The sequence below is a fragment of the Rhineura floridana genome, chromosome 2 (genome assembly GCF_030035675.1).
Source record: "Rhineura floridana isolate rRhiFlo1 chromosome 2, rRhiFlo1.hap2, whole genome shotgun sequence".
Lineage (NCBI taxonomy): Eukaryota > Metazoa > Chordata > Lepidosauria > Squamata > Rhineuridae > Rhineura > Rhineura floridana.
Window position 1 is genome coordinate 72361350 of NC_084481.1, and position 288358 is coordinate 72649707.

Here is a 288358-nt window from a genome sequence, read left to right on the forward strand (position 1 = left end):
GAGCTCCTTCTGTTAACAAGAGTAAAAACTTGGGATCCAAAGCCAAATGTGTTTGGCATAGTTAAACAGATTGCTTGGTATATGGCAGGGGTTGCCAGTGTGGTGGCTGGGATCACACATCTGTCCACAGACATCTTCCGAAAAGCCCACAGAGGTCTCCTTTCCTAAAGGAAATTATGCTTGAAAGAAGCGTTTTGTTACAGCCACTAGAACAGGTTGCAGTGGTGTGCATAGGACATGTGACAGTTTTTCCAGTTTGCAAATGTACCTACAGCCCCCCTCCCCAAGCAAAAGCTGGTAATCCTTGGTGGATACATTTTTGACAATATAGCTGATATTAATACCTGGCACATAATTACAGCTTCTGCTGTTTCTCTATCACCTTTGTTTCAGGCATATAAACAGAGCTTCTGTTAAGAAACCATCAATCAAACCTCACATCCACGTGGGTAAAACTGATCTCATGAATTTTATAGCAGAAGAATATAAGTTGTATTGGCCAAGATCTACTCTTATACCATGTGGCAAATCCCTCTTTAAAAACTGATAGGTTCAGTTTTTGAAGGGGAAATGTGCATTGTTCACTTCCTTTATTATAACTATTAAATTGTTAAAACTCTGATCTGAAATTTCTTTTAAGCACAGTGGGCTGGGGAAGGAGTAGGGAAGAAAGGCTAAAAACACAACTCTGTCACACAAGAAAAAGTTTATTGAAAAATAAAAATTTTCCTAGTTCTCCCTACAACAGTGGGGGGGAGGAAAGCATTGTCAGCCATGAGAATACAGACATACCTTGGTTTTAAGTTTCCCATATTGTTAAACGTCTGATTTTACAATTACTTGCTGTGAAGCAAACTACTTAAACAAAATATAGCAGAACACAATTTAGGAAATAAAAAAATAAAATTTGAAACATGTATCCTTTTAAAAAAAATAAACAGTGCTTGTGAAACAGATTAAAATCCTTATTAAATCTTAACCTATGACTCAGCTCAGTGGTACTCCTAGAACTGGGAACATTTCAGTCTTCATTACGAATGATGATTTTGTTTTTTAATGTTATTTTTATGGTAGAGATAGTGACTTTTCCTATTCTCTATTACACACTTTTGGGGGAAAAAACCCTACTTACTGTTTTTAGGGTTCCTGTTAGTAGCCGGCAGTCAATGTTATCATGACCCCTAGCTGTGGACTGCCTAGTTCATTTAGTAAACAGGAGAGCAGTGTGTATATATACTACTTGCTGCCTTCTTTGTATATATTTTTTTTTAAAAGGAAAAGTAGTAGCCAAGGGTAAGCTCTCTTGTGTCAGACAAAACAGTGTGCTTCCCCATAGCCTGGTTTTCAAAGAGCTAGGTAAGTGTCCTTTTACATGTATGTGCATGGTTATTGCCAGTATTTCTGTGAGGGTGGGTGTTATTGATGCATTACGTAAACATACTTTCAGGAAGGAATCATATAGGTGAAAATTTATGTACACTTGGCAAACAATGCAGAGGGTTTATGCTAGCTCATTGGAACCAGGTTTTTTCCTTTGAAAAGTCATTTTACCAATATTGTAAACTATTGTTAATACTTTTCTACTTTTGAAAGCAGTGACATTGAGTTCAAGAAAAAGTCTAAGTAGAACTAGCAACTCGTACAGTGTGCCATAAACACCTACCACTATATATAGCATATGACCAATTACATTAAAGCAAGTCTCTTTCATAATTGTTTGAGTGTAGGCTGAGCCAAACCCATTGCTAGATACAGACTCCACATGGTGGATTATTAGTAAGGCTGGTACCTTTATGTATACATCAATACCAAGGAAATTGTTTATATTACTATAAAATGACAGGGCATGTAGTTAAGTACCATCCATCAGTGTCCAGGATAAAATACTCAAGATATAATACTAAGATACATCCATCTTGTATATACTATCTATTTCTATAGCATACTATATACATACACACACTTTTAACATTTGCAGTATAGGATGGCCTGACTTTCCTAGCAGTTCTATTATACAGTCAATTTATTACACAGTAATAGGTTCAAAAATCTTTAGTATGGGATCTTTGTTTAATACCTAAAAATGACTTAGAATGTAAAGGACAGAATTATGGAAAACATTTTACATTTTGGGAATATTAAGAGACAAAGCATAAGCCAGTCAGTGTAAAAAGCCTAAGGTAATGGAAGTTGCATCCAGGAGACTGGGACAAACAGAAAAACAGTGTTGTTTTTTTTTGAAAAGTTAAATACTGATGAGTAAAATGCAAACCTTTCTGCCAGGAAAGTTGTGGAAGGTGCTGGAGGTGTGAGTCAGAAGTCTGAACTGCTGGAGAAGCCCAAGAGAGTGCTTCTACAAGTCACACATGCTGTATGGTTTGACTACTCATCATTTAACCATTAACTATCCCCACCCTAGTAAAGCAAAGGCAAACACAACACAGAATGTCCCTTGAAACTGGGTGGAATTAAAATAATTTAAAAGACAATCTGTGGCTTAATTGTGGTTGTTAAACATCAGTGTTCAAGCAATAAGAGTAGTGAGGCTTTGTTTTAGTAAGCCATGAGTAAAACTTCTTGAATAGCCACTTTCTTGCCCTCCAGCTGTTTTTGGATTCCCAAATCCTATTCCTACCAGCTAACATAGCCAATGGTCAGGGATTATGGGAATTGTAGTCCGGTAACAGATGGAGGGCCACCAAATCTGCAGTGCTGTTGTAAGATAATTCCTCCTTCAAGCGAGTGACTCTTTACTAGACTTATTGAAGACCAAATATTTTCTCAGTATGATTAAAGCAGGAGATTGTTATTTTAATTATTTTTAATTTACTCTAATTTCACCTTGAAGGTTGTTGATGCGTTACAAATTGGCATGAACTGGAATTATACCCATTTGTGGATTTTCTTGCAAGATTGTTCTGGTGAAAGAGAGCAAAAGGCAGATCCTGAGTGTGTGTGTGTGTGTGTCTATGCCCATGCTGCTTTAATGTAATGGCATAGCTAATTCAAGCAGAAATTGCACTTTATTATTTATGTTAAAGATCTTGAGAAAAACTGGAAGAAAAAAAGTCTGTAAAAAGTTGTTGGCTCAAGATAGTACGCTTTGTAAAGCAGAAACCATATCAATAAACATAAAACTGATAAGAAACTATCAAAAGTTATCAAATAATAGTTTTACTATACTAACCTACATATATAAAGTGGATGAACAAGTCAATCTTCAGTTTGTATATGAGTAGCAATATATGGGTTAATATAGTGTGTATGGCAAAGAGCTGGGACTGGTAAAGGCAAAATGCCCAGTTTAAAAACAAGAAAGTCGCTTGTTGATAGGATAGAAAAATATCTCTCCTTGGAGAAAAAAAAACTAGAACAAACGTAACGTTCTTATTGCATATAAAAGGTAATGGGAATTTTTTTTAATGGTACAAGGAACTAGTTGTACTAAAGCCATTAATGGACAATTTTGAAAACTGATACTGAAGTTATTTAATCTCGTATGTCAGTGGAGAAAACCAGTGCTTACTTGCTTGCTTGTATTTGACAAGAGCCAATGTGGAGCACCAGGGATAACCTAAGCTAGAGGACACACTGAATTACTAGCTTAAAATAGCAGTCAATATCCTCTCAACAATAGTCCTTTTCACGTTACAATAATTAACAGCAGTTATCTAGAATATGAACTCACTGTACTTTGTGTAAAAGCTTGAATACAATGATCTAGTAGTAAGTGAAACCTATTCAGTTTTTTGCTTTGCAAACCTAGTACTGGTAATTGTGATGGGGTAATGTCCATTGTGCAAGGGGTGGACACAGTAATTTTATAGAACATGTGACATTTTCTGTAGTCTAAGCACTACTGATACCCTTTTGTTTCACAACCTTAGTTACAAGAAAATATATATTTTTAAAAAAACTCAAAACGATTGTAATTTTAAAAACAAAAATAAAAGCACCAGTTATGGGGAGGTTACTACATAAAGATGCTCATGCAATTTTAAATCATATGATAGGAGCACCAAACAAACTGTGTACCTCAAAACCATGTAACGTAGTGCAAGAAGCAACTTAAATCATTGAAATAAATGTTTTATCCATGCCCTAGTGAACCCTCTTTTGAATTGCTCCTAAATACTTTGATTTTAGCAGAAGGCCTAGTAGGACTGTTGAACATCAAGGTATAAAATGTCACATGAATATTACAGTGTTAAATAAATAAATGGAAGTTTCCACAGAAATTGATTTAGGGCCTATTTACACACGCTAAAAATTCTTCATGTGGAACAGCCATATAAGCAGAGCCACACTGAAGAAATAACATATGGGAGTGCTTGGTCATTCATGTTGGCAAATTTGTAGAAGGAAGGATGACACTCATATTATCAGTCAAAAATATAACCTGAACTATCTATAGTTTTTAGTTTCTGTGTACTTGAGGGAATTTGGTTGCTGTGACTTCGTGCTAGGCTGCTGCTGCTAATCCTGATTCTACAACAGTGGCATGAACACTAGAATCACATAACATGCACAGCTTAATATGCTGTGTGAACTTTAGATAAAATAGATGTTTGCTTTTAATGCTACAGTAGTAGGGAATTCAAGCAAGAAGGTAATAGGAGTGCTTTCTTAGCTGTGGAAGTTGAGATGAGCTTTATGCTCTGCAAGAAAACTCTGCTCCTTCAAAAGATTGTGCCAGTTCACAAAACTATGAAGTATTAGTAATTTGCATACTGAACTGCATTTTTCTTAAAAAACAAGAGAGGTTCAGGGTAAATTTCTACCAACTACCCTACAGAACCATATAGAAGACCAGTCAGCTGTTCATTAGCCTACTATATTCCATCCTTCCGCCTTTGCTAAGATGTAACACAAATAATGCATCACATAAGTGCATTGTGTTTAGACACATTCAAGTACAAATATCAATAGGCAGCATTCTCTTGTTGCAGCTTGCAATATGCTCTTTTGCTTTAACAGCTTTGTCTTCTTTCCAATAAAAATATTCATAATTCATACTCATATTTACAAAAGTATATAAATTCTCAAATTAATATTCCATTATAATTTTTCAGGCATTGCCCAAATCCTAAACACACAATTACTTAAAATAAAAAGGCACACATATTTTGACATTGCCATGCAAAAAAACAAAACTGTCCTCAGCCACAACTGCTTCTATAAACTACAAAAGAGACAAATCATCAAAATTAGGTGAAATGTACTTATAGATGTGCAAATCAACTTGCATATATGAAATAAATGAGGTTTTTATTGGCATTTTAAACAGTGTATTCAATCTTTACCTTTCAAAGGTAAGCTTTTAATTTTAAGTTTTTTAAAAAATAAATTACGTAAATGCTTCTCTCAAGTTTTGGTAATCTCTCAGAAAAAGAATTTTTTTAAAATACCAGGTCAAAGAAAGAAAATATATAAACTTGTAAAATAAAAAGGAAATTTTGATATATGAAGATGTGTTGCTTCTGGTGATGAGTGGTTTTTCTATTTTATTTTTGACTTAAGGGGCAGTCCATGAATTAAAGCTCATTTATACCCAAAGCCAAAATCTGCCAGAATGATTTGCAATGCTACTTAGATCTCAAAATCCTTAAGTATCTTGTTTTTGCATTTAGTCTTTAAGGAGGTGGCCCAAGTTTTAGCCAAGGAAGACATCCCCTAAACATATCTATACGTTTGTCTAGCTTGAATGAATGAAATCCTGAAAACAAACTCCTTAATAATCATCTGTTAATGGCTCTGCATGCTGGCACATTATTATTGAGTTTGTTTTCAAGGTGTTGTTTATTAAAGCTATTCAAATTTATAGGTATGTTTGAAGAAATGCCTTTCCTGGCTAACCTGGATCATGGTACAAGATTCACTTGCTGCTGCATTTTGATATACTTAAAGGTGCCAGGTCTGCTGCACCTGTATTGACTGTGCCATGGTTAAATAAAACTCAATTTGTTCCTTACACCAAGTCTTCGTAGTAAATAAATATTGCCATAATAAGGTTAATACACAAATTCATTTCTATTCCATTATTAGTGCATTACTGTTATAAAAAATTGCACCAATAAACTATGTGGATGAGTCTGTCAGTGATATCATAAAATTACTGCAGAAATGTGTGGTATCTGACCCAAGTTGTACTCACAGTAGACCTACTAGACTTAAGTCCAGTCAATGGACTTTAAGTTAGTCATTTCAGTGATTTCAGTGGGCCTACTCTGACTATGGCTTAGTTGGATACCATCCTACAATAAGAACTTAATCAATTTTACACTGTCACTCAGTGCTTTTCTTTTTTTGCCAGAATATAGTATGTCAAGTTTAAACTAGCAATTTACAGATATACCCTTTGCTGAAATACATTATTGATTGCACAAACAAACTAGCAAAACCCTATTCTTTTTTCCTTCACAAAGCAATGTATGAAAACAAAAACACAAAAAAAGTTGCAATAGAATACAAAATATATGTTACTGTTGAAGGAACGTTGCCCAAGCAAACCACTTGCATTCCTTAAATGTACCTATAATTTGTATCTTGATGCTTCATTAATAGCTTTCTCTGGAGGAAAAAGATTAGAAGTGGGACACTGTTACTAAAGGCAAACTAATCTGAGTGCATTAACAAAGATGTATTTACAGAACAAATAATCTCAAATGTTTTGCTTGTTAAAGTAATTGGTAGTACTTTGTTTATTGCCAGATTTAGCTTGATGACATCCTGTTCTCATAAAGAATGTATTAGAACATGTAAGTGAATCATCAAGTGTGCCAAAGTTGAAGAGTGATCACTTTAAAAATAAATAAAGGGAGGGGCTTGTGTACTTACAAGTGTGGGGCAGAAAATGCTTGGTAACTTAACACACAAGGCTAGATTCCAAGTGTTAAATATTACAGAAATCCAAGACATCATACTGAAAGCCAATCACAATTTACTGGAGTTTGGGGCCAACCACTGCTCATTTTTAATTATGCACATACAATTAAATGTATTAGTCTTGGTAAAACCTTTCTGAACACCCTTACTGGTAAACATTTCTGGAGCTATGCCCTGCAGATATGCAATTTTTAAAACAATTAAAAATCATTTTTATAGACTCATCTCTCAATATTTTTTTGAGAACAGTGTTTTTCCTCATGGTCTTTGGTATGTCAAAAGATATGGTAGTGTGTACCACATAAAATGATGGATACCAAATAATGAATAAAGTTACATTACAAAAGAATAGAAAAAATGCCCATCAGTAGAAATAGTAAGTAATGTTTAAAGGATGGGGATGGGGAAGAAAATAACAAAAACATCAAACTCAAATGTGTTATTGAAAATAGTCCAAGTCTTTTCTTGTCAACCTGTGGTGATTTTTAGACCTAGCTCCAAAGAGAGGAAGCATTTGTTTTCTAGTAAATGTCTTTTACTGTCTACAAGTAGTGCTTTTAAAGATGTCAGTGCTGCCAAACAACTTTTTAAATAACAGCCCATCTGCTTTCTACAAGCAAATCTGAGTTCAATACTTAGAATTAATTTCAGTTTATAACACTATTGGCCCACTTTTACTTATCTATCTAAAAGGCCTCTTCTGTTCGTAGCCATTGTTTTGTGTGTGCTATACTAGCTCTTTAAATCTCCGCAAGTTGTCAAGACAGACCACTTGACTGCCTCGTTTCTATTTTCAACTTTCAACCGCTGTTGCGCTACCTCACTACCCTATAGCAAACTGAAGAGAATATTGCTCCAATGGCACCATTTTATTCAGTGGTCACACAGCGTGTCTTGTCACCACCTTAAGACAAAACTTTGGGGGAGTAGGAAAAAGGTGCTGATAATTCTAGACAAGACCATACATTGTAAATATTACGCATTATGTGGCCTGTAAGCCCTGATGAACGCCACAATCCATTATCAAACCAAAAGGATTTGCCACTCAGGCAGCCACCAGTCCTCCCATTTCATGGGATGACTTGCTTTGCTATCTGGAGACTGCAACGCAGCTGCTGTGAATTTGCAATGTGTGCCGGGTAAGAGAAAAACCAATAGTCAACCATGAGAGATTCAGTAGCTGTGTTACATTGTAGTTCCAAGTTCACAAGGACAGCACCAGCCCTTCAGGGCTCAGTAGAACCCTAGAAAGAGTGTACCTAGGATGTGTGTTAGTCTTTCCTGTACAGACCAGTCTCTTCCAGATTTCTATTTTTACTGGAAATAATATTCAGAAAAGTTGTTGATCATGATGAGCCGTTGGGAAAAGAAACCCACACTCTTGTTTTACTCTTACAAAATGCTGAACTTCATTTGTCACCTCCTTAAGTAAATAAAGAGATTTCTGTGAGTTTTGTTGGAGTCATTCACTTAGGAAAATATATAAATCATTTGAGGATTTTTTTTAAATCGCTTATCTGTTCCATCTTGGTACAAATTTTTGCTTTTCAGCAATTCTGCCTGCAGTAGCAAAGTGCAAGAAATGGCAGTAGTTCTCTCCAAGCCACTGGCTCTTTTGTCCCTTCATAAAGTCATGTGAGTTGCTGCTATAGACAGTCTTTACAAAGTGCAACTTGTCCTTTAAGATAGTCTCTACAAGGACAGATTCTTTTGTGGTTCGGATGAGATCCTGCACAGCTGAACAACAAGAGATCACCCTGGAAAACACAGTGTTTTCTCTTTTCATCAAAAGATGGAACCACAATATCATTTGCAGACTCTACTGTATGGCATTCAATGTTGTACCTGAAAAAGAAAAGAAAAAACATGACAACCCACATCACTTGCTCACATTCAGTAATTCAAGTAAGCAGTTTTCACTACTTCCAACTTATGGTTCCAAAGGTAAGTAATGAGGAGATTCAATTCATACATAAAATTGACAGGCCAGCAATGAGGTCCCATTACTTTTCCAAACTCATAATGCCAAAAATTACACCAGTAATTTTAAAAGGGTGTTACAGTATGGTACAGACTCATTTATTCAGAAGCGATAGATGCCATATAGAATATTTAGTTGCACAAGCTCTGATGAACAGAAACACTATAATCCTATCTTTGACATGAAATGACACAAAGTTCATAGGGAATTTGAATAATTATCAAACTTTGGAACAAATGAGATTTACACAATGCAGTTCCGCTATAGCCGTGTTCATTCATTCTCTCCCTCTCCCTTTGACACAATTACCATTGCACAAACAGGGGAGCAGGGATAAGCCCATTTACCATCTCCCATCCTATTACTTTAGTCTCTTAACAAGTTGGAACTGACAATTTCCATTAGGGTGCTTGTCCTACTCAAGCAGGCTCCCCACACAATTTAAAACACTGGAAGTTCTAAACCATATGTGGAGTCTACTTGAGTACAGCAGGTCCCCAACAAGTTATGGGCTGCAGAAAAGTGATGGGGATATGCAAGTGGGGTTAACAGGCTTGTGCTTGCTCTCTCCTTCATGCAGTGGTAATCAAGTGGTGGTGGTGGTGGGAATGAATCATTGTATCACATAGGCTCCTGGAAACCTTAGTACAGTACTACATGGTATATTCTGGAAAGCAGTGATAGGCTGGTGAAGGAAATGTCTTTCTCAAGTCTAAGGGGCCAGTTCACACAATTAAATCCTTCCAGGCAAGTAGAGAAAGGCTAGAAGCTAACAACCATTTTCATGATAATGACTGAATATAAAGCAGTGGCAGTTTTTTTTATAAGCAAGTGATACAGATACACATTTGTAAATGAGCATATTAATGCTATTATTATTCCTGTGATAAAAAGGCTATTTACCCCCCTCCTGCAAAAATAAGGATATTCAGGAGTGGGTGCACTGGAAAGCTTCCACACCAATACTAAAGCTGGCTCACATTGTGCAATAATTATCCCAGGTGACCATTTTACTGGGGGCATAAATCGCAGTCATGGTTTAGCAGTCAGTTTCCAACATGTACAGATGTAAGCAAACAGACAAGAGAAACATCGTTACACATGAGAGTACACAGGAAGTATGTAGTTTCTTTTACCAATACCTGCATATACCAGTCTAGGGGAAAGTATTTGAAAAAGAGATTAAAATGTCAATTATTGTATCTTGTAGGTCGAGACAGGTAGAAGTCTGGGAGTTAAGATGCAATTCAAAGCAAAGCAATGTTCACCACATTGATGTTGGCAGCATATGTTGCATCATTCAATTCAGTTGTGTCACATTGTTCTACAAAGATGTTACCTCTATATGCATGAACACAAATGCATTATTCAAAAGCCAGATAAGTTTCTCTCTGAAGATTAAAGTATTGGAATACTGACATCAACTGCTATAAGTTTAGATCAAACGAACATTCCAGAGCAATATCCAAAATGTGCTTAAAATTCCATCTTTGTTTTCATGTCCTCAGAATTATACTACTTACTTCAAGAGGTCTTTATCCTTATTCAGGTGCTGGAAAAAGGACGGCTCACAGATAAGCTGATTTTCTTGACAAACCTGCTTGCATGATTTCCCGGACCCAGCAATTTTAACCTGAAGGGCACTTAATGGGGGCCACATCACTTGCCCGTGGCAGAAATCCTGAAACAATGTGAATTTCATTACTGCACAAGATAAGAAGGGATTAATATTGTTATTAAAAGCTTCAAACAATGTCCAGTTCAATCAAGGTTGCAAGGTTACCAAGCATGGATCTCACAGCCGCTCAGATATCATGTGATCTTTGCCAAATTTATAAGCTTGTTTCAGTCTCTTGCCACTCAGTACAGTCAATAACTCAGCTAGATGGACCAATGGTCTCTTTGAATATAAGGCAGCTTCTTATGTTCTTTTCTGTACCACAGTGTGGGACCCCTAAGGCAGTTAACAACAATCAACTAATCAAATTAAATAATTATAATAATCATTAAATTTATATCCTGTTCCTCATCCCAGAAGGAGCCCAGGGTGGCAAAAAAAACACTAAAAACATCTTAAAAACATATCTTTAAAACATCTTTTAAAAAACCCCTCTTAAAATAATTCCAAAACAGATGCAGACTGTGATAAGGTCTCTATTTAAAAGGTTTGTTGAAAGAGGAAAGGCTTCAATAGGTGCAACCCCCCGCCCAGAAATGGCACCTGTCTAATACTGATGGAGAATGAATTCCAAAGGTAAGTGCCACAACACTAAAAGTTCGTTTCCTATGCTGTGCAGAATGGACTTCCAGAGGCCCTCATCTGCAGAGTTCAATAATTGACTGGGTATATAAGGGGTAAGACAATCTTTCAGGTATCCTTGTCCCAGCAGCATAGGCCTTTGTACACCAAAACCAGCACCATGGAACTTAGCCTGGTAGCTAATGGGCAGCCAATTCCAATTCTTTCAGTAGTGGGGTAACATATTGGCAATATCCTGCCCCAGTAAGCGGTCACGCCACTATGTTTTGCACAAGCTGCAGCTTCTGGACCAGCCTCAAGGGTAGCCCCACACAGAGTGCATTACAGTAATCCATTCTGGAGGTTACCAGCACATGGACAACAGCAGTCAGGTTATCTCGGTCCAGAAATGGCCATAGCTATCCTACCAGCCGAAGCTGGTAAAAGGCACTCCTGGTCACTGAGGTCACCTGGGCCTCTACTGACAAAGATGGATCCAGGAGCAACCCCAGACTACCAACCTACTCTTTCAGAAGGAGTACGACCCCATCCAAAACACACAATTGATGCATTACCTGGACTTGGGAACCACATACCCACAGCACCTCCATCTTGCTAGGATTCAGAGTCAGTTTACTGGCTCTCATCTAGCCCACCACAGCCTCTCCCAATTCATATGTTACGAAGAAATAGAGCTGGGTATCATCAATGTATTGTTGAAACCTCACCCGATATCTCCTAATGATTGCTCCCCATGGCTTCATGTAGATGTTAAACAGCATGGGGGACAAGATGATACCCTGCTGCACCCAGAAGGCCGAAAAAGAATCACCTAGGGCTATTCTCTAAAACTAACCCTAGAGATAGGATTGCAAGCACCTTGTCCAAGTCATCAGGCTGCACCAACTGAAACTGATCCCAAAAAGTTACAGCAGAGTCCATTACTGAATAAAACAGCACTGAAAATGAGTCAGCAACCACAGCATCAATATGACAGTACAGTTAAATAAACTATTAGTGGTGTGCACCAACCATAAGATTTGGTTTGAATCATGACGAAGTGGCTTCAAGAAAACCACCCATTTCAGTCTGAGGTGCTTAATGGACTACCAGATTTAGATGGACTTGGAGTAGGGTCTGCTTCATTTCCCCCCTCCCCCTTCATTTTTTGGAAATAAAAAAAACAGCATTAACTTTGTTTCTTCGTACAGGTATAGTCATCCCGCCTGAGGGTATGAATCCTGTCAAATTATAGAACTGCAGTGGTTTTCCTGCATGGGCAGCCATTAACAGTTTTAAGGTGTTTCCCACCCCCCCACCCCAAAATCACATAATCTCCCCGTGCTTTGTAGGCAGTTGGCCTGAAACTGCAGACATGAGAGAGATGCCTCGGGTAAGAAACACATCAAATTGCAGACAAATAGGTGCAGGGGCTTTTGGGCTAGGCACTTTTAAACTTGATTTTGGGGAGGGAAGAACTAAAATGGATTCACTTTCCAGCAAAAATAATTGCCTCCGATTAAAAGCTTGAGTTGTCAGTCTCAACAGAGCTTTCTCTCCACCCTCTTCCCACTCTGGTGTTTGCTCTTCATCAGCCCATCCTGGTAAGCTTAGAGACATTACTTTCACTTTTGGGATGAGCTTGTCTGCCCAATTTCGGAGGGGGGGAGGGTTGTCAGGATTGCCAAAGCACTACAAAATGCTTGAGTGTTTTGACTAATGCTGTCTCATACAACATTATGGCAAGCTAACATTTCCTCTGAGACACCCCACTTTGCCTCAGGATTCATCTGAATCCAATGCATCCCCTCTCAAATCTATGCCACAGGCCTGCTTAAACTTCAATAAAGAGGGGGGAAACTAGGCCTCCAGAGTCTAGGAGCAGGCCCTGTCCCACATACCCACCAGCTGTACTTCCAGAGGCAGTGGGACACAGAGTAGGATTCCTCCAGAAGACCTCAGTGGTTTGGCAGGATGTGGGAGAAAATGGTCCTTTAAATATCCTGGTCTCAAACCATTTAAGGGTTTAAAGATAATAACTAGTCCTTTGAACTTTGCTGGGAAACTAAACAGGAGCCAGTCAAAGGAGATTAAACAACAGCGGAATTACTTGAACAATAAGTGGGCCTCAGTCTTAACACTGCAGGACAACATGAGGACAAGATCATGGGTGTCTATGGAAGGGTGTGGGCAAAGGGATGCAGTTACCATACTGAATGAACCATAATCTCCAAATGCCTATATTCCATTTTTTTTAAAAAAAGTAAGTTTCTAGCATTTGTAGAACCTGAGATATGAGGCAAAATGTACAGGCACTATTACCATATTTTCTGAGAAACTAACCTGCTCCCTGCTTTCAGTTTTCTATTTCGCCCCCCATCCCCAGAAAAATTCCTGCGGATACTCAAGGATAAGATGGAATCTTGTCAGTGGGAAATAATAGTTCCCTCTCACCACTTTCTAAAAAATGCCCTGCAGGTAGGGGTGGAATCACCGCAAAATAATTTCTCTTAATCCCACCCTGAACAGGCAACCCCAAATGTTGAAGGTATGGAAATCAACAAGGACACACTGTCCAATTACTAGTGTATGTTATCCACAAGAGCAACCAATGCAGAATGGGTTGGAAGCCAGACTGACAAGGAACAGGCACTTGGACAAGAGGAAGGACAGGGTGGGTATACAGGAGGGATCACTCTATGGCATTCCTGCTCCAGGTAACTTTACAGTGTCCTGTGGTAAAATGTCTATAGAGCCTTCTGCTGATTCCTGCCTATGTGGTGATGGATCGTGCCCTTCATTCATGTTATTCGTTCATTCACGTTATTGGGTGGTTTATTGTGCCTTCTGAAAACCTAAAGCATCAGGTTTGCCTAGTGTGAAGTGCTTGTAAGCCAGGAAGGGAAATTTATGGCTCTCCAGATATTGGACTTCAACTCCCATCAGCCCCAGCCAGTATTGCCAATGGTTAGGGACGAAGGGAGTTGGAGTCCAACATCATCTGGAGGCCACAGGTTCTCTAGCTCTGGCCTAAATGATGACACTAGTAAGCTGCAGTTATCCAATGTCTCCCAATATGTGGATCACATTTTTTTTTGTTAAACAGCAATTGCACTAGGACAAGTGCTCAAAACCCTCCAGGCAGCAGAGAAGTCTGCAGTGACAATATAGCCACTAATAATAATTCTTTTCAGCAGTCATTTTACCTCCTCTATACTGATAATTCCTAGATGAAAGTAGATCTAGAGTAATAGTTTTATTTGAAGAAAATAAAATTTTCTTCAATGTAACAAAACTATCAATTCTTGAGCCATACTTACATGCAGTACTTTCAAAAAGCAACGAAATTTCATTAAAACTGTGGTTTCTCATAGTGGAGAAGACCTCTCAATATTAAAAAAGAAAACAATAGCTTTAATTTATTCTACTCCTCCCCTAAAGATGTTCATTACTTGGGAGTTTATTCCCTAGAAAGTTTAAGAATACTACCTGAACTACTTCAGAAATTAAAAATCATAACCTATATTTGTGACACCTTTCCTCTCCCTTCTTCTACTTAGTTCTATAGTTAAGTGAAATTATTGCACAGCTATGAACAGCTCTCAACTTCTATTCATTTAAGAATAAACAGGACCAGCATTAGTAATACAGTGGCTTATGCAGGAAATCTGTGCACGCAAAGCAAATGTCTATTGATAAGGAGAGCATACCTGTTTCTCTATGAAAACATTCATTCTCTGGAGCATTCCTTCACATGTGAATTCAAAGGGTAAGTAAGGTTCAGTCTGTTAAAGTAAAATGTGCAGTTTAGTTACTTTTTAAAAAAAATTATACCCAAGGTATCACTATGCTACGTTTGTACAGGTGCTTGGATATTAGCGATGAAGTTGTTTAGTAAGGCATCTGTAGATTTATTTATTATTTGATTTATATCCTGCCCTTCCTCCCTGTAGGAGCCCAGGGCGGCATATAGTAAGTATAGTAATTAATTATAGTAATTATAGTAAGATAAAGTAATTAATAATTCACAATTCAATCATTGTGAATATTTCTGCTCCCATGAAATTACGCTATAAAACCACTATGCCACGTTCACAGCTATTGTATTTCCTATGCCATTTTATTCATTAAAGCTTTATGGAACCAGATAAATTTATGTGTGTTTTTAATCTGTAATGTTTCCACACTGAGACATTATTTGTTCAGGATGCATAATGAAATGATATCTGCTTTAAAAAAAATTATATACATATATTCAAATATGACATTCCAGCTATAGGATGGGCATTTCCCAAGTGGAACTATGTGTCTTTAGTAGAAAGGAATAAACATTCCACAAATCTGTTGGGAAGGAAATTACCAGCTTAATGTTGACCAGGCTTCCAGCTATTAAAATGAGATACATCTTGTAAATTTTGAAAAAATGCCATTTAGAATAAATAGGTTTTGCATATTCATTGGGAAAAGCTTAATGTAATTTCTTGTACACTGATCCATGTGAGTTTGCAACATCTAGCCTTAATTCAGGATTACTGCAACACAGTGAAAACCTTCCAGAATGCTTTATTTCTGTTTGATAATTTAAAGGCTTTTTGTTTCCTAATAACTCTTTCCAATACACTTTGCACTACTACATGTTTCTATTTCATCTTTAGGCACTGATTACAAAGAGATAATTTTTTTTATCTTTTAACCTTTTGATTCAAAATTGCTTTCACTGCCTTCTCAACTTCAGAAAGATCATTGATGTTTACAGTCCAAACATGAGGCCTCCCAATGTAAACTTCAGCATAGGGATGTTGAGATGTCAACTGAAAGAAAAGTGATGAAATGTCATTCTGAAAAGCATGTTCATTTCAGTAAGCAGACTTCAGTATTATGCAAAATATGTAGATAGTGTAGCATTTCCATTTAAGGGACTGTTCGTTCCCTTGTTTTCAGAGTTTTGTTCATAACATCCCCCTATCCATCAAAAAGGAATTACTTATCAGCATTTTTACAGAACCAAATAAGTGAAACTGGGAACTAAAAGATGTGGGGTAAGTAACTGTCAGGGATGGTGTAATGTACCATGAGAAGGGGCAAGAGATTGTCTAGTATACCTTGTAGTAAAGTTCATGAATCCCTAGAATTCTGATACTAAATTCTGATCTCACCAGTCTTTCCTCACTACTGTTTTGGTCCTCTTTCAGATCATTTCATTCACTGAACCAAGATATGGCTATTATTATCTGAGGTGTAGTTGGGGGGAGTGGAGGAGGGGGAATCATACTGAAATGTTGAAAGGCACAACATGGAATGCTAGCTGCTGGGCTTGCACAGAGATGTTCAGAAAAAGCAACATTAGCTACTTTTGTCTTCATATCAGTCATATGGAAAATTTGGGACTCTGATGTCATGTCACAATTGGAAGAACCTTTTAAAATTGGTCCCCTGCCGGGAGGAAGGGCGGGATATAAATGAATGAATGAATATGTTATCCAAGCCTTCTCTTTTTTGCACTTACCACTCGTGATGTTCCAAGCTTTCCAGATCCATCCTCTCTCTAACTCTTTTTGTTCTTCTTGCAAACTCCACAAAGGGGCACTTGTGTTTCTTTCTAGTATTATGCAACTACGTATGCACATGTCCTGGAAGACCCTGTGCCCCACCTCTCTGGATCCTTTACTTTGCTTCTTTTTTCAAAATATTCTAGGCAACCACTTCTTCTTCAACAACTTTTCCCACCTGAACTGGCTTTCTCCTACATCTGCTGCTCCAAGCCACTTCCTTGCCTGATAATATGCATTTGACTTGGATGCCTATGAAGCCCATGCAAAGCACTAACATGCACTTGGGCACAGACACACAGAATTTGCCTCAGTTCCTTGGTTCCAACTCAGTAGTCCATGATTCAACTTTCGTACTTGTAGATACGCTCATTCCTCTAAAAGCCTTTAGAATTAATGCATCAGTATAGTGCTGGACAGCCAACACTATGCCCCAAATGGGCCACCATTTGATGACTCTCAAGGTTGGGTAAAGAATGGCCGACGAGGCCTTGCTTTCTGCCCAGGAAAGACTAAATGGCAGCCAACACATGTGCAGGTAAGCAGGGGGCTTGAATCCCTAATTTCCTTTGCTTTATCTTCTGAACTGCGTGTGGCCTCAGCCCTTTTAAATATGCTACACAATGATGCTATATTTACAAAGGCAATTCTTCTTGTGGACACACATTTTGAGGACAAAGCCTCCTCAGCATGTTTGTGCTGCCTGTCCAGAGTGAAAGCTTTTTTTAACATAACACCAAATGTTTCTTTTACAAGGAACAGGTTTTGGCTATGCAAGCAGTTCATGAAAAAAAAAAAATTATTTTTATGCTATGTTTATCCTTTTTACTAAGTTTATGGCTTAGTTTATTTGACTTTTAAGTTTATTTTACTCTTTCCAGGAACCAAAATACCTAACAAGTACGCTTTCATATTGATAACAAGAATATTTTCATTACGATTTTAAAAAAATCATAGCTAGAATGTTATTTACACTTGTTTAAAAGACTACACACAAGATACAAAGCTTTGATTGTACTACATTCTTAAATATTAGACTTAAATATTAGACAGGTGCCATCTCTGTTATCTTTTTAGTGCCTATTGAAGACCTTCCTCTTTCAACAAGTCTTTTAAGTTGAGACCTTATCCAAGTCTGCGTCTGTGTTGGAATTGCTTTTTAATATGTTTTTAAATCTTTTTTTAAAAAAAACAATATGTTTTTAACCTTTTTAAAAAGGTGTCTTGAAAGCTTTAAAAATGATTTTTTAAAGATGTTTTATTTTAATGTATTTTAAAGTCTGTTTTTATGATGTTTTAAAGTGTTTTTAGTGCTTTTGTTTGCTGCCCTGGGCTCCTGCTGGGAGGAACGGCAGGATATAAATCAAATAATAAGTAAGTAAATAAATAAGCAAATGAAAATGAAAAAGAAAAAGGTAAGAGTGCGTTGCCAAAAATAGGGACCGTGAGAGTGGGACAAGCTATTAGTTATTGCTAAGTAATGAGAGGAATTTCCCTGAACACATGGACTCTGCATATGTGAAGAGGGGGACAGGGTGTGTATGCAAGCCCTGTCCCCAATATCTCCATGTACCTCACCCCATGCACTCAATCCCTGACCATTCAGTTGAGTAGGGAAGGTCTTCAGGGGGCTTCTCCTCACATTCAATTGAATCTATGTGATCAGAAACCCAAATACAGGTAGAAGGCCCCTGAAGGCCTCCTCCCACTCGACATAGGGAAGGTTGGGGCCTGAGAAAGGGTGACATGTGCAAGGACATTGTAGTCGCATCCTTGCCCCTAAAGATCTAACAAAATAATTTTAAGCAGTTTGGTATTTTTTATTTCCTTGGAAACTGGAGAGTTTAGGTTTCTGCATCAATTGTTCATGAAGCTAAAAAATGTACAAGCATACCTGGTAACAAAAACTGGCATACTTAGAATTACACTCTTTGATTTTTACACTTTGATTTTTGTCTTACATAGCTGACTTCCTGTGGAACCTGAACTAAATGGAAGATTTGAGCACTAATTCTACTCCCTATGCTTTCTAAATGTAATTGCAGGAGACTGGCTTATAGATGTCAATCATCTTTTGGCCAACAGTTTGCTATGATAAGAGTAGTAAAATTCCACACTTTGGTATGATCCTTGAAAATTAAAAACTGATGTGCTACAAAAATTGCTGCTGACATATCCAACCAGCAGCGTGCACAATGAGTCCTAACAATAGAAAATTGTGAATGTGGGTACTGATTGCTTACCTCTCGGAGTGTTGGCTTGCCTTTGAAGAAATCTGTATTTTTGCTGCTTTTGGGTGGATTAAACTTTGGATTCAGAAATGCACATCCATTTGCAATGGCCTCCAGAGGAGCAGGTCCCTCATATGGAAAACCAAGACCAACAAAGAGCTGTAAAATAGAAACTCATAACATTAGCCTTTTTTTCATTTTCTCCACCACATTTTATTTCTGCGTTAGGCATTATTCCATCTCCCATTTAGTTTTAAGCTGTAAAATTAGATCAGCTTATTTGTATTGTGTTATACAATGCTGTATGTACTTGTTCTTTTGTATTTACTTATTGGCATTATGACCCTTTCTAATTGTTCCTAATATGTTTTTCTGAGTTGGGCTCTTCTGGGAGGAAGGGTGGAATATAGGAAGGGTGGAATATACATTTAATCAACAAACCAACGTATTGTTTTTCATTTACTTTGTTGTGAGCCACTTTGGGCACAATTTTGTGGCACACAGATGATAATAATGACAACCACCACCCGCTCCTAGAGCCACATCTTTCTCTATATGCTTGCAGACATGATGGCTGGTGACCAGGTAAAGGGCCTTTCCAATGAGTTATACAGTACATAGAGCTGTGTGCTGTGAATGAGATTAGCCCACAATTCTTTCTTTCTTTTTAAACTATTGGTTTTATTCTGCTTCTGTTTTTCTATTTCATTGCAGTTTTAATTCTGATTTTTGTTTTAATTTGCTTTAATTCCCTTTTGTATAATCTGATTTCATCTGGGTTGTTGCCTGCTTTGGGAGCTTGTTTTTCGATTTGAAAAGTATCCAATATAAATGGATATTGTAAAGAAACATCTATAAGCCAGGACTAGAGTGCCAGGAGACAACATGAAAAATGAGTCTGGGGGTGTGAGGGATAACACTGAGAGATGCAGATGGGGAAGAAAAGTGAAGGAGCACTGAAGGCTTGGGGAGGCTGCATGCTGACAAACAGGAGGGTCAACTTGGACATCCGACTCCCCACCCTAGCCAAGAGGCTCTCTGGTGATTCCTCAAGGTACTTGCTTTTACAACATGCCACTATGCTGAAAGAGCTTGAAAATATTCTGCAAAACTAATAATATTTCTGCAATGGGCTGAAGTGAAAATGATCAAACCCTTCTCTAAATTGAAGCCAATTAAAAAGCCAAGTACTCCCCATTTCCTGGGCTTTGGATGTGTGTGTGGTCGTGGTGGGGAGGAAAGGAAGATGGGGACATCACATTTTCAGATTTCTTACAGCCAAAAGTGCAATGGAAAATGTGAGATGAAGCACATTTTCTTCTCGTGATTGGGAAAAAATCATTGTTGCCACTTTCAAATGGATAAACCTCTATTCCTGGTGACACATAGCCTCAATCCCTAAACCTTCACTCTGGCCCACTTAATCCACAGTCTGACATTCATTGACCTGAAGATATTCTAGGCCTAGCACAGAGTAATGGAGACATCATTAGATCTTAGCTTAAGGAGAGAATACATTGGGGGGTGGAGGGTCTAGCAGGGTCATGGCTTGATAATTACTTACACACTTTGCTCGAACCCATGTCACACAATGATTGCAACTCAAAGGGCTTAAAGTATCTCGCACAGAGTAGTTGGCAGGGTTGCATTGTTGGACAAGCATATTCTTCAAACAGCACTAGCCTTCCAATGATCAACAGCAGGTGGCAGCAAAGTTTGCAGGATTGAGCACTTAATCCAATAGCAAAATCCCAGTTCAAATTCAATGGAAAGCTGTGTCAAAAGTCTATTCTTAGAAACTGCTTTGCATATTACAAGAGATGAAAGAGAAAGCATGAGTGGTTTACAAGATGAGGGAAAATAGGGAACTGTTTCTGGCTTTGCACTGACATTTCCCTTTTTACCACTAATGAATGTGAAAAAAAAACCATAATGGAGAGACTTGACTATAACTGACCAGTAGTACTGAACAGACAGACATTGGTGTGTGGTTGTGCATTCAATACAGTACTAAGGAGATTGTTCCATCAGTGCAAGCATTTCTGCTTGCCTGAGGGAACCATCTCTCCCATCCCCCCCCCGTGTGCTGTTCTGGGGATTCTCCCAACCCTCTGGAGCAGATGGGGGGGTGCAGGAGGAGGAGAGAGGGGAATTCCTGCTGCACTAGCAGAAATTCCTACACTGACTTCCACTAATGTAATGATTTACTTGAATACAGCCCTGCCCAATCGTGTACTCTTAGGCCATCTAGTGCTACCCCACCCCGATACAGGAAGTCCAGAGCCACACGGCAGTCCTTTACCTATTTAAAGAGTGGTATCCTGTCCTGGTCTCCCCCCCAAACTCAGCCTTCTCTTCTTTGACTAAATATTCCCAGTTCTTTTAATATAAGAGTGGCTAACCTGTGAGCTTTCAGTTGTTATTGGATCCCGAGACCCATCAGCTCCAGTCAGCATTGGGAGTCGTCAGGGGTGATGGAAGTTGTAGCCCATCAACATCTGGAGTGCCACAGGCTCCCCATCCTTCAATTAAATTTTCCTCATAGGACTTGCATTCTAATCCATTCTAACTTGTCTATATTTTTATTAAAGTATGGTGTCCAGAAATGGACATTATACTTTGATGAGGTCTGATTAGTGAATAAAATGGAATTTTATTACTTCTTTATGTCTTGGAAACTATGATTCTATTAATGCAGCCCACAATCTTTGTTTTTTTTTTAGCTGCATCATGCTGCTGACTCATTTCAGCTTGTGATCCGGTTTGCATGTACTACTGCCACGCCAAGTATTCTCCACCCTGTACTGTGCATTTGATTCCCACCTACCCCAATGCTGAACTTTGCATTTCCTTCTGTTGAACTTCATGTTGTTAGTTTCAACCCAGCTTTCCATTGTATCAAAGCCAACTTGAATTTTATTTGTAACTTCCAAAGTGTTAGCTATTCCTCCTGGTTTTGCATCATCTGCAAATTTGATGATTCCTTTCACCCCTTCATCCAAGTCCTTGTTAATAATGTTGAAGGCAGAGCCCTGCAGCACCCCACTTGAAACCTCATTCCAGTTTGATGAGGAACCATTCATGAGCACCCTGAGAAAAACTTTCCACTAGCTATGAATCCACCTGACAGCAGTGTCATTTAGCCTCCATTTAACTAGTTTGTTAACCAAAATATAATGGGGGACTTTGTCAAATGCTCTGCTGAAATATAGATAAATTATGTCCTGAGTATCCCACAATCCACTAAACCAGTAAATCAATAAAAAGTTAAAATTAGTCTGGCAGGATTATTAATGACAAATCCATGCTTAATTCTATTAATACTGCATGATCATCAAGATGCTTTCAACAAACTGACTCCATCATCTGCTCCAGCATGTTTCTGAAAGTATACTAGTGAGTCCCTTTAATACCCTAAGATGCAATTCATCTGGCCCTCAATACCTGAGCTCATTCAAAGTAGCTATGTTTTTCCTGACCAATTCCTTACCCATTTTGAACTGCAATCCTGACCCTCATTAGTTACAATTTTTTTTGCAAGGTTGCACACTTCCTCTTTTGGGAGAAGAAGGTGGCAAAACAGGAGTTGAGCAGTTCTGCCTTCTCTTTTGTCACCCTTTAAACATTTCACCATTCTTAGGGTGGCATTCAGCGCTATTCCTACTCAGAGCAGACCTGCTGAAGTTTATAGACGTGACTAACTTATGTCCATTAATTTCAGTGGGTCTACTCTGAGCAGGACTTAGTTGAAGACAACCCTTACTGAGCAGCAACCCCTTGAACATACTTTATGTTGTTCTTAGCATCACTTGCCAGCTTCAGCCTGTTCTGAGTTTTCAGCCTTCCTGACACTGTCCCTATTTATCTGTACTTGTCCTTGGTTACCTGCCCTCCCTTTATACATGTCCTTTTTTCATTTTTTGCTCCTCACGATGCTTTCTGTAAATGTCTCCCATTGCTCTCCCTCTTATTTATGTGATTGTGCCTTTAGTTCCTTCTACATGAATTCCTGACCATTTGGGGCATCTCCCTATCTAGCATTGCTCTGAATTTACTTAAACCAGGTTTTCTGAAATTGAGCTTGTTCACTTTTGATGAATTTGAGCATTATGTGGTCACTTTCCCCAAAAGTTTCTGCTACTTAATTGACCAACTCTTCCGTATTGGTTAAGGTCACAATCCCCCTCTTTTCTTCCTCCCCCTTCTGAAAGAAGTCATCAGTAAGCATGGCCACATGAGTTGGTCTTTGTCACACTTTCAGCTAATTAATTTTTTCTGAATTCATCCTGAGCTTGTAAGCACAGAAATCTGTGGCCTCTTAAAGTCTCCCAGACACCTTTGGAACCTCACGTGACAAGGGAAAAAAAGGAATAATCTGAAGGCACCCTTATTGGACCATTGGTTTCCATGTATAAATCTTGATACCTGCCATTTGAGCATGAGCAAGCTTTACTCCCTGGTAGCTCCTGGCATAGGTATTATTAACATGAAAGACTCTAGTGGGCATCATTCTAGCTCATTTGAGAAGAAAAACACTGGATACTAAGGCAAAAAAAATAGTTTAGATTATAGATATACCGCTTCAAAAGAGTAATAAGTCAAGAGTAATCTGGCTGCAAGATGTTATAACCCTTATGATACAGTGCCTTTTGTTGAGAGGCCAAGAATACCAGTGAAAGACTGAAGACAGGAAAAGAAAATCTCCTAACAAAGCCAATTCAAAACTGATTGGTGTATCAAATTGTATTATGGGTTCTCACTCCAAAAATAAGTAGCTTTAAGAGTTTCAACATTCACTGATGACAACATGATCTATTTCTGCATTCCCATGCACCAAACAACAAAAAAGGCAGACAAGTCTGATAAGCAATTAAATTATACATTTTAATTAACAGCAACAGAAATATGTCTGAACCATTAATTAAAGGGCTTAAAATGTCACCAACAATTGAGTAGTGGCTCAGTTTTAATTAGTTAAAAGAAATGATATTGGTTGGGTAGGTAAGTATTCTTCACTTTTTAACCTCAATGTTGTTTTTGAACATATTTTATCTTCTATGCTGTCAACTCATTTAACAAAAGTTTCCTAGGGAAGAGGCTGCAGTTCGCATGTCTTGACAGCACAGGGGCTTCTGTTACCACTTAATAATAAATACAGCACCAACTGTCCTCCACTCACATTAAATAGCTGCTACCATCTGCTGAGTCTAACTTAAAAGTAACTACATTACTCACTGATCAAAATATAGGCAACATATACCACCATTTCAGCAAGAAATCATTTTATTAAGCAATATTTTGCTTCACTTTAAAGGTAATTTTCCTTTAGAAAGGTCATGTGCAAGCACATCTTTCTAGCCTTTTTGAAGATCTGGATTCTAGGAATTAGTAAAGCCATCTACACTACTTTCATAGTGCAAGTTTTTAAAATGAATATTAGGAAGGCCTATACTGCTATAGAATTCCCTTAAGATGTTTTTGAAATATACAATGCTCTTTCAAATGTTATCTTCCAGTGCCATTGTTAACATTTGAATATTGTCCCTCTTTGATTGTAAATTGCTCCCTTGGAAACCAGCAACCATATCTTACCTGTAACCCAGTTGCCTTTTCTTCCTTGGAGTCATGCCAACAGGGACATTAGGTTTTGGTTCCCCCTCCACACCAGATCCGCTTCAGCTCAGTCCCCAGACCATCAAGAGTCCAAACCAGCATGAAGGCCATAATCCCTTCCGTAGCTTCCCCTGGAGCCCCATCCTTCCTCCAACTTACCAGATATGGTGGGGAGGATTCCAAAGACTGCCATAGTAAGGAGGAGCTCCCAAAGACCCCAGTCCTTGTGGAAAGCATATACAGCTATTCTACCTACCTGGTGAAGCAGCGGTGCAGGGGAAAAAATCTAATTCTGTCCCACCTCAAAAGCTGCTACAGCACCAGCATCAGAGACATATTTCTTTTTCCATGGAGCCTTATGTACATACTGTCATGGGCGCTGGGAAAATCACAGTCGTACCTGGAACACTGGGCTTGAACTGGCACATTATTTATTTATTTATTTGCATACCAGCTAACTTACTTTTGTCCCTCTCAGCAGGAACTGCAAATCCCGGCCACTGAGGATGCCGTGGTTTTTTACATAACTGGGCATGTAGACAGTACTTGTCCCATGGACAGTTCCATGAACTTCTGTATAGGTATGAATGACATCCAAGTAAGATTTCTTATCCTAGTGAAAAACAAACAAGTCAATCAAGATTGAGTCTTCTCATAAAACAAGGGCTTCTCTGTGCAGAACAGAATTTCAAGGGGTAAAGGGGTGGCAGAAGAGGTGAGATCAAAATGCTGCTCTGAGTTCTGCCGTCTGGAGTGTTCTATTAGCGGAACTCCACTTCTGGGACACTTCTGCCACTACTCGTCCCAGAAGACAAGTACCTAAGCCATTATTTCATAAAGGATACGGGTTGTGCTAATTTTGGCCCCAACATTTCTGGTCCTCTCCATTATTCAACTCCTTTCATGCAAATGCTTGAAAGAAATAGGATCCCTCCATCTTTCCCAGTGCATAAAATCCGGAACGGGAGAGCCATACTGCTCTTTACTGATATTTTAACATTTTTCTCTAAAGCTACAAAGTCTCTTAGATTTCCCTCATATGCTAGGACTTGCAAGCACTGTGGAAAACTGTAGATGCTTTGTCTGAAAGAGATTAATTTTATATTTAAAAAACCCTGACCTCCCTTCCTCTTCTCTAGAACTCATTCAAAGACAAACTGTAATGCACTCAATATAGAGTAACCTTTAGAACATATTGCATGAATGCTACTTCTCAAATGTGTAGATCAGAAACCTCAAAGTCTGGTTTCCTAGTCAGGCAGTAAATGTCTCCTTTGTCTCCAGCGGAATCATAAATTACAAGCTTGTGTTTCACATCCCTCAATTCCATCACATGCAACTGCCACACACTAGTCTCTGTTTGTGCTGAACTTGGTTGAAAGCCATGCACAATGTTCATTCAAAGTTTACAGGAGACTAGGAAAAATCTTCCAGCGTTGAACCCTAGAAAACCAAGCATCTTCACATATATTTTGCATCTTGATTTAAAAACACAAATATACTAGCTATTCCAGTATAGTTGACTTTCATTAGAAAATTTAAGTAGTTTTATTTAAAATTTATTTAAAACATTTTAATACAACATTTCCGTATTTTTGAGTTTCAGGAGGGTGCACAATCAATCATAACAAAACAGTAATTCAATAAATAAAATCCAGAAAGTAAACTCCCAGCAAATTAAAATGATTGAGGAAAGAAAAACATTTTTGTTCCAAAACCATGCCCAAAACAGAATGCAACGCTGGTGCCAGGCAAGCCTCTCTAGGGAGAATGTTCCATAGTTGGAACTCCACCACTGGAAAAACCCTCTCTTCTTATTGAATATTGTACCTCCAATTAAAGAAGATAACTGAAGGAGGAGATGATAATTTGGCCTTCACAACCCATCTTATAACAAAATATTTTTATTTGTCCTTTTTTGGGGGAGGGGGATCTAAAACTCAAATCAGTTTTGATCCCAAGACTTCAGCTTTCTTTGAACACCATATCTTTAAATAAACTTCTATTTTGCCTTCTCTTAGCTGGAGTCCAAATCTCTCTCCGCTTCTCACTTCCCTATAATAGTACTCACACAACCAGTTCCTGGACTTATTTGTAAATTCCAAACCCTGTCTTCATGAAAATCCAAGCACGCTGCTTTTAAACCAAGGCTAGCTTGAACCAAGGCAAGAGCTCCCCTACCTACCATAATGGTGTTCAGAGGAGGAATTGAGGGTGGGGTAGGTAGGCTCAGCTTACCTCATTATTATCATCTTTTACTTGTGTTGGGTTAACAGAAAGCTATAGAAATATTTAGTAAAATTAACTTTGCTTATTTTTTAAATTTTATTTTACAGATCTGTCTTTGTGTCTCTGTGTGTGCATGTCCTTAGCTGGCTCAGTCTTTCTCTCTGGAATGCCCCATTTGGGGGCTTTCCACTGGCTGCTGGTGGTGAATGTTCCACAAGTGTCACTTCCACATACACATTTGGTAGGCAGAAGGGGGAGCTTCCCACTGGCAGAGTGACACTGGCACCACTCCCCAGGCGCAGTCTGGCAAGACAAAAAGACTCTCTGCCCAATCCACCCCCCCCCAGTTTTGCACAAAGGAGGTATGGAAAAGCATGCCATATTGGTTAGGGATGATGGGAGCTGTAGCACAGCCACACCTGGAGGGCCAGAGCTTCCCTGTCCCTGACCTACTGTTTGCAGAGCTGAATATTTAAAAATAATAATTTGCAATTATGTTTGTTCCTAGCAGTGATAAAAGCCTCATCAAATCATCCAAACTCTACAGTGAATGGAAATGAAGTTAAAATTTATACATTTTTATTGTCGTTGTGGAAGTTAAAGGTGCACAGCATTTCCCCAGAATTAAGAATGCAGAATTAGGAAGATTTCAAACGCTGAGAACTGGATTCTTCATTTGTCTTAGCACAGTGTAGGTGAACCAATAATCGACAGGGCCAGCGCCTTTTGGAAAGTAACAATGCTCCCAAGTAAAAGTGAAACTAGACACAGCTTAGAAAGCAACTTTGTAACAATGTTGTAAAGCTTTTTTTTAAAAGATGTTTTTAGAGATGTTGTGTTTTAATTACACAGCCACGAGAGTGTTATTTCAGAACATACCTAAGTTGATGTGAGGTATGGAACACAGGAAACTGCCTTGTAGTGAATCAGATAATTGGTCCATATAGCTAATTGCTCAGTACTGTCCACACTGACTGGCAGCAACTCCCCAAGGTTTCAGACTGGAGTCTACCTGGAGATGTTGGGGTTTAAACCTGGAGCCTTCTGCATGCAGTGCAGTTGCTCTATCACTGAGTGACGGCTCTTCCCAGTATTCCCAGGTGTATGCTTTATGAAAAATGGAAATGGACTGCCTTCAAAGTCGATTCCGACTTATGGCAACCCTATGAATAGGGTTTTCATGGTAAGTGGTATTCAGAGGGGGTTTACCATTGCCTTCCTCTGAGGCTGAGAGGCAGTGACTGGCCCAAAGTCACCCAGTGAGCTTCATGGCTGTGTGGGGATTCAAACCCTGGTCTCCCAGGTCATAGTCCAACACTCTAACCACTACGCCACACTGGCTCTCGTATGCCTTATAAGTTCAACTTAAAGCCCTCTCAAGGCAGTAAACGATATAAATATAGAATTACAATAAAATTACATCAAAGCTTCAAAAATGCAAGAACTACAGAAGTAGGCAGCAAATTATGATTCAGGTGGTAGAAGCATTTCCCCCCAGCAGTATAAGAGGATACTGAAAAAGGCATCCAAGTGTTGGAGAAAATAGTTCTCCAAATATAAACAGTTCTGAGAACTTTGAATCCCAAAGATATGCTTACAGGAACTGTGATTTGATTTTTTTAAAAAAAATCAAAACACATTTGTTTTATAGGCAGAAATCTTTAGTTCTAAACCAGCCTTACCCAACCCAATGCCCTCAAATAGTTTGGACTACAACTCCCCAGCCAGGGATACTGGGAGTTGCAGTTGTAGTCTAATATAACTGGAGGGCCCACGGTGGGGCAGAGTGTGTTCTCAACCATGGTGAGGGAGTAAAGATCATTGCCACACATGAATGCAACAGGATGCTGACACCATTTATTATTAATAGTTGTGACTATTATGTATTAATAAAAGCACTATTGAAAATTTATTCAGCAAATATTTATGAGTTTAAGCAATACAAAGCTTACACATAAGGAAAGTTGTATATGGGCCCAGTACAGATATAATAATACTAGTCCAGTAAATCAAGTGTGGCTGCACACTCTATCCTCAATCCTCCGCTTCCCATCCTTGTTTAGAAGGAGCCCTTCAGCAACAGGTTTTTGGTTCTAATGTGACTCATGAGAATCTGTGGTTTATTTATTTATTTATGTCATTTCTATACCGCTTTATATTATTTGGAAAACAAATCTCAAAGCGGTTTACAACCTAGATTAAAACATTGAACAAAACATCACAAAATATTAAAAGAAAACATTACAAATTCAAGCCAAATATAAAAAACACATTCAAAACAGCATAATTATCAGAAAAATAAAAGTATTCTCTTAAACATAAACATTATGAGTTAAGAATCAAATACAAAATACAAACTCCCAAAACAGCATCATTAGTTAATTAATTAAAACAACTATACTAGGAGCTACACCCCCCCAATAATCCCTCCCAAATATGTCAACAGTCCTCCATGTCTAAATCCCACTCTGATTCATTCCCACAAACCATACAGATAACTTTTCTCCAGCCAAACCACCATAAGGAACAAACACTTAGGCTACAAAAATACATAGCATCCAACGCAACCACTCCCTCCCCGTCTCTCACCCAGGTAAGGCCATACTCAATACCAGTTCAGTTTCTCATACTAAGTGGTATTGGGCATCTCTGAAGCATACAAAAACATGACAACCCACTCTGGGCCGCACATGCACAATTCAACTATAAACCAATAATACAACATCACACTCTCTCTCTCTCTCTACTGGATAATACATTCAACGGTACAATATTAAAGGGGGTGATGCCCTCATGGAGACCCCAAAAGTTCTGCATTGCAGCAACCTTCATAGCTCATCTGGGCTGGGCGCAGTCAATTAGCAGCAGGTGTTTCCACTCTCCTCCTCTGGAATTAGCAATAGCGTCCTGACTCCCAAAGTCTTCCTGAACAATATTTTTTCCCTGCTGCTCACTGGAAGGCAAGCCATTGATTGGGTCAGAAGGGCCATCCTTGGAAGCATGTTCCACAGTCATGGTACCATCACTGAAAAGGTCCTGTCTCTTTTGTTCATTCACTTAGCGGATTAGTAGGCTAAACCATTGCTTGTTTCCACACACATAGACTCCACAGGAATGCCAGTATCAGCATCAACAGGAAGTATATGTGAGACTGGCTTGGAGTAAGACCTATTGAAAACAATCACTTCTGGACTGCACTGTTAAGGAACTGGGGGATAAATGAATCTAGAAAGTTTAAGAAACTAAGATGGCTTATTGGCCAGGTGCACACATAATGTTAACCATAGTTTATTTACAACTATGGTTTAATAACCTTCCCCCCTCACTTGTCCCTTTAGCTGATCAGGAGGAAACAAAGCTCTGGCTTAATGTTACATGCCAACCAATGGCTTGTTCCTCCCAAAGAAACTGATTGATTTATATCTGTAAAGCCCATTATGTAGCTGTTTCACAGGTGTCAAACACCTGACATTGTTATGATGTCAGATGAATGACCAGTGGATGTTCCTATGCACCTGTCAAAGGTAGGTGGGAGAAGATAAAAATCAAGTGGATGAAGAAATAAAAATTTGCATTTTTAAAAGAATCATTTCATGCATCAGGTGAATGATCAAAGATTTGGTTCTTGTTCCCTGTTGAAAGGGAGGAAAGGGTTGATGGGAATTGAATAAAAACATTTTAAAGAAATGTTGGTTTAAGAAACAGAGAATGGACTTGTTCAATTTTTTTTTTTTACAAAGGCTAGGATAGGCAAGGCTAGTAGCTGCTGGCGATTGAACCTAGGAATATAGAGACAAGACACATAAAATGGGTTGAACGAGGACCATATTTATTAACGTAACTCTTTCACCGCTAGTGAAACAATGTGAGAAGCTAATTTCCACTTACTGCCTTGGGTGTGGCAAACCCCGCCCATGGCAAGGGCATAGCTCCACTGACTGGGCCTCATCTTCCTGTGAGTAGCAAGGCCTTCCTCCTCCACCCCATCCAAGGCCCCCACAATTCTGGGCAGGTGAGGTAAACTGGCATCAAAAATGTTTAAGGACCCCAAAACCCAGAACAGCTGGCCTCTGAAATGCCCCAAAGGAGAATGTTGTGGACTTAAAACCCCTGCGGCCACACCCACCTTGGTGCTGATGCACACATCCATGTCCATGTCCATACGCCTTATCTCTCTCTGGCTGGCCACAAATGGTGCTCCTGGGCTGCAACAATGTGCAACGAGAGGCAGCTGTATTCTCCAAGGTTTGCTAGAGAAAAGCTAGACTTCCAATATCAGGCCCGCCCTTAGCATGTGCGGGGCCCAGGGCAAAAGCATAGTTGCCTCCCCCCACATTCTTTCAATGTAACAGAGACAGCTATGAACAGCTTACAAAACAGTATCATTTCAAGACCATTCCTGGGAAGGAAAACGCCGACTGTGGTGCAAATTCAGAAGTCTGACCTACAAATTCCCAAGGAGCGTGAAATGGTGGAAGACATTCGCCCCAGTTAGCCCCGGCTGGGGGAGGGGGAGGAGACAACATATGCTATCTATCCCTTGAAGGAATGAAGCTACCCGGTGGTTTTTTATTTGCTTAAGAACTAGCCACAGGTCTGGGAGGGCGAGAAAAACAGTCTACCCTTCAAGAAGAGGGCTGGATGGGCTCCCATTACCCCTCTTATTGCCCCCCTCCAATATTGACCTTAAGCTTGAGCGTACACACGGGGTGTGTGTGATATATTTACCCTTCCGTTGAAACAGGAGCAAAGGGCTGCTTTAAATAGTGTTAAGACCCCCACCACAACCCCCTGCTCCCGTTGTGGAGAAAAATTATATTACTATCTGTCTTTCAAGGGAAATGTCTTAAAGGCGGCTGTTCTCCCTCTCTTTGAGCCCTTCAGAACCCAGCCCAGAGTAGCTGAGACCAACGTTGTTATTGCTACGACGTTCCCAAGGCCCACCTCGCTTTCCTGCTGGGCTTAATGCTCATGTTTTCCCCTTCCTCCTCTCGTAAGGTACGCAAATTGTGTAAACCTGCATATAAGCCTTGTCGCTGAAGGCCAAAGAAAGGCAAGAGGTGGAGCGAGAAGGGTTGAGGAGAACTTTGTAAACCTTTGCTCCGTTGCCATTTGGTTTCTTGGGGGAAAGAAGTTCTGCGCAACGTCCCTCACTCCGGAACCGGTGACAGGGGCTGCAAATGCGAATGCAACCTCTGTGGCTTTATGAGGTTATTCTCACTAAGGAAAGGGGAGGAATGGTTGGGTTAGAATAAACACGTGTCTTATCTCTTCCACTGGTCGCCAGTTTCTGTGAATAGTATTGCTTTTACTCCGTCAGCGCTTCTCACTCTATATACGCAGATTGCCAAGCGTAGGGCCCCCCAAAGCGCGGAGCCGGGGGCAACTGCCCCGCTTCCCGGTGCCTAGGGGTGGTACTGCCCAATATTATACTCTACTACAGAGCAGCAAAAGAGTGGTCTTTACTTCTCAGGACAGAACCAGCGGCCGCTGCACTAACTCTCTTAAGTCATTTTTCTTGACAGCTACAATAAACTTGCCATTTACAGAAGACACTTTTGTTGATCATGGAATACACAACTGTTACTGCTTTATGCCAATTACTTCCACCTACAACCCTCTTGCATAAATCAAAGAAATGGGATGACAAAGCCTGATGTATTTCTCCCTCTAAGGCAACATAAAACAGGAAGATATAACCAATGGGGATGGGGTGGGGCAAGGGGCAACATTTTCAGTGGAATAGGTTAAAATCCTGCCAAGCTTTCTCTATGGTAATCAGCTGCAAAAATACAGTCAGGGAGGAAAGAAAGAATACATGTGTTTTTAAAATGGAGATGGTACAAAGGGGATGGGGAAAGCTGCATGCCTTATCACCTTGGCAAGCTACAATTAGCAAAACTGTGCATTATTTAAAAATTATGCAGGTCACCTCCAAAGAATAGTAATTTGTTAATCAATGAACTGCTAAAAGCCACAGGAACAAAGTGCAATAAAGCTATATTGGGATGGGGGGAGCCCAAGCCCAATCTTTTACTTCGGTTAACAGAAAGCAATAGAAATATTTAGAAAAATTAACATTCAGATTATTTTTAAAATTTCATTTTATGAATCTGTCCTGATGCTTGTGCTAAAGCTTTAAGATCTGACTTATCATAGAATTCAATTGAAAACAATAGAATAGAGGTAGCCAGCATTGTGCCCCCAGTTGTTTCTGGATTACAGCTCCCATAATTCCCCTCTCTGGTTGCGGCCGATAGGACAACATCTGGAGGACACCATGCTGGCTATCTTGCCATCAGAAGGTTCTTTTTTCAAAAAACTAACCCTATATAGTTAGATACACTATTGGAGGCCACCATACATGATTTTTAAAAGACAGCTTTTTTCTTCTTCCAGGATTTCTAAATCCTAGAAAATATATAAATGTGTATGTACACATACATGTACATTGCCAATATAAGGTTTATTTCCCCATGAGTTGGTAAATCTCACACAATTGAATTCAATTTTCTTCCATACACACAAAACAAAACCTTCCAGGAAGAAAGCTAGACATAAAGGAGAATACTGCTAGCCTAGCTTTCTCCTTTTCATAGCAGCTTTGTATGTATAGGAATGCCATTTAGTGGGACAGCATTCAGTCATCTCAGTTTCATTTACAGGATTAAATGGCAGAGTCCACAGAAAGGGACCCAAAATTTTGTTAGCGTTCTTCTTTCAGTGGAATTGTCCAGTAATTCTAGCCGAGGAACAGCTATCATGCTGCCCTCCAAATGTTGTTGGACTACAACTCCCATCATCTCTGACTGGGGTTGATGGGAGTTGGAGTCCATCATGATTGGGATGTCACTATGTTGGCTACTCCTCCTCTAGTCTTAGCTATGTAATCTTTAACTGCTCTGCAGATGTCACTGCAGATTGAAGAAGAAACCAAAAATCTAACTATTGTTACAAGATTAAATGAGACAAACTTCAGGAAAGATTTGAAGCAACTGAACGTTAATGAGAATTTAGTTCTTTTCAAAATGTCATATTTAATGCATCAAGATGTATGGAAACAGAAATTAACCATAACAGCAGATACTTTTTCAAAATCTCACCAGGGAGTATGGTAGAATCTATGGTAGAGTCTATGTTTTTTTCTTTTCAATCATGCTTAATGCCTAAGCATACCAAAAGAGCTTCTGAGTGCCAGTTATATAAATTCCATTTGGCAGAAAAATGTTATTTCCTTCTTGGATCTCATTCTCAACAATACAGCTTCTGTAAAACAAATTACATTCCCAGAAACACATGTGTAAGCTGCTATTTCCTCAAACAGGTGCCAATTGAATGGAATCTTGTGAAACCGTTTTGTCTATACTGCACAAGGAAAAGTCTTTGTTTGTCTTTCTCCTTCCTTTACCACGTCTGTTTTAAAGAGTTAAACAGATTCCATCTATTAGAAAGAATGCATACAGATCTTATGCATTTGTTTTATAGTCTTAGTATCTTTTGCTCCAAAACATCCTAGTCCTCTACCCAAGGCTTTCGAACAACCCTAGCATTATCCAAGAATCAGGGTGACTATCTTTCCTGTACATTGCATCACAATTAATTTGTATATAAATTCCATAAATGCAATCAAGGACAAATTAGAGGCAATGATAGTGTCGCACTGTTTATCCATTTTAATTACTTCAAAATGTATATTCAAATGCACTCTTGTAAATATTTTTTTAAAAAAACAAAAATATTTTTTTGACATGCCCTTCTGATCCTTGCCTATTTTATCGCTGTTCATCCTAAGGTGTAGAGAGGCAAGAGTTCTAGCGAAGCACAAAAATGTAATGAGTAGCACCAGGTAGTGAGCAGAAAGAGAAACACTGTATAAAGATGGCATGGCAAACACTCAGTCTTATTATTTACTCACACACTATGGCCATTATGCTCAAACTAAATTCGACCCTATCGCAAGGTTGGTGTGGATGCAAGTCTGGTTTCCCTTTGTTATCCATGGGTAACACACAGAGACAGCTTTGGGAGTGTGTACTCTCATCCATGGTCCCTATTATTCCAGGAAAGAATTTTCTCCTCATTCCTTAACTGAAGCTCAAGGCTAGCCCTTCAGTTAGGATCTGAAACCAGGATTGGAAGTAAATTTCAGATCCTGGATTAAGGGAAACCTTAGTTTCTTTTAACAGTAGTTGGTATTTCTTCCAATTAACTATTTACCTATGTTGGTAGATTCCAGAAGTTGACTCCTTATTTGTAAAACATACTTAAGCAGTGAACCAGCATTGTGTATAGCAGTACATACTTTGAAGACTATGCCTCCAATTTAATAGTTTGAAAAAATCATCATCATTCCCTGTATCTCTGATTAAAGATTGAATTTTATTCAGAGTAGACCCAATGAAAGTAATGAATAAATGAGTCATGTCTATTGACTTCAGTGGGTCTTCTCTGATTAGGGCTCGCACAGAATGCCAACCGGTGTCTTTCCATGCTTGTGAAGGCGTAACCAAAACAACAACACCCATACCCAAGAGGGGGGTATCAGCACATTTGCGGTAACCTTGACACTCGCAGATGCCCAAAGCAATCTCGTCTTCAGGGACGGAACTGAGAAATGCCCATAGGGAGAAATCAAAGATTTTAATGTAGAGCAGAAATGTGTCCACCTCACCGTCTAAAAACACCCCTAAATAGAAGTCCTTCCCCACAAGAGAGGCCACTGAGGAGTGAACGTCCTCAGTGGGCACAGAATGTTAACTGGCTGATGGTGACAGTGGCAAGGAAAACCAGGGGAACATAATGTATCAGCTGGAACCTTGGAACAAATGCAGGCCACATGGCAACATTCTGTTGCAGGGTCCCACTTATATCTTTGTTACCTATCTGGCATAAATCAGGAGTTCCCTTCCCCCAAATGTGGAGTTATTAGCTCCCCCATGAGCTCCTGCACATGGGTCATTAGTACACTGTGGAGGATATGAGTGTACAAGAGCCAGTAAATCCTAAATGTTTGGGGAACAAGCTCTGTTCTACTGTGTTCAAATAAACACTGTCTCTACTGTACAATACCACACACACTTCATACCATGCAGCATGTTCTACCCATCCATTATCGGTTTTGTCTTGTGGTTACAACTATTCCCTTAAGAGCTGGAAATCTGGAGATGTGTGGATGATCAGGAAGCTGCAGTCTCTCTTACAAACATGTAACGCTTCAGAGGGTCCTTAATTAGGCTTACCCATCTTCCTAGATTTAGGATAACATGTGACATAAAACAAGCAACACTAGTATATGTTCACTCCCTGAGAAAGACAAAGATTCAAGTATTCGAGGAGGATTCCTCCTTCATTTCTGTGGGTGTATCAAAGGTGGGTAAAGCACAGGAGGGAGAGAAGAGCTCTAGGCAGGCCATCTGCTCAAAACTAGCAACAAACAGGGAGATAATATTCATTATAAATATAAAATATCCTCAGACCAATTTGTCCTAGCCATGACAAAGGCAGCACAATAATGATTTTACAGCACTACACATGTATACATGGAAGTAAATACTTTATTGGTTAAAACAGATTAATATGTTATCTTTTCCAAAGTGAATGCTAATATGCAAGGAGGCACTAATTGACATTTTTGGAAGGAGCTACTTAACAGATGGGGAATTTAATGACAGACAAATATGCTGGATATGGCAGACAAATTAACTTCATTGAACAAGGAAGGAAATGGAAAAAAAATAAATTGAAAGAAAAATCTGAAAATAAATGGGATACAACTTTTTACTACAAGACCCAAGTATATTTGATAGGCTGTTCTTCTGATGCACTACTAATCATGTCAGGAAGTACCCAGATTAATAGTTATTCTCAAGACTTTTTAGTGTCTTCTAGTATTCATAGTAGATCAAAAGATAAAAACAAATTAGCTGAAAATAAATTAACAAATTCCAAAGCTGCTAAGATGTGTGCTCAAGAACAAGGAACACAGTATACAATCACTGAGTATTCACAAAGGAGAATGAAAAAGTTATTTTTTTTAAAAAAAAAAGTCACAGTGAAAATGCTCAAGATTCTACAACAAGGGCTCTTACCATATATGGAGTAAGAAATGCCAGATGTCCAAGATAGATTTAGAAAAGGAAGAGGTACCAGAGATCATATCACAAACATACATTGGATACAGACCAAGGAATTTCAGAAGAAAATCACCCTGTGCTTTATAGATTACAGCAAAGCCTTTGATTGTGTAGATCACAAAAAACTATGGAATGCTTTAAAAGAAATGGGGGTGCCACAGTTTCTGATTGTCCTGACACGCAACCTATACTCTGGACAAGAGGCTACTGTAAGGACAGAATATGGAGAAACTGATTGGCTCCCCATCGGAAAGGGTGTGAGACAGGGGTGTATTTTATCACCCTATTTGTTTAATCTATACGCAGAACATATCATATGGAAAGCGGGATTGGACCAAGATGATGGAGGTGTGAAAACTGGAGGGAGAAATATCAATAATTTAAGATATGCAGACGATAGTGTGGCATAGTGGTTAGAGTGTTGGACTACGACCTGGGAGACCAGGGTTTGAATCCCCACACCGCCATGAAGCTCACTGGGTGACCCTGGACCAGTCACTGCCTCTCAGCCTCAGAGGAAGGCAATGGTAAACCCCCTTTGAATACCGCTTACCATGAAAACCCTATTCATAGGGTCGCCATAAGTCGGAATCGACATGAAGGCAGTCCATTTCCATTTACCATACTACTAGCAGAAACCAGTAATCATTTGAACGAATGCTGATGAAAGTTAAAGAGGAAAGCAAAGAAGCAGGACTACAGCTGAACATCAAGAAGGCTAAAGTAATGACAACAGAAGATTTAGGTAACTTTAAAGTTGACAACGAGGACATTGAACTTGTCAAGGATTATCAATACTTTGGCACAGTCATTAACCAAAATGGAGACAATAGTCAAGAAATCAGAAGAAGGCTAGGACTGGGGAGGGCCGCTATGAGGAAACTAGAAAAGGTCCTCAAATGCGAAGATGTGTCGCTGAACACTAAAGTCACGATCATTCAGACCATGGTATTCCCAATCTCTATGTATGGATGTGAACATTGAACAGTTTTTCTGAGCAAAACCCAAGGACAAATATTGGACAATCAAAACCATACACGGCTGAACAAATAAATGAACATTTTCCCCTCTCTCTCCTATAGATAGATATACACAGACATCAATAAAAGGATAAATGGAAGGAGCTCCTTGTAAAAGTTGCACAAAGAGAAAAACTTTAATAGCCTTTCAGGCTCTATAATGGACAGAGAAAAGTACGCTGGCAAAGTGGCAACTAGGTACTTGCCATTCTCTCAGAATATCTTTTCTTCTGTTGTGGTGCCTCCTTTAAGTGGGCTTAACCTGGCAGATCTACCCTTGTGGGAAGTATAACGAGACATGCTTTCATTGAAGAGGTTAGCACACTATAGCTTTAAAGTGCTGTCTTGTTCCCTTGGAATCCCTTTCATTGGGAAATCCCAGGAAATTACTACAGTAGATGAGGAAAGCATGTGTCCAAGGATTCCACTACGAAGTATGCAAGTCTTTCGCACACTTTTTTTTTGCTGTTAGCCAGAAGAAAGACGCCCCACAAAACTCAGTCACCTGTGAAACCCTTGAAAATTGAAATAATATCTGTACTCTTAAATCCTTCGTGTGGCATACTTCTATAATGAACAGGTTAAGGTAATTGCATACAGTATTGTTTTTTTAAGAATCAGTATTGTCATTAGATAAAGATTAGAGTTGCTTTAGAACTACAGAATGTGCATGTGTACAAACACTATGTACACCATCTTGCTCAAAGATTCTGTATGCATTTGCATGCCACTGCATATATGCATAGCAGAGCTTGAATTTGCTGCGGCTTCACAGCTATTTTAAATGCAATGCTGTAAATCAACTTTTCCAAACCTGTTTGGTGGTACAACTCCCAGCACCTCTGACAATTGCCATGTAGCTAGGGCTGATGGAAGTTGTAGTCAAAGAGGGCACCAAGCTGGGGAAGGCTGGTATACATCATGTATCCACCCATTTATTTTAGGGATTTACACCCCATCCTTCAACTTTTTCCTAGGGTGCCTAGGCACAAGTGAACTCTAATGTTGGAAGCAACTTTTAGACATAAGTTCATGGCATGGATACATTTTCCAATACTCTGTTGGGAGAACACAATTGTGTCCTTGTACAAAAGGGAGATGTACCTCACTGAGCAGCCACTCTCTCTCCGTTCAAAACAGGAAGAAAAATACTAGGTAGCATCCACCCTGTGCCAACTGTGACTGCATGCGTATGATCAAATCCTGGTATAATAAGCCACCATATATACAAATGATACACAGTTTGTTTGCTCCTATCTAGGAAGCCACAGTTAACTATCGTTTCTCCTTAAGCGTGAATAAGGAACTATGATTAAAGGCTTCCAAAAAAGCCAGATTCAGAAGGCAGCATTTAAGTGTTTTGTCATCAATTTCCGGACACTGATTAGTAGATATGATTAAATCCTTTAGAAGATATCAAGTTGGCTTCTTGCATAAACAATTTTTTTCTTTCTTTGCACAATATTCAACTTTCAAACAATGCAAACCCACTGAATTCTTCCCCCACTCAATTCTTGGTGTGACTAGCTGAAAGTCTCCTTTCAGTAACTAACACACATTTCTGGATTACAAGCCAGACTGAGAAATGGGGAGAAGCCATTGCTTTCTTATCCCAAAATCCTAGGTGAGAAGCCTGGTATTTGCAGCATCTAGGAGGGACATTTTCCCAGTAGTCTCCATCTTAGAACGGAATGTACAAGCTGACCTCATGGCAACAATATCCAGCCTAGTTTTTTACTTTTTTTTCTTAGCCCCCTCACCTCTAGCTTTGTGTAAAATAATGCCCGATGAAGAGTTCTGGAGTACTCAAAAGCTTGCTGCAAATTTGTGAAAGTTTTCATAGGTCCTAATAAAGGTATTGCCCAACTGTCAATCTTGGAGCTTTTTTGCTTACATACCAATGCCGTTGCCCTTGCTTTTTAACATGTCTTTATAACTGCAATTTAACTAGTCACTGACCCAATAAAATTACAACATGAAAAAACAGCTCTCTCTTACTGAGAGCTAGAACTTGGAGAATTTCAAGCAGCACAGACAAAATTAGAGAACTTCAACTAGGCACAGACTAACACTTGCTATCTTTGATTACGTGAATGCTTGTGATGTATTATGGACTATTGTTGTGTTCTCTGGGTAATAGTGCGGCAACATGAAGTTGCTAGTCCCAGCCTTTCTACTGAGAATGGAGGATAACCTGGAGGATATCCCAGGGCAGCCTTTCCCGGCCTAGCATCCTGCAGATGTTTTGGACTACAGTTCCCATCTTCCTTGACCAGTGGTCATGCTGGCTGGGCTTGATGGGAAAAATCTGGAAAACGCCAGGCTGGAGAAGGATACTCCAACATGTTTTCTCTTCTGGCAGACTGGAGGTTCCCAAGGATTGTTTTGTGCTTTCGTTCTCTGGAGCTACACTTAACTCTCAAGGGAAATGAACAAAATAAAATCTCCTTTGTTAAGCCACTGTTCTCTCTCCAGTTGCACTGCTTTCTGGATCAGGAGAATTCTTTACAGTCAGTGTTAAGAGGTTTTCCTCAGTCAAGAACTTGCTGTGCATGTGAAAAGAAGTGAATTATTAAAGATCATGATTATGGGAAATATCAAATCAGCAAAATTCTGGAAGTTCCAATGGCCTAGTCTACCACTGACCCTGCACAAATAATACTTTAAAAATTAAACCCAATTCAAGGAATCTTTAAAAGTGTACATGCAACCCCTTAGTGACAGAGGTAGTTTTTTCTTACGGTACTTGCAAGTTCTACAACACAAGAACCTACAACCAAGTTTGGCCAGAGGGCTGCTACAGAGAGACCAATTGCCTATCACAAATGAGAGGGTTATAAGTAGCGTTCCTTGACTGTCCTAATGACTTAAGATCTTGGAGCTGCACAGATTGTGGCCTCTCTCATCCACTGTGATCAGGGTTGTGGATACTTTGATTATAAAGAAACTTCAGTGTTGAAGCATTTACAATGCTGAACTTTGATGAAGCTGTCAATTAGCTGGAGATCCTTTGGTAAAAGGAATGGCACTCACACTAGAAATGTCACAAATGGCAACACAGAAGCAGTATACGTAACAGCTAGGTGTGTTAAAGACATGAATTACAGTTAGGAGAGTTTCTGCTTTCCATGTTCAGATGAAACAAGGAAACTATGATGTGTTCAAGACTACTACCAAAAAATCTATGTTTCTTTTTCATACATGAGAAGGGGAGGGAGGGAACATGAGCCTAAGGATTAGACTTGCTCATACTCATTACAATAAACAACCTAGTTAATGACCACGTCAATGACCCATGAATGGCCCAGTATATAAATCTGCATCAGTTTCACTTTCAAAGTAAATCCCTTTCTTCTTTCTTCCAAAACTTGCAGTTATAAACATGGTGTAATAAATCTGGCTGAACTCATTATGATGTAAAATTGTGTATAATACTATAGCCTTACGGAAGCTGCTCCTTTTGTCAAAAAGCTCTTTAATAAACAAATTTATCTGCTGGCATTATTTTCTAGTAAGCACCTGTCAAACATTGATTAAAAATGTCACTCACTCTAAGCTTGTAACTTTGTGTTCCTGCTCACTCAAACTAAACTTCAAGAAAGGATCTGTGTAACATAGCCACTTACCTTCCAGAAGTTATCTACTTTGCCATAAACAAGTGACTGATTCTGCCTCTTAACGACATTGAAGTGCTTGATGTCACTAGAATTCAGATATTGTTCCACAACAAAGCCAAGGAAACTATTGTCTGGAGTGTGAGCTGTAAACCAAACAGAAAAATGTCAGCTGCAACATTATGTCATTTATATCTAATAAGTGCCTAGAATATATGTTCAGACTTTAATTATATTCAAAACAGAAGACTTGTAACATTAAATACAATGGATACAGAAAACTTTGTACCTATGGATAAAGTATTTAATATATACACGTACCTTCTTTGCTATGTAATACCTCCTAGGCCTACTATGCCATGAATAAGCTACACCACTTTTCCCCCCTGACCTTTTTATTGCTTTTGCTTAAATGCGGTATATGCAGTAATCATACAGTGGACTGTGCAACTCCAGAACTGGCAAAAAAAACCTTTAACACAATGTCCTCTTTAACAAAAGCTGTTATCACCAGAGAATGACTTAAACAGAAAAGACATTTGGTCTTACCGTAAAATGGTTTTCTCTGTGCATGTCAAAAGCTGATAGCTAGCTCCACCTAGCGGTTGAAGGCAGAAGAATGTTAAAGAGCGTTTTTTTTAACAAGGACTTCCTGCTCTGCACAGCTCCTTATTTCAGCTTTTGTTAACAAGCCAACCAACAGAAGGAAAGAACAAAGAGAAATAACAGGAACCATCGACACAAAACAGGAGACAACAGCACTCATATGCTCTCTGCTGTAGGCCTAAGATGAAAAAGACAAGAGATGGCAGCCCAGGTCTCCTACAGAGTGGCCCTGAGATCAGCTTTTGACATGCACAGCGAAAACCGTTTTACGGTAAGACCAAATGTCTTTTCTCCTGTGCATGGAAAAGCTGATCTCAGGTGGGGCATACCAAAGCTGACCCATGTAGGGTGGGAACATCGCTGGGCTGATTACACTAGTGATCTGGGAGAACATGCTGTAGCACTCTCCTCCCAAAAGCTGCCTCTGCTGATGCATATGTGTTAATCTTATAGTGTTTAATAAACGTATTAGGTGCGGCCCATGTAGCTGCTCTACAAATCTCTGTGGTAGATGCGTGGAATGAGAATGCTGCCAATGTGGCTGCTGCCCTAGTTGTGTGGCCACTATCCTGGCCGGCCGAGCTAACTTTAGAGAGGCATAAGCCAGTGTGGTACATGCCTTGATCCACCTAGCGAGCATGGACAAAGACATTTTCTTCCCTAAAGATGCTGGATGGAAGGAGACAAATAAACTATCTGTCTGACGGACACATTTTGTTTTAGAGATATACACTTTCAGGGCTCTTCACACATCCAGTGAATGCCACGCTTTCTCTGTGGGGTGAATGGGATTAGGACAAAAAGAAGGAAGTACCAGCTCTTGCTGACAGTGGAAGGTAGACAGTACTTTAGGACAAAAGGAAGGGACAGTACGTAGGACTACTCTATCCTTATGAAACACAGAGAAATTCTTGTCAACAGACAGAGCATTCAACTCAGACACTCTCCGGGCCGAAGTAATGGCCACAAGGAACAAGACCTTAAAGGATAGGAGATGTAGAGAAATTTGACTTAGGGGTTCAAAAGGGGGCTTGTGTAGATCCCAAGCTGGGTAACGATGGATCGTAGGAAGTGCCGATGCCATTGCCCCATGTAGAAAACGCCTGAGTAACAGATGAGATCCCAGCGGTTTCTCCGGAGATGTAGACAGAACCACCAAAAGGGCTGAAGCCTGGCGTCTGAGAGTGTTTGGCCTAAGACCCAAGGACAGTAGGAAGCAGAGAATGTCATTTATACCTGCTTTCTTTGGAATTAAACCCTTCTTTTGTGACCATGTTGAGAAGGCCTTCCATGTAGTCTCATATATTCTAATTGTGGAAGGGCGTCTTGAGGCCATCATAGTTTCCACCACTTGAGCTGGAATGCCTCGTTTTAAGAGGCGGCGCCTCTCAATCTCCAGACATGAAGCACCAGCCATCCCGGGTCTGGGTGAAGAAGCTGTCCCTAAGACAATAGGTCTTCCCTGAGGGGAATTTGCTACGGAGGATCGATCAATAGATCGATGAGTTCTGGAAACCAGGGTCTCCTTGGCCATCAAGGAGCTATCAGTAGAACTCTTGCCCTTTTGGCTCGGGTCTTTTGAAGTACCCTTGGAATGATCGGAAGAGGTGGGAATGCGTAGAGTTGCCCTTGGGGCCACTGGGACGCCAGAGCATCTATGCCTTCCACATCTGGAGAAAAATCTTTTCACCTGGCGGTTGAGGTGTATGGCAAATAGGTCCACCTCGACTTTGCCGAAGCATCTCATTATTTCCTGAAAGGCTAATGGGTGAAGCTTCCATTCTCCCTGATGCACCTTCTGTCTGCCGAGTCAATCCACTTGGCAGTTGTCCTCCCCCTTGCAGTATCCTACAAGGATAGAGTCCATGTGTGTTTCTGCCCACTGGAACAGTAGGGCAGCTTCTTTCTGTAGTTGTGGGAGCATGTGCCTCCCTGATGATTCAAATGTGATTTGGCTGATACATTGTATTCCTGACCAGCACCCCCCACAACCATTTGATCTCCATGAAGTGCCTCAGAATTAGCCAAATTGCACAAAGCTCCAGAAGACTGATTGGAAGTACTGACTCCTGTGGTGACCAAGTCCCTTGTATCATCTGGCCATGAATGGTTCCCCAGCCTATCATGCTGGCATCTGAGGTGATCAGGATCCATGGAGGGTCCTGGAATGGCACTCCCCTTAGTAGATTGGGTTTGTGCACCCACCATAGCAGGGAGTGATGGACCACTGGTGAAAGTGCTACCTTACAGTGACTCCTGGCTGCTATGTCACTTTGAAAAGGTAGTAGTGCCCACTGGATTGGTCGAGAGTGATGACATGTCCATGGTGTAGTCTGATAGGTTGAGACCATCAACCCCAAGATACCTGCAAGATGCATAAGATCTGCCGAAGGTGAAGATAGGAGCTGTGTGACAGCTGTAATCATCTTGTCTACTCTGTCCTGAGGTAACGTTATGAGTCCCTGCTGCGAGTCTATGGTGGCCCCCAAATGTATTATGCGGTGGGCTGGACAAAGCTGGCTCTTGGTTTGGTTGACAAGGAAGCCGTGATCCTTGAGGCATGCTAGGGTGATGTGCAGATCTTCCCAAGCCTTGTGGAGGGATGGAGACCGGAGCAGAAAGTTGTCCAGGTAAGGAAAAGACATGGACCCCCTGCATGATCTTTGTGAATACTCTGGGAGCAGTCGCCAGACCGAAGGGCATGGCCCTGTACTGAAAGTGATCCTCCCCCACCGCAAACCAGAGGTAACATCTGTGAAGCAGAAAAACAGGGACATGCAGATAGGCCTCCTTCAGATCGACAGATCCTTTCTCAATGCCTCCTTGATGGACAGTAAAGTTTCCATGCGGAACCTGCAGTATTTTCTGAACTGATTTAAGTCCTTCAAATCGAGTACCACCCTGAAAGATACGTCTTTTTTCGCGATGGTGAAGAATACTGAGTAGATTCCTGAAAACCACTCGCCTGTTGGAACGGGCTCTATTGCCGCAATCTGCAGAAGGTGGGCAATCGCTCAGAGTCCTTTCCTACTTGTCCGGAGACATTGAGAGGGGAGAGGGAATAAACTTGGTTGGAGGGAGGGAGGTGAATTCCAGCCTCAGTCCATTGGTCCAAAGACGTGTCCCTCCAGTGGTGGGCAAAGTGTTGAAGGCGTCCTCCCACCTGAGGAAACCTGGCGTCAGAACTTATGCTTATTCCCCCAAGACTGGGATCCAAAACCTGATCTATTGGGGAAAGGTTGTTGGCTTTTAGACTGGGTACGTTGCCTATTCCAGAAGGGACAGCTGGTATGGGACTCCTTTGCTCTTCCGAATGCCCTGGAGCCTCGAAATGACTGGGAGGGCAAATAAGGATGGAAAGGATCCTTACAGAAGAATCTTTTGTTGTCTTGATTTTTTGCAGAAGGCATAGCTTTCTTCTTTTCCTTCAACTCCAAAACCCCAGCTAGGGCATCATTGCCAAATAGTTTGTCACCCACATAGGGCTCAGATGCGAGATGAGAGCAGCTGCAGTATCAGCCTCCCAATGGTGTAACCAAAGAGTCCTTCGAGTGAAAACACTCGCAGCTAATGACTTTGCCAAAACCTGCATAGCGTCCATGGATGCATCTGCCATAAAGGTCACTGCTCTCAAGATTTTCAGAAGAGACTTCTGGATTCGAGCTGGATCCTGCTGTGGGCCATCCAATAGGTCCTCTAGCCACAGCAAGGATGCTCTAGCGAAGACCGAGGAGGCTGCTGCTGCTCTGATGGAGAGCGCACTGGCCTCATGAATCCTCCTAAGGCCTAGATCCAGCTTGTGCTCTGACGGATCCTTGAGGTGGGCATCTGAGTCTTTAGGGTTCAAGGACAGATTTAGTAAATTGACTATGGAGGCATCGACCAGAGGAACCTTAAGTTGGTCCATGATGTGTTGTTCCAACGTATAGTATTTGTTGGCAGTTGCAACCCAATTTCTTGAACTGCAGCGGGGCATCAAATTCGGACTTGATCACTTCAGGCAACAGTGATGGAAGTTTTAGCACCCTTGACTTGGGTTTCGGGTCTGGACACACAGCTGAAATTCTAGATGCTGAGGGAGCTGCAGGATCTTCCAGAGTATTTAGGTTCAGAGCTTCCATCGCCTTGCACAGGAGTGGAAGGAAATGAGCCTCCTGAAAAATCCTATTGGTCACTACTTCCTCTGACTCCGAAACTCCACTCCATTCCTCCTCATCGAGGACAATCAGCTCGTTGTCTGGGTCCACCGTTGCCTCCTCCTAGTTGAGGATGCCTGCCCTGTGAGGTGGTGTAAAGGTCGGGTGATGCTCCGCCCAGTGGTTGGGCGTGTTTGAAGAAGAGCAGAGTGTAGTGAGGCCCTGCGTCACTTGCGCTCTTGAAGGTGGTGGAATGGGTGCTGTGGCTGGTGTGTCCTGTGTGGGGTGTTGAGACTCAGCCGCTGATGTGGAAAGATCTCTGGCTAGATCCATTAGGAGAGAATCTCTTAGCTATTCCTTTAATTGTTGTAGCATGTGCAGTGATAACTGAAACTGTAGAGGTTGAGCATGACAACAGTGCATGAGAACAGTGTGGGTTGTGCACCACCTCCTGAACTTGGAGTTCCTGACGTGAAGAGGGTGAAATGAAGGATGCTTCATCCCTCTTCTCCTGTAACGTCTGGTGAGACATAGCTGTCTCAAGGAAGCCTTCAAACTCCTCAGGAGAAGACGATGTAGAAAAAATCGCCTCCAGGGTGGGCTGGAATTGGGTGCCTTCCTCCGCAGATAGGGATTTCAGGTGCCTCTGTGACCTGCACATGTTCCTATGAGCCTCCTTTGGTGCAGCCCCCTGTGCATCACCAGGCCTTTGCCTGTCATGACTGGTTCCCCTACTTCTCTTAGGTGCCAGTTGTTGTGGAGCCACCGTGACAGTACACGCCTCAGCCACCTCATGCCTGCTGGAAGGGGGGGGGCTATGGCTACCTCTGCCTGGGATTCAATAGAACCTAGGGCCTGGTTGGATAATGGCAGAGGCACGACTTCCATTGAAGTGTGAAGCTGAAGTGACTTTGGTGGGTGGTCCGATTTGCGTGTTGCCTTCCCCATGGGCGCAAACCACGCTGCCGGTCTTATGGGGGCCAAGGGCTGTGATAATAGCCGGGCTAGGTGCTGACAAGCTGCCGGGGGGGGGGAAATACAATTCTCTTGTGGCTGGAGCGTCCTGCTGAGGCCTTCCACGGGTGAGAGGATGGAGTGGCAGGCACTTGGCGTCCTGGGGAGCACGCTGCAAGAGGTGTCCCCGCTCATGCCGTGAAAGGAGGTCAGTCGGGTGATTGCCGGTAGCCAGGCACAGACACGCCTGAGAAACGAGGCTGGGGGGGCAGAGTCCAATGAAGAAGACAGTGGTCTCACAGCCGAAGCAGTGGGTTGGCTACTTCGTGGTCGGCTCAGTGCCATCGCGAAGTCTCGGGGGGGAGAAGCGTAAAATGACAACCCCCTTTTTTTGATTAAACAAGATACACGTAGGAAACAGTAAAGGAAGGAAAAAGTACAGACACACAATAGGAAAAAAACACCAAACTATACAGGCCTGAACGCAAAGAGGAGCTAGACCAACCGTTCTTGGTGGAAGGCAGAAAAGAAACTGAAATAAGGAGCTGCGTAGAGCAGGAAGTCCTTGTTAAAAAAAACACTCTTTAGCACTCTTCTGCCTTCACCCACTAGGTGGAGCTAGCTACCCACCTGAGATCAGCTTTTCCATGCACAGGAGAAATGGGAGATCAGCCGTTAGGCATTTCTTCTTCCCAGGAAGCCTGGAAGCAACATGAAACCTCCAAGCACCTGAAAGCACCTCATTTGAAGGTCTGCTAGCTCCTCCCACACTAACTTAAAACTAACCAGACGCAGACATGGGTGGCTGAAATAACACTAATAGTCTTTTTGCCCCTCTGGGTGGTTTTTTCTTTTTAAACAATCAGCCTAATGAAGTCTTCTGGGGAATTCTAAAGCTTGCACGCTAGTTTATAACACTTTGGTTGCCCTACTAAAGGCATTACCCTAATATGAACTTTGGAATAAAACAAGTAAATTGTTTTAAGATGTACCAAAGACCTAAAAATGCCATGGCTGCCATGGTATATTAATGAAAAAAAATGTCCACTATGTATGTCCACTATGGCCTAAAGATAGTTTGAACAGTCATCAAAATTGTCTGTGGCTTTTAATAGCACAAAATTATATCACTTCCCACCCAATGGAATAATTTCACTTTATTTTTGGTATTCATTAGTAGGATGATGACATGTCTAGAGTGGCTGACCACCTAGATCTGTGGCACACTGCTGCTATACCTGGATCATAGAATTGTAGAGCTGGAAGGGGCCTATAAGGCAATTGAGTCCAATCCCCTGCTCAATGCAGGAAAAACACTAGTGTCACAGTTCCAGACAGCCCTACCTGGAGCTGCCAGGGATTGAACCTGGGACCTTTCGCATGCAATGCAGATGCTTTACTCAATAAGCCACAGCTCTTGTTGTATCGCAGTATTAGTGTACGATATGTGTCATCCCCCAAACTGCATTGCATGGTTTACTGCAGTGCATCCCCCAAACAGCACTACATGAAAAGCTTCAGAGGGAGAAAGACACGGGCCTGGCAAGGAAAAAGCTACAGGACTTCAAAAAGAGTCTGCAAGATACTTTACTGATAAGAACCAATGGTCACAACTGTTACATAGATATGGCAGAATTACTATGGCATAAACAGTGTGATAAAATTACTTTCTGGCCACACCTATTCCACCCAAGAAATAAATTTATTTATTTATTTATTTATTTATATTATTTGATTTATATCCTGCCCTTCCTTCCAGCAGGAGCCCAGGGTGGCAAACAGAAGCGCTAAAAACACTTTAAAACATCATAAAAACAGGCCTTAAAATACATTAAAACAAAATATTAAAAAGCTTTAAAAACATCTTTTAAAAAAGGGTTAAAACATTATTAAAAAAAATATTAATAAGCAATTCTAACACAGACGCAGACTATATTTATATATATCAAAAAATGCCAACTAGAGGATGAAGAATTACATGGATTTAATTATATATAATTCACCTTTAGAACAGTTTTTCCCCCTTTTCACTATTCACTAGTGGCTATAACAGTAATTATAACAAGAAATTATTATAGCACTCGAATACCTTGGGAAAAACACATTCAAAACCACAAGAGATTAAACTAATTCCTACAAAGAATAAAACAGCTTTCAGAGAGAAGATCAACAGTGACAGATACCTGACCTAAGACATACATACATTACTAAGATGTACATATATTATTCCTCCAGAAAAAACGTCTATTTTGGCATGCTATAGCTAGCTTATTACTAGCAGGAAATTTTAATACCTTTTATTACCACTTCTGTACCATTTATTTGTACTGAGGGTGCTGTAACTTAGCTTAAAATAGAATTACAAATTTGTTCTTCTGCTCTGTATTATCAATGTTGGGACCAATTTTGATGATAGCGGTAAGATTCATCTCAGTAGAAACATGTCTAACTCATATCCTGAAAAGCAATTATTTTTGTAAACAAGATGAACTTACGAAACATTGTGTAGAACTGTTGTGGATTAAGGTTCCATTTTCCCCATGGAGTTTTGTGGCCTTTCGATTGGGCATAATGAGCATGGTTAAACTCTGGTTCAGTCCCAAATGAATCTAGCACTCGTAACATGCACCTGTACAAAAATAAAGCAAAGCAACAACTACTGTAGCTACTGGCCACCACCTCTTCCAAAACTGAAACATAAATTTCTGGCATGACCAAGCATAAAAACAATATCATTAAATGCATTAACAACTGTGCATGTTTGTTCTCCATAACTGTCTATGCCAAAGAAAATACAGTAACCAATGGTCTCTGACAGCAACACTAAGGGCAAATTTATAGCATGAACATAGCAATTCTAGGACTTAAAAATTACCCACTCCCTCCAAATACCAGGTATTCCTATTTTTCCTCACACATGTCCACTTATAATTGGTCCAGAAGGTTTCTTTAATCTTTTAAAACTTAGATTGCTTATCAGTAATGTTGTTCTGCTAAAGGGTGTGAAAGGCAGTTTCACCAATGGGACAGGATCAGGAGGGGGTGGGAAGAGATTGCAGGAAATGATTTCATGCTTGCATGAAACTTCCATGTTCCAAGTTCCATTGTCTCCTAGTCTGCACAGGGTAGCTGCAATTCAAAGCTTTATTGTCAACTGCTTTCAATGAAAACATTTTACAGCAGCACAATTTTTATTATTATTATATCAAATGCTTATCAGGAGCCAAATATGTTATTTAGTAGCAGTACATCATACAGCAAAGGAAACTGTTGGGTTACACTGTGGAAAGGAAAGTGGAATCTGAATAAAAGCATTCAGTTTTAAGCCAAATGCAGGATGTGGGATGATTCTTGGAAGATAAGGATTAACAAAATGAGGAGGCGGAATTAACTATCTGAAATACAGTGACAGGTTACACAACATGTATTTTCATTCTCATCATTGCATTAAAACTGTTAACAAACAAATGAATCACCAACTGAGTTTTAATGCTGTTGTATGCATATGATGGCCTATGGCCATACTACCGTGAACACACGTGATCTCGTCTGATCTCGGAAGCTAAGCAGGGTCAGGCCTGGTTAGTACTTGGATAGGAGACCAACTGGGAATACCAGGTGCCATAGGCTTAGAGGAAGGCAATGGTAAACCACCTCTGAGTACCTCTTACCATGAAAACCCTATGAATATATCCAAAAAAGATTCATAGGGTCATCATAAGTCATAACCAACTTGAAGGCATATAACAACAACATGCATATAATGCACTCTTTAAAAATGTCTGAATGAGGGCAAACCAAAGTTAAGGTATATAATGTGATTCCTAAAGAAGCTTCACTGCATTATGTTTCTTCTCCACTTCTGCTGGTCTCCACTTAAATCAAGTGCCATAAAATAAGTAGAAAACAGAGCGGAAAGAAAACCTAAACACATCTAATTCAACCCCTTGGTGAAAAGGAAGATATCCTCTGAATCATTGTAGACTGGGACCTTCAAAGACCATGAAAGTGTATATTCCATAGCTCTCCACAGCACTTTAGTCCATTACTCACCTTATTTTCCAAATGGTTAACCAAGTTGCCTCAAATGCTAAAAGCTGCCTTTTTCAAATTTGAACCACTTGCTAAAGAAAACGCAGCAAATAAAAGTTGAAAAAAACCCACATTATTTCAGATATTAATGCACTGGAAAAAGGGAGAACAATGAGGTTCCAGTTTTGTCAGGCAGAAGATGGGAGGAAGGAATATGCCTAACAGCATCTGCTCAGTTTCCAAAATTTGGACTCCAGGGACACTGTAAACCTACAGTAATTAAAAATGAGTACTGACTATACGTTGCCCAATCATACTATTATTTTTCATTGACTTACAGGATCTGTTCAGATACCATGGCTCAGTACTACAGGAAAAAGCTTGTGAGGGCATGCATACTCTCCTTGTTTCAGCTTAAAAATAGTTACTTTCATTTTACTGCAAACCTATCTTGTTTGAACCCTTCAAGTGTGGATTGTGCTTTCCCCCCAAACAAAAATTGCAAACCCCAGTTTGAAGCTGATTTGTAATCCTGATTTGGAGGGCAAGTGCAAACCACAGTTCATCACTCTGGATGTAATAACAAATAGAAATGAAGGCCTGGGGGAAAAAACAGGACAAATTGGGGGAAAAACATGGTAGGTGATGCAAACCTCATCTGTATGCTGACCGGTTTTGTAGCACAAGGCAGCTGGTAGATTTGTTCATGTGGTTACTACAGCTCTATATTTTGGGGCAATGGCAATTTTCACAATTTAAAAAAGTAGCAAGGGAAGAAGACTGAAGAAGCAGCTACAGTCTGGAACACCGTAGTATATGGTGATACTATCCCTTTAAGCCTAGTTATACCAAGCCAACAGAGTGCCTACTTCTTGTAGCTGAGTAAGGAGAGTTGGAGCTCAGGGATGCAAGCTTGCAGCAGGAGCCATTTTGTGCGTGCACAGAACAATAAAGAATGTAGGCTACAACTTCATGAGGCCTACAGTTCCATGAGAGTCATGATCAGAGACTTCATTGAGATCCTACAATTGGAGTAGGAGTGTACTGAAAGCAGAGCAGCAAATAAGAGGTACCTTGCTCTGGGCTTTTATTCGTAGACTTTGCTGGGGAAAAGCCTGGGAGTAGCAGGGCTTTTTACACTGCTGTATTATAATTTATACAAGCAACAGAACTTGGTAACACTACAAAGCTGCAGAGCTGCTTCGGGGGGCAGAGACTGAGGAAATTTGCTTTGGCCCCCACAAATCAAAGGGGCCCACCTCAGTTCCTGCACACTAGTGATCCCTGCTACATTGCTCACCAGAATTCTTGGTATTTTATTTTAAATGTTCATAAAAAGAGGAAGTGATATATTAAAGTATAAGATGATACTGAATCCCAATATGTAATTGTGACATAATGGAATCTCTCCCGGCCATGAAGGAAATATTTTACATAGTTGTGTATGAAACAGAATAGATGCTAATTTGAAGCTTAAGCTGGCTATAAATTATACCCTTGGGAGGCTGGAAGGGAGGAGCCTGCTTATTAGTTAGGCCTGTAGCCGAACCGTAAGGAACTCTAAACCAATCATGGTAAGGTAAAATTGGTTAGGCAGGCTTATGATTGGCCCTGGCTAAGCAGCTCTGTTTACTGAGTTTGTTGCAAGGACAGAAGGCACAGGGAAGGCTTTAAGGAGGTATTCTGTGGCAAAGCAGATGGTCTGTTCTTGTCTCAGCAAGAACTCCAGGCACACCAGGGAAAGAGTTCAAGAAAAATACTCCATGTGAATCAATGGCTATGAAGGTGGTGCCAACGTGAGAGATTTGGATTCTGGGAGCACGGGCTATGCTTCCTGGAAGATGGACTGCTGGCAAGTGATGGGTAGCATCTCACAAGGACTGGAAAGAATGTGTTTGGCCACAGCATGGAGAAGTTCATCAGGAGGGCTTTAAACTGAATCCTAAGGGGGAAGGAGACGTAAACTTGGTGGTAATGACGGATGAAGGCTTGTGCACAGTAACGGGAATAGAGAGATCGGCTCTAATAGGGCCCAGTAACAGTCCTCAGAAAAATGTAGCAAGGAAGCCAAGCCATAAATCACATGGCCTTCGATGTCTGTATACTAATGTGCAGAGCATGGGAAACAAGCAGGACGAACTTGAACTCTTCATACAGGAGGGCAATTACAACTTGATAGGTATAACTGAAACTTAGTGGGTTGACTCCCATGACTGGAATACAGCAATTGAAGGATATAGCTTGTTCAAAAAGAACAGAAGGAATAAAAAGGGAGGTAGAGTCACGCTATATGTTAAAAACAGATATCCCTGCACAGAAATACAGGAAGATGAGGTTGGTAGTTCCACCGAGAGTATCTAGATTAAAATTAATGGGACAAATAATAAAAGGAATGTGGTGCTTGGAGTCTACTACTAACCACCCAATCAAGGAGATGAGAATGTAACTTTTGAAAAGCAAATTGCCAATTTTTCGAGGAGGCATGATGTAGTAGGGGGGGACTTCAATTGTCCAGATATCTGTAGAGAGACAAATTCTGCCAAATACTCTTCAAGTACATGAAAGGTTGTCACATAGAAGAGGGCCAGGATCTCTTCTTGATCGTCCCAGAGTGCAGGACATGGAATGGGCTCATGTTTCAGAAAGCCAGCTTTCGACTGAACATCAAGAAAAGCTTCCCAACTGCTAGAGTCATATGACAATGGAACCAATTACCTAGAGAGGTAGTGGGCTCTCCCACACTGGAGGCATTCAAGAGGCAGCTGGACAGCCATCTGTCGGGAATGTTTTGATGTGGATTCCTGCATTGAGCAGGGGGTTGGACTTGATGGCCTTATAGGCTCCTTCCAACTCTACTATTCTATGATTCTAATGAATGAATGAGTGCCACCTAAGATTTCCAGGCAAGGTGCCACTGGTGAGTAATTTTCTGTGGCAATTACCATAGGGAAAGGCATAGGAATAATATGATGCCAGGCCTTAAAGGAGGAATTCTTCCTGAGTTAGTGGAGAATACCAGCAGCAGGCCAGAACCAGAAGACCCGTGAAATTAAGCCCCAGGAAGCAGAAAGCTTTACCAGAAGGGGTTTGTAATTTGGAGGAGGTACTCCGGAGAAGTACAACCTGATCCCTATTCCCTTGTCCCCATTTAAGAAAAAATGAAGCACATCTATCATCCTGCTTGTTCCCAGGGCACAGAGGAGCTGTAGGTGAGAATTCTCACGTGACATGTGAATAATTCTGGCCTCCAATTTTTTGTACACAGATGCATATTTTCTTGTAGGGCGCAGCAGCAGGGCCCCCAACATCACACCTGCACCAGGCTCCATAAACCCTCTAGGTGATCCTGCAAAGAAGAGAATACTTACTGATAGTGAACCCAGGATGGTCCAAGTGTTTTCTTAAATTGAGTCAGTCCAACAATGTCAATGTAAATAAGTTCAACTACTTTATCCCCTTGAGTTGGGCAGCCAGATCTGTTACCAACAACCTTCTTCATAATCCTAATCATAAGAAAAATGGGGGAAAAAATTCCACTGAATTCTTACATTCCTATATAAGAGCAAAAGATAAATTTGGTCTTAACAGTGAGCTTTTTTTTCATTTCCAGAGATAGAATGACTAGCAAGTGGTATATGTATTTTGCCTCAACAGGATCCTTGAACAGCAGTGTCTGAGCTAGTCACTGCAGCTCTAGAAGAGTGCCCAAAGCAGCATCCTAACCCACAAATGATCAGCTCTGATCTAACACTTCCATAGCCCGGTTCCCACAACACTGTATGCCAAACTGTGAGACTTACTGTGAGAACTTGTAGGCTCCTGGAGAGGAGTTCACAGTCACTTCACTCCTCCCCAGTCTTTTTTTACTCCAGTGCTGTGCTGAGCTAAGCCTAGGTTTGGCTTAGCATGTCATCCAAACCTGGGCTTGTGGTAAAGCTCTCTCCTTGTTAAGGCTTGTTCCTGGCTACAGTTCACAGTTTACAAGGAAACAGCAACCAGCAATGACACACTAAGCCAAATCTTAACTTAGCATAACATGGGAGTAAAAATGTCAAGGAAGAAGCCTAATAGCTGAGAGCAACTCTCCAGAATGCCATAATTTGGCTCACTGTGTCATGAGGGCGATGACTCATGGAAAATATGGTTTGTGCCAACATGGTTTTCCTTTTCTCTCCTCTTTCACATAAGGATCAGGAGACCCAATAGAAGAGTGTGGGATAGTGTGCCAGGGGACTGAAGCAAGTGGAGGAATTGGTTGAAGCTGAGGGTCATCTTGCCTTCAGGAAGTCCATTTCAGCTCATGTATGGCACCTTTATACCTAAGACTTATTTCCTATCTTGAACTTCCCCAGTTTTTTGACTAGCTGTCCAACATTGATAGATAATGTTCACAAATGACCGCAGGTTCTGTTTTTTCTTCTGTGAGCTACACATTATCAGAGGGCCCAAAATTCCTTGTATCATTATACTTGGGAAGGGCCATAACACGGAATAAACTCCTGGGCTTACCTTGGTTGGTTGGTTGGGGGGGGGGTGTGAGAGAGAGAGAGACAGAGAAAAAGAAAAGGAAAGGAAAGGAAAGGAAAGGAAAGGAAGGAAGGAAGGAAGGAAGGAAGGAAGGAAGGAAGGAAGGAAGGAAGGAAGGAAGGAAGGAAGGAAGGAAGGAAGGAAGGAAGTTCTCTCCCGGGCCACATTCATATCATACAGTCGTTCCACTATTATTCCACTTTAAACAGTTATGGCTTTCCCCAAAGAATCCTGGGAAATGTATTTTGTTTTTCTTTATATTCTTACATTAACTTAATTTTTTTTATTAAATTGTAACAAAACAAACCATAAAAGAAGGAAAATACATGTGTTTGGGGGATTTTAATAAACATTACTAAAGCTAGTAAGGGAGGAAAAGGGGGGAGGGAGTACAACACATAAAAAATTCCTGTACCTGAACACAAAAGAATATAACTTACAATATATTTGGCCATGATCAAGAAATGCATAGGTTTTGAACTGTAGTTTGTGAAGGGTGCTGAGAGTTGTTACGAGACCTCATTTCCTCTCACAGACCTACAATTCTCAAGAGTTCTCTGGGGATTGACTGTTAAACCAGTCTGGTAACTGTAGCTCTGTGAGGAGAAGAGGGGGTCTCCTAACAACTCTCAACACCCTTCAGAAACTACACTTCCCAGGATCCTTTGGCGGAAGTCATGGCTATTTAAAGTAGAATAATAGTAGAATAAATGTATGGTGTGAATGTGGCCCTTATCCCCTGTTTTGATGGCAAGCGGCCTATGATATGTGTCAGATTTCTTATTGGAGCTTCGTATCTTGGTAAAGTGCTAAGAAAGAAGCTCCTCCTAAAATTTGGTCTTTTCAAACTAACTTGTCAGACCCTCATTTTTCAATAGCACTACACTTGGATTTCGAACAGTACCACTGCCAGAGGTATTAACTTCCAAGGCAGGGATAACATGTGATAACTTGATTAGCATAAACATGCACACACTGTACAGGCAGAAAATCAGTTCATACAATACTGCACAGTGAAACCAGTCTAGCACTCAGAACAGATTAAAAACAGATAGGGATACCCTTTTATGTTCCACTCACAGATAAGCCTATTCATACTGTGAATAGGAGTGGCACCAAATAATGTATGACTAATTGTTCAAGCCCACATTGTAAATATTTTCATTCATGACTAGTTATGTATATAACACAAATATACACACACTTCTGGGACTAGCTGCTATACATTAACTGTCTGGCTTAATTTACAGGGAAGCAAACAGAGAAAAGTCTTTCAGGATTACCAAGGTAAGAGATGGTACAGCAGAATAGCTCTTTGGGGCCTTGTAATCCAAGCTCATCTGTGCTTGACATACAAGTACCAGCACCTGTGCTATTAAATGTCACCCCAAGCACAATAAAGTGTAACTATGTGCTTGATTCTCAATACGTTTCCAGTGAAATAATTTGGAAGTTATGGGTAACATACTATAGAACAGGATCTGCAGACAATAGATCAAAATCCAAAATGTGTCTGGAAGAATTATTTCTTTCACACAAATCAGCTGCAGCCAATTTACTGATAACCACTTTCTTGATGGAAATAAAGTTCATTTAAGAAAAAGAGGAAACAAATTAGAAGATCCAGACATTTCTCTTGCTGCAGATGTCTAACACACCTGTATTGGCAGAGAATAAAGCTGCTTAGTTTTGAATTTTCCAGTATTCATTTCTCAAGCCTCAGGAGGAAGCAACCACAATGAAAACATATTATCCTTTTCATGGTGCACATATTTAACTTATGAAAATAATCTATTTATCATCTGTTTAGTGAATTATCACTTTCATTTTCCTCTTCGCAAAATTATAGGCTGTACAATGAAGGCTTCAAGAGAGTTTGCAGTTAAAGGGAGGTTTTTTTGATACTCTAGTTTCAAAGTGGAAAATAATCTCCTCACTCCTTGAGCTCTGCCAATGAAGCTGAAATCCTAATGTCATGGCCCAGTAAATAGAGAGATGTAATTAAATCACTCCACTGGACTAATTCACCAAGTGGGCCACCACTAAAGGCATTTTCTGCTATCTTGAATCCAGATTCTTTTGTAAGGAGTCCCAAATGAACGAGGACCTGAAAAAGAAAGCGAAAAGGTAAGGATTCAATAGTGGATAAGTAATTAACAGACTGTGGATCAGAGCATTTAACTATAACAGTATTTTATATCAATAACTCCAACTAAAAGAACTAACAACTCTATTTGTTTTACAAATCAAGAAAATGAAGACATTTCAGCATACTACATATTTGCACATACTCTGTACTTAATTATTTTTAGTGTTTTCTAAGCCCTGTACAGAAATTTAAAATACAATCCCTAGTCACAGGCTCACAATCTAATAGGCACAATACAAAGGAAGAGAAAAAAAATCAAGCATTCAGAAACAAATTCGTGAAGTTACATAAGACCTATTTATGCACTATTCACGTGGACAGAAGTATGTGCAGAGAAAGAGAGAAGCAGGGATTCCTTTTTAGCTTAACCCCAACATTGCATGTCTCCACCTCCCCAACCTCTTGTGAGGTTTGCACTTTGGAAAAACTACAGCTGCAGCCCCAGAGGTCTTAGCCAGGTCTGCCTCCTGCTGCTGCTGGCATGGATAAATTCACCATCTTACAGGCCTTCCTCACCGGTGGCCTCAGATCGGAGGAGAAAAACTTAGAGGGCCCTGATTCATCCTTCTCATCCTCCTCCTCATCCACAGACAGCTCTCCATGCTCATCTTCTGATGGGGGTATAGAAAAAGAGACAGCCATGCTGCTCTACTCTCTGCCAAAAAGCAATGTGTAGTTGGCTTCTCTTTCAGGGCCCCGCCTGCCTGGTTGCAATGGGGAAACCCCTGTCTAGCTGGAAGGGCCTCTGGCCTAAGCTATCCCTGTAGGAGCCAGGATAAAGCCCCTACTTCCCTGACGGACAAATGAAGCAATGGCGTTTGGGTGCTTCAAGGTTCCTGTGGCTCTGGTGGTGCTCTCTGGACCCAATTCGTCAATCTGCATGTGAGGAGGGAGAAGGGGAGGACAAGGAGGAGGCAGAAGTTGAGGACATTTCCCCTCACTTCCTACTTCCATGATGGTAGTTGCACCAAGCTGGGACCTGTGTGCCCACATGCACCTGAGCCTGGAGACCTGAAGAGGGCATGGCTCACTGCCACCAAGGCCTGCTATGTCAGGGCCAACTGTGGAAAGACCCTGGTTAAAAACCAGACTGACCCACCTAAAAAGCTCCAGAGCTAGGCCTTATCCATCCATGGGCAATGGGGAGAAGATAGCCGTAATCAGTCCCCTTCCCCCCAGGTTCCAGCTTACCAGAGCAGTCTCCTGCATTGCCTAAGCAGTAGCTGAGCCAAGCCCCCTGCTGCATCTGCAGGGATGGCAGGAACTTTGGGAGTCAGCAGTGGAGTTCCACCCCCCTCCATGTGCAAAGCAGGAACTCCTAGAGTTGGTTGAGTCTGTGGAAAGGGCTGAGGAGCTCACCCCAGTCAGACCTTACACTTTCAATCCCTGCTCTGTTCTTTTTTAAAAGAACTATGGTCTTGCTGTAGCCTTCCTAACTGAGGAGGAAAGATTCAGAAAGAAAAGTAGCCAGGTTGCCAAGAATAGAATCCCCAAGGCCCAAAAATGGAGCTCTGGAAAAAAAGACCTGCTGTGGAGCTGGGCAGGAAGTGAACTGGGGACAGGTTGCCTGGCCCACTCAGGTGACCTCATTTACTTCTTCCTGCCCACTGGAACGAGTGGGTGGGGTCAACTCATCTAGGGATCCCCTCCTCTGCTGCAGGAAAATATGTGAGGTCAGGAATAAAAGTGAGCCCACACTTCTCTCTACACATTTACACCACACACAAGAGTAAAACATGAATAGAACTACAACCTCAGCAGTATCATTTATTTATTTAGCAAAATGTATATAATGCTTAATAAAATTGTCTCTGGGCGGTTTACACAAAATGATACAAAATATTAATTTTAAAAAGCAGCAAAACAGACTTTAAAAACAAAAAATAAAACCATCAAAATATAGGTATAATCAAGTTTCAAAAACAAATGTATATGATAAAATCACATGTCTGGGTAGGCTTCCCTAAACAAACAAGTTTTTAGTAAGGCTGAATAGTACAATGAAGGCACCTGCCTAATATTAATAAGCAGAGAGTTCTAGAGCATAGTAGAGAATTATCTAATATTATTTATTTATTATTATTATTTATTAAATTTATATACCGCCCGACTAGCGATAGCTCTCTGGGCGGTGAACATAAAATAATAATAATAATTCTGATGATTAGAGAATCCTGGGCAGGTGTGATTCCCTGGCCTTTATGTATATATACACACACACAACCCCCTAGTTCCTTAGCTGCTGGCAGAAGCCAAAATGCCGTCCAAGAGCAAAATGCAATACACTATATATTTTAGTTTTCTTTATTGGTCTTTCATTTGATAACTCGTCTCAAATGTGATTCTACAAGGGCTGATGGGTTGTTGCAGGTTTCAGTTTCTCTCCAAGTCTTGTCTTTATAGATATATCATTTAGCTTCCAATTACATCATCCATGAAGGTTAGTTCATGTTCTGCAAAATCTAATTTTTTAAAAATGTGTATCCAGGACTAATATTCTCTGGGTTAACTGTTGGTAGACTGGACCCCCTCTGATCTGGTGTAGCCTGTTATATCAATATTAGTCCTAAAGCGATTTAAGTCAAATTCTCATAATTGTAACAGGTCATCTGTGAGGTACTGTAGCTTACACTAAGAAAAAAATAAAATATTTCCATATGCCCCAAAAGAGAAAGCTTTCACATTATCACTGACCCAGATGCCTGAAAGACATAACACAAATATGTTTAGGAAACATTTTCTATCTAATGTATGTCAGGGTAGTAAGATGTTCCAAAACATAGCCATGTGTCCTTTGCCAGAAGAACAGAACTTAGACCTCGTTTTTTGGATCAATTTTTGTCTGAAAAGGCCGTGGGACATTTTTTATCCCAATATGTTAACAGTATGTTAAAGCACACCAATGGTAAAAAACAATATCTTGGGATTTTGTAAATGTATTCATACATCTTGGGATTTTGTTTTGTTTCTTGTTTTCAAAAAGAAAACTTTGTCTCGGGGCTTAACCCTGTATCACTGGGACAGTTTTTTTGTATTGGCTGGTATGTTGTATATCAACTGGAACAAAAAAGCACTCCCCTCATGTCAAATTAAATTAGTTTTCATAGGATATTTTGTGTCACAGGTGCTTTTTTGGGTACAGATAATGTGACACAAAATTGTAAATAGTACATGATTGAAATCTGGGAGCACTGTTTGCTACTGTGAGTGTGGCAATGTCCTAGAAGTACTACATTATAGATAAATTCTGCAACAAAAAGTGTGCCTTGCATATATAATTTTAACTCAGGCGATCTGGATTAAGGTACTCCATATGGACTGCTAACATTTAAAATCTGCTTACTGTTTGGACACTCTATCAACAGCCAGCATGTCAATATCTGCCCTCCAGAACCAAGGCCATTCAGATACTTGCTTCACCTTTATCCTCAGATGCTTCCTTCCTTGGACTCCTATTGGCATAAAATTGCCATTGGTTTTTAGGTAGCATACAGCACCTAGTACATGGTAGGCCTTTGTGCTGTTGCCGTTTGGAAGCATTTTTAGTTGGTTGGTTGTCTCTCTCATATGCACAGAGGTATATCGGCATATGATAAGTATGTTGAATCAGTTCTTACTTGACAGTGAATCCATAATTGGCAGCATTTTAGAGATGCAGAACCACACCATGTACTTTAATTTTCTAGACACAGCAATGTAAATATATTTCCTATCTTGGAGCATAACTCACCTTTTTTCGTTTTCTCTTTTCGAGATTTTGTTTTTCAGCAAGTGATTTAATTGCTTCTATCCAAGTGTCTGCCATCCTTCTTATTCGTAGCATCATCCACCGGAATTCTTCATGTCTGGACATCATTTTGTACAGCAAATCAAAATTGGTTCTAATTTCAGCCTTCAATTAAACAAAACAAAAGGTTGTAAAAGTAAGTGACATTGCAATAAAAATTGCCTACAGATATTTCAAAATTCAAATTCACAAAGCAGGAAAATGGAAGCTAAACCTTCAGATATTACTTCTGTGATCTGGAATTCATCTCTATGTTTTCTTCTCTCCATGATGCTACTTAGGCCATTTCATACACTAAGACAAGGAACAGCAGCCAAATACAGTTCCCTGGCTACTGTACCTATGTGATGTATAGGTTTGCCATTACATGTCTACTTCTCATATTTAAATGTTTACATTTTAAATGTACACCTGAAATAGTGAATATGTGAAATCACTCTTAACTGAAAAGTTAACAGCACTGCACACACACGCACACACAAACACACCACCCTCGTGCATCAAGACAGTGTACAACATTAAAACATTTTAAAACAGAACCATCATTAAAAGACTGGCTACTCAAGAGACATTTTAAACAGATGCATAGGCCTGTCAGCACACACAAAAAAGATTTCTAGAGACACCTGAAAGTCAAAAACAAGGATGCCTGCTGAATCTCTCTCAGAAGAATATTCCACAGCATGAAACTGGCAATACTAATGTCTCATGCCTGACTTCTGCTTGAGGAGAGTCAGGCCTCTGTAATATGGGGGGCAACTAACAGCACTCCTGCACATTATCCCAGTGATAAGGCTGGGACATAAGGGCTCAGACGGTCCTTATGGTATCCTGGGCCCAAGTTGTTCAGGGCTTTGTATATCATAAAAAGAGCCTTGGACTATTTCATTAGAGAGTATCTTAACTTATGACATCATACTAGTTTATTATTACATAGGCCCTTTATTTTTTCTTCCTTTCGCCATGAAGTTAACTTTGTTGTTGTTGTTGTTATGTGCCTCCAAGTTGATCATGACTTATGGCGACCCTATGAATCAGTGATCTCCAACAGCATCTGTCGTGAACCTCCCCCTTAGGATTCAGTTTAAAGCCCTCCTGATGAACTTCTCCATGCTGTGGCCAAACACATTCTTCCCAGTCCTTGTGAGATGCAACCCATCACTTGCCAGCAGTCCATATTCTAGGAAGTATAGCCCGTGGTCCCAGAATCCAAATCTCTCACGTCGGCACCACCTTCGTAGCCATTCATTTACACGGAGTATTTCCCTTTCCCTTTCTACTCCTCTTCTAAGTACTAGAAGGATGGATGAAAAAACTATCTGGGCCCCAAAGTCCTTGAGTTTCCTTCCCAGAGGTTCATAGTCTGATGTGATTTCTTCATAGCTCCATTTGGCAGTATAATTTGTTCCCACGTGGATGAGGAGAAAGGGATACCTGTCGGTGGGCTTGATAAGTGATGGCAACCCTTCCGTCACATCTCTAATCCGTCCTCCTGGTAGACAGCATACCTGGCAAGTCCATGGATCTTCTCGGCATACTTGGGTTTCAATCCCTCGCAGTAGGGAGTCTCCCACTACTAGTACTCTTCTCTTCTTGTTGTGGGGCGTGGTTTCATTGCCCCTGCTTGATTGAGCTTCAGCCTCTCGCTCACTGTCACACAGGGTCTCCTGTAATTCTTCCACCACAGGCTGTCCTCCAGTCTCATCCTCTAGTGCAGTGTTTTCCAAACTTTCAACATGTGCGTACCCCTTTGAGACATTGATTTTACCGGTGTACCCAACTTTCACAAAAATAATTGGGAGAGGGGTAAGGTATTATAGCACATTTGTAATTCCTATAATTTTATATGAAATGTTTGTAAAAAAAAATACAAAGTAATAAACATTTTAATAATAGAAATAATATTTATATAACAAATATATATATTCAAAAATATAAAACTAATTCATATATTAATAATTAAAATAACTATTATTCAAACAAACAAAACCATTCTGGAAATAATGACCCGGAGGGGACCCCCCAAAACCAGAAACTCTAGCCGGAAATCATGCAGCGGGTTTACAGAGGCAGCGCTTGCCTGGGCTGGAGGTTTGAATCTCCCGCTCTTTGGCTGCAGAGCGGGTTTTCCCCCATTCTGCCTGGGAAGCCACTCAGGCATGCAGCCCAAGAGCAGGCAGGGGATTCAAACCTCCTGCCTAAAATTCACAGCTGATGAGCGGGCAGGCCAGGCAGGATGGGGGGGAAAACCGCTCTGCAGCCGAAGAGTGGGAGATTCCCCAAGAGGGAAGTGGCTGGCAAGATGGCTGCTGCAGGGCTGAACATAGAGAAAAAACCCCACTTCCCTGCTTCCTGGTGTGAACATTTTTGTAGTCGAGCATACGCATAAATATCTTTGTGGCGCCATCTGTCTGTTTGTAGAAGTGTTTTTTGGTGGCCAAAGTTATTGTGAGGGAGTTCGAGTCTCATGAGAAACTGGAGGGGTGCACCAAAAGACAAGGAATGCATTGAGAGCGAAAGAGACTACGCATTGAATAACATCGGGATAAACCGCTGTTATTATATTGATCTTCCCTCACATGATTGTGTGAGAAACTGGAGAAATCACAAGAACTGTATTTTCTCTTAAAAGAACACATGCACACTTTTTTGCCGCTAAAACCCAATGATAAAGTACAAAAAAACCACATTCGGCCGCATACCCCTTGAAACCCTTTCGCGTACCACACTTTGGGAAACACTGTTCTAGTGGTTGAAAGCAGTTCCATAGTTCCACTGGTGAAGGGTGTCTTCTAGCTCTTCTGCTCCTAACTGTCACCCTTTCCCAAGGAGTTTCCTCCATTTCATTGCTCCTCTCCAAAGCAGTCTCCTCTTCTGCTACCACATGCTGTTGCTCTTCCACCTCCACTTCTCTTTGCTGCTGTTGTTCCAGCATTCTGTTGAAGCACTCCATCTTCTCTTATAGTTCTCAGTGTGGCCACCGGCCGTTCCAGGCCTCTCACTTTTTCTTCCAACAATGCCACGAGCTTGCACTTGTTGCACGTGTATGCCATGTTGTTCTCAGGCAAGAAAACAAACATGGCACACACCTTGCAGGTCACAACCACTGAAGCATCCTTCCCATTCATTCTCCTACCTTTTGTTTCTTTCTAACTACTTGTTTTGGAGTGGCCTGTGCTTTGTCCTGTCCTACTTCAGGGTAAACTTGAGAGCCCCACTGGTATGTGCTACACTGTACAAGGGGAATTAGTAATTTTTCTTGTCTTTTCTTTCTTTCTTTTTTTAGGGACCTCCCCCTTGACCTCCTTTGTCAAGCTCCTGTTTGCTCTGCCTGTTCGCTCGCTCTGTTCGCTCGCTCTCAGTGAGTACAGTCAGTGTGTTCCCCTGTTGATTATTCAACATCCCTACTCTTGGTTTAAATTTGCCTTTCATTTCTCTAATCTTTTGGAAGAGGGCTCTTGTTCTTCCCTTTTTGTTGTCCTCTTCTAGTTCTATACAATAACTATTGTAATAGTTCTCTTTGTCCCTATGTACTAGTCACTGTATTGTTGCATTTAGGGTTCTGACTATGTTTCTATCTCCTTTTGCTCTTGCTTTCCTTCTCTCTTTAACCATTTTAAGAGTTTCTTCAGTAATCCATTGAGGTCTTTCTTTTTAACGAGAGGTATTGTCTTTTTGCATTCTTCCCTGATAATCTGACTTCGCTCCATAGTTCTTCTGGTTCTCTGTGAACTAAGTTTAAAGTCGCAAATCTGTTACCTATTTGATCTTTGTATGCTTTTGGGATGTTATTTAAATTGTATATTGGCATTATGATAGCTTTGTTGTTCTTCTTTGGCTTTACTCTGATTTTCGATATGACCAGTTCATGATCTGTACCACAGTCTGCCCCTGGTCTTGTTTTTGCAGAAAGTATGGACCTTCTCCATCTTCTCCTACCAATTATATCAATTAGATTCCTATATTGACCATTTAGTGATGTCCACATGTACAGTCATCTGTTCAGTTGCTCAAAAAATGTGCTCGCAAGAAACAAATTATTGGCTTCACAGAATTCAATAAGTCTTTCTCCTGCTTCATTTCTGTCTCCTAAACCCCATTTCCCCATAATTCCTAGTTCTTTTCTGTTCCCTACTTTTGCATTCCAGTCCCCCATGATTATCAGCACATCTTGTTTTAGTGCGTGATCAATTTCTTCCTGTACTTCTGCGTAAAATCTCTCCAATTCCTCTTCTTCTGTGTTTGCTGTTGGAGCATAGACCTGGATGATGGTTAAGGTTTCCCATTTAATCTCATGATACCACTCACTCAGACCTTGCATTGTAGCTCCTAATTGCTTTTGCCACATCACTTCTTACTATTAAAGCAACCCCATTTCTTCTTAATTTCTCATTTCCTGCATAAAATATTTTGTAGTTGCCTGATTGAAAATGTCCCATTCCCGTCCACTCATGCCAAGTATTGTAATGTTGATACGTTCAATTTCTTGCTTGACAATTTCTAACTTTCCCTGGTTCATGCTTCTCACATTCCATGTTCCTATTGTGTGCATCATACAACTCTGGACTCTCCTTTCGCATCTTTAACTTTATGTACATCAAATGTATCTGCTGATTTAATAGAATTATTTGCAATATATAAGATGAAGCATGTATGAAAATCTTTGCTGTAATATCTAAAAATACGTATTAACTTCTCAGAATGTTTCACCCGCAACATTTGTTTTCAGCAAGAAAAAAAATGTGTTAAACTAGTACCAGACTAGTACTAGGAATTCAGACTGTTTGGGCTTTACTTTCTGACCCAGGATTTGTTTTTTTCCTATATAGTAGGGCCCCACTCATACAGTGAGTTACATTCCAGATGCTCACCTAAAAGCGAAACCTGCCGAGAAGTGGAACTCCGTCCATAAAATGGCGCCCAATGCCGGAAAAACACCAGAAAAGTGGAACAAGCACCATATGAGTGGGGCCTTACTCTAATTGACAGCTGCCGTATTAGCGGGCTGCTGAAAAGCGGGGCTCTACTGTATTGGGATGTAAACATAAGATAACTCTAAGGCCCACTTCATTAACAATTTTGAAAGGTATGAGGCATACTTCTTACCACTGCTTTTGGATCAGTTTCTTCATTAGGATTTTTTGCTCTCCAGGGTAAACGAGGACACCAGTTTTCAACCTGCAGAAATAGGGATCTTTTGTTAAGCACAGCTTCAACTGAATCAAGCAAATGTTCACTCAGCTATTTCCTTGATGCGATCCCATTCTTGCTAGCTGGCAAGAACACTACAAGGTCAGCAGACGACAAAACAAAAAAGGACATTATTTGAAGAGATTGCAGCAACACCAATAGCACTTTAAAAACAATGTAGAAAACAGATTGGCTATTAAAAGACTTCTCTTTGGCCTCTTCAATAAACTGTTTCCCTTTTATTAACTGATCAAATCTGCAATATATTATAAAAAATAGCTCTGAAACCCTGAAGAGGCTGGTATGAGAACACTGGAGCTCCTAGCGCAACAGGACAACTGGCAGATGGGAAAATTCACTGAAGTCATCATGCAAAAATAAAGTGCAATTAATAGTTAATAATAAAGAAAAAAATGACAATAAACTTTTTTCCTTAGTAGAAGCAATAGTGATCTCCACAGGAGGCAATACTTCCATTCATATCCTGCCTGCCTGAATACACAGGAATGTAGGATTCCATGAACCCATTCCACTTTCTTTCTTTCTTTCTTTCTTTCTTTCTTTCTTCCTTTCTTTCTTTCTTTCTTTGTTTGATTTATATCCCACCCTTCCTCCCAGTAGGAGCCCATAGAGTCTCATGGGTTCACTGTTGGTATTATTCCTTACATGCATGGCACCCAAACATACACGGGGGACATAACACCAAATATTTTCCCACAATTACCAAATGTGTGTTTTAGTGATAAGGAACTTACTACATTTTAAAATGTACCACTATATATAGACCAAAACATTTGCCACTCACAAAAAACTCTAGTGCTGGGAAAAAAGCTAATATCTTGAATTTTTCCTATATAGGAATTGCAGGGATGGCATCAGGAAGGCTAAAGCTGAGAATGAGCTGAGGTTAGCGAGAGATGCTAAAAGCAACAAAAAGGCTTTCTTCAGGTATGGCCATAGTAAAAGACAGAGAAAAATGACGGCACAGGTACTCAATGAGGATGGCACAATGATAACAGATGATAAAGAAAAGGCAGATGTGCTTGTGATGTCCTTCCCCAGCACCACCTGTGAAGCTCTCACTTGTGGCTACCAGCAGACAGGAACGTCAGGTTTTCTTCTTACCCTTTACAGCTCTAGCACAGTTCTCAACAGATCCCCCTGCTAGGCCTTACTACCCAACACTCTGTATCTCTCATAACCTTTAGACTGTTCCTTAGTCTCTGCCAGGTTATCTCAATACCTTGTGTCTATGGGTATAGGTAATTCCCAAACCCCCTTGCAGCCCCTTGACTCTGAAGCTTACAGCCCTGGGTTTCTCTGTGGGACTGGATACACTTTCCTCCGATCCGCCACTGCCACCATTTGATACAAACTGTTCAGCCTTGGTTACTTTGCTATTCCCCCTGGTATGTGTATCCCAGCTGAAGGAATCAGACTTTTATTTAACCAAGAAATATTTATTAAGAATTAGAAATAACAAGATTACTTAATTACTTTGTTGACAAGCTTATGGTTTCATATATGTTCTGACATGTACTTTACTTCTCATTAATTGCCTCAGAACTCCGACTCACTCTCAACAACAACAACCTCCAAACACCACCAAAACCTCTCTTTCACCCCTCTCAACCTCCAACATCCAACTCCCTGATTCAACTGTCATTCTTCCATATATACTCCCAGCCATTCAAACGCTCAGCCAATCATCCAGCATTCTACTGCTCATGTACTCCCCCTCCTCTTTCACTCCACTTACCATATGTCTTCTATATAACCAGCACTTACCATATTTACAATATAAGCAGGAACATCACAGTGCTCAATTCCTACTTTGGCTCAGTCTTCTCCCAAAAAAGGGTCTATGACCCTCCCAGGAAAAAAAGTTTGTCAGGGCTATGGTGGAAGAGGAAAGGGTTACTTCCTCTTCCCTACATGCTACATTGCCTATTGGAATTAAGATTTCAATCACTTCAAGATAACATGAGATGTGCAAGTGGTGCAAGTGTGGCGGCACCTCCCCTCCCCTTAAATATTAGGCAGGCACCATCTCTGTTATCTTTTCGGCACCTTTTGAAGACTTTCCTCTTTCAACAAGCCTTTTAAGTTGAGACCTATCCCAGTCTGCATCTGTGTTGGAATTGCTTTTTAATATGTTTTTTTGAAAAACAACACTTTTTTAAACCAATATTTTAACCCTTTTTTAAAAGATGTCTAAGCTTTTTTTAAAAAAATGTTTTTAAAGTTGTTTTGTTTTACAATAGCCAGCGTGGATTTTTCACATTCCGCAATGTTAAATTGAAAATACACCCCCCCAGGCCATTCTGATGCTTCCCATAAACTCAATTCAAAACAAAACCTTACAAAACTTATAGTCCTGAACTCAGAAATGCTTGCTTAACAACCCTCTCATTTTTCATGGTGAAACACAAAACAGTGAGAGAGACTAGAGAGTTCAAAGTCTAAAAAGGGAGAAAAAAAGCCCCAGAGCCCTTTTGGACTTTTTTCTCTCTAAGTTCTCATAATCTGTTGAAATTAATTAAAAATCAGCCATGTTCACAGAGGACCTGTAATCCTGTTACTGATTCTGCAGGTTAAAAGTTAAAAAACATGCCTGGCTGATTTTTAATTAATTTAATAAATTTTGCATTGAACTGAATGATAATGTCGGGCATGCTCAGTAAGAACCAACTGTCAATGTTCTAAAAGCCAGACTCACAGCTGCTTGGCTTGCCTAATAAGGGGGCCACACCCACACCAGACTTTGATTCACGCGAGACAGTCATGGCTTACCTCAGAGAATACCTCAGATTCAACTGTTAATGAACCCAAAATAGAAATAGAACTTATCCTCCAATTTGTAACACAAAAGGCTGTCTTCACCAAAGCATGTTACCAAATTCTTCCAAGCTACATAGGAAGTGGATTCGACTGTGAAAGACCAACCCAAATTGTCTTTGCATTTTGACAAATTTGTAGGGCAGTACAATATCTTAGAGAGGAGGTCAGGTCTCCTGCTCCCCTGGTACATTCACTATAGCTGTCCAATTTCCCTGCTTTTTAAACTTTGATAGAAATATCTGTGGGCTATAGGTAGGTTCTTAAACCACAAGGTTTTTTGCCTATTAGTGAATGTATTTTAAGGTCTGTTTTTATGATGTTTTAAAGTGTTTTAAGTGCTTTTGTTTGCTGCCCTCGACTCCTGCTGGGAGGAAGGGCGGGATATAAGTAAAATAAGTAAATAAATAAAATAAGTTGTTGCCATGCCGCTGAACATAAGATGTACAACTTCTATTGATGGTTGATCAAGTATTTTGTTGTCTACTCTTAGCTTGAATACACTTTGTGATTGAAAGTATGCTTTAGTTCAGAATTTAAGGACATCCATAAAAATACAGATTTACATAATTTGCTTTGTCTTATTATCATCCACTAAATAAGTAAACTAGAAGATGAAAAGATGAATTCTTCTTCTGACCATGTCAGGATCTCTATTGCCTATTCCTGACAGAAAGAACAGCCAGAGGGATAGTAGCATTTAACTGTCATCCTCAATTATATTTGAATGCCTGACAGCTCTGGCTGTTGAAGAGTTTCTGAAGGCCTGTTTTAAGAATTAAAAGGTTATTATGCTGATTATTTTTCAACCAACTTACAAAAGCCAGCAAATACTACTGACCGTGCACAGTGAAATCACCAACATAAATGTAGTTTGTGCAAAGAGCAAACAGAATTTTAGCCAATCGCACACTATTACCAAGCAAGCTTCTTCACAGGAAACGTTACAACCTTGACCTGCAGCAGCGATACATTTTTTAAGCAACACAGTGTTACATAGTGAGGAATAACTATACATTTTAAAGCAAAAACCTCCCCTGAAAGCACTGAAGAAAAATAGTTCCCCCCTATGGTGAATTACTAAGCTGAAGGGCAGAAATCATTCCCTCCCTAAAAAAAACCCTCTCTTTTTAGTTTTTCTATCATTCCTTATTGAAATTACTACATTCCCTATTGGAGGAAATGTCTCTCCAGAAGTCTAGTTGAACAAAATAATAACAATAATGACAATGTATAATGACAATGTATAATGTATAATGTGATTGGGAAAAATATCTTCTGCTATTCTCTCAGAGTTAAAGGTTAGGATACCTGAAGTAATAATGCTCCAAAATTTTGGGGCATCAAACAGAAAGGTAGGCCAGGGAAAAGCCTGCTGCAAAAAGCTGGCAGGTTTTTGATGCATTTTACTTCTGAGCTGGAAGTTTACAAGGGAAAACAATACAGCAAGCATCACACACTTCTGGGAAGTGCAGTACACCATAGCCACCAACATTGCTTTCTGTCAGGGATAGAGCAAGAGAAAAGACACCACTGACAAGTTGTGCAAACAAGAAGACTGACATATACTAGGTGACATCTTTGATAGCTTTTAGATGTATAAAAAGTTAATGCAACTTAGAGCCCCAATACACCTGTCTGTTCAATACCGTATGAGATAAAAGACATGCCGATTCAGAAAAATGAATCTGCACTATTATGGGGACAGATAAATAGATATGGCTTTAACTTTTTCCTCTGCATATAATTAGATTAAATTTGCTGGCATATTGGCCCCTCTTAACTCGATAAAGCCTGCCAAATTATAGCTAAGGAGATCCAGGGATTGCATGCATGCTGGGCATCTTTAATTTTTTTTTAAGGCAAGGAACCATGTGTAATTTTTTTTAACCCTTTGGCAGAATTAGATTAAATTTGCAGGCATTGTAGCTCATTCTGAGGTAATGAATCTCGCCAAACTTCCAGAGGATAACTGCAGTAGTTTTCCTGCAGGGACAGCATCTGCAGTTTTGGGTGCTTAAAAAAAGGATTCATTTAATCTTTCTTACTGTTTTGTGGGCACTGTGTATAAAAAACAGCATACATCATAGAGGTGTCCCAGGTAAGAAATCTGCTAAATTTGTGAAGTATAGAATGTTTCAATGTTTGTAAACATGCTGTCTGCTTTTTCTTTCAATGCCTGCATCTCCAAAGTGCCCCAAATCACTTTGGAGGTCCTTGCTTCAGTTCAGGATGATTTGAAGACAGAGATCCTGCTTTGGCTCAGACAAGTCCTGAATCTATCTGAAGCAGCCTGTTTCAGCTCACGATTCATCAGAATCCACTGCAGACCACTAATAGGTTTGCTATATTATTTGTTTAAACATAAAATACTTTAACTGCCTTTGAGAAACAGTGTTACATTCCTTACATAAAGCTAAACCAATAATCACCTAAAGACACAGATGCAACATATGGAATACTTTGATGTAATGCTAATATGGTTTAGCATTTCATGTCTTCCCTTCCTTTTCTTCCGCTGGCACAATGAGAAGGAAATCACAACCCTTCACTTCTACTTTAACTAACCACAGTTTAGCATCATGTCCAAAACCATACAGTGGTTAACTATGGTATAATGAAACAAACCCATTTAAAAGTGTGTTTATGAAAGTGGTTTGTTGCAATAAATCACTGTTAAAATTAACCACAGTTTAGGGTTCAGACATAATACTTAACTGTGGTTAAATGAAAATGTAAGTAAAAGCTTCCAATCTCCTTGTGGCTGTGCTAGAGAAGGAATGGAAAGATGGGAGCATCCAAACTCAAGGTATATGCATATAATGATAAACAATAATTTAGTATTCTCTCTATCCTAGGCCATAGTGCATACATAGCAGGCATGAACAACCAGATCACCTGAGAACTACTGAAAACATAAAACAGGCATGGGGAATCTTTATCTGCATGAGGGCAGCATATCCTCATGGGCAATCTTCCAGGGACTGCATGCCATTGTTGGGTGGGCCTAGAGGCAAAAAGTGGGCACAGCATTCTAGCCAAACAAGAGAGTCAGATATTTCTACACACACCCATATGTCTCCATTCTCCATCAAGCCAAGCAAGAGGCATTATCACAGTTCAAGGTCACATTCCAACTAGGCAAAAAGTACTTCTGGAGAGTACAGAGCAGATAAACAGGAAGAGATGTTGCCTGGAGCGGAAGGATGGCCTGGGGGAGAATCTGAGCCAGAAAGAGGTCTTGTGGGCTGCATTTGCCCAGAACTATTGCAAACCACCTGCAAATAACATAATATATTTGTATATCATTTTCATGAACTCCAGGTACCTTATAACTACAATTGGTACATATTCCCTAAATGACCTGAAATCTTGGGGGGGGGGGAGAAGCTTTCAGTCCTTTGAAAAAAATATCACATGTAGTCTTCAATCTCATGAAAAGTTGAACAATAGTCTGAATTCTTCTTAGTTTCTTTCTGTTTGCATGACACTTTCTAAAGATTACAACAGCAGCAGTAACAGCCAGAGCCTGGAAAGTGGATATTTACACCATCCAGGGCTTTCACCAGCCATTCTTGCTACCTGGAAGATACAAAAGCCACAGGGTATCCAAATGCACAGGTGAAGAGACCTGTTTTCTAGAAGCAACACTTGTGGAGCTACTTGTGGGCCTGGTTGCTAGCTACTACATGTCCAGGGGGGGAGGCTATTTGTTCCGCAGAACCTTCAGAGAACCTTTTTGTCAGACAAAAAGTTTGGATGTAAATATTTTAAGTGAAAAAACAAACAAATTGTGGAGTTGAAACCATACAGGCTATAAACTTTTACTTGTTTTATTTTTAAACAAAAGCTAGAATTATAATTGGTTTCTTTTAAAAAAAAATCCACCTACTCGCACATTTGTATTTAATCTTTTTTCTGTAGATAACTAGGGAACCTCCTAAAATTACAGAAATTTGTCCCTGTATATCCAGAATGAACTGGATTCAAACCACCATGTGCAAGGTTCTTCTTATGGAATGAAACTTACCCGACCCTTCTTCCCATGCTGCAGTCCCCTGCAACCCCCTCCCCATCAATTCTGTTGGTTCAGGAGGTGTCAGAAATTGCATGGAATATGTCGCAGAGGACTGAATACCAAAGGAGAAGCCAGATGGAATTGTGGGGCCTCCCATTCCACAAGCAGAAGTTTTAGTAGCAAGTGCATAGCTATAGAAGGAGACAGTTCTTGCCACCAGGGAGTGGCTAGTTCCATCTGCCATGCTCCAGAAGTGCATAAAGGGGACTTTCTTGCTTTTGGGGTCTAGTTATAAATGATTTTTTTAAGGGTGTGTGTATTACTAGATATGATGTCATCTGCTGTGGGGCTACATTTTGGATGTCAAGTTACTGGATATTTTTCCTTGACCTGTTAGTAAGTGTTATGCTTGTGTTCATTTTTTATTACATTTTAAAGGAACTATGTATTATTGATTTAGGAAATTTATATCTCATCCTTCACTGGGACTAAATGACAATGTATACATTTATTAATCTCATTAGAACAAGAGAAAATGAATTTTATGAAAATAACTTGGTTAAAAGATGGGCGACTTTTATTTTTATTTTGAAATGAGAAAGTTGGCAAGGATGTAAGACCATATCCTTTGCTTACTCTGGTTCATTGGGGGGGGAATACTTATTTTACTATTTTTTCCCTTTCTCTGTATTAAACAAATTAAATAAATGATCACAATGTACCAATCCCTTTAACTGACAACATAATAATCTCTGTTGCTGTTCAAAGCCCTGATGAAAAAGGATTTTTTCCCCAAGATGTCAGAATCCACCCAGTGTAGAAGCCTCTCTTCTCCTAAGGGCAAAAGTGTTCAGGAGCTGGTGTGTCACTACCAATAAGAGCCTCTTCTGGGTTCCTGTCAATCTGACCTTTGCTAACAATAGCACTACCAACAGTCACAACAGTATTGGGATAGGGAATCTTTCAGGTAGTTAGGTCTCCAAGCAATTCAGGGATTTGTACACTGAAGTCACACCTTGAATTAGGCTTGGCAGCATACAGGCAGCCGGTGTAGACACTTCAAAATTGGTGTTATATGTACACAGACTGCTAACCTTGTCAGCACCCACGCAGCTGCTGTCTCTAGAAAGTCTTCATGGTAGCTCTATGTAAAGCACATTACAGCAGGTGTAGTGAATCTTTGGCCATCCAAATATTGCTGAACTACAACTCCCACCAGTCCCAGCAAACATGCCCAATAGGCAGGAATGACGGGAATTGTAGTTCAGCAACATCTGGAGGGCCAAAGATTCCCCACACCTGCACTACAGTAATTAAGGCTGGAAGTTACTAGGGTATGGAATATTGTAGCTAGACTATCCCAGTCCAAGAATGGCCATAGCAGGCAACAGATACTCAGTGCCACTGTGGCTAACTGACAAGGTAGAATTAAGGACTACCCCCAGACTTGAATCCTCCGGTGAATTACAACTCCATTCAGAATGAACTGTGCACCTAATTCCCAGAGCCAGGAACCACCAATCCACAGTATACTTCTATCTTGTCAGGATTCACCTTCAGTTTATTACTGCCTCCAGATGCCAGTTAAGCACATGCACAGCCTCACCTGGGTGACATCAGTAGACTGATGGCACCTTGTTGAATGGTTTATGTTATGTTGTATTGATATTATACTTTTTATTAGGGATTAAGATTATTGTGCTATTGTATTTAGAGTGATTGTTTTATGCAAATTGCTTTGAGCACAAATGTATTTGCAGAAGATGTGGTGTATAAACAGTGACTCAATTCGACAATATGTTTTGAACTCTGAGAAGTCTTTGTCACAGCACTTTAAAAAAATGTCTGCCAGACCTGTAGAGGCGCCTGAGATACACTGTTCTCAGCAGTGGGGCAAAGGGCAACTAAATTAAGATTTGTACCCCTTTTGTGGCAGGAAGGTGTGGAAAAGGAAGCAGGTAGGGACAGCTAGGTGACCTTCTTAGGCACCTGGGGGGGTGATTGGCAGCTCTGGAGGTGTACAGTTCAGAGCTATAGGGCCCAGGACTTCTGGGGCCAATTTACCTCAACTGCCAAGAGTTGTAGGGGTTGGGGTTGCTGACAGTGACATGGGAAAGCCCCCTACTCACCTTCAGGGTGTGGTGAGGATAGGGGATAGATAGAATGGCTTGCCCTTGCTGGGGTTGGTCGCCCTATATCTGTAGTTCAGTAGTTTCATTCATAGCTAGCTCCTGCACCTACATTTTTCCTCTACAGGATTAGTTTAAAGGATTTAGTTTAAAGATTTAATAAAGTAGCCCTTAGTTCAGCCCAGTTCTTGGTGTCCATGTCTTATTTCAACCCTCAGCTGCAAATGTATTTGCCAAAGATGTGGTGTAAGATAAACAGAGTGACTCGATTCGACAATATGTTTTGTACTCTGAAAAGTCTTTATCACAGCACTTAGAAAAGTTCTAGATGCCAAGTACTTCATATATCTCTCCAAACCGTTTACAGTCCCTGCAAAACAACAAGAACCACCACCCTGACATCTCACAAAGTATCATGGTGTATTTGGAAATTAATATTGCCTCATTATTCTAAAAAGAAGTTTTTAAATATAGTGCTGACTTTCAAATGAAAATATTGACATGGTTGTTTTCCTAACACCCTAAGGCATTTCAGAGTTCTGCTATCTTTTGTTTTTAACTTCCCAAAAGTATTTTACACATAGACACCCATTTTAGCATTCAGCTTTCATGCATATCATAAACAGTCAATTCTCTTATCACTACAAATTACTTTATGAAACACCAGCTCCAAGTTATCTTTAGCAACCAACACAATTTATATATCTACATCACTGTAGTGGTTATTGGAATTTATTTCATGCTTGCATTCACAAATATTTAAGCTTTCAGCCTTTGCTGTTTGGCATTAATCATAACATTAATCACAGGATTAAGTATGCTGAATTCAAACTCAAGGTTAACAGCATAACCAAACAATATTAGTTTTATGTTCTGTCAAAAAGAAATCTCTCAGACCCCCCCCAAGACTTTTATGTTTGCTGTTCACTAAACATAAAACAGATAGATGAGTAAAATGGTTCTTTTGTTCTTCAGGGAAGCAAAATGCTTCCTATAAAATTATGTACTGTAACAAATGCCACATGAAGTGTTTAGTAAATTCCCTAAATTCTAGAGTGAGCGAAGATCTAAGATTCAATATTATTCATAAATACAGAAATGTCCTAACATGTGTCAAGTGAAGGCCAGCTATAAACACAAAGCATTATTTATAATCAGGCCTTGAAATTTTCTCTCCATCGTAAATTACAAGGTGGGAGAGACCATTGGTGGAAGAGAATTGGGTAAATGTTATAAACACCATTTTGTCGCATATTGGCTGCAGCTCTAACCTAATGTTATGTGACCTTGCACAAAATGGAAGTCTGTTGGGTGTCCTCTTGGCAAGCCAGGAGACAACCCCCAGCCAACATGTTAGGCCATACAATACCAGAGTCCCTGCTGTAGGTCTCATAGAACACTTGTATGTCACCTCTATCAGATCCCAGTTCTTACTCTCAGCCACACTAATAATGGGATAATAGGCTATGATAAAGAAAAATCTTTTCAACAATGCACAGCATAGAAAACAACTCTAAAAAGTATGACAGATGTGGTTAAACCCCCATCTATACATTTATACATGTTTAGCTTTATCAGTAACATTTCGCTTTTTAGGAAGCTTAAATGAGAAAAGGCAAAATTACTTCTAGATCTGAACTGGCTGAGAATATGCTCCTCCTCTCCTATGCACTAAAACAGTATATTCAAAATAATTTCACGCTGCAATTTTTTCTTTCTGTTCTCTCCTGCAAAGCCTGTGCATGTGTGTTGTTGTTAATTTACAGATACACAATAGTGGACTACCAACTTCCACCACCAAATAAGTTAAGTGGATCCCGGTATTTTTAACTACCAATGTCACAAGGTAATGGAAGAACTATCAGGGCTGATACTTTAGTGTAATGCAGATTCTTGGCTACTGAGTGCCTGGTGTAGGCATCCGTGGCCTGTGCCAGGCACTCCTATCTACTCATAAGCCATGGGTATGCACATGGGGCCAAAGGAGCAAGTCCAGGATTTTCTTCCACCACCTTGTGACACCACCTGTCAGGATGCCAGTCTCCTTTCCCTATTCAGGCACCACTGAATAGTATACGCTGATAGTCAACAAATGGCAGCATGAGCCACCACTGATTACAAGTCCTTTGGGAGTACACATCCTATTTCTTTCTTCAAACAAAATTTTCTCACCCAGAGCCTATTAGTAAGATAGGCTATAAAACAGGTAAGCAACAGTTTAGAAGTTAAGTCACTAGCTAATCAATAGCCATAAATATTGGATGCTCTGTTCTACTATAAACCTGTTTCCACCAAAGTTATGGCTTTCTGTTGCTGGCATTCTCTTGTGAACTGAATTTGAATCATCTATATTGAGCTTAATTAGCATGTCTATAAAAAGATACCGGTAATACTCACTGACACATGCCAGGAAACACTAAGATACCTCCTGAGGTGAGGGAGATATTAACATGCTAGCTTGCTTTTAGAAGATTATTTGACCTTTCATTACATCTTGAAAGCTGAGAGAATAAATATGCCACTTTACAAAGAAGTTACTATGAAGCAAGATATGTACATAACATTAAAATAATTTAATACAAGAGTCATTTTACATTCTTCATTATCTACATCAATAGGAAATGCTGATGAATCAATCAACGGCAGTCAAATTGGTCCAAACTGTTAACTGCTGAAACAACCCGTGATCATTAACCACTATTTCAAGAGGATTTGTTTCAATAAACCATAGTTAACACTAATCACAATTTGTCTTATGTTTGAACATAACAAGAAACTGGATATACTTGCAGACAGAAGTGGATGCCATTTTCCCTTGAAAAGGAAATCTGTCCTATAAAAGGAAAGTTTCTCTTCATCTTGTTAAACTATTGTTGCTTGAAATTTTCTTTATAAAATGTAAATGTACTGCCTTCAAGTCAATTCCGACTTATGGCGACCCTATGAATAGGGTTTTCATGAGGCTGAGAGGCAGTGACTGGCCCAAGGTCACCCAGTGAGCTCCATGGCTAGGTGGGGATTCGAACCCTGGTCTCCCAGGTCACAGTCCAACACCTTAACCACTACACTACACTGGCAGCTGAAATTTTCTTTAAAATCCAGTTATTAATTTGGATTTTTCTGTACCTTTCTATGGCTTTACATATTAATTGTAATATAAACTTACTGACCTCACTGAGGTAAATAAAGAAGGAGCACGTAGATCCATCCACACCATAACTCGAGTAACAAGGATCGGATCGCCACATATCTTTCATCCACTAGAAGGAAAAGAAAACACACATAGTCAGCAGGTTATGGGTTTATAAACCTGATTGCAAGACTAACCATACATGTATAATAAGACTCACTGAAGTGGCAGACAATAGCATTTTAGATAAGCAAGGTCAGCAGCAGGAGATAATTATTACATCTTGTGACTATTTCACACAGGAGTATGCAGTATAACCTCGCTGTTAGTCAGGACATCACTATGTGGTTTACCATCGTGAGCATGATACAGGTGGAAAAATATCTGTTCTGCACAGCATCCTACATGGGGCTTTTTTAGGCAAGGAAGCTGCATTATACCACATCAGACCACTGGCCCATCTAGTTCTGGATTGTGCACACTAACAGACAGTGGTTCTCCAGGGTTTCAGACAGGTGTCTTTTCCAGCCCTACTTAGAGATGCCAGGATTGAACCTAGGATTTTATGCACACAAAATGTGCTCTACCACAGAGGTACAGCCTACTCCTTCAAAACACATGCTCTGCTATTGAACCCATGTGTTGTATCCTTTTATCCATGCAGTTACAGATGAACCATGAGGATTAAAGTTAGCATGCCAATAAGGTAACATGCTGCAGCTCCTACTTTCACTACTGCTCTGCAAGATATACTTGATCAGGGTTAGACATGTTATCATAGAATCACAGAGTTGGAAGGGGTCTATAAGGCCACCAAGTCCAACCCCCTGCTCAGCGCAGGAATCCTAATTAAAACATACCCGACAGGTGGTTGTCCAATTCTTCAGTGCCTCCGGTGTTGGAGAGCCCACCACCTCCCTAGGTAATTGGTTTAATTGTCATACTGCTCTAACAGTTTTAAAGTGGAGTGCTATCTAGAAGATGCATAATTAGTTGAATAATAAATACTAGGCTTATAAGATACTCAAGGTTTAGAGTTTCCAAATTGGGGCTACTGTAAAGAGAGAGAAACTAAAACTCACACTGTTTAACAAATTCCCAGTGCACAAGTAGGCAGACATCATTGGATGTCTTCTCATAATAGATGTGTAATCTTGAAGATACACAAATGTTACTGTATTGTTTGGATCTAGAATTTTATTTTCCTTTTTGTACCTTGACTTTAAAATCATAGAATAGTAGAGTGGGAAGGGGCCTATAAGGCCATCGAGTCCAACCGCCTGCTCAGTGCAGCCCACTCCTTCAAAACAGTTATGACAATGCAGTTACAGATGAACCATGAGGATTAAAGTTAGCATGCCAATAAGGTAACATGCTGCAGCTCCTACTTTCACTACTTCTCTACAAGATATACTTGATCAGGGTTAGACATATTGTCATAGAATCACAGAGTTGGAAGGGGTCTATAAAGCCATCAAGTCCAACCCCCTGCTCAGTGCAGGAATCCAACTTAAAGCAGACCCAACAGGTGCATTTTCATAAGAAATAATAAATCCTTGTTTAAACCAGTCACTATACTTAAGCTGAGACCTTGAATAATAAGAGGCCTCCATTATTTCAATTAAGGTATATAGTAGAACAAATAAAAACAAAATATGGAAATCCACGTCCTCTTACTGCTTTTGAGATTTTTTTATTACAGTCAGAGTGGCGCAGAGTGGTAAGTGGCGGTAACCCAGCTGAAACTCTGCTCATGGCCGGAGTTCGATTCCAACGAAAGGAGGAAGTCGAATCTCCAGTAAAATGGGTCGAGGTCCACTCAGCCTTCCATCCATCCAATGGTCGGTAAAATGAGTACCCGGCATATGCGGGGGGGGGGGTAAAGAAAGGCCGGGGACGGAACTGGCAATCCCACCCCATATATATGGTCTGCCTAGTAAACATCGCAAGACGTCACCCTAAGAGTCGGAAACGACTCGCACTACAAGTGTGGGGACACCTTTACCTTTTTACAGAGAAAAAGAATGCTACTGCTAAAATATATCAAATCCTCTCCTCATTAACTATGCAACAATTACACTCAACATACCAAAAGAAATGGAACAGAGATCTAGAGAAATTTAATCTATCAATATCAGCAGAAGAGTGGATTTGGTTGTTTAAGAATATTCCAACTACATTATCAAATAGTAATTTGAAAGAAAATTTTTTAAAGCAGTTATCAACGGTACTTAACACCACATAGATTAAGCAAAATATTTAAGCAAAATATGTACTGTTGGAGATGTAGAAGAAGTAAGGCAGACTTTATACATCTATTTTGGAGCTGTGTTAAAATAGAACCTTTTTGGAACGAAATTTTAGATATAATACAGGATATTACAGGTCAAACGATATCAAAAAATCCTAAAACAATTCGTCTGTGCTTATTTCATGAAGAAATTATTAATGTAGATTTTCAATTAGTAGCAACTTTGCTTACAGTGGCAAAAATATGTATCGCACAAAAATGGAAGAACAATAAACCCCCAATATTGATGGATTGGTTGAAAAAAACTTGGGAGACAGTATTAATGATAAAAATGACTTATAATAGAAATGCGGTAGACTATAACCATCAAAATAAATTTGCAGAGAAATGGGCTTTATTTATGCAATTCTGTAATGACAAAGTGATAGATGAAATAGCTCCATTTAATTTATTTACCTTAATATAGGAAACTGTTATATTATATTACTATGCTTAAAATGTTAAGGTGTAAGAAGTTAACCTTAATGATCACCTATATTATTTATCTTTTGTTTATTTTTTCCTTTTCCTTGATGTTTCCTTTTGTTTATCCCACATCCTTTTTTCTAATGCCTTTATGTAATCGAATTGGAACATTATGTATTTCTACTTTATGTTGAATTAAAAAAAAGCAGACCCAACAGGTGGCTGTCCAGCTGCCTCTCCAATACCTCCAGTGTTGGAGAGCCCACCACCTCCCTAGGTAATTGGTTTCATTGTCATACTGCTCTAACAGTCAGGAAGATTTAATGTTCAGCCAAAATCTGGCTTCCTGTAACTGGAGCCCATTATTCCATGTCCTACACTCTGAGATGATCAAAAAGAGATCCTGGCCCTCCTCTGTGTGGCAATCTTTCAATTTTTAGCATTGACATCCAAATATGCTTGCCATTCTCAACATTTTACTATGCAAATATTTTCTCTTAATCCCAAAGAAATAGCTGTTCTAGTAAAACCAATCAAAGGTAACCAAAAATAACATATTCAGATCAACTCAGAAAGCAACTCAAATTACATATCCATTTTGTACCCTACTTGTTTCTATTTTAAAATTTAGATGAACATGACAAGCCTCCTATAGGCAATTTGAACCTGGCAAGATAGTGGTATGTTGTTATACTATAGACAGCAATATTTGTAACTATATGAAATATATCTGCATAAATTTTCTAAGATATCAAAGAAACAAGGTCAACGTTTTTATGGCAGAGATATTAAAGAATAAATTTACCTTACACATAGCAACAACTCTTTCTTTAAATTTAAAGTATCCTCAAAAAGGATTTGAAGACTGCCATTTACGTTCAAGATGGCATTGACAACTATAGTTCTTACTGGCTGAAGAACCTTTAGAACTTTGATTATTTGGAACGCTCATGAACTGATACCCTACAATCCAGTTCCCCAACTTTTATTCAAATATCTAACAATTATTACAAGGTGTAACATTTAATATTAATATTCCTCAACTTATAGTTACAACTAAATTAACCACATGTCCAAATAAGCCGCCCAACTAACACAACTATAATTTTGGGAACTGCCCTTCTGGTCAGTACTCTGGGAATGGAAGTTTGCAGGCATTGTGCTCCAGCCACACTACTAACATGGCTTAACTTGGTACAAAGGGAAATTCAAATGGCATGACATTTTTACCCCTTCCTTTTGGTCAATTTAAGGTATCTTTGGTTATCTCAAGAGATATTTATTTATTTATCTATCAAGAGATAGCCCCTAAGTAATGCTTTTTCCTTTTACCAGTAGTTTGTTTGTTAAAAAAAGAACAAGCATACCAACACAATGAAGAAATGCAATAGAAATGTAGTCTTACTTTTATTTTATCCTCGCAGTGGGGGAAGCCATCCATGGGAGGCAATTCACACTGTTCCTGGGCTCCATTAATCAGATCTAAAAGGAAAAAAAGAAACACAAAATGATCCAGTAATTGTAGCACACATCATAACAGATTCATGCTTTTCCATCTCAACTGGCTGTGCTGATAGATCACAACCAAAATACCAACTGAATTCTAAAACTGAGTACCACCTCCTCTCCCTCAACCCCCAATGATTGAGAAATTGGAATCAGGCCATGCAGCAGGTTAAGGATAAAATTGAATGTTCAACAATTGTACTCAGACAGGAAAGGTTATTAAGAATTAAAATGGAAATAATTCCTCATCATTTATAATTAAGCACAGCTAACTTCCTTACCAGAAATGCAATTAACCTATTGGTTAAATTGAAGTACAGCAATTGTTAAATTAGCTGTTGGAAGTCAAATGTTTGAATGAAAAACCTCAGAACACCAGTGGAAGCTTAATTCATTTTAAAGGTGAATGCCCTGTTATCACTGCATGGAACACATACATTTACAGCAGCAGAAAAAAAGAAAGAAGGAGATTGGTCAGAACCCTACCATCTGAATATGGGAGCTTTCTTTCTCCTTGCTATCTTGCAAGTCCTAATGGGATTCCAAAAGGGGAGCTTGTATATACACATGGAATTTGCGGCAAAGGACCCTCAGGCTCATGGTCTGGGATGATCTCAATATCCATGCCAAAGCCACCTTGTCTGTGGTGATTCAAAACACAGCACCCATGGGGCTGTCCTAACATGTTATCAACTCATATTGCATGTCCTGACCTCATGTTTTTGATTGGTCATGTTTTATGATTTGATAGTGGGGGAGTTCTTTTTGACTCCATTGTCATGGTCAGACCATTTCCTGGTGACATTTTGATTCATAGATAACCTTCGCAGGAGTGGTGAGTCTATTAAAATGTCCTTCCGGTGGCTGATGGATATGTCTGGCACTCCTGATGAAGCCCTAGGTCCAGGGATGGTGAACTTGCAAGCCCTCCAGATGTTGCTGGACTACATCTCCCATCACCCCTGACCATTTGCCATGCTGGCTGGAGCTGATGGAAAATGGACTTCAACATCCTTAGATGGGCCACTAGTCCTGCACTAGTCTGTCTGAGCAATGCAGAAATGCTACAATTGATTAAATCACTACCCAAGCACACACTTCTGCTGTACAGAGCCCAGCTTGCCTCCTGCATAATTTAGCAGGGGTGCTATCCAATGCTATCCACTAACAGAAGGAATAATTTAGAATGGAGTAACTCCTGCAGCTCCACAACCCTAATCTGTTTCAGAGATTCCTGCAGTTCTCCAAAGGGTTTAATTAGCTCTCCCTTCCCCATTATACTGATAGAAGGAATGGACCTACACCAAATCTCTATAATGCAGACTTTTTGGAAGACTTATTTTTGTAAAGTTTTGATTTGCAGTGTTTTAAAGTTTTAAATTTGGCAGCATTTTAGATTTGGCACTGTTTTTATTTTTTGTTTTGCTTGTAAACCACTTTGAAAGGGCATTTGCTCAGAAATGTAACCTAAATACATTGTTAATAAAACAATGGGCAGGATTGGATACCATCCCAGGTAAGTAGGTGGTGTGAATGCCGGTAGTGGAAAACTAGATTCAGTTATGAGTCCAACAACAAATAAGAGCACATTAGTGTGCCTACTGTGTTTTAGCAGTGGTGGCACACCAGCAATAGTTCTCTGCAACCATTGTCTCTTCAGGGAGTCTTCTGGTGGAGCTATGCTACATAAAATGTGAAGGGACTCTTTCGCATGTGATTATCAACCCAAGGCACAAGTATAGCCATTTCCAACCCACACTAGGATATTTAAATGGTTTAAGCTTTATTTAAAATGTAATTGTAAGCAAAATATAGTAGAGTGTAGGCAGCAAAAGAAGAGAGTACACAAAGTTAACATCAAATCATGGAAACAAAATGCTACTGTTTGCAAGTACTTAGCAAAAATTATATGCCAGACAAAGCTTACGTCCTTGTTGCAAAGGGAATATTTAAACAAAACATCACGCACACACACAAAAACCCCAGATTTATATGAATAGCACATCAAGGTTTGTTTGCAAATAATATTGACTCAGCTGGAAGTTATTATGAAGGGGATATAACAAGGGCATTGCTCCTCTGCCTCACAGCCTTGGAACTACACAAAAGGAGGACTGAAAAGGCAACTCTTGGTACCAACAATGATCCGTGTCATGTCAATCAGTTCACAGCAATTAAGAAAAATCCTTGAAGCCAGTATCTGATGAGATTGGGCTGGACAGCTGACATTTTGACTACTGCTTTAGAAAGCAGGGGATAAAAACCTATGCAGGGCCACTAATTTAGCTGAGTCCTATACTTGTCCTTCAATACACAATCTGTAAGCTAATTGAAAGAGAAGCTTGCAAGAGATTCATTATAGATTTTTCTGTCATGGGCTTGAATAGAAAATGGCCTTTCTATTTATAATTACTAGCAGGACTTTTTTCTAAAAAGAAGAAGAGAGAAAAGCATATAATTTGGAGATCTGTCATGCAAGCTGAAAAAGGTTGCTTGAAGATACACAACATTTCAACAAGGTGATAGTCACCTTTCACTATCTTTTGCAATTGGAACCATGCTTACTTTTCACTTCCTGCTACAGGTAGCATATGAAGCTATTTGTCAGACACAGGTTCAAGTTCAATGAAGGATCAGAAACCAGCTGCAGGCTCACACACATCACCATCCCCTATCATATGTTTCTTCCTTTTCAGTTTCCTGCATACCAAATTTAGCAGGCAAACCTAGACACACTCAATAAAAACAAGCATATAGATAGAGGTGATCCAGTAGACATAGTGTACTTAGATTTTCAAAGGGGTTTCAACAAGGTACCTCACCAAAGACTGCTGAGTAAGCTTAGCAGTCATGGATTAAGAGGAGAGGCCCTCATGTGGATCAGGAAAGTTAAGTAGCAGGAAGCAGACTGTAGGAATAAATGGACAGTTCTCTCTATGGAAGGCTGTAGAAAGTGGAGTCCCCCCAGGGATGGGTATTGGGACCTGTGCTTTTTAACTTGTTCATAAATGTTCTAGAGTTAGGGGTAAGCAGTGAGGTGGACAAGTTTGCTGATGGGTTGTTAAAACAAAAAGGGATTGTGAAGAGCTCTAAAAGGACCTCACCAAACTGAGTGAATAGGCACTAAAATGGCAAATGAAATTCAATGTAAACAAGTGTAAAGCATATTGAAGCAAAAAAATCTTAATTTCCCATATACACTCATGAAGTCTGAATTGGCAGCGATGGACCAGGAACAAGACCTTGGAGTTGTAGTGCATAGCTTAGTGAAGATGTTGACCCAGCGTGTGGCAGCTGTGAAAAAGGCAAATTCCATGCTAGGGATTATTAGGAAAGGTATTGCAAATAAACTCCTGATATCATAATGTCATTGTATAAATATATGGTGCGGCTGCATTTGAAATACTGTGTACAGTTCTGGTCACCTCACTTCCAAAAGGATATTGTAGAGTTGGAAAAGGTTCAAAACAGGGCAACCAGAATGATCAAGGGGATGGAGAGACTCCCCCATAAGGAAAGGTTGCAGCATTTGGGGCTTTTTAGTTTAGAGAAAAGGTGAGTCAGAGACAGTGAGTCACAGACATGATAGAAGTGTATAAAATTATGAATGTGTGGAAAAAGTGGAGACAGAAGGGTTTTTCTTTCTCAGAATACTGTAACTGATGGACATTCAATGAAGCTGAATGTTGGAAGTTTCAGGAAGGACAAAAGGAAGTACTTCTTTACTCAGCGCATAGTTAAACTATGGAATTCACTCCCACAAGAGGCAGTGATGGCCACCAGCTTGGATGGCTTTAAAAGAAGATTAGACAATTCATGTAGGCTATGAATGGCTACTAGCCATGAGGGTTGTGCTCTAACACCAAAGTTAGATGCAGTATGCTTCTGAAAACCAGTTACCAAGAGTGCTCTTTCACTCAGGTCCTGCTTGTGGGCTTATTATTGGCATCTGGTTGGCCACTGTGAGAATAGGATGCTGGACTAGATGGGCCACTGACTTGATCCAGCAGGCTCTTCTTACATTCTTAAACCATACACTCACAATTCTACCTCAATCTAAACTCCTTCCTAGGACCCAATCCTCATCCCCCATCCTTTTCCTATCCCTAATGCCCAGATCTAGATTATGAGTAATGTATTATGAATGTGAAAATATGTATTATACAAGAAGATGCAAGAATGTAACCCTGTGGCCTATATCCCCATTATTTTATGTACATAAACTCTTCAATAATTTTTTTTAATGAAAAGTTTCCTGTGTACCATTAAATTTAGCTTGCTGTGATACCCAAGCTAGCAAACTATGGTGAGCACTGGCCTTCAAAATGCAATAATTAATGTACACATTCCCCCTTTTTTAAAAAAAAAATGTTATTGCAGCATGAATATAAAAACAAGTAATGTAGGCATTTTGAAACCATGCCTACATGGGTTAGGGACAAATTGGAGAAATCCTCGATTCAGGAGTAACCTTCTCTGAGAATAAGAAAGAAGCACATAACCCAAAGACACATTTCCAATCTCACAGTGTGAAGATACCAGAAGAAATTTCTCTCTTCTGAAGAAAACAGCATCCTATCAATTTTCCTAGTCTGAGAATGTGAATTTACAATTCACTACACAAAATAATACTGTCTTGTATATTCATGAAGTAGGAAAAATATATAGCCTTTTCTTTATAGTCAAAGATAATTTACTACTCAAGAATGCATCTTTGTACTAGCTAGGCAAAGAATGTGAAATAGAACAAGAATGCGAAATAGAACAAGAATGTGAAATAAAGCCAACAATATACAAGGAAAGAACAAGGAATCTTAACTACAAATAGAAATAGGAGATCCTAAAATCAAGAAAATATCAGGTTCCTACAAACAGGTTTTGAAATACCCTACCTTATAATGTAATTTTAGGCCTGAGGAGTATGGCAGCCATTTTGGGCCTCGTCTTTGGCACCATTTTGTGGCAGCCATCTTAGGTCTGGTGGCCATTTTGGGGAGGGTTGCTGGGGGTGATAGCCATTTTACTGTGGCCTAGTCCAGCAGCCATTTTGAGAAGGTCTTTTGGCAGCCATTTTTGGAAGGTTCTAGTTTATTATCGTTGCTATTGTTGTTGTTGCTATTGTTATTACTGCCATTGTTGTTACTGTTGTAGGCCATGGCTCCTAAGAAGGGCAAGGGTGGTCCTAAGGGGAAGGGGAAGGCCCCAAAGCGTCCAGCTCAGCATTCACCTTAGGAGTTGTCATTCTCTGAGGATGAGGGGCCTGATATGGCTTCAGTGTTAGCCCGAACTGAGTCTGTGGGCAGGTGATTTGGCTGTGGTGCATTTTTGGTGTGACAACCAGGCCATAGTGCGCGTTATCAACTCCCTTACTTTTAGGAACCCTAGAGTGATGCTTTTGGTACATGCTTTTGTAACCCAATGCCTTAAATTTAATATTCTTTTTCTTGCTCTCCATGTTCCTGGTCCGGACAATGGCATGTGCCATCAGATGTCACATTTTCAGGGGTTGGCCGCTTTGGCCAGGCTTCAACAGGAGGCGATGCCAGTGGCACTGTCGGAAGTTGACTTTGAAGCTGAGAAAGCCATAATGCTATCCATTGCCACCAGCACAAGAAACTCCCATTTAAGATCAGATAGGGAATTTGGCAATTTTCATCTGAGCAGGGGGTATCCACTCATTTGGCCTATCCCAGTGGATCAGCTGATTGAATTTTGCATGGTTCTTCACCGGCAGGGCCTTTCTTTCTTTCTTTGATATCAAATCAATATTATTTGATTTATATTCATTAGGTGTAAGTTAGCAGGGATTGACTCCTCAGGTGATTTTAGGATAAGGAAGATGCTTGTGGAATGGACCTGGCCTATCCTCCTGTGCCAGACGCTCATTTCCCTACTTCACCTCCTATTTTGTTCGGCCTTCATTGGCTTCGGGTGTCTTTATGTAGTTCCAGCTATGAGGCAGTTTTATTTCATACAGTTGCTGTTATAGCATTTTGGGGGTGTGTGTTTCGTATGGAAGAGTTACTCTCCTTTTCTAGAAATGACAGGTCTGGTTGGGCTTTGGAAGTCGGTGATGTTATGGTAAGGGACAACTGTGTTCAGATCAGCTGCACAAATCAAAGACTAACCAGAGGAGCCAAGGCTCTATCATCACTTTGGCCTCTTCCCCTGTAGACAAGCTGTGTCCAGTCCGGGCCTTAGGTTCATTTTTGTGGCTTAGGAGTAAGTTTGGGGGGTTGCTATTTTGTCATCAGGATGGTCAGCCTTTAACTAAGTTTCAGTTTTAGTCCATTGATAGACACATTTGGGTCTGGATCCTGGGCAGTTTGGTATGCACTCTTTATGGATTGGTGCGGCTTCTAAGGCAGCTACCTTGGGCTTTGAGAGCACAGTGATACAGGCGGTGGGGCGCTGGCGTTTACGTGCTTTCCTGGCTTATGTTAGGCCAATCAAGGGCCCTTGTTAACCTTTATGCTAGTGAGCGTCTTGCTAATTGTTGTTTCTGTTTTAACAGGTTGGAGGGTGCTGGAGAGAGTCAAGGTACTCATATATGGCCACAGCATGGTGTTCTGGGCCAAGAGGAGGGCATTCCAGATCAGGCACGGAACCCAGTTGGGGCTCAGCCATTGCACTTTGGTCCAGTGGCTGGGTAGACATGGCATGCTGTGGGAATCCCTCCTACCAACACTTTTTGATGCTTTGTTGGTGCAGCACCCTCAGCAGGTTTTGGCTATTCATTTGGGAGACGGCGACCTGGGAATGTTGAAGGGGAAATCCCTTATCATTCAGGCTTCCCTGGACTTTGAGTCCATATGTAGACGGTGGCCTGGGACATTGTTTGGTCCCACATCCCAGGATGTGGAGGGCAAAAAGTGACCAGAGAATCCTGAACAAGGCTCAAAAGAAAGTAAATAGGGAAGCCCAGCTTGCTCTTGCTGATAGGCAGGGCGAGGTAATACATCACCCGGAGGTGAAGTGTGGCAAGGCTGATCTTTACTGGCCAGACAGTGTTCATATGTCTGACTTGGGTAACAATCAGTTTCTAACTGATCTGCAGAATGCCCTGCGTGAAATTATTCATCGCAGGTGGGGAAAGAGGGACCAAGCTGAGGCTTGTCCTCTTTTGTGGCAAATATGTGTGGAAATTTCACAGGGTAGGGTTTGGTGAGCACCCGTAGGCATTCTTTCAGGTGAAAGGTGCAATCTGAGGCTTGCCATCCAGGTTGCTGAGGCCTGTTGGCAGGATAAGGTTCACCTTTGGGGCTAACCTGTAACACCCACTCACCGAGTTGTGAGGCCCTGGGGAGGGGGTGGAACAGCAAGGCCTCCCTAACCATCCTTTCCATGGCAGGGTGTCCTTGCCCAATTGGTTGAGTTCTGTCCCACACTTTTCTATGCAGATCATTTTTATACAATCAATCACTTAATTGGCTTTATTTAAATAAACATGGCTCTTGATTTTCATCTTGTCTTGCCTCTTCATTTCCTGACTACGGCTGCAATGTTCTTTATTATTTTGTGGAAACAAACCGTGAAACATCAGCCAGCTCCCGGATACAGAGGAAGGGTATTCATCCATATGGGCATATCATAACTTGCTAGTCTATCTTCTGTCCTGACAAGCTTTTCAAGATTGCTACCTAATAAGGTACAGTTTCACACCCACAATGGGCACATCAGGCTTGTGATACAATATCAGAGCCAAATATTTTAAGGTAAACGCAAGCTACACCTTGTTAGGCCTGTGGAACAATTCCAAAAAGAAAACTAATAAAAAATATTTTATATGCCAAAATCTGTAGCCAACATACTTTAGCATTTCTATGCTGGCTTTTCTCAAGCCCTGACTGATCTGTGGAATACAGAGATGACCCAGGCAATTAACACGATTGCACCTGAGCATCCTCTCCCAACTGGCAGAGATCAGAAAGCTCCATGGTATACCCCAGAGCTAAGAGCAATAAAGTGAGAAAGGAGACAGCTTGAGCGCATGTGGAGAAAAACTAATAAATGTAGCCAAATATTGGTACGTACTCATGTTCAAGCCTACTCAGTGGCAGTGAAGGTGGTGAAGAAAACTTACATCTATGCCTCCATTGTGTCCTCTGCTTGCCGTCCAGTTGAACTCTTTAGAGTGGCTAAGGGTTTATTGAGCCCTAGTGAGCAGTGCTAGGGCCAACTAAAGCCCGCTGTGACATATTCGCTAAGCATTTTGAGGATAAAATCGCTCCCATCTGCCAGGGAGGGGACAGCTGGGTGGGCCATGAAGATAATTAATGCTTCTCTCCAAAAAGGAGTGCTGCAAGGCTCCTGAGGAAGCCTTCCCTGGACCCAGAAGATCCAAATAATTTTAGACCAGCAGCAAATGCCCCCTTTCTGGGCCAGGCTCTCGAAAGGGTGGTTCCCAACCAGATCCAGGTACTCTTAGAGGAAACAGATTTTCTAGATCCATTTCAGCCAGAATGCAGGCTTGGGTTTGGTATGGAAACTGCTTTGTTTCCACCACCCTGTATGATGCCTTGTGTTGGGAGAGAGATGGAAGAGTGTAACTCTGTTGATCCTCCTAGATCTTTCAGCAGCTTTTGATACTACCGACCATGGTATCCTTCTGGGGCAACTGTCTGAGTTGGGTACTGGGGGCACCGCATTGCAGTGGTTCTGTTCTTACTTAGCTGGCTGGCTCCAGAAGGTGGTTCTTGGGGAGCACTGCTCAGCTCCATGGGCTCTCCGGTATGGGGTCCCCTATGTTGGTACCTTTGAATAAATTTGCATTATCAGCTGTCGGGAAAATGTCAGGAAAATTAATAAACGGGTTTGTTTGGCACACAAGTTTCACCATAGCATCTAAGGCAACAAACATGGTGCCCTCCAGGTGCTATTGGATTCTAACTCTCATCCATCCCAGATAACATAGTCAGTAGTCAAGGATGATGGGAGCTGAAGGGCACCATGTTGGCTACTACTGATCTAAGAGACTGCTTTCTGTGGTGTCTGAAGGCACATGATTTAGCAACTTTGCTCTAGCTATGCAGGGCTGGATCTCGTCAGTTCACTGATAGGAGATCACCTGGGGACCTTACTGTGTTGAGTTTATCACAGAAGAAAGCTAGCCTCTAAATGGAATAAGTAAAATTCTTGATTCTGTGTTACTAGGACAAACAGGCAGCACTTACAATTAACCTTATCTATCCATGTGTTATTATATGCCTTCAAGTTGATTACGACTTATGGCGACCCTATGAATCAGCGACCTCCAAGAGCATCTGTTATAAACCACCTGTTCAGATTTTGTAAGTTCAGGTCTGTGGCTTCCTTTGTGGAATCAATCCATCTCTTGTTTGGTTTCCTCTTTTTCTACTGGCTTCCGTTTTCCCAGCACTATTGTCTTTTCTAGTGAATCATGTCTTCTCATTATGTGTCCAAAGTAGGGTAACCTCCGTTTCATCATTTTCGCTTCTAGTGACAGTTCTGGTTTAATTTGTTCTAACACCCATTTATTTGTCTTTTTCGCAGTCCATGGTATGCGCAAAGCTCTCCTCCAACACCACATTTCAAATGAGTTGAGTTTTCTCTTATCCACTTTTTTCACTGTCCAGTTTTCACATCCATACATACAGAATCCATGTGTTAACTTTTTCTTATTTATTGCAAACATGCCCATTTTGTTCTGAAAATTATTATGTTTGTCTTTTCTTCACAGGTCCTACGAAACTCTTAGTTTTGTTTTCTCTTCCCAAATGCAAAACTATTTCTGCCTTGGGAACAAGTGCCCAAAGATGAAATCCACATGTAAGCTGAAGCTGCATTAATAGTTACTTTATAATCTCTTTTCTGATTTATATACTGGTTTTTCCTTCAACTCACAAAAAGGGTTTAGGCAGAAGTGATATGAATTATGAAAACCTTTTCTTTTTTATTGAGATGGTAAAATGCTTCATAGTTCTATGCCAAAAGAAGCATTAATGGCTTTGGGGGAAGAAATAAAATTAAATTCCTTCTATTCTCAAAAACACCAGCTGAGCTTGCAGCCTTTCATTAACACTTGACTGAAATAATGCAGCTTTTAAAATGTTCAACTAACTCTCAAGCAGTTAATCCCTAATAATGACTATAGACCACCTACAGCTCACTTCAGTTTTCCCAATACATATTTAGCACTAGAGTCTGAAGAGTCACAGACAGGGCTGTTGCCACCATGACCCATTCAAACAATTTTCAGTGTTCTTTGTTACCAGTTGTCCTCCAAAGTTATACATACTGGATGGAGGTACAAGAAAAGGAAATGGATGTTGAAGTAAACAGCAGCATAGTTAAGGGGGCAAACACTATAGCAGCAAACATCTCCTTGATGCTTAGATCAACAGTTACTGGGTGGACTCAAGCTACAGACCTTTGAGGAGCTGGACAGGAACTCTGCCCTTGGAACTGCTGCACCTCTTTAGAAAAACGTAGGCCTCCTTCACCCAAGTAGCTTCACTGGCTCGTGCCTTGCTCTACACTTACCCAGCAGTTGGTCATTGGCTTTTACTGTACCTACAATAAAATAATCTCTTCCTGTTTTACTTTGTAAAACAAAACACTTCATGAGTACAGCACAAAGACACCACTCTTAGCTGTTTGGGCCTGTTTCTGACTGTGGAAGCTTTTCCCCAACTGCTTGTTCCTACTAGTCCCATGACCCCCTCCTTTCTTCAAAACTGTCCAAGTTGCCCTTTAGGAACAGCCCTCAGCTAGCCCCTCTGCCTTATGGGTTTTCCCCTCACCCTTTTGGCTACATTCCTTGGACCAAACCATTTTCCAAAAAAGCCCCAAATGCTGCAGGTTTAACACAGTAATATTCCACTGCAGGATACATGCTGCTGGACTAAAGCAGCATAAATAAGAGGAAAGCAGGATGTTGCGGCACCTTCTACAGCTTGAAAGTGTAGGACATCAAGCAGATAGCATGGGTCTCTACAACATAAATGCACTGGGCTGCAAGTCCTACAAATAAGTTAATAGGCAATGAAGTAGCCCCTAAAGGACTCTGTGTATTATCAGATTTGCTGTGTTTCAAAGGCATCATGTGGGACTTTGATAAACTTCAAAACAGAGCTTAAATCCCACTATTTTAAAAAAAAATTATTAAAAAACTTAATCACAGGTGTTTTTTTTAAAAAAAATGAAAAAGACTTGAGTACTCAGGATGCTGAAAACAATAAAGGAGTGATCAGCAAGCATATATGCAGAACCATTATAATCATATGCTCGTGGTAGAGAAAAACCCTTAATTGGAGTCATCTAGTTTTGAAAGCAGTGCAACTTCACAGCAACTAAATCATGCAAGGTCATACCCTTCTCTTCTGTGAAAGAGATCACCCCTCCTATTCTCTCAATGTAGGTCATACAACATCCCATGCTTGGAGTTATAAAATCATACGAAGTTAGTTGGTACGATGTTACTGTGTGTGACTAGGACACGCATGATATCTGATCAAATTTCACTATAGCCAGAAAAACCTCAGCTTCTGCCTTCTGCAAGCCATTGTTCCATCAACTTTGGTTCTGTTTTCATAAAATGGGATAATTTAGTTGCTTTAAATGAATTTTGTTTTCAAAAAAGTATTGCAAAGCTAATGCTTCTTGTAAGTTCTCTGAAGCGTGAAATACATAACATGAATAGAAATACATAGTGTCATATGCCAGTGGGACAACAGACAGAGGAAACAAGCTAAGAAGCTTTGAGGAAACGGCAACATGTTGTTAAAACAGACAGCTCATTTGGCACATTATGCAGAAAAAGAAAGCATTTCTTTTTAGGGGGAAAGAGTCAAGACCTACGTTTTCTACGTATTAGAAAATCCTTTGGAAGGAATTAATGTATTGATGGACAAATTAAAAGAATTTGGACCGTTAGCAGGATTTAAGATCAACAATCAAAAAACAAAGATGTTGGTGAAAAATTTAACTTTAAGGGAACAGAAAGAGTTAATGGACAAGACAGATTTTACAATAGAGAAAAAGTTGAAATATTTAGGTATCATTATGACAAATAAAAATTCAAAGTTGTTTCATAATAATTATGAAAAATTATGGACAGAGATTAAGAAAGATCTGCTAAGATGGGATAAACTACAATTGTCATTAATGGGTAGAATATCTGTGATAAAAATGAATGTATTACCGAGAATGATGTTTTTGTTTCAAACAATACCTGTAATATCCTCTGATTTACCTTTTAAACAATGGCAAAAAGATATCTCTAAATTTGTTTGGCAAGGAAAAAAACCAAGAGTTAAATTTAAATTACTACAAGATGCCAAAGAAAGAGGAGGACTGGGATTACCAAATCTGAGACTTTATTTTGCTGCCTGCTGTTTAGTCTGGATAAAGGAATGGATTTTATTGAGGAATAAAAGACTATTGGATTTGGAGGGCCATAACCTGAAGTGGGGATGGCATGGATATCTATGGTATGACAAAGTAAAAGTAAATGTAGACTTTAATAATCATTTTATAAGACGTCCTCTGTTGAAAATATGGAATAGATATAAACCAAGGTTCTATTCGAAAATACCATTATGTGTCTCAAGTCAAGAAGCGTTTTACAGAAGAGAAATGGCTGGAAAAGAGAAATGGTTAACTTATCAAGAACTATTAGAAAATGTACATGGAGAATATATAATGAAAGAGAGAGAACAACTGATAAAGGAAGGATATAGTTCTCAATGGTTTGCCTATTTACAGTTGTTAGAAAGATATAAAATGGACAAGAAAATGTATGGGTTTGAAATAAGTAAATCTGATTTTGAAATAGGTTTGTGTACAAATGATGAAAATATAATTGCGAAAATGTATAAACTCTTACTGAAAATGGATATGGAAGAAGAACAAGTAAAAGAGTGTATGGTAAAGTGGGCAAAAATTTTTGGTTATAACATACAAATGGATCAATGGGAAAATATGTGGAAAAAAGGCTTGAGATTTACATTATGCTATAATCTTAAAGAAAATTTCTATAAAATGATGTACCGTTGGTACATGACTCCAGAAAAGTTGTCAACAATGTATAGTAATGTTTCTAATGTTTGTTGGAAATGTAAACAACAAGAAGGATCATTTTATCATATGTGGTGGCTGTGTAAAAAGGCAAAATCATTTTGGGCACAGATAGGTAGGATGATGCAAAAAATTCTAAAGATAAATATTCAGTCAAAACCAGAATTTTTTTTACTGGGTTTTATGGATAAACAAATAGAAAAGAAATATGGAAGAATAATATTATATATGATTACGGCAGCAAGATTATTATATGCACAAAAGCGGAAAATGGAATCAACACCAACAACGGAAGAATGGCTATTGAAATTAATGGACTTAGTAGAGATGGATAAATTGACATGTCTACTTAGAGAAAAATTGACAGACACATTTCTTAAGGAATGGAAGCCTCTCTTAGACTTTTTGTTGAAAGATAAAAATAAAATGATGATATTGGGATTTGACGATTAACTAAGATAGCCTATGGAGAAAAGTGATCCTGTATGTATATATTAAGGGACAGGTTTGATGTATATTATATACTTATAGCTGATCTGCGACAAATCGGAAGTCAACTATTTTATTTTTATTTTTTTTGCTGTATTGTTATGTTTTTTGACTTTGTTTTGTTTGTCTTTTGAAAAAATTGAATAAAAATTATTAAAAAAAAAGACCTACGTTTTAAACATCATTATGTTTATTTATTTATTATTTGATTTATATCCCACCCTTCCTCCCAGCAGGAGCCCAAGGTGGCAAACAAAAGCACTAAAAACACTTTAAAACTTCATAAAAACAGACTTTAAAATATATTAAAACAAAACATCTTTAAAAACATTTTTTTCGAAAAGCTATCAAGGCATCTTTTTAAAAAAGGTTAAAAACATATATTTTTTTTAAAAAAAAGGTTTAAAAAGCAATTCCAACACAGATGCAGCCTGGAATAAGGTCTCAACTTAAAAGACTTGTTGAAAGAGAAAGGTTTGTTGAAAGAGGAAGGTCTTCAATAGGTGCCAAAAAGAGAGCAGAGATGCCGCCTGCCTAATATTTAAGGGGAGGGAATTCCACAGGGTAGGTGCCACCACACTAAAGGTTCATTTCCTCATGTTGTGCAGAAGGGACCTCCTGATAAGATGGTATCTGCAGGAGGCCCTCACCTGCAGTGCGCAGTGATCGACTGAGTATATAAGGGGTAAGATGGTCTTCCGGGTATCCTGATCCCAAGCTGTATAGGGCTTTGTACACCAAAACTAGAACCTCAAACTTGGCCCGGTAGCAAATGGGCAGCCAGTGCAATTCTTTCAGCAGCAGGGTGACATGCTGGCAATACCCTGCCCTAGTGAGCAGTCTCGCCGTCACATTTTGCACCAGTTGCAGCTTCCAGACCAACCTTAAGGGCAGCCGCACATAGAGTGCATTACAGTAATCCAGCCTGGAGGTTACCAGTGCATGGACAACAGTGGTCAGACTATCTTGGTCAAGAAGCAGCCGCAGCTGTCTTACCAGCCAAACCTGGTAAAAGACACTCCTAACCACGGAGATCACCTGGGCCTCTAGTGACAAAGATGAATCCAGGAGCACCCTCAGACTATCGACCTGCTCTTTCAGAGGGAGTACAACCCCATCCAAAGCAGGCAACTGACCAGTTATCTGAGCTCAGGATCCACCAACCCACAGCGCCTCCATCTTGCTAGGATCAGACTCAGTTTATTGGCCCTCATCCAGCCCACCACCGAGTCCAGGCAGTAGTCCAGGGCTTGTACAGTCTCTCCCGATTCAGAAGCTACGGAGAAATAGAGCTGGGTATCATCAGTGTATCACTCCCAAGGGCTTCATATAGATGTTAAACAGCATGGGGGACAAGATGGTACCCTGTGCCACCCCACAGCACAACTACCAGGGGGTTGAAAGACAATCTCTGAAAACAACCTTGGAGATAGGATTGGAATCACTGTAAAACAGTGCCTCCAATACTCATCCCACCAAGTTGGCACAGAAGGATACCATGGTCAATGGTATCAAAAGCCACTGAGAGATCAAGTAAGAATAACAGGGTCGCACTCCCCCTGTCCTTTTCCTGATAAAGGTCATCCATCAGGGCGACCAAGGCTGATTCGGTCCCATAACCAGGCCTGAACCCAGACTGGAATAGGTCAAGATAATCTGTTTCATCCAAGAGTACTTGCAACTGCTGCGCCACAACCCTCTCAATCATCTTCCATAAAAAGGGGGTATTTGCAACCAGTCAGTAGTTGTCACAAACCAATGGGTCCAGGGTGGGCTTTTTCAGGAGTGGTTGGATCGCCACCTCTTTCAAGGCGGCTGGAACCACTCCCTCCCACAATGATGCATTGACCACACCCTGGATCCACTCGGTCACACCCCCTCAGCAACTTTAATAAGCCAAGAAGGGCAAGGATCGAGAGGACACGTTGCTGGCCGCATCATCGCAAGCACCTTGTCCATGTCATCAGGCTGCATCAACTGAAACTGTTCCCAAGAATTTGCAGCAGATGTTGCAGTGGACACCTCATTGGGAACTACAGTGGATGTGGATGGGGCATTGTCAGGACCCTTCCTGTCAGGATCCCACCTCAGGAGCCACCTGCTAGGATCCTGCCTGTGGTCACCCCCTTGTCACGGTCCCACCTCAGGGTACTGGTATCTAAATGGTTCTCTCACTGGCTCTAGCAAAGATCTCTCAAGATCCCACTGCTAGGCAGCAGCACCAGACCTTCCTGTAAAACAATATTGCATTGAGACTGTGCCTTAGTCTCCTCCTGGCTTACTGCTACTTTGTGTCTGGGTGCACTTGCAGGCCACAACCCTCCTGTATCTTTCTGCCTATAAAGAATACAGTCCTGGGTTGCTCTGGATACTCGATGATGTTACACTATCTCTTCACTGCTGCCACCACTGATACTGTTTCCCAACCTTGGTATATGCCCTGCCCACCCTTCTAGTCTGTGTAACCCAGCCAAGGATCAGGTGTTCTGGTAAACCAATAAATATTTATTTATATACACAAGGAATAACAAGATTACTTAAAGGTATTGTCAACAAATGTGTGGTTTCATAAGTTGCGTTACTCTGTTTCTAGCCATTAATAACCTGCCTCACTATCCACCTAATCCAATCCAACCCACAAAACCAACTCCAACCTCCCTCAGAACTCCCACCAACCGGACTCTCTCTACATCTCCTCCAAACCAACCATCATCCTCTCATTTATACCTTCAGACACTCAAACGCTCAGCCAATCATAATACAACTTTCTCCAGCATTCCAGCCCATGTACTCCCCCGTCTCACTCAGTCCACTTACCATATATACTCTAAGAAATGCACTTACCATATTTACAGTAATATATATACAGGGACATCACAAGCATCAAGACTGCTACGGAGGTGAGCAACTTTACTCTCAAAGTACCTTGCAAATAATTCACAGTGGGCCTCCGAAGCATCTAAAACTCCATCTCCTGGAGTTGATGTCAACAGACCCCTGACAATATGGAAAAGCTCCACCACATGGCTACTTGAGGATGCAATGGAGGCAGAGAAGTGGGCCTTCTTCACCGCCCTCACCGCTACACAATAGACATGGTTATGATGTTTTACTCGTGCCCGATCAGCCTCACAGCACGTCTTTCGCCACTTGTGCTCTAGCCGTCATCCAGCCTGTTTCATTGCCCTTAGCTCACTGGTGTACCAAGGTGCAAGCCGGGCTCCACAATGCCGGAAAGGGCGCTCGGGGGCAACCGTGTCAAGAGCCCGACACGCTTCGCTGTTCCACAGTGTGACAACATTCTTGTTTTTGGCTTGGCAGGTACTTGGGGGTGCCCTCAGGGCTTGTATTGTTCACCTTGGTGAATGATGGTCAGAAGAGCCCAGGTTAGGTTCACATAACAAAGGCTCACATACATGACCAAGGGTGTGGAGGGATGCTTCCCTGCTGCACACTGATTTAACTCACCAGCTCACGCTTTTCCTAACTGGCTCATTTTGCAGATCTTCAAACTGTTATATTGAATAAATACGTTTTTACCAATAACTATTTCTCAAGTCTTCTTTCAGAGTTTGTTGGCAATGATTCCACAAAGGCCAGTATTTGTCCATTGCTTTCACTACACTCCTACCTTCCCAGAGTAGACACTGAGAGAAAAGATCTGGATTTTGGACTATGACCTGGGAGACCAGGGTTCGAATCCTCACACAACCATGAAGCTCACTGGGTGACCTTGAGCCAGTCACTGCCTCTCAGCCTCAGAGGAAGGCAATGGTAAACCACCTCTGAATACCGCTTACCATGAAAACCCTATTCACAGGGTCGCCATAAGTCGGAATCGACTTGAAGGCAGTCCATTTCCATTTTTTCATGTCTGTCTGTAAAGGCACGTTCAAGGAAATTATGCGTGAGCCATGGGCTAAAGCCAACTATCTCAAGGTCACAATTAGGATGTAATATACATCCATGAACATATACATTCAGGTATCTGTATGTACCAAGGTCAACAGAAAGACAGATGAAGAACTGGGTCACAAATTCTCTCATCTATCAGTACCGCAGACAAAACCAAGCCTAAGCATGGTCAGTAAAGTCCAAAACTAACATCACTGGAGCAAAACACTGAATGAAGCTGAAAACAGTTGTTAGAAATCTGACACCTGGACAGATTAAACTGCAGCGTTAGCATACAAAGTGTGCATAAGTGGAGTGGGAAGTTCTTATTTAAATTCTGAATTCAACAACAAGTTTTGCTTTAGAAAATTAGTGCTCTCATCTCCCCATCCCAGCTATTTACTGGACCAACGCCTTACAGGACTATTGTGAGGTTTACCGACATAGCATACTGAGATCAGCCTCTGAGGTCTTGCTTTTGCTCTGTTGACTTTCTGAAGTAAGGCAAGCAAGCCACCCTGTCTTCATAATTCTTTCCCCAGGGAGGTTTGCCTGGTGCTGTCATAAGCCAGGTGGCAAAAAAAAATCTGCCCACTCTCTTTAGGTGGTTTGTTGTGGCATATTATTCAGCTCTTCTTTGATTTTTTTTATTCCATTTTATTTTATTAGTATTGTGGGTTGGTTTTGTTAGCTGGCCAAAGAACTCTAGCTGAAGACTAGAAAATATTTTAAAAGAAAATAAATAAATAAATAAATAAATAAATAAATAAATAAATAAATAAATGTGTAGTCCTTGAGCACTTGCATTACATAAATGTTAACCATTGTTATTCCAGGACTCAAGCAGACTAGAGTTCCAGTGAGCTCAGTAGGGCTCTCTCACTAGTAAATATGCTTATGATTGCAGCTTAAGTCTCATATTCCAGAATGTTAGGATCAGACAAGAAGCACACTTCTCTTACATTAAGATCCAACACTACAGACTGAAATCCATTGCCATGAAAAATTTCAGAAATATCGATTCATAGCATTAAGCTATCTTACATTATAGCACAGAATAAAATTAAGGGCAGGACACAGCAGCTTTCATACCTACCTGCAACATTGAGCTTTTCAGCTATTCCTGCACTGGGAGTAGCAGTGGAGGTACTATTTGTGGAGTTTGCACCTGTGCCATTGAATACAAGGTTTTCCACTTTAGATTCAAGCTTCCCAATACGTTGCAGGATGTTATCTAGGAGGACAGCCAGTGTTTTTTTCAGATCTAAGTAAAAAAAAAAAAAAAAGGCAATTAGCCTTCCACAGAACATACAAAGAGTCCCTGTATTGTATTATAGATCATATACTTTTTATTTTGGAATGCTTGTATCTTTTGCTTGTATCTTTACTTGTGCTTGTATATGCTTTTATCTTTTCTTGTCTATTTTGTTTATGCCTGTTTTTATGGTGACTTTCCATGCAAGCAAGCAAGCAAGCAAGCAAGCAAATAAATAAATAAATAAATAAAAAGAACATGCACAGAGTCAATATTCCCATTTGGTAAAAAGTTAACACTGTTAACGCAAACCTTTCCAACCTATTCATTTACCCCCTAAATAACCACTCCTTGCCCACCTAAGTGTGATTCTAAGGCATTTTACATGCATATGTAGTCAATACACATTATTATAATAATGAACATTTGCAGATAACAGTTACATTTACTCCGCTTACAGAGATATGCAGTCTCCTTAACCCATAATTATTATTCCAGTACAATCCATATGTGCCATTTCTAACAGCCATTTTTAATAAACAGGATCACTATATTTGTCAAGTATTGCCACAATTAAAAGGTTAACAATCAAACTTCTCTGTTTGTTTTGCACATTTTGTATATGATGCAGCAGTATATTTATAGCATCAAATTCTAATCTGGTTGATTTATTTGAAAAACTTGCATCCAATAACTTCTGAGCTTTGGACAATTCCACAAATCATGATATAAATCGCCATCCATTCTATGAAATATATTGGAGCTTTGTGCATTAGAGTAGCTGTACAATTATGACTATTAGCTGCAAGGTCTTGTTCAGCCTGACATGAGTGCTTTGGTGGCCTTATTAAGTGAGCCACTATTTCTCTGCTTCCATTTTCCCCACGAATTCCGAAATAAGAGTTTAAGCAACTGCCATATCTTAAGCAGTTGTTTTCAAAGGTAAATTATATCAGAGAAACATTTATTACAGAAGCTTGCAGCCACTTTGTTCCTCCTTAAGTCTTTTTATTCCCACACCACTATAGATGTGAATATCCAAAAGAAAAAGAAAGAAAATTGGGGGTGAAGCCCCCCATTAAAAAAAAATCCCCTAAACATTTCCAGGTTTTTTTGCAAGCCTTCATATCTCTACACACAACATGTCATCTGAACCCATGCTCATGGTTAATCGCTCTCCTTACCAACACAAGCTGTAGCCAAGAACAAACCTTTGGCTTACTGTGTTGTGAAAATTATGCCATAATATGAAACACATAATATGAAACATTTTGAGCAGAAAAAAACAGTATTATATATCTATCTTACAACGTTTTTCCAACTGCAAATTAATTTCCAAATTCAACACTAGTTTTTGGAAACTGATTTAAGTTGATAATTTGACATGCAGTAATAAAAACCTGCATTATTAAGGGATTTTGCCCTTTACTTTCTCCTAGAATTAGAAGCATTCTTATGTCCTATCTCTGACTTCTAAACCTTCAAATTACACTTCTTGACAACTTTCTTATGAAAACTACAATCTTGGAAAAAATAACAAAAGCAGGCTTTCCAAAGAACTCCAGGTACATGATAGCTGAACAGTGAAAATGCAGAAGGCCTTCAATAACTATAGCTAACCAAACAGCAAGGCAAATGAAGAGAAAATTTGAACCAGCTAAGTTTCTAATTTGGGCAGGATGTTATTTTTAAAAACATCCTCAGGAAATGTACTTAGTTCATAGGATCAATATACAAAGGCTTTACCTTCGGAACAGCCTTTAGCATCCACATGTTCTAGTGACTTTTATTTTAGGCTTAATTTTTTAAAAGGTTCCTGGTGAAGGAGAAAGCAACACATTCTCACCTTCCTCTACATTCGTTCCATTTAAGTGCTGCCCTAGCATAGGCTCTGTTTAGTTTGCAATGCACAGTACGCTACAATTGCCTGCAGGCTCCTACAGACAAACAAGAATTTCAGAACAAGGGCTACTTGTTACTTCAGCTACAAAGAGATGCAACAGCCAGCTGCCTAGGGGAAGGTGACCTCAACCTTTCAAGCAAATGCATTCACGGAAACCAGAATCTTATCAGAAGATGAGACAAAGGTGTAACAAAAGCAGCATGGCACCCCAGCATCTCTGGCATCCATTCTAAAGAGGTGCTTTCATCGCAAACAGAGAAGGGGAAGAAGATACTGAAGCAACAAATGAATGGATGTAAGCTGCAACTTGTGTGCATCACAACCCCTCTCTCCTTTGGCAAGATTAACCAACAAACCAAGTAAGATTCCTTAAAGATAAGATGGTGATGGGAAAAAAGAACCATTATAAGTGAAAACAAGGTGAACAACTAACTGGCAGCTAGCTTTCCAAAGAAGCAGCTGCCTTCTGTCAAAACAAACAGAAAGGTTAGAAAATGAAAACCAACAGTACAGGGAACACACACAGTTAATTGCATTTAAAGGGGCACTACACACATTCAAATAATGGTTTTAAAATATTATTTTAAAGAGTACTTTCCCAGACTATGGACTCTGATTTCTCTCTTCCCCTCCCTTCTCTGCTTTGTAGATATAAAAGTGTTCCTTTCTTTTTCATTATGGAGAAACCAAATCCTTACTGAAATTTAAAATCAGAATTAAAACTTACGTATGCTTTCAACATGTAAAAGGGAAAAATATTCTTGCACACCCCTTTCATATATGAGATGAATGGCTTGATCGCCTAAACATCTAAGACAGCCTTTGCCATCCTGGTGCCCTCCACATGTTTTGGAAAACAACTCCCACCAGTCCCAACCAACAAAGCTGAGCTGGCTGAGGCTATGTTTTGTTTTTGTTTTGTTATGTTAATGTTTATTTATACCCCGCCTTTCCGGCAAACGGCCCTCAAGGCAGCTTACAGAAAAGTAAACACAAATATAAAAATGCATCAACAAGGCAATACATCAATAAAGCAATACATTGTACAAAAATTTAATTAAATAGCAAATAACATTAATTAAGAAAAAATATCTAGGAAAGGCATGAAAGGCATGATGGAAGTTACAGTCCAAAACATATTGTTGTGAGTTTGGGAGGTTAAAATGGATAATGCCTATGAGTCCCCGTTCAGCCTCTGATTTGGAGACTTGCGCCTGGGGGGTGAGAAACTTCCTCTGCTAGTCAGATGAGTTTATTTTGTTAATCTAGAGTGGCCAGGTGGGTTAATGGGTCTATCAAGTGCCCATCAACTGGTGAATGGGTCAGGGAGACCCTTTTGTCATTGAAATCCTTCAGGAGAGCCTCTCCCCCCCTCTTGGGGCCGAGGAGAGGCTTGTGTTCTGAGTTGTGTCTGAGAAAGGCTGGGAACTGGAGGCAGGCAGAGAGACTGGCTCTCTGCACTATGGCTTTGGGGTGCCTCCTGTAACCCTGATGGAAAAGCTAGATATTAGACTGCTGATGCCTTGAACCCCTCCATCCTAAGCTCAGGTTGGAATATGTGTAAACAAATAAACCATATTTCATAAAGACACTACAGTCTCCGCTGACCTTCCTTGGAAAGGAAACCAAACCCTGGGCAAGCGCAGGGACCCCTGGAAATTTCACCGCTCACAGACTGGGGTGGTGCACAACAATATAAAGAGCAACAAGCTGGCAAATGCTGATCTAAGAATATGGCCCACAAAACAAAAATGCTTTTGGTTGTTTAGTGATTCATCACTTCCAATACAGTCTGTTGGGATGTAAGTTCCCTTACTCAGTGGTAAAAGAATCACTTATAGAGCTGGCTTTTAATCATGTAGTATTTTGCTCCAGCTAAGTATTTTTCCATATTTTATTTTAGTATCTCTTTGTATTTGGTGAAAGCTGTAAACTAGTGGTGGGAAACCTCAGGCCTGGAGCCAAATGTGGCTTCCAGGCCTCTCTCTCAGGATTCTCCCAGGCCATGCCCCCTCTCCACAGGCCACACCGCTCAATGGCCTGGCCAAACTGTGTCCTTGAACTATGGTAATTCATCTTGCTTGTTTGATCATTCTGTGTACATGTAGAAAACTCTGGCTTGAGTGTGGGCTGGAATGTAGTCTATTGTACAAAGATAAAAATCACATCAATTGCTCCACTCACTTCTGCTTCTGGTCCCACTCACGGCTGGCATGAGGCCTTGGAAGGTCCCCTCCCCCCTACTGCATTAAAGATACCAGAAAAGGCAATTCAGCTGCTTAATAATCTTAGTAATGCACAGATGAGCCAACGATCCAAGTATTGGGAACAAAGTGACCAAACAAGTGATGTCAGCTGATTGATCAGTGGATGCAGTTTGGGGAAAATGATCTCATGGGCCAAACTGGACTCCCTGGTGAGCCAAGATTAGCCCACAGGTGGGCCATAAAGCATATACAAATTATAGGGTAATGTTGGAGATCACATACTTAGCACCCCTTTATGGATGAATGGCATTAGGGTCTACGCATATAAAAAGATAGGGACAATTTTCACTTGCAGTGTCAGCAGCTAGGGAGGCATAGTGTATATCAGTCGTCAGTTACACTTGGACTCATGTATGCGTGCTTAACTAATTTACTTAGGTAACCTGGATTTGAAAAATAGAGTCCATCCTTTTCTGGGAAAAAGTGGGCTGATAGTTTATATGTTAGATTAATTAATAGGGCTGGATGGAGGTTTTTTATAATTTTCAGTTTTGCAGTTTAGATACCACTTACATCTTCAGTTACAGCAGCTTTTGCTCCCTATTTATGGTCAATTTGCTTGAGTGCCTCAACATGCCCTTTATTGTTGAAAGAAATAACTGGATATTTGCAGAACACTATACCTATAATAGTTGTTTTATAAATGTTTATTGGAATTTTGTACATTGCATGTTCAAGCTTAGAGATGAATGAAACAGGGTCCCATTCAGTTCAATCAATGGAAAGTTGCTTTAGCATCTACATGTAGTGTTTTTTAGATTTAAAATTGAGATTGATTCAACAACAATTGATGCTCTAGGTATACTGGAATCCACAGCACCTTTTTAGGAAGGAACAGGATGATAATAATGGTGGTGGTGATTATGAAGAATAACATCCACATATAAATCTCAAGGTGATATACACAATATAAAGAACAGCAGAGCAAATAATAGCAAACGAATTTTAAAAATACAAAGTAGACACCCATGGCAGAGGCCTATCATCCAACTAGGAAAGAACATCAGAACAAAACAAAAAATTGTTTCTGGGAAGTGCAGGCATTGGGCACCTGTTGTATCTCAAAAGGAGTGCTGTCCCACAGAATAAGGGCAGCTACAATGAAGGCCTTGCTCCAAGTTACTGTGGAGTGGGCTTCTGATATTTTTGGAACTTGCAGGAAAAAGTTTCTTGCAGACTGGGTTCACCTACTAGATATAAGGCAGTCACTCAATGGTTCCATACTGTATGGGGCCTTATATGTTCGTGTAACACCTTGACCTTGGCTTGGTAGCAGACTGGCAGCCAGTGGAAGTCCCACAAGTAAGGCATTACATGCTGGTGGCAGCAATCTAGCTGCCATGCTCTGCACCTCTGGACCAACCTCAAGGGAAGACTTCAAGCAGTTCAGATATATGCTGGTGATGCAATGTTGATCATATCTCTTTGAGGCATATGACAGGGGCTTGTCCTTTGGTGTCTTCCTTCAGGTCAGAAAGTGTATTAAATTTGTTTTGGGGGAAAATCTTTGTATTTGCAGATATTCACACACTTTTAAATAAACAAAAGTGGATCCTGCAAGCCCTTACGGTTGCAAAGAGACATACTTCAAGCTAGCTTAAACACCAATCAACCACTAATCAGTGGTCAGATCTCACTGACCTTTCTACATCTGATCATGTATCTTATAATCGTCAGCCTCACTTGGATATATATTTGGACATATGGACGGTATATATTAACATATATGTTTCAGTGAGGATGGATGGATTATTTTTATTGTTAATGTGAGATGACAATGTTCCTTTTCATTATATTTGTACACAAACACACACCTCTACCTGTCCTTAGGGCTGATACTGGGGAACCTTTAACTGGAGCCACCTTTAACTGCAGACACCAGGGATTGAACCTGGGACCTTCTACATGCTACGCTTCTATGTTGGTATCTAATGATGACTGTCCACTGATGGAAGGGAAACTGTCAGCACAAGGAGGGAGTCAATTTTTTGTGATACCCCCTCCTCCTGTAATGCCCCATAGCCCCTCTAAATCTGCTCCAGAGGAATAAGGAACCTTAACTACACTATTTGAAATAAAATATGTTCCAACTTCATAATATGCTCATCTTTTATACATTATCACTTTGTCTAGAAACATTAGTCCTCTTTTATATAATTTATTATTTTTTGGAGTTATGAATCGACTTATATAAAGATCTCAAGGCAATGAACAAGGCAATAAAAATAGCACCACAGTCAATACAAAAATCATATAAAATTCCAAGTTAAAACACAATAACACAGTCCAATCTGATGGGCATATCAAGAAAACATCTTCACCTGCAATCATGATCCACTCTATCCTTTGAAAGTTTAAAGCACAGTAAAACAGTGGAGGCAGAATTCAAGGAGCTACTTTTGGTTACTTTTCCCTTGTGAAAGCAAGTTCCAAGACATACTTCTAAAAGTAATAGAATGTTATTTGTTCTCTGTTTTCACCTCCTCAAACGTTTCAAAAGTATTTCAGCATTACATTGTTCCAAAATTCCACTCTCAACAACTTGATCTTTACAAATCTAGAATCTGATTTTACTGCTTAGTTTCTTCCGCTCTGTAATGTAATGTAGCTATTTTAAAAGTTAAATCAGAAGAAATTTCACATGGAAACTATGAACAAAACTTGAATCTTCTACATAACAGCACGGTGCTGCCTTCTTGGATTGCTATTGCCATCAACCCTCTCCCACCCCACTTCTATGTTAAGCACATTTTATTATCTACGCTATCCATAATGTGGATATTTCTTCTGAATGGCAAGGTGTGTTATTGTTTTCCTTTACAGGTGCTGCAAAGAACAATGGATGGTACAAACACTTTTCACTAGTGATGGCACTAATTGCATTTTGGGGCTCATAATGATCACCTCAAACGCAATGCTATTGTTGTGGACTTGAGAGATTTTATATAGCTCAGATTTTAATCTGAGCTGGAGAGGACCTTCAGACCTCTTATCTAGCCTCCTTTCATTCCCTCCCAAATCCTCACTCACTTCTATGGGAGCATGAGAATAAAGAAAGGTCTCTCTCCCTTTTCCTCCTTGATGCCCAATTTGACGCCACAGCTCTATGGCAGGCAAAAGGAATACTAGAAAATGCTGCTTCACAGCACTCCATAGGTTGGCTTGCATCCATATCAGTGTGCCAGGTCCCCTTTCCTTCATTCATTCCTCTAATGCCACCGGAAGAATAGCAACCAAGATACGTGGGGAGTATGAAGGTAGGAAAAGGAAGGCAGGTGCTGAGTATATGGGAAAAAATAGTCTTGAGTTTTGAGCCCAGTTTCCAAGTGTGCTGAGACTGGGTTCTCCCCATCATCACTTAAAGAAGTTATCCATACTACATGTAGTTCCATGTTTATTCTACCAGATTTACATGCACATTCTGCTAAAAGTTAAGATTAGCTTCTTAACCTTTACATATATGCACACATTTTTTCTGCTCAACATTCCCCCCAACTGTTCCTATCACCCAGGAGGATAAACAGGTGAAAGGATTAAGAACCCCCTGTACCCATGGTAGTCTTATGCTTCAAATGGTACACTGGATGAAGAAAAAAGTCTGAAGTAATCACAGAACTATACATAATGTACAGTCCTTCCCTCAGATGCTGCTACACTTAAATGCTACTTTGTTTCAACTACTGCTTTATTTTAATGAAAAAAGGAACTGAACAGAGCCCAGCACAAGAAAAACCTTGCTTCAGAGTTCAGGATTCACTTCTTATATTACAATAACAGTGTGAATCCTATATTCCCACAGCTCTAATGGGTTTCATGCAACATTACAATGATGAGGACACTATGGGAGGATACATTCATTTTTGTTTTGTTTTTTAGTAACATCATGGGGCAACTTAAAAGACTAGTAAGTTTACTGTGACTTTACAGCTCTGATGTTATATGGAAGTTCAGTAAATTTTGTTTGATTCTTATGCAATTAAAGTACTTCTGTTGACAGACCTTCTCTTGTTTACCCATTTATTTTTACACTGAAAAGGTTTCCATGTAAGTGCTGGAAAAGAGCAACACTATTTCAGTTATCAGGCCATTTAAAATTAGATGCCACTGATGCCACTTAAAATTAGAGAGAAATGGGACTTCAGCACATTGATGTGAACAAGGTTATGATTCATGTGGTAACTATGTACAGAGGCTTTTAGAGCAAGGGTTCTTAACCTGTGATCCGTGGCCCCTTAGGGGGTCTATGGATGGGTTTCAGGGTGTCTAAATTTTTGAATGCAATAATTATTTATTTATGGGAACCCATCACTTTCATCAGATACGCAAAGAGATCCTACATGTAGCTTGTTAATGAAGTGGGGGGGGGGAGGCGCGCACGCACGCACGCACGCACAGAACGAGAGCGTGCACTTTTTTTATTCAAACAGTAACATTGGTGGATGTTGTTCTTGTAGGTTTTACAGATGAACTTAATGTATTATTGCTTTTACTTTGGATTTTTTTTACTGTTTTTGCGCAGCACCACAATGTCTGTTGAATTTATTTATTCATTCAATTTGTATCCCACTCTTCCTCCCAAAGGAACCCTAGGTAACACATAAATATCATTAAAAACATTCTAAAAACAGTTAAAAACAATCACAATTTCTCAACCAATGATTTCAGTGTTGCCAGGAACAGTATCTTTCAGCCACCAAATGTCTGGGTAAATAGAAATGTTTTTAAATCCCTTCTGAAAGTTCGTAATAGCTTCACAATGAAAGTCAATGAATGGTGGGCAGTTTATAAATTCTTTAAATAAATAAATTAAACATAGAACACAACACATACAAATTAGACCATGCCCTCCATTTAAAACTTATTAGTGCAATTTACTGTTATCTGTGGGCTGCATACGTCCAAGATATTGAGTTACTTTTGGTCTGAGCTACTTAATCAATCAAGTTATTTTTCTTCCCAAAACACAAGGGATACATGTTTCTGCTTCATCAGCTTGTTTTGCAGTGCAGCAGAATTATAAAGCAGTGGAACCCAAAAGGGCAGTAAGCTGCTCTCAGGAGAAGTTGCCAAATGACCAATGATTAAGGCTGCAATCCGGTAAGTAAGTCCCATTGAACCCAATGGGGCTTACTTCTGAGAAGATATGCATTGGATTGCAGCCAAAGTCACTCTTTTGCTATAATCAAATTCAGCTTACTCCAACCCAGAGAGATTAATCTGACTCTCTCTTACAGAGCAATCCAATTTATGGGAGGCTGGAGGGAGTGAAGGTGGTGAAGGCAGAGCTGATAGAAGGGGCCGCCATATCCAGCTGCCACTTGGAGCCCTCTTGGAAGCAGGGAATGGCGGAAGAAAACAGAATATATGTTTTCTTCTGCCATCCCTTTTTTTCTAGTGTACCAGCTGCTGGGACAGAGGGCTGTAGGAGGGAGTTGAACGGGACCTGGGTATCGTGTAAGTTCCTCCCCTCCAACACACCCTGGAATGCCCCTTTTGCAGGCTTTCCACTGGCTTCCCTTACACCGGGCTAGGCTTCTCTGGCGGATATCTGGCTGAGCCAGCCAGATCCCAGCTCAGCCACCAGGATGAGGGGCTTATGCCAGTGTAGCAAGGCTGAGCTGGGACCCAGCCGGCTTAGCTGGGGGTCCACCATTTCCAACTCCCCTCAGCCCAGTGTAAACAGTAGTTGAATTGCGTCCTTACTCTTTGAAAGATACCTCAGGAATAGGACTCTGCATCAAACCAATCAAACATTTGGTCAAATCAGCTCATGAAGCACTGACTTTTCTTCTGGTAAATAAATTGATTTTTTTACTATCTCTAAGTTGCTGTGAGAAATTTGTGTTCCTATCAATTAAAGTGACACAAACATTTAAATAATGATGTGAATTACAAAGAGTTAACTGATGTACAGAATTTATATTAATTATATTTATAGTATTAGAAAAGGCCAAGTTGATAGTACCACAAAGGTAAGATTATTCTCTGCCTTTATTCTTTATAAGTACAGTACAAAGGTATAAATATATGTTGCAAATATACATGTGAATTTGTTTACATAAAGTTATGTTGTGTTAGGTAGGAGTTAAAACAACTCTTCAAACATTTACTTTGCATTCTCCATCGACTTTAGCTGTTTTCATCTAGGGCAGCCTTTCCCAACTAGTGTGCCTCCAGATGTTGTTGGACCACAACTCCCATCTTTCCTGACCATTGGCAATGCTGGCTGAGGCTGATGGGAGTTGTGGTCCAACAACATCTGGAGGCACACTGGTTGGGAGAGGCTGATCTAGGGGGTCATCATCAATGAATATGTAATTTTTCAACTTAATATCGGCCTTGTTTACACATGATGCTAAACTATGATTTAGCGTTATGTGCACGTTATGTGAAATACTGGGCTCAAGTGCTTCCACCTCATCTCCCGTGTAATAGGGAGGAGAAATTAAACATTATTCAGTTTCACTTTCTCTGAACACTTACATATGAACCAGTAATTGTGATTTAAAATAAACTCTAGTCAACTGCAAAACCAACTTCAAACCATGGATTACGAAGCTGGATTGTTGAAGATTTTGAATCTGTTTTTCATGAACTTGAAAGGACTGTTACCAATGGGCCAGAAGCAGAAAAGTACAAAGATGTCCTGCTCCACGGCTCCGGCAAAGCCTGAGGCAGCGGGGCATATTTGCGGCCCGGGATTAAAGTCCCAGCCACCAGATGAGGGCGGCTAGCATGCCCGAGCTGGCACTTACATGCTGTGCATAGGCATGAGGGATGCGGGGTGACGGAGCTAATTTAAGCTTGTGCCGCCCTTAAGGGGAGTTGTGCACAGTTCACTACACCTCCTTTGACTCTGCAGTGCACATGATGCACTTGTGCGGCTTAGGGGCCCTTATAGGAAAATGCGACATTAAGTCTGCCTTTCAGCTCCTGCCAGTCCATCCAGAGGATTTTGAGTTGCTAGGCTTTTCCTTCGCAGGTCAATTTTATGTTGGCCGCACATTGCCAATGGGCTGCTCAATTTCTTGCTCAGGTTTTGAGAGTTTCAGTTCCTTTCTGGAATGGGCCCTCAGGAAGCGAAGCAGGTTAGACTTTGTGGTTCATTATTTGGATGATTTTTTATTTGCCGGCGGTAAGGATTCTGGTGAGTGCCATTACCTTATGTCCCAATTTTACAAGCTTGCTGAGGAGCTGAGTGTCCCGTTGACCACTGAAAAGACTGAGGCGCTCAGTGTTGCCGGCTTCCCAGGGCTAAGCTCGATACATTGCGAGAGAGGATTTGCAGTGTGACCAGGGCAAAGAAAGTGTCCCTTGCCACCCTTCAGGAGCTGTCCAGGCATTTGAACTTTGCCTGCAGGGTCATTGCACCGGGCGGGCATTCCCTGCGACGGGTGTATGAAGTCATGGCAGGGCTGTCTAGACCTCATCATAGGGTTCGAGTGACGGCTGCCCTGTATGCTGATCTAGCCGTGTGGACATCCTTTTTGCAAGGACTTAACAGAGTGTCCTTATGGTGAGAAGAACGCCTCCTGGAGGCGGAGCTGCAGGTCCATTCAGATGCAGCTGGGTCTTTTGGCTTGGGGTGATTTTTGGCACTTCTTGGTATAAGGGTGGCTGGCCTGAAGGTTGGGTTCAGGTGGGATTAACTAGACACTTAACCTTCCTCAAATTTTTCCCTATTGTAGTGGCAGTGCACTTATGGGCAACTAGGCTACAGAATTCTACTGTCCATTTTTTGTGAGATAACATGGCCACTGTTCAGGTGATTAACTCCCTTACATCCAGAAATACCAATGCCATGTGTTTGGTTGGAGTGTTCGTCCCTCCATGTCTCCACTTTAATATTCTCTTTCAGGGACGGCATGTCCCGGGCATTGATAATAGCATTGCTGATGCTCTGTCACGGAACCAGATGGAGAGATTGCTCCAACTGGCACCATTCACCAAGGGTCAGCAGGATGTTGTCCCACCCTCATTTGGGAGATTGGACAGCAGAGTTGGAAGGGGCAATAGGTTTATTGCTAGCAAGTAGGGAGCTTCATGACTTTAGGGCCATCAGGGGCTATCTTCAGTCGTGGCCTATTCCAGCTGATCACTTACTGGAATCCTTGGTGGAAGGTATACAATGGGGCCTTTCAGTCGGAACCCTAAGGGGTAAATTAGCTGGTCTTGCATTTCTTGCAAAAGTCCGGGGTGTCATGGATTCCACCGAGGATTTCCAAGTGCAGTGTATGTTGGATGGTTGGGCCAGGGAGCACCCCCCTCTCCCGATGCTAGACGGCCTTTTTCACCACAACTGCTCCTGGGGTTGTTGGAGCAAGGGAAAACCTTATGTTCTTCCCCCTCTGAGGCATGTTTATTTCACGCAGCTGCCTTCACATTGTTTTGGGGGGCATTTAGGATAGGAGAAGTAGTGGCCAGATCAAAGACGGATGGCTCCTTCCATGCTTTGTTGATTTCGGATGTTAGTTTGGTTGATGGGCAAGCTAACGTTAGGCTGCAGTGGTCTAAGACCGACCAGTGGCATAAGGGCCAGACAGTGGTCTTGTCACCTGCATCGCATGAGGATATTTGCCCTGTTAGGGCATTGGAATGTTTAATTTGATTTGGGGATCTGGGCCTGGTTATCTGTTTATACACAAAGGGGGTTCCCCTCTGACAAAGTTTCAATTTTGGGCCCTTACAAAATCTGCCCTTCGGGGCCTAGGGATGGACACTGCTGGATTTGGTACCCATTCCTTTTGGATTGGGGAGGCTTCAACTGCAGCCTGCATTGGCCTTCCACGAGACCAGCTCCAGGTTATTGGTAGATGACATTCTAAGGTTTACAAGTTGTTCGTTCAATCATGGAGTAAGCCGCGGGATCCGAATGTTTGACTTGTTTTAATTTTTCTTTTTGTGTTGGCAGGTTGCTGGATGGGAACAGAGCGTGAGCGCATCTTACTCTGTGGCCAAGGCATGGTTTTCTGGGCCAGCCATAGGGTGGCAAAGTCAACTGTTGGTTCACAGCTCGGGCTCAGTCAGTGGACCACGGTGCAATGGCTTGGCCACCGAGGGATGTGCTAGGATAGAACAACCCCTGTTGTTCCAGCAAAGTTTGGTGCGAGCTGTTCCATATGTCCCAGTCATTCATCTGGGTGGCAATGACCTTGGTTTGTTGAAGGGCAAGCCCTGATGTTGCAGGCATGCCACGACTTCCGTGCCGTCAAGCAGAGTTGGCCTCAAGTTCTGTTGGTGTGGTCTGACATCCTACCACACAGGGTGTGGCGCTACTGTGGGAACCCAAGGGGTATTGATAGGACGGGCAAGAAGGTCAACCGACAGACTGGGTTTACTCTCCTTGGATAAGGGGATTTAGTTATACAGCATCCAGACATAAGTCAGGACAGGGTTGAACTTTATAGGCATGATGGCATTCACCAGACTGATGCAGGTAACATTTTTTTGGCAGACCTGCAGAGGTTTCTGCGAGGTTTGGTCCTTGGCAATGGGGTAAAGAATGTCTAAATAGAGATTTGACACCCTTTTGTGGCAGGAAGGTGCAGGAAGGGAAGCTAGAAGGGACAGCTAGGTGACACCCTTAGGCACCTTTGGGGGTGATTGGCGGATCCAGAGGTCTGCCCTTCAGAGCTGTACGGCTTGGAGGCAGGATATGGGCTGCCTTTGGGGGCAACTTACCTCATCCACCTGGAGTTGTACGGCCCGGGGGGTGGTGAAGTTACCTCATCCACCCGGAGTTGTACAGCCCGGGGGGTGATGAGATGAGGCAGGGGTAGGGGCAAGCAGAATGGCTCGCCCTTGCCCAGGCAAGGGTGGGTGCCCAACAGCTGTAATTAGATACATCAATTATAACCTAGCTCCCACACCTAGGTTTTACCTCTGCTGGTTATTTTAAGTTTAAAGTTTAATAAAGTGGCCCTTAGTTCAACCCAGCCTTGGTGTCTGTGTGTTTATTTCAACCTTCGGCCGCAATAGGTGGTGTCGCCATTAATGTGGAGCAAGGCAGAAGGTGGAGGACAATGGCATCAGAGGAAAAGGCACATTTAGACATTGTGCTCTACCTTCTGCCTTGCACCATACTTGTGGTGACACCACCTTCCTACTCTCCCAGGGCCTGTGTGGCAGGACTCACCAGCAGAGTGGCCATTTAAACCTCCCTGCAATGTAATGTCAGCAGTGTATATATTGTTCTTTCTATTGGAAAATGAAAATTCCTTTTAGGATGGGTCATAGTTCAGTGGTAGAGCACATGTTTTACATGCAAAAGGTCCCAAATTTAGTTCTTTTTATCTCCAGGTAGAGCTAGAGGAGGATCCTGCCTGAAATCCCAGAGAGAGAGCCACTTGTAGTCAGTGTTGACAATGCTGTGATAGACGGTCCAATGGTCTGATAAGGCAGCTTCCTATGTTTCTGTACTAATGAGTTCAATACTCCTAAAAGTAAATACATGAATAAAAGGGGCTCCAGGCACCCAGTGTCAGCAGTAGTGAATCCTTCCAGGGTCCCAGCATTTACCCAAACCTGACTTGTGGTGACCCTGTGTGGCCCTGAAATATAGTTAATCAGTTAATTTTACTGGATTGTGCCTTTTGGTCCAATAGGGAATCCCAGGGCAATTCATAAGATACTGCTAAGGATTACAGTACATCCTTAGAACATCATAATTAAACAAAAAACCCATACAAAAATAAAGCCACAACTTTACAAAACACCACCCATATAAAACCTGGCATTGTCAAGGTCTAGGAAAACATAGGTTTTTACTAACTTTAAATAAATCACAAGAAGAAAGCATGGCTAGCCCTGTTTTATGACTATGTTTCTTGAGGCTATCCACAGACATCTGGTTGACCATTGGGAGAACAGAGTGCTATACTAAATGGGCCTTCTTATGCGACTATCCCAATCTGATATAAGTATCCCAGGCAATGCTAACTTCAGGATCTTGGCATACGTGTGCATGGGCACACATATGGTGACATTCCATGGCAAATCCTTGGGTCCCAGACATTAAGGTTTTTAACAATGCCTGGAGGGCACCATGTTGGTTATCTCTGGTCAAAAGTAAGATATGGCCGACATACTGAAAAACCTCTCTTTCCTCTCGTGTAAAGTGCCCTTCAGCTGCTGGCCTGCCATTTTAACATATATTGGCTATTCGTTCAGTTTGCTATGAGAGAAAAAGGCTTTGGAACTGAAGAACTGGAACATTTTGAGAAGAATCTCCCTGGCAAAACTGAAGGCTAGTATTTGGTTTTCAGCCAGTGGAAAGGCTGAGCTCACTGTGGTCATTGCCAGCTATTAATATGCTACTTCTTAACTTTGAAAATTTTCCCTGTAAAAAATAGAAAGACTGAAATACCACATTTCAGCCACAAAGTGGATGATGCTTCTTTGTTGCTAGGGACAACCGCCTGACATGACATTTAAAGAGGTTGGGGAGCTCCTGCCGTGTATAGTGTGGTTACAAAGCCCAATTTCCTATAGCTATCGTTGTTGGCTTTTTCAGTCATTGAAATAGGGAAGTGGGAGGGGCTGTGAGAGAGAGGATGTGGAACATGTCTGACTTAGCAATTTGATCTTATTTATCATCACAAAAATAGCTAGGGCCCTAGACAGTGGGAAGTTATGGAGATAACGGCAATTCTATTTTTTTCCATTGCTGGAGATCTAGAACAAGACGTACCTTCAATTTAAACAACATAAGAAGCTGCCTTATAACTAGTCAGGTGCCAGGGCCTTCCTTCCCTTCAAGCTCATTGCTAGCACACAGAACCTCCACTTACCTGGGAGTAAGCCCCACTGAACTCAATGGAATTTACTCTATAGCAGGCACATGTAGCCTCCCACCACAAATTTAAACCAAAGCTGTCCCTGGCCATATCCACACTAGATCTATATTTCACTTTGGACAGTCATGGCTTCTCCCAAAGAATCCTGGGAAGTGTAATTAGTGAAGGGTGCTGAGAGTTGCTAGGAGATGCCCTGTTCTCCTCACAGACCTTCAATCAGAGTGGCTGACTGTTAAACCAGTCTGGCCACTGGAGCTCTCTCAGTGGAACAGAAGTCTCCTGTCAGCAGCCTTCACAAACTACACTTCCCAGGATTCTCTGAGGGAAGCCATGGCTGTCTCAAGTGAAATCAAAGTCTGGTGTGGGTGTGGCCCCCTGATTAGCCAAGCCCACCAGCTGTGAGTCTGGCTTTTAGAACACTGACAGTTGGTTCTTACTGGGCATGCCCCGTATTATCATCCAGCCAAAATTTCTTAAATTAATTAAAAATCAGCCAGGCATTTTTTTAATTTTTAAACTGCAGAAGATGAAGGTCAGAGTATGGGGCAAGGTAAGTAACAGGATTACAGGTACTCTGTGAACATGGCTGGTTTTTAATGAATTTCAACAGATTATGAGAACTCTGACAGAAAAAAGTCCAAAAGGGCTCTGGGTTTTTTCTCTCCCTTTAGACTTTGAACTCTCTATTCTCTCCTACTGTTTTGTGTATCGCCATGAAAATTTACAGGGTTGTTAAGCAAGCGTTTCTGATTTCAGGACTATACGTTTTGTAAGGTTTTGTTTTGAAATGAGCTTATGGGAAGCATCAGAATGGCATGGGAGGAATTTTCAATTTAACATTGCGGAATGTGAAAAATCCACGCTGGCTATAGTATATAGCCACTCTCGTGGCTGTATAATAAGAACAGCCCTGCTGGATTAGATCTAAAGCACATCTAGACCGGCATTCTACTCTTATAGCTGTTAACCACATGGCTAGATGTTTATAAGAAGTCTATGAGTACATTTGGAAAAGTACAGTAGACAATGCACAATTTTGAAATCCAAGAATCATAATTTTTAAACAGTTACAATATATTATTATTTAACTATACATACATCAATATTTTTAAATCTGGCCAAGCTAATTTTAAAATTCTATATGGTAAAGAAAACCCACCTGATATGCTTTATACCCTCTGACCCCAAAGTTCGCTCAATAATGACATTTTGAAGGCACTTTTAAGAAGGCAGTTAAATTATATATTAACAAGATGCAGTATATTAAATCTCATGCTTTTAAAAGCCATTCTGTTTTGGATGGTCAAATGCAGTTTTTGAAACTAACTGATAACTTTACTACTACATGAAGCCTCATTGGTACTGCATTTTTCACAAAACCTCAAGACAAAATTCTTTAGTTCAAGAAGTAATCATTATCACAACACTCTTGTGTCACCGGAAATATCATTTTCCAATAGGCATTGTGCATACCCAGCTACATGTGAATAAAAACCATGCATAAAATGTTTTGTTATTATTAAAGCCAATTTTTTTATTAAACTTCAATACCTGCTAATAGAGCAATCCAAATGAGGGGGAGCCAGCGGGGGGGGGGGTGTCGGAGGAGGAGCCAGCAGGAAGCTCCGCAGCATCCACTTGCCGAGCTGCCAGCTGGGCTGAAAGCAGGCTCCATTAGGAGATGCACATGGGAGCCGCAAGGGAACTACCAGGCAGCTAGTGTTCCCCATAGACCCCCACTGCATTATTTTCTTCCGCTGATCCTTTTGCTGGCTTGTGCAGCTGGGCAAGCTGAGCAGGCCCTAGCCAGCTGGAGAGGACTAGCCTCAGAAGAAGGCAATGGTCTTAGGTTCTGAAACAGTGATTAATATTAGAAATTAAAGGCCTCTTTTTGAAAATGACAACTAAAAAAACAACCAAGGCCCAGGGGCGAAGAGGTTCTATTGATACACAGGAAGAGGATATACCCCCAGAAATGTTTCAAAAAATAATGGAAGGGATTAATGCTATAAAACAGGAAATGAAACAGGAAATGAAAACTGAATTGACAGATATAAAAGACTATATTAAAACACAAGTGGATGAGATTAAAGGGACAATTGGGCAAATAAAGGAAGATGCAAAAAATACTAAAGAAAAGGTACAAACCTTGGAGAATAGAACAGATATACTAAATCTGGAACTAGAAAAAAATTTGGACTATTTAGCTGTGACTGAAATGAGAAATAAAGAGCATTGTTTGAGATTCCGTGCAATCCCTGAGGAAACAGGTGAAGACATTAGAGATAAAATTGTTAATGCTTTAGTAAAATTTCTGGACTTGAATGAAGATAGGATGGAATTTGAAATAGACAAAGTTTATAGAATTAACTCCAGATATGCAACAATGAAAAAAATTCCAAGAGCTGTGCTTGTTCATTTCGTAAAGAAGACGACCAGAGATATGGTTTTACAGCAACACTTTAAATATACCTTTAAAATTGATGGTAAGGAAATACTGGTGATGAAGGAAATTCCTATTAGACTTTTACGTAAGAGAAAAGAATATGCTTTCCTTACAGAAAAACTTAAGCAATGCAAAATTCAATTTAGGTGGGACGTTCCAGAAGGAGTGATTTTTACATTCAGACAACAGAAATACAGACTGAATACTGTTCAAAAAGCAAGGGACTTCTTGAGAAAAGCTTCAAAAGATATGGAAGAAGATAAACTCAAAGATATGGATATAGTTCCTGGGAAACAAAGTCAACAAGGATATGCAGAGGAGGGGAAGGAAGATGATGGATCAAAAGGAGCATCAGGCAAATTTTAAAATACACGCTTAATGATGGATTACAAATACCTAACTTGGAATATAAATGGAGCCAACACGGCGCAGAAGAGAAAGTGTTTCATTATTTGAAAAAATTAAAATTGGATATAATTTGTTTACAAGAAACTCATATTCAGAAGAAAGATTCCAAATATTTGATTTGTAAAAATTTGGGTGAAGAATTTATTTCAGCTGGACCAAAAAAAAAAAATGGAGTTGTTCTCTATATTAACCCACAATTGCTTCCTAAATTGGTATTATTGGACGATAGTGGTAGATTTGTGGGGGTTGAAATTACTTTACAAGGTACAAACATTTTGATAGTGGGTATTTATGCCCCCAATGAAGATAAAACAAGGTTTTATACAGGACTTATGGAAAAATTGTCAGAGTTTTCATATGAGCATTGGTGTGTCATGGGTGACTGGAATGGGGTAATCTCACCAAAAATTGATAGGCTTTCTGAAAAAAATATCAAAGAGACACAAGGTAAATTACCGAAGATTTGTTTTGAACTCATGGAACATTTAGAATTGGTGGATACCTGGAGATATATAAATGATAATGCAAAGGAATTTACTTATTTTTCAGAAAGACATAAAACATTTTCGAGGATTGATATGATTTGGATGTCAAAAATTTTAGCGAAGGATATTTTTAAAATGGATATATTACCAAAAACTTTTTCGGACCACAATCCTGTGATATTAACTTTAAAAAAAAAAAATCTTGGATTTAGATGGAGACTAAATGAATCTTTATTACAGAATGATAAAGTAGTACAAGAATGTAAGAAGAAATTAAAGGAGTTCTTTGAATATAATTTATATAAAGGAACAAGTGAAAATATTGTTTGGGATACTAGTAAGGCATTTATGAGGGGATACTTTATTAAATGTAATTCTGAATTAAAAAAAAAGAAACAACAGAAAATGCAATTAATTTTGGAAGAAATAAAACAAAAAGAGGAAGAATTGAAAAAGAATCCAGCTAAAGTTTCTATTGTAAATCAAATTAAAATGTTACAGAAGCAAGTATCAATGTTGACAGTTAGAGAAATTGAAAGGAAATTAAATTTTGCTAAACAAAGGACTTTTGAATTTGCAAATAAACCTGGGAAATGGTTAGCATATAAATTAAGAAAAGAACGTCAAAAAAATATTATTTTAAAGATACAAGAAGGAGATGAGACGCTGACAGATAATGTAAAAATTAAAAAGATTTTTCATCAATATTACTCAACATTGTATAAGTGTCAAGAAATTCCATCTGAAAAAATAGAAGAGTATTTATCTAAACAGAATTTGCCGAAAATTACAGATTTTCAGAGACAAGTTATTAATGGCCCTATTACGTCAAGAGAGATATCTGAAGCTATAAATAAAATTAAATTAGGAAAGGCGCCAGGACCAGATGGGCTATCTGCAATGTATTATAAATGTTTGGAGGAAGAACTCTTGCTACCCTTACAGTCTACAATGAATTCTATTTTGCAAGAGGGAAAGATACCGGATAGTTGGAAAAATGCTAATATAACATTAATACCTAAAGAGGACCAAGATTTAACTAAAACAAAAAATTATCGGCCAATATCTCTACTGAATAATGACTATAAAATTTTTACAATGATTTTGGCTGAAAGATTGAAAATAATATTGCAACAATTTATTCAGGAAGATCAATCAGGGTTTTTACCTAAAAGACAATTACGTGACAACGTCAGGAATGTTTTGAATGTGTTGGAATATTTAGAACAACGAAATGATAAACAAGCAGCTTTGATTTTTTTAGATGCTGAAAAAGCATTTGATAATTTGAATTGGAAATTTATGTTCCAGGTTTTGGAGCAAATGGATTTTGGAGACAACTTTATAAAATGCATCAGATCGATTTATACATCACAGAAGGCCCAGATAATTGTTAATGGAGACTTAACGGATTCATGTGAAATACAAAAGGGTACAAGACAGGGATGTCCATTATCTCCCCTTTTATTTATTCTGGTTTTAGAAGTGCTGCTTAGAGATATAAGGCAAGATAAAAGGATTTCGGGATTAAAAATAAAAAAAGAAGAATATAAATTGAGAGCATTTGCTGATGATTTGATAATTGTACTAGAAAACCCTTTGGAAGGAATTCATATATTGATGGACAAATTAAAAGAATTTGGACCGTTAGCAGGATTTAAGATCAACAATCAAAAAACAAAGATGTTGGTGAAAAATTTAACTTTAAGGGAACAGAAAGAGTTAATGGACAAGACAGATTTTACAATAGAAAAAAAGTTGAAATATCTAGGCATCATCATGACAAATAAAAACTCAAAGCTGTTTCATAATAATTACGAAAAATTATGGACAGAGATTAAGAAAGACTTGCTAAGATGGGATAAACTACAACTGTCATTAATGGGTAGAATATCTGTGATAAAAATGAATGTATTACCGAGAATGATGTTTTTGTTTCAAACAATACCTGTAATATCCTCTGATTTACCTTTTAAACAATGGCAAAAAGATATTTCTAAATTTGTATGGCAAGGAAAAAAACCAAGAGTTAAATTTAAATTACTTCAAGACGCTAAAGAAAGAGGAGGACTGGGATTACCAAATTTGAGACTTTATTTTGCTGCCTGCTGTTTAGTCTGGATAAAGGAATGGATCTTATTGAGGAATAAAAGACTATTGGATTTGGAGGGCCACAATCTGAAGTGGGGATGGCATGGATATCTATGGTATGACAAAGTAAAAGTAAACGTAGACTTTAACAATCATTTTATAAGACGTTCTCTGTTGAAAATATGGAATAGATACAAACCAAGGTTTTATTCGAAAATACCATTATGTGTCTCAAGTCAAGAAGCGTTTTATAGAAGAGAAATGTCTGGAAAAGAGAAATGGTTAACTTATCAAGAACTATTAGAAAATGTACATGGAGAATACACAATGAAAGAGAGAGAACAATTGATAAAGGAAGGATATAGTTTTCATTGGTTTGCCTATTTACAATTGTTAGAAAGATATAAAATGGACAAGAAAATGTATGGGTTTGAAATAAGTAAATCTGATTTTGAAATAGGTTTGTATACAAATGATGAAAACATAATTGCAAAAATGTATAAACTTTTATTGAAAATGGATATGGAGGAAGAACAAGTAAAAGAGTGCATGGTAAAGTGGGCAAAAAATTTTGGTCATAACATACAAATGGATCAATGGGAAAATATGTGGAAAAAAGGCTTGAAATTTACATTATGTTATAATCTTAAAGAAAATTTTTATAAAATGATGTACCGTTGGTACATGACTCCAGAAAAGCTGTCAAAAATGTATAGTAATGTCTCTAATGTTTGTTGGAAATGTAAACAACAAGAAGGATCTTTTTATCATATGTGGTGGTCATGTAAAAAGGCGAAATTATTCTGGGCACAGATAGGTAGGAAGATGCAAAAAATTTTAAAGATAAATATTCAGTCAAAACCAGAATTTTTTTTACTGGGTTTTATGGATAAACAAATAGAAAAGAAATATGGAAGAATATTATTATATATGATTACGGCAGCAAGATTATTATATGCACAAAAGTGGAAAATGGAATCAATACCAACAATGGAAGAATGGCTACTGAAATTAATGGACTTAGTAGAAATGGATAAATTGACGTGTTTACTTAGAGAAAAATCGACAGATACATTCCTTAAGGATTGGAAGCCTCTCTTGGACTTTTTGTCGAAAGATCAAAATAAAATGATGATACTGGGATTTGATGATTAATTAAGACAGCTTATGGAGAAAAGGGATTCTGTATGTACATATTAAGGGACAGGTTTGATGTATATTATATACTTGTAGCTGATCTGTGACAAATCGGAAGTCAACCATTTTATTTTTATTTTTTGTTGTAGTATTGTTATGTTTTTTCTTACTTTGTTTTGTTTGTTTTTTGGAAAAATTTGAATAAAAACTATATAAAAAAAAAAAAAGAAGAAGGCAATGGTAAACCTCCTCTGAATACCTCTTACCATGAAAACCCTATGACTACAGCCAAAAAAAAAAGATTCATAGGGTTGACGTAAGTTAGAATCAACTTGAAGGCATATAACAACAACAATTCTGCAAGAAGAAGAAGAAGAAAAAAGGATTCATAGGGTTGACATAAGTTGGAATCAACTTGAAGGCATATAACAACAACAATTCTGCAATAATAATAATAATAATAATAAATCTCCCAGATGTCATCAAGATTGAAGTCTATGTTTCATACTGAAGTGAATGATGAAACTTCATAACTTCAGTATTTATGTAAAGACAGGTAGAAGGAGTTTAGGCTCTTTGGAAGCCCACTGTGAATTGTTTGCATGGCACTTTGAGGGAAAAGTAGTTCGCCTCCGTAGCAATCTTGATGCCCCATCCACGTTTACTTTAGTCCCCAGTGAGGTGTCCAGTTCAACGTCTGCCACAACTTCTTGAGATCAGTTTCAGTTGATGTGGCCTGATGACGTAGACAAGGTGCTTGCGATGATGTGGCCACCAACGGGTCCTCTCAACCCTTGCCCTTCTTGGCTTATTAAAGCTTGCCAAGGGGGAATGACCGAGTGGATCCAGGGTGTGGCCAACGTGTCCTTGCGGGAGGGAGTGGTCCCATCCACCCTGAAAGAGGCAGCGATCTGACTGCTCCTGAAAAAGGCCACCCTGGACCCATTGGTCTGCGACAACTACCTACCAGTCCAAATGCTCCCTCTTTAGGAAAGGTGATCAAGAGGGTTGTGGGGCAGCAACTGCAAATACTCTTGGATGAAACAGATTATCTTGGCCCATTCCAATCTGGATTCAGTCCTGGTTATGGAACTGTATTGGACTTGGTCGCCCTGATGGATAACATTTATCGGGAGAAGGACAGGCGGAGTGTGAACCTGTTATTCTTACTTGATCTCTCAGCAGCTTTTGATACCATTGACCATGGCATCCTTCTGAGCCAACTTGGTGAGATGAGTATCAGAGGCACTGTTTTATAGTGGTTCCAATTGTTATCTCCAGGGTCATTTTCAGAGAACAGCATTGGACAACTGTCTTTCGGCCCCCGGCACTTGTACTGTGGAGTGCCACAGGGTACCATCTTCTCCCCAGTGCTGTTTAACATCTATATGCAGCCCTTGGGAGCAGTCATTAGGAGATTTGGGGTGAGGTGTCAGCAGTACGCTCTATTTCTTTGTAACATCTGAAGTGTAAGAGGCCTTACAAGCCGTGGGCCAGTTCCTGGACTCGGTGGTGGGCTCGATAAGGGCCAATAAATTGTCTGAATCCTAGCAAGATGGAGGTGCTTGTTCCTGAGTTTGGATAATTGGTCAGTTGCCTGCTTTGGATGGGATCTTACTCCCTCTGAAAGAGCAGGTTCGTAGTCTGGGGGTGCTCCTGGATCCATCTTTGTTGCTAGAGGCCCAGGTGATCTCAGTAGCTAGGAGTACCTTTTACCATCTTTGGCTGGTAATACAGCTGTGGCCATTTCTGGACCAGGATAGCCTGACCACTCTTGTCCATGCACTGGTACTCTCTAGACTGGACTACTGTAATGTGGGGCTGCCCTTGAGATTGGTCTGGAAGCTGCAGGTGGTGCAAAATGCAGCAGCGAGACTGCTCACTAGGGCAGGGTATTGCCAACATGTTACCCCGCTGCTGAAAGAATTGCACTGGCTACCCATTAAGCTACCAGGCACACTTCAAGGTTCTGGTTTTAGTGTACAAAGCCCTATACAGCTTGGGACCAGGATACTTGAAAGATCGTCTTATCCCTTATATACCCAGTTGATCACTGCACACTGCAGGTGAGAAGGGCCTCTTGCAGATACCACCTTATCAGGAGGTCCGTTCTGCACAATATAGGAAGTGGACCTTTAGTGTTGTGGCACCAACATTTTGGAATTCCCTCCACTTAAATATTAAATAGGCGCCATCTCCGTTATCTTTTTGGCACCTATTGAAGACCTTCCTTTTTCAACAAGGCTTTTAAGTAGATACCTTATCCCAGTCTGCACCTGTGCTGAAATTGCTTTTTAAGATGCTGTTAAAGTTGTTTTATAAAGATGTTTTGTTTTAATATGTTTTTAAGGATTTTTAAATGCTTTAAAGTCTTTTGTTTTTAAGTGTTTTTAGTGTTTTTATCTGCCGTCCTGGGCTCCTCCTGGGAGGAAGGGTAGAATATATATTAAACAAACAAACAAACAAACAAACCCTAATGTTCACTCTCCCTGTAGTTCTCCAAAACTGAACACCACTTTACCTTCTTTCCTGCCATCATCTCATTCCCTTCCATGCCACATGCCCAGATATCCTTAATAGTCAAGAGTGCTGGATAACTGGGGTGACATAGGTTCAAATCCTGACACGATCATAAGATGTTCACTGGATAACTTTGGGCCAACTCTCAGCCTAACATATGTCATATGACTTTTATAAGGATAAAATAGGAAACAACCATGAGTCCTTTATTCTCCAGGGCCTCTGACAATGGGACAACGTGCTTGATTGGTCTACTGATACTGGAGATGAACTACAGAGGATGCAACTTTGTGTCTACAAAACCACAAAGAATTACAGGTAATTCTGATTACAACAGCGAGCCGCTATTAGGAAGCCTACTCACCATATGCAGTCATGGTCCCAACGTATGGCCCATCCACCACATTCCTATTCTCTTCTGCTAGTGCTTTTATGTATCTTTTGCTGAGGTCCAGTATTTGTTCACGAAGCACTGAACTGCTTTCATGCTGAGTCTTCTGCTGGATAGTAAAATGCAGGAGCATCATTCCCCAAATGAAGCCAAAAGTCACCAGAAAGAAGCCAAGTTTCTGAGAGGACAACTTCCATGGAGTAAAAAATGCCATGGCTGTCTCACCAGCTCTGGAGTCACTAGAAGGGTCTTGCAGTCCAAACCAAGACCTCAGTTCATAGCCCAGGCAAGTAACAATCACAATTCCGGAGCTATTCACTCTGCTTCTTTAGTGAACGTACCATCTCCATTCAATTCTACTCTGATGCTGTAAGAGAAAAGAAAGCATATGGTAATTGAAAGTAGCCATTACCCCTTTTTCAAAAGATGTTTTCATGATTACATTCTAACTCCACTTTCTTCACCCCCAGAAACAACATTTTTTTGTGTGAATTTGTAATTGCTATGAATCAGTATTTTATTACCCAAGTGACGATATAAGGAGTCCAGGAAATATTTGGGAATAAATCAAGAAATGTGTCTTTAACAGATATAGAATCTACTTTCCAAAACACAATATCTAGATAAAGTAAGTTCATATACCAAGAGTGAGGTGACTACACACAGAAAAATTTGGGATGTGCCAATACAACAATAGTTGTGTTTCTTCCAGTCAACGAACAGACACAAAAAAGGGTTTGCATTATTTCAACAAATAAAATAGGGGGAAAACATGTGTTCTTTATTTTCCAGGGCCTCTGGCAATGAGACAACGTACTTGATTGGCCAACTGATACTGGAGATGAACTACAGAGGATGGAACTTTGTGTCTATAGGTAATTCCGTTATACTCAAGATGCATATGAAGTTGCTGGCTACTTAGAAACTTAAAAGAGTCACTTTCCGTGCAACCTTTATCCTACATCACATTGCACAGAATGTAGTCATATTTATTTTATTTATTTTAAAATATTTCTATCCCGCCCTTCTCCCCTATAATAGGGCACTCAGGGTGGCTTACAAAAATAAAATCAAACATGTACATAATAAAATTGTAAACAGTAAAATCACAAAAACATTAAAATAAATTAAAATACATAAAATAAAATTAAAATACATACAATACAATACACACACACACACACACATATATACACACACACACACGTATACATATATAGGGAGTGGTACTAAAGGGACTACAAAGGTAAAATTTAACATGGAAGGCATAATATCAGTGTCAGGCTCTACCTTCAGTCCCTCCCAAAGGCTCTCCGGAACAAGATCGTTTTCAGAAGTCTCCGGAAAACCAACAGAGAGGGAGCAGAGCAGACTTCTTGGGGTAGAGTATTCCAAAGCTTGGGGGCCACAGCTGAAAAAGCTGTCTCCTGCATGCTTGTCAGTCTAACCTCTTTCTTTCCAGGCATCCAGAGGAGACCAGAGGCAGATGATCTTAAATCCCTGGCAGGTACATATGGGCATAAGCAGTCCCTCAGGTATATTGGTCCAAGGCCATTTAGGGTTTTAAAGGTTTGAATTGGGCCCGGAAACAAATTGGGCACTTTGAATTGGGCCCGGAAACAAATTGGGAGCCAGTGGAGTCGATAAAGCAGAGGGGTGATATGCTCCCTGCACTGTGCTCCAGTTAACGTTCTGGCTGCTGCATTTTTAACCAACTGCAATTTCCGAACCGTTTTCAAAGGCAGACCCACAGAGAGTGTGTTACAGTAATCAAGCCTTGATGTCACCAATGCATGTGTCACTGTGGCCAAGTCAACTGCCTCTAGGAACAGACGCAGCTAGTAGACCAGTTTGAGTTGGCCAAAAGCACTCCTGGCTACCACAGCCACCTGATATTCAAGCAGCAGGGCAGGATCCAGGAGGACTCCCAAACTGCGGACCTGCTCTTTCAAGGGGAGTGCAACCCCATCCAGAACAGGTTGCAACCCTATCCCTGGGGCAGTTTTTCCCTTGACCAGCAGTACCACCATCTTGTCTGGATTAAGTTTCAGTTTGTTAGGCAACATCCAGCCCTTCACAGCCTCCAGGCACCAGTTTAGGATGAGCACTCCCTCCCTGCAATCAGGTGGTAGGGAGAGAGAGCTAAGTGTGATCAGCATATTGATGACATTGCACTCCAAATCTCCTGATAACAACATGTACCTTTGAAAAAGCAGCACATTATTTCCAGAACTTTTCTTAATGCTTTTTTCTGATGTCCCAACTTTAGCACAATGGAGAAAGGATTAAAGTTGTGTCAATTCTTGCTTCTTCTCTCTCCCCACTCAGGATTCTCCTTGGAAATAAGTTGGGTGTGAGCCTTGGGTTTCTGTCAGTTTCCCCAGTTCTTCCCCTATCCTCTTAACTGCCAGTAGAGGCAAATACCTGAACTGGCAGATCTTGTAGTTACTTCAGTGCAAGATTTCTTCTGCCTCAAGAAGACTTCAACATTAGGAAAATCTTGTGTTTGCATCATAAATGGAATGTGCTGCTACCACAGTAGTCCATGGTGTGCTACTCAAACTGCAAAAAGTCTGCATGTTTGAATGCTCTCAATGGAAGAAAGTTCTCTGCGTATCAGAGAAGGGTCCCAGGATGGTCTTATCAGTGATGTCCTATTGAATAGGTGCAAGAAATTATGTTTGGGACAGGAGAACGTTCAAGCATACTTTATACTAGCAAGTACATCTCCAGATGTCATTGGAGATCATTCCCCACCCCATCATTCTTAGCTAAAGGCCAATGGCCAGAGATATTGGAAGTTGTAGTCCAACAATATCTGGAGACTTAAGGTTAGAGAAGACTGATGTAGGTAGTTTTGACTTCCAAGAACAGCATTTAAAGTTCCACTCTGTGATTTTCATGGAAATATAGTTTAATATTGTATTTTTAAAGAAGATGTACAGTCTAAAACCAATGAGTGAGTTTCTTGTAGATAACATTTTGAAAAGTGGCAATACAATAAGGAATAACCATACACTGTAGAAAACTGATAAGATTGGTAATAAGTGACTTCCTCCTGGACCATGCACCTGATGTAACTGATTGTGCAGCAGTTGATGCACAGTTAAAAAAACAGATGCTTAATTCATGGGGTGGGGGGAGGAAATAAGTTTTCTTTTTAAAGTTACATTCTCTGGGTTGTATTCAGCTAAGTCCTACTCAAAGTACATCCACTGAAATTAATGAACCTGAGTTAGTCATGTCTATTAATTTCAATGGGTCTACTCTGGGTAAGACTAGCATTGAATACCACCCTCTGAGTTTTTTGAACTGGTGTCTGGACACAGCACTGAACTAGATGTGAGCTAACAAGCTGAGGCTCAATCCAGGAAAAACAGTACTATTTGTCAATAACAATGTTGAACCAGAATTCAAAGCACAACCACTTATGAAGGGAGCTGCACTTCTTCTAAAGAATCAGGTAGACAGTTTGGGGGTGCTCCTAGAGTCAGCACTCCCTGGTGCCTGCTGTGACTAATAGGAGTGCCTCTGCACACTGTCAACTGGTGCCTTTAATTTAAACTGTGGCAAAGTCACTGTACTTTGATGACCAGTATTAAACTTTTAAATTGGGAATTAGGTTAGTCAATGACACAGGGTGGAAACTTTCCCATGCTTTATTTTTCCATGGCAAATTTTCCATTTCATAAGTTCATTAGTAACAATGAATGGAGACCAACTGCAAATAAGTTATTAGGCAAACTTGGCAGTTTCAAAGTTTTTAGCTTTGTTTACAAAATGCAAGTAAAACAAACATGCTAGATCTACAGCATCAAAACATTTTCTGATGCAAGTTACCTTATGCAAATTACCCAGAAAATTTTCCAATCAAAATTTCCTGGACTGGGTTCAGGATATCTTTTTTAGCTGACTTATTTGGCTATTTTATTATGTAACACTGCTCAGAGTACTGAAAATTAACTAGCCTTTCCAGCTAATAAGCAAATGATTAAGAAATAATGGAGTAATTATTTATGAGAACATGACATGTTATTTTTCCCATTCCTAGGGCTGGCCCCATCATTTGGCAGAGATGTTCGCCTCAGGCAGATGATTTTAGATGTCATGAAAGTGCAGCAAATTGTTAGTTGTTACTGTATTTTCACTGCCAAGGAGAGGGAGGGGCACTTGTGGGATTTCCTGCCTCGGGTGCCAAAGTAACTTGCATCTTGAGTTAAGGAGCGGGGAGGACATCATTTGCTGCTCCACCTCAGGCAGCAAGATTAACTGGTCTAGAATGCTTTTAAGTTAAATAAATACAGTGTCTTAGGTTAGTCAAGTCATGTTTCTTCATCTACATGCCATAAAAAGCTATTCTCCCATGTTTCCATCATGGACCCCCCTCCCCCCTCAAATCTACAGCCATTGTTGCAGGATCATTGCTTGTAGCCAATTCATATTATCTGAAAATATCTCAATATAAAAGGCTCATTGAAGCATACCGGAAAATAAACTGAAACAGGCCAGAGGGAAAGAAGGGAAACTTGCAAGTCTGATCATTCAAGTCATATGTAAGGAGCAACCTTTAGTTGCACAACACTGTGTTTAGTTTCTAATTGCCAAACCAGAGAAAGCATCACTTTCAAGTTGCCTCATGGTGAAGATAGGCCAGATAAAAGCCATTTAACTATAAATCTGAACAATTATTTAAATTCCATGTTTATAAGCCAATTTATGTGAATAAGGCAGTGCTTGTGGCATTGAACAGGCATTTCTTTTGCACCTTCCTCCTTCAAAAAAAATCCTTTCCCTTCTTGATGTCAGATGGCAATCCTCCTTTCCATATTTGCCATCAAATATGGTTTTAACAATATCTGCTACATAAAACGGCTAAAATATCCTATGCAGAGAGATGAGGAGAGGCAGATGGCCTGAATGAGGCTAAACTCTAAATGCTCGGATCTATACCCAGGGTCGATTTGATTTAAATCAAATTGATTTAAAACATGATTTAAATCACTTTTCTGAAGGACTCACTAGTTTAAATCACTAGTGAGGAAGATTCTATTTAATCATCATTTTTTAGTAGAAGTACATTATTGTTTAATATAACCTTAATACATATTCAGAGATGTAGGTTTCATTAGAAGATAAGTACACACTAAACAATTATTCTAAATTGTTTTCAGATTAATTTTCATCAAACAATTGGAAGATAATTTGGTCATTTTAGTACTAAAGCAGAATGAACTTGTGGAGTCATTCAGGAGATGAACCAGCTCCAACTGTTCAATTAATCATGATATTTTTGTCATGATGTGCCAGAATCGCCATCACTAAACAGGCTTTTAAATTGTACTAATAAGATTTTTATTCTTCTGGCTAGTTTTCTTCAATAACAACATTAACACAACATGCACATGGATTTTTGAATGGTTAACTATTTCAGCTTTTAGATAAATGTAAATTTCTTTAAAAAATAAAATTTAGGCAAATTCAACCAAGTCAGCATGAGAAAGTTAAAATATTGGGTGGTACAGTTAAACTCAGTCTTCTTCTTCACCTTTGTCTTCCTAATATATTGTCTGGAAAAGAAGTACAAGCTTTCCTGCTTTTTCAGTTCCCAACTTATTTCTTAATTTAGAATGAATTAGTCCAAAAGAAGAAGAAGAAATCTCTCTATACCTGCAGAAGAGGCTATTGCTGTGAAGCTGGATTACCATTTCAATGGTCTCCTCTTGTTTAGATCTACTCCATCTTCCCAAAATTCTCTATTCATTGACCTCTGTCTTTGCACTTAGAGAGCGGCAAGGCCGAGAGTGAGAGCAAGAGGGGTACACTTCCTGTATACCACCTGCAGAATAGGGCTGATCAGGTTATCTCCCATCTACATAAACCACTGTTAAAATATTCATAGAATATAGTTAGGAGTTGTATAACTAGTATTCATGATGATATCTTTGATCTAGGCTCTTTTTTACTAATTGTTTTAAAAATTGAAATCTGATTTAAAATTTAATTCAATTTAATTTAATTTTAAAAAATCATTGATTTTTATCAACCCTGTCTATACCTTACATGCGTGTGTGTGCACGCACACACCTTCCTTCTCCCTAAAAAGACATGTATCAGAACTGGCAAGGAAAGATGTTTAGATAATGTGACATAAAATCACTTTTAACCCTGAGCAAGCAATGTAATTTTATTTTCAGAAAAAAGCCATCTCATTTGTGCTTAGAGTACTATTGAACTGGCCTGTGGCAACCCACCCCATGATTCTAACAGATACAGGAGTCCTTGGTTGCACTGAGCATCTTGAAATCACTCCAATTTTCTGTCAAGCATGCCATCTTACTCAACTTAGTCTCACAGAAATGAATCCATCAGCAGAAACTTTTCTCATTGTGCAAGCAACTGATGTTTTATTTGTTCTCAAATCATCAGTTGTGTACCCCAATGGAGGCTTTAAAATAAAGAGCTGTAACTCCTCCGCTTGAGGGTCTAACTCTAAGGATCCTCCCATTACTTAAGATCACAATTACAAAGTTTTAACATTGTTAAATTTATAGTAGTAGTGCCCAACAGAATCGTTCTGAACTACTTAAGGCCAGCCTTGTAATTGGCCAATCACCTAAAACAAGCAGGAATGCCCCTGGAAATGTGCCCTGGAAAAAGACTACAGACTTGTGATTGGACAGTCACCCAAGGAAATGCAGGAATGCCTCTAGAAGAACACAATGGGAAATTAGAGAACACTTGACCTCCATGACATCCTTATGATGAAGACAAAAGAGGTGATGCCAAGAATAAGATATTGCATATATGGTTTTAATGTAACATTTATGGAAATTTTTAGATACATTTTTATAATTGTTATATTCTTTCTTTTTGTTTTGTATATGATTCATTTTGTTCTCATGTTATGTATATTGTTTAGAGATTTATTGTTTAGTTATGTTTACTTAAAATGTGAATTATTTTTTTTATTACGTAGAATTTATATTGATTTTTTATGTTGTAAACCGCCCAGAGAGCTTTGGCTATGGGGCGGTATACAAATGTAGTAAGTAAGTAAATAAATAAATAAGCCCCTGGAAAGAATACACTTGTCCGAAATGCTCCCCCCCTTCATCTTCTAGGCTTGAAGAGCTAGCAGAAGAATTCCACATCAAGCTGGTCTCAGCACCAGTGACTACTTTCCGAGCTATTTCCAGAATGATGTGGACATCTGGATGTTAACCAGGATCTCTTCATTTTTCACTGTGCCATACAAGTAGGGTTACAATCCCTTGTTCCAGAGCTGTAAAACTAATTACATGGGAACTGTAGGGATTGGGAGGGGGGATTTTATAGGAAGGCCCCTACTACTCTGCTTCAGTCTGCATCATCAGTCTTCTTGTACTAGTTCACAGAGCCAACTGTATCATTGTCCTTAGATGCAGACCAAGACTCGGATGATGATACTAAGGGACCTAAATGAGCCAGTGTGGTATATAGGTTAGAGTATTGGACTAGGACTTGGGAGCCCAGGGTTCAAATCCCCACTCAGCTATGGACTTCACTGGGTGACCTTGGGACAGTCACTGTCTTTCTGCCTGTCTCACAGAGTTGTGTTGTGACGAAAAAAATATTTATTTATTTAGACTATTTCTATACCGCTTAATATATAAAAAGATCTCTAAGCAGTGTGCAGAAAAGTAAAACTACAAGAAGTATTATAAAAAATGCACAAAACCATAACACAAATACATACATAATGGAAGTTATTAATAAATAAAACCCACCCCCCAAAAAATGGACAGGGGGAGATTCATGTATGCCAACTTGAGCTCACTGGAAGAAAGGTGGGATATAAATGTAACAATAACATACATATAAAACGAATGAAGGCACTTATATGAAAAAAATTGTTTCTTCATGAATTCTGATTAAAAAACAAATCCACTGGGTAGAGATTTTCAGTAGTCCAACATGGGGGGGGGAACTGCTATCTGAGAAGCAGACTCTGGCCTACTCTGAAACCTCATGCCAGAAAGAATCTAACATGCCCCAGGATTCTCACTGAAAGAGTTTTCAATATCCCTTCATTCTTGTAATAACATTAATTAGACAGAAAATTAAAATAAGCATTTTACTAGTTAAGTTCCACACTTCCCCCCCATTTCATGGTTCTACCGGAAAACAGCAATGTAAACTAGCTAACTGAAAAGTATATGACAGTCTGAACATTTTTGAAAAGGGGAAAAACTGCAGTCAAAACTGAAAAAATCTCAGGTTACAATGGGGAGGGTCAACCTACACAAAGCCTAGTTACATAACTTCAGACAGTATCTGTACTGATAAATTCTAACATGGTTGGACTGGACTTCAGAGCTGGCTAGCAGAACCTAATGCTTGAGGCTACCAGGCCCAGTCATATATTGTGGACCTCTGATTAAACCTTGGATGGTAAGAGATTCAACATCAGCATGCCACTATAGAACAAGGGAAATGGTATGGCCCTGAGTATCAAGTTCTTAATCAGCCATTTTATTACTCCACAGCATATCTCTGTAGAGCAGAGATTAAAAAAATACCCACACACAACCACCACTACATATACTAATTTCTAAGGGTGAGAATCGAATACACTAAAGAGCCACAGGCACTATAGTGATAGCAAGACTAGACTATACAACAAGCATTTTCAAAGCTGAACAATAATAGCAATAAGATTAAAGACACAGAAGACTGGTCAGTGTTGCAAAACAATGCAATACTATGCAAGAGCTTGAAAACCAGTGAGGGGCACATTAAAGTCACTGTTAGAGATAATGCACAACTTAATTTGTAAGAAAGCTCCAACATACTCAGAATAAAAATCTGTGATTATGATTGTTTCCTGGCTGATCATTCAGATGAAATGCTCCACTCTTTTGCTATGAGTTTAGCTAAATTGACACTTGAGTTAAAACTCAGAAGTGGCTCTACGTATTTAGGGAACAACAGGGAAAACACAAAAATGGCTCAGATGAAATCAAGCCTGCTCAAAGTTCCAGGAACTAAGACTATGAAATCTTGTATCTAATATTAAAAACCTTGGGTATAACTAAGCTAAGGTTAAGAAGGAATGTGCCTGTGAATGCCAGTTGCTGGGAATCACAAATGGGGAAAGAGCTGTTGTGCTCAAGTCCTGCTTTCAGGCGTCCCATAGGCATCTGGTTGGCCACTGTGAGAAAGAATGCTGGCCTACATGGGCCATTGGCCTGACCCAGTAGGCTCTTCTTAAATCAATAGGACTTAAAAGTTCTTAACTTTTACTAGGTTGTGTCCATTTTATTGAACCATCTGAAAAAGTTTCTAAAGAAATCCTGCATCTAGACTAGAAAAAGCCATTCAAAGGCCAGTTCTCACAACACAACAGCTAACCATTTTTATTATTGTCTAAAAAAGAAAACAATTATTTGCCTTAGCATAAGTGCTTTTATTAAGGTAACTGATCCTGTTTCATAAGATTAAAAAAACATTAGCAGCAATTTTCTGCCAACTGATCCTTAACATTGAGTTGCCCATGTCGCCTCCGCAAAGTAAATCTTTAAAATGTAATCTTATTACACAGGTCTAAAAATAAATTGTAACTACATTTGCTACCTACTATAAACAATTTCACATAAAAAGAATGCTTAATTTAATTTATTCTAGAAGAGTGCACCAGAAGCAGATGACATAATATGCTCATTTTTTCCATCAAGATTTGAAGGATGGAGAGCTATTACATGCTATAAATCTGGTTAAAAGCACTTTAAGTACTTTGATGGCTTCATCCTGAGATGTGCTCAGTAGATACAACTTCAATCTGACCCTAAACATAAAACAGTAGAGGCATACTTATTACAGACACACACTCCCTTTCTCTAAGCCAGACTGAACTAACACTGTCAAAAGCTTCTAACAAAAGTCATGTGGCTATGAGGAAAGCAAACTTACAAGTGCAGTTGCTTATCAGCAAGACCGAATGGCGCTGTGATTTTCCCCCTTGAAGCTGCTTCCTGGAGGTTTAACCAACTGATTTCAATCAATCAATCAGCTCTCTCATCTTCTGACTTCAACTGGTTTAGTTTCTAAACATCTTCATCACTTTAATGCATATGTGGAGGTGGACAATAATATCTATCATAAAGCCATCAGTATATCTTGGGGATAGGGCTGTAGCTCAGTGGTAGAGGCCATGCCTTGAATGCAGAAAGTCCCAGATTCAATCCCTAGCATTTCAGGTTAGAGGAAGAGTCCTGTCTAAAAACCTGGATAGCCATTGCCATTCAGCATAGACAATACTGAGCTAGACAGACCAATGGTCTAACTTGGTGTAAGGCAGCTTCATGCATTTGCCTGCTGATTCATGGACACTTCCTTCCTTCACCATAGCCCAGCCTTGCAGAAAGAAAGCTGTACTCGCCAGTCAATCCCAACTGGAAGGCATTTTGGTAGAATAGGGGCCAGGTTCAGATACAATGGAGGCCCCACATGAGCACCTTAGAATCACTGAGGGATGCCACCAGGCTCATGGCTCAACAGGACTCACACAGGCACACAGTTTGATAAAGGGCTGTATTCAGTTTCAATGTAGCACTCAGGCTAAAGTTCCAGCAGTACCAGGATATCTCCTTGCACAATGGAATGATCTCTCCTTCCCCTGCACAGCTCCTAAATCTCTGCTGGGGATTCTCCCAACACTCTAGAGCAGATTTGGGGACAGCATGGAGTGTGTGGGGGGGAGGGGGGAATCCCATTGCACTACACATGCAGTAATCCTTGCACTAGCACAAAACTTTAGTTGAATACACCCCAGTTTCTACACAGGAGACTTTTATGATGCCATCATGGTTTGAGCCAGAGGCAGCCAACATGATGCCCTCCAGATATTATTGAATTCCAAGCTCCCATCAGCCCCAGCCAGCATAGCCAACTGTCAGGAATGATGGGAGTTGTAGTCCAACAACATCTGTCTGGCACTACTTGGTTACATGATCACACAGGCGTTCTTGCTTGTTTTGAGGTGCCCCAGTGAGGCATATTTACTTTAAGATTCTATACAATATCACAACTCTATTTTGGCTTGCTGCCTGCGCTTAGAAGCTAGTCATATCACAACGTATATACAGACACATACACTAAATGAAACTTTTAGATCAGAATCAACTTCCCTTTCTTCTACTGCACCAGCTTCCATTACATGAAGTTTACAAGAATTACCTGCTTTGGCAGCAGTTTACCGCTTTGACAGCCTCTCTGATTTTTCTAGCTGATAGCATTAACTACAAAACAGAACTCCTCCATTTCCCCTATGCTGGCACTCTCCCCAGACTGCCAGACAGTTTGGGGAATAGCAGAAATCTTTTATTGCCATAGGAAACAAAATTGAATGAAGTAGGAAAGAAAATTGATTTTAATGACTAGCTGGATGAAAAGCTATCCTCTCAAAACAGAACTTCCCTGGCCCATTTACTGCACAATGTGGAATTTTACAACAACCTGTGGATTTCTTAAGAGTCTACTCTGTTGCTTCTACCTGCTAATATAGTTCAGTTTGTTAAACATTAGGAGCAAGCAGCTCTACAACCCCTTTCCCTTAAGAAACTGACCAAGGATGACGCAGATTTATTTTGTCTAATATTTGCAACATAAATCATTGCATTCTAAAATACCAATTTCTTCCTACTTTGAGAAAATGACCTGGTTTGCACATCACAGCAAGCCAAACTATGGCTTGTAAGGACCGCACAAACATGTGAGCTCCCAGGGAGGAACAAAGCAGGGGTATTTTTTAATACTCCTACATTGTGGTGAGAAATACTGAGGTTTGGCTAAGTGGGTCATCCAAATCCAGGCTTGTGGTTAAGGTCACTAACCTTAGCCAAGATTTATTCAGTGAGTAACTATCACTAAATACATCAAATTCATATTTCCTTTTTAAAGGAAACTTAATAGTAGCTTTTACAAATGTCATTGTGTCACATCAACTGGAGCACATTAGCTATTTATTACTTTTTAGCATTTGAAAAACAACTTGAAACAAGGAAGTAATTAAGAGTTTAAGGTACAAAACAGCAAGTCCCAGTTTGAATATAACTTCTGCTAGCCATTCACTGGGTGATTTTAAGCGAGACCTCAGAGCCTTTCAGGCCACCACCTGCAATACAGGGCAAGATAATGTATGAAGTGCTTTGAACCATCTAAAGCAGTATGTTAATGCAGAGTATTATTAAATAGTTTAGTGATTTATTATACAGTATTGCTATATACATCATTGGTCTCAATTCAAGGTATTTCCTTTACGCAGCATTCACATCTTTGCACAAAAATTGTTTGCAAAGTGCCATGAACACACAAAAATTTGTATTAAGTTTACCACGCATGCTTTAATCATCTTGGAAGTTATTTCAATCAGATAAAAAGTCTGTTTCTTACTGGCATGAGAAACAGTGTCAGAAGTGTCCTCCACACACCACTAGTATTATAAACTCCAAACTGCAGTTATGGAGCTTTCCTAGTGTTACTTCTCAGAAACAAGAGCAACACTGCTGTGCAAAGCATTAGCAGACCTTTAGGCAAGAACCAGAACCTCAAGGTTTAGGACTCTGCTTCCAGGAAGACAGCTTAGATCATCCACACATCTGCACACCCCCCCACCCTCCATGTCCATTTGGAGGGCATCACACAGCTGGTGTCAGCTTTTAGATTAAGAGTCCATTGTCCTGGAAACTAGGTAGCCAATAAACAGCAAGGAGCATGGCATGATAGCAATGGTCAGCATTTTCAAATTAGGAGGCGGGCACTGCTCACTGTTTTGCTGGCTTCCTACTATAGCATACAAAAATCCTGGTGTCAAGCAAAGCACAAGTTCCAACCTGCCCAGCTCTGTATGAGCTACCCTGCTGCCTGTGAGGACCACCACCCTCTACACACACAGAAGCCCAACTAACAGTTTTAGGTATGCACCACTGGGACAACTCAGTTGTGGCAAGGTAGCAGGTAACTTACTGCCTAATGGCAATGTTAACATCTCAGCCCAGAGATCAACACCTTGCTCCCAGGAGTGAACTGGCCCTGCCTGCATCTTTGGGGAAAAGTTAACCAGCCCAACATTGTTGACAGCCCTTCCAGAACCCTGTGGGGAGTCAGCACTTTGCAGATCTCCACAAACAAACTGAGCTAAACCTCAGCAACAGCAACATTAGCTGCCACTGGAAAAAAATGCTAGTAACAGAATATTTCTCTCAGTCTGACTGGCTCCAGGTATTCTGTCACCACAGAAGACTCCTTTCCCTACGCAAATATGATTTCCCTCCCAAATCCCTAGGGCTTGTGTGCAAAAATCCATCTACTTACAAAGTGAAAGACAATGGTGGAGTTATCCCTTTGCTTTCTGGAAACAGAATTACATTAGGAACATATGTTGAAAGAATCTCTCTCCCTCTCTCTCGCCCCCTCCCTCCCCCCCTCTCTCTCACACACAGCTAATTGGCATGTCCACTGATCTTACGAGTGTAGTGGTGCTCCTACTGGGAGGAAGGGTGGGATACAAATCTAAGCTCTATCTCTCATTTAAATCTTCACTGAGGTTGGCTGTAGAAACCCTGTCCAAGTGCCTGGAGTCGGTGAGTGGCTGGATGGGAAGGAATAAGCTGAAGCTGAACCCTGACAAAATCGAGGTACTGTTCGTGGGAGACAAGGGAAGGTTAGGGGATTTGGACCTGGTGCTAAATGGGGTACAATTGCCCCTGAAAGACCAGGTCCATAGCCTCGGGGTCATTCTTGACTCCCAACTGTCCATGGAAGCTCAGGTTTCAGCTGTGAGCCGGGCAGCACTGTATCAACTCCATCTGATACGGAGGCTACGCCCCTACCTTCCCAATCATCTGCTCCCATCGGTGATACATGCCCTGGTCTCCTCTCGCCTTGACTACTGTAATGCGCTCTACGTGGGGCTACCCTTGAAAACAGTCCGGAAGCTGCAACTGGTACAGAACACGGGGGCACGCCTGATTAAAGCCAGTCGCTGGCAAGATCATATCACTCCAGTGCTAAAAGAGTCGCACTGGAGGAATGAAAGCCTCTTTTGGACTTTTTGTTGAAAGAAAAAAATGAAATGATGATAATGGGATTTGATGATTAATTAAGATAGATTATGAAAAAAGTGAATTTCGTATGTTTTAGGAGATAGGTTTGATATATATTATATACTTATAGCTGATCTGTAACAAATCGGAAGTCAAGTTTTTTTTATTTTTTATTTTTGTTGTATTGTTTTTGTTGTTTGATTTTGTTTGTGTTTGTTTTATGAAAATATGAATAATAAAAATTATTACAAAAAAAAAAAAGAGTTGCACTGGTTACCAGTTGCTTACCGGGCCCAATTCAAGGTGTTGGTTTTGACCTTTAAATCCCTATACAGTTTCGGCCCAGTCTATCTAAAGGAGCGCCTTCAGCATCATCAGCTATGCCGCCCAACAAGATCAGCATCAAAAGACCTTCTCTCCATCCCATCAGTCAAAACAGCCAAACTGGTGAGGACTAGAGAGAGGGCTTTTTCAGTTGTGGCCCCCACCCTGTGGAACTCCCTCCCAAATGATCTCCGCCATGCCCCTTCCATGATGAGTTTCCGCCGGGCCTTGAAGACCTGGCTCTTCAGGCAGGCTTTTTGGTTGGGCTAGATTTTATCTTCATTGTTTTTAGATTTTTAATGTCTAGGTATTGTATGCCTATATTGTACGTCGCCCAGAGTGGCTAGACAGCCAGCCAGATGGGCGACTAATAAATTCAATAAATAAATAAATATTCTAAGCAGATGTGGTTAAATAGTCAGTCATAAAAAAGTGGCTTGATATGTTTAGTTTCACTGTTAGTGTTCATCATATTGTTTGCTCAAAACAATTTGGTATATCCATGTTGAAGAGCTGTAGCTCAGTAACAAAGCATCTGCTTTGCATGTAGAAGGTCTCAGGTTCAGTTCCTGGCATCTCCAGGTAGGGATGTCCCACAGCTGAAACCGTAGAGAGTCGCTGCCAGTCAGTGCAGACAATAATGAGCTAGATGAACCATTGGCCTGACTCTGTATAGAGCAGTTTCCTATGTATGTTTGTTATTTTTCCTTGCTTTTTTAAAACAAGTTTTTCTTCATCCAGTTTCTAAATAATTTGGGGAATGGTGCTACAATGTTTGATTCCACAAGGGATATTGACATGGGTCCCTTCCCTTATTGACTGGCTACATAGTCTCATTTTTTAAAAAATATATATATTGGACTGTCTTAAGTTAGAACTCACGGATGGGCTTTCGACAAGTGTATGTCTGTAGCACCATGAAATTAGAAAGGAATTCACTAATAGGCAAAAAAAACCTTGCAGTTTAAGAACATACCTATAACCAACAGATATTTCTATCAAACTTTAAAAAGCAGGAGAAATGGGCAGCTATAGTGAACCTCACCTCCTCCAGATATTGTACTGCCCTACAAATTTGTCAAAATGCAAACACAATTTGGGTTGGTTTTCACAGTCCACTTCCTGTGTAGCTTGGCAGAATTTGGTAATATGTGCCTCTGAGCATATGGTGAGTGGTGGCAACACCTGCCATCTCCAAAGATGGAGAGTTACATTTTTTATGTTTGTTGGTGTTCTTCTTACTTTGATTCTTTTCTGTGTTACTACTGTTTCTACAGAGAATCTAAACTAGAAAATTATATTTCTCTCATTATTCATCTGAGAAATCTGTGTCAAATGTATTTGTATTAATTTCAAAGCCAAGCCATAAATCACATGGCCTTCGATGCCTGTATACTAATGCGCAAAGCATGGGAAACAAGCAGGACGAACTTGAACTCTTCATACAGGAGGGCAATTACGACTTGATAGGTATAACTGAAACTTGGTGGGATGGCTCCCATGACTGGAATACAGCAACTGAAGGATATAGCTTGTTAAAAAAGAACAGAAGGAATAAAAAGGGAGGTGGAGTCGCGCTATATGTTAAAAATAGATATCCCTGCACAGAAATACAGGAAGATGAGCTTGGTAGTTCCACCGAGAGTATCTGGATTAAAATTAATGGGGCAAGTAATAAAAGGAATGTGGTGCTTGGAGTCTATTACCGACCACCCAATCAAGGAGAAGATGAGAATGTAACTTTTGAACAGCAAATTGCCAATGTTTTGAGGAGGCATGATGTAGTAGTAATGGGGGGTTTCAATTATCCCGATATCTGTTGGGAGACAAATTCTCCAAACACGGCCCCTCCAAGAAATTTCTGACATGTGTTGGAGATAACTTTCTCCTACAGAAAGTGGAGGATGCAACCAGAGGATCAGCTATCCTGGACTCGATTCTACCCAACAGAGATGATTTGGTGGATGAAGTGGCAGTTACGGGAACTCTGGGGGAAAGTGACCACACCATACTTGAATTCTTGATTTTAACAGAAGCAAAAGCTGAGAGTAGCCATATGCGCACCCTGGACTTCAGGAAAGCTGATTTTAATAAACTCAGAACAACTGTAAGTACAGTTCCATGGCAAGCCACCCTAGTGAGAAAAGGAGTCCAAGATGGGAGGGAGTTTTTAAAAAAGAAAATTCTAAAGGCGCAATGGCAAGCAATTCCAACAAGGAAAAAAAGGGGGGAAACAACAGAAGAAGCCAATGTGGCTTCACAAAAAGCTTAGAGATGACCTGAAAACAAAAAAGGACACATACAGGAGGTGGCAGGAAGGCTAAAGCTGAGAATGAGCTGAGGTTAGGAGGGATGCCAAAAGCAACAAAAAAGCTTTCTTCAGTAAAACACAGAGAAAAGAAACGGTGGCACAGCTGCTCAGTGAGGATGGGAAAATGATAACAGATGACACAGAAAAGTGCTCAATTCCTACTCTGGCTCAGTCTTCTCCCAAAAAAGGGTCTATGACCCTCCCGGGAAACATGAAGTAGAAGGGGCAGGATTGCAGCTTGAGATTGATAGACAAATGGTCAAGGAATACCTAATCACTTTGAACCAGTTCAAATCGGCAGGGCCCAATAAACTGAAGTAACTGGCTGAAGAACTCTCAGAACCGCTGTCTATTATCTTTGCGAAATCGTGGAGGACTGGTGAAGTGCCGGATGACTGGAGGAGAGCTAATGTTATCCCTATCTTCAAAAAAGGAAAAAAGGAGGAACTGGGGAACTACAGACCAGTCAGCCTAACATCAATCCCTGCAAAAACTCTGGAGCAGATTATAAAGCAGTCAATCTGTAAGCACCTTGAAAACAATGCAGCGATTACTAGGAGCTAACACAGATTTATGAAGAACAAATCCTGCCAAACTAATCTTATCTCATTTTTTGACCGGGTAACCTCCCTTATAGACTGTGGGAATGCTGTGGACATAATATACCTCGACTTCGGCAAAGCTTTTGACAAAGTGCCCCATGATATCCTGATTAGCAAGCTAGCTAAATGTGGGCTGGATGGAACTATCAGGTGGATCCACAGTTGGCTCTAGAATCGTACTCAAAGAGTGCTTATCAATGGTTCCTTCTCAAACTGGGCAGAAGTAAGAAGTGGGGTACCACAGGGCTCAGTCCTGGGCCCAGGTTCAGAGGAGGGCAACAAGGAGGTTCAGGGGACTGGAAACAAAGCCCTATGAGGAGAGACTGAAAAAACTGGGCATGTTTAGCCTGGAGAAGAGTAGACTGAGTGGAGATATGATAGCACTCTTCAAGTACATGAAAGGTTGTCACATAGAGGAGGGCCAGGACCTCTTCTTGGTTGTCCCACAGTGCAAGACACGAAATAATGGGCTCAAGTTGCAGGAGGCTAGATTTCGACTGGACATCAGGAAAACATCCTAACTGTTAGAGCCATACGACAATGGAATCAATTACCTAGAGAGGTAGTGGGCTCTCCGACACTGGAGGCATTCAACAGGGAGCTGGACAGCCATCTGTCGAAAATGCTTTGATTTGGATTCCTGCATTGAGCAGGGGGTTGGACTTGATGGCCTTATCGGCCCCTTCCAACTCTACTATTCTATGATTTACTATAGAAAACTTCACTAAAATTGCAAAGTAAATCAAACATTTAAAGTGACTATCTGAAGTCTATCAACTGTTTTAATATTGTTGCTTCCTCCCTGCTAAACAAGATCAGCACAGCACATGTCTTGTTTCTGTTATTTGGGCTGATTGCAGGTGTTGCCACCACTCACCATATGCTCAGAGGCACATGTTATCAAATTCTTCCAATCTACACAGCACGTGGATTGGACTGTGAAAGACCAACCCAAATGGTGTTTGCTTTTTGACAAATTTGTAGGGCAGTACAATATCTCAGAGAGGAAGTCAGGTCTCCTGCTCCCCTGGTGCATTCACTATAGCTGCCCAATTTCCCTGCTTTTTAAAGTTCGACAGAAATATATGTTGGCTATAGGTATTTTTTTTTTTTGCTTATTAGTGAATTTCTCTGCTTTTTAATCCGGGAGGTAAGAAATGGGATCCTGTGCAAGTTTGCTGAGAATGGATTGATCATTTGCATGTTTATTGAGTTCAGTGGGATTTACTCCCCTGCAGTCATGCTTAGGTGAAACTGACCACAGGGGATGGGGAGGAGAGCAGGGGGAGGGGAGAAGGCAGGAGGGGAGAGGGCAGGTTTGCTCATGTGCATGTTTATTGAGTTCAATGGGATTTACTCCCATGCAATCATGCTTAGGATAGGTAAAACTGACCATGGGGAGGGAGGCCTGGAGTGGGCAGGGGGGGAGGAGAGGGAGAAGGCAGAAAGATGGAAGAAGAGAGGGGAAGGAGGAAAAAGGCGCATCTGATCATTTGCATGTTTACTGAGTTCAGTGGGATTTACTCTCATGCAATCAAGGCTAGGATAGGTAAAACTGACCGGGAGGGGTAAGGGGGGGAGAGTAGATGGAAAGAGGAAGGGGGAAGAGGGGAGCAGAAGGGGGATGGAGGACATTGGAAGGGGAGGGGAGGAGTGAAGGAAGGGGGAGTGCAGGGGCAAAAGGGAGGTGATGGGAGGAGGAGGAGGGGAGGGCGGGTTTGATCATTTGCATGCTTATTGAGTTCAATGAGATTTACACCTGCGCAATCATGCTTGAAAATGAAATGGACTGCCTTCAAGTGAATTCTGACTTATGGCGACCCTATGGGGTTTTTCATGCTAAGCAGTATTCAGAGGTGGTTTACCATTGCCTTCCTCTAAGGCTGAGAGGCAGTGACTGGCCCAAGGTCACCCAGTGAGCTTTATGGCTGTGTGGGGATTTACACCCTGGTCTCCCAGGTCGTAGTCCTAGGACAGGTAAAACTGACCAAGGGGAAGGAGAAGGAGAAGGAGAAGGAGAAGAAGGGAATGGTGAAGGAAGGGTACGGAAGGGGCAAGAGGGAGGGGATACAATGGAGGGGATACAAGGGAGGAGTAGGGGAGGGCAGGTTCGATTATTTGCATGCTTTTTGTCTTCAGTGGGATTTACTCCTGTGCAATCATGCGTCAGATAGGTGAAACTGACCTGGGAGGGGGACAAGGAGGGCAGGAAAGGGAGGACATTGGATGGGTGGGTGGGCACTGGACAGAGGGGAAGCCTCTTTCCTTTCAAAGAGGAAAACATTGTGAACAGTATCATTCTTTTTCACTATTTCCCCCATGTTTTTATTCTACAGCAGGCATATGTAGCCTCCCACCACAAATTTTAACCAAAGCTGTCCCTGGCCGTATGCACACTAGATCTATATTTCACTTTGGACAGTCATGGCTTCTCCCAAAGAATCCTGGGAAGTCTAGTTAGTGAAGGGTACTAAGAGTTGCTAGGAGATGCCCTGCTGTTCCCCTCACAGAACTTCAGTCAGAGCAACTGATTGTTAAACTACTCTGGCCACTGGAGCTCTGTCACGGGAACAGGAGTCTCCTCTCAGCAACCTTCATAAACTACACTTGCAGCATTCTTTGGGGGAAGGCATAACTGTCTCAAGTGAAATCAAAGTCTGGTGTGGGTGTAGTCCCCCGATTAGGTAAGCCAAGCAGCTGTGAGTCTGGCTTTTGGAACACTGACAGTTGGTTCTTACTGAGCATGCCCAGCCTTATCATTGTTCAATGGCAAATTTCTTAAATTAATTAAAAATCAGCCAGGCATTTTTTTAACTTTTAAACTGCAGAAGATGAAGGTCAGAGTACGGGGCAAGGTCAGTTATAGGATTACATGTACTTTGTGAACATGGCTGATTTTTAATTAATTTCAACATATTATGAGAACTGTGACAGAAAAAAGTCCAAAAGGGGTCTGGTTTTTCTCTCTCTCTTTTTACACTTTGAACTCTCGATTCTCTTTGACTGTTTTGTGTATGGCTATAAAAATTTAGATGGTTGTTAAGCGAGCATTTCTGAGTTCAGGACTATAAGTTTTGCAAGGTTTGGTTTTGACATGAGCTTATGGGAAGCATCAGAATGGCATGGGGGTATTTTCAATTTATCATTGTGGAATGTGAAAAATCCATGTTGACTATATGGCTGTATAATTACCTTAACTTGCCTGTGGTCTGTGGTTTCAAAAACAATACAGGCTGCAATCCTACAGCGATGCTTACTTCTGAACATACATACACAGAATCAAACATAAAAGTCTGTAAAGACCACCAAGTTTACTGTGGTAAGAATGTAGAAAGAAAGCCTCCACTTTCCCCAAGAGTATAATACAGACAGTAAAATATATACAGCTACAGATCCAGGTCAACTAAAAGACCATTTTGGTTCTATTTCCCATAATGCCTGAATTTGTTTGGGTAAGGCAAGTGAACGTATTGCAGACGGCTGAGGTTCAATTTTGATCCTAACAGTCCCCCCTTTCAGCCCTGAGAGACTAGCTAGTCTCTCAGGTAGCTGCATTACCTTGCTTGGGTTGCCAAATCGGCTTCAAAGCCATCTCCATATAGGTCGGCTGTGATCTCCGGGATAATGACAGCGTGAGCTTACTTAGACAGACCGAAGCCAATTGCATCAAATTTGGTATACATTGTAAGCAGCAACAAACAGAAATCAACAAAGCTAATACCAGAACAATATAGAATAAAATCTTGTGCCAGTCTGGCCATGCTGAGAACCAGTCAGAAAACCCAGAGAGCAAGGAAAAATTCCCAATGCGTTCTACCTCATGATAGATGTTTCCGATATCATTAATGTGTTTAATGACGTCGAAGTTCCTGATACGTTTTGGCTGCCCCATACATTGGGAAAAAAAACCTCTCAACATCGCCTCCCCTGTGCCTCTCCGGTTACGGCGGCGCAGGGTTGGTAGGGTGTGGGAAACCCGGAGCCCCGGTACCACCCTCCCTAAAGTGCAGGTCCAAGAGCCCGATGTTGGCAGTTTCCTTACCGCTGAGTGCCCACAAAGCCACCAGAGTCCAGCTGGGGTTTGGTGATCCACTAAGTCCGTGAGAAAAGGCACTAAGTGATGGTCTGCAAAAGTTAACCGCAACAAATACTGCCAAATGGATAACCAGGTTAAGCCCTCTGCCTTGCGTGTCCCGTTTAAAAATGTCCAATTACCCGGGTTTGTGGAGAAAATCAAGCCATCACATATCATTCCTCCCGTCGGCTGGTTTCCACTGCTTACGCAAACTGACCTGGCGATGGGCCCGCTTAAAATCAACCCCCCTTCCAACTCCTGTGAACTGGAATGTGAAGCAAAAGAAAGATACTCCTTTAACGGCAAAGGGGCCCCAGTCAAGGGGACTCTAGCCTGTCCGTGTGGTGGTGTGTGTGCACAGACATAGCAAGTACATTTCTTAGGAGCTGTCTCTTCCATTAAAGCAACAAACGTGTTTCCGTCCCACCCATCGCCTATTTTTGTATTTCTTTGCTTAAATCCACCTATTGGTTTTACTTCACGTGTAGTGTGTGTTACCTGATTTTGCGAGGGTTTCTGTGTCTCCAACCTATCTTTTAGCCATGCGTAACAGGATGGTATGCCAATGCCTACACAAAACTTCTCTTTCTCTGTAGTTCGGACCTGCAAAGTAATCCTACTATATTCTGCCTTGAAAGTGATCATATTATATTCTGATCTTATGGAATTAACATCTAAGTTAGTGGGGCAACCATAATTGGGCATAGGGCGGTATTGTTTGCATCGAAGCGCAAGTCTGATGGGCCATTCGATTTCTATACGGGTGCAATGAACTACCCATCTGCCGGTGTAGTTGTGTTGCAGTACAACGGCTGCTTTGTGACATAAACGTCCCGCAATGTCAGCTTTTACCGTTCCCTCCTTTATCAGATCCACATCGTACAGAAAAGGGTCTGGACAGTCCTGTGTTTTCGGAATTGTTCGTCCAAAGTCTTTTAGATAGTAATAGTCACTGTCACTACATATTTTTACGTTGGGGGGGGCAACAAAGGGGCCAGGCGTGGTGAATCAGAATGCCCACGACCCACAAATGGGCAGGCAACCTCCATCCTTGTTGAAGCATATCAGCGTTGTTATTTACTCGATATCTACCGTCCTGAAAGGGGAGTTGAGCCGCCTGCCACTGACCGGTTTCTCCGTTCCTCTGCAGGCGTAATTTCGGGACCCGGGGAGGTGGAGATGCCACTACCACAGCAGGCTTTACGTGGGAATGATGTATCCACGACTTCCGACCTTCCAAGAAGACAGCTGCTTGTGTAGATAAGAGGACTTGGTGTGGTCCTGTGTATCGTGGTTGCAAAGAATCGCCCCTCACGAATTTCTTTGCCCAAACAAAGTCCCCGGGGCGGTATGGATGCACTTGGTCCTCAAGGGGCACCGTCTTGGTTAATCCTGCAGATTTCCACAATTCACGAAGTCTGTTCTGCGGAGAAAGATACTGGGATACAGTTATGTGATCCCCCCCAATAGTGAAACATCCACATTTGGCAAGCTCCCCCCTTTCGTTGGAGGCCTGCCATACATTAATTCATACGGGGAGAGCCCTAAGGCTTGGGTAGGGCGGGTACGCAGATGGAAAAGAACGAGAGGGAGTACCTGAGGCCACCTTAAACCTGTTTCCTGAGTATACTTAGCCAATGCGGTTTTAATTTCCCGGTTCTTGTGGATGGTAAACAGTGTGAAATAAATGCTTGATTCCCAAACCTTCTTCAACTTTCGCCAGGATCTGTCCAGTAAAATGTGTTCCTCGGTCTGAGTCAATTATCTCTGGAACCCCAAACCGTGGTATTATTTCTTTCAGTAATAATTTGGCCACTGTTGTGGCGGTGGCATTTGTAGTTGGGAATGCCTCTATCCATGCTGTTAAAGGGCATACCATGACCAAAAGGTGTTTCTTTCCTTCAGCTTTTGGGAGATCAACAAAGTCAATTTGGATGTGCAAGAATGGTGCGGCTGGTGTAGGTCTACCCCCTTGCGGGGCCCTATTCGGCAAGGCAGGGCCATTGGCTTGGCAAATGTGGCATGCTTTCACTATTGCACTGCATACTGGTTTGATTCCAGGGGCATACCAGAAGCGCGTAATGGAGTCCACCAATGTATGTGTGCCATAATGACCCCCATGGTCATGAAACCATTTTACTGCGGTCTGGTACAATGATCTAGGGAGGCAAGCCCTACCGTCTGGCATGGTCCATAATTGCTGCTTCAGAATCGCTCCTAGCTCAGTCCATTGTTTTAATTCCTGTGGAGGTACTGGAACAGATACAGGTGGGACAAAAGCAGTGGTTACCATTGCTAAAGTTGGCATGCTTATAGGAAACAATGCTGCTTGGCGAGCAGTTTGATCTGCCAGAGCGCTTCCGAGGGTTACAGGATCTTGCTCCTTGGTGTGTGCTTTGCAATGTACCACTGCTAGCTGTGAAGGTTCAAGAATAGTTTGTAACAACTTTTGCACAAGTTCCAGATATTGGATTGGTTTACCTCCTGCAGTTGTAAACCCCCTGTATTTCCACAAATGAATGTGACAATGTATAACCCCGAAAGCATACCTGCTATCTGTGAAGATGGTCACCTTTTTACCTGCCGACAATTGACATGCTCTGGCCAGCGCGTAGATTTCTGCTGCTTGCGCTCCCCACCGTCCTGGGAGTGCTGCCGCCTCTACTACTTCCCATTGTGTTGTTATTGCAAAACCTGTGTATCTTACCCCATTCTGGTAGTAGGAACTGCCGTCCGTGAAGAGAATGACATCTGATTCCGGTAGCGGTTCATCAGACAGATCTGGTCTGATCTGTAAAGTAGATTGCAGAACTTGTACGCAGTCATGGTCTGGAAAGGCGGAGGCAGAATAGGCGTGTTGCAGGGGGTCCGCTGCGGCCGGATGACTCCTTTTGCAATAAAACCTTCAATTATGGGGCGTATGCCCTCTCTTGCTTCTAATGAGAGAGGATATTGTGCAACATCGGGTGGCGGAAGGAACGGTTTTACCTGAATTCTGACAGGGCTTACCGATCATAGCAGTCCCACATCCGTATCCTCTGTGCCCCATAAGTCGGGCGGCAAGTCAGCGAGATCTTCTGGTAAGCTGTATCCTGAATGTTTGTGTTTAACTGTGGTTCCCACAGGCACCCCCAATACACTCATCAACAAGCCCACCCCATCAGGGGTGCAGGTTAAGGTAGCCTCCAGTTTACATAACATGTCACGGCCCATGAGAGAGATAGGACATGAAGCGGAGTAAAGAAAAACATGGTTGAACACTTTATCATTATATTTTACTTGCAATGGTGATGTTATGCACATAGGTGTGGGGTTTCCGTCTACCCCCATTGTCATTTTGACTTCTTTACTTAACCAACTATCATAGGCAACATTTATCAAGGAGTACGTAGCTCCGGTATCTACCAGAAAAGTCACCTCCTGTCCCTGCACGTTTAAGGACAGTCTGGGTTCTTGGATTGGGAGAGAGAGAGAGAGAGAAAGAAACCTGCCAGAGACATAAGATTCATTAGCCCTGCTCCCAGCCCCTCCCTATCCACATGTAGTCATTGCTGGTTCGCTTGGCGCCCGCCGTACTGGTCCCATGAAGCCGGTGTCTGTTGAGCGGCAGGTGGAGGGGGGGGCGGAAACTCTGCATTCGTGCCTGTAAAATCTGGGTAAGAAGGGTTGTTAGGGGTGTACTGCGCGTTCCCTGTCCTCCACGGTCTTTCCTGAAATGAGAGTAATCTCCACACTGAAAACAAGCCCTATCTCCCTGCCATGACTGCCTCATCTGTCCCCTTCCTCTCTGGTCTCCGGCTCTCGGCCCCCTCGGAAAACCTCTTCCCCTGCCTCGAAATCCTCTATTTGGTGGCTGGCCTCTTATTGCAAGAGCCAGCATTTCAAAATCCTCCTTCTTTTTTCTGCTTTTCTCCTTATCTTTTGTCCCACACAAAATCCGCTACTTCCAGAATTACGGTCACAGCCTCCCCCCCCCCATCCGGGTCTGAAATTTAGAAAATAATCCCTCACCGCTGGTTGCGCTTGATGAACAAAATTAGCAATGAGAGTCGGATGGTCCAGCACGTTTTCTGGGTTCAAATTGGTATAACTACGTGCTCCCTCTAACAAGCGCGACCAGAATTTTCTGGGAGGTTTGCTGGCTTCTTGTTTTATCGCCATGAATTTAGCTTGGTTGGGGGGGTTTCTGTGACATTCGCTCCAAATGTGTCAAAATCCTATCCCTATCAGTCTGTAGCTGAGCGCGGCGAGGCTGCGTCCAGTCTCCCGCTGCCCAAGCTGCAGCCGTTTGTGCTCGGTCCGACCAAGCTCTATTTCCTGCTGCCTCCGCAGCCCATGCGGTCTCCATTGTCCACAGCCTGCTACGTTCTTCACCTGTCAGCACCCTTCTCAGCAAATGTTCCACATCCCAGTATGTCGGATTGTGGCTTTCAAACAACCTGCCCAACAGTTCTCTGATTCTCCTCGGCTGCTCCCCAAAAGTGCCAGCCATTCTACTCCATTCTTTCAAGTCCCATTCCAACCAACTCTTTAATTCAACCACCTCGGTACGCTGGATACCACCGCGGCCATCCACGTACGGCTGATCATGTACAAGCAAAGGCATCTCCAATGCTTCTGCCTCTTTTCTTTGCTTTTCCTTTTTTCGCTGGTGCGTGTCCATACCCCCTGAGGCCCCCTGCTCTTTCCCCTTTTCATCTGTCTCATCGTCTGACACATATGAAAGAGCCCCCTCCTCCGGATTGGGATCTCCACCCCTGGGAGCTGGGAGCGGATCCAGAGCAGAGGGTATTATAGAACGGTTCAAGACCGTTCTTTTACTTGACGTATCGTCATTAAAATAATGAGGAGGGGGTTCCTCAATGGACAAGGTTCTCACCGCCATCAAAGTAAGACTATCCCATTTTTGTGATCCTATTTTCCATAGGAGCCAGAATTCCAATTGATCTGGGTGGGTATCCCCAATCCGTCTCCGCACTCCCAGTAGCGGAGCGGTTTCAAAGGACCCACCCCTCGGCCACCGTTCACCTGGCACCGACACTGCAGTCATCCGCGGCCACTCCTCCTCACAGAGCTCTATCATCTTTCTCTTTTTCAGGCCTCTTCTTCGCACAGGCAATTCCTCCTCTTGCCACAGCATACACATTATTCCCAAAGGGCTGTCCTTTACCGGTACACTCCCTTTATTTCCCATGACGTCTGATAACGGGTTTTTCCTCAACTGTGCTTTATCCCCAAAGTGTCAAAGCCGCCCGCTTTTATTGATAACCGAGAAAATTCTCTCGTGGCGCCTGTTATCAAATTAAGGGGTGCAATGGCAAAAAGGGGGTCCACACAAGGGATCCCGGGCGAGCCCCCAATTGTTAGGTCCAAACCCAACACGCAAGTCACCCTGTCAACCCCAACTCGCTTATTACACCCGGGAAGAGTGCGGAATTGAGTGCAAATGAACCCACTATCAGAGATCAAGTAACATGAGACAAAGAACCTTTGCAAAGGGGACCCAATACTTACAAGCCGAAGTCGGCCAGCATGGGAACCTCGTTTATTGGTGTCATAGGGTTTATATAGGCTCACCCCGAAGTTTACAGTATCGGGCATACGTCACAAAATACAAAAGAAGCAGTTGCTAGACACTATAGCTTTGAGGCAGATAAGAGGAGGTAAAGGGGTGTAGGGGGAAGGACGAAAGTCGAAACACTAAGATTATCTCTTAGATTCCATGTCTGCATACTTCGCATGTCCTTGAGATAAGCACTATGTAACTACAGAAGAAGAGAAGAGTAAAGGGGTGGCCGGCTGCAGACATGAAAATTACTACGCTTGCATATCAAAGGGTTTCACAAGTCAAGATCTGTGGGGCAGCGGAACAGCTTATAACATTTCTATGCAAGGCACCTTTGTAGCAATAAACAAGATCATAGGCATGGATGTGATACAAGAGATACATAGTAGGGAAGTTTCCAGCTTAAACCGGCTTTTATTATGCAAGCCACTGGAATGTAGGTAAGGGTCAGGTCGCCAGGGAATAAACTGACATTTTATATCAAAAGTCAACTAAAGACCATTTTGGTTCTATTTCCCATAATGCCTGAATTTGTTTGGGTAAGGCAAGTGAACTATAGTATTGCAGACGGCTGAGGTTCAATTTTGATCCTAACAACAACAACAATCACTAGAAGCTAAAATGATGACACTGAGGTTATCATACTTTGGACACATAATGAGAAGACATGATTCACTAGAATAGACAATAATGCTGGGGAAAATAGAATGGAGTAGAAAAAGAGGAAAACCAAACAAGAGATGGATTGATTCCATAAAGGAAGCCACAGACCTGAACTTACAGATCTGAACAGGGTGGTTCATGACAGATACTCTTGGAGGTCACTGATTCATAGGGTCACCGTAAGTTGTAATCTACTTGAAGACACAACAATAACAAATCTTCTGAAACCAATACCTGGGTATGTCAACTGAAACTGAGATTCAATATTTTTGTAGTTCCAACAAAAACTGTGTCACAATTCTGACTCATTTTACTTTGAAGTGGTGGGAAAATTGGTATGGTCCAAGATGGCCAAGTGACATTCAAGAACTAGAGCCAGGATGCACCTACTAATAGCCTCTTCCCCATAGGACCCCCCCCCATAATTGGGAGTTTGCACAGGTTCCTGTAAACTACTGCACAAGAGTTGTTAGGTATGCTCTTAAGGACACACTGAAGTGTATTAGAATGCACAGCTGGCTACAGAATTCTTAACTGGACAGAAAGGTGCTGTAGTCATTGGTACCATTTCAAAGCCAGCATAGGTGCACTGAAAACATGAGACAGTGAGAAAGGGAGAGGCTGAGAGTGAGCAAGCAACCTTAGTTGCTGGAGCAGAACCTGGGGGAGTAGAGCTGAACTCTCCAACCTCTGTAGCCTCTGTCACAATCCAACCTCACCCTGTAACACTTCAGTGCCTTAGCAGCACAGCTTGTAGCCCTGTTAGCTGGAGTCTTTTCCTACTGTGCCTTCTGCCAAGGGCTCTGCTCATTCATTACTCTAAGCAAGGCTTCACGTAAGCTTTCTTGTTTAGTTTTTACATAAATGGGATAACTACAGAACTTAAAAGGAGTAAAATTTCTCATGTGTGCTGTGTGCTTATTTTTGTTATTTTTACATGCCCAAGTCAGTCTGCATTAACCTCCAGTAACTTCAGAACGTTACTGGTAATAAACAACAAAAAGACCAAGGTTTGCTTTTAAGATTCACAACCTGTGATTTAACATGACATCTGAATTGAGTCAAATGCAATGGCCTGGAGGGAAATGATTACCTATCGCCTGGGAGTAGCCATATAGTTAATAATTCTAATGGATCCAGATAATTCAGCTGCCATTTCATTGCTTACTCTGTTTGCATTGACCAGAGAAATGGTAAACTAGTTTAATAATTTGTAAGTCAAGAGGTAGGGCAGTAGCTTCCAATCCCTTCAATTTGTGTGGGGTAGTGGTGGTGGACAGGGTGATACTCAACCCAGACTATTCATTACCTTGTTAATAGTGAACTCCAGATACAGGAATAGATATTAAGGACTTCTCTCAAAGAGCCAACATTTTCTACACACCCTTTAATTAAATGCAGAGAGACCTGTAGCTCATCTCTCCAGTTGCTCGGGCCTTTTGCCTTGTGGTTTGCAAGCAAAGGTGTGTGTACATCTTTTTTAAGTAGCAAATAATTTTTCCATAAGAAGATACCAGATGATTTTATGTGCAACAGCACATTATCTCTTCATGGTTGCAAAGTTTGTTCTCAGAATACTTGCTGAAATCATTAGTATTTATTGGATTTATGTATTGCTTCCTACAAACAACAAAGTCCTGAAGCGACTCACAGCAGTAACAAAAATACGTAAAATATATCAATTAAAAAAACACAACACAATATAATAAAAAGATCACCCGTAGAGACGAATCACAACACATAAGAATCCTTCCCCATCAGTAACAAAAAATAACACCACAATATCAGTGCCTGTTTGCCTGGGAAAATAACAGTATCTTTGCCTGGCACCAAAAAGATTGCAATGTCTGCTTCAGCAAGCCTTCCTGGAGAGTGTTCTGCAAAAGGGCTACTGCTGACAGGTTATGGCAACTGATTGTACACACTTACAATCACCTAATATAGCTGTTATGCCCCCTCCCAATATGCTTTTGATGATTCTCATGCTCACAATCAGGTGGCCAGTTTCAGAAGCTCAGGTTCCACTTTCAACACATGCAGCCTTACAGAATAATCACAAGCAAAGATGACAAGGGGCTTACCATTAAAACTCAGCATTCACCACCCATGTTGACTCAGAATCAAGAACTAACACTCTTAAACAGAATAAGATCAGTTTAAAAGCAACAGGAATACACAGACAGAAACTCAGAAAAAGAAGCTTAAGTGGTACAGCCAAACAATTAACTAAGCAATTAGGTTCCAGGGCCACTCTCCATAGGATTCGTCAAACTTTCCAAGTGTGTCTCATCACAAAAGCAAGTGACAGGACTCTATCCATTTGCTTATTTGGCAGCAGGGGCTGACTGAACAGAGTTTGACAATTTTTGTAACCATTTAACCACTGAAGCATGGTGTCGGAAGCACCTTCGGAAGCACCTTTAATAAATTTAAGAGCGAGTCAAAAGACAATTAAACAGCAGGAACAAAGTCCCCCAAGATTAGGAGTGGGCAGAAGATAAACCAGGATTTATTTGTAGATCTGATTTCTAGCGAGGGTTCCTGACTTCTAATTTTTTAAAAACAAAATATCTCTAAATGCAGCTGCTGAAACAAATAAAGCTTGAGAAGGGTTGTTGGTTTTTGTCAAAGTAGCAAGACTCACTTTTGTTACTGGTGGTAAGTTACTGGGTGTAAGTTACTGGGCTGAGATGAGCTCAGACCCATCTGCTATCCTGAACCTGACTCTGGCTGATGGATCTCAAGTTTCTTTTAAAAACAAGCCTACCCACTTCTGCCCTAGTTGATCAAATTGACAAGCCAACTGGATCTGGAAGCATTTGTAAGGGTCAATGAATCTCACCTGACCTGCTAATTTCTGTGTATTTTCTTCTTGGTCTAGAGATGGGTAGCAACACACAGTATGAATCTTTTGCTGACATCCCTTTGAACCCAAGGATCAGGCCATAGTCAGGCATGTACAAACTCTATAAAGATATTTTTAAATCTGGAGGTTAGACTTTTATAGCAAGAAGTCTAAAATGTACAGATTGTGTGTCACAGCATGTTCTTATCAGTACACAATAGTGTACAATAGACACAGTAGTCAATTCAGTAATTGTCACATAAAATTTGTACGTCATTGCTTCCCATGATGCATCAAAGAAGCTTGCATACAATGCACTTTTGGACAAATGATTTTAAGATACTTCATTAGAATTCAGACTTTCTTTCACATAGGGAAAGTTATTCACAGCTTGTTCTTAAAGCATACTCCTATAATTTGGTTTAAAATTTTACAGAGCAGTTGTCACCAGTTTCTACTTAAAGTAGATCATACATCTTTTATAGAGGGAAAAAGCTATCACCTCTTAGCCTAACATACTTAAGCAAGTTCTAGTTCTCAAGAGCTGAATTTTCTTAACTTGGATTTTCCTTGTGTTTTACATACTTTTGAAATATTGCTGCAGCTTAAAATTATGCAAAGCAACATGGTGAATGTATACTTTTTTATTTAGAAGCTGAATTCTTGGCCAATATTATCTTGTATTAACTGCAAGCCTTAATAAACAGTTTCAATAACGTAGACAAACCAAAACATAATGATGTAGAAAGCTATGAAAAAATGTACCACATGAATGATTTATTGCTATAAGCATAGAACAGAACAAGAGGAATCATATACAGATAAAAGGAGCTATACCAACAAGTTATATAAGAGCCCACAGAACATCAATTAAGTACAGTCATGAAAAGCACACAATAACATTTTGAATTTCCTTGTGGAAATCTATTATGTAGGGTTCCTTAAACACAACATAGCTTTAGATGGTTGGCAAGCAAAACCTCCACTTTTGGTTAACAGGAACACTGCTTTCACAGAGTTAAGCAAAAAAGAAAATGAGCCACGTATATGGATCTTGGTTCTTCATATATTGTCAGGGCTGGGCTGAAGTCTGGGGTTTATCTACTTACTTATAATATTTATATTCTGCTTAATATGCAAAATCTCTTAAGTGGTTTACATAAAACACAGTAAGATTTTTTTAGATATATATACAATATTATAACCAAAATATGAAAAGAAATACATCAATAAAAACAGAGAAAATGGAAATGGACTGCCTTCAAGTCGATTCCGACTTATGGCGACCCTATGAATAGGGTGTTCATGGTAAGTGGTATTCAGAGGTGGTTTGCCATTGCCTTCCTCTGAGGCTGAGAGGCAGTGACTGGCCCAAGGTCATCCAGTGAGCTTCATGGCTATGTGGGGATTCGAGCCCTGGTCAATAAAATGTTCAGTAAAATATCACAAGGAATAAAAGAGAGCAGTGGAGTGAGTCAGGACCAGAGAACAATCTGGTTCAGAGGGCAACCCAGAAGCCATGGCTGTTAGAATGTAAACCAGGCAGGAGTAGAGAACAAGCCAGGACTGAAGTACCCTATAGAAGAGAACAACACATGGCTAGAGCTTAGGCAGACTTCATTGTGCTAAGACAGGAAGCCCTCTTACAATCATTCCTTCCCAGAAAAGGCCAATGGCTAGCATGGGCAGAGTCAGTGCAGAAGGTTCTTCACTAGAAATTCTAAAGACATTGCCCACCATATGGGATAGTACTTAGCAGTTCTCATCACACATAGAAAAGAGCAGATGAGGATCATATGGGGTCTGAGCATAAATAATAGTCCTGCAGTGATTCTAAGATGAAGACTCTTATCAGATAAACATGCATATGAAAAAAAACTGCTGTGAGTGATCAAGTAAAATAGTATAAATCTGCAATTAAAAAAGATGCATACATAGGTTAAGACATAAGAGTCCTGTTAGATCAGACCAAGGGTTAATTTAGTCTAGCATCATGGTCCCAACTGCAGACCAGTCAGATGCTGCTGGGAAGAGCATGAAGACAACAAATCTCTTCTGCCACACTGTTCCTGTTTTTACAGCCAGTAAATCAATTTATAGATCAAGTTTAGAAGTAGCTTGCCTCTTTAAAATTTGCAAAGGCAAAACTAAACAGAAAGCCTTGGCCTTTGGAAAGCTGCCATTAACTATTTCAAAAAGCATTCTCCTTCAAACCTTCATGAAATCTTATATACTACACCATATCGGTATCCTAACAAACATGCATGTATGAAGATGCAAGATTAATGCTCTTATTGGGTTATACAAACTCACTCCAAAGCTTAAAAGACGCACTGTCAAGCAGTAGAAAATAAGTGCTATGTCAAACCCACATCACATTCAGAAAAGGCCAAAAAGTCACCCTTAAGGTCAAATGGCTGCCAAAAAATCCTTGTTTTTCTGTTTGCTGAAATGAGCATAGAAATTTTAAACATGCACACCTAAAGCAAATTTGGAAAATTCCACAGCAAAGGGAGAATGTGACAGCTAAAACTTTCAAAATAATTCCTGCCAGGATCCAATCACATGAGATGCTTCAAGAAAAGACCAGGTGGTAGACACCCTCAAAGCAACTGGAAGGAATGCAAAGTGTCTTCTAGACAGTTCCATTCACAGACAACTGGTTTCCTTGTGACACAGGAAACCAGGAAGAGCAGGAGGTGATAGTGCCTAAGCAAGTTACAAGCCTGGCTGACAAACAAAAGCAGAGAGCATCAGTAACCAGTTCTAACATGGCTTGGATGAGAATCAGAGAGGTGAAGAAGGCACCTGCATCATAAAAGAGCCTAAAGTGCTGGGGAGGTAGTGCATCCATCAGTGATAGTCACAAACCTCTAACTCATTACTTGTAAGACCACTTGGAAGGCTCTGGAGAGCCATCTTTTCATCAAGCAATTACAGAACCCAGCAATTAAAACAGGAGCTGCAACAAGCCTACTAATCAGATATCTACTCCTAACAACTCCCAGGTCATTTCACAGGTTTCCATCTGAATTTCCATAATTGTTAAGCCAAGTGAGATGAGAAAGAATGGTCTTGAACGCAGTGTTCAAGTAGTACATAAGTCTTAAAACCAAAGTGGCCACATATACAACACTGAGTAGTTCTGACAGGAATTACAAAATATTGTAATAATTAGTACCAGTAGTAAGAACTACTGGGGTAATATGGAAAAGACACATCAATATGGAAAAGATACATCATGGTTAAAATGGTGAATTACAACCAATTGTGGGAAGAAACTCAATGACAAGCATGGTACAATATCACTAGTTTTAGACATCCACATCAGTGCTGCCCTTTTCCCTACTGAAATACATCCACATCAGTTTTCCTCTTTTCCCTACTGAAAGACATCCACATCAGTGCTGCTCTTTTCCCCACTGGTGGTATGTGGCAATAATTTAGGTTTCTAGATACTTCTCTTGAAGTGTACAGATGCCCCCCCCAATAGCCCCTCACATTGGAGGCAGTATGCCTCTTCAAACCAGTTGCCAGGAATCACAGTGGGGACAGTGCTGTGGGGCTCAGATTCTGCTTGCAGGCTTTCAATGGGCGTCTGGCTGGCCACAGCGAGAACCGCGTGCTCGACTAGGTGGGCCTTTGGCCTGATCTAACAGCGTGTCTTCTTATGTGTTTGGCTGCATATATAGATAGTACCTAAAAATGCATCAACTGCATCCAACATCTTGATGTTTTGGTAGCCAATGCCTGAAGACTAAGAAATGCACTATACAGGATAACAAAATCCACAGTAATGAACCATTCATGATTGTCAAAAGCAATAAGAATTATGCAAGCATTTAACATTCACTAAATTTTAACACATCCTGATGAGGTCTCAAGACCTCATATGCTGATTAATCAGTTTCCCTTCTGCAGTTTCTGCATTTGCTTCTATTTCTATATCTATATCTAAACCCACATGGCCTTAAAAATATGACAACTGTGATAAATATGCTGCAGGAGTTGCAACAACCAGACAACTGTCCCATTTTCCTGACTCATTAACATGGCACAGCTGTCGCCACATTCACTAACAATGCTGCCTCCGGGGATCTGACAAATTCAGGTCATTGTGAAGGTAAGAACTAAAAGATTAGAAGACAAATTTAAAGGGGGGAAATGTATTACTGTCTGCATACTGCAGCCAAAAGCTGCAAAGCTAGCCAGTTTGCTTCCCTTGGCATGTCAATTTCACCAAAAACACACAGCACTGTGAAAACTGGGAACATATTTATTTTATTTGTAGGAGAATTTGAGAATTTCATCATACGGTCCCAAGGCAAAAAATCATGAAACACCACAATAAAACCAATGCAGCACAACTTATAAAAGCAGATTAAAAAATATAGCACCCAAGAAACCACCGAGGAAACCACAGCCTGGGCTCCTCATTTGCAGTAACGACAAAATTCATAACAACCCCAGAAAGCAACAGATGAATGTTCACCTAGTGCTGAAATGCCAATATTCCAGAAGTGGGGTGCCACCCCAGAGAAAGGTCTATATCCCATGTCACCACATGATGTTCTTCTCCCAGATGTACAACCACAAGAAGGGCCTCCCCTCCAGATCTAAGAGCACAGGCATGATGCTCCTTCAGAAATTTGGGTGCTGCCCTGGGCTCCTACTGGGAGGAAGGGTGGGATATAAATCAAATAATAAAAATAATAAATAAGTCATTTAAGGCTTTGCATATCAGCACACTAACACCTCAGCCATATTAAAGCAATTTCTGCTCCCCACACAGTGTGACTACAGAAATAAAAGCACCAATATTGGAAAGGCCACAGACTCTCTCATATGAACAGACAGAACAATTATGGCCAGGGAGCAACTGAAGCCTGAAGTAAAGACCCTTTGGTTCTAGGGCATGGTCTGCAGGAATATGCAGCAGCTTTAGCTAACTAAGACTGAGTCTGGCCTGTGCACACACATACACACACACACTTCTATATATTTCTTCTCTCACTATTTATTTTCTTGAGTCCACACTACTAGCACAGTAAATAATGGTAATATTGTAAACCAAAAGGTTCAGAATCTCCCCTGCTCTCTGCTTATTCTCCAATGAAATTTTTGTCCTATAACAATCTATTAGAGTGGTTGTCAATCCTCTGCACATCTCTTCCCTTCTTTATGGATTCAGTTCACTTTACAAGCACCTGTTGTGCCCAATATTTCTTTGCTTGTGCCTCATTCAGCATATTTGTTTAAGAAATGACTGTTTCCCTCAGTCTGAGTGGAGTGCATGTCCTCTCATACTCCTAATATTAATAACAATTATTATATAGGCTTAACATGCATCTCACCATTTTTAAAGAAAGGTCCCCTTATAAAAATGGTTATTTATTTATTTCCCCCTTCCTCCCAGAAGGAGCCCATCATGTGTCTACTGAGCATGCATTCAACATGTAGGTTTTGAAACAACCTCAGCTGGGTGCATAGACAAAGTCACAAGACAAATAAGTGACAGAAATGGCAAAAGTTAAAAAGACATACTTTTATTTTTAGAGCTACAAGGTTGCAAATGAAATTGAAACAACACAGTTACTAAGAGCTTCATGTTTGCTTATTTTGTTTAAATATATTTTCTGAAAAGTTAAAATTCCCAAAAAAACCCAGAACCATATAAAACTACATATTTGTTGAGTGACGTCCGTAATAGAATGGGCAAGCTTTGTATAAGCAAGGGATAGGGAATCCATGGACCTTTTCTGGACTAAATATCCTATTATCCTTAACCAATGGCCATGCTGATTAAGGCCAACATGAGTTGTAGTTCAACAATATCTGGGGCCACAAGTTCCCCATCCCTGGTAAAACCCCTTCTGATTTTCTGTGTCAGGAAAGCTAACTTGCAGAAAGGGGACGGGGAATCACTGCTGGAAGCAGTTTTAGTTTTTCAAACAAAAACCTATTTTTATAAGTATCCTCAGTAGATAATTTTGTATTTCAGGGAAACATGTTTATACAAGATGTGTCAAAGTTCTCAGGGATGATTCAAGGTTTGATGGGGGGTTATTATTCAGTAAACCTGCAGGTGTTTACACTCTGCACTTCATGGAGCTCACATCCTTAGATAAGTTATATTGATGTGTCCATAAAGCTATTGATGTGTCCATAACATACTGAATGGCTAACAGTACTGATTTACACTAAAGGAATAGAGTCTTAACAGAAGGCAATACCAATTGTGCCACCACAGTCAGACCTCCCCAACGATCTGCTGCTGTCTATAGGCAAGAATTAACCAAGGATTTTCATACACACTAAGTAAGACACATAGCAACTCTGCAGAAGCTGAATTTAGTGAGCTTATGAGTCTACATAAGAGAGTTTAAGCATCAGGGACAGCTCCAATAGGACAAGATTATAGGGTGTTGCTTGAGTTTTTAAAAGAATGGGGGGGAAATCTAAGAGCCCAAACTGATTGAAAGCATTTATATTAATTATGGAACAAATAACATGCAGAATACATTCTACTACATTAAGGGCCGTAGCTCAGTAGCAGAGCACTTGTTTTGCATGCAGATGATACCAGGTTCAATACCTGGCATCTTCATGTAAGCTTGGGAGAGATTTCCTGTCTGAAAGCCTGGAGAGCTGCTGCCAGTCAGAGTAGACAATACTGAGCTAAATGGACCAATGGCCTGACTCAAGATAAGGCAGCTTCTTATGTTCCTATGTACACTGTTTCTCAGAATACAGAATCCATGTGTTAACAAATGCACCACGTGCCAGCTCATTTCTGTAAACCAAACTGGGAAAAGTATTTCATTATTAGATATTACATCTGACAAATACTATCATAGTCAGAGAAGAAAGGGTGTTAAATAATTTTTGGTAGAAAAATGGTCCTTATTTATTACATATTAGACTAATAAAATACTGGTGGAGTTCAGCCATAAGCGCTACTTGACCAGATATAATTATGAGGGATATTATAATGATTTGGTTTCTGAATCCCACAGAGATGAACTATGATAAAAATTCATTTTTAAAAAAATACAGAGTCAAATGGATGTATAAATATTTTGGGATGTCTGGATCCTAGTTAGTTATTTTGTGTTTATTATGTAATCTCAGCTCAGCTGTTGAGCGGGGATTAAATCCTGCTGCCTTGGCCTCGCAATCTTGTTTTCTGATGGGAAAAGGATTTTGTAGCCAATGCAGAATGAAACCCTGTCCTCCCGCCCATCAGATGACGTCGCTAAATTGACATTAGCTGATGGGCATGGTTTGGGGGAAATGGCCTCACAGGCCAAATTGAACCCCTTGGGGAGACATGATTGGGCTGGAAACTCCCTGCCCCTGTATAATAGCAATAGCATGAATTGCTCATGTATGGTAGCAATCTTTCTTAGCATACTTACAAGCATAACAAAGCATGGCTTGGTTGCAAGAGAAGAAGACAGTTTCACAGGTGTGTGTTGCAGTCAAATAGCAGTACACACCCTTTAACAAAGATCTAGTTTAGGATTATCTAAGTACATATGTAAGACATTGTTTTCTACAGTCCCTTCTTGCCTATGTCTAATAAAAATAGCAAAATAAAATATGAATATATTTAAAACTAGACACATCTGTATTTTAAAAAACAATCTCTTTAAATTCTGACATTATCTGAACTTAAGGTGAGCAAGTATAGCTGGAAATGATCTACTATGCTAGGGGTTTTGTTGGACTACAGCTCCTATCAGACTTGACTATTGCCCATGCTGTTTGGGATTGATGGGAGATGTAGTTCAACAGCATCTGGTGGGCCAAAGGTCCAGCATTCCTGCACTATGCAGTCTGTATTTATTTATTTAATTCATACTTCCCTCCTTAGAGCATTACATGTATAACTCTTACTGATAACTATACTATTTTCTCTAACTGTTGTATAAGTTATATTTTTGTATTCTGTTTTATCCAAAACCAATAAAAACATTATAAAATAAATTTCTTCTCCGCTCCTCACCTTCTCTGCCCTGTCCCAGTGAAGGTTGCAATACAGTCATACAATTTAAAATCAGAAAAAGAATGTAAATAATCACTTAATACAATTTAAATAATAACCTAATACAGTTTAAATCAGAAAACAGAGGTGTGTTTTCAGCATCCAACAAAATCTGTACAACGGAGATGAAATTCCACAATTTAGGGCTGCCTAAAGAGAGAATGCCCTCTCCCAAACCGCCACCCTTTGTATTTCTGAGGGCAGCAAAATGACAAAGAACCCTCCCTGCCAATCTTAACATCTGTGAGGGGCTGTAAAGTAGATGGTGATATTTCAGATATGTGGGACTTAAGCCATTTAGGGCTTTAAACACCCAAGTGTGCACCTTGAATTGGGCCTGGAAGAAAACTTGCAACCAGTGCAGTTATTTTATATAAGGTGTTATACAAGTTCGAAACTGAACCCCAGCCAGTAACCCAGCCGCTTCATTTTGTAATGGCTGAAGTTTGAGATATTCATGGGCAGCTCCACATAAATGATGTTACAATAATCCAATCTGGAAGTTACTAGAGCATGGAGCACAGTGGCCAAGTCATCTCTGGTGAAAAGGCCATATCTGGTGAACCAGTGATGGCTAGAAATAAGTGCTCCTAGCTACTGAGGCCACCTGAGTCTCTACTGACAATGCTGGATCAAGGAGCACCCCGAGTTACAAACCTACTGTGGACCTGATTCTTCCAAAGTAGTACAATCCCATCCAGAGTGGGCCACTATCCCCTCTTCTCAGAGCAAACAAACCAGCAACATTTCTTTCTTTAAGAGGATACAACTTCAGTTTATTGGCCTATCCCCACTTCCAAGAACTAGTCCACCTATTTCTCCTTTCAAGTTGTAGTTCTGTATTTTAGTTCATTATTTTTTGCAACCACAGGGACAATGACACTTATAATCCTCCACAGCTTTCAGTACTAATGCTAGGGGCTGGGGATCTACTTATATCATAATGCTAATAAGCATTGTGTCCTCATTGTGTCTTCCTCTCAGAATTCTCCTGTTGTAGGTACACATGAACTCTTCATGTGAACTTCCTCAATTATTTCTGAAACATTTATAGCATTGTCATGTTAATTACATGCATGACATCATCACACAAGATGTGTAGTTACCAAGAGGGTAAAGAGAAATTGATCCCATAGGATAGACTTTTATGGATCCCTCTACCCAAAACTGAAATAGAAACCTGTAAAGATCTCATGTAATATTACTAAAGCATAATTTTTACATACCTTTGAAAAGGATAGCTTCCCTTCATACTTAAATGTCTGAAGTTACACTGGACCCAAGCAGAAAATTTCTGAGCAGATGCACTCTATGAAAAAAAGGAATTGAAACCCAGATAAGTTTTACTGCTAGTACACACCATTTAGCAAATGTTTGCACAAGACCATTCACTAGGTTTCCCCCTCTGGATTCCATATATATTTATCTATTGCTGTGGAAAGTAAGCCCTAATAGATAGGACACAAGAAGTGGCCAATTGCAAAGCGGGCTGCAACAGCTAAAGAGCAAATAATTTTCCATTAGAAAGAGTTTGCAGCAGCTGCTGTACAAGCAGCAACCCTTTAAATGCCTAAACCAAAACTCGAAAGCAAGCCCTGTTTTCCAAAGCGAATTGTGTAGACCCACCAAACAGACAATAACTTACACAAAACATTTGCAGTCATTTTGCTGAGTGAAGTCTTCATTAACACTTGTGCGTCAGAATGAAACGTAATGAGTGAACTTGTTTGGATCCAACCCAGTGAGTTTCAGCTATTCTAATTCATCCTGAAGATACTAATCTATGGATCATTTTGCACTGACCTCTCTCACTTTTTGTTTTAGTGTTTTATTTAATAAACACATAGAGTCCTATTATACTGGATTAAACAGTAACCTAAACATGCCACCTCTAATCTCAATAATTTATTAGCTCACTGACTCCAAAAGTCCTAAATAAAATTGCTCACCAAGAAAAAGGAGGCCCTACTCCATATCAGATGTGTTTGGAAAAATGTTGATCTTATTCAAAGTCACTGCATTATAAGTATTTCTTGTTGACCCTATCTACATTATTTTTTAAAAAAACGTCTATGCAAAATAAGAGGCAACAAATTTAACCTTTCAGTTTTATTTTTTTAAGTGAAATTATTTAAGGACTAAAATTATTCAAGCTGTAGCTACTTGATGTCCTCATACAGTTACCCTCTTCATCTATTATGCCAAGACTAAGCAAACTAAAATAACCTTGGAAGCAAAGAAACATGATAAGAATACTTGTTTCCTGTTAACTACATCAAGCACAGTTTTTCAATAGCCAAAAAATACATTATGGGTTGAATGAAGGCTTAGACTGCTATCCAGAAGTAAACTCCATTGGGTTTAATGGGACTTACTCCCAGGTAAGTAGGTATTGGATTGCAGCCTTAGTTATTTGAAATCAAGTCCCACTGAATACCATGGTAACTTGTTCTTCTGATTTCAGTGAGACCAAAATTCAACAACCTTAATATGGATGTAACTCTTTGAAAGTTACTGCAATGTTGAATTTTCATCAGCAAACATTTTTTTAAAAAACATCACATTTTATGGCTGCTGATAGCAATTTATTTCCTTCCTTTGACACTTCTCAACTATTTTTTTTGTTCTTGCTTACTTCTTGATCTCAACCAGTCAGGGATCTCTAAGTGAATTAAGTATCATTGTGATGCTGCTACATAGCTAATTAGATGTAGCATCATCACAGAGAGCAAATAATCTTCTGAGAGTATTCTGCTTTAGATTCCATCTCACACAGGATCTAGGTTAGTCTCTATAGGAATTAGGGCCTTTTGTGGCTGCCACAGAAACTGAACTCTTTTTCAAAAGAGGTTTGTTTAGCCTCCTCTCTACTGTCATTTTGGAGTTAGTTTAAAGAGAATGTTCTTTTTCAGATGGCCTTCCACTTTTGATGCTGCATTTTGATGCTGCTTGCTCCTGGTTCTCTGTCAAAAAAATTCTATTTATTAGGATTGTGTTATAATCAATATAATTGATTTATTTTCCTTGGTACACAAAATTTTTAAATGAAGCAGCATTGTACTCATGGGAAGGGAAGGAGAAGGGCCCCTGCATTGCCAAGCCAACAATCAATTGATGCTGTACCATTAGGAAGGTTCCACTGCCTACCCTTGGAGAGTGGTACGACAAGAAGCATTACTTGGTTGCTTCAGCAATGTGGAGAGGGTTCTCCTTCCACCTGCCCTCACATGTGGATGCCCATCAGAATGAGAATTCAATAATGGATCTCCCATTGAGGAACTTAGTAGGGTGCATGGTTGAATGAGCATTCAGGCCAACACTCCCTGTTAATGGTTTCATTGCAGCAGCACAACAAGACAGGGGACCATTGGCCCAGTTGTTAAGCTAATGGGGATTTATTTTCTCTCCCTCACATTACTGACCCACCCTTTCAAGTGCCCCCCATGTCACTGTTCAAGAGGTGCACACATGTTTGGAGGCCACTTGGTTCAGCTTTGTTCTATAATTAGTCATTCCCAACAGTTCCTGCTAACCTTCGGAACAGAGCTGAGTCAGCGGAACTGCTTCAGTGTTTGACATTAATAAAGATACTCAGGAGTGGCCTGCATGGTAGGGCTGTGATGCAGAGCTGCCCTCCTCATAGTGATATTGCTGCTCTGCTGGTGTACCCATGCAGCACTATCCAGGTAAGTGGCAGTGATGCTGTTGTAGGGAACACTGCTCCGTGGCACTGCCCATCATACTGACTGCTCTTGTACATATGCACCTAGCATAGGCATATGAGCTATAAGATGCTGAACAAAATCCCTCCTATGGAAAAACATGTAACAGAATACAGTAAATATAAGAGGACCCATGATACGTTGGCTCCCTGGACAAGAGTGCAAAGAATGTTGGGACTGACCTTGTGGGAGCTCCAACCTATGGTGACATCATGAAACTGCAAACTGAAGTGGATAAAAATGGAGTAATTGATGCTAGGTTTAAGACATTTGGCTATGAGTTGGCACTCTCTTAAGTTCCTTAGCTATTGAATGGATGAAGGGCAAGACGGTTCATGAAGCCTTGAAGATCAAACACACAGGCACTGCTAAAGAGCTCTCCTTTCCTCCAGTAGAATAGCACTGCTCCATGTTGGCAGAAGATGCCATCAAGACTGCCTTAGCAGATTACGAGGTGAAAAGGGGACCAAAGAGCTGTGAGTCCGGCAAAAATGCAAGCATAGCGCTGAAGGAGGTCCTGTGTGTCAAAAGCCTGGGAGTTTGCAATTCCAAGGGCAATTACAGGAAGGAGCCAACACCTCACCTTAGTGCATTTTGGAAGCATGCATATCTCAATGCCCACATCGTCAGCTTGTGTTACAACCACCAGGGCAGGCTCGGGTTATCACAACATAACCTTCAAGTTTTTTGCTACCAGTTTTTCTGTCTTATTTCCACATGTTGGAAAAAAGAAAGAACCTTCCTGTGATTTTAGTGTGAGAATTTTGCTATAAGTAATCAGTTCTGGTCTTCAGTGTGGAGTTTAGGAGGGGATGGTTGCTATTACCTTCTGGGTGTAGGGACTGGCCTCACCACCACTTCAGGCATGGCCTTCTGGTATGAGAGAACAGGAAGGGATCTGTAATAGCCCCATCACTTTCCTGTAATTCTCCCCACAGGGAGGAAAACACTACAAGCACTAGTTGTCTACAGGACCCTAAGTCTAGCAGTAGCCCTTGTCCTCATGTTGTGTTTCTCTAGTTGGAACAACAGAGGTCTCCATTGCTGTCAGCAGCATATTCTTCTGACCAAGAGTGAAGGAAAGAGTTTAACCCTCACAGCAAGCCAAAGCAGAAGCAATAATCTCCCTATCCTTATTCCCAAGCAGGGGTGCTATTGTCCAGGGCCTAAGGGAAGAGGTCTTAGACCCCTTATTTTTTTTGAGAGAGTGAGCAGGGTCCCAATGTCTCCAACACCCTATGAACCACTAAAAAGAGTCTTCTAACAGGCTTCCTTGTCTTTTCCTGCTGTTTGGAGCCAATCAGAGTGAAAGGAGCTGAGTCAACCACTGAGAATACTCTTCCCAGTAGAGAACACTCTCCCCTTTGATGTTTATTGGCTGCTAGGAATGTCTGTTGTTGTGGGACAAAGCATTAACAAGGATCTCATTCTCAACCCAGCAGAAAAAAAAAGGGTGGTGATGGCTATGACTATCATGCAGGGACTCTGCACTTCTGAATTTGCCACTACACTACTGTTCCCAAGTTTGGGTTTAAAGAGAGGAGTGTGTCACCCACCCATAATCCATGGGCACTATGGTTTCTGTAAAGGCATTCAGTGGCACCCCCTGCAGGTAGCACAGAATCTGAAGTTTCTTTAAAAAAAAAAAGTAAGTCTCTAGCCCTCCCAGAAAGAAAGTTATGGAGAAAAATGTGTAGATACCCTTCTAAGCTAATTCTGTGTAATGGAGCAAACCTGGCTGCTCCTACCGGTCAGTGTTATTAGCCAATGAGTTAAGTTAGAGCTCTGACTGATAAGTGAGTTGTTTGGACACCAGGTAATAGGAATCCCTGGGGCCCTAAAGAGCTGCTGTTTCTCCCTCCCTTTTAGTGCACTTTTCCCACTTCTTTTTTTCTAGTTTTGAAATCTTCATAGTTTGTCCTTGTTTTTCCCCTAACAACCAGGATTCATGTTTCCTATGGTGGGTTTGCCTGAGATCGGGTAGTGCCTAAACTTATTTTCTGCAAATACTACTACACAATAAGTGTGGGTGAATGTTAAAGAATCTCCCACCCGCAAAAAAGCAAAGGTGAAAACTTTGCAAGAAAGTTAGACATGTCTCCTTCTTTGAAGAAACAAAAGACTAGGAACTCGTACTCACAGCTGCAGTCCCTGGTAAATGCTGCAAGGACTGGGACCCCCTGCCTGATCCTGGCTCTGGAGAGAAGTTGCAGTTACATCAGCTCCTGGCTGGGTCAGGAGGCATAAAAGCCCAGCTGCTCTGGGGCGGTGGAGTCACCACCAAAGGGTGACACCAAAGGGAGTTGCCCCTTGGGCAGCCCTTTAGGGAGTCCCGAGGGCAAGGGCGCTACCCTCTTCTATTTCTTTCTTTTGTTTTTCTAACCAATCTGGAGGAGATTGGTAATGGGGAGGGCGTGTGGTGCATGAAATTACTAAGCAGAGTAGGAGCCTGTGAGTGAACTAAATGATAGGAGAAAGTCACCAGATGCCTTCAGACTGAGAGTCTGTAACTGGCAGAAGGCTGGCCCTCCCTGGATGTGAGACAGAGGGGGAGTAGATGTACCCTGTGTGAAAAATACTGACTGGGTCTTACTGTTCCTAATTCTCACAGAGGCCTACGGGGATAATTGGCTCAGGTAGATTTTGTTGGAGGGCTCTTGTTGGGTCCATATCAGGTGTTTAGGAGGAGTCTTAGTAAGGAGGGACATGGGTGATGCCACCCCAATTCCGTTGATCATAAGAACATAAGAACATAAGAAGAGCCTGCTGGATCAGGCCAGTGGCCCATCTAGTCCAGCATCCTGTTCTCACAGTGGCCAACCAGGTGCCTGGGGGAAGCCCACAAGCAGGACCCGAGTGCAAGAACACTCTCCCCTCCTGAGGCTTCCGGCAACTGGTTTTCAGAAGCATGCTGCCTCTGACTAGGGTGGCAGAGCACAGCCATCATGGCTAGTAGCCATTGATAGCCCTGTCCTCCATGAATTTGTCTAATCTTCTTTTAAAGCCATCCAAGCTGGTGGCCATTACTGCATCTTGTGGGAGCAAATTCCATAGTTTAACTATGCGCTGAGTAAAGAAGTACTTCCTTTTGTCTGTCCTGAATCTTCCAACATTCAGCTTCTTTGAATGTCCACGAGTTCTAGTATTATGAGAGAGGGAGAAGAACTTTTCTCTATCCACTTTCTCAATGCCATGCATAATTTTATACACTTCTATCATGTCTCCTCTGACCCGCCTTTTCTCTAAACTAAAAAGCCCCAAATGCTGCAACCTTTCCTCGTAAGGGAGTCGCTCCATCCCCTTGATCATTCTGGTTGCCCTCTTCTGAACCTTTTCCAACTCTAGAATATCCTTTTTGAGATGAGGCGACCAGAACTGTACACAGTATTCCAAATGCGGCCGCACCATAGATTTATACAATGGCATTATGATATCGGCTGTTTTATTTTCAATACCTTTCCTAATTATCGCTAGCATGGAATTTGCCTTTTTCACAGCTGCCGCACACTGGGTTGACATTTTCATCGTGCTGTCCACTACAACCCCGAGGTCTCTCTCCTGGTCGGTCACCGCCAGTTCAGACCCCATGAGCGTATATGTGAAATTAAGATTTTTTGCTCCAATATGCATAATTTTACACTTGTTTATATTGAATTGCATTTGCCATTTTTCCGCCCATTCACTCAGTTTGGAGAGGTCTTTTTGGAGCTCTTCGCAATCCCTTTTTGTTTTAACAACCCTGAACAATTTAGTGTCGTCAGCAAACTTGGCCACTTCACTGCTCACTCCTAATTCTAGGTCATTAATGAACAAGTTGAAAAGTACAGGTCCCAATACCGATCCTTGAGGGACTCCACTTTCTACAGCCCTCCATTGGGAGAACTGTCCGTTGATTCCTACTCTCTGCTTTCTGCTTCTTAACCAATTCCTTATCCACAAGAGGACCTCTCCTATTATTCCATGACTGCTAAGCTTCCTCAGAAGCCTTTGGTGAGGTACCTTGTCAAACGCTTTTTGAAAGTCTAAGTACACTATGTCCACTGGATCACCTCTATCTATATGCTTGTAGACACTCTCAAAGAATTCTAATAGGTTACTGAGACAGGACTTTCCCTTGCAGAAGCCATGCTGGCTCTGCTTCAGCAAGGCTTGTTCTTCTATGTGCTTGGTTAATCTAGCTTTAATAATACTTTCTACCAGTTTTCCAGGGACAGAAGTTAAGCTAACTGGCCTGTAATTTCCGGGATCCCCTCTGGATCCCTTTTTGAAGATTGGTGTTACATTTGCCACTTTCCAGTCCTCAGGCACGGAGGAGGACCCAAGGGACAAGTTACATATTTTAGTTAGCAGATCAGCAATTTCACCTTTGAGTTCTTTGAGAACTCTCGGGTGGATGCCATCCGGGCCCGGTGATTTGTCAGTTTTTATATTGTCCATTAAGCTTAGAACTTCCTCTCTCGTTACCACTATTTGTCTTAGTTCCTCAGAATCCCTTCCTGCAAATGTTAGTTCAGGTTCAGGGATCTGCCCTATAGCTTCCACTGTGAAGACAGATGCAAAGAATTCATTTAGCTTCTCTGCAATCTCCTTATCGTTCTTTAGTACACCTTTGACTCCCTTATCATCCAAGAGTCCAATTGTCTCCCTAGATGGTCTCCTGCTTTGAATGTATTTATAGAATTTTTTGTTGTTGGTTTTTATGTTCTTAGCAATGTGCTCCTCAAATTCTTTTTTAGCATCCCTTATTGTCTTCTTGCATTTCTTTTGCCAGAGTTTGTGTTCTTTTTTATTTTCTTCATTCGGACAAGACTTCCATTTTCTGAAGGAAGACTTTTTGCCTCTAAGAGCTTCCTTGACTTTGCTTGTTAACCATGCTGGCATCTTCTTGGCCCTGGCGGTACCTTTTCTGATCTGCGGTATGCACTCCAGTTGAGCTTCTAATATAGTGTTTTTAAACAACTTCCAAGCATTTTTGAGTGATGTGACCCTCTGGACTTTGTTTTTCAGCTTTCTTTTTACCAATCCCCTCATTTTTGTGAAGTTTCCTCTTTTGAAGTCAAATGTGACCGTGTTGGATTTTCTTGGCAATTGGCCATTTACATGTATGTTTAATTTAATAGCACTGTGGTCACTGCTCCCAATCGGTTCAACAACACTTACATCTCGCACCAGGTCCCGGTCCCCACTGAGGATTAAGTCCAGGGTTGCCGTCCCTCTGGTCGGTTCCATGACCAACTGATCTAGGGCATAGTCATTTAGAATATCTAGAAACTTTGCTTCTTTGTCATGACTGGAACACATATGCAGCCAGTCTATGTCCGGGTAGTTGAAGTCACCCATTACTACCACATTTCCTAGTTTGGATGCTTCCTCAATTTCATATCTCATCTCAAGGTCTCCCTGAGCATTTTGATCAGGGGGACGATAGATCGTTCCCAGTATTAAGTCCCTCCTGGGGCACGGTATCACCACCCACAACGATTCTGTGGAGGAGTCTGCCTCTTTTGGGGTTTCGAGCTTGCTGGATTCAATGCCTTCTTTCACGTATAGAGTGACTCCGCCACCAATACGTCCTTTCCTGTCCTTCCGATATAGTTTATATCCAGGGATAACCGTATCCCACTGGTTTTCTCCATTCGGGAGATCACGGGAAAAGGGAAGTATAGCCATGGGGGGGGTGAATTACCATAGAAGACAAGGGCAAGGCTATCTATGCCTTGGTCCTTGCTGCCACTCCTCTCATGGATTGGTTCCTTGTTGCTTATCTACTGTGTCCACTGGCCTGTGTTGTTGTTCAAAACCAGATCGGTACACAGTAAGACCACACTCATCCATGATTTGATCGTGGATGAAGGTGCCAATTTGGTGTGCATTGCCAAGACCTGGGTGGGTGAGCTGGGGAGAAGTTGATCTGACCCAGCTTTGCCCACCTGGATACTCAGTGCAACATCAGCACAGGCTGCAGGGATGGGGGGGGAGGATTTTCTGTGGTCTACAGAACTTCCATCTCTGTCACCAGGAAACCACTCTGTCTTACAGCTGGCTGTGAGGGCCTGCACCTGATGTCAGGCCAAGGAGACAGGAAACTAGGGTTGCTGCTGGTGTACCGTCCCCCCTGCTGCCCAACAGCTTCTCTGACTGAGCTGGCAGAGGCTGTGTTGGCTGTGGTACTGGAGGAGCCCGGAACAATAGTGATTTCAGTGTCCACACTGAGACTGCCTCTAGTGTTCTGGCTCAGTTCTTCATGGCCTCCATGACAACCATGGGGCTGGCTCAAGTTGTCACTGACTTGACGCATAGGGAAGGGCACACCCTCCAGTTTTTGCTCCAGATGGAGGAAGGGATGGTCTGGAGATAGGGGGATGGATGTCACCCCATTGTCATATCAGACCATTTCCTGTTGAAGTTTAGTCTTATGGTTCCGATCCTTCCTTGCAGGGGTGGTGGACAGATTAAGATGGTCCGCCCCTGGAGACTAATGGAATCGACTGGATTACTGAATGCCCTGCGAGAGTTCCCAGTAGATAGAGCAGGTGATCCTGTTCAAGCCGTTGTCATGCTGTGGAACAGTGAGACACGTTGGGCTCTTGACACGGTTGTCCCCGAGCGCCCTCTCTGGCATTGTGGAGCCTGGTTTGCACCTTAGTACACCAGTGAGTTAAGGGCAATGAAACAGGCTAGACGACGGCTAGAGCGCAAGTGGCGAAAGACGTGCTGTGAGGCTGATCAGGCACAAGTGAAACATTATAACCATGCCTACTGTGTGGCAGTGAGGGCAGCGAAGAAGGCCCACTTCTCTGCCTCCATTGCATCCTCAAGTCGCCACCCAGTGGAGCTTTTCTGTATTGTCAGGGGTCTGTTGACATCACCTCCAGGAAATTACAGTTACAAACTCCGGTTTTAGACACTTCGGAGGCCCACTGTGAATTGTTTGCAAGGCACTTTAAGGGTAAAGTTGCTCGCCTCTGTAGAAGTCTTGATGCCCCATCCACATCTACTGTAGTCCCCAATGAGGTATCCAGTGCAACATCTGCTGCAACTTTTTGGGAACAGTTTCAATTGATGCAGCCTAATGACAAAGACAAGGTGCTTGAGATGATGCGGCCAGCCACGTGTCCTCTTGACCCTTGCCCTTCTTGGCTTATTCAAGCTTGCTGAGGGGGTTTGACCAAGTGGATCCAGGGTGTGGTCAACACATCATTGCGGGAGGGAGTGGTTCCAACTGCCCTGAAAGAGGCGGTGATCTAACCGCACCTGAAAAAGCCCCCCCTGGACCCACTGGTTTACAACAATTACCGACTGGTGGCAAATACCCCCTTCTTAGGGCACAGCAATTGCAAGTACTCTTGGATGAAACAGATTCTTCATGGAGGCCATGAAGAACAGATTATTCCAGTCTGGGTCAAGGCCTGGTTATGAGACTGAATCGGTTTTGGTTGCCCTGATAGATGACCTTTATCAGAAGAAGGACAGGGGGAGTGTGACCCTGTTACTCTTATTTGATCTCTTAGCAGCTTTTTATACCATGGTATCCTTCTGGGCCGACTTGGTGAGATGGGTATTGGAGGCATTGTTTTACAGTGGTTCCGATCCTATCTCCAAGGTAGTTTTCAGAAAAAAGCATTGGGTGATTGTCTTTTGGCCACCTGGCAGTTGTGCTGTGGGGTGCCACAGGGTACCATCATGTCCCCCATGCTGTTTAACATCTATATGAAGCCCCTGGGAGCAGTTATCAGGAGCTTTGGGGTGAGGTGTCAGCAGTATGCTGATGATACCCAGCTCTATTTCTCTATAACATCTGAATCAGGAGAGGCAGTGCAAGCCCTGGACCACTGCCTGGACTCGGTGGTGGGCTGGATGAGGGCCAATTAACTGAATCTGAATCCTAGCAAGACAGAGGCACTGTGAGTTGGTGGTTCCTGAATTCGGATAATTGGTTAATTGCCTGCTTTGGATCGGGTCGTACTCCCTCTGAAAGAGCTGATTCATAGTCTAGGGGTGCTCCTGGATCCATCTGTGTCGCTAGAGGCCCAGGTGACGTCTGTGCCTAGGAGTGCCTTTTACCAGCTTTGGCTGGTAAGACAGCTGCAGCCATTTCTGGACTGGGATAGCCTGGCCACTGTTGCCCATGCACTGATAACCTCTAGGCTGGATTACTATTATGTGCTCTATGTTGGGCTGCCCTTGAGGTTTGTCCGGGAGCTGCTGCAACTGGTGCAAAATGCGGCAGCAAGACTGCTCACTGGGGCAGGGTATCGCCAACATGTCACCCCGTTGCTGAAGGAATTGCACTGGCTGCCCAAGTTCCAGGCCATGTTCAAGGTTCTTGGGACCAGGTAAGACTTGGGACCAGGATACGTGAAAACCAGCTTGGGACCAGGATACCTGAAAGACCGTCGTATCCCTCATATACCCAGTCGATCACTGCACTCTGCAGGTGAGGGCCTCTGGAGATACCATCTTATCAGGAGGCCCGTTCCGCACAACACAGGAAATGGACCTTTAATATGGCAGTACCTACCCTGTGGAATTCCCTTCCCTTAAATATTAGACAGGCGCCATCTCTGTTATCTTTTCGGTGCCTATTAAAGACCTTCCTCTTTCAACAAGCCTTTTAAGTTGAGACCTTATCCCAGTCTGTGTCTGTGTTGGAATTGCTTTTTAATATGTTTTAAACTTTTTTTAAAAAAAACACCATGTTTTTTTAAAGATGTCTTGAAAGCTTTTAAAAAAATGTTTTTAAATGTGTTTTGTTTTAATGTATTTTAAAGTCTGTTTTCATGATGTTTTAAAGTGTTTTTAGTGCTTTTGTTTGCCGCCCTGGGCTCCTGCTAGGAGGAAGGGCAGGATATAAATTAAATAATAAATAAATAAATACTATAGTACACATGTCTACTCAGAAGCAAGTCTCTTTGTGTTTAATGGGCCTTATTCCAGGTAAGTGGATACAGGATGGCAGCCTAGGCTTTATTTTAGGGCTGGCATTGGGGAAAAACATGGTTCATAAACCTTAACTATGACTATGTAGGAGGTCTAAGATCATGCAACCCCTCTCCCTTTAGGATATGACTTTTTAAATTATTTTAGTTGTATCAAGACAGGGGTGTGTATGGAAAATGTTGCTGCTATCTGCACCAATGCCGGAATACCGGTACAACGTTCGTCAGGCAAGAAAAACACCCCACACGACTAAAGGGAGAGAATGCACTGCATGCTGGGATGCCTGTCACATGACCAGCTGCAGCTAGCAAAAAACTCCTGTGATCTTCCAGGTTCCTAGCCTTGCTAACGGATTATTTCTGGTATCATTTATCACAGAAATTTGCACTAAACTTCCACTACATTCCACTAGAATTCTGAAGCTAGCTTGTGCGTCGTGTGAAAGATCAAATATAATGCACAAATTACCAGGTAAGAAATCGTCAGAATAACGGAATAAAGTGTAGTGTGAAAGCAGTCTAAGACATTAATTCTACAAGTTGGCAGGTAAGCTTTTTACTGCCATTTTTTTAGTCTAACACAGACTCACAGATTTGGGTTTAACATAAAGTAATGAGCATAAGCCCCTAAAATAATAACTTATTTTTACATGCCCATCCCCTTACCAATTATTTGAACTTAACATCTCTTTTCAGTACTTTAAATGTATCACATCACTAACAAATACATCCTTGTGATGCCACTCAATAAAGTCCTGGGTGTCCAACCCAGAAGAGTCAACAATTGGATTTTCACTCATTGTGAATGTGCAGCTGTCAACCTAATTATACTAATTGAAGCTTCATAACACTATAATCTAGTCCTAGAGATGGGGAATACAAGCATTTCCAGCTGTTTAGAAATACTAGTATTTGTTTCACTATTGTGATTGCTCTTAATAGAAACTGTCAGTCTGCTGCTGATTTCTAAACAAATGTTTAAACTGAATTCTACATTGGATATAAGGAGCACATAATCAGATAAAAGGAAAAATAAGACAAACCAGGTGTAGATTGGAGTAGGACATCTTACCATAGTTATTAGTTTGCTCTGTCATAAATTTTGATTTTTTCAAAAGACCTTAATAGTTCACGACCAGTTTACCTGAAGGATCAACTTTCCTCATTTATGCTCACTGAACTGTTTCGATCTGTGGAGCTCCACTTTTACAAGTGCCACTTAATGTTCATTCTCCACTTGCAAAAAAATTGATCCTTCAGTATGGCAGCACCAACACCTTGGAACACTAATATCAGCAGCATCTTTGCTATACTGTTTCCGGCACCTGTTAAAAACTGCCTTGTTTTAAGCAATCCTACCCAGACATGTAAATTTAACATGTATTTTAATTTGTGTGTTTATGAAGCATATTTTTAAATGACTGATTATGTTTGAAAAAGAAGTTAGGCTTACTTTTTAGCATCTGTTTTTATCAATAATTTTAATGTATATTTATGAAAACCACTTAGATCACTATGGATACCTATGCTTGCTCTCTTTCTCCCCCTCTCTCTTTGCAGGAAACATTCTACCCTTGTGTTGACAAGATATAGTGCTAGGATGTGTTGCAGAAGAATAAAGGAGAAAGCATTCCTTACAGGATCATGAGGATATGCCCCAACAGGCCAAACAAATGACATTCATGTGTTCAAAAGCTATTACACAGAGACAAGTCTGAGCATATTTACAAGCGTTTTTAAAAACAGGTACATAAATATTGTGCATCTGTGCTGTGAGGCCATTCTAAGAGCTGTATAATGGAGAAAATTATTTTAAAGTATAATCAACAAGTCCACCTCACCTTCTTTTGTTTTACTGCACATTACCTTCATTCAGCTAACATCCGGTTCTTGTTCAGAGGTAGTGGGAAAGAGGTAGGGGGGGAAGCCAGTTTAGGTTTCGGGAGAAAATTAATGTAACTAAAAGATGGACCCGAGCAAGTAAAACATGATGCAAGCAAACCATCCAGAATGAAAATTAACCAATTGCTTTGCTACTAGCCATCCAAAGTAGCCAATCTATGGAATGAACTCTTAAGAGACCCAGAATATCCAGTTAAAGTGGCACACTATTATATAATATATGACACTTATAGCTTGGGAACCAAATGGATTTCTGTTTCTTGTTTAACAAATAGCTTATGTTGCTCAGAATATGGTGATGTCATCATTCAGCAGAATGAGGCCAGATTGTGTTCCTTGGATCAAGTATGCATTATGTTGTTAAAAATTATCTGAAAGTAGGCCATAGAAACACAGCTTTAATTTATATAATTGCTGCAAGCCAGATGGAGGATGCCTACTTGCTTCCTATCTAAGTTGTTATGCCAACTTATAAAATAGTTGCTATTCCTATGCACAATTCACCTCAATGCTAACCTCGTTTTTACTATTGTATTGCCTTGTTATAGTATGTAGCATGGGTGGCTTCAAATGAACAGCAATAAGAGAAAACTCAACCCTTTCTCTTAACAAGTTATTATAGCCCTTTAACCAGCAGTGGATGTGCTATGGTTACCCAAAAGTGAACTAACTGTATGTACTGACCTTAGTTTAAATTGACTTACTACTGAAATGAGCTCTCTAAAGCATTCAGTATTTTGGCTGTTGGTGACTTAATAGAAAATCAAGCTACATCAAATAAGACCGAAACATAATCCAAGCATCAAGAACCTAAAAGCACTTGAACACACAATAGTGAGTGTAGGTTATTACCAGTAAAACCATTTATATAAGTCAAAAAATGAACCCACAGCATGTGCAGAGGACCCTTAAGAGATCTAAAAGCGACCTTTTTAATTACTACTGCCCATTACATATTACTTCTTGCCCTCTGCTGTGTAGACACTGTGCAACCTTAATACAATACTCGCATGCTACAAAATATCATATATCAAAAAGGGAAAGTATTACACAAGAACTCGTTTAGAAAAAGAATCCTTTTACAATAAAGCCCTGCATGCTTCTGCAATTATGCATATGACTCCTTTTAAGCCACATTCAACATTCTAGTTTCATTTTAAAATCCCAAACATGCTGCACAGTATAAAGATCACCTCATGTTACCTATTTCTGAGTTCCCACTACTTTCTGCAGACATGTTTTGTACAAATGCTAAATATATTGATTCAGCCATTCAGCTTGCACTTAAGAAAGCTTGCATTTCTCTCCCCCCTCCTTTAAGGTAAAAAAAGGGGGGAAGAAACCAGCCCATTAAATGAATGCAACAAAGGTTACCCTTCCTTAAGTGCAAAAATCCACATTCCCATTTAACATTTATAGCCCAGATCTACAGACCCTCCAGAATACAGATTTTACTCTGCAAATAGATGGATCAATTAAGGAAAACATCCCATTTCATTATCTCCCACTGACTATTAGCACAACAATCAGCTTTACAAAAAGGTACCCAACTGTCAGAACACTATTTTTAAAACAACGTGGAAAGTTAACCTCAGGGCAGCATTGCAAATAAATCCACTGAAATTACTAGATCACTTATAAAGTATACCAGCATAAGTAATTTGTGGGCATGTAAGGATCTGAACAAGAAAAAAACATTGTTGCCTAATTTACAAAAACCTTCCCAGCTGCTCACCTGGAGGTGAGGCCTTACTTATCATGGCCAAACAGGCAAGTGACTATTTAACATGCACCCTTTATGGATCAACAATGTTGCACTTTAGGGAAGCTCTAATAATACAACTAAGTCCCAATGGACTTGAATATTAGCATTTATAGGATGACATTATCAAAGACATATAGGAATGAAAAAGCTATATCTGTGACAAATATTTGCTGAACTAGTCATTCAGTATATTTCTGTTGGAAATGCACATGACCACTAATTTCTGTTTTCTAGCTGAAGACGCAAGAGAGATTGGAATGCTCTTGAATTAATGAAGAGACTGACCTTGTAGAGCAAAAATCTGTAATACTAGAGAAATTGATTTTTTAAACATCGCTAGAAAAGCATTTAAAAAAGCAAAAACTCCTGTAAATGGAATTCCATTTGTTGGAATTATAATCATTTACACAGTAGTTACCTGATTTTGGCACTAACTACACTGATGACGATCATCATAGCACCCTGGGTTTGTGTGTGTGTGTACTCTAGTTAAAGTTTTTTTAAAAGATATTTTATAATCCTATATACTGCCTTCTCTTTATGTAGCCAAAATAATACCAATCAAGAGGTGGGTATCAGCAGGCTCAGTGTAACTCGGAGGCTTGCAGAAGTAATAAAAACAACAACAACATGCTAAAAATGGGGAGACTCAATGAGAGTCAAATGAGAATTAAGCATGCTCAATGCACAGTGAATGCCAATTGACTATTAATAGAAGGGGAATAAAAGATACTAGAAGGTGGCATGACTGACTACCTGAAATCTTGAACAAACTCCATACCACACTAGAGAGAAGGTATGGGGGGAAAAACTGGAAAAATAGGGGAGACCATGTTCCCCATTTTTTCCTTTTTTTTTGCATAAACAAGAAAGCTTCATAAAAAATGGGGGGGGGAACCCACTTCCACTCCACCAGAAAACATGCTGGAACTAAGCAAAACAAATTTAACTCCTTCTTTACATTCTATAGCTGCCCTGAGAATTTGTTGAATGGTAGAATACAAACATCTAAAATAAACACATAAAGGAAATGTGGAAGCCAGACTGACTAATATTAAAGGATGGGGGATAAAATAGTCAAGTGATATTTTTAGCTCTGACATCTTCATACAGGCAAAGAATGAGAATGCTTGAAAGTGCTTTCAAGTGTGGGAAGTGAACAAAGGCAGCCCATCCTTATTTGACATGAATTTTCTTTAAAAATAGATACCCATTTTCAAACAGTCTCTCCCAATCCTATACTGACTTTTTCTTTTTCTTTAATCCCAGCCTTGAACACTGACCACAGTACACATTCAGAACGTACCAGAAAGCTTTTGGGAGTGGTGGTCTCATTCAATGTGGGGTAAGGAACCAGGCACAGGGCCCTATAGCATCCCTGGTGCCTTTGAAGGACTCTTTACCCTTATGCTTCAAAAGGATAATGAAGTTTGCAGTGTTAAATTGGTGTCTAATTGTCCCAACTTTACAACTAGGCCTAAACAATCATTAAAACAACCCACTGAATTACTACTTGCCAAAAAAGTTAATCAAGCAGTAGGACTCTACATGTAATGAGGGGAGGAACCTGACTAGGATAGTGAGACACACCACACTATGAACTCTCAATTCCTGCCCACCCAACTCCCTAGCACAGGGGTCACTAACCCACTGCCCACAGGTGCCGTGGCACCTGCAACAGCCTCCAGTGGGCCTTCAGTCCCTACCAGGTGGCCCAGAATCTTAGCTTTCATTTAAAAACAACAACAAAGTTTCTAGTCCTCTTAGAAAGAATGTTATGGAGCAAAATGTGGAGGTACCCTTTCAAGTGATTTCTGTGAAATGAGCCAGCCTGGCTGCTCCTGCCTGTCAATGTTGTTCACCAATGAGCGAAGTCTGAGATGTGTTTCATAAGTGAGTTGTCTGGACACCAGGCAACAAGAAGCTGCAAGCACCAGGAATACCTGCAGTTTTGCCCTCTCTTTTTGCCCACTTTTCCTGTTCTTTTTTTCTCTCCTAGTACTTGGTATCTCCATAGTTCGCCCTTCCTTTTTCCCTAGCAGCCAGGATGTATCTTTCCTCTGCTTGGTTCATCTGAGGTCATATAACATCTAGAAATTATTTTCTGCAAATACTACTACACAATAGGTGTGGGTGAGTGTTAAAGAATCCTCCTCCCCATATATGTGAAAACTTTCCAGAGAAGCTGAGGCATGTCTCCTGCCTTGAAGGAGCTAAAAGCTAGGGACTCACTGAGAAATCACTGTATAATTAACTTACAGCCCTACTCAGAAGTGTGTATGTCTGCTCAGAAGTAAGTCTTTGTGTTTAATGGGGCTTATTTTCAGCTAAGTGGGTACAGGATGGCAGCCTAGGCACTGGGTTGGCCTTGGGGAAAAAATGGTTCTTGTGCCATTAACAGCTGTATGGCAGACAGAAATTAAACAGCTCAAGCCTTTTCTTGTATGGAAATACAATTTTGGGGAAAGTTGCACCATGACAACATAATTTTGTGTTATGCCATGCCGCCCATGGCAGCCAATTTGTGTTATGCAATATCCCCATAGCAGCCATTTTGTGCACTCTCTCAAAATTTGAAATGTGCTCTCTAATCCAAGAAGGTTGGTGACCCCATCTCTAGAACATATATGCATGACGTATGCCTGAGCAGTAGCTGGTTCAGAAGACCAAAGCAGTAAAATGGAATGATAGACAGTAGTTCAGAATCTATACCCAGATCAGAAAACACAACATTACTTAAAGCAAAAAATTAGCTTTATCAATCAGAACACAAAGCCCATAATCATTGCAGTCAAATAAAACAAATATTGGTCTAACTGCCAAGATGTGCCTCAGCTGGTATAATAGGCAGGTAGTTCATCTCTTATGGGCTGCAAAAGAAGCTATTGTTAAGTATATATTCCTAGGAAATGAAGTAGCACGGATTCCAGCTTCCAGCTGAAGATAACTTATCTAAAAGGCTAGGTTAGCATGCAAAACAGACAGAATGGCATGACCTGCTTCAAGACATTAGGAAGGGGTGACACAGAAGTCAACCAACACACATTTTTGAACCTCAGGAGGGAAGACAGGATACAGGCTGGGGTGCTAGGATGAAAAACAAAAGCCCTATGATCTAGAATTTACTAATCACTTAAGCCAGAGGTAGGGAACCTTGTTCAGTCCAAGGGTGAGATACCTTCCTGGACAACTTTCTAGGAGCCACATGCTAATGATGGGGAGAGTTCTCACTTGCAAACGCCCATCTGTCCTCCACTCAATCAAAAAAAAAGGGATTATCAGAGTTCAAAGACAACATTACAGCCAGGCAAAAACATTCAAGGAGGATACAAAGTAGGGGCTGGGGTGGACTGTGGCTGGGGGGAGTCCTGGGGGCCAGGTAGAGAGGACTGAGGTTCCCCACCTCTGACCTAAGCTCTTGCAGCATGCCTAAGCCTCACCATCTGCGGAAGATGCCCTTCCTCTGGTCCCTGAACAGGGCAAAGTACATAGCCTGGGGAAGGGCCTTTTCAGTGGCAACTCCATGTCCTTGGAATGTCCTCCCCACTCATGTGGGTCTGGCCTCTTCATTATACTCCTGTAGACAATAGGCTGACATGAATCTCTTTCAGAAAACTTTTGAAGGAGTGTGGCGTGAAGAATTGCCAGGTTTTTACAGTTGCATTTTTATAGAATTCAGGAATAATTTAATGCTGCCTTTTTCATTTATTCTTTGTTTTGGAGTTATGGAATTGTTTTCATTATATTTGAGTTTTATTCTTTTAGATTGTTTTATATTTTTATTGATGAAAACTCAATGACCAGCAGGGCAGCCCTGCTCACCTGGCTTCCCAGCACAGCACGGTGCAGGTGCAGCAGGGAAGCACTGAAGTGGCTTTGCTGCTTCACCTGCATTGTGCTGAGCTCCCCACTGTCTTGCCCCTCCTTCTCAGTAACTGGCAGTGATGTGCAATGTTGAGAAACTGGGTAACTATGCTGCCATGCCCACACTGGTAGCTACTACTCTGAAAACAAAATAAAGCTGCAGATATGACTGCCACTTGAGCAACTTGAGAAAAGGCAAAATCTAAAGATAGGAGACATATGAACCAAAGAAAGGGTCCAGTCTGCTTTTTGATTAAGATGTCTGCTGCCTGGGAAATTACTTAGGTGCTGTTTTTCCCCCACTTCCATTATTATTCTGGTTGCTCCTGGTCTAAACGTGGATGCTGTCTTGTCAATTAAGTGGACTTCCCACATTTGAGTTCAGCTGCGATTCCCTGCAGGTTTTGAACAGCTGAGACTTAAAACATCCCAAGTGGCATCATCACTATAATCACATTTTTTTTTCTTTTATTGAGTTATGGTACGTGTTTGTTTTTGAGAAAAGAGTAGAGTAGAGAAAAAGATTTCTCTCACACACACACAAGCACAAGCTAATACTGTAGGTTTTGCATAGTTCCTAAGCCTGGAAACTTTGAAGACAACTGATCAGTGTAATACAAAACCCAGATAAATTCAAGTTGCATTCATCATCTAAGCAGGAGCTTGCAACTCCATAGTGTTGCGTGAACACCAGAATCATCCTAATTACCAGATCCACAAGATGGAAGGGATTAGGAAAGGACTGTGCTGCCTCTCTATTGACAGAGGAGACAGAGCTTTGCTGCCAGAGGAGCACATAAGCTGCAGATACCACAGCCAGCTCAGTGTTTTGGTGTTTTTGTTTGCCGCTCTGGGCTCCTACTGGGAGGAAGAGCAGGATATAAATTTAAATAATAATAATAATAATATATAAAATGCAAGCAGATAAAACAGGATTTAAAATCTAACACAACAGGTAAATTCACATAACTTTTTAAATGTATCTTTTACAGACTGGGATTCAAGAGCTATTTTAGGTACACAGAAGGACTTAGTACATCTGGTTGAATTTTTGTATTAGCTTTTTTTATTTGAACAATAGACTTTCATGCCGTGTTTAAACTGCTTAAGAGACTCCTCATTATTAAAAGAAAAAAATGCTATATTTGACACACACAAATCCAAAACCCCATTTGGATCCTGCCATTGGGATTAGAAAGTGATACCATTGCACAATTGTTTCTCAGTAGATTTTGGTATTTTGATAATTTTATGACTGCTTTGAAACAGTACAATATTGCAGCTTACCAGATCATCAGAAAGCACTTGCCAAGTGGGTTGCATCAGGAGGAGGCGAGCCACAGTTGGCTAATTATATTATCCTAATATATTGAGCAAATACCAAACTCATTCAAAGACAACTCAAAGCATCTTCATTTACAAAACAGTTGCAGGATATGACCCTAAAATCTCGACTACAAAATTCAAGCCCATATATGCTTAATTACAAGCAACTATATCAACTTGAGGAAGTGATGTCTGAATTAATTGCAGGGCTGTGGAGTCGGAGTTGTGGAGTCAGAGTCGGAAGCAATTCTGGGTGGAGTCGGAAGCAATTTTGGGTGGAGTCGGAGTCGGTAGAAATGTACCAACTCCGGCTTTAAAATAAATTTTGATTGACAAATTTTAAAAAATATAAATTCAAAATGTCAAAGAAGCTTCCCATGAAGTCAGCTGTAGTTGAGCATTTCACCGTAACTCAAGATGGAAAACATTTTGTGTGTCAGTGTATGACACAGGACCCAGATGAAGACAAATGCTGTGATGCCAAGATCAACGCATATTCAGGCAGCGATAAAAATGCTCCTATGAGAGCTTCCAATTTAAAAAGACATTTACAGCCCTTTCCAGGGCTGTGGAGTTGGAAGCAATTTTGGGTGGAGTCGGAGTCAGAGTCGGACAGTAGAAAAATAGAGGAGTCGCAGTCGAAGGTTTGGCATACCGACTCCACAGCCCTGGACTCCACAGCCCTGATTAATTGTCTAGGTATCCATACTGCAACTCAACATGGGTTGAAATATCAAGAGTAATGAAAAACGCTCCATTCGACACTGTTATTTCGTTATTGCCTCCTCTATGCAGCAAAAGTGATGAAACTCAGGAGGCAAAAGACTGATCTTGTTGCCAGGATAGGATATGCAGTGTTTTGCCAGTTCAGGAGTTGCTAAAAGGAAGTCTTTTGAAGACTTTCCTCTTCCAACAAGCCTTTTAAGTTGAGACCTATCCCAGTCTGCATCTGTGTTAGAATTGCTTTTAATATGTCTTTTAATATCTTAACCCTTTTTACGATGTTTTTAAAGTTTTTTTTAATGTTTTTAATGTTGTTTTGTTTTAATGTATTTTAAGGTCTTTTTATGACGTTTTAAAGTGTTTTTAGTGTTTCTGTTTGCCACCCTGGGCTCCTGCTGGAAGGGCAGGGTATAAATAAAATAATAAATAAAATAAACAGTAATAGTGCTAGAAAAATCTGGCAACCAACTATATATTCTGGGAACCATTAATCTGGTTGGATGATCAGTAGGTCATGTTCTCAGTCTAGAATGGATCAGAAACTCTTCAATCCTTATACGTGTTCAGTAGTGGAAAGACTAGCTCTTGTAACAAGCAGACCTTGAGTGTTGTGGCATCTACCATTTGGAATTCCCTCCCCTTAAATATTAGATAGATACCATCTCTATTATCTTTTCAGTGCCTACTGAAAGACCTTCCTCTTTCAACAAGCCTTTTAAGTAGAGACCCTATCCCAGTCTGCTTCTGTGTTGGAATTGCTTTTTAAGAACATAAGAACATAAGAAGAGCCTGCTGGATCAGGCCAGTGGCCCATCTAGTCCAGCATCCTGTTCTCACAGTGGCCAACCAGGTGCCTGGGGGAAGCCCGCAAGCAGGCTTTGATGTTCTCAAAGCTTTTTTAAAAGATGTTTTGTGTTAATACATTTTAAAGGCTGTTTTTAAGATGTTTTAGAGTGTTTTTAGTGCTTTTGTTTGCCACCCTGGGCTCCTTCTGGGAGGAAGGGCAGGATATAAATGTAATAAACAAACAACATCTTCCCCACACAAGCACTTCAGAAACAAGTTCATTAGCACTACCAAAAAATTGCCACCCACTACATTCTTTAAATAACTTTCAAACTTTGGTATGCTAGGGTTAAAAATACTCTGCAGTCTATTTCAAGTGTTGAAATTCCTCCATGAAGACCCACTTTTTCAGTTCTTTTCACTCATGTAAATGACTACAAGCAAAACAATTTAACAGCTATTCATTTGTAAGATGAAAAAGGAGGTAGCTGGTTAATTCTGGATCATCCAATCACAAGCAGAACAAAGCCTCTTTCCCTGTTCACAGCTGTGATACACAATACTCACGTAGTTTAATGATTGCAATCATTGAATAAGTGGCCAATCATTCTAGAAAATATTGTCACTGGAATGGAGCCAAAGAACATGGAAAAGGTTTTTAAATATAAAAATGAAAAAAATCCAGTGTTAAATTCATTATGACATGGGAAACATTTGTCGATTCAATTTCCTATCACTGATTTAAATCAAGGATCCAATTCTGAAACTCATTAAAGTATATACGTTAAGTGGTCAGTACAACAAAGATTGGTTTGCAACTAAAACAAAACATTTATACAAGCTTTGATCATGCAGCCCACAAGCCTTTGCACTCCTGAATAAATTCCTCACAGCTAAATCCTTTCAATGTTTACTCCCAACTAGGGATGGGGCACAATATTTGCTAAATCGGATTTATTACCGGATTTTTGCCATAATCTGACAAACTGCATTGTTTTCGGACTGGCACTGATTTCTTGCAGCAGGTCACACTTGTCACTGGCATGGGTTTTTTAAAAAAAATCTCTCAAAAGTTTACGTTATTGTCTTAGTAATCAGTTTTCCTCTAAACTGATGTATTCCTAACTCAGTGGAACAAGTACCTACAGCATAAGCATTTTCATTAGCATTTTTGTTAGCACTAACATTATTTTTTTCACTGAAAAGAAGCCATGAATCGGCAATTGCGCAAACCATCAGGAACAAAAAAATGGTGCATCAGTATTAAAAGCCAGACTGTCAGAATCCAAGCGGATAAGAACCAGTTAACAAAGCCCATCCCTACTCCCAACCTACACAAGGATAGGATTTCATCCTTAGGTACTAGGCCAATTTCTATTTGGTTTACTTTCTAAATAAGCAAAATCAGTTACTTAAGGTTAAGAATGTAATCTTTATTTGAACAAACAACTGAATATAGTAAATTTTACTTCTGAATAAACATGCTTCTAGATAGCACAGACACTTATAGCATAACCTTATACAAATTCTAATAGTTACTGGGGCAAATAATAAAATTGTGATTAACTATAGGTAATTCCATGAAAATGTCAACCTACAGACCCATTTTTCATTTTCATATACAGTTAGCACATTCCATATCATTTTAAAGATAATTTTCCAAAGTTTCATTATCTGGCAACAGTCTTTCAAAATGGCATTTTACACATGTGTAAAACAACCAGAAGTGTGGAATGCAAGATGACTCAGATTTCTGTTTTTTTCCTTTAATCTTCAATTAACGACTTCTCCAAGAAAATAGATACTAGATTAATGATCCTTTATTGTACTGACAGTTTTGCTGTCTCATTTGGCAAACTAAGGGAAAAAATATGCTAGGAACAAAATCAGATGAGCTTAGGACAATAAAACATGTTGGCTGAGTATGTTATGTTGGTCACACACAAAAAATACATACCCCCCTTTAAATGAAAAGAAAAATCTGTATGTTTCCTTTTCTTGAATTTGTTAGCTTTAAGAAAATGTGATGAAAGGTTACCTGAAATGCGTTTTACACATTTACCACAAGTGCAATTTAACATAGCATAAATGTGTTGTCATGTGTGTCATCATGGATTGTCCACTGAGAAATGTGTTATTTAGTGCAGACTATATCAACTGTAGCCCAATCAAAATAATAGTAATGATAACAAAAATAACCAACCAATAGTTAAAGAATCTTTTGAAGTTGTAATGTCTAGAATAGGGGACGACATTAGCTCACTTTAGACATTACTAGTGAACTGTTGAGTTACTACATAAAGGGAGCAGAGGGGGAAAAACATGCTAGCTCTGCCCACCCTCAGCACTATTATTGTCTCCCCCCAACTAATAGAGGGTGACCTTGTGAAATGGGCAATCCCTCTACCTACTGAGTAACTCCATAACTTGGAGCAAGGCTTTCAGTGTGGCTGCCCCTGTTCTGTGGAACAGCAGTTGAGATGCAACAGGTACCCACTGCTTATACTTTCTGGAAACAACTGAAGACATTTTTTCCAAGAGGCATTTCCAGCTGGATGAAAAGATCTCTGCCTCAGATGTTCATTTTGTATTGTTTTTAAACCTATCCAGTTATTTTTTTGTATTCTTTTGAAAACTATTTTAACTATTTCTATATGTTTGAAAATCACCTTAAACCCACCTGCAGGCAGTGATTCATTAGTAAAATAAACACTTGTGGGGGCTCCCCACACATTTTAGAATCCTGGAAAATCTCTCGTGTGGTACACTGAACACTTAAAACTTAATAGCCCTCTTCAGGGACAAGTGTTTATCTTCTATGTAACTGTGACGCTCTGGAAAACGCAGCATCCTTTAAAATCAGATATATATCTAGAAAAGATTAACTTAAATTTGTAACAGTAGTGGCCAATAAACCCACTTTAATATGGAGTATATCAATGGGCTGTATGCAATTGTTCCTCACTGACAGAAGACTCTTTGATCCCAAAGAATTTCCTTTAGCACAGGGATGGGGAATCTGCGGCCCACCAGATGTTGAAGTACATCCTATCAGCATGGCCAAAGCTCAGGGATGATGGGAACTGTAGTACAGCAACATCTGAGAGCCACAAGTTCCCCAACCCTCTTTTGTCAGAATATTTTCACTGGTTTCCCCTTTCCTTTGCAGCCTTTGCAGCACCAAAATCAACGAAAGGGGACTGGGGGATCAGCATGGTAGGTGGCAAAGGCAGCTGCAGGAGGAAAGAGACATTAGCAAAAATCACTTTCACCTCTTTTTGGCTCATGGAAGTCTCCAATGGATGAAAGAGCCTTCTTTCAGCCTTCTTTCAGCAGAGCAATAGTACTGAATACAACCCAATACAACTACTTGCAAATTAAGGGTGGTAATACCAGGGCCAAATTCCAATAATTGCACAAGTTCCATTCGCTTGAGTTATGCTTATGTTACTTCAACAGGTACTTTCATGAAACATGAAACTGATGAGGCTTTCAAAAGTAGTTTGTAAAATAGCATAGATACTGGTTCAAAGAAAAAAGAAATGTAAAGCCCCTCTCTGCATACCTAACATAGACCTTTCAATCCCAGCCCATGTGATGATGGCAGTCAAATTTTTCCAAGAACTTGCCACTAACTGGGTTAAACAAATCTGAACTGTTTCCCTCACAGTGGCTTAAGCTAGCAGGCACTATTTACTGGTGGCTGAACCGAGCAGCTTATTCTGAATCTGTACAAAGTACAAACATACTAAGACAGGCTGCAATTCTGGAAATTTTACAGCCCATCTCTTGGCTGTAGAATAAGTAACTTAGACATTGGGGCTTGGTTCATACAATACATTAAACCATAGTTAAAATAAGCTACGGTTTAATAACAAAGCTTAGCTTTCACTCATAGTTTTTTTTAACAGAAACAAACATTTCGCCTGGGTTCAGATGACACAATAAGCCAGACCGTGGCTTGTTTCCTGGCAGCACAAAGGCAGCAGGAGTGGTACAGGAGCAAAGCACTTGCAATTTCAGCAGCATGCACCAGCACATTGCTCATTCACATTAAACCACAGTTTATTTTAACTATGGTTTAATGCAACATGCAAATCATGCCAGTCTCTTTTGAGACACAGTATAATGTTAATTTAATAAAACTAAAACCAATGTGCATTTTAATCAAAGCAATATTCATGACATTCACCTCCTTATAAATAGGGCCACTGTCTTGTCTTACTGAAAGACTTAACTGTTTTCATGGTTGAAAACATCTGCTACATGTATGCCAATATCTTGGTATGCAAGAAGTACTCTTGATTCCTATGAAGTAGCGTAATCAATGCTATCATTCTCCTCTCACATGTTGCTTTTAACCAACTTGATGAGTAAAGCAGTTACAGGAAATTAGTCAGAACAGCAGCGTTAACTTGAAACAGCCTCATAGTCTGTTCTACCATCACTTTCCCCAATAACTCATTCAAACTTTCATACATTACCTTTTAAAATTAAGCAGCCACCTTAACAGTTTAATGGGAGCACAAGTTACAGCAAAAATTTGCAACAATATGTAAGAAGACTTATACTGTTTTTCCCCCATTTTGCAATGAAGCCTTTTAGTGTAATTAGGTCATTCAAAAATGACAGTAGCTGCAAAGAAGCTAAGTGATGGATTACTCTCTGCCAAGCAAACAAGATGTTCACCTCTATCTAATACACAGCATATTGTAGCTTCATTCATTCACTGACGATCACTCGTGGCCGAGTAAGATTTTCTTCCAGGATGAGGTCTTAAACAGTGGGTCCGTAAGTAACTGTGGAGGCCAATTCTGGATCCACGCAGCCTCCCACAGTGAGGACATAGGTTTCCAGATGGAAGATGGTCACGATGAGGATTTGCTTGACGTGCCTTCCGCTTAGCTCATTTGTCCCTTTCACCCTGTACTCGTGCTTCTTCAAAGTCCTATGATAATGGCCAACCTCCAATTAGGACGCTCATGGGCCAAGGCTTCCCAGTTCTCAATGCTCATGTTACATTTTTTTAGATTAGCTTTGAGAACATCTTTAAACCTCCACTGATATTCCGTTTTCCATCCTTAAGTTGGGAGTAAAGTAGCTGCTTTGGAAGACTGTGATCAGGCATTCTAACAACATGGCCAGTCCAGCGAAATTGATGTTGGAGGATCATTGTTTCAACACTGGTGGTCTTTGCTTCTTCCAATATGCTAACGTTAGTCTGCCTATCTTCCCGAGTAATTTGCAGAATTTTCCAGAGGCAGCGTTGGTGGAGTCTTTCCAGAAATTGGGAGTGACATTTATAGATGGTCCATGCTTCACAGGCGTACAGTGAGGTCGGTAGTACGATGGCTTTGTAAATATGCATTTTGGTCTCCCTGCAAATATCCTGATCCTCAAACATTCTTCGCTTCATTCGGGAGAATGTGGCACTCGCAGAGCTCAGACGATGCTGAATTTCAGCGTTGATGTCAGCTTTTACAGAGAGATGGCTGCCAAGATAAGAAAAGTGATCAACATTCTCCAGCTTCTGTAGCTTCAAAGAAGGTATTGATAGGGAGGTGAGAAAGGAACAAGAATTTCCTTGCCCTTAAAGCCTGGACACCTCCGTGGAGGTGATGTCAGTAGGAACATACCAAAATTCTATTTTCAACAAGACAGAACATTGGTTCATACATTCACAGGGACACTCCTTCAAGCAAAAAGATAGCGGAGTGAGCAGCCTCGTTGGCATGCAGCACCTGAGGGAGCGGCTGCTGGAGCTGGAGACAGGGGTTGAGAGAGAGCAAAGAAGAAAGAGTTGGCAGCAGACACGGTTACCAAGTACCACCGAGTACCGTCAGCAGCTCTGCCAACAAGATAGATTGAATACTTCCTGCCTCGGCGGCTCCGGCATCTGGCAGTGTGGTGGCCTTGTTTCCTCATGCCCCTTTGTGGATGCAGCGTGGCAGAGACCTCGCTGCCGCCGCTCTGGGCTTGGCAGCTCTCTTGAACCATCTCCAGTTGCCTCAAGTTGCGTCTTCCCTGCAGAGGCCACTGGCTCAGCCTTGCTGGCTCTTAATGCCACCCCTGTTTTACTGCTGCCGGTGCTGAGTTTGCAGACGGGGCTGTGCCTGAGAGCTGATGCCTGCCCAAACTCGTGGTTGAGATGACGGCCTGAATCCTTCCTCCATCTACGCCATGCAGGGCAGCGGCGGAGGCCCACTGAATGGCTCTGCGGTCAAGCTGAGCCTCACTGCAACATACGAGCGCCTAGATGAGGTCCCCCTTCGCTGCCCGGCTTGTGTCCCTGCCCTTGTTATCATGAAGGAATTCCACGCTGCTATCTATACCGGCCCCCAGCCTATACATCGCTGCTGCCCACCACGAACACTACCACCGGCTCTACTCTGTCATTGTTCGGGCAAGAGTAAGAAGGCTTTGGATAAGAACAGAGTTAGGTTCTATTTTACTGTTTAGTTTTTTGATGTACTGATGTTCTTGTATGTTTTCCTTTTGTACATCACTCAAAGTGGCTGGATAACCAGCCAGATGGGCGACTAATAAATCGAATAAATAAATAATAATAAATAATGTGTTAGAAGAGCAAGTTCACCCTCATCTGATCTACCATGCAGATTTTTTAAGAGGAGGAAAAAACATGCAAGCCAGACTTCTATGTAAGATGTTCAGGTAGACTGTTCAATTCATTAGATATTGTCAACATGGCCCTAGGAAAGAGGCAAACTCACTCCACCATGTGACGCTCCACTATATAATGGTCAGATAACACTAGGTCCAAGTTATGTAAGATGCAGAAAAATAGGAGGCACAAGACTCTTGCTAATAACACAAAACCCAGATATAATTTTGAAGCTTCAGAATATTGCCAATATTGCAGTCCATTGTTCCTGAATTTCCTGAGATGAACATTCACTGCAGCAGCACACTGGCAAATTCACTAAAGCAGAAGTTTTCACTACTGTTTTCAGTATTTTGCTCATAGTACTGTGAGTACCCGGCATATGCTGGGGGGTAAAGAAAGGCCGGGGAAGGAACTGGCAATCCCACCTCATATATACGGTCTGCCTAGTAAATGTCGCAAGACGTCACCCTAAGAGTCGGAAAACCGACTCGCACTACAAGTGTGGGGACACCTTTACCTTTTTACTGTCTCCCTCTTAATTCCATCTTGAAAGAACATTTGAGAAAACAAGTAATATTTTGTAATATATGTACATAACATTTCAACATATACTCAAACCAAGTTTGTATAGTAGCAAAGCTGCTTCAAACATGTTCTAACAACACTTACAATCTCAGCAGAGATGCATGTAGATATTTTTGCATGTAGATATTTTTACCATCAAACAAGCATCTTATGCTGATTGTTTATGCGGGCTCTAGAAACCCTTCCTTGGAAGCACCCATTTCCACCCACCCTAAAGATCAAATTTGGAAGCAGATCAGACAAGCTCCAGGACAGGAAAGCAGGGCTGCCCAGTCAAACTGTTCTCTCTCAGATAGTTTGAGGACAGTTGGAGCCCTCACAGGAGAGGATCTGAGATGCTGTCCTCCCTTACTACTCAGTGTCAGTTCAATTTCAGCAATTGCTGGTTTAACTTTTCATTAACCATGCAAAGGATTGAACTCTGTGGCTTAAGATAAGCTTACAAGTGGTAGGCTGTTAGCAATAGGAGACAATCAGTATGCTCAGAATTCCCTTGTGTAAGAATTCTCAGTGCCCACAGGGCATGTTAACCTGATCCAAGGAAGCATTAATGTCAAGCAATTATTTTAAATACCATGGAAATCCAGAACGAGTAGGACTTGTTTTGTAAGTCATGTTGTAGCTAGGCAGGTGACATACACAGTACACTGAGTACCCATCTTCTCTACTGGGCATACGGATATGCTTCAAGCTTTAAAAAAAAATTGCACATCAGTATTATAGAAATCACACTAATCACTGACACAGTTTTAAGGACATGTCACAGGATTCCCTCACTGCTTAAATTTACAAGGGCAGTTAAAATATGCTCCTCCTAGGCAGAGCTTGGAAAAGTTACTTTTTTGAACTACAACTCCCATCAGCCCAATCCAGTGGCTATGCTGGCTGGGGCTGATGGGAGTTGTAGTTTTAAAAAAGTAACGTTTCCAAGCTCTGCTCCTAGGCATCTGGCTGCTATGCTATCAGCTATTATTTTATATTGTCTAATATTTTATTACTTTAAATATGTTATTGTACACTGCTCTGATCTCCTTTGGGAGGAAAAACAGGATGTAATGATTCAAAATTAATATGGTATTGATGTTTAAGCATAGTTCAGACAGTGACAAGAATGAAGGCAGGGGAAGCAATTGCTCTCCCACTTCAGAAACTTCAGTCATAAAACATCCTGAGTCCCACACTTTGTAGCTGCAGAGTTCTTTCATGTATACACTGCCCAGGGAGAAAACAGGGTTGATAAAAATCAATATTTTTTAAAAAAAATTAAAAATCAGATTTTTAAAATTTAAATTGGATTTTTTATTTAAATCGGATTTCAAACTTTTCTTAAATCAATTAGTTAAAAGAGCCTAGGTCAAAGATATCATAATGAATACTAATTATACAACTAATTATATTATATAAATATATTAACAGCAGTTTATGGGGATGGGACAGAGCTCGGAAAAGTTACTTTTTTTGTACAACTCCCATCAGCCCAATCCAGTGGCCATGGTGGCTGGGGCTGATGGGAGTTGTAGTTCAAAAAAGTAACATTTCCAAGCTCTGGGATGCGATCAGTCCTGTTTTGCAGGTGGTGTACATGAAGTGCTCTGTCTCTCTCGGCCTTGGCTCTCTCTAAGTGCAAAGATAGAGAAGATCAATGAATAGAGAATTTGGGGAGATGGAGTAGATCTGAACAAGGAGGAGACCACTGAAGTGGTAATCCAGCTCTTAACAACAGTAGCCTCTTCTGCAGGTTTAGAGTGAATTTTTTGTTCCTTTGGATTAATTCATTCTAAATTGAGGAATAAATTGAGAACTGAAAAAGCAGGAAAGCTTGTATTTCTTTTCCAGACAATGAACAAGGAAGCCAAAGGTGAAGACCAAGATAACTGTAGTACCCAATATTTTCTCACGTTGACTTGGTTGAAATTACCTAAATTTTATTTTTTAAAGAACTTCACATTTATCTAAAAACTGAGATAGTTAACCATTCAAAAATCCATATTCATGTTTTGTAAATGTTGTTGTTTGCTGAAGAAGAAAATTAACCAGAAGAATAAATATTCTTATTAGTACAATTTAAAGGCCTGTTTGGTGGCGGTGGTGGTGATTCTGGCACATCATGACAAAAATATGATTAACGGAACAGTTGGAACCATTTCATGTCCTGGATGACTTCCAACTGGTCCAAAATGCAGCAGCCAGATTCTAGGCCCAGTTCAAGGTGCTCGCATTAGTGTTTAAAGCCCTAAATGACTTAAGTCCCAAATATCTGAAAGACCACTTCCTTCCTTACAGACCTTATCGGGTATTGGATCAGCAGAGGGAGGACCTTCTGCTGAGGTTAGTTCTGACACCCTCAGACGTCTGGGGGGGTGGCCCGGGAGATGTCATTCTCTGTGACCAGTAATCTGGATGTTGCATTTTGGACCAGTTGAAGTTTGAGTCATCTCCAAGGGCAGCCCCCCGTAGAGTACATTGCAATAATCCAGTCTGGAAGTTACCAGCGCATGAAGCACTGTGGTCAAGCCTTCTCTGTCCAAAAGGGGCCAAAGCTGGCAAACTAGCCAGAGCTGGAAAAAGGCACCCTAAGCCACTGAGGCCACCTGAACCTCCAATTACAGTATTGGATCAAGGAGTACCCCAGGCTGCGGACCTGCTTCTTCAAGGAAACAGTAACCCCATCCAGAACAGGCCATCTTCCCACCTCCTGGACATTAAAACTCTGGACACATAACACCTTTGTCTTTTTAGGATTCAGCCTCAATGTATTGGCCCACATCCAGTCCATCACTGCCTCCAAGCACCAGTTCAACACCTCAGCTGACTCTCCGGATTCAGATTGAGTAGAGAGGTGGAGCTAGGTGTCTTGATTTAAATCCAATCAACCCTGGAAGAAAATAAGACATAAATATAAGTGTACTATGAAATGGTACATTATTGCTGACATTAGTCAGCCTTTCCCAACCTTTGGATCCCCAGATGTTGTTGGACTACAATTCCCATCATTCCTGACCATTGGCCATGCTGGCTGGGGCTGATGGGAGTTGTAGTCCAACCACATTTGGGGACCCAAAAGTTGGGAAAGGCTGGATTAACTGATGAAGTTACTCAGTTGATTATGACAGAACAACCAAAAGAAAGCTATATGTTTTAGAGATTCACACAGATAAGCATATTTCACAAGGTGAATTATCTAGATCAAGAACAGCATTAAGTTTCCTTTTCTCGATAACAGAAGTTCTGTTGACATGGCTTCCTCTGACTGCTGAAATTGCTTGCTTTCCCTGGAACTGAAAGAAAATTAGTCACTAGACTCAAACAGCAGGAAGCCTGAGAGTCAGGAAGTTGGAGACATTAAGCTAACCCACCCATGGCAAAATCTATTAAATAAATTGTAGCTGAACTGGAAATTGTAGTGATTCAATAACAGTATGGAAGGATTAGTAGCGAAGATCAACATATTTGAGATTATCATTACTAATGAAATGTCCATAGGATCCATGCTATTGCCAAAAAAGCTAACAGCACACAATTCTCAGCTAAACTGCAAACTGGGGCAGGGGAAGAGAATTGATGTGTTACAGTCAACGGAGATGGGTTAATTCAGTTATTTGTACAGTGAAATAATTATATAGATCACTAAATACTAATTCTCATAGAAGAGACAGCTACAGCAATTGTTGGAGAGCTGGTGGAATGCAGATAATTGAGCATCAGCTGTGAAACCACTGGGAAAGAAGAAATCTTAAGATGATGTATTTTTAAAGACAACTGATGTTGTGAAATTTTGGGCTCACTTTATAAGTTTTACTTTTTTTTTTAAAGAAAGCCACCAAGTATAAAGATCAAGATCTTTCAAACCAACTACATCTTCTCCCTTAGGCTTCACCAGAACTGAAGCTGTACTATTTGTTCCCTTTTGGTTTGCTATTACAAGGCAAGACTATAGAAAGATTCTCCTGCCCTGTAAGACCTACGTGGTACAACCTTTTTATAGCCTGTAGGACAGGTATTTCCTCTTGTCAAAATTAATTAAGGATTGTTGCTAATCCATCCTTGATGATATAAATGCCTTAATCAATTTTAATCAACCTGTTTCTCAAACGCAAGCCAATCAGACCTCTTCTCCCAGCTTGCCTTCACCACTTCTTCCTCAGGCACAATTCTGAGAAATGGATATCCCAAATGCAATAAACTGCAATGTATCTTCTATAATTACACTTTTTATTCATTTTCTTTCCCACATAATTCTTGGTAAGGGTGGCGTGGGGTGGGGTGTGATGCATGTAAATCGAATTATGTATATACATACACCAACTTCCCCTTTGATTCATACATATTAAGCGTATGGCAACAACAGTGTGAAATTCTCGAAGTGAGCACACCAGAAAAAGTGGGCATCATAGATTCTTCTAGACTTCAAGTCTAAACAATACAGCCTTCATCACCCAAACATACAAGACAGTCTCTTGTGACAGTGAGTGACAGTCTCCAGCAAGAGGGAACACAACATAGATGAGGTGACTAGTAACTACTGTTTATCATCAAAACAGCCTTTCAAAGTATCCTTTAAATTTTAAAGATACTTTTAGAGCAAATAGCAACTCTGCAACTACTGCAGTAGTGGAATGTGTCTGAAGCCAATTCCAGTTTATTGCAGTACATGCAGTCAGTGTTACTTGATCATGTTATAAACTTCATTGTAAGTTTTGGCTCAATCGTAAAATTCATGAGACTCATGAGTAAGACTCTACGAGAAAGGGCAGCAGCTGACAAGGCCCCAGTTAAACATTTTTGACATTTTTAATGTGATCTTAGGATCCCCTGAGGCAGCTACATCTGAAATACTTTGTTGAAGAGTTATTGAAGCAATACCCATCTGACTGTTTGGAAGTTATACTGGCCATGTTCCAGACACATTAATACTTTTAAGCCTCACTGAAATCAATGTAGGTTAAAATGTGCTTAGTTTTGGCTAGAGTTTGCCTATTATAGTGATCTGCACAAGCCATGCTGTTGTCTGTACACTTTTGAGTCACTGAAAGCCTGGACAGTTTATGCAGTTTTCCTGGCCTGCATGGATACATGTAACAGCAGAGGTAGCCAACATAGTGCCTCAGAATTACCAGCATCCCTGGCCATGGTGTTTAGGACTGATGGGTGCTGGGGAGTCCAACATCCAGAGGCTACCTAGATGTTGGTTACTACTGAGTTACTTTGTCATTTAATCTATGTACACAGTTACTTTATTTTCTCAATTGCTTTTCAGCCACATGGTGTGCATGCCCTTTTTCCATTTATATCCAGCCTCTTTTTTATAGTGACCATGTATGTATATTTTATTTATTATGGGTATTGCTAGGGGCATCTGAGGGTCCTAGGGCAGAAAATGCTTAGATATTTAAAATTAAGAATATAAAATTGAAGAAGTGTATGAATAATATTAAATAGAATTACAATAAAAACCACAGTCAGCACTAGCAAAATGAGATACTCTCAAATGCTCAGTGCACCTCCCCCCTCTCCAGAGGCTAGGACAAAGAAGTGTGTCTTCACTCACAAGTGAAACAGAAACAATGCTGGAGCATGGTACACACCTCAAAGGGAAGCCTAATCCATAGGCATAGTGTTATTATAGAGAACACTTTCCCATGCCCCCACCCCTAAACTACCAATAGGGCTTCTTCAGCAGATCTGAAAGTGCACGTAGGGAGGAGGCTTTCTTCCAGATATTTGAGGCTCAAGTTGTTTATATGTCACAGTTGATCATTTTGAATTGACCCCAGCAGACAACTGGCAACCAGTACAAATAGTTCAAAATAGATATTATACTTGAACATCCCGACATACACACTAGCACACTAGCTGATGAATTTATACCAGTTGAAACCTTTGGACCATTTTCAAGACCAGTCCCATTTAAAACACATTACAATAGCACTTTCAGGATATTACCAGAGCATGGATTGCTATAGCCAGGTTCACAAAAGGCCATGGCTGATGAACCAGCTCGAGCTGTGAATAGGCACTTCCTAGCCAGAACAGCTACCTGGGCTTCAGGTGACCATGATACCTTCAGGAGTACACACAAAATACAAACTTGTTCCTTCAAGGGAAGAGCAGCACTGCCTAGAACAGGCCATCCCACCAAATCCCATACCAGCCAGAAAGCCATATAGCATCTCCATCTTGTCTGGACCTAGCTTCAATTTACTGGCCCACATCCATCTTGCCTCTAGACAGCAGTTCATCATCTGCACTGCCTTTCCTGAGTAAGATGGTACAGAGATCTAAAATCAGATATTATCAACATAGTGATGACACTTATCTTCAGATCCCTTGATGATAGTTCCCAGCAGTTCCACGCAGATGTTAAACCACATGGGAGGCAAGATTGGATCCAGCAGGACCATGTTTAACAAAACCATAGGACCGAACAGAAGTCTCCCATTGCTACTCTCTGAAAATGCCCCCAGAGATATGAATAGTACTGCTACACAGTGCCCCCAACACCCAATCCTGAAGACATTCCAGCAGGATACATTGGTCAATGGTATCAAAAAGAGTTCGAGGGGAATTAACAGAGTTGCATTCCCTTTGTCTCTTTCCTAACAAGGTCATCAAATCAGGACAACAAGGCAGGTTGATGCTAAAACTATACATGAAGCTGGATTGAAAAGGTTCTAACTAATCCATTTCCTCCACACAAACTTAAAGTTGCATTGCCACTATTGTCCCGATCACCTTGTCCAAAAGGGGAATATTTAGTTTTTCAAAATCATCACATCACGCCTTAGGCTTCAGACTGTCAGGAATCTTGAAAACCTTGACGTAAATCCTAAGGTAAATTAATGTAAGGGAGTCCCCAGAAGGTAGGTTTCTTGTCCCATCCTACACCCCACTGTTCAGGAAGGCCCCATGACTCCTGGGTACGTTTTTTGGGGATACAGGTGGCTGCAGGAGGGAATGAGAAACTTTCCTTTCGTGAATTTCCTTACAATAGCTTATCTCAGGATCCAAGCTTTTCAGCTGCAATCTTCCAGATAAGTGATCTTGAGAAATCAATCACAACTTTGTTGAATAAGAAACCAAGGATTTCAGATATCTGGTTGCAGCCCAGGTCACACTGATTATTCTATCTGGAAGGTCCAAGCTTGTCTTGACTGACCATTTGCAAACATGGACATAGTGCAATTCGCATGGCTACTTGTATGCCCTCAAGCACCATCCACAACACTGATGACCGACAGTAGCAGCGATCCTGAAAGAATGGAGAATAACTGACCAGGCTCCTCTGACACTTTTCAAACTTGCAGGTCTCATAAATCACAATGTAATCTTTTGAAAAACAATTCCTCGCAAATGAGAAAACCAAATGGCATGCACTTTCTAGTTCTCATCCCCACCTATTTAATCCACCTCCTGCCTTTTGCAAACAAGAGAGACTTGCAATAGAGCAGGGGTAGCTAACAACCTATTTTAGACTGAGGGTGCCATTCACCCTTGCCAACCCTCTGAGGCCTGCATGCCAGCAATGGATGGGCAAAAGTGGGTGTCTACACCCCACATTCATGCACACACAAATGCAAACGGGTAGACAACCTCTCTTCCATGCAAATCAGCTGAAAGGGGATGTTACAGCCTCAACTCCATTTGTCTAGTACAGTGGTTCCCGAAATGTGGCTCATGGACCACCACTGGTCCAGGAGCTTCATTCAGGTGGTCCGCAGCATGTCCTTATTAAATATTCAGATTGATTTTTAAATTTATTCTTCTTGCTTCTTTTATTATAGTGCATTTTATTTATTACAATTTGAATCCTATGGAATGAGAATTGTAATACAACATACATTATAATAAAGAAGCAACGAAACACAATTAAAAATCATCTAGCACAGTGCATTACAATTGCTACAACAACCAGAAAAACAATTAAGTGATCCATGGGGGAAAAAAACTTAGGGAACCAATGATCTAGCATTATGTCTACTGTAAATTTGTTTTCTTTTTGCTGCCACTACCTCCCAAAATCAGTAGGGTCTTGAGGGTAGGGACAGAAGAACTTGAGGACCAGATCAGGCTCCCAAACTGGCCATTAGCCACCACACCTGCACTAAGAACATAAGAAGAGCCGGCTGGATCAGGCCAGTGGCCCATCTAGTCCAGCATCCTGTTCTCACAGTGGCCAACCAGGTGCCTGGGGGAAGCCCGCAAGCAGGACCTGAGTGCAAGAACACTCTCCCCTCCTGAGGCTTCCGGCAACTGGTTTTCAGAAGCATGCTGCCTCTGACTAGGGTGGCACAGCACAGCCATCACGGCTAGTAGCCATTGATAGCCCTGTCCTCCATGAAATTGTCTAATCTTCTTTTAAAGCCATCCAAGCTGGTGGCCATTACTGCGTCTTGTGGGAGCAAATTCCATAGTTTAACTATGCGCTGAGTAAAGAAGTACTTCCTTTTGTCTGTCCTGAATCTTCCAACATTCAGCTTCTTTGAATGTCAATGAGTTCTAGTATTGTGAGAGAGGGAGAAGAACTTTTCTCTATCCACTTTCTCAATGCCATGCATAATTTTATACACTTCTATCATGTCTCCTCTGACCCGCCTTTTCACTAAACTAAAAAGCCCCAAATGCTGCAACCTTTCCTCGTAAGGGAGTCGCTCCATCCCCTTGATCATTCTGGTTGCCCTCTTCTGAACCTTTTCCAACTCTATAATATCCTTTTTGAGATGAGGCGATCAGAACTGTACACAGTATTCCAAATGAGGCCGCACCATAGATTTATACAACGGCATTATGATATTGGCTGTTTTATTTTCAATACCTTTCCTAATTATCGCTAGCATGGAATTTGCCTTTTTCACAGCTGCCGCACACTGGGTTGACATTTTCATCGTGCTGTCCACTACAACCCCGAGGTCTCTCTCCTGGTCGGTCACCGCCAGTTCAGACCCCATGAGCGTATATGTGAAATTCAGATTTTTTGCACCAATATGCATAATTTTACACTTGTTTATATTGAATTGCATTTGCCATTTTTCCGCCCATTCACTCAGTTTGGAGAGGTCTTTTTGGAGCTCTTCGCAATCCCTTTTTGTTTTAACAACCCTGAACAATTTAGTGTCGTCAGCAAACTTGGCCACTTCACTGCTCACTCCTAATTCTAGGTCATTAATGAACAAGTTGAAAAGTACAGGTCCCAATACCGATCCTTGAGGGACTCCACTTTCTACAGCCCTCCATTGGGAGAACTGTCCGTTGATTCCTACTCTCTGCTTTCTGCTTCTTAACTAATTCCTTATCCACAAGAGGACCTCTCTTCTTATTGCATGACTGCTAAGCTTCCTCAGAAGTCTTTGGTGAGGTACCTTGTCAAACGCTTTTCGAAAGTCTAAGTACACTATGTCCACTGGATCACCTCTATCTATATGTTTGTTGACACTCTCAAAGAATTCTAATAGGTTACTGAGACAGGACTTTCCCTTGCAGAAGCCATGCTGGCTCTGCTTCAGCAAGGCTTGTTCTTCTATGTGCTTGGTTAATCTAGCTTTAATCATACTTTCTACCAGTTTTCCAGGGACAGAGTTAAGCTAACTGGCCTGTAATTTCCGGGATCCCCTCTGGATCCCTTTTTGAAGATTGGCGTTACATTTGCCACTTTCCAGTCCTCAGGCACGGAGGAGGACCCGAGGGACAAGTTACATATTTTAGTTAGCAGATCAGCAATTTCACATTTGAGTTCTTTGAGAACTCTCGGGTGGATGCCATCCGGGCCTGGTGATTTGTCAGTTTTTATATTGTCCATTAAGCTTAGAACTTCCTCTCTCGTTACCACTATTTGTCTCAGTTCCTCAGAATCCCTTCCTGCAAATGTTAGTTCAGGTTCAGGGATCTGCCCTATATCTTCCACTGTGAAGACAGATGCAAAGAATTCATTTAGCTTCTCTGCAATCTCTTTATCGTTCTTTAGCACACCTTTGACTCCCTTATCATCCAAGGGTCCAATCGCCTCCCTAGATGGTCTCCTGCTTGGAATGTATTTATAGATTTTTTTTGTTGTTGGTTTTAATGTTCTTAGCAATGTGCTCCTCAAATTCTTTTTTAGCATCCCTTATTGTCCTCTTGCATTTCTTTTGCCAGAGTCTGTGTTCTTTTTTATTTTCTTCATTCGGACAAGACTTCCATTTTCTGAAGGAAGACTTTTTGCCTCTAAGAGTTTCCTTGACTTTGCTTGTTAACCATGCTGGCATCTTCTTGGCCCTGGCGGTACCTTTTCTGATCTGCGGTATGCACTCCAGTTGAGCTTCTAATATAGTGTTTTTAAACAACTTCCAAGCATTTTCGAGTGATGTGACCCTCTGGACTTTGTTTTTCAGCTTTCTTTTTACCAATCCCCTCATTTTTGTAAAGTTTCCTCTTTTGAACTCAAATGTGACCGTGTTGGATTTTCTTGGCAATTGGCCATTTACATGTATTTTTAATTTAATAGCACTGTGGTCACTGCTCCCAATCGGTTCAACAACACTTACATCTCGCACCAGGTCCCGGTCCCCACTGAGGATTAAGTCCAGGGTTGCCGTCCCTCTGGTCGGTTCCATGACCAACTGGTCTAGGGAATAGTCATTTAGAATATCTAGAAACTTTGCTTCTTTGTCATGACTGGAACACATATGCGGCCAGTCTATGTCCGGGTAGTTGAAGTCACCCATTACTACCACATTTCCTAGTTTGAATGCTTCCTCAATTTCATATCTCATCTCTAGGTCTCCCTGAGCATTTTGATCAGGGGGACGATAGATTGTTCCCAGTATTAAATCCCTCCTGGGGCATGATATCACCACCCACAATGATTCTGTGGAGGAGTCCGCCTCTTTTGGGGTTTCCAGCTTGCTGGATTCAATGCCTTCTTTCACGTATAGAGTGACTCCGCCACCAATACGTCCTTCCCTGTCCTTCTGATATAGTTTATATCCAGGGATAACCGTATCCCACTGGTTTCCTCCATTCCACCAGGTCTCCGTTATGCTCACTATATCAATGCTCTTCTCTAAGACCAAGCACTCCAGTCCTCCCATCTTGGTTCGGAGGCTCCTAGCATTAGCGTAAGCAGCGTCTCTCTTCAAGTGTCTTTGGCACTTGTGGTTTGGCCTGTGGTAATTTTGCCCTTCTGAATCTATATCCTGTGCCCCTGCTCTCACAATGCCTACTTCTAGGCCTACCCCTTTTAAAATTTCATCATTTCTTTGGTCTTTATCCCAGGGGGGAGGTTTACTCCGAACCAGACCTTCCTCAGCTCCTGTCGGGTTTCCCCCCTCAGTCAGTTTAAAAGCTGCTCTGCCACCTTTTTAATTTTAAGTGCCAGCAGTCTGGTTACATTCTGGTTCAAGTGGAGCCCATCCCTTTGTACAGGCCCAGCTTGTCCCAAATTGTTCCCCAGTGCCTAACAAATCCAAACCCTTCCACCCGACACCATTGTCTCATCCACGCATTGAGACTGCAAAGCTGTGCCTGTCTGGCTGGTCCTGCGTGTGGAACCAGTAGCATTTCAGAGAAAGCCACCCTGGAGGTCCTGGCTTTCTGCATCCTACCTAGCAACCTAAATTTTGCTTCCAGGACCTCATGGCTGCATTCCCCCATGTCGTTGGTGCCAACGTGCACCACGACCACTGACTCCTCCCCAGCACTGTCTACCAAACTATCTAAACAACGGGCGATATCTGCAACCTTTGCACCAGGCAGGCAAAACACCTTGCGGTCTGCACGCCCATCACACACCCCACTGTCTATGTTCCTAATGATCGAATCACCCACTACAAGGATCCCTCCACCCCCTGGAGATATATCCTCGGCATGAGAGGATAGCTGCTCATCCCCGAAGGAATGGGTCCCTTCTAAGGGATTGTTTCCCTCTTCCTCAGCTGGATGCTCTCCTTCCCTGAGACCATCGTTCTCCATGATAGCAGAAGAGCTATCATCCTTGGAGTGGGACACAGCTATAACATCCCTGAAGGCCTCCTCCACACACCTCTCTGCCTCTCTCAGCTTTTCCAGGTCAGCCACCTTGGCCTCAAGGAAATGAAGTCGTTCCCGGAGACCCAGGAGCTCATTGCACCGAGAGCACACCCATGACTTCTGTCCAACAGGCAGATAGTCGTACATGCTGCAGGCAGTGCAAAACACTGGAAAGCCCCCACACCCCTGCTGGCTTCTTACCTGCATAGTTTTGTTTAAGGTTTATTACGTCAATGGGTTGGAACTGCGGTTTAGTTGAGGTCAGGGAACAGACAGGCAGAGTGGGGGGCCCTGGCCTCCTCGCCCTGCTGCTTAACTCGCCTTGACGCTTCGTCAGCTGGGGCTCCCTCTAGCTCGTGGAGCAGGCTCCCTCACTAGGGTGCTCTGAATTTATGTGTGTGGCTGGTCCCTCCCAGCTACTGCTGCCAGCCAATGATGTGTTAATTGAGGCTGATGGCTCAACTATCAGCTGGGGCTTAACTCCTTAGGCTTCCTTCCTTTGAAGGCAGGAAGGCAGTCTTCCTTCCTTAGCGAGGGGCGGGGCTGTTTAAGGACTTTTGTTTGTTTGTTTGTTGTTTTCCCACATAGAACAGCCTGACCTTTCTTTAACCTAGGGAAACAGAGCTTGTGGTTGTGTTTAAGGAAGGCTAAAGCTGCCCTTTTTAGCAAAGACTGAGCTGACTCTCTCCCTGTATGTATTGGTGGAGTTTCCTTAAAATTGTCTGAGAGCAGAGTTCAATCATATGCTTAACAGTTTGTGCTATCTAGGAGTGGATTATTTATTCCCTTCTCTAGTTTTTTTCCAAGAGGAGGATCATGCCCAAAGTAACCTTCTCCTTTATGGTGGTCAGAAAGTACACAGGAGAAGTGTGTAGTCTACATGTTCCCTGTGACTAAACCTAGCAACCTTTTCCTCTATGCAAAGAAGTATTATATTTTATCAGCATACTCACACAGAGTAGTAGAACTTTGGGAAAGATGGATCTTTTAGAGGGAATAGTAACATTTGCTGGTTTTATTTACAAACTGATCCTAAATTACGAAGAACTTCCCCAGTTACATTTTCACCACACACCCCTTTTAAAACAACTGTGAACTCACACCCTTTCTTCGCTTTTAAAAAAATGTTTCTTAACTAAGACAGGAGTGAAAAAGTAAAAGCTTTGCAAGAACATTACTTGGCTGAATAAAAAGGAATAACTTCTAACTCCCAGATTAGACATTGTTCTTCCCTGTACACAAAGCCTAGAACTCCCTGGACGTGTGAAAAGTGAATAATCAAAATAATGATCATAGAATCATAGAATAGTAGAGTTGGAAGGGGCCTTTAAGCCCATCAAATTCAAACCCCTGTGCAATGCAGGAATCCAAATCAAAGCATTCCCGACAGATGGCTGTCCAGCTGCCTCTTGAATGTCTCCAGTGTCAGAGAGCCCACTACTCTCTAGGTAATTGGTTTCATTGTCGTATGGCTCTAACAGTTAGGAAGTTTTTCCTGATGTCCAGTCAAAATCTGGCTTCCTGCAACTTGAGCCCATTATTCTGTGTCCTGCATTCTGGGATGGTTGAGATCCTGGCCCTCCTCTGTGTGACAACCTTTCATGTACTTGATACTGATTAAGAACTACTCAGAGGTACAACCGGAGCCTCACTAGGGCAATAGAACACATATCTAGTACAGTGTCTCATTTATGTTCTTAGGAAAGTCAGTTAAATCCATATGAACCACTTTTTCAGCAAGTTACAAAAACTCTTTGAAAGTCTGTCTGTAGCTATTTTTAGGATGTGAAGCCAGCCATTTATGTCAGGTTCTCTTCATTTCTATAAACAGAAAGTGCCTTTTGTACCAGAATTTTTCAAAATTTCCATCTATTTATAATATTCTCTGAGCATCCATACTGGTAGGAAGAAGGGGAGGTTGTTTGTTTTAGATCACTACACAATAGTCTCTCAGAGCTCATTTCACTGGCTTTCATAGTGCAAAGCACAGAGGAAACATACCTATCATACAAGTCTTGACAGGAAATAAGGCCCAGTGATGCATTGAAGCCTAACAAGAAACTAATTACCATTATCAAATCAAAGAAAACAGAGCTGGAACCTTTATTTATAACTAAGTTTCACTGTAATACAAGAGTCCATAGTACACACATGGCAGCCATTTTAGTAAAAATGCAGCTAGATGATTCAAGTATTGAAGCACGTAACATTTTATTTATACATTAACTTCCCCAAGAGTCACAACCCAGTTGTGACACAGGAGGAAGCAATCATCTGTCAAGCTATAATATAGAAGACCAGAATATTTGAGATCAATATCCATCCAAAGCTAAGGAAGTATATCGCAATCCTTAAACAACCTTCCATCACCGAGTTAGTTCTCCATTTGTTTTTCTTGAATATGGAAAACTGTAGTTCACAAATGCTTTGTGCAGTGATGTTAAACACATTCACACATGTACGTTTCAAACTTATTCAGTAACTCCTTAAAAAATCACACACCTGACATGCTTTCATAGCAGCTGCATCATGAAACAACTAGGAACAATCAATCAACCAAAAGACACAGCATCTGGCCTCCAGCCTTCAATAGATAGCAAATATTAGATTACCAGAACTGCAGTTTTATTCAATTAAACAAACCCTCACAGTTAACTATTTACACAGACAACGAACCCTTTAGCAGACTGACAGGTTAACAGACAGACAATACTTTTTGTGGACTTGTCAAAAGCAAATTTTTATTGTGTCAGTATTTGATTAGTAGGACATAGTCTGAAGGCATGATTGAGATAGCAAAGCTGGGCCTGGTCAGTACCAAAGCAGAAGGCTGCCTGGATAAATCCATGTATGCTGCCTTGATATAAATAGAAGAATTCCAAGCTTGTTGTTATGTGCAAGTCGATCATGGCTTATAGCGACCCTATGAATCAGCCAGCTCCAATAGCATCAGTCTGTAAGTTCAGGTCTGTGACTTTCTTTATGGAATCAGTCCATCTCTTGTTTGGCCTTCCTCTTTTTCTACTCCCTTCTGTTTTTCCCCAGCATTATTGTCTTTTCTTGTGAATCATGTATTCTTATTATGTGTCCAAAGCTTCATCATTTTAGCTTCTAGTGACAGTTCTGGTTTAGTTTGTTCTAACACCCAATTATTTCTCTTTTTTGCAGTCCATGATATGCGCAAAGCTCTCCTCCAACACCACATTTCAAATGAATTGATTTTTCTCTTATCTGCTTTTTTCACTGTCCAACTTTCACATCCACACATAGAGATCGGGAATACCATGGTGTGAATGATCCTGACTTTAGTGTTCAGTGATACATCTCTGCATTTGAGGACCTTTTCTAGTTCTCTCATAGCTGCCCCCCCCCAGTCCTAGCCTCCTTCTGATTTCTTGACTATTGTCTCCATTTTGGTTAATGACTGTGCCAAAGAAGAATTCCAAGCTATTATAATGGAATTCCCTTATTTAAGACACAGGCTCCTGCATCCATTCTAGATTGTTCAGGCTTTTACTCATGTTATCCATAATGAACCGCACACACACAAAAGCCAACATCAAAAATGGTGTAACACAGAGACAATTTGAAAAGAATAGTGAATAATCTGTGCAGTTCACAAATAGCTTCTAAGTGGAGCTTAAAACTGCAACTAACCAAGTATTCATACGTTCTGTACAAATGTGTATCATTTGAGTGGGCTAATTGGCTCAGCCCATGACTTCATGACCCATTTATCACATTCCTGGAGCAGTTCTATAGCTGTTAAGAACTTGATTGTCCTTTTTTCTTTTCTTTTTTGAAGTACACAAGGGGAACAAATTTACATTTAATTGAATAAACATACACTCATTTCTTTGAAGGTAAGAAAAAGCAAGCACTCCACCTAAAACATGGAGGATTGGGGCAATGCTAATCAATAAACACTGGATTTGCATATAATCTGTCTTTTGCCCCATCTGCACTACACTGTTAAAGCAGTATCAAATGACTTTAAATAGTCATGACTTCCCCCAGATAATCCTCGGAACCCTAGTTTGTTAAGGCCACTGAGTGGTTTAACAATCAATCCCTCTTCCCAGGGAACTCTGGGAATGAGAGCTCTGTGAGGGAAATAAGGGTCTGTTAACAACTCTCAGCACCTTTCACAAACTACACTTCCCAGTTCCCAGGATTCTTTGGGGGAACCCATGACTGTTTAATATGGTATGATACTGCATTAAATGTACAGCGCAGATGGGGCCTTTTTGCACAGTAAAGCTGATAGGAAGAAAGGCTTCCCCTCTCCTTCTGTGATGGGTTCTGTTTTTAAAGACATTTATAAATGCATCCCACTTGGCATATTGATTACCTGTTTAATTTTAACAACTTTGTTTCTTAGACACACAGAGCCACACCGGTCTCAGCACACAATATTACAGACAAATTGCTTCTGCTCAATGGAATCCTAAACAAAGCACGTTGCTTCCTGGGGGAACTTCACCATATCTAGCTTACTTCAGGTCTATGCATCTTATTGCCTGGCAAGTAAAGGTGATCCTGCATCTAAACAAGCAGCCTACCCTTGCTCAGACGTTACATGACACAATGTACAGAGTGAGGGTTCTCCAAGCAGGGCAAGAGATGCACAAACAAGAAACTCTTTCCCAATTTCACTGTAGGGTAGAATACTGACAACAGCTCCCAGTAAATTAAAGGGTACCCATTCTGATCATATCCTCCATGTGAGATTCTGGAAGCAGAGGGCTAGCAATTGTTGAAACAGAATGACAAATTAGAGTACCAACTTGGACGAATCCAGCAAAGGTAATTCTTATGTAGAACACCAGAGCTGAAAAGGAAAGTCCTAACTTTTTGTCCTACCCTGAAAAGTTTCCTCTTTTTGCTTGCTGACCTTTTGGGAAATAAAGGACAGATATGCACATATACACATATTTCATTGGTTACAATAGCTACCCACGTGCTTCTGATACTAGTTCAAGGTGCTGGCTGTAAGCTTTTAAGTCTTAAGCAACTCAAGAGTTCAGAAACTCAGAATCCACATACTTAAAAGGTGAAGAGCTATAGCGGCACCTGCTTCACATGCAAAAAGTTTCAGGTTCAATCCCTGGAATCTCTGGGTAGGTCTGAGAAAATATCCTGCCTGAAACCTTAGATAGCTGCTGCCAGTCAGTGCAGATAATACTGATGAATAAGCAGTCTGACTCGGTATAAGGCTGCTTCCTCTTGTTCCTTTGACCACAGGAATATTTGCCTGCTCTCTGTTCCATCACTGCATTTCAGATTAGGATGAGGACATCTACTGACTTGAAAGCTCTAGATGCCTCATATTTGGAATGGAGAAAGGCCTCATCACTACTGAGCTTTCACAAAGATTCTTCATACCTCCTCTCATTTGGCTTTTACTTGATTGTGTGGCATGTCAAATCTTAAGTTTTGTTACCTGTTTCAGCTGCAGTTTCTATTATTTTTAAATGGAATTAAGCTGGCATAAAATGACGTAAATAAACACAGTGATAATTTCCCTGTCACTTGTCTTCCAGAAAAGAAGAGGAAAAGAAAACTCTTATCCAACATTAAGTCATACTCAGAGGAGACCCATAGACATCAATGGATTTAAGTAACTTAGTTCAATATCACCCCTAGATTAATAAGACCAGTAATTTTATTATTTAAAAATTGAGGATGTACAAATTTGTTTTCTCTAGCAAGCAGGGAGCTTTCTAAGGTGGACTGTAGGACACTGCAAAATGTGACTCAGCCATTTTTCAGTCTAGCCCTGGAATTCTATTACTGAATTTTCATCAACATGTGACATCCTGCCAGATTGATAAAGCCAGTGCCATCTTTATAACAACAGAATGGACTCTAATTTGTATTTTGTCTTTTATCTAATCATGTTGACAGGAAAGAAGCACCAAAATGCAGAAAGTATACCAGTACTAAAGACAAATACACTCATGCAACAAGCCAGTTGCTGTGAAGTTGGACAACGAAAAGTTTGCGTTTGGATGATGACTAACATACTGTATATAAGGGTTTTTTTTAAAAAAAAATCTCAGCTTTCTGGTTGTGAAATGTGTTTCCAGCACTTACGTTCTTTAGAACATGATTGCACTCTGTGCCCTAAGCAACTTCTCTCAAATTGCAACAACTGTAGCAGAATATAGCTACTGTGTCATGGCCAGCAAGGAGCACTGTAGTCTAGGACTGTGGTCCTAGGAAAAAAGCAATTGAAACTCAGGAAGAAATACTGAGTGGTGTTCAATGCAAGTCCTACTCACAGTAGACCCATTTAAATTAATATATATGAGTAAGGGCACAATCCAACTCGTCAGAGGCTGGCAGAAGCAAAGTTACCTGAAGGGGCTGCCACATCCAAACTCTATTCAGGAGCCGCTGGGAGGGGAGGATGCTGGCTGCACTGGCGGGGGTAGCGGACTGAAATGAAATGCACATTTCCTTCCACTACCCCTTTTCCTTGGGTATCAATTGTTAGGACAGAGGGCCACAGGACTAAACCAAATGGGCTTAGGATGCAGTGCAAGTCCCCCTCCCCTCGGTTTCATCCCCCACACACCCCTGGAACATCCCTATTTCAGGCCTTCCACCAGTTCCACTCAGCTGTGCTGGCTGTGCCCCAGCTGTGCACAGGTGGTGGCAGAGTTCCCCAGTTGCATCACAGCTGCACCTGAGGAGGGACTTCTGCCAGTGGAGCCTGGCAGTGACAACACCCTTCTTTCTCTGCTGCAACTATGCCACATCCTGAAACTCCTCAGCTTGGCATACATACCAGGAGGACTGTCCTCGTTTGTGGAGCAGAAACCAAGAAAACTGAACCTTGCTAGTTACTAGCCACAATTGTGTTTACCTTCCTTCTACACACACACACACACACAAAATGTTGACATAATTTATATAAGACAACTGTGAAACATATCAAAAAGGTTATCCAAATGTGCAAAAAGCAGTGTGCTGTTTGAAAATATAATTTTATTTTAAAAAAATACTTGTAATGCTTAATATTACATTGCATTGATTTGTTATACATTTTGTAATGAAGTCTGTCCTTCATATTTTCATGCCTTTTTTAAAAAAGGATCAAGATAAACAGTCTCAAGCTTCATAAGGCAACAATAAAAAAACCATATATAAGATCAGCATAGACCTAATGATTCAATAAAAACAGAACAACAGAGGGTTAACTGCAATAGCACAAACACATAAGCAGGTCAATAACTCACAGGAACAACAACAGACTTTTATTTAATTTCACTTCTGCTACAACTTTTTAATTTTATTTTTTGTATAGACACCTACTATCCTGAAATACCCTTACTATGCAAAATCTGAAGATGGCATAACAAAATTAATGTGTTAATGGATTGTTAGTTTTTGCTCTTTATGTCCTCACACTTTGATGCTACTTTTAGTGTAGAAATTGTGTTTTAATGATGGATTATTGTTTTATGCTTGTTTTTATGTTTTGTAAGCCACCTCAAGCAATTCCTTTCTGGACAGGGTAAGCAGAATATGTTTTTGTATTTACAGTGGGGAGGAGAGCCTGGCTGGGAGTGCAGAGTCTGTGAGTTCAAATCCCCGCTTGTGTCTCCTGGGTGTCAAGGGCCAGCTAAAGATCACCCCGACAGGAGTGGCTCAGGGGCTACATGCCCTGCCACCTGTGCAGCTGTGGGCAAGCTGCATAGTCCCAAGGAACCCAGTTGCCCCCGGCTGGCAGTTGCAGACAAGGAAGGAGCTGGCTTGTGCAGCTGTGGCAAGTTGAGCAGGCCCTAGCCCGCTGGGGAGGACTAGCCTCACAATGGTAAACCCCCTCTGAATACCGCTTACCATGAAAACCCTATTCATAGGGTAGCCATAAGTCAGGATCGACTTGAAGGCAGTCCATTTTCATGCAATAAATTCTCCAAATTTAACAGTTCTCAGAAACATAATATTGACATGACTATCAGATAACAATGATGGCAATGAAACTTGACAGTTTTTTGTAATATCACTCTGGACTTCATCATTGTTTTCATACAAATTATCCACACAGAGGTGTTTAATAATCGCTTTTAGCCATGATAGATAAATAGAACTTCCCAATGTAGAGGGAGCTTTCCAATATAGAGGGGCAGCACACCAGATACTAGAGATGAACAAAAGATTGCCATCGCATTCACGCCATATTCTAAGAACCCACAGGCATCTAGCTGAGCCCTGTTAAAAGCAGGAGGCTGGGTTAGTTGGACCTGTTCTGCTCCACCAACACAGTTGTTATGATGGTTCATTTCATTACATCTCCCTGCAGGAACAGGAAGGAGCTTTTTAAAAAAATCTACAGGCATTGTGACCTTTCACCCATGCTTTCAGCAATGCCATGTATGCAATGTGCAGATCTGTTTGGATCCTTCAGTCTATTGGCAGGTAACCATACAGTGTTTGTACAACATTCTTCTACATCCTACAGGTTCAGCCAAATATACTAGAAAGGTACATCAAAAATGAGTTTGTTGCACACAGGCCTAAGTAACAAAACATTTTCTTCTTATCTTCAGCAACTTAAAAGAGGTTATTGTTTATCAAGGGTATCCTAGATAAATTATATATAATTATGATCACTGGGGATTTCCCCATCAGCACTAGCGTGGCTCACGCCCTCGGATTATTTTTGAGATTTGTAGGAAGCCAAAATGTATTTGTGGGGATTATTTCCAGTTTAATCTATAGACAAATGCATATTTCTCATGCCATCACTTCTGCTGATCCAGTTCCTTGGCATCTCCATCTCCATTCAAGTGAACCATGGAAGATGAATATGTACAAGCAGCAATCGTTCACCCAACATGTAGAATTTTAGTTTTATTAGTACAGAGAGCTACGATATGTACAGGTATTCAAGATGAGAGGTTGATCCAGGGTGGAAAAGAAATTTATGATTCTGAGGCAGCAAGATGTGCAAGAAAGATTACAACTGTTTCAGTCCTATAAGAGTCCAACCAAGTTTACTTAAGCTTACTTCAGGTAATCAGGTATAGGATTGCAGTCTTAGGTACCAGCCTCATTTTTATTTTATTACACCCTTGGGTAACTAGAGATCTGATTTTCCAGCCCTACTCAGAAGAATGGATAGTTCAGTGACACTGGAGATCTTTGATGGGTTCAGACGACAATCATTTTGAACGCAGGCAGTGCAGCACAATAGGACAATTACTAATTAACAATTCTACTTTCAGAAAGATTTATGTTGAGTGATGAGACAACATCTAAAAATGGAATTGTAGCACTTTCTTTAAAAAACTATTTTGTAAAAGAGAAATAAATTATACTTAAATTTACATACTAAATTATATTAGTGTCAATGCACATAGGAAATTTGTGGGTGGAGGATTTAACATATCAAGGAAACTCTTGTACATTATTATTTAATCTAGACAAAAAACCAAACTTATGCAAGGCTTGATATAGCCTTACATGGGCAATTATGACACCTGCTGACCTCAGTGGGAAATGTATATATATACACACGCACAAGGAATATAGAATTGGCCCCATAAACTGCAGCATAGGCTCCAGTGTGTCACACAATGCATGGAGTTTGCACCAAATAACCATAAGCATGGCATGCCTAAAACAAAGCACCCTTTCAAAGCCACAAACATTAGTCAGACAATACCACAAGGTTCTTCTGGATTTCAGCACTAAAGCTCAACATTTCCATTTACGGCACGTTCTTTGTACAGAACACAATAAACCTTTCGGCCATCCTTGCCTAGGAAATGCAAGTAAACCTCATTATCTTTTACTACAAGTACACTTATTGTCCCTGCATTGTTTGCAGTTATTTCATGCTGTGTTATATTTTAATTCCACTGTGGCATGAATCCATCTCCTTGCTCTTTTCAGTTCTGTATAAAATTATCATTTATATTAGCAAAAAATAAAATAAATGACAGCATGTTACACTGGACTTGGGAATTTTAATGCCCAGATGTCATATTCTGGTTCTTCTGTATTCAGCATGAAGAGTGCTACATTCAGAAGTAACCTTAGGTATGGCACCACTGTCACTAGCAACAGAGAGACTAGATAATTTAATGCAAGGTCAATGTAATGTTGACATGCCAAGTTGCTAGTTTTGCTAATTCCCCCCCCCTCAGGGTTTTACTCCCCACTACACATACAGACACATGTCATTTACAGTAGTGCAGAAAGATACTGCAACCACCAAATAATAGCCATAGGTGCTTTTCAGTAGTCTCAGGATCCCTAAGGCTGATACAAGGAGTGACTCCCTTGCATGTTGTGCCATGTATTTTTATGCATGTGCTAGGAGATTATAGATTTAGGGAAATGCAAACTCTAGTTGACCTACTGAATTTCTAAATCCACCCAGAGTCTGTCTGTGAAGCACAAAGAAAGGCTAGAAAGGCTCACTAAGGGGACACACCAAGACCCTTTGTTCCTGCAAACACCTCCAATACAAAATGCCTTGACATTAAGACAGTACATAACCATAGCAAGTAAATAATATAGTGCCCTGAAGCTATTATGGGAGAGACAAGGGGGTATGAGCGACACACAAACACACAACTCCAATCTCTGGCTACAACCTTGGACAGGCAGAATATAGTCCACCAGCCCAAAGGGGGGGGGGTAAGAAAGGCCAACAAGTGTTCCTTTAGCTCAGTGACACAGAAAACAATACAGCCATCCCTCAAAGACATGAAGATACTTGGCTGAATCTCTTTACTGGGAAAGGTTGTAACCCTGGCAAAGGCTGCCGCCCTTCCAAAAAAATTGAGCTTAAAACCACAACAACCTCCCATTGGCACAGGGGAGAGGAGGGAGAACAGAAGGAAAAGAGACTTTTCTTTCATGGAGGACAAATAATAGCTGTCAACAAAGACAAAGGCTTGAAGCAAACAGGAGTACAGGTTACTAACCATGGCCTGAAAAGGAAAAGGCACAGGCAGGAAGAGAGGCAAAGGGGCTCTCTCATTCCCTGAACAATCAAGACACTAATATTCCAGGACTAGCACTGGTTATATCCCTTCAAGCAGAAGGCAACAATGAGCTGACTCTGCTCAGGACACACAAGGCAGGAAAGCAGAACTCCAGGCTGTCTCCCAAAAACCAGTCGTGACAAGGGGGCAGTCGTTCATAGGAGGCAGCCGTTCATAGGAGGCAGAAGAAAAGGGCCATAGCTCGGTGGTGGAGCATCTGCTTTGCATACAGAAGTCCCATGTGGGAGCCTCAGCATCTCCAGGCAGAACTGGGAATGACTCTGCCTAAAATCCTGAAAAGTCACTGTCACTCAGTGTAGATGATACTGAGGGAGCTGGTCCAATGATCTGTACGGCAGCTTCCTCTCTCTCTCTCTCTCCCCCTCCCCCACCACTCCAACCTGGAAAGTAGATGCAGGTATGGCAACCTGTTCCTTATCTCATGGCCAGGCAAGGCACGGATGGGGCAAAGCTGTAGCTGTCCTAAACACACACATAGGAATGGCCCCCTTGGTCCTGCCCAACAAGAACAAGAACTGTATATGGTATTAAAATCCAAAACACACCCTCTTCTTCTTCCACACTGATTGGTTTTTTTTGGGGGGGAGAGGAAAGAACCAGAGCAGGCAAGTGACTCTGCACATGTCACAGCCATCACGCAAGGCGTGTGGGAGAACAGGAAAGAGAAGCAACCTTGCCATCCATCCATTCTCCATAAGGAAAGACAGAGGTGTCACGGTAGCTTATTTCCTGCCCCCCGTGAAAAAGCAAACAACGGGGACTGTGCGCTCCACCCAGCAGACGCAGGCAGGAAAGGAAGCACCTATCCCTCTCCCCTCCCTCTGTTCTAGCACAGGATGAGAAATAGTACTCTCTTTCTTCAACCTCTTTTCTCTCTCTCTCTCTCTCTCTCTGTCCCCCCCCCCGATATAAATGCGGGCAAGGAAAATAACTGCTTCCATTCTGACCACACACAAGAGCAATGGGGGGGGGGAAGGAGAGAAAAGAAAAGCAGCACGTTTAACTACGATGGAGTCAAGGGGGGAGGAGGAGAAGGGAAAACTGAGTTACTGCGCCCCCCCTCCTCTCCTCGCCGGCGCCCAGCAACAACGGCGCTGCAGACCCCGCCGGGCCCTCACACGGCGCGAGTTGCAGCACCGGAGGAGCCGCGTTTCCCAGCGAGCTTCCCGGAGATCGCCAATGCTCGCCTCGGGTTACACGGGGCTGAAAGGAGTGGCGTGGCTGGAGCGGAGCAGAGGAAAGACACAGCGAAGATAAATTCTCTTACCAGCGCCTCCTGCATCGCCGGCGAGTTGCCCCGTGCTCCTCCACCCATCCTACTCTCTGAAGCGGGGCCGGGGCTTGGCCCCCCCGCCGGATTGGCGGGGAGGCCAGATCTGGAGCAACGCAGCAGCGGTGGGAATTTGCAGCTCTGCCAAGGCCAGGCTCACAACTGCAGCACCGGAGCCCCCCGCGGGAAGCGACCCGAAAGCGGCGGTCCTACGAGTAGGCGGCAGCTGCTGCTGATTCTACCAGGGTGAAGGAGCCCGGGCCGAGCAGGGAGCGTCTAAGAGCCGGGAGCGTGTATACCAGTCTCGCCTCGCTGGAGAGTCAGGGAACGTCTGCAAACTACCCACCCTGGCGAGGAGCGTGCATATATTTTAAAAAAACAAAAACAAAAAGCCGCCGCAAAGAAAAGGGAACGTCTTCAAAGTGTGATCCTTCTTTGCCTGGCCTAGGAGAAAGACCGCAGCAAATCTGGACGGATGAGGTGGAGAGACTCTTGGCAGGCGATCACGGCGGCGCATGACAGTGTTTATGGTTTGTTTGTTTTTAAATGCGCTGAGCGGTAGTACGTCCCACAATCCTCCGGAACGCAATGGACGAGAGTCCCCAAGCGGGGCAGGAGAGGGTTAAATCTCTTCTCTGTGTCTCTGACTGTGTGTAAAGCATCACTGCATGAGCAGGAAGCATCTGCAGATTCTCGGTCTGGTTTGCCCAGGAGTTCCCCTCCCCACAAAACCGTTCAGTCTGCGATTGCAAATTATAACCCAACCTAGCCGCCGAGACGGCCGGGGATCATCTACATTTAATACAATTATGTAAACCTAAACTTCCATTTAGAAACAAAGCAGAACACATACATTTCTGTTTCCTAGGCTGACCCAAATTCCAACCCAATGAATCCCTCTGCAGTGCAGGGTTTCTCACCTTGATAGGTATGGAAGCAGAAACTCCAAATTAAGGGTACACAAAGATTTCATACATAAAGTAGGAATCGCATGTGAAAAACACTAGGACAGGATGGAGTTTTTTAGTATCTACCCATTAAAAAACTAGAACTGGGAAGTCTGGCAAAAGCCAGATTTAAAACCTGCACAGATGCACATGCGATGGAATAGTTACTAGGCAGCTCAGCTCCCCAGTGTGTTCAGATTCACACATTTGACAGCTGTAACATGTGGCGGATGAGCTACCAGCTGAAATATCACACATGACAGTTCCATACCACTTCATAGAAAACTCAAATGCAAAGCTTTCCTGTTCAATCAGTTCACATAATGGGTTGAGTAATTGTGATTCAAATGATTCCCCTAAATACATGTTCAAAGGATGCATGAGGAGGCCACAGGGACATGCATTGCATGCATTGTGCACATGAAAGAAAGTGCAGGCTATGAGCATACCAATGCAAAGTGTACTAACACTCCTCCATGCAAGGGAGAATCTTGATCCAATCAGAATCAGTACTAGTGGGCTGGAGCCAGCCTCCTGACACTGGTGTCTCTGGTATTTACTTGGACAGGCTGAGTTGGGGCAGCAGTAAGTTTGAGGCCACTCGGATGTACCATGGGGACATCAATCCAGCATTCCCAGTAGTGCACCTGAAGTTGCTGCCTTCCTGGCCCACCCCTGGTATCAGGAGGGGAATTCTGCCCAACCAGACACACTGCTGCTGACCAGAATCCCCTTGGATGGAAAAGCTCTACACATGTATGTTTATATGTGTCTAGAGTCCATTTTGATGCACACTAATGCATAGACTGTGGGGAGGGGATATGACCTGCAGGTGGGAGGGGGGAGGCAGGACTAGCTTGTGTGGCCTACAACCCTCCTCACCTTCCTGATAAGTAATGAAGTATGCAGTATATGCTGTGTGAGCCACTGGGAGTATGAGGAATAAAGGTCAAAACAGTGTGTGCTAGCAAGGCAAGCCTTTCTGAGAAGAATGTTCTAGAGTTGGGGTAGCAACACCTCAAAGGTTCCTTCTCTGGTTGCCAACCACAATAAGATGGGGATCAGGGCCAGCACAAGAGGTTTTGCTGCTTGAGGGAAAGGATGAAATGGCACCACCGCCACTCCCATTCCATGCACAGATGGCAAATGCGACTGAAAGTTGAGTCTTACTAAAACAGTGGCAATGGGATATTGTCCTCCAGTGCTTCCGAGAGCAGAGGGCTAGTTTATGTGAAGCAGGAAGGCTGTGTGTCCACCAACAGAAGGGTACAGTCAGAGGGCTCAGGAGGAACAGCTGGAAGTCTGTCACCTCAGCATGTATCACTTGAGGTGATCTCACTTTGCCTGAGTATAGGTTCTCCAGGCACCTGGAAAACAGCCTTTGAATATTTCTTTTGCACACAAGCAAGTTAGTATGAGGGAATTCTCTGTAGGATGGACTGCCACAAGAAGTAGTAATGGCCATTAGCTTACCTGGCTTCATATGGACGCAGAGGATATATCTATCAACAGCTATTGGCAAAAAGGAACTTCCAAAGCTGTTGGGGACACACAATAGGGGAGAAGTATCATCACCATGCCCTGCCAGTGTGCTTCCTGAAACATCTGTGCTGGCTACTATTTTGTGATCAAATAGTCAACTAGATAGTTCTTGGTCTGATCTAGCAAGACCATACATATTCTTAACCAAAAAAACTGAATATATTTCAAAGTAGGGAGCTGACATTCATTTGTGAATGTTCCTTACACATAAAAAGGAGGTAATGCAATCAGTTCCCACCAGCCTAGCAAATTTTTGCTTCTAGAAAGGGCTGCTAAGATGCTTTCCTTTCCTATAGGTTACCACCTTACACACACCTCAGAAGTAAACTTTTGTTCCTCCCATGTGCCTCCCATGCTAGTTCTCAATGGGACGGGCACAAAGTCAGTCAGGAGGATGGTTTGGCCCTTTGAGTAAATAGGCAACATGGTGCCCTCCAGATGTTGTTGGACTACAACTCCCATCATCCCTGATAATTGGCCATGCTGGCTGGGAATGACAGCAGTTGTAGGCAACCAGTATCTGCAGGGTACCCATGTTGGCTGTTCTCTGCTACAGGAAGAAAATAGATACAATAGGAAGTAAGAGAAGGCAGCCATGAGATCTTACCTATGCAGAAGGGGGGAAGCAAAGCATGCTATTTGTCATCTTCAACACACAGTGTGTCACTTGGCAGGTACTTTTTGTGTGTGTGTCACTGTCTGGTGTTATACTTTTAAAATTATTAATCTCCAACATCAGTCAGAATAGACCCACTGATTTAAGTGGGTCTACTCCATGTATGACTAATGCTGGATATATCACCATCTGAAATATGTACAAGAAGAAAGCAGATCAAGCAAGGATAAGTTTAGTTTAAGTATTTAGTACCATTTATATGGAAGAGGCCTGGTAACATATATGAATCTTACCCTCTCCCTGTGGAATTTGTAACCTTTTCTTCTAGAGTGTTTGCCAGTTGTTACAGTTCTTGCAGCCAAACAATGCAGTTAGGTGCACCGAAACCCATTGAAATCAATGCACTTATCTCACCTAATAAAAGATGGTTTAAAGCAACCAATGGCATAGTTGAAAAGAGTGGTTAGAATATAAATAAGACAATGCTTTACTATCTGGAAGTTTGAGCTTTCAAAATAATATCCTTCTGTATTGATTTCATAATGATTAAAATGTAAGATGTATATTTCATCATCTTTCCATTACAGATTTGCCAACTTCCCCTATGAATAGAGTGTGGTGATACTCCAAGACAAAAATTGCAACATTAAAGTTGTTATATGCCTGTCACTTTTAAGACACTGTTACACAGACCTAGATCTTGATAAGAGTTTGATCAGAGCATGTAAGTGTAGAGAAGCCTTTGCAGATAGATGCCTGTAAACTGCTCTGCTAATGATAGCATAGCTAAAAAAAAAGTATGCTCAAAGGTAAGTGGAGGTGGCCTGCATTCTTATTTACTGATGGTATTCTTGAATCAGTGCTGAAGGAAGACTAAAGAAAATTATGTTTTAATTCACTTTCAGAGTATGGTAATCACAGAAGTTTTTAACACGTCACCATGTGTGTTTTTATTTCCTCTCTTGTCTTTTTCTAATTTCTCCTTTCTGATTACATTTTGCTTTATTCATCCAATTAGCCAAATTATTTTGGCCAAATTAAACTTCCATAATACAGAACCTTAGAAAGCCTTGTATACTCCATAGCATGCCAAAATTATATATATATATATATATTCAAACAATGAGTTCACTATGAGCACATTCTAGTTTGGGCTTTTAGAAAGGGCACTACCATATGCACTTGTAGGTTTCAGTGCTTCAATATTTTTTGAGGTCATATGTGCTTCCCCCCTCTTTTCCATCCCCCCCATGCCTTTTGGTCCGAGAACAGATAAAATAGTGTGCATATCAGCTATTACTAAAAAAGAAAACACTGAAAAATTCCATGGCATACTGCTCCACTGAGTGCAGCCTTAACATGAAGAAATAATTATTTAAATAGCCCAAACAAGGCAATGCAAAATTAAACTGTAACACAGAAAAGATAAAGGAATTGCTGGAATATCAGTTATTTGGTACTGTAATAGAGGAACATAGGAAGCTGCCTTATACCAAGTCAGACCATTAGTCCATCTAACTCCATATTGCCAGCACTGATTGGCAACAACTCTTCAAGAGCTTCAGGCAGGAGTCCTTCCCAGCTCTGCCTGAAGATACCAGGAATGAACCTGGGATCGTTTATCCATGCAAAATGTGTGCTCTACCACTGAGTTACAGCTCTTCCCTATTTATTTATGAAGGGCAATTTTTTTTGATGGAGTCAACATCTGGGGTATTTTTAAAGCCAGATGCATAGGGCCAGCCAATGGAAGATGGGTGACATCTGGTGGTCAGTGTAGTTCTTTGTTGTTTTATGGTTGGTGTGCCTTTAATTATTAATAAAATTTCATTTGAGTATTTCCACTGAAATGAATGGGAGTTACTTCCTAATAATGTAACTGATGTGAACATTGTGATGTATGTTCAAAGCAAAGTTTCTATGTTAGGCCAATAACCAAACCCCCTTGTTTTTTGTGTGCACATATTATACAGTTTGCTTTGCAGGACCCAACCTGTGCAACTTAATATGCATGAAAACTATCCATAGCAATGGAAGAAAATCAAAGAGTCATGTAATACAGCTTTCCTGATTGCAGTGACTCAAAGCATTACTGGTATGAAACATTACTAATTTGTTTATATATAGTCCAATCCACTTCTTATGTAGCTTGAAAGAATTTAGTAACATGTGCCTCTGAGCATATGGTGACTGGTGGCAACACCTGCCATCTCCAAAGATGGAGAATCACATTTTTGTGTGTTTGTTGGTGTTCTTATGTTGCTTTGTTCCTGTGTTACTATTGTTTCTACAGAGAATCTAACCTAGAAAATTATATTTCTCTCATTATTCATCCTAGAAATCTGTGTCAACTTTATTTTTATTAATTTCAAAGCCTTTTTATTAGTCAGTGTCATATGTTGGTGAAGACAGCCTTTTGTATTTCAAAATGGAGGTTATATTCTATTTTTATTTTGGATGCATTAGCAGTTGAATCTGAAACTGCAGTTTGATGTAAAATCAGACTGATTACCATATGTTACTATTTAAGCAATGACTGTAGCTGTTGGAAAAAACAAAGTTGGCCTGCCCAAGATGCATGTGTTCAGCCTGCTATGCTTAAACCACTCCACTTAAGGAAAGGTGGGCATGGTCAATTTAAAAACATAGAGCACACCTAGAATTTTGCTAGAATATATTTCACCTCACACTGTTTTATCTCATGCAAACTGGGACACTCCTCATGTCAATTGGAGACTATTCTGCAGAACACTCAGTGCCATTATTCCACAATTGTTTTTGGAGTTTTTTTTAGTATTGCAAAGTGTTGCTGAACTTCACATATTCACGGAAACAGAAGCAAAAGAAAATGATTTACTATAGGAAATTTCACTAAAATTGCAAAGTATATCAAACATATTTAAAGTGACTATTTGAACCATATCAACTGTCTTAATATTGTTGCTTCCTCCCTGCTAAAACAAGATCAGCACAGCACATGTCTTGTTTCGGTTATTTGGGCTGATTGCAGGTGTTGCCACCACTCACCATATGCTCAGACGCACATTTACCAAATTCTTCCAAACTACACAGGAAGTGAATTGTACTGTGAAAGACCAACCCAAATTGTATTTGCATTTTGACAAATTTGTAGGGCAGTACAATATCTCAGAGAGGAGGTCAGGTCTCCTGCTCCAAATTTCCCTGCTTTTTAAAGTTTGATAGAAATATCTGTTGGATAGGTACATTCTTAAACTGCAAGGTTTTTTTTGCCTATTAGTGAATTTCTCTGCTTTTTAATCCGGGAGGTAAGAAATGGGATGCTGTGCAAGTTTGCAGAGATTGGATTGATCATTCGCATGCTTTTGGAGATTTACTCCCCTGCAATCATGCTTAGGATAGGTGAAACTGACCACAGGGGATGGGGAGGAGGAGGGGCACAGGGGAGGAGGGGGATGGGAGCAGGTGGAAGGGGGAGGGGAAGAGGAGAGCAGGTTTGATCATTTGTATGCTTATTGAGTTCAGTGGGATTTACTCCCATGCAATCATGCTTAGGATAGGTAAAACTGGCCTGGGAGGGAGGAGGGGGAGAGAAGGGGAGGAAAGGTAGGGGGAGGGAGGAAGGGGGAGGGGAGAGGGAGGGGGAGAGGAAGAGATTGGGTGGGTGAGCACTGGCCAAAGTGAAAGCCCCTTTCCTTTCCAAAAGGAAAACTTTGTAAACAGTATCATTGTTTTTCAGGGTTTCCCCTACCTTTTTATTCTACAGCAGACATGTGTAGTCTCCCAGCCAAATTTAAACCAAAGCTGTCCTCAGCCACATCCACATTAGACCTTTATTTCACTTTAGACAATCATGACATCCCCCAAAGAATCCTGTGAAGTGTAATTTGTGAAGGAGATTGAGAGTTGCTAGGAGGCGCACTGTTCCCCTCACAGAGCTACAATCTGCAGAAGAGGGGCTGACTCTTAAACCACTCTAGCCACTGGAGTTCTGTCAGGGGAATAGGAGCCTCCTAACAACTCTCAGCACCTTCACAAACTACACTTCCCAGGATTCTTTGGGGGAAGCTATGACTGTCTAAAGTAGAAGAAAGGCCTGGTGTGGGTGTGTCCCCCTGATTAGCCAAGCCAAACAGCTGTGAGTCTGGCTCTTAAAATGCTGACAGTTGGTTCTTACTGAGCATGCCTGATGTTATAATAGACTTCAATGTTAAGTTTCTTAAATTAATTAAAAATCAGCCAAGCATTTTTTAACTTTTAAACTGCAGAAGATGAAGGTCAGAGTATGGGGCAAGGTTAATAATAGGATTACAGGTACTCTGTGAACATAGCTGATTTTTAATTAATTTCAGCAAATTGTGAGACCACTGAGAGAAAAGAAGTCCACCAGGGATCTGGTTTTTCCCCCTCTTGATTTACAGTTTGAACTCTTGATTCTCTCTAACTGTTTTGTGTATCACCATGAAAACTTAGAGGGTTGTTAAGCAAGCGTTTCTGAGTTCAGGACTATAAGTTTTGTAAGGTTTTCTTTTGAAATTAACTTATGGGAAGCAGCAGAATGGCATGGGGGTATTTTCAATTTAAATTGCAGAATGTGAAAAATCCATGCCGGCTATAGTATACAGCCACTCTAGTGGCTATATAATATTGCTAGATACAGAAATGCAGTTCCAGAAATTCACAAACATAAAAGTCTTTATTTCCAGTAAGCCTGGGCACAATGTGCAGTTGTGCATTTCAGCATATCTTATTTTATGACAACATAAAAAACCTTGGCAGTTAATGAGAACTTTGGAACTTGTAAGGTCCATAGGTGGTTAGGGATCAAAGCCTTGGACCTCTTCCTCTAGAAAGGATAAGCTACTTTAGAATAATTCCCCTATGATCATATGCTTTGCAGCACAAGCTCTTTTCACAGAGAGAAAACAGAAGAAATAATGTTGTGGGGGGTGAGTCAGGTGGGGTGGGGTGCAGTGGGGTGACCCTATTCAGGGCTTAAGATGATTCAGTAGAGTTTTCAGACCTGTGTCCTGCTGAATAATAATACAGTTTGTGGTGATGGTCAGGATTGAGTGACTATAACACAAGCCAGATTGATTGATTGATTTCCATAGATGTATGCTCCCACCTTTCCTCTCAATGGAAGCCCAAGGTGGCTAACAATACAAAACCCTACTTAAAATACCAATAAAAACATACACACCAACCATAATAAAACAGAACAAAACAAAGTGGTAGACTCAGCTGAACATTTCTTATACTCCATAGGCCTGGCAGAATGAAAAAACTAGTCTGTCTAAAAATAGCCTGAGTAGGGGATGACTAAAAAGAAACTTGGGAGGGAGTTTCATCATTCCTGACAATTCTATATTCATAATTCCAGAATTCCATAATTTCGCTAGATTCTAGGAGCTGCTTCTGAGAATGCCTCATCACATGCCTAAAAATGGCCAAAGTGGGAGACAACAAGCAGAAATCAGAAGGGAGTTCCATAATCCCATAATCCCCATATATTCTAAATTTGTAATCCCACAGTTTCCCTAGGTTTTATGGGCTGCTTTCAAGAATGCCCTGTCATGTGTCACTGATCAGCTAGCATTAGCTATTGGTGGGACAAAAAGGAGGGCATCTCCTGCTGACATTAGTGATAGGGTGGGCAAAGCTGGATAAAGTGCTCCTTTAGGTACTTGAGTCCCAGGTCATTCAGGGCTTTATATATACAAACACATTGAACCAGGTTGGTAGCTCATGGGTAGCCATTGTAAACCTGGAGGATTCAAATAATATGATTCCCCCCCTCCCACACTTGCTGTTCTAGACAGCAATTGAGCAGCAGTATTCTGCCCCAGATGCAGCTTCAGGGCCATCTTCAAGGAAAGCCCTACAATCTAGTCATTAACTTTACAAATGTTTTCTTTTTCTGCTTGGCAGATTGTTGCGATTGATGACTGACTTATGTTAGGACACACAGTTGGATCCTTTATGTGTCTATTCAGATGTTTAACTGTGTGATCCTACATATGTCTATCCAGAAATAAGCCTTATTATTATTATTATTATTATTATTATTCACTTACTACAAAAATGTCTCAAAGTGACTTTCAGAAAAGCATACTTTCAAATACATCAAAAAGATAAAAGAACATTAATTAACTGAAAGTGCTCATCCTGCAATAGCATTAAAAATATGAATCCTACCCCAACCTGCTAAAATATGAACATCAATACTGGCTTATGCATCATCATACTCTGTGACCCCAGTTAAGTCAATGGGGCTTACTCTCAAGTAAGTGGGTATAGGATTGCCACCTTGGAGGTTATAGGATCGCTGTTTTCCACTTAGCTGGAAGTAAGTCACATTTATCTCAGTGGGACTTACTTTAGAGTAGACATGTATACAATTGCACTATCAGGCGGCAACCATATGCCCTATATGGGAAAGTAAACCCCAATTACTTCAGTGGAACTTATTTTAGTGTAGACATGTATAGGATTACAATGTTGGACTGCAATCTTTTAGCCTCTTATCTGGGAGTAGGGTTACCAGGTTCAGGGCCTGAGACTGATCCTGTATCTTTAGGAGAAGAGGTCAACCGAGTGCAGGTGTCCTTGCAACCCTGTTATGGGAAAAACCACAAGGTAGAATTCTCCCTTCCCCCTGCACAGCTTTTAAAGATACAGAAGACCTCTTGGTTGCCAGGAGAATTCCTCCAGGGGAGGACTAGCTTCAGAGGGAGGCAATGGTAAACTTCCTCTGAATACCGCTTACCATGAAAACCCTATTCATAGGGTAGCCATAAGTCAGGATTGACTTGAAGGCAGTCCATGCCAGGCCCAGGCTCAAAGAGGTCTTCTGTATCTTTAAGGCCCTGAGCCTGGCAACCCTATCTGGGAGCATGTCCCACTGATTTCAACAGGACTTAATTCTGAGTAAACATTGTAGCACCAGACAACTTCTGTATAGACACTTATAGGACTGAGCTGTATGTCACAGCATAGGTCACAGCATACATCATAGCCATAAGTCACAGGAGTTTACTAAGCAAGAAAAGGAAACAGTAACAATTTAATCCAGATACAGAAGCAGAACAACCATAGATCCTTCCCTGTCACTTGAGGCCCAAGTGGCATCGGTGGCACGGAATGCTTTCTACCAGCTTCGGCTGGTGGCCCAGCTATGTCCCTATCTGAGCAGGGAGGACCTAACATCAGTCGTACATGCTCTGGTAAACTCGCGACTGGATTACTGCAATGCGCTCTACGTAGGGCTGCCTTTGAAGACAGTTTGGAAGCTACAGCTTGTCCAAAATGCGGCGGCCAGATTAATAACGGGGACCAGGCGGTCGGAACACATAACACCTGTTCTGGCTCGCTTGCACTGGCTGCCAATATGCTTCCAGGCTAGATTCAAAGTGTTGGTTCTAACCTATAAAGCCCTATACGGAGCAGGACCACAATACTTGTCGGAACGCCTCTCCCGATATGAACCTGCCCGTACACTACGCTCTACATCGAAGGCCCTCCTCCGAGTTCTGTCTCATAGGGAGGCTCGGAGGGTGGTGACAAGATCTAGGGCCTTCTCACTGGTGGCCCCCGAATTGTGGGACAGTCTCCCTGAAGAGGTGCGTATGGCGCCGACATTGTTGTCCTTTCGGCGCCAGGTTAAGACCTTCCTCTTTGCAATGGAGTTTTAATATGTAACTTGTTTTAGTTTTAAATTTTGTTGTAATTGTTTCTGATTTCTTGTTTTTACATATGTTTATGCTGTATTTTATTATGAGATTTTGAGATTTTTTTGTATTTTTATATTTTGTTGAACACCGCCCAGAGAGCTAATGCTAGTCGGGCGGTATAAAAATCTAATAAATAAATAAATAAATAAATGTTCACAGAAAATCAATCCACTTCTTGGAAGAAGCTGGTTTTCTGCATTCCTTTCAACCGCACCCCAGACCTGCGTTTGAGATAGACAATATATTTATTATCTAGGCGCCAGAGGATCTTCCTTTGGAAATGGACAAGGGAAGCATGATTGTATTAATTTCCATTGACCTCTTGGAGGTTTTGATGAAGTAGGTACTGGAATTATTTTTGATTGCTTGTGGGGACTGAGGATTTGAGGAAGGTTTGCAGTGGTTCTGTTTCATTACTCCAGCCTTTCCCAATCTTTGGGTCCCCAGATGTTGCTGGACTACAACTCCCATCAGCCCCAGCCAGCATGGCTAACGGTCAGGAATGATGGGGGTTGGAGTCCACCAACAGCTGGGGACCCAAAGGTTGGGAAAGGCTGCATTACTCTGTCTCAGTTTTGGTCAACTACTGCTTAAATCTGTGGGATTCTGACCTACAGAATGGGTAGAGATCCTAGTTTAGTGGCAGACCACATGCTTTGCATGCAGAAGGTGCCATGTTTAATTGCTCACATCTCCAGTTAACAGGATCAGGGAGAAGGTGATGGGAAAGACTCCTTACCTGAGGCCCTGAAGAACCACTGCCAGTCAGAGTAGAGGACAATACAGGGATAGAAACTTGACCTGGTAACACTGAACTTCCTGTGTTCCTGATGCCACAGGAACTACTATGACCAGTACTACTATGAGGAAGTATCCAGATGTATGGTTTATGTGTCTCTATTGGTTTATTTTGCTGTGTGTGCCAGTGATCACAAACTTTAACAAATTTAATTTAACAAAACTAAATGTATGCACTCTGATGCAAATTTCTACTCATTTCTCACAGAAACAGCAAATCCAAATTTGTAGATTTCCAGATTCCTATTAAACTATTAAGTCCCTATAAAAACAAGAACCCTTCTACCTGACATTGTAATTTTATATGTGGAGAAAGTATTATTATAATAAATTTATATCTCACCCTTCCTTCCAAAGGCAACCCAGGGCAGCTAGCAGACAATAAAACACTAAAACAAAACATCTTAAAAACATATTTAAAAACAAATTAAAAAACAATTCCAATACACATTTGATCTTACATGTGTAGCCTGATGAAGCACAGTCTAGCAAAAGATATATTGACTGAATCTGTGGATCATGTGTTTTTAGTCACGCTTTACCCATGAAAAACAAAAATAAAGGTATTCCATCTTGCCATAGGGAAGTGCTACATTTTCTGTAGAAACAAGTGTTCCTTCAATAGCGCTTATTTTATTTAAGATTTGCAGATCACCTTATTGAGGGCTACAAGTGGTTAACAATTATTATACAGAGTACAAAAAGGCACAGTTCTAAGAGGCTCAGAATCTAATTGCTTATTCATTGCCAGTTTTATTGTAGCACTGTGGATATCTATGGCACTTTACAATCACATATAAAGATGAAAGCTACCTTTAGGAGTTCAAAGTCCTAAAGTCAGACTAAGGAAATAATGCTAAGAAAAATATCAGAGAATAAGGCAAACACATAGGAGCTTGAGCATTAGAAAACCAAATTATTTCAAATCATATGTTGCTTCGAATATTTGCTGATATTATCAAGTGACCTTTTGCCAGAGGCATTAATTGCAATAGCTACTCACCAACAGAATGGCTTGACCCTGGGAGCAAAGGGTATGCATGGTGTTACCTTTCTCTATATATTTTGAAAGTACGGTTGCCACTCATTCATTATCCTTGTCTGTAATAAGTGAAAACATTTTTTTGAAATGAACGCCAATAATTAAATTTGCCAAGACTAACGGGAAAATATGGACAAGCCTTGTTCATACCAAGTATATAAATTATTACAGACCAGGTTTATCCATATTTTGTGTGTGCTGAACAGGTCTTCCATTTTAAAAAAAAGACTTTTATTAATTTGATAGTACTGTATACTAGGGTAATAAAGAACTGTATAAATAAGACATAATAATATAAGGTAAGATATATTAGGAATTTACTGATCTGTTTTCCTTCTTTAATAATGTAAATAATTATACCTGATCACAATTAGTCCCTCAAAGGTATGCACTGGTGAAGTGAAGGGATGAACTGTCCATAATTGGTAAAGGTAGAAGACAGCAGTCCTAACTGTAACAGTAATATATGCTTTGTTTACTTGTTCCTTAGAGCAACAACTTTGTCAGCTCATTTAAAAGAAGCTTCAGAATGGCTTGTGTGGGGGGGAAAAGTACTTTAGGAGGTTTATCTTGAAACCGAAATGAGAAGGGGAACTAAAGAAGGGAGGGCAAATGGATTGGGCTAGATCAATAATAGGGAGTGAAGTGCTATTTTACATACAAGCTCTCCCAGGTGGCCTCAGTGGTTCAAAGTTTGCCAACTATGACTGGTCCTGGACAGGGATGGCCTAGCCACAGTGAACAATATTCTAGCAACCTTCCAGCTGGATTACTGTAATGTGCCATATGTGGACTGCCCATAAAGATGACTGAGAAGTGCCTCAGTTACTGTAAAACTTGGCTGCGAGAATTTTGATGGGAGTGGCTGGAGTCATTCATATTAAACCTATTTTGAAATATCTACATTGGCTGCCTGTTCACTTCTGAGCTCAATTTAAGCTGCTGGTGCTTAGTTTTAAAGGCCTAAATGGCTTTGGACCTAGATACCTCTTCCCATCCCTTCCCATCCCATCCCATCCCTAAGATATATCAGAGAGGCCCTGCCCCAAGTGCCTCTTTAGAAGAGACAACACTATGCTTTGACAAAGGAGAGGGCCTTTTCTGTGGTGGCACTCAAACTTTGGAATGTTCTTCCTAATGAGCACATTTGTGTGATAATACCTAACCTGCTTTATACTTTCATCAAACAATAAAATTAGTTATTATCCAAGGCCAGTTTTGAAGGTTTATAGACGTCGGGAAATTACCTGGCCTAATAATAGTTAGGAGTTTTCTTCAGAAAGTCTTCAACTGACAGCAGAAAATAACAGTGGCTGACAGTGAGTGGGTGGGGTGAGTGGGAGCTGGAAATGCCAAAATTGTTATTTAAATGCATTAGCAGTAAAGAGTCTTGCTTAGGAAATTTGCATAGGATGACTTTCCAGACATTCTGGGGTTAAGTTACATAAAAGCAATGGATGTGTTGAGAATGTGGGCTGTGTTTGGCCTATGCTTGTTGAATTCCTTGCGAATGCAGTGTCTGGCATGCAGCAAGGTGGTCATTTTGATTGCTTTGCCATGTGTGCTGTTAGTAATTCAACCCACAGGCATCTGCAGGGTGGGTGTTTTAGTAACTGGCTAATTTGTTTTGCTTCTGTCTTTAAAAGCCAGTGGAAGTCACCATTTTTGTAAGTGGATTAATTTGACTTAAAACAAATGCAGCATTGGAGAAAGATTATTTGTAGTCTAAACCATGCTGATTTCAGAACTTCTAATAAAAGGTCTGTTTTCATCTTCTTACACTTTTCTTCAGAACAATTGCAGTGAAATTTTATTGATGATGTAGCAGACTTCTGAATCAGTGACAAGCAGAATACTCCCACACTCAGATTACCCTGGGACCAGGAGTAGGCTGCTGCTATGTCAATGGAATGGCCATCATACTGAATGCATGTTCAGCCAGGGAGGGAATGGGAAAACATACATCCAGACTATACCAAACTGACAGGATAATTGCACATACCCTCAACAGCCTGGAAGCTCCACTAGTGCCTACCAGTAGGGCAATGTGCCTGTAGTGCTGCCTTCCTTATGCTGTGCACATACAGAGATAGCAAATGAACTCACAGTGACAAGGACCTGCATCTGCTGCTGCCAATCTGGTGCTTCTGCCCTTGCCCTGCTCTACCCCGTCCTGGTCCTGATGCATGGCAATGCCACTGCACCTGGGAGGGTTGCACAGCAGTAACTCCTCACTTCACACACCGTGACTGCCTAGAACACTCCATGCATTACAACACACGCAGTGTTCCCCACTCCGTCCACCACAGGGCCACCCACACTCCACCCACTCCAGTGGCAGAGCCACCAACGCCATTGCTACTGCAAGTCTCCAGGTGTCCCTACAGGCATGGCTATGCACATCACAAGCATTTTGAAGCACAGTGCACCACCTGCATAGCTCCGGGAGCATAGCTTCCTGTTTCCATAGAACATTGAAATTCAGTAAAAATACCAATTTAACAAATACAATTAAAATTCACAATAATAACCAACGGACAGATAATAAAAGGAAGAAACCACACAATTGTATGACTGCAGAAAACCAAGCAACCTGTTGGCTAAAGATCGTTTGGAGACCCAAAAGCTGGAGAAAACAGACACATTTTTAACTGGCATTGGAAATGGGTCACTGTCACACCCCCAGAGGCAGGGAACTCCATAAATGGGGCGCTACAATGGACAAGGCCTTATCCCAGGTAACAAGCATCACCCAATGGGGGAACTACAAGAGGGTAGTTCACAGATCCCTCTGGCCAAGCTGGCACCTATAGGCTAAGGTGGTCTTGCAAATATTTGGGCCCAAGTTCTTTCATGTGATGTTTATCCAGATGTCGAGGGACACCACAGGGAAATTAAAACCTCATTAACAAGGTACTCAGTCATTTCCTTCAACAATACTCAGACGTGGAAACTATCTGGTATGCTGTTCAAACACAAGCCCTGGGCAGACATGTAGCCATGGGCAATGTGTATGTGGTGGTATTTATTTATATAAACATTTCTATCCCACCCTCCTAGTGTAGGACACCTTACAACAATTTTAAATCACAGTACAGTAAAAATGAATTAAATTATTCATTTATCACATTTATAGGCCACCTTTCCTCAAAGGCACTCAAGGTGGTGTACACACTACTCCCCCTCCCCATTTTATCCTCACAACACCCAGTGAGCTGTATGGCCAAAGTGGGAATTTGAAACCTGGTCTCCCAAGGTCCTAGTCCAGTACTCTAATCACTATACCACACTGGCAGTATGGTGAATACAACAATAAAAAAGCATAAAATACACAACAAATAAAATACACAACATTAAAAATCAATTTAAAAGTCATGATGGCAGCAATCACAGACCTTAGCAGGCAAAAGCCTGCTGGAATAAAAATGCCTTTATACCAGCTGCATCCTGACCTGCATGCATTGATTATAATTTCCTCACAGTGGCCGACATTCCTATATTCAAATGTATGTAGGCTCTGAATGTAAAAAGGAAGAATATGTATCACCTGGTGACAGACAGGTATAGCAATATCAATAATGTAAACTCTGTGACCCCCCAGATGTTCCAAATCTGCTAAACCATCTCAGTAGAGGGACTCCACCCAGGACAATCCCTGTGAAACATATTGGAGGCAGTATGGTAATACTTAGGTCTACTAAAAATAGGCTTGGAGGCTAAATACTTCAGGAAAGGTATTTAATTTCCTAGGGAGAGAGGTCTCAAAAGGTCAATCTGTACCACATACCTGCCCAACAATATCAGAAGCATTGTTCGCTGAGCTGACACCACTTCAGGATTTTTAATTTTGTTTTGTTGCTCTGGGAAAATTAGTAATTCATCAGCAATAACCCTAAAAAAAGCCATCCGGCCTTAACTACAAATGTATCTGTTTGCAAGGATGAAGCCCTCCGACTCGTGTGTTAGGCCATCCATTGTCATGAATGGACTGCAGCTTGGCACTAAAGGCTGCACCATTCCCATCCAAAATGCAAACAGATTGATTGTGGGAAGAGGCAGGACTCAATCATTCATCTCCACTAGATACGTTGGCAAGGAAATGCTTGAGCATTCCACTTCCCATACTTACTCGTGTTTCCTGTATGTGAATTGCAGGTGGGCGAAGAATAACAGAGCAAGGAGTAGCACGTTTAAAAGAGTTTGATGCTCCTTGTTTCTGGGAAGAAGACCAACGGTATAGACATAGCATGTCTCTCCCCCACTCCCACCCCATTTTAAATTAATTAAGGAAAGAATTCTTCTCTTGATCTTAAAAATGGTTATGAGGTTAATAATTTTGGAAATGTTCAGTTGGAGTCATGTGTTGCTAATGCTACTAACCTTATTTGCAGCAGATCTTTTATTGAGGCTTTAAAAAAAACTTTCAGACGGCTAGTGCATTAGAGTTAAGAATGTAAACTGTAATCCGTTGTGTGTATTTGCTAGGACAATATATCCCAACCACAAGGCAGCTTGGGAAAGCTTTGAAAATCAGTGTGTCATCAAGTGTGGCTTACAAATACAGCATCTTAAAAGTGCAATTGAGAGGTCGATGAGTGAAAATGGAGGTACTGGCTCAGGAATACCTGGAATACCTGGTGATTAATCCCAATTATAACAGGAGGACTCACTGTATAATGTAATAAATAATAATAATTGAAATTAGTGGGAAAGATATTCTCTATGTGCTCAGAGACAATCCCCATGTGTACAGTAATCTATATTATTATTTGGTGGTTGAGATGCTTGGAGGCAGTGATGGCCTGGATGTGGGCCAGTGAATAGAAGATAAATCCTGAAATGATGGAGGTGTTAATGTGTCTTGAGTTCTTAAGTTCAGAAGGTGGGAAAAGCCTGTCCTGGATGGAGTTGTACTCTCCTGGAAGGAGCAGGTCCATCATTTGGGAATGCTGCTGGATCCAGCGCCGTCACTGGAGGCTCAGGTGACTTTGGTGGCTATGAGTGTCTTTTTCCATCTCTGGCTGATTCACCAGTTCTGGCCCCTTTTGGACAAAGATGACTTGGCCACAGTGTTCCACACTCTGGTAACTTCCAGACTGGATTGTTGCAGTGTGCTGTACATGGGGCTACCCTTGGTTCGGAAACTTCAACTGGTCCAAACTGCAGCAACCAGATTATTGACTGGGGTTTCATTTAGATATCTTATAACCCCACTTTTAAAACAGCTACACTGATTGCCAGTTCATTTCCAGGACCAGTTTAAGATGCTCATGTTAGTGTTTAAAGCCCTAAACAATTTAGGCCCCAAATATCTGAAAGACTGCCTCTTTCTCTATAGAGTATCTTGGGTATTAAGATCAACACAAGTGGCCTTTTTGGTAGTTCTACTGCCCTCAGAAGCTCAGGGGGTAGTGGCCTGGGAGAGGGCATTCTCTGTGGAAACCTCTCTAAGTTGTGGAATTCCCTTCCTACAGAAGTCATCTGGCTCCTTTGTTATACGTACAGCTTTCACTGTATGCTGAAAACACACATCTTTACCCTGGCCATCGACACTTGAGAGAGAGATTTTCAGGATCCATCCTATTCTTGTGATTGTAATTTATTTTAAACTGTTTTAAACATTGTGTTTTAAATTGTTGCAACCTGGGACCTTAGGTGAAGGGTGGCTAATAATTCAAAACAATCATAATCATAACAGTATCCTAAGGCTAAGTGTTGTTGATAAAAATAGGTGCCATGACTGACCTTTCTCTTAACATAAGATTTGGAAATCTGACATGCTCTCCATGAAGTCTGATCACAAAAAAAGTATCTTTATGAAGAGACACCCCTTCCTGGACATAGCTATCCCATAGTTATCCAGCACATTGCAAATGCAATATGGTAGGAAATAGTAGATAGAACCAGTGTTTTGTAGTGGTTAGAGTATCAGACTAGGACTGGAAAGATCCATGTTCAGATTCCCACTTAGCCATGAAGCTCACTAGGAAACTTGGGCCAACCTACCTCACAAGCTTGTTGAGAGGATAAAATGGAGAAGGAAGAATAATGGACACTGCCTTGAGATTTTGGGGAAAAGGCGAGATATAAATATAATGTATGTATGAACAAATAAAAGGAGCAACTTCCTTCGGAAAAAATCCATTCCATAAAACAAATTTCACGGAATTCCTTATTTTTTTATTTAGTATCCCTAGAGTCACACCATCTTAAATTAAACTAAGCATTAATGTCCATTAGACAAGCAACATAGCAATGGCTATTAGGAACATTACTGGGACATTATAAGACACCCCTTTTGCTAAAATTTAATCTGTATCCACCTGGTAGGTTCTTGTAAGCCACATAGGGTATTTGTTGAAGAGAAGGCTATAAATCCTCAAAACAAATAAAACAAACAAATAAATTTAAGGCATATATTGCAATATATGTGAATATATCTTTACAATGCCCATTTCCTGTGCATTCTAAATTTCTCTGAGTTTTTCTCTCTCTCTCACTCTCTGAGCGTGCCTGGTTCACTCTCTTAGTCATACACAAGATAGCTAGGCTTTGTCATATCATAACTGGAATAAAGGTTGGTGTTCTGTTAAAATTTTGGTGCATCTTCCTAATTCTGACAAGGCACTTCCTGAAAGCTGAACTACATAAGCATGTATGTTGCCTTTGCCCACACATAGGCAGAAACGTTTGGCACATCACATTTTCCTGTGGGCCAAGATATTAATCAAATTATGCTCTCTGGAGTTGGATGTCTACATGTATGAATGTCTATACATATAGACATCTACTGTATAGTATGGCAGTTAGACACCAACATGTATAGTGCAGCAGTTAAGAGCATGTGTTGTGATGTCCTCGTTTCAAATCTTAGCTTGGCCATGTCCTTAAGCGAGGCACTGTTTCTCAGCCTCTCATCTGTAAGTAACGTGGGGATAATATTATGGGCTTGCTGACTGGGAACATTGAACACTTAGGAGAAGTGTTAAAGAAATAGTGTTATTATCACAATCAGTATTGCCATCCATTCAAGAAACTAACAAAACAATCCTGTGCTTGTCTATTCAGAAGGTAATCCCACCAAGTCCAAACAAACTTTCTCCCAGCTAAGCATGTATAGGATTGCAGCTCCATTGCCCATGATTATTGTGATATTGTTTAACTTCAGCAGGGGTGCTCAACTTGATATAATTTAATGTGGGTGGGAGGAGCCCAGAGAGAGAGAAGGAGGGCAGGAAAGAGGGGGAAAAGACTTCCCCATATCCTAGGCTCAGAAATATAGGTAAAGGCAGACCTATTCCAATTTTAAGCATGAGCATGCGGGTATTGTGTTGTGGCTAGGGATGGGGCGGAAAGTTAAATTCAGTTCATATTTAAAGGCAAACTGAACTATTTTGCACTCTCTGAAATCAAAACACAGCTGTTCTTCAAAATTTATAGTTCTACACATTTTGCAATGCAATCTTCTAGTCAAGCACTGTGTATAAAATGCATATATTAGGGTGAAGTGTTTATATAATTGCATATATAGTAGTGAAAATAACTTGCAAAACTACATTATATTATGGAAAACTGCTTATATATCAGGCAAAAATGCATACAAAAATGTATATATTAGGAGAAACACTAAAATACTTGTGAATGTTAATGAGGACCTTTTTTATCACAAACTGATGTGGAAATGTGGAGAACTGAACTTAATAATAGAAAAACTAGTAACAGAGAGGAAGCTAAATTGACATATTAGGCCATCCGCAGGGACTTAGTTACAGGAAGTGTTCTCAAGTAGTACAGTGGCAATTCTGAGGACTCCTAGGGGCCCCTTCTTTCTCATTTTCCCTATTCCCACACTATGACTCTTAGGCCAAATGGGAATCACATTTCTTATTTCATGTCATGCACATTTTATGCCATATGGAATAATGCCCTTTTCTTTTCTAGGCATAGCTTCCTCTGGACCAGACTAAAGTTGATTCAGGGTAAATAATGATGTTTTATGCACCCAAAATATGCTTTCAAAAACACACATAGATTTGCTCTGCAGAGTTGTACATAAACATCCAGTAAACTACCTCTAATTACATTTGGAGACAACACACTTTAGAAAATATAGTACATTGTGCATTGTAGAAGCAGATTAATATTAGCTGATTTATATAGCACCCTAAATTGAAGTAGCATTTTCCATAAAGAATAACGTGCAAGTAGAATAACCAAAGCAGTGTGAAGAAAATGGCATATTAGGGATGCCATTTTAAACTGACTAGATAGTGTTGAATAAAATGTGTAGCAGTGGCGGCTAGTGGAGAAGAAGGCAGGGAGACTAACAGTAGGTAGAGCCAGTAACAGGCAGAGTTAACTAGTTTTGTTCACATCTTTCTTCCTGCTGAGTTCTGCCAGGGCAACACTTAGACTGAGGAGAAAGAAGCTGACAGGAGGTGCCACCTCCTGGACTGGTTGTAAGCAGACAGGCAGGTGGGGCTGTCTAAGGGCAGACTGAGGTTGGTGGGGCAGTGCTCTCTTCACGCAAATGGGCCAACCTCCACTAATGTATACTGCTGACTTGTGGATCATTCATTTGATTCAGGCTTCAACCCTATGTACGCTTACTTGGGAGCAGGACTTACTTCTGCATAAACATAGTTAGGATTGCACCACTATTAGCAGTCAACATGTTAATTAAAGTTTAAACCAGACTGCAACTCTTTCCCCTATTTAGTTGCCCTCACAAAGCCATTCTGCTTTACAAATATGGAGTGTGATAGGGTGTAGAAAGAGATCTGATCAATTACATATAGGTGCCAGGAAACTGAGTTCATGAAGCCTTATTTTTTGTCTTCAGAGAATCGAAAATAATAAGTTAAATGTACATATCACATTTTCCTCCTTAGTACATAGTATCAGCTATTCATGAAACCTGATGACTGAGCTAGATACCAAAGAACGTTTGGGACTAGTCAATATGTTCTTATTTCATATCTCATGAAAATAACATCTTGAATGGTTTAGGTTGCCTGCAGCTGTCAGATCAGTTAACACTCCTGTTCTGCAACCCTTCAAAGCACAGATCAAAGATCAATTTGTAAAATTAAGAAAACTGGCATGGAGAAAAAAGGTATAAAGTTGCATGTAAGTGGGAAGCTGTGTGAGAGAGAAATCGGTGCTGCTGACCTTGGGCAATCTTTTGTGCTGTATCAACTGAATGAGTATAGGCTTTCCAGTGTGAGTGCAGGCAACAGAGGTGATAATATTTATCTCCCTCCCATTAAAATGTTCATATTCTGATTTCTGCAAATCAAGCTGCTGTTAAAAACAAATGTCAATCTCCCTCCATTCATTTGACAATTGTACATAAGAAGTCCATGAATTGGCTCTATCTGAACAGGAATTATTATCACAATTTAATATATTCATTCATTTGGGTTGGACTCAATGGTGTTATATAGGTGTCTTCTAACTCAACTCTACTATGATTCATTCATTCTTTACTGCATAACCCAATTCTTTGAAGAATCAGACCTTCAGATGAATTATAATGGACTGAAGAACACAAAAAGAGAGACTATCTAATATATAAAATTGCAATAGCGTTATTATCACACCCAAATTTCTTAGTAGTTGTTAATAACATATGGCATTCAAGGCAACAACTCTAGAGACAGCAGTGTGACAACTGGAACATATCTTTACAGTTGAGCCACTCTGCTTCAGGGGTTGTTATTATATTTGGACCTGAGAGACCATGAACATCCTGCTGTCTTTCTAGAATAGACTTTGACACATTTGTGGTGTGCTTTTAAATTTAATATATGGCAGTTACAGCACTCAAACAATGCTATCTCCATCCACAGACAGCGGTAGTTTAGAAGAGAATAAGGGGATGAAGGTTACTGTAATTCTAGATAAACAGGATCTATCTGAAGAGGTAATGAGATTAAATGCTAAACTTGTTTACATTGAAATAAGTATCACCAAATTCAAAGGGGCTTACTACCCAGGAACTACTCAGTATTGCAGTTGAACTGCACAAGCACATACCTTCCTTTCATGAAACAGACAAAAAATGCTCAATATTCTATGATAATTAGTGTTCCTATCACAGAAAACACAGATTTTATTGTATAAGAAAACAATATTCTTCTATGATTAGTACTGCACTTAATGTTCTCTTTGGGCACCTAGTTGACTAGAAAAAAATACTTAGCACAAGCATGGCAATGTAGGCATAAAAGAAAAATCCTCTCCAGGGGATTAATTTATTATTGCAGGTGGTTCTGCTGTTATCTGTAAATTAGAGGACAGCAAGAAGGAGGAAGTGAGATAAAGTGCAGTGTCTCAGTACATGAGCAGTGATGAGAATGCATGAAGGAATATTTTTTTAAAAAAAACACAGACATAATTCTACTATCTCAGAGTTACTGGAAATATACATGCATAAATAAGAATAAATGAGACATAAAAACATTCATTGGCAACCACAATTGCATTATCAGAGATTATTGTGCCATCCTCTTTTACAGAGCTGTATTGGAATGAGGCCAAATGAACTAATGGTTTATGTGAATTCATAATGTGGCCTTGGGAACACCAAATGCTCAGTTTCAAAGAATTGAAAACATCTGAATGCACCTAACAATTGTTACACCATGTCAGTGGAGTAATGATGCCTTTCCTGAGCTTCTGGTTGTATCCTGAAGCCTCCAGTCTCTTTTCTAGCAGTCAACAATAGAAACAGTATTTTATGTTTCAGTGTTTATTTGTGGGACATCATGTCAGCGTTCACTTTAAAGTACTATCTCTCACCAAGCAGCATACCAATTTCACCACAAGTAAACTTGATTTAACAACATGCTACAAAGAGGTCAATGGTGAATGAACATCTGGATGAAATACGAGTGACAACAGAGGCTATGGGAAAAAAGCTTTGCCACAGAGCCCTTTCATGGCTCTCTTGGTATATTACTATTAATAATTTCATTAGATTTCTTTCCTAGTCTGTTATGGGCAGCTGTAGCATATACATCTTTTTAAAAAAACTTTGATTTTATCTAATATTTTGAGATAACATCAGCATAAAATCAGTACATATAATTACAAAATACTTCGTGAACTGCCGCAAGAATATTGCTAGCCCTGTCTGTCAGGTGCAGCTTGACCTCAAACTGGGAATCTTGTGAGCAGCTGTGTAGGGAGCCACAGAACAGTGGCATGGAGCCTCTGCCTAGGGCAGCTCCCATGGTCACTAGTACCTCCTGTATCATCTGTGAAAGGCCTCAGTAAATATCTTCTCAACAATCCAAGAGACACAGGGGACAAGCCTGCACCATTTGTATCTCTTTTTCTGTTATTTTAGATGTGGCAGCCATTTTGTGTATTGCCACATCTTACAGCTCCCATTTTGTAACTGGCACCCATGGGACTTTCTCAAAATTCCAAATTTGCACATTGCTGCAGAGGTCAAGAAGAAGGAGCAAAGCTGCACTTCTCTTATCCCACTTTTGATAAGGCAATCAAGGCAAATTCAGTCCCATGGCCATGCCTGAAACCAAACTGGAATGAGTCTAGATAATCTGTAACATTCAAGAATGTATGCAGTTGCCCTGCCATGATCCTCTCCACCACCTTTGTTAAAAAGGGAGTGTTTGTGAATGGTCGATAGTTAGTCCAAACAAACAGGTCCAGAATGGGCTTTAGAAGTGAACATTTTTTCAAAGCAGCAGGAACCTCTCTCCCGCCAATGAAGCATTAACCATGCTCCAGACCAAACCGGTCAAACCTTCTGTGATGGATTAAATAAGCCCAAAGGGACAGGGATCAAGGAGGCATATGCTCAGGTGTAGAGTTGCAATCACCTTATCCACATCATAAACATATTAAAAGTAGATTTTGACATTAAGTGGTATATACATTAATAAATCATAAAATAATCACCAGGCTGGACAAACTGAAAAATATCCCACAACAGACCACGGGCTGTGGCGTTTAACATTTCAGTTGTGACTGCAACAACTGCAGAATCTGAAGTTGAGCAACTTTATCCTCAATATATGCAGCTAGTTGGTCACAGCAGGCCCTTGTAGGCTCCAGGGGTCCTTCCCCCCACAATCGGAGTCAGCAGCCTCCACAGTGGGAGTCAGCAGCTGCCAGACCACCCAAAAGAGCTCCGCAATGCAGGCTGCAAAATGTGGCTTCTTCATTGCCTGCAGGGCTGGCGCCAGGCATGACTGGGTCTTTGGACACCAGACTTTCCTGGACCCTTGTCATGCTTCCCAACACCCCCTCCTGAGGCAGATGGCATGGGCTTAGATAGGCCCATCTGCCCCACCTACCTCCAGTGTCACTGCATCAGCATGCTGGCACGTTGTGCACATACGCCTGCCATTACCCAAAATGGCTGTGGGGGCATCAACCCCTTAGGGATGCCCTCGCTGTCATCTTGGGTGATGGCAGCATTTACACGCAGCATGCTAGTATATAATGTAGTGAGGAGGAAGTTAGGTGGGGTGGGTGGGCCTATTTAAGCCCATGCTGCATGCATGAAGGGTATTTCCTGGGAGGATGGAGCTTTTGCTCCATGATCCGCAGCAGCAGCAGCGGGCTTCGGGCCCTGTGACCTGACACTGGGATGGATTGTGGAGCTGGAGCTCCACATCCCAGCCTAAGGAGGGGTCCCTCAGGGGCCCTTCTGAGCCACAGAGCGCCTAGGTCAGTGCCCAACCTGACCACCTGTTAGCGCCAGGCCTTTCACTACCACATGATAGGCATGATCATGTGCATTAACCAGTATTCAGTCACCCTCAGAATGAGTCATGGGCCGCTTGCACTCTAGTCTTCATCCAGCTTACTTTATAACCTGTAGCTCCCCAGAATACAAGAGAGGATGCACGAGAGTGATTGTGTCAACCACGCATCTCATCTTGTCATTTCACAGTGAAACTAGGGCTTCACAAGGATCATCAGCTTTTTCCAACAGAAAAGTCCCCAGTGTATACAGAAATCCATCAGGTTCCATTAGTCTGTGGTGACAGACCAGCTGAATGGAGCCATCACCACTGAAGAGGTAAATTGCTGCCACTGCCACCAATCCAAACTTCACCATGTGGTGCTGAGACCATGACAACAGGGTGCACTGCATCCTCTTCGGGCCACTTTTCTCAACACTTGGAGCAAAGACTGCATCAAAGATGTTGGCTTGATGCATTGGACGAATTGCCATTTGAGATAGCTCCATGGTTGGCAGGAAATCCTGAGCCAGCCCAGTAGCAGCCTCCACATGGATATTAAAACCAATCAGTACTATTGCCTTGGGGTCCTTCAACAGCATACTGGAGACCATCTCGGCCAGCTTGCTTAGGGAGGCAGCTGGGCAGCAAGATGATTGGTACATCAGCAACATCCCCAACCTGTCACTCTGGCCCAACACCAGGTGTAGACTCTCTAAGCCCATTCCAAGGTCAAGAGCTTTTCTGGTGAAGAAGATGGAACTTGTATGGACAATGGAGATGCCTCTTCCCTCTCCCCCCCAGTCTAACTTGGTGCTGCACTGAGTAACTGGGTGAGCACCGCTGAGCTAGGTCAGATGCAACCAGCTTACCCACTGAGGTCTCATGATCCACCCCAGGGTCGACCCTTAATACATTATCAAACTGTGGATGAGCATGGTCTTATTTGAGACCAGTCTGGCATTTTGGCATTGCCAAAACAGAGGGCTCAGTGGATAAACAAACAGGTACTTCAGTACTGGGAGTGAATAATTTAGGAGGTGCCATCTTCCTTTCAGAGGCAGCATGAGAAGAAGATCCTCTTGTTGTTCTTTGTGTTAAGATGGCTGACTGTTAGAGGTTCTGACCCCATTAAAATAAACAGTTAAGCTCTTCTAGTAAGTAGCAGTGCCTTTTCTTACTAAAAGCTGGAGGACACCTCTGACTTTCTACCACAGCAGCTATATCAATGATACTTCAAAGCAGTATCTCAAACGACAGTGCCATAAGTGATGTTTGCAACAGAAAACTAAAATGGTGGAAGGAAAGCAGGAACGTTGATTGGAAGAACAAAATTAGAATTTCCTCCTGTGCTTTTTCTTCCTCCACTTTAGTTTTTTCTTGCTGTTTCAACAGTATGACATACAAGGTACAACTGTATTTTGACTATGCCCCCAAATGTTTGACATTTTAAATGTTAATGTGCACAGTAATCAAGACAGGATATTTTATTTGTCAAAATACCTACCTTAAACTTCAAAGGTTTTACCTCTAAATATCCAAGCAATCAGTGTACACATTAAATAAAGGTCAAATGCTAGCTTTACAATGCTAGCTTTATATTGTGCTATCAGTTCATTTTATAAACTGTGAAGTACATTAGGCGGTTAACCTGAGGCCTTGGATCTTGTAATGATAGCAAAACAAAGGGCAATAATTTACTGGGGGAAATGTAGAGGGGAATCTTGTTTAGTGGAGAAAAGTAAGGCGCATGAGGGAGAAGTAAAAGCAGAATACAACTTCTTCACACAGTATAAATGGCAGCAAGAAGAAATGCCATTAGTGTCATAAAATGTTTAAATGTTGCATGACATTTTATAGAAGGCAAGGTTCATCCCAATAAGTTCAATTTAATGAAATCCACAGAACTCTACAGAGAGAAAGGTCATTGGGTATAGTCAACTCTCTGCACTGACTGGTTTCTATAGACTTCAATAATTTCTGACAGAATACGAATGTTTTATTTTCAACATAACTTTTGCCAGAAAGCAGAACTCATGGGATGGGGATCTGAGGCTGGTTAGGTGTTGTTCTTCAAGAGACTGACCAGATTTGGCTTAGGAGTTACCACACTTTGTTGAAACATCAATGGAACCATTGTGTTGTAGTAAACAGATTTCAGCTGATGTTCAGATTCATGCTTAGTCATGAAGCTCACTTAGTGCCCTTGAGCAAATCACTATCTTTTATCCTGACTTAACCAGCTTCACAAGATAGTTGTGAGGTTAAAATGGGGGAAGGGTTAGGGTAAATTTATTTATTAAATGTGTTAATTGCTTTTCTTCACAAAAGTGAACTCAAAGCAACTTACAACAAATAAAAAGTTAACACCAGTATAAAAACTTAAACAGAATAAAAAGTTTAAAAACACATCAATATAACAGCAGTGGAACAACTCACCCCCTAAAAGAGGCTACAACATCAAGATCCCACCAAAGGCCCTCCAAAATTAGGAGCCAAATACCTGGGAGAAGATAAATGTTTTTGCTTGGTGCCTAAAAATATATCATGATGATGCCAGGTATACCTTCCTGGGGAAAACATTACTTAAGTGGGAGCCACCACAACACTCTCGTGTTGCCACCCTCTGAAGCTCCCTCAGAGGGGACTGTCATGGCCCCGTCAGAGGTCTCATCAGACGAGGATGACTCAGGAGTAACAGCAGCAGACCTAGAAGGAGAAATGGAGAAAACTCCTGAGAACCCAGCTCCTTCTCCCCCTCAGCTGCAGAGCACCCCAGACACAGCTGAAGCCCTTCAGCCAGACGCAGCCAGTGAACAGGATACTTCCCCCTCACCTGCAGAACGTAGACAGCAGAAGGTCAGGCAGAAGAGGGGCAGGCCTGTCCACTTAAGGCCAAAACGCTGATGGCTCACACCGGCTAACAAACCTGCTCCTTAAAAGTCAAACCTTGGCTTCAGCTTGTTGCTGATTACAACATCAGGCGTGACCACTGTGTGTCTTCCTAGTCCCTGAACCTTGACTTAGACTGATCTCTTGGCAAACTAGACACGGACCTTCACTGATGTCTCTTCTGGATTTCTGGCTTGGCATGTAAGCTTTGAACGGCCTCTGCCCTTATCTTGCTTCCTCCTTGCTAGCCTGGCAGATTTATAGCCAAGCTGCTGGCTGAGGACTTACGGCCTGGCAATTATCAAGGAATCTCCAGCCCTGCCTGCACCCCCACCGACACTGCTGTCTCAGTGAAGAGCTGACAGGGACACACAAAGAAGGGACACAGATGTTGAATACCAGGTCTGGGTTGGTTCATGTGGGGAAAGGCGGTCATTGAGGTACTGCAGTCCTGAGCTGTATAAGGCTTTATAGATCAAAACCAGCACTTTGAACTGAGCCCAGAAACTAGTTGGTAGCCAATGTAGTTGTGCCAGAATCAGTGTTATGTGCTCAGACAGATCTCAAATGTAGGAGAAATTAATGTAGTGTAGGAACCCTTCATATGATGCAACTCCACATGTGACCAATATGCTTAAATAAAACGGCCAGTCTCAAGAATCTTGAAATGGAAAATCTCCAATAACACTGCAGTATTATTTGGCATATACTGCAATTGGAATACATTGCTTACTCTTACAATACATCTTTCTATGTATCAAATGAACTGCCCAAACTGCATCACTGTTGATGGATGTGTGTGCTGCTCACTTCATTGCGGATCTTCTGCTGCAATTCAATGAAGATTAACTCATAAAAAAATTATTCCAGAGTGCTCAGTATATTGATGTAATGAGTACAAAGCCAGGTGCAATGAGCTGCTTTTTATAGCCTTCTTTGAGTAGATCATTTCTCATTTAAGGTCTTACGGAAGACTGCCATTTGCTTCAAAAGGCACAGGTGATAGGATATGCTAAATAAGTAGCAGTAAAGATGACAATAACAGGGTAGGTTGAAAAAATGTGGAGTAGAGTTGAAAGCTATGTCAAGATATTTCTAAGTGACCAAACTAAATCACCAGGAAGAAGAGAAACCAAAGATCTAAGAATGTCAGAAACCAAAAGAATAAATTAAGAGTCACAATTTTGCAGGCAATTTTGCAAGCATTGCTCAGTTACTTTTCTCATTAATTAGAATTTATTGACTGTCCCGGTCCTCTGTCACAACTAGGGATATACTAGAATTTAGATTTGGTACTGAATTTTCCATTAATTTGCTTATTCTCTATAGTGATGGACTGGATTTTTATGTAATGATTTTCTGTGGGTATTTTCGAAAATGGGACTCATTTTAAACCCACCTCTAAAATATCAATATTAAGAATGAAAATATATTGTTTGTTCCTTTCATTTATTGATATTTCATCTCACAATATCAATATTTCCTTTAAAAACATTGATATTAATATCAATATTTTTTGCGCAGGAAAAAAAAAGGGATCAGTAAAGGCAGTAGCTAGAGGACAAAGAATGGACTTGAATTGATACCAGTTTGTTAGGTGCATGGGATGCTTTTGAACCGGTACTGACCAATGGATCCCATCCCTACACAACCACCAAGGGAGAAGCAAAAACTGTCAGCCAGTCAAAAAATGGAGGATTGGCATTCCAAGGCTACCAGTTTAGTTCATGGAACTTTCCCTAACACTGTCAGAACCTAGTAGTTCTCAGAATATCTGCATATCATTAGAGACAAATAAAGATTTTTCTCCTTAAACAGCTCAGAAGCTTAGGATCAATATATATGGTTTGTCTGAAGGTGATTAAAACAAATAAGCGTTATGCAACACTTTTTATTGATCTCCTTCAGGCTTTTGAAACAACATCACTGAAAAAATGGGTAAAAGCTGGTGCACTACATTAATATTCTGGAAAGACAGTGTTTAGAGTTCAGACAGTGGCATAGCCCATATTTCCAAAGAAGAATGGCAGGCTATTCTTTGTCACTCTGCACTTGATTTGGGTGGAATTGTGATCATCCTCTTGTAAAGCTGTTACTAGCATAGAGGGATAAACAGAAATTTGCTTTGGGACATCTAATTATTTCAAGCAGCAAATCTGCTCTTGAAACCAGGGTGGTATGATGCACAATTTGGAGAAAGTGGAGAGAGAGAATATTTTCTCTACTTTCTTGTAAGAATTCAGGGTTACCCAATGAAATTGATTGGAATAGAGAGGAGTCAAGTTGAATAAAATAAAGTCATGGAATGGAGGGTGTCCAGAGGAAGGTGACCATGATGGTGAAAAGTCATAAGGAATGGTTGAGCAGGGTGAGTAGGTTTAGCCTAGTGATAAGAAAATTAAGGGGAGACATGATAGCTCTCTTCAAATATCTGAAGGGCTGCTATGCAAAAGATGGAGCAAACTTGTTCTCTGTTGTTCCAGAGGGCAGAACTAGAACTAATCCTGTTTCTCAAAATGGCCAGTCAGATGTCTGTGGGAAGCCCACAGGCAGGACATCTAGGAAATAGCCCTTTGTAACTTGTTCTACAGAGATCTGCATTCAGAGGCATGCTGCCTCTGATACTGGACGAGGTAGTACACACACATTATAATGGAAAGCCTTATCCTCCATAAATGTGTCTAATCCCCTTTTATGGTTGAAGCAAATGCCATAGTTTAACAACGCACTTTGTGAAGAATTACTTCTCTGGCCTGTCTTGAATCTCCCCTCCATTCAGCTTCATTGGATGATCCTGGTTTCTAGTGCTATGAAACATGCAGTGTGCTGAGCTACCTTTCTAATGCCAGCATTGTTGCTGCATACCTGGATGTGGCTGTAGTAGTACAACAGTTCATGGTCACATGGTTGCACTGACAGAAGTGCTGTATTGGCAGTGGTACATCCATCAGTGCAACTATTCAGCCCTGATCTCACGGCTCCACCACCCACCCACTCACTATTGCACATTATTTGTTGTTGTTGTTGTTATGTGCTTTCAAGTCCATTATGACTTATGGTGACCCTACAAATCAGTGACCTCCAGTAGCATCCGCTTTTTTCACTGTTCAACTTTCACATCCATACATAGACATCGGGAATAGCATGGTCTGAATGATCCTGACTTTAGTGTTCAGTGATACATCTTTGCATTTGAGGACCTTTCTTAGTTCTCTCATAGCTTCCCTCCCCAGTCCTAGCCTTCTTCTGATTTCTTGACTATTGCCTCCATTTTGGTTAATGACTGTGCCAAGGTATTGATAATCCTTGACGTTCAATGTCCTCATTGTCAACTGTAAAGTTACATAAATCTTCTGTTGTCATTAGTTTGGTCTTTTTGACATTCAGCTGTAGTCCTGCTTTTGTGCTTTCCTCTTGAACTTTCATCAGCATTCGTTTCAATTCATTACTGGTTTCTGCTAGTAGTATGGTATCGTCTGCATATCTTAAATAATTGATATTTGTCCCTCCAATTTTCACCTTGGTCCAATCCCACTTTCCGTATGATATGTTCTGCATATAGATTAAACAAATAGGGTGATAAAATACACCCCTGTCACACACCGACTGGGAACCAATCAGTTTCTCCATATTCTGTCCTTACAGTAGCCTCTTGTGCAGTGTATAGGTTGCGCATCAGGACAATCAGATGCTGTGGCACCCCCATTTCTTTTAAAGCATTCCATAGTTTTCCATGATCTACACAGTCAAAGGCTTTGCTGTAATCTATAAAGCACAGGGTGATTTCCTTCTGAAATTCCTTGGTCCATTCCATTATCCAATGTATGTTTGCGATATTAACTCTGGTGCCTCTTCCCTTTCTAAATCCAGCTTGGACATCTGGCATTTCTCGCTCCATATGTGGTAAAAGCCTTTGTTGTAGAATCTTGAGCATTACTTTGTTTGCATGGCATATTAAGGCAATAGTTCAATAATTACTGCATTCCCTGGGATCCTCCTTTCTTTGGAATTGGGATATATATTGAACGCTCCCAGTCTGTGGGCCATTGTTTCGTTTTCCATATTTCTTGACAAATTTTAGTCAAAATTTGGACAGATTCAGTCTCAGTAACTTGTAGCAACTCTATTGGTATGCCATCTGTTGCTGGTGATTTGTTTCTTCCAAGTATTTTAAGAGCAGCTTTCACCTCACATTCTAAAATTTCTGGTTCTTCATCATTCGGGTCCTCCATGAATGAATCTGTCAACCTGGCATCTCTTTTATAGAGTTCTTCGGTGTATTGCTTCCACCTTCCTTTTATTTCATCTTGGTCAGTCAGTGTGTTCCCCTATTGATTATTCCACATCCCTACTCTTGGTTTAAATTTGCCTTTCATTTCTCTAATCTTTTGGAATAGGGCTCTTGTTCTTCCCTTTTTGTTGTCCTCTTCTGTCCCTGGAAAACTGGTAGAAAGTATGATTAAAGCTAGATTAACTAAGCACATAGAAGAACAAGCCTTGCTGAAGCAGAGCCAGCATGGCTTCTGCAAGGGAAAGTCCTGTCTCAGTAACCTATTAGAATTCTTTGAGAGTGTCAACAAACATATAGATAGAGGTGATCCAGTGGACATAGTGTACTTAGACTTTCAAAAAGCGTTTGACAAGGTACCTCACCAAAGACTTCTGAGGAAGCTTAGCAGTCATGGAATAAGAGGAGAGGTCCTCTTGTGGATAAGGGATTGGTTAAGAAGCAGAAAGCAGAGAGTAGGAATAAATGGACAGTTCTCCCAATGGAGGGCTGTAGAAAGTGGAGTCCCTCAGGGATCGGTATTGGGACCTGTACTTTTCAACTTGTTCATTAATGACCTAGAATTAGGAGTGAGCAGTGAAGTGGCCAAGTTTGCTGACGACACTAAATTGTTCAGGGTTGTTAAAACAAAAAGGGATCGTGAAGAGCTCCAAAAAGATATCTCCAAACTGAGTGAATGGGCGGAAAAATGGCAAATGCAATTCAATATAAACAAGTGTAAAATTATGCATATTGGAGCAAAAAATCTGAATTTCACATATACGCTCATGGGGTCTGAACTGGCGGTGACCGACCAGGAGAGAGACCTCGGGGTTGTAGTGGACAGCACGATGAAAATGTCGACCCAGTGTGCGGCAGCTGTGAAAAAGGCAAATTCCATGCTAGCGATAATTAGGAAAGGTATTGAAAATAAAACAGCCGATATTATAATGCCGTTGTATAAATCTATGGTGCAGACGCATTTGGAATACTGTGTACAGTTCTGGTTGCCTCATCTCAAAAAGGATATTATAGAGTTGGAAAATGTTCAGAAGAGGGCAACCAGAATGATCAAGGGGATGGAGCGACTCCCTTACGAGGAAAGGTTGCAGCATTTGGGGCTTTTTAGTTTAGAGAAAAGGCGGGTCAGAGGAGACATAATAGAAGTGTATAAAATTATGCATGGCATTGAGAAAGTGGATAGAGAAAAGTTCTTCTCCCTCTCTCATAATACTAGAACTCGTGGACATTCAAAGAAGCTGAATGTTGGAAGATTCAGGACAGACAAAAGGAAGTACTTCTTTACTCAGCGCATAGTTAAACTATGGAATTTGCTCCCACAAGATGCAGTAATGGCCACCAGCTTGGACGGCTTTAAAAGAAGATTAGACAAATTCATGGAGGACAGGGCTATCAATGGCTACTGGCCGTGATGGCTGTGCTGTGCCACCCTAGTCAGAGGCAGCATGCTTCTGAAAACCAGTTGCCGGAAGCCTCAGGAGGGGAGAGTGTTCTTGCACTCGGGTCCTGCTTGCGGGCTTCCCCCAGGCACCTGGTTGGCCACTGTGAGAACAGGATGCTGGACTAGATGGGCCACTGGCCTGATCCAGCAGGCTCTTCTTATGTTCTATTTCTATACAGTAACTATTGTAATAGTTCTCTTTGTCCCTACATACTAGTCGCTGTATTGTTGCATTTAGGGTTCTGACAGTGTTTCTATCTCCTTTTGCTTTTGCTTTCCTTCTCTCTTTAACCATTTTAAGAGTTTTGTCAGTCATCCATTGAGGTCTTTCTCTCTTTTTAACTAGAGATACTGTCTTTTTGCATTCTTCCCTGATAATGTCCCTGACCACTCCATAGTTCTTCTGGTTCTCTGTCAACAAAGTTTAAAGCCTCAAATTTGTTCCTTATTTGATCTTTATATTCTTCTGGGATGTTATTTAAATTGTATTTTGGCATTATGATTGCTTTGTTGTTCTTTAGCTTTACTCTGATTTTTGATACGACCAGTTCATGATCTGTACTGCAGTCTGCTCCTGGTCTTGTTTTTGCAGAAAGTATGGAACTTCTCCATCTTCTGCTACCAATTATATAATCAATTTGATTCCTATATTGTCCATTTGGTGATGTTCATATGTACAGTCTTCTTTTCGGTTACTCAAAAAATGTGTTTGCAAGAAATATATTACATATTGGCTTCACAGAATTCATTAAGTCTTTCTCCTGCTTCATTTCTGTCTCCTAAGCCCCATTTCCCCATAATTCCTAGTTCTTCTCTGTTCCCTACTTTCACATTCCAGTCCCCCATGATTATCAGCACATCTTGTTTTGATGTGTAATTGATTAATTCCTGTACTTCTGTGTAAAATCTCTCCAATTCTTCTTCTTCTGTGTTTGACGTTGAAGCGTAGACTTGGATGATGGTTATGTTAATAGGTTTTCCATTTAATCTCATCGATATCACTCACTCAGACCTTGCATTGTGCTCCTAATTTTTTTTGCTACATCACTTCTCACTATCAAAGCAACCCCATTTCTTCTTAATTTCTCATTTCCTGCATAACATATTTTGTAGTTGCCTGATTGAAAATGTCCCATTCCTGTCCATTTTAATTCACTCACGCCAAGTATTGTAATGTTGATATGTTCCATTTCTTGCTTGACAATTTCTTTCCCTGGTTCATGCTTCTCATGTTCCATGTTCCTATTGTGTGTGTCGTACAACTCTGGACTCTCCTTTCGCATCTGTGCGAATCAGCCTCTGGGCTTCCTTTCGGCTTTGACCCAGCTGCATCATTAGTCATGGCGCTACTCGTACTTGTCCTTTGTTCTTCCCCAGTAGCTCAGTGAGTGCCTTCTGACCTGGGGGTCTCATCTTCCAGCACTATCTTGTGTTGCATTTTTGATACTCTGTTCATAGGGTTTGCATAGTAAGAGGTATTGAGAGGTGGTTTACCCTTGCCTTCCTCTGACTTTGAATGCCTCTTAGTCTGGTGTCTCAGCTTTGACCATTACACCTTGGGTGCCCCTGCTAGGGGTCTAGCCTCTTGGTCTAGACTCCTGACGGCATTGCTCTCAGCTTGTTCAACACTCTCAAATCCCCTCACCACGTTAAGGTGTGCATCCTAAAGGGGTTTTTTTGCCTCTTAGTGCCTACATATTATAGATGACACATAATCCTGCCAACAGGAGGATGCAGGCTTATGCTTGCTTTCTTTGGAGAAAGCCACACTGAATTCATGCAGAGGATTGGATTCTACAAAGGCAAAATATCTAATTCTGCCAATCAAAATGTGATAAAAATAAACAGATGTATTGGGGCAAGGAGGGAAAACTCAGCTTGATCCTCCTTGTCTCTGGAAGATGTGTAGACATAGCCTTACTGTGGTCTGGAGGAAAAAAGACCCTCATTCAAAATCTGAATTCTCCCCCTCCCACTGGTTAGGTGCAGAAAGCAGAAATTTTTGCTATATATTCACGTTACTAACCCTTAGAAACCTGATACTTTCAAATAATATCCTGACTGGGCATCTAGTTTGGAAGTGTGGATGTGTTAGCATATATTGGCAATCATCAGAAGATTTTTCTTTCTTCTTTTCTTAACTCCTTGATTCAAACTTATTTTTTGGTTTGATTCCTCAGCCTCATCCTGTTTAGTTTTGTTTGGGTGAAATTTTGACTCTTACACAAAGTTTGGATTATTTATTTATTTACTTCACAATATAATACAAACATATATAAAAGAGTTACATATATAAAATTAGTTAAAACGTCTTCTTGGCAATCACTCGTGACCAAGTAGGATTGTCTTCCAAAATATAGTCTTTAACAAAGGATCCGTATGAATCTGTATCCACCACCGATGTACCAGACCATGACTAGGGGCTTCTGGATTTCACAGTCCTGCCCCTGTTGCCATTTGCCAATCGCCATGGGACTTTTGTTATGGAAGATGCCTGTGCGTGAATTTGTTTTATGTGGGGAGATCGGTGCACGACGATCAACACACAATCTTGACAGAAAAAGGCTTTGATCCAATGGCATGGGTACCATGACGATTGGAAGTCTTTTATCTGCTGCAGCCTTCATCCACCTTCATAGCCAACATACACATTGTTATCCTCCGCCTGTATTGCCATTGAGGACTTTCTTGGATGGTTCTTTGTCTGGTTCCTCTCCCTTGACCTTACTGCCATGGGTGACCCTGCTGGGAGTACATGACTCCCGACGGCATCACTCACAGGGTTCATTGGAACACGCAAGCCCACTCACCACTACAAAGTGACGATTCAGCGAGGGGAGTTAAAACTATAGCATATGTAAAACAATTGTTTAAATACTCTCTCACGCACACACTTAAAAATAACAATGCACATAAAATTAATTCAAATCAAATGCAATTGCCAAATTTTTGAGGGGGTATGGTAAGGGTTCCTTAATAAAATCCACAAGTCTTTCTCCATGACTACTCTCAAATCATGTCCTCTCCTACAGGGGCTTCTTACAAAAGGTAAGGCATATACTGAACAAGGTGGGCCTTTGCTCTGATCCAGAAAGGCTCCTCTTATATTCTTAAGTGGCGAAACCCCCTTTGGCCCCCTCTCTAAATGCATCACTGCTTTCCTCTTCAGTTTGGCTCCAGGTAGTATGTGTGATTTTTTCTATTACTCTTGCCTCACATTAGACTTCTTGGCTAATGAAAGCCCAAATGAGGAAGTACTGGATCTATCGCTCAGGATCATTAATAACTCAGCAAGTGGAAGTGCCTTGCTGTGCTGTGTAATATATTGGAATGACTCAGACTAATACATTTTGCTTCAAATAATTTGCTTCTTGTGGCACCCATTTTGGCCCATGATCTCAGAGTGCTTTGCAAGCAGAAAGCCAAAGGACAGGAAAGCATTACGCATGCAATTAATAATGAACCCTTCTCCCCTTTTCTTTAGATGGGATTAAAAACATTAATGAGGTGATTCACTGGCAATTTACACTGATGTAGACCCATGAATTTTAATGCGTAACATCAGTGCCAAAGGCCAATCAAGCCTCCTCCCAAATTATTAACCTTTCTCATTCTTCATGGGCGGATATTAATACCAAGGTTTTCATTTTTTGCTCCTTTTTAATCTGGAGTAAATCCTGACAGTAATCTGCTATACTACAGAGACAAGGAACCTGTGACTTTCCAGATGTTGCTGGACACAACTCCCACAATACTGATAATTGGCTCTGCATTTTGGGGTTGCTGGGAGGTGGAGTGTAGAATCCCAGAGTTGGAAGGGGCTTATAAGGCCATTGAATCCAACCTCCTGCTCAATGCAGGAATGCAAATTAAAGCATATCCGACATGTGGCTGTCCACCTGCCTCTTGAATGCCTCCAGTGTTGGAGAGCCCACCACCTTCATGGGGAATTGGTTCCATTGTTGTGCCACTCTAATAGTTAGGAAGTTTTTCCTGATGTTCAGTTGAAATCTGGCTTCCTGTAACTTGAGCCCATTATTTCATGTCCCGCACTATCATATCTTCCCTCAGTCTCCTCTTCTCAAGTCTCACCTCATAGGGCTTTGTTTCTAGTCCCCTATCATCCTCGTTGCCCTCCTCTGAACCAGTTCCAGTTTGTCTGCATCCTTCTTAAAGTGTGGGGTCCAGAACTGGATGCAGTACTCAAGATGAGGCTCAACCAGTGCCGAATAGAGGGGAGCCAATACTTCATGGGATTTGGAAACTATGCTTCTGTTAATGCAGCCTAAAGTAGCATTTGCCTTTTTTGCAGCCACATCACACTGTTGGCTCATATTCAGCTTGTGATCAACAACAATTCCAAGATCCTTCTTGCATGTAGTATTGCTGAGCCAAGTATCCTTCATCTTATAACTGCACATTTGGTTTCTTTTTCCTAGGTATATAACTTTGCATTTTTCCCTGTTGAATTTCATTCTGTTGTTTTCAGCCCAGTGCTCCAGTCAGTCAAGATCCCTTTGAATTTTGTTTCTGTCTTCCAAGGTATTAGCTATTCCTCCCAATTTTGGATCATCTGCAGATTTGATAAGCATTCTCTGCACCTCCTCATCCAAGTCATTAATAAAAATGTTGAAGAGCACTGGGCCCAGGACTGAGCAATCCAGCCCACCTCTAGCTAGCTTGCCAATCAGAATATCATGGGGCACTTTGTCAAAAGCTTTGCTGAAGTTGAGATATATTATGTCCACAGCATTTCCACAATCCATCAGGGAGGTTACTCAATCAAAAAATGAGTTGAAATTAGTTTGGCAGGATTTGTTCTTGGTAAATCCATATTGGCTTCTAGTAATCCCTGCATTGTTTTCAAGGTGCTTACAGAATTTTCCCAGGGAGGGCCATGGGTTCCTCATTCCTGGGAAACCAGCTATAGGAAACTGTGCTAATTATACTGAAGACTATTGAAAACTTTAAAACTTGAAGGCAGTGGCTCATTTGGCCATAACTTGGAGAGTTCTGGACACAGGATACTGACTTTATCTACCCCAAGTTCTGGGGACAGGAATGGATGTGTTGTTTCTGCCCTTGAAACTGAAGCATGACTTGTGTGCCCATAGTTTCAAATTACAGTGATCTGCTGCATTCTTAGTAGCTGCTGAGTCAGGTATATATTGCATCCATTACATTCTAAGGAAGCTGCTGTCTGCAGTATATCCCTGAGTGATTGACTGGTGGATTGATTGAATGACCCCAGTCTCACTGTTTCCACTTAACCTCAGCAAAAGTTGAGGGAGGGGGATAGAGGCATGCATTTTTCTTTTCTTTTTGATCACTTGCATTACAGCTTCAATCAGACACATGGATGATGTAGATAATATCTTTGGTAAAGAAATAAGTAGGCAAGCCAATCAAACAGGACCATCTGCTCTCCAGCGTGTGATTGATGCATATTGTTTTCTTAAAAAATGATTACTTGGAGCTACTTTTAAAGGCTGTTTTGTTCTCTGATTGACATAGCTCCTATTCTGAAAGTTTTCAAACACTGAAGAGAAAATACTAATAGCATTTTATGGGGAAACCAAATCAGATATGCAAAAGTGTCTTATTAACCTGAGCACAATGCTTATTAGAGCACATGATGTTCATCTTTAAAAAATGACATGGAAATTATAAATATTACTGACATTGTGAGAAGAAGCAATCACACTGCTAAACTTTCAAACCTACCTGTATTCATGATATGAATTGCCTTATTAATATGCATTCGTTACTAGGAGACTGCTGGGTGACACAGATTGGAATGCATTTTTCTTTGGGAATAGGTACAGCAATCTAAGGGTAGAAACGCACTCACTGTCAGTTCCAGTGTGTCTCCACCTCTCTCGTCTGAAAATGGGGGCACACAATGCTAATTGTACCCTGCTCCTTTTTACTGTAAAACCTGGTGGGAGCAGCTTGAGTGTGTGTTTTTTAAATTCACCTTCAAAGAGATTTCACAAATGATCAGCAGATCAACCAGTTCCCCCTCCAGGTGTGGCTAATGGAAATGCTTTGATCTGGTGACTAGTTTATTCACAGCCCAACTCACCCCATATCAATGTGTTTCTGAGGGCTGTGTGGCACAAGATGCACTGCCTTCAGGGCCGGCTTTGATAAGCAGCAGGGTGAAGCAACCTGCTTCAGGCAGCACCATGAGACGGGACAGATGAAGACAGGAATTGGTGGTGTCTGAGGGCTCATCCAGACGACTGCAAAATGTGTGACACGCCCGCTATGTGTGTTCATTATTTTTCGGTCGTCCAAATGACGTCTGGCACTGTTATGCATTTTCGCGGGTTTAATCCGCTCCTTGCAATACCGGCAAAAATGCAATTTGCTGTTTAAAATCGGGAATCATCCACTGTGCCTTCAGGAGTTAGGATGCAATACTGTGGACTTTACAGCTGATGGGCGATTCTTGGGTGTATCCCCTTGCCCCTTCTCCTCATTCCAGCCAATCACGTATCTGCACTTTTGCGCATGTGCGAGAATAAGCCCGGGAAAATTGAACCAATCATCGCAATGGTGGGGTGTTGGGGGGGGTCTGCAACTACTGTACAGATGCATTTTATTTTTTGCCAGCCTGCAAACTGGGCGGCCGCTCTGGGTGAGATCTGCAATGCACAGCAAGCGAGAAAGGGGGGATGGTCGGTTTCAGCCTGCCTCCGAAAGCCTTGTCAATTTCATTCTACTTGCTGGGGTTTTTGCTTCAAATCAGAAAAGCATACATTTGTTTAAGTGTAATATCGCAAATGCAAACAAGAAAAGAGCTTCTGGTCAGTTTCAAGCCTGCTCGGAAAGCTTTGTCAATTTCATTCTCCATGGGAAGGAAAGGGAGAAGGAGGGGGGGACACATTTCTTGCTTTTTTGGAGAAATAAGTGCATTGCCAGCGTGTGTGTATCCTTAAATATCAATAAAGGCAGAAAAGCATACATTTGTTTAAGTGTAATATCGCAAATGCAAACAAGAAAAGGGTGTCAATTTCATTCTCTGTGGGAAGGCAGGCGTGAAACCGACCAGCAGCCTTTCCTTCCCAGGGGAGAACTCCTTTACAGCCATATTGTGCTTCGTTGCAAAGGGGGAGAGGAGCATACATAATTTTTTTTGCTGACCAATTGGTTGATAGGGGGAGGTTTTAGAGGCGGAGCTTGGAAAAAGTGAAAAGAATGTAGGGGTCTTACCGCTGGGTGTGTGGGTACAATAAAGCGTTTTTTTTAATTGGGAAAGAGCGAACTAAAAGGCAAAGTGAGGACTATCAGATGACAAACCGAATATGGAAACCGTGGATTATCCTGCTCCGTTTGGATAAGCCCTGAGTGATGCTATGAGATTTTTGGAAGTGTTAGTCCTGGTGGGGAAGGAGAGCACTAGTGGTAGCAGCAACTGGCCTCCATTTCAGGAAGCAAAATCTCTCTGGATGGCATTGGCTTCCTTTGTATCTGGGTATTCATATGTGATGATGTCCAAATTTATTTCATGATGGATCCATTGCTACCACATTAGTTTTGAGTCACCTGTCTCTTTCCTCATCCACAAACACACTCTTCTGTGTCCGGAGAACACAAATTATTGAGCACAAATGACTGAGGGGAATTTAGTTCTAAGGGAACTTTCTCCCTTTCTGTGGCCCTGACTTTGCTTTGCCTGTCAGGGTGCGGTCAGTCTAGTAAAGCTCACCTAGAACATACATTACACAGGAGCACTGCACAGCATGTTTAACTTTAAGAATGTTTGTATAGGTAATGGAGTGCCCTCATAAAGCCCTTGGGAGGAAGCAACAGCGATGGGGTCAGAGCTTTTCCAGAAATAGATTTTTCTTGGAAGAGTAAATACAAAAAGAAAATTATGCTTTAACTGTTGAAGGTGTCTCGGAGCAGGGAAGGCTTGGAAAGGAGGCAAGGGTAAGGTTGTGAGGAGTTCAGTTTACTCAGTAAAGTGTTATCAGGATATTTTCTCTCTGGACTCTGTCTGGTAAAGGAGGTGGGGAGGGAGGCAGAGGCCATTACTCAGATCTTTGCATGTCAAACCAAGTGCAATCCCCCCCTCCACTAAGCCAGCAAGCATAATCTCTCTCACTTAACCACCTCCCAGACCCCGCCCTGCCACCAACTAAGGGACACTCACCCAAGCAAACATTTTCCCCTGAAATGCAAAAACTTAAAATACTGCAAATGCAGCACAGTAGCCAGACAGGGTGGTGGAGGCCACTTTGTGTGCCAAGTGCAAACACAGTACTCTCCCTCTCTCTCACACTCACTCACACACTCACTCACACACTCACTCACACACTCTCTCTCTCTCTCTCTCTCTCACACACACACACACACACACTCTCTCTCTCACACACTCTCACACACTCTCTCTCTCTCTCACACACTCTCTCTCTCTCTCACACACTCTCACACACTCTCTCACACACACACAGAGTCATCTTTCACCTCCACAGTTGTTTATCTCCATTCTGCTGCTGCCTCCTTCTCCTCCTTTATCCATGTTCTTGCCCTCCTCCCTCGTTGCCTCCCAAACACCCACAGAGCCCAATAATTTCATTATTATCATTCCTGAAATCCAGTTCCTGTGGTGGTTCAGTCTGTCATGTTGCCAATAGATAAAGTAAAGGTCAAGACAGAGATAGGTCACAGACAAGTAGCTATCCATAATGCAACTCTTTGGTTTGGCCAATAATATATGGATCAAAGTGAAGGCTCACCAAGGGCATCATGGTAACACCTCTTACCAAGAATATGCAGTGTCTGCTTTATAAATATATTGTACATGTGTCACAGAACAACTTTATACATAAAATATTTTCTTTTCTTTTAAGGGACAGATTGGTTTGGTTTTGTGGGCTGTAAAATAATGGTTTGCATTTGCAGAGATGAATCTGTTAACTTGACAGAAAGAAATTTAACATTGGCATTTTTATTATGTTTCCACTTAGGCCCATCCAGAGATCCTCACATGCAGCAATAGCCTGCTGAATGCATACATTTTCCTGAAAACAGATAGCTACTGCTGATTACCTGACAAGGAGAAAAATATACTTGGTGTAATTCATTCCCACAAATAAGTGACATTGAAAAGTCAGAGTTGGCAGCACCAGGCAGTGCTTTTTTGCACAAGAACACAGAGGTCTCTCACACACAGGCAGCAACTGTAGCAAATGTTTGAGTATGAGTGGAAACCAAGCAGGGCCAGCCCTACTGTTAGGTACACTGGAGGAGGCTATCGCATTGCCAGTGTTGACTAGTCTGGCCAGATTCTGTACATGGAATGATGGGGTGGGGAGGAAGCACCAAATTGTCTTTTGCCTTGGGCAGCGAAATGTCTTTGGCCAGCCTTGAAGCCCAATAAGTTAAACTCAACAATTCAGACATGGCTCTGTAGTTCAAAGTTACTATCTCCAGTTTGTATTCACTGAGGCAAATAAATAACAAGGAGTGGCAGCTACTAATCTAATACATGCATTGGGACAGGAGTACCTGCCACATTTGAGAGGCGGGGCAGAAAGATACAGAGACTATGATGATGATATTTATATATCCCACCTTTCCTCCAAGGAGTTCAAGGTGGTGTGCACAGTTCTCATTGTATGCCCACAACAACCGTAAGGTAGGTTGCCTGAGAAATGGTTACTGGTCCAAGGTCACTCAGTGAGCTTCATGACTGCATGGGGATTTGAACCCTGGTCTCCCAGGTCCTAGCCCAACACACTAAACCAGGTTTTCCCAACCAGTGTGCCTCCAGATGTTGTTGGACCACAACTCCCATCAGCCTCAGCTAGCATTGCCAATGGTCAGGAAGATGGGAGTTGTAGTCCAACAACATCTGGAGGCACACTGGTTGGGAAAGGCTGCACTAAACACTGCACCATACCCATGATAAGCAGAAAAATAAGTGCATTCTGTTAAATATTAATTTTATTTCCAAATCTGTTCAGCGGCTGCACTCACCTGTAGGCTGCTTGAGTACACCACCTGATTTGGCACCTACAACTTGCTCACTAAGGTGCAGATACAAATTCCCGTGCAGCCAATCCTATTAATGTTGAGCCAGAGGAAGCAAATCCTACTTTCAATGGCAAGTGTTCCCAACTAAGTGTGTAAAGGACAGCAGCCTTCACTGGCCTCCAGCAACAATCACCAACCCTCACACACTCATGGACTGACAATTAACTCTTGAGCTGCAGGCTATTTAAGTATACTTGTATCTATAAGCTTTCAGTAATATTTTCCAGTGAAAGGGGGTTAGTCCATAGAGTTTGATATATAAAGTTTTAACAACAAATGACTAGAAAATTGCAACCATGAGAAAATCCTGTATACAAGTGAATTAATAATTTTGTGGCTAACACTGAAGCCTTTGTTACAGACCAATTTCCCATTATAGATCAATGGTCTTCAGCCTTGGGGCCTCAGGAGAATGAACAATATGCTTTCAAAAGTGGATAATTATTAAAATAATTACAACCTCATAGCAATGTTCAGCCTAGACAAAATAGCTGCAGAATAAAGGACCAGAAGCAGTATCTAGACTTACACAGTTCTATGATAATAGTTTAATTATATTTAATCTGACAAGCTGTTGTAAGGCATTTAAAAATGTATAGGGAGAAGAAATCCCCCCCTGCTACTTATGCTTTGATCCCAAGCATGCTTACTTAGAAGCAAGTTCTACCAAAATTCAAATGGTTGTTACTTTAAATGGAATGTGTTTAGAATCAAGCTAGAAGTACAAAACAATGATCTTCTTCAAAGCACTTACTCCAATGGAGTAGGTGTGGTTCAAGTGGCGTGCAGGCTTAAGTCAGTAATTTTTCATTTGCTGGCAACTACAGTGCTGGTCCTTGTATGACGTTTCCAGAGCTTGGAAGTAATTCGATACAAGTAACAAATTACTTGTAATTTATTACTGTTTTGAGGAACGAGTGGGTAATTCCTTTACATTTTGATTGTAATAGAATTAGGAGTAATTTTATTACTTTTGTGGAGTAATTGTAACGTTTCCAGCATTACTTTGGTGCATTACTTGGGGGGGGGAGCAGGGGAAGTCTTCTGCTCCTCTGATTTGTGGATGAAAATCATGTATTTCAAACTGGGCTTCTGTGCAGTGCTGCTCTTCCTTCATGCACTGTGGTTGTTTAGGAGGCGACAAGGGAGGAGGTGGAGAGTGAGATGGGGTGGAGTGGAGAAAACAATTGTTTTAAAAAATGGATGGGGTGGTGAAGAATGGAGTGGAGGGGAAAATGAGCCGGAGGACAAGAACATGGATAAAAGAGGAGGAGGAGGCAGCAGCAGAATGGAGATAAACAACTGTGGAGGTGAAAGTTGACAACTTGTGTATGAATACTGTGTTTGCACTTGGCACACAAAGTGGCCTCCACCACCCTCTCTGGCTACTTTGCTGCATTTGCAGTATTTTAACTTTTTTGCATCTCAGGGGAACATATTTGCTTGGGTAAGTGTCCCTTAGTTGGTGGCAGGGCAGGGTCTGGGAGGTGGTTAAGTGAGAGAGATTATGCTTGCCGGCTTAGTGGAGGGGGATTGCACCTGGTTTAACATGCAAAGATCTGAGTAGTGGCCTCTGCCTCCCTCCCCACCTCCCTTACCAGCGGAGAGACCACTATTGTTATCTTGTGGATAAATGGAATTAGTCTACTACCTCTGTACGTGTGTGTTTATTTTTAATGTTGTTTTAGGCTACTTAGATGTGCAGCAGCCAAGGCCAACACCTTGTAGGCATTTTTTTAAAAAAGTAACTCAAATGTAATTGTAGTGATTACTTTTGAGAAAAAAGCAATCAGTTACTTTCAGAGCAATTGTAATTGTAATGGTAAGCACTACTTTTTTGGTCCATGTAATTGTAACTGTAATTTATTACTTTTTAAAAGTAATCTTCCAAGCTCTGCTTAGGAGGTACCACAACAAATTGTGCTCACCCACTTTATTTAATCTTATAAAATGAGGCCTTTTTATTTCTTTAGATTAAGAAACCTAATTCTAAAGAATAAGAATAAAGTGGGTGAGCACGATTTGTTGTGATAATGCCAAAGCCAAGCTTAAAGTGTGTGTGAATGTGTTAGTTATAATTGCTGCATGTGCATATTTCATATCTATGTTATTCTGCATTAGTTACTTTGCATTTATTCAACGTATGCTTTATTTCTTGTGATAAATGAATCTCTTTTTAAGTAGTCTTGTGTTGTTGGGTAAAAGGGGCTAGTTCGGTAGGCACTCAGAGCAGTGTACAATTCTTCTCCGTATAAATTTATTTATTTATTTATTTATTGAATTTATTAGTCGCCCATCTAGCTGGCTGTCCAGCCACTCTGGGCGACGTACAAAATAGGCATACAATATCTAGACATTAAAAATCTAAAAACAATGAAGATAAAATCTAGCCCACCCCAAAAGCCTGCCTGAAGAGCCAGGTCTTCAAGGCCCGGCGGAAACTCATCATGGAAAGTCTCACATCTCAAGGGAACGTGTTCTAGGGGTGACATGTGGGGTAGACACATATAGAGATCCCCACGTACACATGTTAACAGAGGCATGCAAATAATATAAGCTGGCAGTTTTAACAAAAGGCTTTTTATGCTGCTCTGCATCAGATAATACACAAAATATCGAGGGCAAAAATACTCTCTGTTGTTGGCAGTGAATCTATGATCAATATCATGAACAACTTCTGTGAAAACATTACAGGCAAAGGGAAACACGGGAGATTAGTGTGTTTACCCAGCTTAGTTTTGGCTGTGCTTGTAAGACCATTATTCTTAATTCCACTTTAGAATTATCTGTATGACTGCGCTTAGCATTCAAGACTCAAACAAGCCTTATTGTGCTTTTATTCCTATAGCAGCAGACAAAGAAGAAGAAAAGGGGATGGGCCTTAAAACCTAACACTGGGTTATGTATGTTAGAGGAAGATTTGGATTACTCTTGTCCCCATTTTGGATCTGCAATAGATGTTCTATGAAGTGAGCAGAGCAGGAAAAATAAAAACTCTCTTTGATGAGACTAGCCCTCAAATGTCTAAGGGATTAGGTGGTTTTGATTTGTGTTGTGGCACGAAGTGCATAAATCTAGGCACCTTACAATAAATCCCTATAAAGCAGTTTAGCTTTATAAATGGTTTCCTGTCCTGTCCTAACCATGAGCAGGTGTCCAAAGGGGATGACAGACACTTAAGGATGGCTCAATCACTGGATCAGGATGGAAAGAACATAGAAAGCTGCTTTACACAAAGTCAGATCCATTGGTCCATCTAGCTCAGTACTGTCTGAGTGACAGCAGCAGGGGACATTCCCAGCCCTACCCATGGAGATGCTAGGAATTGAACCTGGGACCTTCTAATGCAAGGAAGATGCTCTACCACTGAGCTATATTGCCCTTCCCCAAGTTACAGGCCGTTGGAGAGCTCCAAGCAGACAATTTTCTCTGACAACATCAGATGCTCAAATAAGGCTACACAATTTCTCCCGAGTTCTACTTCCTTCAAAGGGATGTCCTCTTGCCTGGACCTCAGCACTCCCTTGCCTCTCTGTCAGTTCCTGCCTTACCATTTCATCCCATTTCAGCATTCATCTGCAGATTTTATAAAAAATCAACACAAAATATTTTTTCATGCAAAATGCATTTCTAAATGTATTTTCTCTCAGACTACACATTTTTAAGCAGCTGCATAACCATTCTGGTTTGTTTGTTTTTAAGGCAAGAACTGCATCACAAAATTCAGAGAATTACAACACCGGAATAATAACTGCATTCCAATCTGCCCATTAGTGCTGGAAATGCAGGTGAGGTCATTTCGTATCAGAAATGGCAAAGAATGAATTTCTAACACACCCCTAATGTCGCCTGGATAATATCATTAGAAAGTACTTGTGACTAGTACTGTCAACACAACTTTCTGCTCCTATACCTGTGCAATTTTGTAAACCCTTTAAAGTTGTAAACCTTAAAAGTTTAACGTAAAAAAAACTTCTGAAACTATTTCTTTTCCTTCTTTACCATTAAAGTGAAGGAGCACTTTATTGAGGCCCTTCTTGAAGTTTCAAAATAGCCACCATTTCGTGTTTGGAAATGCCATACCATTTTGCAAATACTTCTCTCCATTTTTTAGAGTAAGCAACCCAAATAGGGGCTTCTTGAGCTGGCACTATAGTATCCACCCTTTACCTCTTTGCTATGTGGAATGTATACCACGGACTCTTGCAATAGATCATAAATACAGTATGCAGGATATATCCATGGAGATATCCTTTTTACACAAGTTGTTTTGTTCATTTAAGGTAGGTGCTCATTATAAGTAGGGATGGAAGAATCTGTCAGTTTTAGTTTGTCTCTGTTTCCCAGTTTTTTCAAATCTTAGATTCAGTTCTCCATATGTCTGCAACAGTTTGAGATTTTTTTTTTTTAAATCCTCATGAAAATTCATTAGCATTTTAGGGTGCATTTCTCCTAATTAACACATTTTGGGCATGCAGTTCTGACTAACGTACACCTTTTTTGCAAGCAATTTCCCTTTATATAATGCATTCTTGTATGATATTTTCACTAATACATGCATTTTTATAAACATTTCCCCCTAATATATGCATTTTTGTCCACATTATTTGGTTGGAGAACTGCATTCCAAAATTCAGAAAACTGTGAATTTTAAAGGATACAGTTCATGTATTGTTTTGAGAAGTGTGAATTAGGTAGTTTTTCATTAAAATGCAAACAAAAGTTAATTTCTCCCCCATCCCTAATTATAAGCACATTAGAAATTTATGAACTCAAGTAACTGTTCTTATTCAGCATATCTGATTGATAGAAGTATTTATTACTGTCATCTCATGAAATATCAGGGTGGTATAAAAGAACACATATACAATAAAACACAAAATACCATTAAAACAATACAAATATACTTTTCTAATGCTAAAATCCATAGACTTGGATTTGGTAATAGGATTATAGAAGTTTCAGTTGAATGAGGAAATAATTGATTTTTCTTTTGTTTCTTTCAAGCCGAGCCTGGAAATAAGTCAGTCCCACCTAGTAAGGAAAGCTGACTTGTGGCCCAGTTTTCTGGACCTGGGAGAGTCAGTGAATCACCCAACAATGATGCAAGCTGCGTGGGTGACCTTGGACCAATCGCTATCTCTCAACCTAGCCTGCCTCAACAGGGTTGTTGTGAGGATAAAAGGGGGGGGAGAGAATCATGTACACAACCTTGAGCTCCTTGGAGAAAGGTGGAATAGTAACATAATATGTTAATAAGTTGTGGATCAGTCCCTGCGTTATGTGCACTCTACTCATTTTCCATAAATTTAAAAAGTACAAATACAATCTCTTCACAGCATCAGCAAAGTTAAATTCTTCTTTGTTAGACGTGGAATGATTATTATTATTATAGTGCCTTTGAAACACGACTATCTCAATTCAGATGCAGCATATGGATGAGGCATGATCATCTGAATAAACCAGGTGACACATACTATTGTGTTTATTAGGCTAATTACAGTCTTTTAAAAATACTAGAAATGTCACATTCTAGCTTAAGTTTCCATGTTTGTGTCATTAAAAATGTGCTATTGTTATGAAAGACTCATACTATGCTGCCATCTAGTGGCTAGTTGAGTTAATAAAAATATTGGAAATAAATATATGGACCAGATGAGCACCTCTCTCTCTCTTTTTTTGGGGTCAATCTCTGGCTTCTGTTCTTAGAGACAAGTACACATATGCTCACACTTTTAAGATCTTTCTCTCTATATATGGATACATTGGGTACCTGGCTTTCAGACACAGAGTGTCACTGCTGCCTACTGAGAGGGGGAAGGGGAATCACAGGGAGCAAGGCACAGTGTGGATGTGGCTACAGAGCCAATCCAACACTGCTGCTGCCATGTCACTGCTGCTATGCCTGCACCACACCTCATTCCCCATGCCTTGCTGATCTCAACACCCAAGAGGGTCTGTGGGGGAGGAGGCAGTCTCTTGGATATTTAGGGCCTAAGTCATTTGGGGCTTTAAACACCAGTGTGAGCCCCTTAAATTAAGCCCAGAAATGATCTGGCAACCAACACAACTGTTTTAGAACAGGGATTATATGAGTTCTAAAAGCAACCCCAGCCAATAATCTGGCAACTGCATTTTGGACCATTTGAAGTTTCTGAGTTGTCTTCAAGGGCAGACCCATGTAGAGTGCATTGCAATAAACCAATCTGGAAGTTACCAGAGCATGCAGTACTGTGGCCAAGTCATCTTTGTCCAGAAGGGGCTGTAGCTGGCAAACCAGCCACAGCTGAAAATAGGTGTTCCTATCCATTAAGGCCATCAGGGCCTCAAGTGACAACATTGGATCCAGAAATACCCTCAGGCTACAAACCTGCTCCTTCCAGGAAAATGCAGGTCCATCCCAGTGTTCATCCAGGACAGGCTGTCTTCCCTATTTCCAGAGCTCAACAACCTGGAACACATAACACCTCTGTCTTTTGAAGATTCAGTTTGTTGGTCCACATCCAGTCCATCACTGCCTCCAGACCCCTATCTAACCTGTCTCCTGATTCAGATGGAACAGAGAGACAGAGCTGGGTGTCATTTGCATATAGGTGACACTTCACTCCAAAACCCCTAATGACAGCTCCCAGTGGCTTCATATAGGCATTAAACAGCATGGTGGACAAGATGGAACACTGTGGGACACCACAGGAAAGTTCTATCATACCACTTTAAACAGCCATGGCTCTCTACAAAGAATCATGAAAACTGTAGTTTTGTTAAGGGTGTTGAGAGCTGTCAGGAGACCCCTATTCCATTCACAGAACTGTGGAGAATTATTTCCCCCTTTCCTGCTGCCACTGCTGCCGGGGTAAGCATTGAATGGAAACCTCTTCCCCCTCCATGAGGAAGGCTTGGGACCATGCCTTGTTCTAGCAAAAGAGCAATCAGGAGTCCACTTTAAGCCCTGCCCTTTCCCCTCCCACACCTGATGTCACATATCGGTGGACAAAAGGGGAGGTTTGGGGGGGCACAGTGGGCCCGCAGGCTGAAGGTTCCCCACCTGTCCTAAATCTACAATGTAAGGGTTTTCTGTGCTGCAATATTCATATGCCTGAAACATTTTTACTGCCCCAAGGGAAATAAACCACATCTACTGAAAAAAAAAGTTATCTTCTTTCATTCCATATTCTATTTTTCTGTGCAAAATCTGTGATTATTTTTTTATCTGAAATAATATTTTATTTATTTATTTTATTTTATTTCTGCGATTTATTTATCGCCCATCTGGCTGGAAACCTAGCCACTCTGAGCGATGTACAAAGTCATAATATATAAGTATCACAACATCAAAACAGCAATAAAACTAAAACAACAGGTAAAGGTTACTACAGTAAAATTCAATAAAGCTTCTGGCCCGTATAGTCCACAAGGTGCGTCATTTGCGAAACCAAAAGCGGCATCTCCTCTCACTCTCAGCATCCAGCGTAGCAAACAGCGAGAGGCGGCACAAACAGGCCCCACGAAGACACGACCAACAGGAAAGTTCTCCCCTATTTTAACAGATAGATTTGGGAGTAGATAGTAACACTCAGTATAGCACAATGTGAAACACGTTATGCTTGAAAGTGGCTCAGTTCCTCCCATCCTCATAATCAAGGCTTTGAACCAATTCTAACATATGTCTGTTTTTCTGTATAATAATTCTACCGTTACCTCTAAGCACTGGATATACAGTGTTGAAGTAAATAATGTGAAGAATGATTTCACCAGTTTATCTTGCATAGAAAAACTGTCACAGAAGATGCCAACATTGCTGCTACTTGTGTAACAATATATTTTAATTTTATGATGTAAGTTACTGCTACTTTTATTTATATGTATATTTATGGTAACCCTATCTGAACATGTCTTGATATAATGTGTCATATACATTCTGCTGATATTTCATTCTTGGAAAGATTGACACATGGCACAATTAATACTGATACTATATTTCACCTTCCTCACATACCTGTTCTCTTCCTAAATGTGTGTTTGTGTGTTAATATTTTTATTCAAATTTTCCAACCAATACATGTAGAGCCAATACTGAAATAACCCACCCAGAGGCCTGTGTGGGTATGGTGTGCGTGAAACAATTGGTTGCTACTGTTAACAAAGCTTGAAAAGGTAAAGCAGACCCTGTCAAATTTGTCCAGTTTCACCAGACCATAAACCACATGATGATGGTAGGGAAGGTGTTCAGAGAAAGCTATGTCCCACACTTGAGACCATCGACCTTCCCTTAATAGGCCATCTTTACACTTCCATTTACTAGCTATTCCCAACTGAGCTGCTGAAAGGAGCAAAGACACCAGCTTTTTATGGTGAATATTTGAGTTATTTTCATATCTACGATTATAACATAAATTTGAGTTGCTTGGGTTGACAATGCTACGTACTAGCTGCAATGTGCAATCTGCTGGTCCATTTACAAAATGGCTTTAAAATTATAAAGTACATTTTTTAAAAATCAATTTACGCTTTAGAAATGTGGGACAGTCCATCCAGGACTGTGTCACTTCAGGATGCAGATCATGGGTTGTATGCTTAATTACTCCCCCACCTAAAACATTTGCCTGATGATAGAAGGCCGCAGTGTTTGGGAAATGCCTAGCTTTCTTTCTGGCATGCTTATTTCTGATGTACAGAGAGCTTTTGCCATTGGGATATATTGAAACATGCCCTAACTCCACCTACCACTTTCTGCCATACAGCCTGCAGCTTCCCTGTGCAATGCCACCCCTTGGGCACAGGAAAAAAAACTTGACTGGCCAAATGCAGGGGTACCCATACATTAAGCCAGTTGCACAGAATTGCCATGTCCAAAGATGCTCTTAAGTCCTGCCTCGTGTGTGTTCTCACAAGCATAGGAAATTTCTTCTCCTCAGCTCTGAGGCTTCGGCACATAGGAAGCTGCCTTATCCTGAGTCAGGCCATCGATCCATCTATCTATGCCAGTAAGTACACTACTACACTAACTACTGCACTTACTGGCACTTACTGGCATTGACACTGCAGGGTCCTACCTGGAGACACCATGTAAAGTATGCATTCTACCACAGAGCTGCAACCCTTCCCCCTTTAAAATTAATGTTGCTTAACCTGTCAGGAGTGTCCTAGAGGATGGCTAGCATTATGGAAACCTGTAGGTCACGCTGAGTATGCAAATTTAATGAAGGAGCAATCAATTCATTTCTTTTATAAGAGCACTGGTCTCACAACTCAGCTGGCACGTACTGATGGGAGTTGTCATCCAAAGCATCTGGAGGGCACCAGGTTGGGAATGGCTGGTATGGCTCAATTGCAGTGGAGCTCCACCTTTGAGCAGGTTCCATTTAGGACAGGTAGGGGAAGGAGCTGGTACATCTCACCTAAGTGTTGGAAACCACATTTTTATTTTTTGGAGAAGCTGTATCACATTATGTTATTCTGAGATGCATAAAACAACCACCAGAAATGTTTTAAAAGAACATTTGCAATGCAAATGTTTTTTCAATACACTCTTAAATATATTCAAGAGCAAAAGACCTGGCTGCTGAATTCCAAATCTATGCAAAACAACAAAACCTCAAACAAGCTGCTTGGGACCAACGAGACTGGAGTCTAAATTATGTTCCCTTACTTCTTGTGTCCTTGGTGCAATGCAGAGCAGTAGTGTAGAGGCAAATTCAGAAATGCTGGGTCCCTTCATGATAGTCATGCCATGTCCCCACAAAGCCATGCCTCCTTCTAAGATTATACAAGCTTCTAAGATTATACAATAAAATGAGATTTCCATTTCTTTGTTTAGAGTATTTCCCTCAATGAAGCATTGCAATAATCAATGCAGATCTCCACATGTTGCCTTTCAGCTAAATTTACTATTTTCTGTGCATGTACAAGGGCAAATGTACTAAGATACTGTAAGGTAAGGAATTTCCTTTGCTGAGTTTTCCTCTTGGTTGCCATACTAATGTTACAAAAAGGAGCCAGGCCTGGATGGAGGCCCGACTGATAAAAGCTCTCAATTCCTTGAGATGCCAATAAGGAATAGAGACGAGACCAGATCAGTATAAAGTCTTGCCTTTTAATACCTTTGCAAAGGGAGGGCCACAGTCAAGTGGCTCTCCAGAATAGCTGACAGTCATCATATTTATAGGCTATAGATGCGTCACATACATAATATCAGAAATGCATAGCTAATCAAGAATACATCATTTCGGTGCTTTCCTATCATTGTTTAATTTCTCAGCATCTGTCTATTCTGGTCCACTTCTCTGTTCTCATCCCAAACTTCCTCTATCCTTGACCTTGGTCCTACAAGCTGGGAATAACATCTTTAATTGCTAAAGAAGCAGATAAGCGGAAAACTCCTGTACTTTTCACAAAGCAAGGAAAGCAATCATATGTTTCATTTTGCATTATTTGATTTCATTTTAGTACAACATTTTAATTTTAACTCATTGCAACACTAAGACTCAGAGTAACTGCATTTGGGCAGTTTATGAGTTTTAGGAGGAAACTTAAACATGGAAATTCCTGATCCTAACCTCTGGTCAGCTGCATATTACACACACACACACTTCATTTGCATTTCACCTTGCCAGGCATGACACACACATATATAAAACATCTTAAAACAATTAAAAGCTGAAACACACTCTCTCACTCTCACACATGCTCTCTCTCTCTCTCTCTCTCTCTCTCTCTCTCTCTCTCTCTCAGTGAGTCTTCTCAGTGGCTGAACCGTGGCTCCAATTAGAAGGAAATTATGCTGGAGACAAAGGGACCCTGCTCCCCAAAGATTAAAGGGACTAAGACCCCACAGGACCATGGATGACTACACCCCTGATGCAAAGGTGAGCAACCTGTGGCTACTCAGATGGCATTGGACTCCAACTTCCATTAGCCACAGCAAGCATGGCCAAAGGTCAGGGATGATGGGAGCTGTAGTCCAGCAACATCTGGAGGATCACAGGTTCACCACCCCTGCTCTAATGAAATCTTTTTACAATGCAATCCTATACATGCATATTCAAAAGTAAGTCCAAATGATTTCATTATCATTATTTCATCTGGCTGCACACTTGCATGCACCCTAATTTCTGAGTGGTGAGAGACTTCTAAGCATTGCTGCACTTACCCAGGGTTTGGTTTCCTTGGAATGAAGATGACTGGAGACTGTAGCATTTTATAGCATATATGGCTTATTTACACAAATATACAACCTGAGTGTAAAATGGAGGGGTTCTCAGCATTAACAGTCTACCAGACCTGGTTTCCCATCAGGCTTCCAGGAAGGTATTCCATAGCCATGGCACAGAGAGTAGGCAAACTTTCCTAGCATCTCCTCAGAATAACACAAAAACACACACACAAAAAAACATCCTTGTTGGGAGAGGTGTCACCCTCCGCAAGGAGCATCCCTGGCCATTTGTTCTTATGGCAACATATCTCTTCTTGGCAAAAAAAAAATGTTTTAGATGTTAATAGAGCAGTTGATCCTCTGTGGTGCAGAGTGGTAAGTGGCGGTAACGCAGCCAAAGCTCTGCTCACGGCCAGAGTTCGATTCCAACGGAAGGAGGGAGTCGAATCTCTGGTAAAAGGGGTCGAGGTCCACTCAGCCTTCCATCCATCCATGGTCGGTAAAATGAGTACCCGGCATATGCTGGGGGATGAAGAAAGGCCGGGGATGGAACTGGCAATCCCACCCCATATACGGTCTGCCTTGTAAATGTCACAGGACGCCACCCTAAGAGTCGGAAACAACTCGCACTATAAGTGCAGGGACACCTTTACCTTTAGAGCAGTTGACAAACTTGGTCAACTTATAATCTTAGCAACGAAAGGAACTGGTTTGACAAGTTTAGCAGGTCTCTCTAATACAACTGCATGTCTCTACAGGCACAGGATTATAGACTGGGAGGGGGTTCATAGACATCATGCAGACCAACCCTGCAATCCTATAACACTACCCACTTTCCTGAAAAATGTCTGTCCCAGACCTGCAAACAAACAACAAAATAGCATCTTTCCCTGTAGAGAAATAACAGAAAGAGGTTAATAAAGACATTGAAACATCATAATCAAAAGCATGGTCATAGCACAGTTACCTTTCCACACAATGCAAATATAAAAACAGCCCTTTCCTTTAAAGCAAATCTTCAGTTAATTACTATTTCTTTAGGCTAAGCAGCCGTCAAACACACACACTACCCCCCTTTGCTCCCCTAAACAGCTGCACACTCAAAAAATCGAACAGAGATGCTATATCAACTATTAAACATCAAAACCTTACTGCAGGGAGCTAGCAAAAGAATTCCTCAAAAACCATTAAACACCACTAGCATGCAAAGAACATTTTGAAAAGGCAATGCACAAACCATCAGAAAACATCCTATAGCAAGATTTGCCATCCTATGGCAAATCAATAAACAATTCCAAAAGCCCAACCCCACCCCCAAACCATGCAGTTGGCCACATGGCCCGTTGTCTTGGGGCTTTGTGAAGTTCCCAGTCCAAGTTGATCCCTGTTGCTGCATGAAGGATCTTGGGACACCTCTCCAGGTAAGCATATGCTTTCTCATAAGCACACAGTAGACTGTAGCTATCTTCCTCCAACTCGCTGCTTTGGAAAATGTCCTTTGCCCAGTCCACTTCATTTCTTGCCCCAAACTCCAAATCAGAGTCCTGCCACTAAACTTTACCTGGGGGCAACTTCTTCAGAACTACCTGGCCTCGTCTGCCCAGGCTGGCAGAAAGAAATCTCTGTTCCACCTCACCATCTCCAGTGTAAATCATGGGCCCAAATTGTGCAGGTGACTCTCCCAGTGTATTTTGCCTTCAAAACTCAGAGGGCCCTGAATGACCCTTGCTGCTGGAGCTTGCTTAAGAGCTGCACCTACTGTGGGAGCTGGATCCCCCCAGTAAGGCCATCTCAGGGCCCCCAAGAGACAAAGTCACTCAAGGATTTTATCTCATCCCTTTATCCAGGTGCTGGCATCTCCTCTCACACATGCCATTTTTCCACAGCTATTTCTCCAGGTTCTGGGGGCATCTCATGTACAAACACACATGCCTCCATCTTCTCCTGCACTTTCTCTTCTGCAGTTGGCACACTTTCTCTTCTGCAGCTGGGCTTCTGGGTCACTCTCAACCCCTTGTAATGGCTGATCAAGCAAGGCATTCACCTCCTCACATGGGGTCTCCTTTTTCTCTCCAAATATGCTTTCAAGCTGCTGGCAGCTCTCCTCTGTTAGCTGCTACTTCCTGGAACTCTTGTTGCTTTTGTTGTTGGTCCTCCTGGTGCCACAATTTCATCTACTCCAGGAGTGCTGCTATTCCTCCTTCCATTTTGACTCGGGAACACCTTGTTCCCAATTCCTTCTCCAGGAAACTAAATCCCACTGCTAACACCAGTGTTTTGTGTCTAAGCTGTGAGAGACTTCCAGGGGTTACTGAGCTTACCCAGGGTTTGGTTTCTTTAGCATGAAGGTGACTGGAGACTCTAGTGTCTTATAGCATATATGGTTTCTTTACACATATATACAACCTGAGCATAAGATGGAGGGATTCTCAGCATTAACAGTCTATCAGATCCTGGTTTCACACCAGGCTTCCAGGAAGGCATCCCGAAGCCATGGCACGGAGAACAGGCAAGCTTCTCTGTGTCTCCAGTTCCCAGCTTCTACTCAGACTAACATTATAACACAAAAGAACCCTTCTTTGTTGGGGGGGAATCACCCTCCTCAAGGAGCATCCCTAGCCATTTGTTCTTATGGCAATACATCTCTTCTTGACCAAAAATCCTTACAGATGTTAATGAACCAGTTGAAAGGCTTGGCCAACCTATTATCTTAACAAAGAAAGGAACAGGTCTGACAATTTAGCAGGTCTCTCTGATACAACTGCATCTCTCTACAGGGACAAGATTATAGGATGGGAGGGGACTCATATCATGCAGACCAGACCTGCAATCCTATAACAGTATGTATATATGCAGAAGGTGCTGTTAATAAGTTTTACTTTTTTATTGGTATTGAAAATGGCTGGAATGCAGTAGCTGATATTTCTTTACTATGCTGTTGATCCTGCCAGTCTTTTTTATCTAGTAACCCAATGATTTCAGTTTTCTGACGCCTGGCTTAAAAGAAGCTGCTTTTAATGCCAAGGTTTCACAAATAAACTTTCAACAGGAGGCCTCTACGCCTTGATGTCCTTATTGTTGGGATTTGGGAATGGAATCCAATTTATCTGAGTGAATGTCTTGGCTGATACTGTTGTTCTGTAAGAAACCCAAGGTCTATTCATCTATTTAATTACCTGTCTACTCTTGTGTCTAACTCCAGTGAGGTTTTTACACATTAGGATGTGGCAGAAGACACAGTCACTCAGTCACTTGCCAACTGTACTAGATGACTTTGTGAAATGCATTTTACACAAGAGGATTACATCATTGCTTGCTCCTTGTGTAAGCATACGCTTAAGAGGAGGCAAAAAGACAATGTTCTTGTATTGGGGAAAGCAGAGTATGTGTCACATGCTTCTCAGGCCAAGTCCACATATGTGGTAATTGGAGCTATCAGCCTAAATACATGAAAGTGCTAGCAACAGTCAGCCACATGGTCATTACTTCTTCCCTCTCTTCAGAAATAGATCCCAAAATGGGAGCCTGGCTGACTATAAAGAGTGGACCATACATGGCAGCACACTACATAGTGACTGATGCTAGTAGTCTGTATGTAATGTAAACTTAATTACACCTAGACCTAAACAGAATTCACTTCAATAGGTCTCCTCTGAATAGGACGAGCATTGAATACCACCTTATAGATCTGCATCCAGTCTCAGTTATGCTTAGCATAGATTCATGAAACCAATGTGACTTAAAATAATCATGAGTAGATCTGAGAATATTGATTTCAATGGGTCTAGTCTAAGTATGACCAAGTTTGAATCCAACTTTGTGGATAAAGTTGCTATGCTCTAAGGCAGGAATAGGTAATGTGGTCCCCTCTGGATGTTATTGGACTGCAGCTCCCTGATCACTGCCCCTGCTGGCTCTGGCTGTTGGGAGTTGTAGTGCCACATTATCTGGAGGGCACCAGGTTGGCTAACCCTGATATAATACCTCTTTGCATTTTATCATACAGTATTATAATGGATGTAAATAGACTACTTGTTGACATTTATTTATTTCATTATCTACTTATTAAATTTGCATCCTGCTCTTCCTCCCAAAGAAGCCCAGATGGCAAGCATCAAAATGTTAAAGCAATACAATTTAAAATCAAATAAAACACATGGAAAACAATCTAAATCATTTCAAACCCATTAGGAACCATCTAAAATATAAGAAATCATCTAAAAGCAATCATGTACTCTCATAGTTACTAATTGCAAGGTTGCCATCGGCCAATATCTATCCGCCGTTAAATGCTTGGCTAATTTCCAGATGAAATGGAGATTGTGGATTTGGATATGGCTTTCTCTTTCAAGGACATTCACCTATGTACCCAGTATATTATTAGATACTCTAATTTTTTTAAAAAAAACATAGAATTAGAAGGGACCTGAGAGGTTATCTAGTCCAACCCTGTGCTGATGCAGGAAACCCACTATTCAGCATCCCTGAGAAGAGGTCATACAGTCTCTGCTTAAAAACAAAGGAGAATCCCAACACCTTTTGAGGCAATCTGTTCTACTGTGAAATGGCTTGTAACCTTAGAAAGTTCTTCTTAACGTTTAACCTAAATGCCTTTTATTGCAATTTGAACCTGTAGATTTGGGTCCAATCCTTTGGAGCAACAGAAAATAATTTTCCCCCATCCTCTAAGTCAGGGCCCCCCAAGCTGCGAACCATGGACCAGCAGTGGTCCATGAGCTTCATTCAGGAGGTCAATGGCATGTCTGAGGATTTCTGGTTAAAACGGGAGGTCAACACATTAATCACATGAAATACTCAATTGCTTTAAAATTGTATTTTTATTGTTTCTTTTATTTCTTATACGGAATTCAAATTGTAATGCAATAAAATACAATATATAAGAAATAAAAGAAGCATAAAATACAATTAAAATCATACAGCTAGCACACCACATTACAATTGCTACAACAGGGCGAAAAATAATTAAGCAATCTACCAAGACCCTCAGCAAATTTCAAGTGGTTTGTGTGTATGCGTGTATGTGAGTGAGGGAGAGTTTGGGAACCACTGATACATGTGACAGTCCTTCAAAATATTTAAAAATGGCAACCTTGTCATCCTTTAATTGTCTCCCTCCCAGGATAAACAAATTGAACACCTTTAGCTTTTCCTCACGAGTCACTATTTTTGTCAACCTCCTCTGGATACATTCCAGCTTCTCAATATGGATCCCAGAACTGGGCACAGTATGCCAGGCAAAGACCTATGGAAGCAGAATAGAGTGGTACCATGATTTCTCATGATTTGGACACTAAGAACATAAGAACATAAGAACATAAGAAGAGCCTGCTGGATCAGGCCAGTGGCCCATCTAGTTCAGCATCCTGTTCTCACAGTGGCCAACCAGGTGCCTGGGGGAAGCCTGCAAGCAGGACCCGAGTGCAAGAACACTCTCCCCTCCTGAGGCTTCCGGCAACTGGTTTTCAGAAGCATGCTGCCTCTGACTAGGGTGGCACAGCACAGCCATCACGGCTAGTAGCCATTGATAGCCCTGTCCTCCATGAACTTGTCTAATCTTCTTTTAAAGCCATCCAAGCTGGTGGCCATTACCGCATCTTGTGGGAGCAAATTCCATAGTTTAACTATGCGCTGAGTAAAGAAGTACTTCCTTTTGTCTGTCCTGAATCTTCCAACATTCAGCTTCTCTGAATGTCCACGAGTTCTAGTATTATGAGAGAGGGAGAAGAACTCACTTCCGGGAAGGGTTGCTTTGCCTGTGCTGCCTCTGAGACGAGCTCTTGTCTCAGAAGAAGCTTTTTCAGCTTTAAAATCAGTCACAACGCTCTTTTTGACTGGTAAAGATTTTCTCCCGGTCAGAGAGAAACGTAGAGATCAACCACAAAGCCTGTTTTTGTGGGGAGGACTGGATTTCATTTATTTATGAGAGAAGGTTCAAACTGCAATGCCGGACGGACTTTCATCAAGCTCTTGCTGATTACAGCGACACGTTTATCTTTTCTTTAAAGAAAAACGGACTTCAACAGGCAGATAAGCATCCTTCTTTCTATTTTCTTTTTTAACTTGGTTTAAATTGGTGTAGCAAAAAAGAGATTTGTCAATGAATCAGCTGTGAAGAACTTCTAGGTGAGTTTTATGGCTTTTCTCTTTCACTAACAAAATTAAGGAGGAAAGAAATCGAAAAAGCTTATCTTTGTTTTTATCGCAAAAAGCTGTCCTGGAGGTGCATTCTAAAGATACCAACGGAAGAGAGATTTCTATTTCGAGGAGGGGGGAACAAAAACTTTTTTTTTGGTCTATTTCATTTTGATGAATCTGCTTATTCACGACGCCACTAATTGTTTTGATGTTGGGAACTAAGTTTGTTTTTGTATTCCTGAATACATAGAGATAAGGCAGGCTGTAATGTCTACAGTGATATAAGCCTGGAACATTAACCCAATTGTGGCTGAAATAATTTTTGTTTCTGTGGTTTTAAGAAGGACAACCAGGAAAGTGATTGAGACCATGGAAGAAATTATGTTTCAGAAAATAATGGTTGAGATTGAGATAACGAAACAAACCCAGAGACAGGGTAGACAGGAGATGAAAATTGAATTTAACAAAATGACGCAGGAGCTTAAAGAAACAATGGATTCTGTGAGAGAGGAGTTTGATGGGATAGGGAAGCTACAAGCCCTGGAGATTGGAACAAATGTGAAATTGGAAAAAGATTTGGAGTTTATGGATGTTAGAAATAAAGTTTACTGTTTGGAATTCAACGTTGTCTCTGAAGAAATTAATGAAGATTTTGGTGGTAAAGTTATCAATGTCTTGGATAATTTTCTGGACTGGAATGATATCATGGAGGTTGACATAGAAAAATTCTATGGAGTTGGCTACAGATATGTGACAGTGGAGAAACTCTTAAGAAATGAGCCAGTGCATTTTGTAAAAAAGAAAAACAGAGATATGACTTTGCAGCAATATTTCAGCAACATACTCAGAATTCTTGACTGGAATGATGTGATGGGGCTTGACATAGAAAAAAGTTATGGAATTAACTACAAATATGTGACAGAGCAGAGATGTGACTTTACAACAATATTTCAACAACATATTCAGAATTGATGGCAAGGACGTATTTGTGAAATTCCCATCAGACTCTTGTTATATGACTATGGCTATGACAGCAAGATCATCATGGGATACTGATAATGGATGAATGCAATCCCTTTTTGTTTTAACAATCCCGAACAATTTAGTGTCGTCAGCAAACTTGGCCACTTCACTGCTCACTCCTAATTCTAGGTCATTAATGAACAAGTTGAAAAGTACAGGTCCCAATACCGATCCTTGAGGGACTCCACTTTCTACAGCCCTCCATTGGGAGAACTGTCCGTTTATTCCTACTCTCTGCTTTCTGCTTCTTAACCAATTCCTTATCCACAAGAGGACCTCTCTTCTTATTCCATGACTGCTAAGCTTCCTCAGAAGTCTTTGGTGAGGTACCTTGTCAAACGCTTTTCGAAAGTCTAAGTACACTATGTCCACTGGATCACCTCTATCTATATGTTTGTTGACACTCTCAAAGAATTCTAATAGGTTACTGAGACAGGACTTTCCCTTGCAGAAGCCATGCTGGCTCTGCTTCAGCAAGGCTTGTTCTTCTATGTGCTTGGTTAATCTAGCTTTAATCATACTTTCTACCAGTTTTCCAGGGACAGAGTTAAGCTAACTGGCCTGTAATTTCCGGGATCCCCTCTGGATCCCTTTTTGAAGATTGGCGTTACATTTGCCACTTTCCAGTCCTCAGGCACGGAGGAGGACCCGAGGGACAAGTTACATATTTTAGTTAGCAGATCAGCAATTTCACATTTGAGTTCTTTGAGAACTCTCGGGTGGATGCCATCCGGGCCCGGTGATTTGTCAGTTTTTATATTGTCCATTAAGCCTAGAACTTCCTCTCTTGTTACCGCTATTTGTCTCAGTTCCTCAGAATCCCTTCCTGCAAATGTTAGTTCAGGTTCAGGGATCTGCCCTATATCTTCCACTGTGAAGACAGATGCAAAGAATTCATTTAGCTTCTCTGCAATCTCCTTATCGTTCTTTAGTTCACCTTTGACTCCCTTATCATCCAAGGGTCCAATCGCCTCCCTAGATGGTCTCCTGCTTTGAATGTATTTATAGAATGTTTTGTTGTTGGTTTTTATGTTCTTAGCAATGTGCTCCTCAAATTCTTTTTTAGCATCCCTTATTGTCTTCTTGCATTTCTTTTGCCAGAGTTTGTGTTCTTTTTTATTTTCTTCATTGGACAAGACTTCCATTTTTTGAAGGAAGACTTTTTGCCTCTAAGAGTTTCCTTGACTTTGCTCGTTAACCATGCTGGCATCTTCTTGGCCCTGGCGGTACCTTTTCTAATCTGTGGTATGCACTCCAGTTGAGCTTCTAATATAGTGTTTTTAAACAACTTCCAAGCATTTTCGAGTGATGTGACCCTCTGGACTTTGTTTTTCAGCTTTCTTTTTACCAATCCCCTCATTTTTGTGAAGTTTCCTCTTTTGAAGTCAAATGTGACCGTGTTGGATTTTCTTGGCAATTGGCCATTTACATGTATTTTTAATTTAATAGCACTGTGGTCACTGCTCCCAATCGGTTCAACAACACTTACATCTCGCACCAGGTCCCGGTCCCCACTGAGGATTAAGTCCAGGGTTGCCGTCCCTCTGGTCGGTTCCATGACCAACTGGTCTAGGGAATAGTCATTTAGAATATCTAGAAACTTTGCTTCTTTGTCATGACTGGAACACATATGCGGCCAGTCTATGTCCGGGTAGTTGAAGTCACCCATTACTACCACATTTCCTAGTTTGAATGCTTCCTCAATTTCATATCTCATCTCAAGGTCTCCCTGAGCATTTTGATCAGGGTGACGATAGATCGTTCCCAGTATTAAATCCCTCCTGGGGCATGATATCACCACCCACAACGATTCTGTGGAGGAGTCCGCCTCTTTTGGGGTTTCCAGCTTGCTGGATTCAATGCCTTCTTTCACGTATAGAGCGACTCCGCCACCAATACGTCCTTCCCTGTCCTTCCGATATAGTTTATATCCAGGGATAACCGTATCCCACTGGTTTTCTCCATTCCACCAGGTCTCCGTTATGCTCACTATATCAATGCTCTTCTCTAAGACCAAGCACTCCAGTCCTCCCATCTTGGTTCGGAGGCTCCTAGCATTAGCGTACAGGCACTTGTAAGCAGTGTCTCTCTTCAAGTGTCTTTGGCACTTGTGGTTTGACACTACTTTTGTTGATGCAACCTAGCATTGCATTAGGCTTTTTTGCTGCTGAATCACACTGCTGACTCATTTTTAGTTTGTGGTCTACTAAAAGTCCTAGATCCTTTTCAGATGTACCACTGTCATTCCAGGTCTAAATCATCTTGGTTTTTTTGCATCCAATTCTTCTTTTCCACCTACCTGCAGAACATGACATATATCTCTGTTGAAATAGTTGTAGCCTATTTCTCTATACTCTCAAGATCATTTTGGATCCTGTTCCGAAATATCCTTGCGAAATAAAACAATAATACAAAGTTATTGGACAGCAAGTTTTCTGAAGTGCAAATAAATCTGAGCACAATGCATAACTAGTGAGGCCAGTTAGGATCCTCATTTTCACAGACAATCAAGTTCTTTGGAAAAACTGAAAACAATTACAACAATGGTTCTAATTGCTCATGTTATTTTACAAGTCAGTAACTTTATGTAGCACTCAAAATGGCATACATGATGTAATGTAAATTATTGATATTATGGTAAATCCTGGTTTCAGTGGCTTAAGGCGGCTAAGATAGGAGAGGCAATTGGCTGAAGCTCTGCTGTCTACTTCGGTTTCTTTTGTGGAGCAAGCCAAAGCAAATACCCGCTTTGTTATAACACAGTCTTCATCTCCACCCCTTCACATGTCCTTTTCAAGTCTAACGCTACAACTGATATACAAACAGCTGCTTTGCTTTTTGGTCTAGGAATTGCAGATGAAGTCTAGTTTTAGCTTTTTGCTCAAGATTGGCCATGGCTGTCATGTAAAATGTCATGGTGCCAGCTTTCAAGCTGGCTGGATAATTGCCCAAAATCAGTAATGCCAGCGAGTAATGACTTGGGAGAATCACTGTATAATGCAGCTGGTGCTACTCTACTTATTAGCTTGAGTCTATCCAACTTGTGTCTATTCATTTGATATTCTTGTTCACAGGTAGCACACATGAAGAATACCAGACACAATGAAGTGAGGGAGGGCTGTTTAACCTTCCCCTCAGTCACTTGACACTGTACTGAATCCAGGTGAATCAGAGTTGCATGAAAGCCAGCAAGGCATATCACTACATTATCTAAAGAGAAATGAAACAAATTTAAGAAAACCACAGGCTTATTTCTGGCTTCTTTTTATCAAAACAAATACATCAAACATGTTCACAGAAAACCTCAGCATGTGGAGAGCCAAGGACTAAAGTAAACACAATGCAATGAAAAAAGTAACAACCTCAAATTCACCAGTCTTTTAGAATTCATATTGAAATGGAAAACCAAATGTGTCTTTGGTAGTGACTTTTACATCCCATTCTTGGCCACAGAAATAGAAAGGCTCTCAGATTTGATCTTTGTGTTCCCTCTTTCCAGCCTAGTGGTCTAGCAATGAAAGGGAAACCAAATCACACAACAGACAGTCTGTTCTCTACATCCCTGGGACAGCTGACAGGTGAAGGGAGTATTGCTGTTCCACAGGCCCCCCCTCACCTTCACAGAGTCAGAAAGGAAGATTGAAGCCAGTGAGCCAGAGAAATCAGGTGGTCCAGGGAGACAGTTGGGACTTTCCTAGACTTGGCATCCCAAAACCGAGCTACTCATCTCTGAGTGGACCTGCTAAATAGACTCCTCTTTGTTTTGCCCGTGTTTCCCTGCTCCGGAACTGGAACACCAGCCTTTTGTAGATGATGTCACTTGTTTTGGAGTCTTGCTTGCCTTTTACTGCTGATCTGTTTGGTCCATACCATGCCACATACCATACCACTCCTCTTCACATATTTGGTTGCATAATCTAAACAAGCAGGTTTGCTAGTGGCAAAAGGAAAAAAATAACACAGAAAACAAGGGTGAGCACTAGATCCAGTACTACAATAACTGACAGTAGCTCAGTTTGGAGGAAGAGTCTTTTTTAGCATCCCAGAAAAACAGGATATTGAGGCTTGCCAATAGGACCAAGGCCTAGAATATTGTCATCCATTCTTATGAGAACTGGTTGCATGGTTTCAACACCTTTTTCTACCTCATATAGTTCAGTGTCTTTATAATAGTATAATGGACCCTGATCTAAATGAAAGGATGACAAAGTGGACTAATTTTGATTGTCTGTATTATACTTTGTAGATGTGTCAGCCCAGCCACACCACTGGTCTTCACTGGTGTCAAAAGTGTGCTTCTAACTTTGTTTGCATGTTTACTTGTTTTTTAAAAAAGTATAGCCCAATTTTTCTCTAAAAACTCAAAGCAGATCACAGCATCAAAATCAAATTACAATAACAAGATAATCTGAAATCTTGTATTAAACACATAGAATCTGCTGAAAATAGCCTTACAATGGTATATTGGCTAATCAAATCATTAAAAGTTTCACCCTGCAGGCAAATGAAAATAAATACAATAATTAAATAAATCATGCCCTCACTGATATTAGACAAAGGGTAAGCTGGAACCTGAAGCAGGGCCTTTTCAGAAGACCTTGAGGGAGAAAGGCTGCAATCATACATCACAGTAAGAGAGGGTTAATGGCTTGCTGTGAACATGCAGCTCGCTCTTGCATAACTTTTCTCCACTAGCGAGTGGGAGCAACAAACCATGGCTCCTGGCTTAGCATTATATCTGAACTGGGGGTTGTTGTTTGTTTCACTCAAATAATTATTGCTAAGCAAAAAAACAAACCTTAGTTTCAGATTGTGATTTGTTTAGTGCTGTCAAAGGATGAGACCCCTGCAGTGCATGTCTCCTCAGCTTCACAGAAGTCAAAGACTACAACATAAGATGCGGGTCCTTTAACCAGCCAGCCAGCTCCTCGAGGCAGGTGGAGCCTACCACACTCTAGGTCTTATCAGCTTAAGTAGGACTTCATTTGGCTCTAGATCAGTGGTTCCCAAACTCCCCCCCCCCATGGACCACTTAAAAATTGCTGAAGGTCCTGGCAGACCACTTAATGGTTTTTCTGCCTGTTGTAGCAATGGTGATGTGCTCTGCTAGATGCTGTAGATTTTTAATTGTACTTTTATAGTTTCTTTTATTTCTTATATATTGCATTTTATTGTATTACAATTTGAATTCCATAACATCCATACAAAATAAGAAAAGAAGCAGTAAACAAACAGTTAAAAATCAATATGAATATGTAATGAGATGGATGTATCACCTCCCATCTTCAGCCACAAATCCACAGACACACCAAGAAACACCTGAATGAAGTTTGTAGACCACTGGTGGTCTGCAGACCACAATTTGGGAATCCCTGCTTTTGATCCTAGTTGAGGAAATATCTTCTATAGTTGTCTAAGGAAGAGAATGCTCCAGCCAGCAGTTAAGTGCTCCTTTGCAGCAGTCCAAGTTCTTGTTCTTGTCTGCCCTCTGCTTTGACTTGGACTTTTGGACACTACCTGTTGCTCTTAAGAGCCTTGAGCTCCCATGGAGCTGGGCACCTGAGCTGTGTATGCAACAAATTTCAGCTTCTTATTTCAATTC

At 41.0% G+C, this 288358-nt stretch overlaps 1 protein-coding gene and 1 non-coding gene across 8 annotated transcripts; one reads left to right on the forward strand and one right to left on the reverse strand.

Moving 5' to 3' along the window:
* Positions 1-691: 691 nt before the first annotated feature.
* Positions 692-220878, reverse strand: MGAT5 (alpha-1,6-mannosylglycoprotein 6-beta-N-acetylglucosaminyltransferase). Of its 7 annotated transcripts, XM_061608946.1 has the most exons (19): positions 167490-167632; positions 167071-167153; positions 127556-127697; positions 127304-127439; positions 101729-101896; positions 83111-83187; positions 79030-79119; positions 66791-66862; positions 61628-61789; positions 57686-57855; positions 54590-54724; positions 49685-49818; positions 41506-41639; positions 24962-25111; positions 18898-19044; positions 15800-15916; positions 14816-14890; positions 10390-10547; positions 692-8730 (listed from the first exon to the last, which is right to left on the reverse strand). In XM_061608946.1, exons 4-19 carry the CDS (start codon positions 127314-127316, stop codon positions 8532-8534), a joined length of 2001 nt encoding a protein of 666 aa, XP_061464930.1. In that variant the 5' UTR covers positions 127317-127439; positions 127556-127697; positions 167071-167153; positions 167490-167632; the 3' UTR covers positions 692-8531. The 7 variants fall into 7 exon arrangements, with proteins under 7 accessions (XP_061464930.1, XP_061464925.1, XP_061464924.1 ...); XM_061608941.1 differs by lacking the exon at positions 167490-167632 and adding an exon at positions 220376-220878 and having other exon boundaries at positions 127304-127697; XM_061608940.1 differs by having other exon boundaries at positions 127304-127697; positions 167490-167634.
* Positions 50701-50819, forward strand: LOC133378664 (5S ribosomal RNA). Its single transcript, XR_009761096.1, has one exon. It is a non-coding gene; the product is annotated as a 5S ribosomal RNA (ribosomal RNA).
* Positions 220879-288358: the final 67480 nt, after the last annotated feature.

Excerpts from the sequence above, each read along its gene's own strand:
- MGAT5 (XM_061608943.1), bottom strand. The coding sequence starts at position 127,544 with ATGGCATTTTTTACTCCATGGAAGTTGTCCTCTCAGAAACTTGGCTTC. Across the intron at positions 83,188-101,728 it reads TGAAAAGCTCAATGTTGCAG|ATCTGATTAATGGAGCCCAG; the intron begins GTAGGTATGAAA and ends TTTTCCTTTTAG. Across the intron at positions 10,548-14,815 it reads ATGTTTTCATAGAGAAACAG|GATTTCTGCCACGGGCAAGT; the intron begins GTATGCTCTCCT and ends ACATTGTTTCAG.